General features: G+C 36.6%; 10 protein-coding genes, 2 long non-coding RNA genes and 3 pseudogenes across 33 annotated transcripts; 5 read left to right on the plus strand and 10 right to left on the minus strand.

The window, feature by feature from the left end:
• Positions 1-25,203: 25,203 nt before the first annotated feature.
• Positions 25,204-44,333, minus strand: MARVELD2 (MARVEL domain containing 2). 9 transcript variants are annotated; one of them, XM_074328870.1, is made up of 8 exons: positions 44,210-44,245; positions 41,768-41,814; positions 39,878-41,041; positions 37,754-37,789; positions 30,806-30,954; positions 30,399-30,570; positions 27,787-27,837; positions 25,204-27,184 (listed from the first exon to the last, which is right to left on the minus strand). In XM_074328870.1, the coding sequence occupies exons 3-8, from the start codon at positions 41,024-41,026 to the stop codon at positions 27,062-27,064; spliced, it is 1,680 nt and encodes a 559-aa protein (XP_074184971.1). In that variant the 5' UTR covers positions 41,027-41,041; positions 41,768-41,814; positions 44,210-44,245; the 3' UTR covers positions 25,204-27,061. The 9 variants fall into 9 exon arrangements, with proteins under 9 accessions (XP_074184971.1, XP_074184970.1, XP_074184967.1 ...); XM_074328869.1 differs by lacking the exon at positions 44,210-44,245 and adding an exon at positions 44,017-44,195; XM_074328866.1 differs by lacking the exon at positions 44,210-44,245 and adding an exon at positions 44,010-44,195.
• A 231-nt stretch (positions 44,334-44,564) lies between these two features.
• Positions 44,565-70,713, minus strand: RAD17 (RAD17 checkpoint clamp loader component). 6 transcript variants are annotated; one of them, XM_019728050.2, is made up of 18 exons: positions 70,626-70,713; positions 70,187-70,229; positions 69,189-69,292; positions 67,647-67,904; positions 66,983-67,066; positions 63,533-63,689; positions 62,089-62,225; positions 61,558-61,610; positions 61,352-61,477; positions 61,192-61,261; positions 58,255-58,366; positions 55,996-56,181; positions 54,023-54,108; positions 53,758-53,904; positions 52,381-52,530; positions 50,659-50,779; positions 46,823-46,880; positions 44,565-45,339 (listed from the first exon to the last, which is right to left on the minus strand). In XM_019728050.2, exons 3-18 carry the CDS (start codon positions 69,228-69,230, stop codon positions 45,075-45,077), a joined length of 2,052 nt encoding a protein of 683 aa, XP_019583609.2. In that variant the 5' UTR covers positions 69,231-69,292; positions 70,187-70,229; positions 70,626-70,713; the 3' UTR covers positions 44,565-45,074. The 6 variants fall into 6 exon arrangements, with proteins under 6 accessions (XP_019583609.2, XP_019583608.2, XP_074184964.1 ...); XM_019728049.2 differs by having other exon boundaries at positions 70,539-70,676; XM_074328863.1 differs by lacking the exon at positions 70,187-70,229 and having other exon boundaries at positions 70,539-70,676.
• Positions 70,714-70,888: 175 nt separating this feature from the next.
• Positions 70,889-84,232, plus strand: AK6 (adenylate kinase 6). The gene is made up of 5 exons (XM_019728057.2): positions 70,889-71,024; positions 73,186-73,278; positions 81,737-81,795; positions 81,902-82,047; positions 83,720-84,232. Exons 1-5 carry the CDS (start codon positions 70,997-70,999, stop codon positions 83,910-83,912), a joined length of 519 nt encoding a protein of 172 aa, XP_019583616.2. The 5' UTR covers positions 70,889-70,996; the 3' UTR covers positions 83,913-84,232.
• Positions 70,978-75,115, plus strand: TAF9 (TATA-box binding protein associated factor 9). The gene is made up of 3 exons (XM_019728056.2): positions 70,978-71,024; positions 73,186-73,278; positions 74,074-75,115. Exon 3 carries the CDS (start codon positions 74,091-74,093, stop codon positions 74,883-74,885), a length of 795 nt encoding a protein of 264 aa, XP_019583615.2. The 5' UTR covers positions 70,978-71,024; positions 73,186-73,278; positions 74,074-74,090; the 3' UTR covers positions 74,886-75,115.
• Positions 81,821-89,845, minus strand: LOC141570697 (uncharacterized). Its single transcript, XR_012495105.1, has 4 exons — positions 89,709-89,845; positions 85,883-86,005; positions 82,333-82,555; positions 81,821-82,003 (listed from the first exon to the last, which is right to left on the minus strand). It is a non-coding gene; the product is annotated as an uncharacterized LOC141570697 (long non-coding RNA).
• Positions 89,819-116,108, plus strand: CCDC125 (coiled-coil domain containing 125). Of its 2 annotated transcripts, none has more exons than XM_019728054.2 (12): positions 89,819-89,942; positions 96,376-96,721; positions 99,298-99,356; positions 100,589-100,675; positions 101,510-101,587; positions 102,283-102,368; positions 105,195-105,277; positions 107,408-107,523; positions 108,295-108,402; positions 109,496-109,670; positions 114,208-114,338; positions 115,073-116,108. In XM_019728054.2, the coding sequence occupies exons 2-12, from the start codon at positions 96,415-96,417 to the stop codon at positions 115,373-115,375; spliced, it is 1,533 nt and encodes a 510-aa protein (XP_019583613.2). In that variant the 5' UTR covers positions 89,819-89,942; positions 96,376-96,414; the 3' UTR covers positions 115,376-116,108. The 2 variants fall into 2 exon arrangements, with proteins under 2 accessions (XP_019583613.2, XP_019583614.2); XM_019728055.2 differs by having other exon boundaries at positions 89,921-90,052.
• Positions 116,109-118,708: 2,600 nt separating this feature from the next.
• Positions 118,709-136,222, minus strand: CDK7 (cyclin dependent kinase 7). Of its 2 annotated transcripts, none has more exons than XM_019728045.2 (12): positions 136,036-136,222; positions 135,620-135,679; positions 132,422-132,455; positions 131,447-131,514; positions 130,637-130,705; positions 128,890-129,000; positions 127,637-127,755; positions 125,920-126,019; positions 123,684-123,770; positions 121,841-121,990; positions 119,349-119,496; positions 118,709-118,906 (listed from the first exon to the last, which is right to left on the minus strand). In XM_019728045.2, exons 1-12 carry the CDS (start codon positions 136,099-136,101, stop codon positions 118,878-118,880), a joined length of 1,041 nt encoding a protein of 346 aa, XP_019583604.1. In that variant the 5' UTR covers positions 136,102-136,222; the 3' UTR covers positions 118,709-118,877. The 2 variants fall into 2 exon arrangements, with proteins under 2 accessions (XP_019583604.1, XP_019583605.1); XM_019728046.2 differs by having other exon boundaries at positions 131,436-131,514; positions 136,036-136,195.
• A 3,203-nt stretch (positions 136,223-139,425) lies between these two features.
• KGD4 (alpha-ketoglutarate dehydrogenase subunit 4) lies at positions 139,426-146,973 on the minus strand. Its single transcript, XM_019728044.2, has 4 exons — positions 146,819-146,973; positions 142,137-142,200; positions 140,933-141,120; positions 139,426-140,413 (listed from the first exon to the last, which is right to left on the minus strand). The coding sequence occupies exons 1-4, from the start codon at positions 146,858-146,860 to the stop codon at positions 140,396-140,398; spliced, it is 312 nt and encodes a 103-aa protein (XP_019583603.1). The 5' UTR covers positions 146,861-146,973; the 3' UTR covers positions 139,426-140,395.
• On the plus strand, positions 140,326-158,462 carry LOC109445580 (uncharacterized). Of its 6 annotated transcripts, XR_012495102.1 has the most exons (6): positions 140,326-140,436; positions 142,367-142,547; positions 145,051-145,141; positions 147,081-147,194; positions 147,280-147,353; positions 150,594-152,185. It is a non-coding gene; the product is annotated as an uncharacterized LOC109445580 (long non-coding RNA). The 6 variants fall into 6 exon arrangements; XR_012495103.1 differs by lacking the exon at positions 147,280-147,353; XR_012495099.1 differs by lacking the exon at positions 147,081-147,194.
• CENPH (centromere protein H) lies at positions 149,580-161,559 on the minus strand. Its single transcript, XM_019728043.2, has 9 exons — positions 161,311-161,559; positions 159,710-159,765; positions 158,497-158,545; positions 158,041-158,115; positions 156,799-156,855; positions 154,750-154,813; positions 154,359-154,410; positions 152,751-152,914; positions 149,580-151,003 (listed from the first exon to the last, which is right to left on the minus strand). The coding sequence occupies exons 1-9, from the start codon at positions 161,433-161,435 to the stop codon at positions 150,911-150,913; spliced, it is 735 nt and encodes a 244-aa protein (XP_019583602.1). The 5' UTR covers positions 161,436-161,559; the 3' UTR covers positions 149,580-150,910.
• Positions 161,560-166,668: 5,109 nt separating this feature from the next.
• CCNB1 (cyclin B1) lies at positions 166,669-173,210 on the minus strand. The gene is made up of 9 exons (XM_019728041.2): positions 172,865-173,210; positions 172,132-172,302; positions 171,886-172,038; positions 170,148-170,330; positions 168,683-168,841; positions 168,234-168,470; positions 167,812-167,952; positions 167,076-167,186; positions 166,669-166,907 (listed from the first exon to the last, which is right to left on the minus strand). The coding sequence occupies exons 1-9, from the start codon at positions 172,883-172,885 to the stop codon at positions 166,800-166,802; spliced, it is 1,284 nt and encodes a 427-aa protein (XP_019583600.1). The 5' UTR covers positions 172,886-173,210; the 3' UTR covers positions 166,669-166,799.
• On the plus strand, positions 173,210-178,057 carry LOC109445577 (large ribosomal subunit protein eL42; annotated as a pseudogene).
• Positions 178,058-180,024: 1,967 nt separating this feature from the next.
• Positions 180,025-207,650, minus strand: SLC30A5 (solute carrier family 30 member 5). Of its 2 annotated transcripts, XM_019728040.2 has the most exons (16): positions 207,279-207,650; positions 202,508-202,630; positions 201,256-201,322; positions 199,984-200,069; positions 196,667-196,754; positions 194,125-194,212; positions 192,745-192,821; positions 190,648-190,818; positions 189,872-190,160; positions 189,493-189,701; positions 188,756-188,913; positions 187,841-187,970; positions 185,442-185,643; positions 184,578-184,804; positions 181,483-181,611; positions 180,025-180,873 (listed from the first exon to the last, which is right to left on the minus strand). In XM_019728040.2, the coding sequence occupies exons 1-16, from the start codon at positions 207,356-207,358 to the stop codon at positions 180,703-180,705; spliced, it is 2,295 nt and encodes a 764-aa protein (XP_019583599.1). In that variant the 5' UTR covers positions 207,359-207,650; the 3' UTR covers positions 180,025-180,702. The 2 variants fall into 2 exon arrangements, with proteins under 2 accessions (XP_019583599.1, XP_074184966.1); XM_074328865.1 differs by lacking the exons at positions 192,745-192,821; positions 194,125-194,212.
• On the minus strand, positions 190,825-192,738 carry LOC109445576 (protein FAM136A; annotated as a pseudogene).
• Positions 207,651-213,293: 5,643 nt separating the features above from the next.
• Positions 213,294-214,598, minus strand: LOC109445686 (large ribosomal subunit protein eL13; annotated as a pseudogene).
• Between the last annotated feature and the right edge of the window lie 4,976 nt (positions 214,599-219,574).

A 219,574-nucleotide genomic window follows, 5' to 3' on the forward strand; every position in this document is an offset into this window, starting at 1 on the left:
ACCATCTGCATTGAAGGCTGGATTTTAGGGTTTCTTAAATCCTGCTTCATTTTGTGTTCCAAGCTGGAATGTCAGCATTGCTAATCAATTTCTGTCCAATCCCACCCACTTCTCTGCCTTTAATTAAGTGGTTAGAGATGTGACTCTCATACAATAGATCTCAAGGCATAATTCAATACTGAAGGAAGTAAAAGCATTATATAAATATAAGGTATTTTAATAGATGAGAGCCTTAATGGGTAATTAATCTGATTGGTGTTGTTTTCATGGAAGTCATTGCTATAATTATTTTAGTATGACTAGTTTTTGAATGATGCATTTTAAATTGGTGTTGTTAACACTGGGAAGTCAGGTTAATCCTCTTAATGTTCCCTGTCAGATTACAGAAATCTCCAAACATTCCACTTGGTTTATAATTAAACAAGAGAACATTTTCTAATACTCTCAGATTTATAAACACATCTATTATTTTAGTGTACTTTGACATGTTCTGAAGAGAACTTTAGAGTTTTTCCCCCCACTTTTTAACATTGAAATATGTATCACATACCATAAAATTCACCCTTAATGTTAAAGTGTACATATAATTAGTAGGTTTTAGTACATTCACAAGGATGTACAACTATCACCACTACCTAATTTCAGAATGTTTTCATCACCCTAAAAAGAAACCCTGTGTCCATTAGCAGTCACTCCCCATTTCCCCTTGCTTCCAGACCCTGGCAACCACTAACCTACTTTCTGTCTGTATTGATTTGCTCTTTCTGAACATTTTATGTGAATAAATAATATAATATGTGGTCTTTTGTGTCTGGCTTCTTTCACTGAGCATAATATTTTCAAGGTTCATTCATGTTGTAGTACCTACCAGTACTTCATTCCTCTTTATGGATGAATAATAGTCCATTGCATGGGTATACTACATTTTGGTTAAACCTTCATCAGTTGATGGAAATTTGGGTTATTTCCACTTTATAGCTATTCTGAATAATGCTGCTATGAATTTTTATGGACAAGTTTTTGTGTGGACATATGTTTTTAATTATCTTGGGTAAATTAGGTTTTTTAATTAAACTTATTATCACTTTAAGAGACTAGCTAATGCATATGTTATTTTTCTTATTCCCATACCAAACCTAAACCCAAAGGCATCTTGTGTTAGAATGGAAGCTTAGTTACCATATTTTATTTGCTTTCCTTATTCATTCATTCATTCAACAACCATTGTCTGATTGCCTACCATCTGCACAATAGTGAACAAAACGCCCAAATCCCTGTCTTGGAGAGGCTTATTTTCCTGCTGAATTCATGCATGTGGAGTAATAGAATTTATTAAGTTGAACTATATGAAATTGGAAATAGTTGTTCATTTTAACTACAAAATGGCAGTTTCATGTGGTTCAACTTAGGACCAAGTATGCCATTGGAATAGTATGCCATTTTATTCCATTCATATTAATTTTCCAAATGATGCTGACAACATTGAAAAATCTAAAAACTGTTCTTTTAACTCTTGCCTAATGGTGTGCATATTAGGTAGTAGTTGAAAATGTTCAAAAAGAAAGTCCAGCCTCAAAACCTAAACACATCATTCTTCAACAGCAAAATTTGTTGGATGTCCTGCTCAGTGTAATCATGTTACATAATCATAAATTGTAGCAAAATTTTAATTAGTTTTAATCAAATATTCCTTCTTGACAACTCAGAGCAGTATTATGGACTATGATCCCCTGTTGAACATTATTTGACTAAAATCCTCATGACGCAAAGTAAATATTATTCTCAGAGGAACTATGGTTAGAAATTTGTTGATTTTACCTGCAGTCGAATGATAAAAACCAATTTTTTCTTCAGTTTTATATGTAAAGGAGAAACTTAAGAGCTCAGAATTTGGTGTCAGAAACATAGGTTCAAATCTCATGTTGCCACTTATTAGTTGGATGGATTAATCCTTAAGGGAAATTAAAGTACATAGGCTCGTTTTTCCCCACTGTACATTTGGGATATTAATAAATAGTACTCTTTTCCTAAAATTGTTGAGAAGCACGTGGACAATTCACCAAGAGAAACCATACCACAAGCTGGGCCACAAAACAAGTCTCAATAAATTTAGCAAGTCGTTGCTATATCCCATCTGCCTGAAACAGTCCCTGTCATAGAGTTATTCCATAAATATTCATTGAATGAGCAAATGAATATAACCCTGTTTCTTGAATCCAGCATGCCTGTAGGGTCTTGTCCATCTCTCAGACAGTCCTCTGTCATTATGAAAACAGCACATTCCTTGATAGCATTTCAGGGCTTACATCTCTAGTACTAGGTCTTAAAGAAGAAAAGAAGGGGGATTAGAATATTTCCACTCTGCCTCACCTGCTTAATGAATGAATCCAAGGATTGGTGTTTGTTCAAGGGCAACTCAGGAGTTGCTGAGGACCTGGCCTGAAGGGCCTCTAATTTTCCCACCCAATCACAATCACAAGGTGGGAGGTTCCTAGGGCAGTTTCTTTGGACAAATTTATGGAGGAATTTATGGGGAAGTCACCAGGAAGGCAATTTCTGAGAGGATGTTGAGGATGATGACGTGTGGTGAGTAAAGCTCTCTCTCAATTGCTATGTATTAAGCAAGATCCTCCAGGAGGAGCCAAGGTTAAACAGTCAGCTCCGGAAGTGGAACTTCAAGTGGGATACTAGTAATAGTAATTGCCATCCTTTATTCAGGGTAACCATGTGCAAGGCACTGTACTAAGTACTGTATGGACTTTTATGTCTTTCTTTAAAAAAAAAACACCAAAAAACAGTCTTTTTTTTTATTGGGGAATATTGGAGAACAGTGTGTTTCTCCAGGGCCCAGTCATTGTCCTTCAATCTAGTCGTGGAGGGCGCAGCTCAGCTCCAAGTCCAGTTGCCATTTTCAATCTTTGGTTGCAGGGGGTACAGCCCACCATCCCATGCAGGAATTGAACTGGCAAACTTGTTGAGCGCCCACGCTCTAACCAACTGAGCCATCCAGCCGCCCCTCTGGAAGCTCACTGGCAGCTCGTTGTCTTCAATCTAGTTGTGGAGGGCACAGCTCACTGGTCCACGTGGGAATCGATCTGGCAACCCTGTTGTTCAGAGCTCCTGCTCTCTAACCAACTGAGCCATCTGGCCACCCTATTTTTTGTCTTCACAGCAATCTTATGATGTAATATTATTTTACCCATTTCTGGAAAGTAAAGCTCAAAAAGTTTTGATCATTTACTCACAATATTAGCTAAGTTGTAGAGTCTGGATTCAAACACAGGTCATTTAATTCCAGAATTAATGTTCTTAACAGTTTTACTGCTTTTTGTCTCTAAAAAATACCCAAACTCCTTTAAACTACCCATACAAAGATTTCAGAGTGCAGCCATAGGTAAAACAATCCTAAAAAAAAAAAAGGGGCGGGGGTACAAAGGAGTGTAATGGATAAGAATGAACCAGTTAGAGCAACTCCTGACAACACAGTGAATTTTTTAAACAATGTCCTCCCAAAATACAGTATGATTCCATTTATATAAAGGTCAAAAACAGGGAAAACTAAACTACATCGTTTAGGGATTCTATACATAACAGCAAAACCGCAAAGAAAAGCAAAGAAATTATGACCATAGAAGTTAAGATACAGTAGTGGTTACCTCTAAGAGGAAAAGAGAGAGTAAGGATGGGAAGAATAGAGATGCTTTAGGGGCGCTGACAGTATTATTCCTTCATGTAGGTTCAGGTTACATGGCTGTTAGCTTTTCAACAATTTATTAAACTGTACACATATGTCTTTTGCACTGTTTTGTATGCAATTTATAATAAAAATTGTATTTAAAAGACTAGAATTTAGAGACATTCTTAAAAGGTGGTTGAAGACTTTTGTCTAGTTGTTTTGTTTTGTTAATAACAGTCCTCAAATACCAGCAGAAAATAACTTTGTAGGATTAGTGTAAGTTAAGATCATTACCTGAAGAGGGAGAGGAAGGGTTTTGATCTTGGACGGAAGATTGCCACAATTACGTTTTTTAAATTGCATCAGTCATAGTAATTTCCATTGCAGTGGAAAACGGGCATCGGAAGCTTTTTCAGGAACTGGCCCTGAAGCTTTTAAGCTTAAAAAAGGAAAGAGGATAAAGTAAACGTCAACCAAATACTATAGATACTGTGTTCTCACATCTAATTTTAACTTCATGGAGCTCTTTACTTCCTGTGTCCCCCAAACTTTAAAATGTACTAAGGATAATCTTGTAACTTATCACAAGGAATCCTAACCCTAGAAAACTCACTTGAACTGGGTTGATATGAAACAGATATACTTTACACAGATCACAAACTTCTCTTGACATTCTGTTGGTTATAGGCACAGTTCTTTTATTCATTAGAGGAGCTTCCACGTGGCCACTTTTCTGATTTTACTTGGAGTTTCTTTAGAAGAAACTTTAGGAGCCTGCAAAGAGAAACTCACTACAGCTCCTGAAATAGCTGTATAGCTCTTGATACTAACCTACATAAGGTGTAGTCTAAGTGGCATATGTGTGAATTGTATATGAAAAGGAATAGTTATTCAGTCAAAAAATATTTACACAGTACCTAATATGTACCGGACCCTGATCCATCTCATCCCTGGGAGATACAGTGGCCTCAAGATAGACAGGGTCCCTCACAGAGGTTTATACTCTAGTTCAGAGCAGATATGCAACAAAGATGATTAAATTGAAAATGAACACGATGATTTCCGATAGTGATGAGTGACTTGAAACAAAACATGCTAAAACAACAGCGAGGGCTGGGAGAGGCAGTCGGGGAGGAGCTGCCTCCAGAGAGTGGTCCCTGGAGGCTGCTCTGAAAGTGGTGACATTTGAGCTGAGACTTGAATGTTGAGAAGGAGCCAGCCACGTAAAGATGTGGGCCAAGGACACCCTAAGGCAAAATCTAGGACCGTTTTGGAGATTCAAAGTACAGGAGGCCAGAAGAAGGCGAGAGTGTGGAAGATAAAATCCGAGGAAGGAAGAGGTCAGATCTGAGATGCTGTGCCACCTGAGTGTGTGTATTCTTCTAACTGCAACGAGAAGCCTTTTAGGCATTTTCATAGTGATGAATTTATGTTTTCAATTTTGTGATGTTTTAAGCGTCAACCTAAACATTTTCCTGTTTTTTAAAATAATTTTGTGTAGCACTTGAGTATTTAACTTTAAAGTTTATAGCTTCTGTATAGAAAGGATTAAACCTGAGAAAGAGAGCCAAGGTGATCTGAAACTCAATTGATAGGATCTTTAATGTAAAGGACTCCTATTCATCTTCCTGCCTGAATCTTAATTAGCAAGGTTGGCCTTTGTGCCTAAGAGTTATAAGCTGTGCAGGGACTAGAAAGGGAGATGGTAAGAAAAGCTCTACCATAGCACGTGATTATTTTATTTTTCATGCTTTTTCTACATTTTCTAAAATTTCTCAATGAACAAGCATATATTATGTTTGACAATTAGGAAAAAGATGTTTTCACTTTTTCCTAACTTACTATGTTGGAAAATTCAAACCTATACAAATGCTAACAAAATAACACAATGAACTATATTTTTCACCTAAATTCACCAGTTGTGAACATTGTCCGCATTTGCTCGCTTTTTCTCACACCCACACTCATATATGAAATATCTATAGTACATAGTATATTCTTTTTGCTCAATTATTTAGACAGAAGCATTCGTACTGTTTTTGGTTCAACCATTTAAAAGTAATTTGCAGATATGATGACACTTCACGCCTACATACTTCAGCATGGATCTCTTAAGAACCAAGACAGTCTCTTGCATAACCACTGTCTTAGTTTGTGCTGCTAAAACAGAATGCCATCGACCATGAGGTTTATAAACAACAGTTTATTTCTCACAGTTCAGGAGGCTAGAAATCTGAGGTCAGGGGTTCCGCGTGGTCAGGTTCTGGTGAGGACCCTCCTCTGGGTTGCAGACGGCAGTTTTCTCCTCATATGGTGGAAATGGCAAGAGAGCTCTCTGGGGTCCACCCTCGTGATCCAATCAGCTCCCGTAAGGTCCCACCTCCTAATATCATTGCATTAGGGTTAGGATTTCAACATACAAATTTGGACAGTGGTGGGGGGACACAAACATTCAGTCCATAACAACCACCATACCATAATATAACCCCCCCAAATGAACATTAATACATAACCTTGGGCCGGCCCGGTGGTTCATGCGGTTAGGGCTCCATGCTCCTAACTCCGAAGGCTGCCGGTTCTATTCCCACATGGGCCAGTGGGCTCTCAACCACAAGATTGCCGGTTCAATTCCTCAAGTCCCACAAGGGATGGTGGGCAGCGCCCCCTGCACCTAGAAACGGTAACTGGACCTGGAGCTGAGCTGCGCCCTCCACAACTAAGACTGAAAGGACAACAACTTGAAGCTGAACAGCACCCTCCACAACTAAGATTGAAAGGACAACTTGACTTGGAAAAAAGTCCTGGAAGTACACACTGTTCCCCAATAAAGTCCTGTTCCCCTTCCCCAATAAAATCTTAAAAAAAAAAAATTAAGAAAAAAAATACATAACCTTATCTAACACACCGGACATACTCACATTGAGCCAATTGTCTCAAAAGTGTGCTTTAGGGTTTGTTTGTTTGTTTTTTAATCCAGGAGCCAGTCATGGATCATTCTTTGCATTTCATTGTCATGTCTCTTTAGTCTCCTTAATTCTTGAACAGTCTCATTACCATTTTTGTCTTTCATGACATTGCCATTTTAAAAAACAATCTGGGCCTGTTGTCCTGTAGAATGTCTCACAATCTGGGTTTGTATCCCCACCCCCACTATTAGATTTAGAGAAAACACTGTTGGCAAGAATACTCTATATGTGATGTTGTGGATGTCGTACTGTATCACGACAGGATGCTGATTCTACAGAGCAAGTTGTCTCAGGAAGAGTGATGCCAAGTTTGAATCAGGTATTGCCCTCCAGATCTGCCTTTTCCCTTGATAATTAATTATTATTCTGTGTGGTGATACTTTGATTCTATGTGAATATCTTATTCCCCAACAACCTTTCATCCCATAAAAGCTTTTCGTGTCCGTTGTTGATTCTTGCCTGACTCAAGTATTGCTTCAGTTGGTACATAAGTTATATTCTAATGCTGTCAAATATTGCTATTAACACTAGTACTATCAAGAAAAAATAAAGAATTTTTTTTCTGGCATAAGATTCTAATTAATCTGAGGCTTCTTAGGAGAAATAAATGAGATCACACAGATGAAAACACTTGTAAATAGAAAATACAAGGTGAATAAATTTTGTGCTATTGAAAGAATATAATGAATAAGTCCAGTTATTGTAATAGGCCTAGGGTTTTGTTTTGGTGATACAATCTTTAAAAAAAATGTTTAACTTTTTCAATTACAGTTGATATTCATATTAGTTTCAGGTATACAGCATAGTGGTTAGACATTTATATAACTTATGAAGTAATCCCCCGATAAGTCTGGTACCCCGCTGGCATTATACTTAGTTATTACAATATCACTGACTGTATTCCCTATGCTATAGTTTACATCCCATGACTATTTTGTAACTATCAATTTGTACTTCTTAATCCCTTCACCTTCTTCACCCAGCCTCCTAAGCCCCTTCCTGTCTGGCAACCATCAGTTTGTTCTCTGTATGTAGAAGTTTATTTCTGTTTTGATTATTCATTTGTTTTGTTCTTTAAATTCCACATTAGCATAATACATTCTGAGTCCATCCATGTTGCAAATGGTAAGATTTCATTTTTTTTTATGACCAAGTATTATTCCATTGTATATATGTACCACATCTTCTTTATTCAATCGTCTATTAATGGACACTTAAGTTGCTTCCATATCTTGGCTATTGTACATGAAATGTCCTCTGTCTCTTGTTATAGCCTTTCTTTTAAAGTACATTTTGTCTGATATAATTATTGCTACTCCAGCTTTTTAAAATTTCCATTTGCATGAAATACCTTGGTCTATCAATTTACATTCAGTCTGTATGTGTCTTTTGATCTGAAGTGGGTCCCTTGTGAGCCAATTAAAGAATTTTTAAGTGTGAGAAAAAGAAGATGGAAAACATTCTAATTCATTAAAATAGTGATCTTACATGAAAAAATTTTCCTTTTGATTATACAATTTCTTTCTGTTTTACCTTCAAGGAGTTAACCAATCCCTTCACCTGCATAATATATGTATTGTTTGCTTATTTATTAAGGACGGTAAGTGACATGGGGAGAAACCAAAGCTTACTTTTGCACAGCACTCTTCCCTTTGGTCGTCTAGGAGATGAGATGTACACTCATAAAAATAAAAACTAATAAAAGGACAGGTAAGTGCTCGATGAGTGGTAGAGATAAGAAGACTCTCTTTTCTGAGTAAGTGGAACTGCCCACCTGATACCCACATGCTCCTCCCACTCCTGTCTCCGTTGCTTGTCTTTTCTTCACACTAATTCCTATACGTCAAATGTTCTCCTACCTTTGTTTGCAACTTCATATACTAAAGTATTACCAGTGCTTCAAGACTGGGCTGCCACCTCTTCTATTCAATAACAAAACAACAAACCTTCTTTAATTTCTCTTATTCTCTAAGAAGAGGTTTCTCCCAATTCTGTACATATTCCAAAAACAATTTATCTAAATCTGCTGATGGTCTAATGTTAAATCACTTTCTAACTTGGATCACATGGGTGTGTAGGACCTTCTCCTAGATGATCCACATTGAGGGTGAGCTCTCCTGATTTGCCTAAGCTCAATGTGGGCCCCTCCTTCTGGTACTTTGCACTTTTGTTACTTTCGGTGAGTAAATGAACAATCATCAATAAACTATCCCTAAGGTATACTGGAATTGAATTGTGCTGGTGATAATTCAGAAGCTCTACCCTTGCCCTCTGTGCTAATTTTTTTCTAACATGTTCCATATAGTAGTAGGTTCACAAGGAAGTTTCCTTTACTCCCTTCCTCTAGACAGAGGGAAAAAAATAACAGGAAACCAACCCACAGCAAACAATGAAGACGGATATCAAATATTTGTTCCTTTCTATACCAGAGGAGTTATGCACAAGACTAGGACATCACAGGAGCACTTGAAAGAATCAAAGTTGCTTTGAGCTTTAAGAATTTCCAGTATAACAATTTGGCTGTTTTTATCTAAATGAAGTCAAGTTGAAATACAGCCTTTTGACATGATTCCAGTATCCATAATCATCTGGAAGCTATGCCTATTATCAAACCTGTGACCCAGGAACCTGGTCCCATGCTGCAACCAGATAACTTGTTTCCTTAACTGTGCATCCCTGTTCACTGTACATTGTAATAAAAGAAAGAAAAGGTACTATTTAGTGAATAACTTCCGTGTCACTACCTACAACATCACAAGTTAAATATTATCTCTATTTTGTAGATAAGAACACTGAGTTTCGTAGATGATAAAAACTTGTTTCACATTACACAGCTAGAAAGGATAAAGCTGGGATTTAAAAACACGTGTCTTTCTGATCCAAATTCATGCTAATAAGACTATGTTTTTATAGATGCCTGCCTCCTACACCAAACTGTGAGGTCCTTAGGTCCACATGACCTACCCCAATGCTTGGTGCATGAATACTGAATATGATTGAATATCTCCTGGATTCCATTACCCCTGTCTTCTTATTTCACAGAATCTCAATTTCATTCTTATATTCACCCTCCTCAGGCTGCCAGGGACTTCAAGAGAAGGTGACCCCACCCCACCTCATGGAGGTTACTCATCTTGTCCAAGATTACAAGTAATGGAGCTGAGACTCAAACAATAGCTTGACTCTACATCTTCCACTACTTCCAGTATACTAAACTACCTTTAAGGAACTATCTTCATGATAGAGTGTTCGCACATCAAAGTATTGTCAAACACATGGCAAATATTAACCTTAGAAACAAAATAATATGTGAGGTTTCCTTTGGCAGATTTCACAACTCAATAAATTAATAGTCCAAGTAGTGATGACAGCCATCCATTATACATACATGTAATTAGGTTGAAAGATAGATACCAGTCGCCTACCACCAGCATGGCCTCGAAGGACAAAACCATATGAAGCCTTCTAAGAAGTAGTGAAAGCATGACCAAATATCTCTTCCCTCTTTCCTTCCTCTTTGACATCAGCCCTGGCAGCAAGAGAGAAAAAAAGAGGAAGACTTCCTGAGGGAACTGGACTAGAAGCCAGGAGACCCAGTTATGAACTCGGCTCTATCAGAAACCAGCTGTGTAACTTTTGTTTGTTTGTTTGTTTGTTTTTGTTGTTGTTGTTTAATTATTATTATTATTATTATTTTATTAGTTTCAGGTGCACAAGACAAAACAAAACTTAGACGTTTATCATTTATATCCCTCACACTGTGTGAACCCCCCTGCCCCATCCACTATCCCTCTGTACGTTCCCCAAATTAATTTTCAAACCCCCATGACCATCTTGTGGTTACCGACTATTTTTCAAAACCTCTCACCTTCCCCTTATCCCCACCCCCCCGCACCTCTAGCAACCCTCTGTTTTTCCTCCACGTTTCCAAAACTGTCTCTGATTAGTTCATTCACTTATTCTTTTCTTTAGATTCCGCATATAAGTGAGATCATATGGTATTTGTCTTTCTCTTTCTGACTTATTTCACTTAACATAATGTTCTCTAGGTCCATCCATGTTGTTGCAAATGGTAAGATTTCTTTCTTCTTTATGGCTGCGTAATACTCCATTGTATAAATGTACCACATTTTCTTAATCCAGTCATCTACTGATGGGCATTTCGGTTGTTTCCAGGTCTTGGCTATTGTGTATAGTGCTGCAATAAACATAGGAGTGCATAAAGATTTTTGAATTGGAGTTTTGGATATCTCCGGATAGATACCTAGGAGTGGGATTCCAGCTGTGTAACTTTAAGCAAGTCATTTAATCTGTCTTTACTATTAACAATAAAATAATGTCTGTGAAAATGTTTTGGAAGTATAAAGTGCTGTAAATAGCTATTCATTAGTACAATATTATATATTCGTATTAGTATCACTATCTAATACTAAGCTGCTTCTATGGGTTTGGTCTTGGGGGAATACACGAATAATTAAGGCATTGTCTGCTATGGACATCTGTTGTTTTTGCAGGTCTAGCTTCTCTTAAGAGCACACAGTTTATCATTTGAAGACTTGTCTCTTCCCCCACTTACTGAGGTCTGATGGGATTGTCAGTCACAGTGCTCTATCCGCACAATAGTGGGTAGGAGATCCAGGCTGGCTAATGAGATGTGGTGATTGGTTCAAAGATGGACACATGACCAAAATCAAAGCCTATCAGAGGTTTCTCAGAGACGTGGTAGAGGGTTGCTGGAAAAAACAGTCTCTCCTGTAATTCCAAGAAATAACCATGCTGCATACTGGAGTTGAGCCATCTTCCTCAACCACACAGAGAAAGTATAAATATGAAAACATGAGACAAATATGCTTTGAGAAATGGAGAAGACAGAGGTGGACTGAGAGGGAGGCCTGAAGCCAAGTGAATTCCTGAACTTTTCAGTTCTCTAACTCAATAGATTCTCTTTTATGCATAAAATCATTTGAGTTCAGTTTCTGTCACTCGCAACCAAAGGAGTTCAAATACAGTTTCAGTCCTCAAACATTTCATATCTTATAAACTGTATAATCATTTACTTAATAATCAAAGAATAGATACCATTAAAAAAAAACATATCAGTTAATTCAAAAACATACCAGCTAAGTTTCAGTACCTTGTAATGCCCCCAGCACCCTGGTATCTCACAGTTGGAAGGAAATTTTCCAGTGAACCACCCTTCCTCTCCTCCCACAGTGGATTTGGTGGTTAGCAACAGTTGCTAACCAAACCTGTTACTTCACTTGTACCTGTTTGTGTGTGTGTGTGTGTGTGTGTGTGTGTGTGTATAATTTAATGAAATATTATATGAAGTAATAAAATATGATGGACCCTTAAAAGAGATACGTTTTATGAAAAGCAAGTTGTTAAAAGATTCAATGAAGATGTTGCTTAAGGACATTTGTTGTCAAGTTAGTCATCACAGAGACAACTGTAAAAGATTGGAAGAAAAAAATACAAAAACTTGGAAGGCTTCTACACTCAGATTGCTTCCTAAGTACCTTTGATTTCTCATTCTACTTTAAAGGCATTGAAACTAGAAGTCTTATTAAAATGGCTTATTCAAATGAAAAAAACATTTGAAAATAATGAGAAATTATGAGAAACTCCATAAGCAAAGAAAAAGCCTTGAGCCTACATCAAACTATTGGCAAATGAGTACACATTATATAGTTTAAATTAAAAAGGAACTGTTTAAGGTATGTATATGTCACTTTTTGATCCTCCGCTTTAATCTACTCTTTTCAGTTGACATTCAACGTTTTGGTCCCAACTATGTGAGGTAAAAGCAACAACTTGTTGACTTCAAAATTATCTTACTGGAACTATAGGAGGTAGAAACTTCCTTAGGGGTTGGAATATTGATTTTAATCATTATGACTCCATGTAAACTTCTGAAAATTTTAAATTTATTTTCAAGACAACACAACTGCAAGGTGATTAGTACAATAGGTGACAGTGCACTTAATATGAAATATGTGTTATTTTTAATACCATTTTGCCGTAAGTCATATAATTTGGACATTGTATATATCTTTGTATTTTCATGATTGAGCAGAATGCCTGGCCCCTAAGAGGTGAATGAGAAGAAACCTAGCTAGGGGAAAGGGGGCATTCTAGAAATAAGGAAGAGCATATACAAAAGCCTGCTTCGGGAAGTAGCCTCTCAGCCCACCCGACCCTTACACCACTGAGATGAAGGTGCAAGGTACACCCTGGAGGGTCCTGCATATGCTGGAATTTTCGATTTTATGGTTTAGGCATGGAAAGGGAGCTTTTGAAGGAAGCTGCACAAACAAAATAGTTAAAAGATCCCTGGTGACTAGAGAAAGAATGGATTATGGGAGACTGAAGCTTGAGATAGGTGTCTGAGATTGCTACTGTGTGGTCCTTCTAAAACCTGGCATTTTCCTGACCTCCAAACCCTCAAGGATTCTCAGTAACAAACAGCTCAGCTTGCCATGCCCTCTTCCCTCTGGGTCTGTGCCTTCTTGGGGACCCATATCCAATCCAGTCAATCTCACCTTCTCAGAGCCTCTTAATACACACTGTTTTGTAAATCCAGCTCTGGGTTCAGCGCCAACCTTACCTCTTCATCCAAACATCTTTTGGTCGTTCCAGCCTATTGTAGCCTCTCCAGAACTCTCCCTCCCCAGAATTCCTGACATTAGGTGTCTGCCAATCTGGAGATAAGCCATGTAAAGTGATTAAGAAAGGATAAGGATTGTATAAATGTTCAAGTATAGTATCTCTTGAACCGTTATTTCAACATAAATATATTGCCCCATCCTCAGCTCAGTGGAAAATTCCTGAAGGATCAAAAAATGCTTTTCAAACTCCTTATAGTGAATTTTAAATAGCACTGCATTTCCTAATTCTTAAACCCACTCTAGCCCTTACATTCCTTCAAACTTGGTTCAAGAGAGCTGTGCTTTTACTGAGAAAATCCAGGCCATTTTCATCTTTCTGAAAGGGTATCCCAGTCAACCCTCTTCTTTAATCCTCCACTCCCTCCCCTCTCCATCACACAACCTATCAGGATTAGCTCTTGTTCTCCAAGTGCACCTCTTAAGGGTTTGTCCACTAATGCAAAATGCAGAAGTGCTCTTTTTCTTTTTAAGAAGCAAATTTTTCTGAAAACAAAACAAAACAAAACAAAAAAAGTAAATTTTTCTACAACAGTAAGGACCACTAATAACCTTCTATGGAAGTTATTAAGGGTAACTCGTCTTTGCTCTTCATAAACCAGAGTATTGGTCTTTAGTGCAAGTTTACACAGGAATTGATTCAGCATTGTACTAAATTGAGTTGCCAGCAACTTTGCAAAGTTCCCACTGTGCAAATACCCAGATAGTTGGAATTCCTTAGTTTTCCAGCTCAAAGGCTTTGTTAGGGGTGCATTCACAATGTTGACTCAGATTGGTCTCTAGGTATTACATTGGCTTAGTCTTTCTTTTAAATATCCATTATTGTTAGTTTAGCTTCATTATCATCAATTTGGAGTTTTGCTTTGCTAACCATGTAGTTTTTATGATGCTTATTTGCATCCATAAGAGTTTTGGGCCATAATTTTAAAGGACCTAGGCTTTACGGTGTGAATGGTTTGGTTTGATATTCTTGTAGGACTGGAGTCTGGTTTACTGCTGTATCTCCAGTAGTTAGCATAGCCTGACACATAGTAGATAGTCAATAAACTTGTTGAATAAATGAATAGAAGGTCACTGGATACAATGGTTTTGAGAGACATTTAGGATGTAAAACCTGGTAATGAATTAATTAGATGTTGGGGAGCGTAAAGGATGTGCACAGGTTTCTGAGAGGAAAACAGGAGGCTGTTTTTCTGCATGAATGTTTTATTCACAGGTGGGTGGGGCTCCCTTGACCTGGTCTTCATAATTTAAAACCTTCTCACTGGGAGGCCAATTCCTAATTGTAGAAGCAAGCTTCCGGAGGAACAATAGATCTGACTTCACCCAGTTTTTTAATTTAAGGAAGCAATTAGCTTCTTTGAGACTTCTCTTTCAGTATTCCCATGGAGATTAAGACAGAGTCATTTCCTGGTAAAGAGCATTTCAGAGTGGGCAGTGAAGAGACAAGGTAAGGTCAATTACTATAAGCCAGCCAAAAATAAAACAAAAATTTTGTGAGGGAAGATAGAGGATGGTCGCTGGGTTCACAGGTCATGTCCGTAGAAATTGAGAGTCACAAATCTGAGCCACAGACTCTTCACGCCCTGCCCTGGATTAAAAGTTATAATAAAGTTGCAAAAAATTTACAAAGGAGTTAATATAGATGTCGATTATTAAAAGTTTGTGATGGAGCACTGTGATAGTTTGACATGTAACTCAAAAGAATTTCAAAGAATTGAGTGACAGAATAATTCATTCTATTTACTCATTTATGTGAACAAGGTTTCTTGGTGTTACATCTATAAAAAATGAAGAATAGGAATAGACTTGATGCTAAATCTTGACCCATTCTAGCAATTACTAATACTCAAGGCAATGAAGTTATTTTTAAATAAAAAGTTATTTTCATTAATATATTTATCTAATTTTTATCTCTTACGTTTAATAATTTGTTAAAATGTTTAATTTACCATTTTTGGTTAATTATATACTAATAATTATAATAAATCAGAACAAATTTACTTTTTTATCACAAAGAGCATTATGATTACAGTTTAAAAAAATAATTTCACGATACATAAATGATCAATTAAAGGCTTTCAAGTTTAAAATAGGAAATAACTCCGGGAATGGATTTATTAGTTCAAAGAGAAAAAGGAGTGAAGTAAAATATATAACTATTGAAGAGTTTGTACATGTATAAATGTATTTAGATTCTGTTAGATACATGTTAAAGTGATGTAACAGTTTATTAAAGTAGTTTTTTTAGAAAGTAATAAACTTAGTCTAGGACTTCAATTGATCTGCTCCCAAAGTAACTAAAAGTTATGATGCCACATCCGATTGTCCTTATTTTTGGAGACTGGTCTTAGCCATCCACAGATTTTAAAATTTGTGAAGAAAAGGAAGTAACACCCTCTCCAGGTCTTTTGAACTAACTGCTAGGCCGTACCCTCCAATCGGCTCCACCCCAGCACCTCAGAAAAGAAAAGACAGACTTTCAAAGCCAGCAAAGTAACAGAGTTTGGATTATTAAATGGAAACAAAAACAAACATTTACAGACCTTTTTCAACTTCTTAGTCTCCTCCAGGCAAAGATTTAATAAGTAAATACCCTTTGTCCTTGTTCATTTTTCTATAAGAAAATAAATCTACACCACTTTTCTCTCAACTAAATTTTATGTTTTATACAATATAATATAGTAAATTAAATCTACCTATATATATGACTTTTCAATATATGATATGATTCAGGTCCTATTTTATAGATTAATAAAACCCAGAAATTTAAAAGTTATTTATTCATATTTTTAAAGGACTAATTAACTGGTTTTGGTAGAATTTTTAAATATCTTTCCCTCCTCTTATTTGGAATATATGTTGAATAATTATAATGAAATAACTAGATAAAAAAGTTTTCTATAAAATTAGATATAACCAATTTGTGTGATGCTATTTTGAAAAGGTCAATTTTTGTTAGCATGGTGCTTTAGGTATTTGTAATATTTATGCAGCTATTTCAAAATTTAAGTGCTTGTATCTTGTCTTCAGTTTAAAGGTTTAAACTGGACTACAAACAAGGCAAAGGTTACAGCATGAAAGTAAATATTTAGATTGCCTCTTAAAATAACTTTGCCAGCTGCAATATTCCCATAAGACAGTGTTTCTAAAATCAACTCTGGGGGTGAAAAGCATAATTGCGTGGTTTGTTTTAATTTTAAAACCCTGATGACCCCAACTATTTACTTCTGAATAACTACTTTCCTGTTCTCTAACTTAGTTTATATCTACCTGCCATTCTCTCCATGTCTCTGAAAGTGCTGTCTTTCAATGTACTCCTAATTTCAGTCCTATGTCTCATAATGTTCACCAAGTATACACTTTATTTTCTTCGGAATCTTTTTACCTAGAAGTTCCCTGAATGATTCACTGGAATGCTCCTTCCCTCACTACAAGCCAAACACATCTCTGAAACTTGTCCCTTCCATTTCCCACCAGTTTATGGACGCCCAGGCTTGGAGTAGAGAGGGCAGTAGTAGACTTGGGTACCAAGGCATACAGAAAACACAGGTCTGAAACGAGTCTTGTCTTTGGTTGCTTGAGCTTGATTTTTTGTGTGTGACATTGTCCTTAACTCATTTGGCCAGCTCAGCCAGCAGTCCAGTAGTAACATCTGTTGACCTAAGTATACTCCACCATCATTCAGCTCAATCAGTTTATATTATTTCATAGTATTTTTGCTTTTGAAGATAAGCTAGTTCAGATTATTTTCTGGGGTCTGTATTTATAAGTCTTCTGATGAACGAACAGATGAATTTAGTCAATTTCAAAACCAAATCAAATCCAGAACTCTTACAACTCGACAACAAAAACATAACCCAATCAAAAAATGGGCAAAGGACTTCAATAAACATTTTCCACAGAAGATATACACATGACCAATAGGTATGTGAAAAGATTCTCACCATCATTAGTCATTAGGGAAACAAAGCAAAACCATAATGAGATATCACTTCACACCTATAAGATGGCTCTTTTAAAAAAAAAGACAAAGATAAAATAACAAGTGTTGAGAATGTGGAGAAATTGTCTTCCGGAACTCTTTGCTGCCAGATGATGGGTCAGAATTCTGTTTTTATTAATATATATGGTCTGACGATTGCATATAGGTTTCTTACAGTGTATGCATATTTGTATGTATATAATTATTAACACTGAGATGAACATATGTGCCCATAAATATCTTTGCACATATCTAAGAATTTGTCCTTGGGATGAATTCCTAGAAGTGAGATTGCCTAGTCAGAAGGTATCGCTTTTTTAAAGGATTGTATTTAATTCTGACATTTTGGCAATGGACATTTTCATGGTTTACCAAATTCTGCTCTAAACAGCTGTGGATGAGGGTGTTTGTTTCTCTCGTATATTCAGACAGGTGACTTCAACGCTAAAATAGTTCATCTGTTATTCAAGTAATAATAATAATTAACCCACCAAACCAACCAACATGAGTTTGAGTCTCAGCAATGTGTTCCACTCTGCTAAGGGGTGTGGAATATAGAGATGATGTAGAAGACTTGGTTTCTGCCCTCCTGCAGCGTACAGTCTGGCCAGGGAAGGGAAAGTGAATACATGACATAAATTTGGGCTGCCAATTATTCTATAAAGTGGGAGTTGGATGACACCTCCTTGAACTCTCTGACTCCGGCACTCTATGTATTTATGGAATTAAGAGAATAATGAACTGTGGCCCCTGCAGCTCTGACTAGAAATGGTGCAATAGAAGAAGGGTGAAGATGTGAAGGGTGAAGAGTTAAATAAGCTGGGTGTTCAGTGAAAGGCCGTGAGAGCTTCAGTGCAAACCTTGTTAAGAACAACGCCCTGTAGGTAGAAGTGAGCTTTGCTTACGTGGGAAAATTAAGGCCCTGCCTCTGGGCCCCCGTTTCCTCAGTTGTACAGTGAGGTAAGAACAGCAGTCCTAGCACAGAGTTGATGAGGGTTGGGATTCAGTGAGCTCACATGGGTGTTGGATGTACACCTCCAGATGCACTCTCCCCACTTCTCCACTCTGACCCAACGGGCTGACCTGGGTGGACCCATCATCAGGCTCCTTGTCTCTGCCTTCCGGTTGGCTCCAGCCAACGGGAGGTACCAGCAGCACGTGGGAGGAGAAGGAGGTTGGAGTATGTGTTCCCTGGGTCTCTTCTCTGGTATCCTCATGGGCTGGATCAACACATACCGTGTTTCTCCGAAAATAAGACCTAGCTGGACCATCAACTCTAATGTGTCTTTTGGAGCAAAAATTAATATAAGACCTGGTATTATATATTATATTATATTAATTATATTATATTATATTAATTATATTATATTATATTAAAGACCCAGTCTTATAATATAGTAAGACTGGGTCTTATATTAATTATTGCTCCAAAAGCCCCATTAGAGCTGATTGTCCGGCTAGGTCTTATTTTCAGGGAAACATGATACAAGTTCCTGGACCCCACTCCAGACTGGTCAAAAAAATCCCAGGGAGGGAACTAGGAATCAAAAATAGGGAAGGGCTAGTGTCATTCCCATATTATTAACACACAGCATTTTCCGCACCTGTCATATATCCTTCAGTCTCCTACCCTAGCACAAGCAAAGAGAATTCATTGGCATCAATACAACAATATTAGGACAAAAGCATATTTTATGAATAATTTGTGAATGTTTGCTGTGATACTGCATACTAAGATACAGTTCTAAGTGCTTTGTATGTTTTAGTTCGCTTAATCTTCACAGAAATCTTAGGGGCTTGGTGATATTGTTATTCCCATTATACAATAAGGAACCTGAGGCCCAGAGAGGTAAAGTAACTTGCCTAAGGTTACACAGCCAGTAAGTGGCATTGCCAGGATTTGGACCCTTAACCACTCTACTATACAGCTTCTAACAAAGTTCATGGCATATGGCACACCAGTGACTTCTATGGAAAAACAAAACAGAACAAAACATGGTTAGGTCTCACCAGTAGGATAAGCAAAGGTTCTGCTTTGCACGTGGGAGGTGCTCATTCGTGTTCAATTTACATTACAAAATGGAGATGGGAAGACCAGTTAGGCGGCTATTCCAGTCTAGAAGTGAGCTGCTGAGGACTTAAATGTTACAAAGATGAAGAGGAATTTCTATAGTCCAATCATTCACTACCAATTTTTCATCATGACAATAGAAGAAATTCAAGGAGAAACCTGTAGAGAGATGGTGACACTTATGAAAGTGACTCATGAAGAATTAGTCACTGACATAGGCGGTGTGATGACATCAGACACCTACAATAACATTCTTGCAGGATGTAATCTCTCTGTATTCTCTGATTTCAAACCCTTAATCCCAAGGGTTTCTAAGAAAATCCTAGATATCACCGCTAATTATACGAAAAGCAACAGACTGTTCCCACCACACTCTTGCATCAGGGAGGCTGAATCACATGGCAGGTACCTTCCATATTTTTGCGAAGGTAGTTCTGCATAGTTTTGTCCCACAGTTTAACTCGGGTTTGCCCTTCGGCAATAACAATCCCCAGAGTACTGTTGACTATTAACAACATTGGCAGGCTTCCTGATCACAAACAGCATTTAAATAGGGAAGGGCTGCTGTTTTTCACACATTACTAACAGTATGTCCCCTCACCTGTCATGCATCCTTCAGCTCCCTGCCCTATGCACAAAGAGAATTCATAGGCATAAATACAACAAGGTTAGAATAAAAACATTTGAACCCATATAAATAATCTCCAGGTTCATTCTTTTGTAGACTTTCTGGTTTTGGACTGCTCATAGAGGAAAAGGGGAAGAAAAATATTATAATCTGCCATCTCACATGTAGGGTTTGGTTCAAAGTCACAAACACACATAATCTTGGGTTTCAAGTATGAGTCATTAAACCAACAGTTGTAAGATTGTTGTGTTGCCTTAGCCATAACTTTGTAAATGTTTCCCTAAGACCACTAGAACACCAGGCAGTTCTCAATTTATGAAAGGACTGTTGCTAAATTTACATCATTTTAAACTGGGAACATACTTTTCTTCAAACATACACAATTGTTAAAAATTGAGGTATTACATAAGTACAGTAAAAGACACTAATTTTAAGTGTTCAGTTTGACAAATTTTTACATATGTATATACCCAAGTAACCAACCAGATCAAGGTAAAGCGTCCAGAAGATTCCCTCATGCCCTTTCCCAGCCCATAACCATCTCTGAGAGATAACCTCTATTCTGAATTCTAACACCAGAAATTAGATTTTTAAAATAACTTTTTGATTGATATAGAACAGACGTATGTTAAATACATAAAGTGAACTAATACTAAGGCTAGAATGAAATATTTAACTATGAATAAATCCATGTAACTACCAACCAAAGCAGAATATAGAACATTTTTATGTATATAGAACATTTTATATATATAGAACATTTATGTTCTAGATTCCCTCTTACCCTTTCCCAGTTAATAACAGGCTCTCCCAAAGTAACCCGTTCTTATATCACCGTTTAATTTTGCCTGTTTTGAGGCTTTATATAAATGGAATTGTGCAGTATGCACTCATGTCTGGCTTTTGTTCAACATCGTGTCATGTTTTATAACAGCAATTCGTCTTTTTTTTTTTAACTTCTATGTAATATCCTATGACTTAACCACAATTTATTTCTCATTTCTACTACTCTATTGGTGGACATCTTGGTTATTGCCAAGTATGCGCTATTATAAGTAACACTGCTAGGAATATTCTTGTACATGCCTTTTGGTAAACATTTGTACTCATTTCAATAAGACGTAAAGGTGTATACGAGCATATCATAGGAGAATTGACCCTAAGCTGGGAAGGCCAGGAAATTATTGTACTGCATTGCTTTTGGGTGATGTTTTCTGAATCTCAAACCTGGAGACCAGGAATACATCTTCTCTGTCTAGGACATTAGTGGGGACCCTTCCTACCTTTTCGCTCCGCCCTGGAAGCATTAAGGTTGAGGATGTTCTTCTGGCTTTGGCTGCCATTTTTATATCTGGCTTATTCATAACTGATGAAGATAAATCCCTGACTACACTCACAATTAGGACAACTACTATTCTGTGGGTGGGGGTGATATTTGTTTTCTTTTTGGCTGTCAGCATCCAAATCCCTTCATACTTTTGGGGAACTCCCCAAGTGGTAAGTCTCAGTTGGAGGCCCAGCCGGTCTCCTGAAGCTCACCAGGCCCTCGCTGTCCCAGGCTTCTTTGTAACCAGAGCATGGTAAGGACCTAGGTTCCAGCAACCCACTACTCACTGAGTCATCTGAGAGCGCCAGCATCCTAGGATGGCAGGGTTGGTGGTACATTTGCCACATAGAGGGCAGTAAGAACAGAAGAGCTGTTTTCACCAGATGGGATTTTAGACGTGACTTTGAATATTGTTCCTGCTGCAAAGCCTCCAGCTCAGTTCTTCAGCCCTCCCAGCAATTCTGTAAGCTAGACAGTAGATGGTAATAAATTCCTCTTCTTAAATCATACAGCTTGGATTTCTGTGGCTTATAACTAAGAATCCTGACTGCTAAACCCTATGAAAATTCCACCCCCCACCAAAATGATGATTATACTTATTATCTGAATTGGTAACACAAAAAGATTTTGTTTTGTGTAAAAAGAGCAACATTGTATGCTATTTACAGTTCAAAACTGTCTTGGTAAATGCCTATTACAGATGTAACATCTTGTAGTAACTTTATTTCCTCCAAAGCAAGTAAAAGGTAGGGTTATCCATTAAACAAATTACTTAACAGGACAAATAGAATGAAGTCTTTAAATACATACCTGGAGGTGGGGTGTATGATAAGCTCCTTATATCTGGGGACCTTTTTTCCTTCTTTATAGAGAAGAAAGGAAGGCGCCACATCTGTATCCTGTTGATAGGAAAACACTACCCTGGTTCCCCAGCCTTCTCCTCTCTTTCCTCCTTTCAAATTGGCATAGGATGTGTGGCTTCTGTCAAGTCAATCAGTTGAAATGGAAAAGGAAATGTAATTTGAATGTGTCAGTGCCATTGTGTAGCCAGTAGGCTGTACCAGAATATAGAGACCTCCAAAGAAGCCCTGATTATATAATAAATACACTCATTAACAGCTCAAGTTATTAATAAAGAACTGTACTTCTACTAATGAAAAGTTCTTATTGATAACACCAGAACAAAGAATTTAGAATTAAATGTAAGGATTTTAATAGAACTTTATGATTTACAATATGATTTCAGGTACTTTTATCTCATCCGATCCCATTGCTCAGAGGAGGTGATTTGCCTGAGGCCACACAGCTTGAACCTTGACTTAACTCCCATTTCTCTGCTTTTGCCACCATACAACACAAACATCAATAACTTTAAAACAATGATAACTGAATTGCATTAAAATGAAATAGAAAACATAAAAACTCTAAATTCAGAAAAATTAAATGATGTAGTTCCATTCTTAATTAAAATATAAAACAACATACTATGTAATTTTTAAAAAAATTATTAAATGCCAAAACTTCCTTTATATGCCTATATAAACATATACCTGAGTAAGACGAGGATGGAAGGATATGCTCCAAAATATTAAGTGACTCTCTCAGGGGGAGGGTAGAATTACGGGCAATTTTATTTGTGTGTGTTTGGGAGGAAGAGTGTGAGCTTATCTTCATTTTCTACATTTTCTACAATAAATGCGCTCCCTATATACTTTCTGAAAAGTCTTTTATCATTGTTATTATTAAATAGTGATTTTGATATTCTACCTTTAACACAGTCCACTTGTTTTCTAACTCAGTGAAAAGTATATTTGAATATCCAGCCAGCACTTATTGAGCAAGAATCTTCCTGGTATTTTACCTACATTACTGCATTTAATTTTCACAATAATTTCATCAGGCAGTATTATTATCCCATCAGAGATAAGGAGGCTGCTTGCTGCTTAGAGAGGTTCATTTGTGCAGATCACACAGTAAGAGATGGTCTTGGTTGTGACGACTCAAAAGTCGACCTTCTCCATGTGCTGGGCGTGCATGCACCATCCCTCCTACTTTTGACTATTCCATTTCTGTTACAGGAGAGTTGCTCTATCACACGCTAGTGCAACCTCTCAGATACTCTTCTTCAAAAACACATTTAAAGTATTAAACAATTTTTATATTTTATATATCATCAAAAGACTGGAAGGATATGCTCCAAGCAGTATATATTGCCAGGGAGTAGATAGTGGTAGGGCTTTTATTTTCTAAGCTTATTTGTGTGTGTGTTTTTTTAAATTTTCCACAAGTGTTTTTTTTTTTTTTTTTTTAAAGGTGAATGAGTATCAGAAAAAGTTATAGATTTTCCCTATATTGTTTATCTTTCGAACACTGGTGCATCTCAGAATCAGCTTCACTACACAAACCACTTCTAGGAATGCACCTAACAAAAATGTGTACTTCATCACGAACCCCTTCTCTTCTCATTCAGATCTCCTGTTAGACAATAACCTCAGGTCTCTACCTGTTTACTTACTGCTGTATCTTTAATGCTAGAACAACACTTGATCAATAAAAGCAGTTGGCACATAACTGGCAAGTGAGTGAATGAGTGAAAAATATATACTTTCCTCTTTCCAAGTTTTAGGTACACTGACGTATTCTCATATTAATATTCAAATTAGAATACATGTTAAAATCAGGAGGAGGAAAAAAAATGTATAGGGAATTGCCTTTGCTTCTCAATCTCACACTTGCTAAAGGTGGCTGCTACAGATTGAACTGTGTTCCCCTCTCCCACCCCAACCCCCTAAAAGATTTGAAGTCCTAACCTTTGGTACCTCAGAATGTGATGTTATTTGGAAATAGGATCTTTGCAGGTGTAATTAGCTAAGGTGAGGTCATACTGTATTGCCCCGAAAATAACACCTAGCTGGACAATCAGCTCTAATGTGTGTTTTGGAGTAAATATTAATATAAGACCCGGTCTTATTTTACTATAATTTGAGACTGGGTGTTTAAAAGATAACATAACATACCATACCATACCATAACATAACATAACACCGGGTAAGACCGGGTATATAAGACCAGGTTATCATATCATATCATCATATCATATCATATCATATCATATCATATCATATCATATCATATCATATCATAATACCGGGTCTTATATAAGACCGTGTCTTATATTAATTTTTGCTCCAAAAGATGCATTAGAGCTGATTGTCTGGCTAGGTCTTATTTTCGGGGAAATCCAGTAGTAGAAAGGGAGGGTCCTAATCCAATATGACTGGTGTCCTTCTAAGAAGACGGCCCTGTGAAGACAAGATTTGGGTGATACATATACAGGACAGGGACACCAAAGATTGCCGGCAAACCGTTAGGTGGTAGAAAGGATTCCTCTACAGGTTTCAGAGGGAGCTTGGCCCTACTGACACCCTGATTTTAGACTTGTAGCTTGCAGAACTGAGACACAATAAATTTCTGTTGTTTTAAACCAATTCAGCTTGTGGTACTACCGTGTTTCCCCGAAAGTAAGACCTAGCTGGACAATCAGCTCTAATGCGTCTTTTGGAGCAAAAATTAATATAAGACCTGGTCCTATTTTACTATAAGACCGGGTCTTATATAATAATATAATTAATATAATATAGTATATAATAATATAATTAATATAATATATAATAATATAATTAATATAATATAATGTAATATAATACTGGGTCTTATATTAATTTTTGCTTCAAAAGCCGCATTAGAGCTGACTGTCCAGCTAGGTCTTATTTTCGGGGAAACATAGTATGTTACGGCAGCCTGATGAAACCAACACAGTAGCCTTGAATTTGAATTCTTACAAATAATGGGGGAGGAGGAAATAGTCACCTGAATGTCATGACCTACAGGTTTTCAATGACTTTCTGGTTTATTTTCTGATAATGAAAAATATTTTCAAGAACATGCCCAGTCAACACAGAAATTCTAGAAAAGCAAAACAATAGGTAACTAAAACTTTAATATGCCTAGATATTGACATAAAAAATTTAAAAATCAGTGTTACAATATCGGTTTTCAAAGAGTAACATTTACAGTTGTAGCAAAATAAAGTTGTACAAAGTTAGATTTCCTTAACACTTCATTTCAATATTAATCTAACTCTTTACAGGCTATCAAAATAATATTATTTCATCTTTTTTCCCAAAGCATTGGTCCTCTTAAGTGAAACGTTATCATGGGGCCCCAATACATAATACAGAAAGTTTTCTAGTTGTTTTAGTTGGGGGGCTTCCAGGGAGGGCCTCATACTTCCCTAGGTGTCACCTCTTAGGGCCCTAAGCATAGTCTGAGAACCATGGAATTAAAATATTAACAACAAACACTAAATAAGATTTCACTGACAAAGAAAAACTAGGAAGTTCATTCAGTAACCAACACCCTTTTAACTGTCTGCTTGTTCACAGTTTTTTCTTTGGTTTCATCACTGTAGAAAATTTCTTTGAACATCAATTGTTTGAATGGCAGCGCTATTAACCAGAAATTGTATTTCTACACCTGGGAAATTATCTACAAGATAGATGCTGCTGAATAGGATCCAGTAGCAATGATTTTTAAAAAACATTTTTTAGGCAGTTCATTGTTCATACTAATAAAAACATTTCTCATGAATAAAGCCCAAAGCCAAGATAATCCTTGGGAAAATGAAACAGCCCAGTAAGTGAAACGAAGATTCTAAGTAAATGGAACGCCATGGGGCCCAAGGACGGATATCCAAACAGGATGGGGAAGGCAACACCGTTTACACAGCCTTCTGTGTGATGTGATGTACACAGGAATGGCTGGGCTGTGGGGATGTGGAGATATATATGGACAGTGATACTGATTAAAGATGGGAAGGCTGTGTTGGACCCCAAGGGGCAAAGAACCACAGGGAAGCATCTGCTTAAGGCTATGTGTGGTTAGAGTTATTAACAGACAAAAAAGAAAGTCACGAGACACATGGCCTTTTGGTAAGCTGGCTGGACCTGCTCATCAAGGACCTTTCCTCTGGACTTAACACGTATGCTAGGTAGTTTATTCATTTCAAACACTTCTACAGATTCTACAAACACTGATGTGGTGCTTATAATGTGCCAGACTCTGTTGTAAGTACTTCACAAATACTAACTCATTTTATCCTCATAACACCCTATGAGGTAGGTACTATTATTAGCCCCATTTTACAGATGAGGAAATGGAGGTACAGAGAGATTAAGCAACTTGCCCCAAGATCATAGGGCTTGAAAATGTTCATGTTGGATTCAAACCCCTTTCAAGGAAAAAAATGACACCTTTGGCTATGAAGTTTGTCCTAGAAAAATCTAAGGAACTGGCCTGAGTAAAAAGAAAAAATTGATATTCTACAGCACCAGAATTGACACATTCTCGGCACCAGAATTGATATTCTACTTGCTCATCATACCACAAGGATAAGGTCTCTAAATCACTTTTAATTTCAACAAGATGAATGTAAATTGTACACAGATGACTACAGGATCTCTTTCATTCTCAGTAAAGGCCCTCAGTAAATTTGAATTTGTTTTGAAATGTCTGGAGTGAAATTATACTGTTTTAAGATTGCATACCAGCTAAACCAACTAGAGTCTGATTCAGGAAACACTTGCTTCTCTATCACAGAGACAAACATAAAAAAAAAAACAAAACAAAACCCCAGTAAATAAATAGTTAAGTTTGTTATTAAAAAAGTAGTTTCAAATAAGGTTTAAGAATAACCTTGCACATCCCAATTCATTACTTTATCATATTCTTGAATTCTTTGCTTTATGTGAGAAAGTTTATTCTTTAGATAATCACAGCGTTCTTTTTTTTCCAGAAAGGTAGGATCCTGGAAAAGAAACATAGTTGTTATGTCAGCCTCTGCTTCCTCAGCAAAGAACACACAAACAGACATGATCGCCCAGAAAATGACCCTTCATAGCAGATTTCAAAATCTGCCTAAATAAGAGTAACAGTTAAGTTATCCACAATGTTTTTAGTAGACTTTATTTTTGAGAATAGTTTTAGGTTCACAGCAAAATTGGGAGACACAAAGAGCTGAGGCACCTTTAACTTCAGTAGTTTAAAATATATAAAAAGTAAGTAAGTACAGAAACATTTAATGAACGCTCTCTCCAGTCTCTACTGATTTGTGTAACTAAAGATGGAGTTAGAAACATGCAAAATAACTTAATCTTTCTGAAGGAAATGTGGGTGAAGGGTTTTATATTTGTGCTCATTTCCCTGGGTGGCTAAATCAGGACATAGAATGTAACCAGAGCAGAGATGAGAAGAAAAGGTGTGTCCGGCAGTCAGCCCTGTTCCCTAACAAGCAGCAGCTTAAGAATTAAAAAAAAGAACTACTTTAGCTAAAAGAATCTAAAGTCTGTCAGTTGTTACCATTGTACTTGGATAAGAATATGCTTTGAAGAAGAAAATGGTTTTACTCACCTTCTTTTTTTTCTTAAACTCTTCATGGATTCGTGAAATTCTCTCATGTTCCTAAAAATAGTATATTGTATACTGGAGTTAAAACAGTTGCATTCACTCAAATCCTATCTCAAGAATGTCTCAAGTACACTGGGGATTAGAACAAAAACCAATTTTTAACTAAGACTATAATGAAAATATTCATACACAAAAATTCAATTCACTGGACGAGTATGTGAGGGCTTACTGGGACCCAGGGGTAAGCAAGGAGAAAGGACCCTGCCTGCATGAAACCAGAACCGAGTGCCAGCGCCACTGCCTGCCAGCTGTGTGACTTGGGCAAGCTCTTCACCCTCTCCAAGACTCAGTTTTCTTGTTGGTAAAATGGAAATAATAACTGCAACTACCTCATAGGGTGGTGAGAAGGTTCACTTATTTGAAATGATCCTTATAAAACGCTCACCACATAATGACCACAACATTAGCTATTATTAAATATCATTTTCATCCCCGTTGGAAAGTTATTATGTTATTAGGTACTTTCATGTTATTAGGTTTTGGGATTAAGAGGTTGAGACTATCCAACTTTTGAAAATCACTAATATGAGGTTCCTTCTAACTTTATTCTAAGTTTTGCAATAATAAGAAATTTGTTAAGGGGTTGAACAATCTATCCACAGATGACTAAAGGAATGCCTTCATTTATCTATGTAAACCTATGCTATAGAGACTGTCAGACACTGTAAACCTCATAAATAAAACGTAACAATTTATAGTTCTGAAAGCTTCCCCTGAGAACATTTTCCATCATTTACCTCCATCTTTCTCCCAATACATTTTAATTCATCAATGCCTTTTACATACTAAGATCATGAGTGTCAAAATTTGTGTCCTGACTGCTGCTAGCAGCACGATAAAGCTGGTGGTTCAGCTGCCATCTGTCTGAACGGGTCCTGAACTCACTGCTTGGGCCCAGGGCTGCTGTGCTGGAGCCTCGGGCAGAAGGGAGAGCTGCAAAACCTCGCCTCGAGTCTGCCAGAGGAACTGAATTTAAGAGGATGAAGACCGGAGGGATTATTTTGAGCAATGTTCCTATTTCATCGGCTTAGAAAAGTCATATGATTGTTTGATTTTTCAAGGGTGCACAACCAGGTTTGTGAGAGAAACTGTGCCTCCAAGCAGGCCCCCTAGGCTTTGACACAGCTCCCTGGGGACATGCTGGGAAATGAATGAGCCTTAGTGGCAGACTCCTGCCCAGAGCAAAGCTGGCCCACTGCTGATGAGAAGTGAACTATTGTGATACAATGAGTATTTCTACTTTAGATAGAAACAACTGGAAGAGATACCGAGACTAACTGTAGTTGGCCCTGTCATGTGGCTGCTTATTTGCCATACCACGTTAAAAAACAGAGGACAGGGCTGGCCTGGTGGCTCAGGTGGTTAGAGCTCTGTGCTCCTAACTCCGAAGGCTGCCAGTTCGATTCCCACATGGGCCAGTGGGCTCTCAACCACAAGGATGCCAGTTCAACTCCTCGAGTCCCACAAAGGATGGTGGGCTCTGCCCCCTGCAACTAAAGATTGAACACGGCACCTTGAGCTGAGCTGCCTCCCGGATGGCTCAGTTGTTGGTTGGAGCGCGGGCTCTCAACCACAAGGTTGCCAGTTAGATTCCTCGACTCCCGCAAGGAATGGTGGGCTGTGCCCCCTGCAATTAGCAACGGCAACTGGACCTGGAGCTGAGCTGCGCCCTCCACAACTAGGACTGAAAAGGACAACAACTTGAAGCTGAACGGCACCCTCCACAACTAAGATTGAAGGGACAACAACTTGACTTGGAAAAAAGTCCTGGAAGTCCACACTGTTCCCCAATAAAGTCCTGTTCCCCTTCCCCAATAAAACAAAAAAACAAAAACCCAATAAAACAAAACAAAAAACCAAAAACAACAGAGGACATGACTATGGTTGACATTGTGTGGAGATGTCATGGGAGGACTCAGTCTCTCGGCCCCTACTGTAATCATGACTCCCTCACCTCCAACTGTAGACACACATGGCTCAGCCCTTGCCCTATCATACAAAGCCTACAAACCAGAGACCACTGGCTCTAGGCTCAAAGACTACATGTCACGGTTGGGTTTTTCAGCATCTTAGTCTGTCAACCAGCTCGCTCTTCCCAATCTGAGCTGATCCAGATTCTGGGGCCTACTCATTCTTTCCTGCATTCATTTGAGGGCCACTAAACTTGGTCGCCCTCCTTGGACCTGTGGACCTTGCTTGTTTTCCAAATGATACTAACTGACCCTTGACCTGCAGTATTTGCTGGATTTTTCCTGCTTCCTGCTACTAGTGTCACTCAGCCAACACTATCCCATTGCTCCAGGATTGGGAAAATGTCACTACTCTACGCATTTGGCTCAGATAGCTCATAATTACAGCTGAATTAAATGTACACTTAAAAGTACATGGTCGAAACAAAGATGCCCAATTAATATGGGCCTAAGGAGAAATATATATACTTTCCTAGACACAGACAGCTGTCACAGATGGTTATGGCTTCTCTACATTTCAAAAAAGGTCAGATTTTCCCCTTTCTTAATGCTCAGCACTCCCCCTAGGCAGCTGCAGGCACTGACCTGCTGGCTGCCCGGATGATGCGGCAGTCGGCTCATCACTGCATCCAGCTCATCAAACTTCCTCAGGACGGCCTGAACTTCTGCGGAGAGCTCTTTGTACTCGGAAAACTGGTCTTGGAACACAGCTTTATAGCGTTCTCGTTCATCTTCCGTCTGAATCACAGGGTATTTTCTGTGGGGGAAAAAAAAAGAAAGTTGTAACTTTTTCACTCAAACAAGCTGAAGGGGAAACCGGCTTAGCTTACTCCTTACTGACCACAGTGTAGCTTCAACTCAGGTAACAAAGAATTGCTCCAATATAAATGATTTTAAGCAGAGAGGATTCACTTGGAGAGAGACAGGAAAATGAAAAGCCCAAATGGAATCTCTCAATTGCTACCCTGAAAAGGATTTAGACGGATACTCACGCCACGTAGTCCGGCAACACGATGGGTTTAGGAATGTGGCCTGAGGGGATGTGTCCACTAAGCACTTCAGTTTTCATTTTTGTTGCTCTCAGTTCTTTGAAATGAACTTCTTGGTCTCTCTGTCTGTCACCACCGATGGCCATTTCACACTATAGTTAGCGACAAAAAGAGGATTTGTTTATAAACAGAGGCAGAAGGAAAAAAAAAAAAAACAACCCGATTTTATTTGTAGGAGAAAATGGAGAGAAGGGCAGGAAGAAGAAAAATGAAAACAGCAATTAACATTTCACTTCAGAATTGCATGGTTTATAGTCACAAAGTTGTTCTCAATGGTTTTGTGACAGCTAAAGGCAATCACTGAAGTGGGAATAAATACATAATAATAGGTAGAATACCCTCCAATCCCCATCGTGTGTGTCAAAGACGGATGATGAAATGTCAAATGTGGGCTCTTAAGTACTTTGTTTATTTAGGATTTATACCCTAACTAACTAAAATAATAAAAACTGTAGTTAAAATAAGAAATTCAGGGAATAAAAATGGAACAAGGCCACTTAAACGGCAGGAGAAAAAAATGACACGGGAACCTGAGGTGAACCAATTCCAAACAGCCATGGAGGAGGTCAGAAAGGGAAGCGAACTGTGTTGTTTTCATTATCTGAAAGGAAAGCAAGCCAATCCAGAGGAGAGGTCGGGGATGTCTTTAATGTGCCCAAGGAAGTCTCCTTAACCTGCGATATCCTGAGGAGGCTGCAAGGATGCTGGAGGTGGTAGTTTAAGTCACCCTGGTTTCTAAATTGAAGAGCTCCTAGACGCCTTTTCAGTAAAAAAAAAAAAAGGTACATTCGAAAGAGAGGAAACGAACATAAGATGAAATGGCCCAGAGAGGAAGTATAGGGGACAGGCCTTAAGAGCCAAAATAGCCAACAGAAAGGAAGTTGGAGTGGATGGCCGAGTGGACCCGCCCTCCATCGGGCAGGCTGAGATGGGTGTGCAGTTTTGGGGCTGGGAGAAGACTGTTTGGGGACCCCATTGGGAAGTGCCCAGAACACCACCCAAGTAGTTGAGGCTGGTGGATGCCAGGAGAGGGGTTTCCATTTTACATATACAGGAGCAAGGTTCAGAGAGGTTCAGTACATTCTCCAAGGTCTCACAGCTATGAAGTGGAAAACCACCATTAAAACCCAGAACTTTTTGGCTCACTGATACTTCAAATGAGTAACACAAGGAAACCAGTTTACTTAGCCATATGTTATTCAATCCTCAAGTTCCCTAAGGTTCTGGGAGCACGCTAGAAATGGGTTTGTGATGGGCATGGCGGGCAGATGCGGGAGGCCAGACTGCTGCAGGGAAGTGAGCTCAAGCGTGGGCACCGAGATTCCTCCTTAGAGCAGGAAGCTCCCCTCCACTGGCCCTCTGGGCCTTCAGTTCATGCTTGCTGCATTCAACTCCTTGAACTAAACTGAGAGTGGCGTAGGAGGGCCCTTACTTCACTGAAAACAAAATATAAAACAGGATTTTAAAATCTTGCCAGGCAGCTTTGAAAAACCTTTGTTCCCTCATTTCCTATCTCTGAGGCTGCCTTTGAGGTTTGGTCTAGCATTAGCTCATTCTAAAAACCACTAGCTCTCTTAACTCACCAAACAGTGCAGCCCTGATGAGAGGATTAGACAAAGGAGGGTTAGGAAAAGCAGAAGCTCACAGCCACGGTGCTAGGAGAAAGGGGACCAGATCACCTCCATGTGCCTAGCTATTGGGCCCCAAACAGCAGGAATGTGAGTGGGCGGGCAAAAAACCTTGTACACACCCCTCTAACCAGTGTTCCTGACTGCAAACACAAGGCCCCGGATTTCATGACCTGTCTTTGCTTCTAGTAAAAACTAGTCTTGTCAGTAAGTATCAGTAAAGCTTTCCTATCAGGCAAGAGAAAGTAATTAAGCAATGGGGATAAGTAATGCTTTGGATATAATTACTAAGCTTTTCAAATGAATGTGCTGTTAGGCTAGAAAGAGCGAGAGCCAGATCTGTGTTTCAGTGTGCACTTGCCCAGATTCGGATTCTCTCTCCCTTTGAGTGTATAATGGAATGATGCATAGGCTCCTTATCCCAAACCCGTATGTTTACTGTTGATGCCCAGATTAGCTTTTGCCTTTTCTAGCTTGGGAAAGAAATCTGCTCAGCACTTAGGGACATATGAGAATTTGTTTCTGTCTCTATCTGATCTTATTTTATGTCTGTATATTATTTCTTTTTACAGTGATCTTATTTGCTCTTTACAAATTGTTTTCATTAAAATACAAAATAAGAAGGGACAGCCTACTAGATAGTCCCAAACAAATGATAGGAAACTGAAATTCCGAGAGGGTAAGTAAGTTCCCCAAGGTCACAGAGCTAGTAAGCAGTTTATCTAGTACTCAAATTAAGATCTGCCTGACCCCAAAGTTTATTTTCATCACACTTTACTGCCTCTCCTGTGGTAGTCTGCCAACTCTTCCCTACTAAGGACTAGGAAGAAAGCAGGTGAAAATCATACCCAATAAGAAGCTGGAGAGTCAACCTTTTTAATACGGTTTCCTCAGTTAAGTCATGAGATTCCCTCTAACAGAGGTCTGACTCTAAAATATATCTAATTATGTTGACTCACAGACATCCATCTCCCAGGATGGATGGACTTTGCATTTAGCTCCCAGATCTTGAAAGAGTACAAGAGTATAAATAACTGGATTGCAGGCTCTTAAAAGAAAGCCCAGGAATGGGAGATCCAACTCTGCTAAGGTTATTCATGATAGTTCCAGGATCTCTCAGGATCTGGGACGTTACAACACATGCTGGGCCCCAACCTTCTAGGGTGGCCTGAAAGAGGTACCCTAGAACTCCCTGGCAGATCTTTCTAATCTTGTCGCACATGTGGAACCTGCTTCAGCCACATTCTCACCAATGACACTGACCACTCTATCATTTGAGGCACCTTCCTCCAATTCAGCCAAATGTTTTACTCAACTCTGCACTTAATCCCATTGGTAAATCCCACTGCCTTAAAGGGACGGACCAGGAAGCCCATAAATTCCACCCCAGCCGAGAATGGCCACCACTGCCACAGCATTGCCACACGCAGCTCAGCGACACAGCCCTGTCCAGCCGGTGTCACCGCCTATACCCCCACAAAGCAAACAGATTCTTTACTTCTGCCCCTGAGGACGTCCTCAAACATATTTCCTAATGTTAGCACTGTGACTTGCTAACTCTGAGATCAGATTTTGGTATCACTTGTTAACAAGAGTCAACTTTTAGAAAGTGAATTTCCTCATATGAGGTCTGACAATTACGTTTGCGAATTCATCCTAGAAAAAGTGCTACAAACCTCACTGCTGAATATCACTAAGGTCACCTTCAAAGTATTCCCCTTGGGAAGCTATGCACCCACGCCAGGGCCTAGTCCACCCTTCAAAGCAATTTTGGAACTCCTAGAATGGCCATCAGAGCTGTCATCGTATTACTCTTGATGTCCTGAATGTCATCAAAATGTCTTCCTTTCAATATTTCCTTTATCTTCAGGAAAAGGAAGACGTCACTGGGGATCAGATCAGGTGAGTAGGAGGGTGTTCCAATACAGTCATTTGCTTACTGGCTAAAAACTCCCTCACAGACAGTGTTGTGTGAGCTGGTGCATTGTCATGATGCAAGAGCCACGAATTGTTGGCAAAAAGTTCAGGTCATCTAACTTTTTCATGCAGCCTTTTCAGCACTTCCAAATAGTAAACTTGGTTAACTGTCCAGTTGGTACAAATTCATCATGAATAATCCCTCTCATATAAAACAAGGTTAGCAACATCACTGCAACAAGTTCGAGAAATTAATTGTCAAACCTCCTATATAAGATTTTAGGCCCCCTTTCCATTATAAACAGTCTTTCTAATCCTGATATAGCTTCTAAACCAAAGGTCCTTTAAACTCAACTTTTTCCATACAGTGAACATTATTTTAGGACTCTTATGGGGCTGCGATTCATTCCTGGCCAGGGTGGAATTTATGAGTTTCCTAGCCAGTCCCTTTGAGACAGCAGGACGTACCAATGGATTAAGGCAATACTGGTGATTGTGAGTAAGAGTATTGGCGATGACCCGCCAATGCCACGCTCATGATGACTCCCATGTGGGAAGACTGCTCTCTGCATCTAGTCAAACTCACTCGTGTCTCTGTACTAATACTGGAAGGCAGCTCAGAGGGAATGTGAGGGAGGTTGTACTTAAATCTCAAATAAAGGGCCTGTGTTATTTAAACATCAGCCTTGTATCAATTATCTCAATATTTGAAATGAGTATTTATTAATTTTTTAAACCTTTAAATAATTTTTAAATAGGTAATACATACACATGATATTATAATTCAAAACGTCCAAAGGGGTACATAATGAAAAGTCTCCCTTTACCCTGTCCCCCTGCAGTTAGTGAGGTACCCTCCTAAAGGCAACTACTACTATCCCTTTCAGGTATGTCTGATATATATATTTTAGATAGCTTAAAGGTGAGCATCCATTCAGCTTACTCTGGTTGTTAGTACCACTGAGTTACAACAAGTCTAACTGAAACGTATATCTTGACAGCAATAAATGTTGAATAAATAAATGAAAATAAAACTAACTAAAACACAGAGAATCAGGAAGTTAAAACAAAGTACAAAACAAACAAACAAACAAACAAAAAAGCCACATGCACACACTACAGTAGTATCTCTCTAATTCTATGAATAAGGTTTAAAGTGTATAGGTCTGTAGACCAGCTAATAAAAGTCTCATTTGTCCCATACCTGGTCAGTCAGCACCGGGCAGGTATCTCTTGATAGCTAAAGATTTATGAATACCCAACATCATCCCAGAAAAGCAGTTGAGCCATCTCAGCTGCAATTCACATGATTTCACATACATCTCAGAAATAATTTAATACAACTGACTCTTTAAAAAGAAGTGGCAAATTGTAAATCCTCAAAGATGACCAATTAACAATGCTAAGTTTGAGACATTATCATCCATAAATTCATTTCTCTAGGAAACATCAGAGAAATACAAATCTTTAAGCAAATTTTTAAAATTTCGTAGTTCTCGGTGCTTGTGCCCTTCTCTCAGTACACACACACACACACACACACACACACAAGCACACACACATTATCACACTCTACTAATTTTTTGTGTATGTTTTCCTTTTTCACTAGATTTGTAAGCCCCTGTATAGTAACGGTGATGATACTCCTTGTAGTATTCATGTCACTGGCCTACAGCCTAACTGGTACATGTTTGCTCAATGAATGAATTAATAATGACACTGATGAATTAATCATGATCCCTTGGAAAGACTGTTCACCCACTTCATAAACCCCTATTTCGGCATGAACAGAATATTTTCAAATAGTATTTGCACGTTATAGAGAATAAAGTTAAAAAGAACCTCATAAAAGGTATTTTTCAAAATGTAGGCACTTAACAAAGTACTTCTGCAAATTAGCAATCCAATAAAAAAATTGGACAGTATATGACAGTTAAGAGAAGAAAATGCAAACACAACATATGAAAAATGCTCAACCTCACGCCTGATAAGAGAAATGCAAATTATAACTACATGAGATACAGTTTTCACCTATCAGATTGACAAATGTCAACAAATTTCCTAATACACTATGTTGATCAAGGGGTGAGGAAGCCTGTCGTGCTGTTGGGAGTGGAAACTGGTAAAACTTCTACTGGGTAATCTGGCAATCAAAATATATTAATGGAAGTATGTACAAGTATATACATATATGCTTAAGGTTATTTACTGTAACATTGTTTTTTATTTTTCAATTATAGTTGACATTCAATATTATACTACAGTATTGTTTTTAATAGTGGAAGATTGAAAACAACCTAAATGTTAATTTATGGTTAAATGAATTATGGTACATCCATACAATGCAATACTATGTAGTTGTAAAAAGAGAATACATAAGTTTTTCGTGTACTAATAAGGAAACATCTTAGAAATGTATTGTTAAAGTGGAAAAAATAAGGAACATAATTGTATATGGTAATCTACCATTTGTATAAAAGGGGGAGGAGAGTGAATATATATATAACACATTTCTAAAGGAAATACAAGACACTGGTAACTCTGGTTGCTTCCAAGCAGGAAAACTGGGAAGCCACAGTGCAGGAGGTAAGAGAAGACTTTGCATTAGAGAGTCTTTTGATTTTTGAACCAAGTGAATATACTCTCTTTTCAAAGAAACAAATAAAACCATGAGTTGGATTCTCAACTTATACTTAGAAAGAATACCCAATATCTTAAAAAAGAACTTTTCAATGAGGTAAAATCAGTGAACATTATTTTAGGACTCTAAATAATTTAGGATTTAATACAACTAAAATGTATTAAATTATTACATATATGTAAATAATTATAATAACAGCATCTCATTTAATGCTCTCAGCAATCTTGTGGGGTAGAAATTATTATTATTCCAATCTTACAGATGAAGACCAAGGAACTGTATGTTAAAATACCTTCCCGACTGTGACACAGTTAGTAAATCATAGAATAGGAATTTCTTTCTTGGGACAACAAAATTTGGCACCTGAGAGCAAAGTGAGGACAGAAAAAAACTGCAAAGAACTTGAAAGAGACTGAAAAAAAATTTGGGAGAATTACCGCCATTTTTAATAAATTAAAATTTAAACATCAGGAGAACCAACAGTTCACTTGCATAAGCTTTCATGTAACAAAATTAAAGAAGCTATAAATAGCCTTGTCTAATTTGGTCCTTTTAGTATTAGGAAAAAAACTGCAAGTACTATTATGAACTTAATGTAATAGATACCTTTACACAGACAGATGATCTCCTCTGTAGATTTATAGATAAGAGAGAAAAGTGTTTAACAAATCTAGAGATAAATTATAATGTGAACTTTATTCTTACCATTCTCCTTTTTGATGGCAATGATAGCTCACTTATCTGAAAAAGAGTTAAAATGATTTTTCAAAGGCGTGTGATGCTACTTTGCATATACTTTCATCCATTTGCATTTATAGCCCAATCTCAATTTTATAGAGGTTGATTCTCTATTTGCCAGATGTTCCTTCTACTCTTTTGGCCATGTTTTGATGGCCAGTGGGGAACCAGAGGAGGGATAACTGGAATTCCCTATGAATTAGGAGGAGAGAGCATTGTTGGGAATATGGAGATGGTACAGACTGTTTGGTGAGTTGCTTCAAATTACCTAGAGATTTTATTTATTCTTGGCTCCCAATGCCTTGCAGAGTTAAAGAGTCTGGGACAGTTACAGTAGAAAATTAATAGGAAAAAGCCACAGGTCATTACATCTTCTAACTTTTAGAAAGTTACAGCAACACACAAACCAGCGCAATCTCCAACATCAGAGATGATTCAAATCTAATCAACCATTACAAAAAGTCTGATAGAAACAAGTTTTTGTTGAAAAAGGGAAAATAAATATGAAAGCATTATGTTGATAATTGCAGTCATAGTCATGCAGAATTTTGAAATGACATTAAGAACTCTGTTGTTATTAAAGTTACATAAAATTATGAGGATGTGTGTGTTTCTCTATCTAGATTTGACACTGATTGGAATTTAAAGTTCTCTACTTTGTATACACAGATGTAAATTTAAAGAAATATGCTTAACATGCCGAGAGAACTTTTAGAAATAACTTGACTCTATGTCGAGTTCTAGTAAGATAAGTATATTTTGTGAGTCACATTGAAACATGTTGAGGTTCTCCATGTAACACCTAAGGTACTTGTTATAAACTGAGTCAAGTTTTTCTGTTGTTGTTATGCATAAGATTCTTGCAAAAGATTAAAAACAAAATACTGAGGTGCCAAAAAAATGTACACACATGACTTGTATTCATCTTTTGTTATCGGTATATATTATTACAATTGTAATACAGCTTTTTCCTTTCTTAAAATATGTATACATTTTTTGGCACCCTCTGTAGCTACGTCAGTGAATAAATAGGTTATTAAGTAAGGACAGAGTTTCATTTTTACCTGTAATTTTGCCCAATATACACCATGTGAAATTAGACAGTATCTAGGAGGTCTTTGGAAACATGGGGAAAGAAAGATGCATGATACAGTTGACTTAAAATTAAGAAAAAAATTAAGGTGATACGGAGAATTTCAGTGGCATAGGAAATACTATTACATACTCCTCAGAAGAAAGCAAAACATTAACTTGTTTCAGGGTACAATGAAGTTACTAGAACATATATTTCACAATAACATTTTTGCTATCATTCAAATAAAATAATTTTAAATAGGGCTTATATATAGTCTCATCCTCTAGGTATGATTAATATTAATATTAATATTAATTCTCCTCCTCTTCCTTCTCCTCCTTCTCCTTCTTATACTTAATTAGTTAACTCCTAGAAATAAAATCAAGTGTATGGCTCCCATTCTAATTCTGGAACACTCATCTGGCTAAAATAAGGATAAAACATCAAAATGCCTGGGCAAGTTTTCACAATGTATGTTGATTACAACCTGCCCTCTCAATAATTAAAAAAAAAAAAAATCAAATGTGGTTCATATTCTTGCTTGACTTACTTGTGGAAAAAAGTGTGGCACATCATAACAGATTTAAACGAGCACTTTCCTCCTCTAACTGAAAAATTATGTTTTTTTAATTGTCTTACCATACTAAAGAATCAAGATTGTTCTCAAACTGTAACGATGAGACACTTAATTTACTGAATATGTTATTCTTCTTCTTTGCGGCAATTCAGTAGCTGTGTTTTCCCCTTAAGCATCAGAAAGACTTAATAATGCAGCCAACAAACTATATATTACACATCTCATGTCTATTTGCAATGTTAGACAACAGTAACACACTAGAATGCATTATCTCAGTCATAGCATGTCAGATTCTGAGCTAGGACTGTTGAATTTCAGATCATAACAAACAAACAAAAAAGACTTCTATAAAATCTTTGTTTTGAGAACTATACATATTTAACAAGGGAGTAAATAACAGAAAAGACATTAAAAAATGAAAGACTGTGACATTCCTTACCTCCTGTTGTTGCATGTACTCCCTATGTCTCCGAGCTGCCTCATGCCTCCATAACTTTAGGCAAACCAAAGCACTAATGAGGTAGACAATCATGGTGACAAACAAGAAGATCATTGCTGCTATTTGTCCTCCTTCCACCCGGCAGAACATCGCATTCACTGGAGTATTAAATATTGGATAGTAGCACAGTCCACCTCGGTTGATATCATTCACATAGACTATGGCTGCAGCCATATACAAAATAAACAAGGCAACGTTAATTCCAAATTCAGTTAGGGGCCACCAGTTAGAGTCCAAAAGAATGGTCTGATAATACATGGACATGCCAAGAACCAGAATAATAAGGGTGGTGATCCAAGCTAAAGCAGCAACCACAAGTACAAAAGGGGTTTTGGGGCCACTGTAGTAAGAGCCCCCATATATACTGCCCAGGCCACCAATGCCTCCCATGGCGTTAGATGGTGAATATCCAAACATGTTATACCACTCGCTGTCCTTGTGAATGTAAGCTGTGACACAAGCAAAGACGCCGGCCCCCAGGAGCAGCTCCACCACACCCAGAATTCTCAGCAGGCCTGCCCACGACTTCATGTAGGAATACCTCAGGTTATACTCCTCCACCTTCTCGCTGTACGTTCGAGCTGTTTGTGTGTGTCGGCCTAGAGATCCATAGGGATCCTGGGGAAGCATCGCTTCCACCTCTTTCCGGGAATTATAGGTTCCTTCTGACCCTCCACAAGTATCTTGGCCGGAGTTGGAGGGTGAACGGTGGTTTGGTCTTACTGGAGAGGCTGGAGGTGAGCATTCCACTCCATCGGAGATATATCTGATGTCCGACACTGGCTTATCCCATTCTGGGTCCTTTTTCTTCCCTCTGAAGAAGTTCTTCCAGGACTCGGGGACAAAGCGCCTCACGGGTTTGAGATCTGGTGCTATGGCCGGTTCCTCTGTGTCACTTGAGTAGAAGTCGGGGCCGAATGGTGGCTGTAATGGGAGAGGGGGTGGTGGCAAAGGATCAGCGCTCACAGCCAGCTCACTGTCATGAAGAGTCTGGAGGGTTCTTATGGTGCCATCTTGATAGGCCAAGTCCCCTGAGACCTCATCATGGTGCCTGTCCCGATTCCTGGATCTTCCATCGTTTGTCGACATTTGTGATTTCTACACCTGTGGCCAAGATTAGAGTTATCACTTATGCTTAGCAATTTATTATTTCAATGATGCCGATTTTACTTACTTAGTAGCAAATGACCATATTTAGGAAACCAATATGATCATGTTAATTATTATGATATATAAAAATGACAACATAAATGTTTAAACATATGTAACAATTATGTTAGCCAGGGATATAGTCATCATTCTATATGATTTGAAGGGCAATCAAAATTTTAAATCTTAGCTCTGAATTAAAAGTTGTAAGTCTAATTTATCTATGAGCCCTATAAGCAACAAAATGTAAAAAACAAAAATAAGACTATTTAACATAAATTTTAACAAGACAGGATGCTACCTCATTCCAAGCAGAGTCCTTTCCTCAAACAGCTAAATAAAAATATTTAAGAGTTTGAGCATACCAAATTTGATGGGTCAGCAAATACTCTTCATTTTTATTAACTCAAATCTGCTTTGGAATGAACAGCCCCAGAGAAGCAGCCTATTAAACACAGGGAATGAAGAGCCCCTTTCCTTCCTAAATCAGGAAAGTCAGTTTAGGGGAGCTGCTTCTCCCCCTCTAAACGTTAACACTTAATATTCGATTTTAAAAATTGATTTCTCGGATAAAAAAAATCACCAAAGGTAAAGATTCCCCAAAAGTATTATACAGCACAGAACAGCAGCAATGATCATGTATATCCCTCTTTCCAGAGCAATTATCTAAAGGTGACTTGCTGTTGCTATGGAGACTCAGGAGGTATCCTAGAGGGTATTCAATCCACCTAAAAAAATAAAGCATAGAAAGAGGACTTTTACTAAACCTGTTGACCTCCTTCATGAAATCAATGACCTGGACACATGTACAAAAAGAAGGAAACCACCTGCTAATGTAACTCCTAGGTTTAAAGCACATGAATTTCTCCCTCAAATTGCTTATACGTGTGTCTTTACTTGAAGACTCATTGGGCACGTGACTTTGTACCTGGCACTATAAAGGTGGTATCAAGATTTGAATGGATGATCCCACATTTATGGTGTTAAACAATTTAGAAATTCCTAAGGTTTTGTTTTATTTTACTTTGTAAAATGAAGACCAATCATTCAACAAATATTTACCGAGCACCTGCCATGTACCAGGTTTATCAGTGCTGCGTACCATGCTGAAGGTGTATCAGTGAATGAAGCTAACTAAAATCTCTGCCTTTGTGGAGCTTATATTCCAGTGTGTGTGTGTGTGTGTGGGGGGGGTTAACAGATGATAGATAAGGGAAGTGAAATATATCAGATGCAAAGGAACAAAGTTAAGAAAGGGGATAAGGAGTGCATTGTGGACAGGGTGTTACAATTTTATTTACTGTTATTTTTTATTTTTCAATTACAGTTGACATTCAATATTATTGGGTGTTAAATTTTAAATAGAACAACCAGGGAAGTCTTCACAGAGAACGTGACCTCTGAATACAGAAATGAAGGAGGTGGAGGAAGCCAGGCAGGTATCAGGGGCAAGTATTCCACACAGGTGGAGCTGCTAATGCAAAAGCCTTGAGTGCCTGGCACGTTGGAGAACTATTAAGGCGTGGAGGCCAGCACGGCAATAGCAGAGAGGGTGAATAGTAGAATTGAGGCCATCTGAATCATTAGGGCCTTGAAAGCCATTGGAAAGGATTTTGGCTTTTACTGGGAGTGAGATGAGAAGCCACTGGAGAATTCTGAGTGGAGGAGTAACACCATCTGACTTGTTTTAATAGGATCATTCTGTGGCTGTATTGAGAGTACACTCCAGGAGACAAGTGTGAAAACAGGGAGACTGGCTATGAGGCCACCAAAATAATCTAGTGGGCCATGGTAGTAGCAAGAAGTGGTCAAATTCTAGATATAGGGAATTAAACTTTTTTTATTATAGAAAATTTCAAACATAAAAAGGGGAAAGAATAGTGTTATGAAGCCTTACGTATCCCTCAACCAGCTTCAATAATGATCAATTTATGATCCATCTTGTTTCATCTATACCTACTACCTTATTCCCTCTGCCAATAGATTACTTTGAAGCAAATCCCAGACATCAGATCATTTCCCTCAATATCTATGCTATATATGCATTTAAAGGATACTCCATTACTTAATTTAATTCACTGGTAAAAAAAAAAGTGTGCTTCACTGTAATGGATTTATCTTCACCTGTGAAAAGTGGCTTATTTAAATTAGACCACTTTATCAGTGTTTAAATGAAAAGTAAAAAAAAAATTTGAAGAATTGTAGAATAGCAAAATATGTGATTTTAGAAAGGGAACGGTCATCTGTATTTTAGCACATCTTAAATATCTGGATATCCCTCAGATCTTTCAGGGTGTCATTGGGAGCCCACTTAAAATTCAGCATCTGAGGCAGAGTGGTCTTCGTTTTGTCCAAGCCCAGGACCCTGACTCCATTCCGTTGGGACACATAACTGGGACAGCCAAGGCGGTGGGAGGAGAAATGGATTCCCCTCCAGCAAAATGTCACAGGAATGAGATTGGTCACCTTTACACAAACAGAATCACAGCTTTAGCGGGCTTTAAAGTTTTGCTGGACCCAAGAAAGGGGAAGATTTCGGATGTTTTGGAGCTTCCAGGAGGTTGGGAAAGGCCTTGAGGGTTTGAGCTTCACCCACGCGTGAGTGCCGCGGGTCACTAAGCATCTTTGCTCGGGTCTCTGCCGAGCCAGCTCGGCGCCCGGTCCCACCCATCTCGTTCAGTCTTCTGCCCACCCGCCTGAGTGCTCCGTCTCGGCGTCTGAGTGAAAACCCACTTAGTCTTTGGAGATTCCGCCCCAAAGTGGCCGGAACTAAGCCGGCGCAGACTGCCGGGTCCAAATGACCAGGATCACCGCGCCCGGAAGAACGGCGGCGACGCGCGCGCACCTGTGTCCCCTGACTGAGCCCACATTGGACAAGGGGCTCTTCTGACCCCCCGACCCTGCTTTCCCCGCAGACCCTCACCTCTTACCGCGCCGGCGTCCGGCCTCAGCCGCAGGTTATGGCGGGACTGACTGCTCAGCGAGCGCCGCGGATCCGGGGAGCTCCGAGGGGCCCGGCGAGCGCCGAGAGGGGCCGAAGACCCCCTTTCCCCACACGCTCACCTGCCGGGCCGCCGAGCCCCGCCCCTGTCACGTGGGCCCCACCCCTCGGACCCCCCTCACCTGCTCCGCCACCGGAAGAGCGCGCACACCGCCCGCGGCACTGAAACTGGATCGGTCTCCCGGGGCGGGGCCCAGCCGAGCCTTGCCCCGCCCGGCTTTGTGTCAGGTCTCCCACTTGGAGCCGGGGCGGGTCGGTGCCCGCACCCAGCACCTCACTGCCAAGGTAACGAAACCCGGCTTCGCACCGAGTGCTCGGGAAAGGTAGTTTCGGGTGTGATTAACGCCTCGGGAGAGTTCTCTCCCTTCCCTATTTTTTGAAAAGTTTGACACTGGATGGAGATTCATGTACTATGCCCAATGACACACTGCAGGCAGTACATGTTAGGAAAAGATTAACATATAGGAGAAACAAAAAGAAATTCAACATTTTAATTTTGGTATAAATTATGTAAAATAGTTTCCATAAGTATCTAGAATATTCCACTGTACAACATATAAAAATGGTATCTGAGAAGCCAGAGACCCCAGAGAAACTGTGATTAAGGCACAAAGTTTATTTACATTCATAACTGCATACTGAAGTGTTTTGTAATTCACATTTACAACCCTATAAAGTTTTTGTATTCTGAATTATTCCTTCATATTTTATGATATTTGGCATAATGTTCAAACACACTTCATACACACTGACCTCTTCTCCCAACACCACTCACAAGACTAAATAAATACTAGAGAAAAAAATTGAGCTATCTGAAGGCTTGATCTAATCACTTCGATGACAGAAGAGTCAGTTTCTTGTGCTGAAATACAAGAGTGAAGACAGCAAACTTAATTTACTTGAAAAGCGTAGTATGCCTGTTAAAGTACCACTGAATAAACCTAATGTGAATCTGCCAAGTTGTAACGTGATTTGGTGGGCTGGTTTCTATGTCCCATCGCTCTCATAATCTTCTATCACCAAGTCTTCTTCTTCTATGTCATCCTGCACTGAAAAGGGCTGAGGCTGGCTGGCAGGCAGTTCACTCCCACTATTCTGACTCAAAGGAAGAGACCAAGTTTCGTGTTCAGCGGTTTGAGTGGGTTCATCCAGAGCGTCCTCAGCAGGCCGCCCTCCATTAAGCTGGGCTTCATCTCCACTTTCCGGGTCTATCATTCCATGCTCCTTGTCAATGAGGGCTTCCATTTTTAATCTGCAGATTCATAATGCAGCCATTAATAGCCAAACGAGGGGACTCCCTTAAATTATACACAAGTATGACGACTATCAAGCCATCTCCTATAGCTTTCGTTTACCTTCATTCTGCTATTTAGCCAGACCCTTTAGTTTATTTAACAATATCAACGAAAGTATAAGGTAAATGACAAATTGTGAATAAATCATTATAAGTTACAATACAAACCTGTTGATTAATGTCTTTAGTAAAGAGTTCTTACATTATTAAAAAGAAAAAATTAAATACAAAAGAAAAATGGGCATAAAACATGAACAACTTACAGGAAAACAAATAGCAATGGTAACTAAACAAATTGTTCAACCTAATTTGTAATTTTAAAAATGGAAGTGAAAATAATGGGCTACTATTGTCATCTTTTAAGCAACTTTTAAATCTTTTAAAGAGCTTTAAAGTAATAAAACCCAGTGATGGCAAGAGTTAGGAGAAAAGAACATGCTGATACACAATACACTGTAAGGCGGCATAAAATTGTCAACATACTCTTGGAAGCAATGTGGGAATATAGAGCAAAGGCTTCAAAAACATGTATATTCGTTTTAGAAATTTTATTTCTAGGAAGTCATCCTACGTAAATAGTACTTGTTGTGCATGATGATTTAGCTATAGGGAAGGCTGTGATAATAAAAGCTGGGTGTAAGCTAAATGTACAAAAATAATGTATAAGTTAAATTATAGGAAACTATGCAGCTATTAAAATATTGACTATTAAGCTAAATATTAATATTATCAATATGAATCAAAGATATTAAATGTGCTCATCATAAATGAAAGATAACAGTACTAGTAATTGTAATAAGTAGCAGCACTGACAAATCCTGCCTCCCAAGTCAGATCAAGTATTTGAACCAATCATACTGATTAAAAAGGGTTAAAAAGGGCTTTTTAACCCTTTTACAATGCCTGAATGCATAATTTGACCTTACAAATAAGCTAAGTAGAAACGAAATACAGGTATTATATTAATCACTGATATTAGTCCAGAAATCATTTTGCAATAAAATGAACAGTACAGATAGTATATTTTTTCACTTGTCTGAATTTTCTATGATGAGGAAATAAAAAAATGGTACTTTTGATGTAGTTCCTGGTCATTGCAGGCTTCAAACATAGGCTAAGAACACCTCTTGACAGGAAAGGTGAAAAGTGGTTTCCACACATGCAAGATTTGTTGAACTAGAGGATTTTAAAGATTCCTCTGCCTTTGTGATTCCATGATTCTATTTAGTCTGCTTTCCATTGCAAGCTGGTGAAAATATACTTATATATGTAATAAAATGGTGGGTCTACAATGCAATCATATGGTCTTTAATGACTGGGTCCAATGTGTATTTCTTGGGTTTTACAGATAACATTTATTGATTGTATACTGAAAAAATAGGTAACATATTCTGTGGACATTTCCATAATAGGTCTATGAAAATTAAAATCATCAGCTTACCTTCCAAAGTGTCGCTTCAGAGGAAGTCTTCCAATATCTTGGATAAAAGAAATCTGAGCTGAAACAGATATCAGAACATTTTGTATCAGAAGGAAAGTACTCAAAGAGTAATGGAAACACATCAAAAGGCACAGAGTTACCTTAAAGCCTCTTGCCAAATCGGGACAATTTGGGACCAAAATAAATAATGAGAAAGAGGAACTACAACTGAAAAAATAAGAATTGGGAGTCCATACTAATATAAACAAACAAACAAACAAAGAGACAAACAAATGTGGGCGAAGTAATACCTCACAGTACAATTGACCTACACAAATGTAAAAGGAATATATACCATTAGAAAATCAGTATCTGCCAACCATCATAGATTTAGAAAATAATCATCCATAGGTGCTATAAATAGTGGGTGAAATTTTAATGAGAAATAGGATATTTACATAGTCTTAAAGTATCTCCCTACAAAATACTTAATAACTTTACATTAGAAAACCTGTGATAACTTTACATTATCACATCTTACCAAATAATAAAAGTTAACTTCACCAGTAACAGTATAAACAGACATCATATTCTCTTGATATGATGTAATGAGAAGAGAGCATCACTTCTCCTGCCAAAAATACGTATCCTGGGGCCGGCCCGGTGGCTCAGGCAGTTGGAGCTCCATGCTCCTAACTCCGAAGGCTGCCGGTTAGATTTCCACATGGGCCAGTGGGCTCTCAACCACAAAGTTGCCAGTTCAATTACTCGAGTCCCACAAGGGATGCTGGGCTGCGCCCCCTGCAACTAGCAACGGCAACTGGACCTGGAGCTGAGCTGCGCCCTCCACAATTAAGACTGAAAGGATAACAACTTGAAGCTGAATGGCACCCTCCACAACTAAGACTGAAAGGATAACAACTTGAAGCTGAATGGCACCCTCCACAACTAAGACTGAAAGGACAACAACTTGACTTGGAAAAAAGTCCTGGAAGTACACACTGTTCCCCAATAACAATAAAGTCCTGTTCCCCTTCCCCAATAAAATCTTTAAAAAAAGAAACGTATCCTGAATCCACTTATAAGGGATCATCAGACAAACCCATGAGGTGTGATCAAATAATACAGTGAATGTTTAAATAAAACAAAAAACTATTACAGTGTAAGACACATTGCCATTAATCCCCCTCAAAATTCTCGCCCTTGCTTCAAACACATTTATCCCATCATTCTTACCACTTTCTGAAGCAGTTCTGGAAGTCCTCTTTCATAAGTGCCTTTAGTTGCGCTGCCGTGGCTGCCTTGATATCCCAAATCAATTCAAAACGTTTACTTTCCATAGTCATTTTGACTTTGGGGAAGAGCCAGGAGTTGCCAGATCCGGAGAATAAGGTGGATGAGGACACACCGTAATGTTTTTATTTTATAGACACTGCAGTACCAGCAGTGATGTGTAACATGGAGCCTTTACATTGTGATAAAAAATTATGGTGAATGCTGCTGCCAAGTGCCATCCAATGGAGAGGCAGGGATCTTCAATACAGGAGGCGGTGCATCAAACCTTAGTAACAGTGTGTGACAAGTTTCAACTGGTTTGGTGCAGTCAGTCGTGTGTGAGCTACTGTTGAGAGGTGTGTTTTAAAGTGTGCTGTAAATCATCCTCCATCATGACAACATTCTGTGTCACACATCACTTCTGGTATGGCAATTTCTGTCAAATAAAAACATTACAGTATGTCCTCGTCCACCTTATTCACTGATCTGGCACTGCGTGACTTCCAGCTCTTCCCCAAAGTCAAAATGACCATGAAAGGTAAATGTTTTGAATGATTCAGGACATCAAGGCAACCACGACAGCACAACTGAAATTACCCACAAAAAAAGGACTTCCAGAACTGCTTCAGAAAGTGACAAGCGTGATGGGATAAATGTGTTCAAAGTGAGCGGGAGTAATTTGAGGAGGATTAATGGCAATGTCTTTTACTGTAATAAAGTTTTTTTATTTAAACATTCACCATATTGTTTGATCCTACCTCATATACTGAGAAACAGTCTCTACCTAGTAACTGTCCCATATGCTTCAAAAATTTCATTGACAAAGAAAGACTAACGTACTGTTCCAGATCAAAGGAAACTGAAGAGACATGGTAACTAAATACATCATGTGATTTTTATACTGGGTTCTGGACAAGAAAGACAACAAGTTTTTGTTGTTATTTTACAAAGGACATTATAGGACAACTGGAAAACTCTAAATAGAGTGTGTATAAATTAGATGCTAGTAGTGTATCACAGTTACTTTCCTAACGATGTGTATGGTGTGGTTATGTAGGAGAATGTCCTTGTTTTCAGGAAGTATATGCTGAACTGTTTAAGAATAATGGTATTATGTCTGCAATATACTCCAATACGGTTCAGAAAAAAAGTGTGCGTTCATGTACATATAAATAAAAAGAGAGTAAAAAGATAAACATGGTAAAAATTGAACACTTAGGAATCCTGGTGAAGGATATATAAGAATTTTTTCCTCCCATTCTCACAACTTTTCTCTTTGAAATTACTTCAAAAGAAAGTTAAAAAACTAGTATAATTTTCAAAATAATAGGCATATATAGGGAAATCTCTGTATTCTAACTCACAGATTAATTTTGTCCAATGCTCAAAAGTCATCCCACTTCTTCCTATGAATGTAGAATATTTTAAATCTTTAGGTATCATTATTCTTAAAAGCCACAAGATGGACTCTTATTGTATTAAGGCAGACATTTACTCTATAATCCTCTCTTCGAATCAGTCATAAGGCAAACCCTATCTTTAAAATTTCTGAGAAGTCTGATGAACTATGTGGTAGATTATTAATATTTCAAATATTACACAAATTCTCTGTTGTACCTTGAAGATCAGCACCATGGACACGTGACCTAGGACTCTTAATGAAATGTGGCATTTAAAATACACAATAAAAAAGAGAAATAAATGATGGCAAAATCGGTGAAGTTCATAAAAAGGCAAACCTCAGTAGACATAAGTTCTGCATGTGTGCTTTGCAGAGGTATACTAATTTTTTAGCATTATTTATAACTTCAAAATTTGGAAATACAATGTAAATATACCATTAATGGACAATTATAGTAGTGAAATCAAACAAAATGTCTATTACAAAGGTTAAATCAATTATAAATTTTTAAAAACTGAGTTCGATCTGAATATACCTTAGCTTTGTTAATTTATGGACTGAATGTCTGTGTCAACTCAAATTCATATTTTGAAATCCTAACCCCCCATGTGATGGTTTTAGGAGGTGGAGCCTTAAGAGGCAATTCGGTCATGAGGGTGGAGCCCTCATAAATGAGATTAGTGCCCTTATGCAAGGGACCCCAGAGAGAGCTCTCTTGCTCTGCTCTCCACCATGTACGAAAATGAGAAGATAGCCAACTGCAAACTAGGAAGCAGGCCCTCTCCAGACAGTGGATTTGCTGGTAACTTGATTTTGGACTTCTCAGCCTCCAGGGCTGCTTTAGCACTAATTTATAAAATATGAAATGCTATCTATGGTATGTGACATGAGCAAATTAAAGCTTATATCTAATATTTGTATATGCACAGAAAAAAGTCTGAAAGAATTTATACCAATCTGTCAACAGGAACCACCTATGGTTATAGTACACTTTCAACTCTTTATATACTTCTGTATTATCTGACTTCTTTTTTTTCTTAAATCAAAAAACATGTATTCTGGATCAAAAAATAAACGGAGAAAAGCTTAGTCTCACTAGTATACAGCAATGAGTTGACTTACAAAAAGATAATGTTATAAAACACTACTTCTTGGGGAAAATAACAACCCATGTTATTACCTTGATTTCTCATTGGAATGGTTAGCAAAGCAAGGTATGGCAACAGTTGAGTTTGGAGGCATAAAGCTGGTAAGCAGAAGTCAGAAAAAAGTGCTTTTGCTGCCAGACAATTTTCCCGATACTGTATAGAAGAAAAAAAAAGATGAAATGAAAAATAAAAAATAGGGATATGATTCCTAGACCAAGTTTATTATATCACAAAAGTATGTGGACTTATATACTACAAATATATTTTTAAGAGTTTATGTAATTAGTTCTTTATAACTATCCTAGCATTCTAATAAAGCATTTTACCTACACATCATATTTGACATAACAAGAAGAATATTTTTTAAAAAGACTCAAGGCAGAAGACCTTAAAAATAAAACAATTCTGCTTATGAGCATACACACATCACAAATTATGTGACAATATTGTTTCTCAATGAAAGAACTTATTTTCTTCAGTTAACCAGTTAACACAGGTCCAATGTTAGGCTGATAAGGCGAGAAGCATAATCTTGCCTTTAAGGAGCTTTCAGTCTTAGATATAACTCATATGTAACTATAATGCAAAATTAAGAAGTGTTACAAAAAGCAAAGCAAGTGAATAATGAACATAAATTACTTGAAAGTCATAAAATTCTCCAAGAAATACATTGGAAAAAATTTCGTAGGTTATGAATTAGAGGCTCATATTTAGTCATATGATTTTACAACGGCAGGACATCTTAGAGATGAGCTAGTCCAACAGGTCAAATTCAAATGTTACAGGAGCCAGGCAGCTAACACAAATCAGTACAGTGGAACAGCTGGAGACAGTGGTACCTGCCATTCCCCCTTTCAAGGGGCAGATTGTCATGTAAAAATATGGGCCAGTGTTACGTACTTTCCACCTTTTTGCAGGAAATTCCAGAAATTCTGAAGCCAGAAATCCGTATCTGAGTTTTAATTATCATACTAATTTTTAAAGACTGGCGATTCATTTAAAAAAAAAAATGTGTGTGTGTTATATTCAATTTGTGGGCCACCCATTTCTGGCCTCTCCGTTTTAATCCTCTCCATTTATGGTTCTGGAAACTAAGTGAACACACTTATTAGTTCTTAGGTAAAATAACTTGTCCAGATGGTCAGAGACAAAGCCATGATTTCTTTTCTTTTTTTTATTAAATTTATTGGGGTGACATTTGTTAGTAAAATTACATAGGTTTCAAGCGTACATTTCTCTAACACATTACCTCTATGTTCCATTGTGTGTTCACCACCCAGTCAGTTCTGCTTCCAACACATTTGCAGCATTTATATTCAATTAAAACTAAAATATAATTATAACTATAGTTTGATTCTAATTGTCAATAAATAGGTATTGTGTTTTCAAATTTTGAGTGTTTTTTATTTTTAAAAAAATGACTAAGCATGTAAGAAGACTGTCCTTTTATGTTTTATCATAATTTTAAGAAAATTGTGGGTCTCAGCAAGTATTTCTTGTTAAGAATGAAACATTTTTCTTTTTAAACTTAAAGAAAAATGTTTCATTCGTTCTTAACAAGGGTGGCTGGTTAGCTCAGTTGGTTAGATAGCACCAGGGTTGCTGGTTTGATCCCCGCATGGGCCACTGTGAGCTGTGCCCTCCTTAAAAAACAACAACAAAAAAACCCATATATATATAAACAAAAGTTTTACTGACATAATTCACTTACCAAAAAGTTCACCTATTGAAAAGGATACAATTCCTTATTTTACCTTTTTGTTTATTAGAAACCATTGGGGTTTGTGCAATGGTCGAAAACTTGATCCTCCCCCTTGGCTATGAGCAAATCCTCGTGCTCTGTTGGAATGCATCACACCTCTCGTAGCTACAGATGTACTATATTCCCTGAGTAAAGAGCGTGTCTAAAAAAGGAGATAAAGAAAATAGATTTATAAAGTAGTATTACTAGTACTACTGACACCAAAAAAAGACTAACTATATTTAATTACTGTATATTCAGTTTTTCAACATCACTGCAGCCCTAAAGATAATATGCTACAGATTATTTAAAGGAACTCCAACCGAGAAATAACAATTGAATGCTATGTGTAAACTGACTAGATCTCGGATGGAGGTGGGAGAAACAACTTTAAATACATTTCTGAGAGAACAGGAGAAATCGAAATAAGGACAATATGTTACCAAATTAATGTTAATTTTCTTAGGTGTGATAATGCGATAATACTTGTAATGATGTCCTTATGCATGCATAAATATTGTCATGGTGTTTGCAATTATTTTGCAATTATTCAGCCAAAACAAATGTGTAAATACAGAGATTAAGCAAATGTGGAAAAATGTAAAAACTGCTGAACTAAGCAATTTAGTTCACTGTACGATTCTTTCAATTTGTTGTAGGTTGGAAAAGTTCAAAATAAAAAAGCAATATAAAAAAATTAAGCAAATACAACTGTTGAATAATGAAACTCTACGTATGACAGACACTGTATCATTAATGTTTTTTATTGTTTTTCCCAATTTTAATTATTAATGCTACTTCAATATTTATAACACAGAGAAGATTAACATATAAAAACAGTATTTACCAATGGAACTTTCTGTGATAGAAATGTTTTGTATCTGGGCTGTTCAATACAGTACCTATTAGTCACATGTAACTGGAAATGTGGCTAGTGTTACCAAGGTACTGAATTTTTAATTTAATTTAAATAGCCATATGTATCTAGTGGCTACTATATTAGTCAGAGCAGTGTTAAAATGTTTTTAAAAATAGATTTTATAGTGAATAATTTCAAATTGGTAAAAAATAAAAAATTAAAAGACTAGCAGAAAGTATAGAAAGAAACAGTTCTTACCCTTTTATCCACTTTTCAATGGTTGTTAAAATTTGAGTATACATTAATTTTATAATCAGAAAACAACTTCAGAAAAAAATCAGTTATATTATCACCAGAAAAATCAGATTAACTGCTGAAGCTTCATTACAAACAATGGGTTGGATGAATTAATTTGATCAGTTATTAAGAAGTTACATAAAATCATGTAAAATAATGAGAATAAAAGTAAATTTCTTTCTCAATTTTGAGGAAATATTCATAAACAAAAACATTTAAATCAAATAGTCTTACATTCCAGTCACCACTGAGGATATCTGCAAAACTCAGAAATTCACTGGCTCTCACAAGATCTTCTACTTCCATGAAGAAATCTATGTAGTTTTGGTGGAGATATAAATTAAATAATTCTCCTGGCATGTGTGACATTTCTACTACTTCCTATAATATAAAAAGAAAAATATGCATATCTTTGGTAAAAATGCAGTAGTCAAATGTATATGCTCACAAATATAAACAATATGTTTTGTGAATAGTACTCAGTGTTATGAGACTTTACCTCTGGTTGAACAAGTAATGTATCCCGTTCATGCTGAGATAAATGCGAGGGCAATTGAGGTGAGTCTAATTCTGTTAAAGATGCTCCTATAAAAAAAATTTCTGGAATTATTAAAAACAGCATCAGCTTTATAATTATGTCGCACCTCTCATTTTAAGGTTCTCAACACTTTAGGCACGTAATGCCAAAAATACTAAGTGAGCTGTGAAAAAGAAAAAACAAAATAACTGGAAGTTTATGTGAGTTGCCTCACTATTAGCAAGAAAAATTTAGAATTCTGATGCCTAGGTTATGGCTTTTCTAAAATTAAAATATTCCATTTCTTAAAGCACTCTGCATTTCACCTTTCCAGCTCTGCACTGCTTTCTTCTTTTGTCATCTCAATACATAGGTCTTTTGTGCTTTATTTACTATATAGGCAGATGCTGCTCTCTGCATGAGGGCACAGGAAATCCCATTCCCTAATACAAGAGGTTACAAAAGAATGTTGAGGAGGAAAAGAAAGGGTAGAAGGAAAAGAATCAGTGGAATAGTCACTGAGGTTCCGAGGTCAGAGGAGCCACGGACAGAGGAGTGTCTTCATTTCCACCTAAGTGATGCCTGTTTCATTTCCTTCAGGTGGCATGAAGGTTTCCATTTAGAAATCCCAACTTTTGGACCACCTGGAAAGACTAAACTGAGACATTAGCCTAAAACAAGGATACCCGCAGTGAGGAGGGAATGAAGCAGAAATACACAGGGTGCCAAAAAATATATATACACACTTTAAGAAAGGAAAACTGTATTAAAATTGTAATACTCAATATAAACCGATAACAAAAGATGAATACAAGTCACATTTGACTTCTGCAATTACAAGAGGTGCTCAAAGCGGTTACCATCAGTGTCCAGACACTTCTGATTACAGCAAACTACTGCTTGAGCAGCATTGACCAAAGTGTCCATTTGTATACATTTTTTTGGAACCCCTGGTATATAGACACAACAGAATACAAAGAGGCAAGGAAGATAAGATGGAAAGCAGGTATAAATGGCATTCACAGAGTTTTATAGGATGATGAAAACTGTGATTTGAAGTAACTGAGTTTTTGGCAACCAGAAAATAGTCTCAGATAGTTATAGATATGATAAGCCTGAAGCTTCAGCGCATGTCTCTTCATATTTGTGACTCACTGATACAGCTCTTTTACAAGAGATCTGAAAAACTATCTGAGAGAATACTGAGGATACTGAAAACATAAGACATATGAACATGTGGTTCATGACGATTGCTTACTTTTTGTTATAATATATAAAACTTCTAATCTTCATTTTCCTTCAAATATTTATGTAAACTGTTTTATTCTCTATAAAAATCACATCAGATCAACAACAAAAAATAAATCTGAACTTTCTTCCTTCAGGATTCTAAGACTGAAAACTGGTATTTTCCATATAAAGAACAGGAGTTTTGGATTTCATTGAAAGGACAGTTTGGGAGCTTAGAGAGGGGGGACTGGGGTGGAGGAGCTGAGGGGAAGCAGGCATTAAAGACAGAAGAGGGGAATGGAACAGCTAGTGAAAAGAACAGAGAAACATAAGAGAATCCAAAGAAAGTTTAAGCCACCTGGCAATTTGTCCAGGGCTCTGGTGGCCAGAGCTCAGTGCTACGAGGTCTTTGGACAACCAACACTTGCCACTAAAAGTCTAGATGGACCGATGTCTTACCGTCAGCAAATATAATTTTAAAGACTTACAAACATGAACATGGGCTACACTAGTTAGTTTTTATATTTAATCCCACACATATTCCCAAAAGACTTTAAATACATTTTTCTGGTTTGTCTTAGCCCTTGCCAAACAGTATCTGAGCTAACCCTCGTTCTTGATTATAACAGAACCAAATACATGACATTTAAAAAAATGTGGTATATTATTCCAGTTGTAAGACTAATATCTAAAGAGATTTTTAAAAATGTATAAGGCTTCCTTACTTTTGCAATATAGTATTTTCCCCAAAGCTCTGAAGAGAAAGAGAGAAACATCTTTGCCACCAATAGCTTGGACCTCTGGATTTTCAAAAACCTTATCCGATTTTTTTTTTCGTTTTGATTTTGACAGCGCAGCATCTGATTTTACTGAAGACATTCCTTTTTTCCTTAGGCATGAATTGTTTCCTCCTAAATAATATACACCCAAGTGACAATATTTAAAATAAAATTAAAATATGAAAGCTAGAACGGAAACATTTCAGACAGTTACACTAAGTATTCTAATTAAAAATTCTTTTTCTAATAAACAATAATTATAAAATATGTGAACTGACTCAGAGTCCTCTTTGAGTTGCTGAACTATTAAAACAAAATAATTGTCATTTTAAAGTATCTCATGAGGGGGCAGCTGGTTAGCTCAGTTGGTTAGAGCAGGGTTGCTGGTTCAATCCCCACATGGGGCAGTATGAGCTGTGCCCTCCACAATTAGATTGAAACAATTACTTGACTTGGAGCTGATGGGTCCTGCAAAAACATACTTAAATAAATAAAAGTTAAAAAAAAAAGTATCTCATGACACAGACGTCAAATTTTCACATACACAAATGACACTCTTTCTAATACAGTTGATATTACCTTGATTTCTCATGGTGTTATGTGCAAGGTACTGTTCTTGGTGCATAACATGTATTAACTAATTTAATCTTCATAATTCTATTAGGAGAGAACTATTATTACACAGATTAAAGAAATGAGATATAAACAGGTTAAGTAACCTACTCAAGGTTAACCTTGAGAAAGTGATTTGAAGCCAGGCAGTCTGGTTCTGCAATCCATGCTTAACTTTTCTATATTACCTCTCTACTGATTTGGGCAGTCTCCAATTTATGAATATGTCTATGTTCAAATTTCATTGGTAAATCTGCTATTTAAAACTCAGAATGCATCACTTAAGAAAAGCAGCCTGGAATAGTGGAAAGAACACAGGATCTGGGTATGAATGCTAGTACTGATTTCATTAGTCTAGTCTGAGAATTAAATGAAAACAAACCCACAAAAACATTTAATTGCTAAAATAGTTCCTGACCCACTCAAAGATTTTTATTTTCTTCTCTTTACAATTTCTGAGCTCAGAGCAACAATGTTATAAATGGTAGTTAGGATCCCAAACTGGCCCACTTGAGCCTTCCTAACCCGTAATTCCCATAGTGAACCTGAGGACGATTTTCCTTTATGTTTCTACAGGAATAAGCAGAATTCACACTAAGGGTTCAATAAATGGCCAGCTGTTAATGAATTTAATAATATTGTGCTCAGGTAGATTTACTTTTGAACTTATTTCGTATCTGCTTATTTCGTATAAGCAGAATTCTGTTTTCAGTTGTTAGGCTGTCTACTTCTCTACAATTATTTTGGAAAACAAAGATGTAAACTAAATGAACATTTTATAATTATGGGTAGAAACTAGTATTTCAGGTGGATTTTAGGAGCTCCAAAGATGGCTTTTAATTTTTTAAAGTTGATTTCTCAATGTTAAGCATCAAATAGGTCACTTGTTAAATGGTTTTTGATGAAGACTGTATGCAGTAAACTATGACTATTAGAGTAAAAATGTAACTCACTGCCATTAGTGGGGTGATATCTTTAATATAGTATGGCTATGTACCCTTTTTACATATTAATAAAGGGAAATTAATTTATTAAACATATCATATAGAAGATATGTAATAAGTTCAAAAGTAAATCTACCTGAGCACAATGTTATTAAATTCATTAACAGATTGCCATTTATTGAACCCTTAGTGTGTCAAGTACTGGAATAAATACTCTACAAGCATTAATTCACTTATTCATCACATATCACATAACTCTTAAAACAGGTTCTTATATAAAAGGTGAGAAAATAGAGGCACAGAAAGATTAAGTCACTTGTAAGATTAAGTCACCGCTAAGTGGCAGAACGAGGAATTTCAACCAGTCAGTCAAATGAACTTTGAAAGGTAAGGTATTGAAACATATAATTGAATTGAATCAGGTTTTATCTCAGATATACGGGTATGTACAATGACATACTCATAGGGGTGTGTGCATGCATGTGTACATACGTAATTTTATGATCCTGTCTCTATAAAAAACTAGTAAGTGGAGACAGGTCTGTATCAAATGTAAGTTAAAGTATGTTTAGCTTGATTTCTTTTCATGAACAATTAATAGAAAATCGTCACCCATACAATGCTATAAGAATGTATCTTTCATAGTTACCTTTTGAAGAAGAAAACTGGAGGCTATTTATTGCACTTCTGATATCACCAGAACATCCTTGACAGAGCAATTCTAGAGACGTTTTATCAGGGACAGTAGTATTTCCTCCATTCTAAAATGAGAAAATTAAAAATTTTTAAATGTTTCCTAAAACAAAAGAAACAAAAAACTCCCCTATTTTCTAAAGTTAATGGAAGTACATTAGAATCTTTCAAATTTGAATGCTAAAAAGCCTCCATTTTAAAACACCAGTCTGCCTATGAAGGTACAAGCGTCAATGATTTAACATAGTTTAAGGTAAAATTTCAAGAGTATAAAATACTGTTTTACTTTGATTAGGTTGTATTTTGAAGTTCTTTATCGCTCACTATGTACACATACATATACAAACATATACATGTATACACACGGAAACCTCAAAACACAATATAATGTAATAAAATTAAGTACACAAAAAATTTGACAAATCTTTGAAATTTAAATGAAAATCCCTACATTGAAGTTTTCAACATATTAAATCAGTCTGTTGAGTATTAAAAAGCCACAATTGCATCAACTCATATTTAAAGCTTAAGCTTCATACAGGTGTTTAAGATATATAAAAATACACGTATATTTTTAAAGATATACGTGCAAATTAAAAAATATATACATATATCATACCCTTGGTAGTTCAAGTATAAGGCAAGAAAAATTTATCTATCCCCTCTCCTTGCTCACAAACTCCTAATGAATAAAAATTTAAAAAAAAGAAATGCTCCTAAAACTATTTAAAAAAAAAAAATGTTACCAATCTTTCCTAATATAATTAACTTACAGAATGTCAGAGATTAAATTCTTCTTTAGGTCCTCTTATACCATCATTATCATAACATTTAATTTTATAAAAGTTTGAAGGACCTGGATAGTATGTTTGTTGTTGCTACTGTGATGTAACATATCAACAATGGCAGTTCTAACGTTCACACAGGTCAACTATTTAAGATATAGCACGTTAACACCATAACAAAGAAGTTATGGTAGCTCTTTTAACTAGTATAATGCAACTTGCTAAGAAGTAAATGCCATTTGCAATTTAATGACTTAATCTTAAAATTGAAAAGTTTTGAATTAATGTGATAAAGTAGTAAGATATTATTTTTATTATTTAATTTTTGTTTAATAAATAAAATCTTTAAAACTATTCTTTGGTAAAAGAAAAAACAAAACAAAACAACACCAAAAACCCTATGACCTGTAATTATCATAGTCATAGTAAGGAATGTGGAAAGGTTTTTGAAAATACAAAAAAATCACAAATGATCCAACCATCCAGAACTAATCACGCAGCATTTTTTATGTACTTTCTTCTAGTATAAGTTTATATACAGAGGGTGCCAAAAAAATGTATACACATTTTAAGAAAGGAAAAAAAACATTCAAATTGTAATACTCAATATATATCAATAACAAAAGATGATGAATACAAGTCACGTTTGACTTCTGCAATTATAAGAGGTGCTCAAAGTGGTTACCATCAGCGTCCAGACACTTTTGATTACGGGGAACTACTGCTTGAACAACGCTGACCAAAATGTCCATCTGTATATATTTTTTTGGCACCCCAGGTACACGCACAATTTATTGTTATTGAGAATTATTTATTTTGTTTTAGCACAGTAAGTTAGAGTCAGAAAAAAACTTCAAACCCATCTGATACTTAATAATTGTGGGATATTGTACAAGTTACTTCCCCCCAAAGCTCAGTTTCCTTACCTATAAAATAGGGATAACGTATCAATTTTGTACGGTTGGGGTGAGGTTTAATTAGATCAGGTATATCACAATACTCTGCATAGTGCCTGACATATAAAGGACTGAAGGTATCATTTCTGCTGTTAGCATTATCATATAATGTTGCATCTTGTTATTTTAAAATTCACATTAAATTGTATCTTCCCATGTCACTAAATAGGCTGGAAACATCAATTAATAACATAACAGCTCACCACAGTAACTGCTTCCTCATTGTTGGACTGTTTTTTCCTCTAATTTTTCACTATTAATAATTGTTGTTTATTCAGCTAAGTGCTCTACACATACATTATTTTGTTTAATTCTTAAAACCACCACTCCCTTGGAGATTCCCTTGATTCCTGTGATCCCAGCAGTGCAAAAAAAATTATGTTTCATGTAAGATCTAGAACCATGCTGCGGGGAGTAGAAGTTCTATCAATTTATTTTAACATCACCTTGATTTCAAAGACAGAAGAAATGATGCATTAAAAGTGACAACAGCTATTTCACAACAATGTTAATATACTTAATACTTCTGAACTGTACACTTAAAAATGGTTAAGATGGTATACTTAATAACACTAACATATATTTGAAAATTGCTAAGAGAGAAGATCTTAAATGTTTTCACTCCAAAAACAAATGGTAATTACGTGATGTGATGGCGGTGTTAGGTAACTATGGTGGTAATCATTTTGCAACACATAAGTGTATAAAATCAACATGTTGTACACCTTAAACTTGTGCGACTATATCTCAATAAAGCTGGAAAAAATGGTTTAAGATGGTAATTTTTTTGATGTTTTTTGCTACAATAAAAAAAATTATTAAATAAAAAATGTGATAACCAGACAAAAATGGAGTTGGACTGTTGATGACTAATGTTCCTAGATGCCAGGAACAGTTTCTTGGTAACAGACACAATTTAGAATACTAAACCAAGAGAAAGCTAAGTTTAATAGTAGAAAAAGGTTAAGGATTTTTTAAATCAATATTTCCCACATTTTCTAAAATGCTATGCCTTATGAGTCATTTAAAAAATTAAAACTTTTTAATTCTAAAAACTGAAACATCTCCAACTCTAAGTCTACATAATACCACTTAAGTTTGGCTTTCTATAATTACAATGTAAGATTCAAATTAATTAGTTAAGAGACTTACCTTATTGGCTTCCATTGTCACTATTCGATTAAGAAATTTCATCATAATTGTTGGTGCCACAGGGTTGAAACTGTCAAAGTTTTATAAAGATAGTGGTTAAATGATTAATTTAAAAATACCATGTGTATGTGAACATTATAAGTAGAAATTTCATTCTTACCTAATGTTTGATATAGCACACTCTTCCTGAATTTCTTTGGGAAATAGTAACCTTTGATTACTATCTCCACTGAGACTGTCAGAGATTATAAATATCAGAGGACATCGACCAATATGTACATACTTCCTAAAATAAAATATAGCAATGGTGAAATTCAAGCCACTTACCGTTTAACTTAGAGTTTAGAAAACTTCATTGAAACTCACCTTAGAACTTCATGTAAAGTATGAGAATCTCGATAAAACTGGTTAGGTAAATCCTATTGAAAACATATGACAGATACTCGTTTAGTTTTATTCCCATGTAAATTTATTTTCAGATTTATATTTACCAAAACAGGAAAAAATGTTATCTATTTAATGTATTATAACCAGAGTTTTTACAGAAATAAAGGGAAATATGAAATACCTGACATCCTAAACAGTAACATGCATCAACGGGAAACCCAATTTTTACCTCAAAATTCTTAGGGCCACTACTAGTTATAGTATTTCCACTAAGACGTCATTTTCCAAATATTTCTTTTGCTTTTCTACACTTAAGCCATTACATTTTTAAAGTTCACTAACCTACTCTATTCAAGCTTACTGAATAGGTTTTTAGGTTTCTGCTATCACAAAGCTTTTATATTTTGCCACTACTATCACCACAGAGAGAGTTAATGTGATTATCACATAAGCTATATCTTGCAACTGTTTACTCAATAATTACAGCAGGATTTCAAAAGCTGTACTTACTTCAACCAGAATTATTTTCTTATCAGTTCTCAGATCATCCCCAAGCATTTGTAGTTTGTTATATTTTGTTGCTCTTAGTAGAAACTCTTTAAAAACTGCTATCTGAGATTGATAAGGAAGTACATGGAAGCTTGATTCTGAAAGGAAACATTTAACCCTTTTATTTTCAACAAATTATATACACATCAATATTCCACATATATATATAACATATACATTAATGAATACATTTACATATGCAAGAAAAGCTCACAATACTATAGACTGTTTTCTAATTAGGCACAACTGTTCAAATTTAAAATTGGATATTCAGGAGTTTTTCCACAGCCACGAATGTATTATAGAATTAACTGACTTTAGAATACAGCTGTCATTTTATACAATTGGTCAAAAAAATACTTGCGACTTTACCTACACAATACTCTCCAAATGAATGTGTAACTATAAATAATTTTCAGTAATAAAGGTTTAACAACCAAAGCAGAATGACTGATTAGTGAACTTGGGATTAAGAGTTCTCCAAAGACATATTTTATATAGGAGACTTAGATTTTCAAAGACTTGCTAGATTTTCAAAACTAATGTTACTGTTTAGAAAGCAGTAAAAATTCCAGGATACTAGCAGCATAAGGGTGTGCATACTAAGGATATAGTACGCACAGAGCATATTAAAGACTATCCCAGAGAAAGGATTTTAAGGAATATTCCACATTATAATAAAATTGTCCTTCTACAGAATCCCTTTCACTTCAAAGTCACCTAGGAGAGTTGGCTAGCCCTAGTTTAGTTACCTACAGTAGCAATAAGAAAAACTATGAAAGTTAAGCATATATGTGAAGTTATTATGTACTAGATCTTTAAATTGGTATTATTATTATTATTTTGGGATGTTTGTCTTAAGGCTTTCCAAGTTCCAAAGACAGTTTTTGCCTTATGCTTTGATTTGATTCGATTCAAACAAGTCTGATCTAAGCTCTCTCTTCCTGTTTGGGGGCAGGTTCCTTTAATACATCTTAAAGCTTGATTTACAATTAAACAAAAAGATTTTATTTACACAGTCTAATTTCCTAGCCAGAGCCAAGAAAAAAGTACATAAGCAATGCAAACAGATTGATGTGTTAAATATCAAAACCATTAAGATAATCCTCAAAGAATCCCATTCTCTACTGGAGACACTCTTCCTTTTCTTCTCCTGAAATTTCTCTCTGAAACTTGGAAAGTATGGGGGGGGGGGGGAATGCACTCATACAGTTTCATTTGACTGCTGCTCTGACTTTGTGAAGCAGTTGCGAGTGGGCAGATGCCAATCCAGTTAGTACAGGAGAGGAAATACATTCCTTTCTCTCAAAAACATATACTTAAGGACATGGTTGGGGAGTTTGTTTCAAATGTCCTTTAAGCACACTTTTCCTAGTATTTCCATTACCTGCAGAGTAAACCTTACCACGATTAAATGTCTCCTTGAAATCATCTTTTTGGAAGTCTGGTAAAATTGGATTAACCCACTCTTGTACTTGAATACCATGCTCCTTTGACAGTATTTTTATAGTTGTTGTTTTTCCACATCCAGGAGGCCCTGTTATCAATAAAATAGATCCACCCTAAAACCAAATGAATATTAATTAAAAATCAAAATCACTGGATTGCTAGATTATGTTTAAATTTTCTTTCTAAATATTAGTTATTTCTACAAATATTTACTGAATGTCTGGTATAAGAAGACTACATTTCACAGTAATGCTAACTGGAATAAACTAGTCTTAAATAAAATAAGATATTATCATAGATAAAATAAGATAATCTTATTTCCTGAACTTTAAGCTTCTGGTAATTCTTCAATCCTTGCATTATGTCCCTCCCAAAGACTACTTAGTAGCCAAATTACAATAATAGCTGGATTCAAAAGGTAATGTCTGAAACAATATTTTTAGAGGTTACTGGAACTCATAAAATTCAATCTTAAGACAGAACTCTCTTTGGATTATATACTTTGGTATTCTGCAAGTATAATATTCTAATGTGAAGACCTCAGTTTGGCTATCAGATTCTTTGAGAAATGCATAATAAGAAACATGTTTACCAGAGATGGGACTCTAAAGACAGACGAGAGAATGTAGGTCCCAGTAATATTTCCTCATACAGTAAATCAGATAAAAAAGTTAAAAGCCAAAAAATGTCAGGGGGAAGACTTCCTACATCCAGTGGTGGGCTGTAATCCTGCTCATTTGTTCATCTTTATTAACTAGTATAAGTAAGGACCTATGAGCTTGGACCCAGAAGACAGCCAGTTCCACTTTTTAAAATGGGTGAGTGTATGAATTATAGTACTATTTGCCATGAGTTTAATGTTAATGATTCAATAATATACATTAAATAAGGTGTCTTTAAACAGGCACACATATAAAACAAGGTTATATATTGATGGGTTGATATAATGTGACTAGAGAAACATAGGTTTCCCAGGAACCTAACCCTGTATGTCTCTTAGGAACAATGGCTCAGTATTTGCTAAATCCTTGTTTGTAGTAACTTTACAGAACATAACTAATGCAAATAATGAGAACTGACTACTTCCAAGCAGATACTTTTCTTTAAAAAAGAGGAAGATCAAGCACAGGCAGTCATGTATTTTTCTCATGTAATAGAATTAAGTATCTATTTTCTGACACAGAGTAGGAGATACATAGCAAAAGTTTGGCTTCCAGTAAAAGAACTGGGAGGGAGTCTCCTATCAGAATACTGAAACATAAAGATTACTATTAATTCCCCTACTGTCTACATTGTATGCAATATGAGTTTTACTATATTTTGAAGGAAAGAAGTTGCCCTGAAAGACAGATTAAACTTAGCAAATATTTGAAGTACTTACAATAAATTTTAAAAATAGTAATTTTAGGTTGCCCATAAAGAAATATAGACGTTACTAAAACTTTTATATAACAGAGAGTATATGTTTGGTTAAAGTCTAAATTCTTACAGAGAAGAGGCTTTTAAAATTGTAGATAAAATATTTTCCCCAATACCTATATGTATATACATATACCTAAGTTTATCCAACTGGTAGAATAATAACAATAATACATGTGTAGGTTTAAGACATGATAATGTTGATACTAAAAAAAGTACTGATAAGTAAGAAAACAGAGTGGACACTGAAAAATATAAACTACTAGCTAAGCTGACCAAACAAATCAACGAGAAAAAGCCTGGATATAGAGGTGCCTCAGGAAAACTGCCCAAGAATCTATACTCAGGGAAGAGAGGTTTTTATGAGCCAGTAGAGGAATACCAGTGCTGACATTGAAAATTCCATCTTGTACATATTATCTGAACAATAAACCAAAGGGTTATAGCCAGACAGAAAAAACCAGCATTCAAAAAAGGACCTGTCACCATTGGAGGCAACTAAAACACAAACTGCTTCATCTCACAGTTGAAAATTAAAGGGAATGATTTAAAATTTATCCTGTCTTTCCTGCTGGAACTGTATTTAAAGGTAACTAAATAGCCCCACTGGTGATGGCAAACTTTTTCTTATAGAAAAATGCCAGCTAACAATTATAGAGATAACAATAAAATTTAAAAATCACCATGTCACAATCTTAACAAAATAACTAATTCAGACAAGGACAGAGTACAGACGCTAAAGTATTTAGGTGAAAGACTGCTGGGGAACTGGACACTTACATGTTGCCAAAGTGTCTCCCCACAGATCATGTGCTAGTTGCAAGGAAAAATTACTTTACAATGAAGATTTTTGACTATTATCTCCTTAATCTACTGATCAAAGTTAGCATCAAAAACAGCAGAACCAGACATATTTTCTAATATGATGCAATATAAAATACACACCATGACTTATAAAGTATTCTTGCAGAAATGTTCAATTTGAGTCTAATCAAGCCCTTCATTCAAACTTCCAAGTTACAGGAAATGCAGGATAGAAGAACAAGTTAGTCATCATGAGGATGGAACAACCTGACAAATCCAGAATCTGAGACTTCTACCAGTCAACTGTCCTGGTCTCTTCAATAGTCAATGTCTTGGACAGAAAGAAAGGGTGAAGGTTGGGACTGTACTAGACTTAAAAAGACCTAAGAGATATAACAATCAAATGCAATGTGTGGTCCTTGATAAGATTCTGGTTGTGACCAACCAGTTCTAAAAGACATTTTGGGGAAAACTGGAGAAATGTGACTATGAACTGAGCATTAGATAACATTAGGAAATTACCGTTAATTTTGTTAGACAGAATGGTACATATAGTTAATTAGGAAAATGCTTTATTTTAAAAACAAAACAAAACATAGGCACACTGAAGTTTCTAAAAGTCTGACTGAAATGTCACATGTTTATAATTTACTTTAAAATACTTAAGGGGGAAAACGATAGATATACTATGGGTATGACTATGTATTAATAAATTCTATTTTCCTTTATGTTTGAAGAAACTCAAAATAAAGTTTAAAAAGAGAGAGTATTCTAGCTCGCAGGCCAAGAGTAATTGTGGAATTAGGAAATGAAACAAAAAACATCAGTGTGAAATGAATGACTGCTTTAGGCTACATTTAGTACAAAAACTGATACGTAATTTGCCAGCTTGCTTCAATGTGAGATAATCTGATGTGCTAAATACACTAGTACCCTAACTGATTCACTGTGCTTTATGTTGATGACAGTACATAAGAAGGAAAAAGACATATAAGTAAAGGAGAAAACTCAAAGTCTCAGAATCTTTTAGTGAGGCCAGAAATACTAGTAAGATCAGAGAGTTTTCCACGAAATAGTTTTCTGAACTTATTTCTCATCATAAAAGTTTAACTTCTTAAAACTAGCTATAAGTCAGAAAAATATTTGATGCTAAATATTTAAAACACGTTTTTTATTGAATTACCTGTTTTGGTTGCCTTTCTAAGACTTCAGCTTTTAACCAGGTTTCAACTTCTTCAATTTTCTTTTTATGCACAGCAAGTTCATGCTAAAAATATCAAGTTTAAAATAAAACATTTTAACTGAAGGATTTTTGGTACATCAAAGATTAATCTAAGCATTTTTAATGAAAACACTAAAAAACAAACAAATTAACAAGAAAACACTAAAAAACAAGTAACATGATATGGCAATAAAAAAGGTTGATTACACTTAATTTTTTCTATTGTTATGAAATAAATGTTCTTAAGCTGACACTATTGTATGAAAACAACTGGGCAGGTTTGGAATTATACAATTTTTAAAAATCCTGAAATATATTTTGGGAAGGAAATAAATAGGTATTACATTTAGCAAAAAAGAAAAAACACACACACAAAACACACACACACACACCCAGATTAGATCGATTCTATGTTAAATTTAATCTAAGATAAATACAAATAATCAATTGTACAACTTCAGAATAACTGCTGAGAAAATCTGAGCCTTGGGACATAAAAAAAAGACACTGATTTTTTTCTAATTTATTTAGATAAAAAGAGTTCTATGAGTAATAATCTGAAAGTGTACATCCCTCTCCTTTATGAAACTAAATTACATAGACCTGTTTGTATGCTATTTATTACCTGAGTTTCTGGTTTGTACTTATCCACCCACGGTTCATTTTCAGACAGACATTCTTTTGAATTTTCTAGACCATAAATCTCTTCTGAGGAAGATAGCTTTCCTCTTTTTCTAGTTGGAAATCTGCTACTTTCTAATGGGGCTGACACGTTGTTTCTTCTATGACTTGAGTTTTTCACACCCAATGATGTGGCAGTAATAGTAGAAATGCTTGTATTCTCTGAAAAATCATCAAATGATGGGTCTACCCAGTCTGTTACCTGAAAAAAAGAAATCATGTAAATACTATTGCATTTTTTGCATCTGTTCCCTATGTAATTAAACTGTGTACAAAAAATATTTGTATATTTGCAACATTTAAAACAAACATCTTGCAAATTAGCTTTTTAAATAGAATTAATTTTATATGTATTAGTTATTTTTCTACTTTACAGTAAGTACAAATGCATACTTGTCCACTTGACCATGGTAATGATGAATACCATATACAGGAATATAAGATATAAACTTAATTCTTTTTATCAGTGTAATCTTTCCAGGATAAAGAATAGGCTGATTCTTTTAAACTTGTTTGTAGAACTGAAACATAAATATTTAAATTACCTACCAAAAAAGCAAAACAAAGAAATAAAATATTATTTTACCCACGTACAACAATGAGTAAAGTAACACTTCTGCCTTCACCAGGTTATATATTACATTTCAATACATCCAAATAATCCCTAACAGCTTCAAGACTTTGTGAGGATATAGTCTAAGACTCCTGATGTTATGAATAATTTGTTAATATGACTTAATTATATTCACTCCTCTTTTAAGGACAGAGGATTAAGAATATTATCAGCAGTGGGTAAAGAAATGAAAACTTCTGGGAAAAAATTTGGTCATAGCTACCCAATTCATCTCCTTCTCTTTAAAAGACTGTCACTATTACTATAATTGTGGCCCTTTTCCTCAATTTTTAAGAGTACATAAAAATATTATGTGAATAGCAATTCTGATCTACATGTTATTACTTATACATTTTATAGTTTTACTTCTTACATAAATGTGGACTACCATTTACTGAAAAGAGAGAAATGACAAAGTTAAATAATTTACTTAAGATCAGAGAAAAATAAGATAAACCATTAGGAAAATAGCTACTTTGCATATGAGAATACTGTCCGACTCTACCTTCATTCTACTCTACCCCCTAACCTTGCTGAGAACTGGCACACTGAACCACATGATTTCTAAGAGGCAGGGCTTTTGTTAAGCTTTAACACCAAATACAACTCACATATTCCTTTCTTCTACTGCTCTTTCTTTCAAGAGTTTTTAGCCTTTTCTTTGTGATTGGGATTGCAAATGACTTTTCAAAATTAAGGTTGTACTTTTAGTGCAGAGTTGTTTCATAACTTATTAGACTTTTTAGATCACTAATTAGAACAGATGCTGGCACCATTACTTTGATAGCAGTTATAAATCATTAAAAACATGTACAAAAATTTTACTTTTTTTTTTTAAGGCAATTATTACAGGACAATTTTAGTGTATCATACCTTTGTGGAAGATAGCTTTTGTCTAAGAAAAGGTTTTGACATTATAAACTTTAATAGTTCCCATCCGTAGTATATAACCTGTAGTACATTAAAGTATAATTCACCTGGGGGAAAAAATTCTCAATTAAGAAAAACTGTAAAACAGAAGGACAGTAATTAACATATGGGATATAATCAACAGCATAAGAAGATTAAGGCTCAAGACAAGCGAAAGAAAACTGAATGAAAGAAAACTGAGTAAACATAGGTGAAACAAGAGTCAAATGCTAAAATAAATTTTAATGGCTATAACTGTCAAATAATCTATTCATGGTATTTTAAATGTAAATTATTTGATACGAAATCACTAACTAGAGAAAATGGAAAAACCACATATTTGTCTACCTACATTTTGTCATTAAGGAAAACTAGACATTCTATTTGTGCAGTTTTTATACGAAAATTTAAAATTTCCCTTATTTCAAATTACAGTTGCAGTTTTTCATTGCCAAAATTTCAACAAAAACACTCCACCATACAATGAATTCAGACTTATCACTCACTTTGGACGAAGATTTTTAAATCTTACTGTAAATTTTCCTATAACTCTTTTCCTTATTTGAACATATTAGGAAATTTTTTGGCAACACTGTATTTTCCGACTTTCATAATTCTTCAATGTTTATACAAAACTAGTAAACTCGCCAATTTTAAGTTAGCCAGAGGAAAGTTTTAAGGTCTATAAACTTATAAATTGGGAGGTCTATGAGACTTTTTAATAGCGTGGAGGCACACATAATGTGTAAATACTTCCACGTACTAGAAAACAAATCGTACACACATACAAATCGTTCACGATTAGAGGTTTTTGCTTTGGTGTTTCAACAGATACACAGGTGTTGAAAACATTGAGTACATGTATCTGGCAGGTTGAAGTAAAAGGCACAGAAGTAAAAGTAACAGTCTTGTTGCTACGGCCAGGAGTCCAGTCGTTCTTTCAAAACAAGACTGACAATTACCTCCTTTAAAAAGCAGGTAACCGTCCTTGACGATGCCAGGGTCCTGAAACGAGACGTCAGAGGTAGAAGAAACCTTCGAGAATATTTCTAGCAGACCCACCACCACCCTACACACTGAACAGGGGTTAATAAGCTCAGACAGTTGTGCAACGTAATGCTGCTCATCAGTGGAGAGCCGAGATCGGCTCGCTTGCGCAGGCTCCAGGCCAGAGGTCTGCACCCCCACCCTCTCATCGCCAAATGGGCTGGGCAAGTAGGAAGGAGGAGCGACGAGAGCCCGGGAAGGCGTGGAGGCAGACATGGACTCGCATCACTAGGACACATACTGCAGCCGCAGCAGCGGCGGCCTTACTTGCGGGGAGCTGCATGACCTCATGCGCGGAGAGGAGCGAAGGAACCCAGGCTCTGCTCCAGTAGAAGGGAAGCCACCAGGTCTTACCCGGGCTCAGCCCCTAGCCTCTCGGAGGTCCCGCCTCACGGGACCTTCCAGACCCATCGGCCCTTCCGCGACAGAGCCCGAAGGGCGGAGGCAGCCAAAGGAACAAGCTACTTAGGCATCCAGCGCACTGCCTGACCTGAATCGCGGACCCGAACTGTGTCCCTGTCTCGGACCCTGAGACGGAATTATGTCTTAGAAGGTCAGATAACCAATGGTTGGTGACTAGAAGGCGGAGATGGGTCGCGAGCGCCGTGCAGGATCTTGAGGACCCCGGGGCCACTGGCGCTTGCCGCGGCCCGCTCCTTCCGGCTGCAGCCTGTTGTACTTAGGTCTCGTGTGCCGAGGTTCCCAGAGCCGTCGCGGAGAGGACCATGTTGCTTACGAACATCCTGCTCACCGGTCAGGCGCGCGGCGGGGAGGGGCTGGGCGGCGGGGCAGGCCAGGGACGCTGAGTGCACTGGGGCCTCGGGCGCCCGAAGTGTGTGTCTCTGAGGGGGGGGTGCTCACATGTTCGGTTTCAAGGCTGGTCGAGGGCCTCGAGGCGTGGCAGTTGCCAGGGCCTCGAGGTGGGGCCCTCGCGATCGTTGCTGGAGGCGGCGGGCGGGGGGGGGGAAACATTCGTTCTGTTGGCCCGAGGTTGCTCGGTGAGGTGGAGAGAGGTAGACCAATCTAGTTCCCTTTTCTGGCACGCTGCCTGCTCTTCCTGAATCTGGTTTTTGTTTCTAAAATGGATGTTGATTCTTTATTTGGCAGGGTTTTCTTTGGCTTTTTGCTATATCTTGTAAGGCAGTGTTTGGCCCTTAGTAGATCTGTTAATGGTGGATGCCTTAGTCGTTAGGCCTTACCTGGCCGTTTTTCATTTTTCCTTTGTATCTGACAGTCAGATTTCAGTAAAAGGGCTCAGGTGTTTGTGGCATAGGGTGATTAATTTGCTATATATGTTTGTTGGGTTAATATTAGAGGCTTTTTTCTTTTCTTCCAAGAACAAAAGGCATCTACTGAGCATCTCTTGTCCTTTCTTGTGTAGAGATGCTGAAAAATTCCCGTGCGGGGGCCCTTCTGGGTCTCCGGGCCTGTTATACGTGAGGAGTACTGAAATGCCGCATAACGACTTTAAAGAATGTTATTGTTTGTCGTTTAACTCTGAAAATGTTTATTAAATTGTAGCAGTTAATAGCATCATAGGGCATTCATTGAAGAAAACCTAATGGTTGTAGGTGCTATTACAACACAGAAAAATTGAGACACTCTGGAAACAGCAATAAAGTTTTCATCATTTAACAAAACATAAGCTTGTTGGTAGTGCACAATTTCTGTTTCTGAGAGTTGCAGATTAACCTCTCAACAAATTAATGTTCGGCCTTTAAGATTCCTTAAAAGGAAGATTTGGGCCGGCCGGGTGGCTCAGGCAGATCTCTGTGCTCTTAACTCCGAAGGCTGCCGGCTTGATTCCCTCATGGGCCAGTGGGCTCTCAACCACAAGGTTGCCGGTTTTGACTCCCACAAGGGATGGTGGGCTGTGCCCCCTGCAACTAGCAACGGTAGCTGGACCTAGAGCTGAGCTGCGCCCTCCACGACTAAGATTGGAAGGACAACAACTTTACTTGGAAAAAAGGCCTGGAAGTACACACTGTTTCCCAGTAAAGTCCTGTTTCCCTTCCCCAATAAAATTGAAAAAAAAAAAAGTAGGAAGATTTTACGGCACCTGAATTGTTTGGGTCAGACAGTGTCCTGGGTTTTAATATTAAGCCATATTGTCAAAAATCAATGTGAGCATTTTATTGAAAACCTGGTAAGTTCAGGGTTCAAACTTGGTGTATTATAGTGGAGTTAAGGTAAATGTTATTGTCTTATATATGGAGACTTGATTTATCCCTGTTATCTTGAATTGTAACGATCAAGTTTTATTATTTCGGTGACATTAAACCCGAACAGCCTACAATTATGCATTTATTCATCTTGAAATACAATAGATAATAAAAAGGGAAAATGAAGAACAATGTGTAGCATTGCCATTTATGTAAAAGGGAATCTATGTGTGTGTATGTGCACATAATATGTATACATATATGTACACATGCTATTGTGTATACGTATACATGAATGTGTACACAAACATACGTAGGACTTGGTTGGAAAGATATATAAGAAACTGGTTTACAGTGGTTGCCTCTAGGGAAGAGTACAGGGGATCACAGGTGGAAATGAGATTTGTCTTTCATACTGCTTAGATTTTTTTCCGTGAATAATTTCTTAATTTTTAAAAAATTAAAGCGAACAATGATATTAATTTATGTGAGATGGCTAATTTTACTCTGGGAATTCCCATAGTGTTGGCAAGCAGTCTGTGAATTGGCATCAGAATCACCCAAGCCCCACTCCTGAGAGAATCAGATACACTAGGTGAGACTTGGACATCCATCAGGCTGGGGTGGTCCTAGTGTATGTTAATTCACATGGGATTGCTAGTTAGGAAACTTCATTCAGTCATTAACCTTAAGAGGGGCACATAGCTTGCTAAAGCCTAGAAAGTATTTCATGGACAGTATTTTTCTTACAGGTACACCAGGGGTTGGAAAAACCACGCTGGGCAAAGAGCTTGCATCAAGATCAGGACTGAAATACATTAATGTGGGTGATTTAGCTCGAGAAGGTAAGGGACATTTTGATGTTAAATTTGTTTTTAAAAAGAGAGAGTGTGACAGATAATGGAGTATTAGTACTATACTTGAGAGGATACAACATGCAGAGAAAGATTGCCATTAAGGAGTTATGCTCTATTGGGGATCCATAGAAATAGCATTAAGTGTCTAAAGCTATGTCCTGGCTATTTTGACAATTACATTGCTCCCCAGTTGACTAGCAGTTCTTGTGGACAGTAATAATTGAGGTTTTCCTGAAGAGATTGGATTTAGGATAGGTAGAATCTGAATATGAAGAAGAGGGAGAATGTTTGGAGATGGGTCAACACATAAAGGTTTGGGTGGTGCTGAGCATGTCTTTGGAGACAGTGTTATATTGATCTTACTGGAAGGACAGATTTATTTTGAAATCAGGCAGTAGAACATGACTGTCCTGTGGTATTTTCTTAGATTAATTTGATAGTTGCATGTCTGCATGCAACTGCACATATTCTAAAATATGTTTTTACTTATTTTACCATTTCCCCCTCATCTTTTATCACTCCCTTATTGTGTCTTTATCTTTGTTTATCTTATAATTGTATCTTTATTCTATCATGATTTCTACAGGGTAGAAACTCAATAAATTTAATTAAATGGAACTTTTTAAAGTGTGCCTCATTAAAAAGATTTAACATATTTTTAAAATTTAAATATATTTTGAAAAATTTAACGTATTTAAAATTTTTTAAGTTCCTGACAGTTGCTACTATAGTAACTATTTCAGGTTTGACCTAATGTACGTATTTTTTTCAAATGATCTGAAGTCTGATCACCGGATATCATGGAGTCTGGCAAGATGGCTTCTCCCAAGAGCATGCCGAAAGATGCACAGATGATGGCACAAATCCTGAAGGATATGGGGATTACAGAATATGAGCCAAGAGTTATAAATCAGATGTTGGAGTTTGCCTTCCGATATGTGACCACAATTCTAGATGATGCAAAAATTTATTCAAGCCATGCTAAGAAAGCTACCGTTGATGCAGATGATGTGCGCTTGGCAATCCAGTGTCGTGCTGACCAGTCTTTTACCTCTCCTCCCCCGAGAGATTTTTTATTAGATATTGCAAGGCAAAGAAATCAAACCCCTTTGCCATTGATCAAGCCATATTCAGGCCCTAGACTGCCACCTGACAGATACTGCTTGACTGCTCCAAACTATAGACTTAAGTCTTTACAAAAAAAAGCATCTACTTCTGCGGGAAGAATAACAGTTCCACGACTAAGTGTTGGATCAGTTACTAGCAGACCAAGTACTCCCACACTTGGCACACCGACCCCACAAACCATGTCTGTTTCAACTAAAGTAGGGGCTCCAATGTCCCTCACAGGGCAAAGGTTTACAGTCCAGATGCCCACTTCGCAGTCGCCAAGTGTAAAAGCATCAATTCCTGCAACGTCAGCAGTTCAGAATGTTCTGATTAATCCATCATTAATTGGGTCCAAAAACATTCTTATAACAACTAACATGGTGTCATCACAAAATACTACCAATGAATCATCAAATGCATTGAAAAGAAAACGTGATGATGACGATGACGATGATGATGACGATGATGACTATGATAATCTGTGATCTGGCCTTGATGCATGTGACATGTATACTTGGTCTTGAATCCATTGTACTGAGATTAAACATGCATGCTGGATATTTTCAAGTTGTGTTTTACAAAACTTAAATAGTATTTAATGAGTAAATATAGTTACCATACTTCTCAATTGAGATGTTGGATTTTCTTTAATAGGATTCATAATAGTTTTTCATCATCCTTTAAGTGTAAAAAATAAAGTCCTTCTTCAATTTGATTGTTGGTACGTTGGCAATTATGTTTTTAGAAGCAGTTTTCCCCCTCATTATCACCAACAGGAGTAACAGTTGCAAGAACTTGAAGTTGCAGTCTGTTCATTACCACTAGAGTGTCAGCTCTAGTGTCTTCTGATGTTTAAATCATAGTATTATCTCTGGTATATGTCAATCTTATGTTCCATTTTCTCAGATTGCTAAAGCATAACCATCTCCTTTTTGGAGAGACCACTTGGGTAGTATTTTTATTCATAATAAGTCCTCATCTGTTTGGATTTATCTTCCTCAATTGCCCTATTTCTCCAGGTCCTATTTTTTTGTCCCTTTGGTTATATTTAAGGACCTTTGATGTGTCTCCCAGTATCTCCCCACTTTAAAATTAAAAAAAAAATTTCTAGCCTCCCCCTTTGCAAGTCAATTTTCTGCATCTTGTCATATTCTTGATTTTGTAAGTCACTGTCATGCTTATATTTTTAATCCAGGTCTGGCATTTAAGTTATAGTTAACAAAACTTAGATCTTTATTTGCTGTTGTACATACCGTGTTTCTCCGAAAATAAGACCTAGCCAGACCATCAGCTCTAATGCGTCTTTTGGAGCAAAAATTAATACAAGACCCAGTCTTACATTACATTATATAAGACCCGGTCTTATAGTAAAATAAGACCGGGTCTTACATAAATTTTTGCTCCAAGAGACGCATTAGAGCCGATGGTCTGGCTAGGTCTTATTTTCGTGGAAACATGGTAGCTAGTAGGTCTCCATTTTATACCTGTATGAAATCTGCTTTTGTTTCTTTCCCTGTTGAATTTTACAGTTTTTGACAAGTGATTTCAGATTCATACAGTAGCCATTCTTTCTATACTTAATAATAAAGTTGCTATTTAATCCACCCTGAATAGGATTACAAGGAACAGTCACACCAGACTGTTGGGTCCTCTCCTGCTTGTATTCACACCATGTTAGCCAGTTGTGTGTCCACCTAATGATGTATAGTCTCAAGCATCCTCTTTGTATTTTATTGATGAGATGGTATCTAAGCCTTAAAGGACAAGTGTTTTTTTCTCTCCTATAATGGCCAGATAAAGGATTTCTGGTCTAACTTGACATGTTAGATGAGGTACTTTATAAGGTTTATAATGTCTTTTTTTCCTCAGATGGAATTTGTATGTACCTGAGAGTCTTAACTAGAAAATACTCTGAGACATCCAGCCTCCTCATTTTTTCCAAATGATGATATAGTTTAAGGGAAACCGTACAATCTATAAAGCAGTGGTTCTTAGCTAGGGGTGATTTTGCCCTTCAGGGGATATTTGGCAATTTCTGGAGACATTTTTGGTAGTCACGACGGGTTGGGAGAGTTGCTACTGACATCTAATGGGTAAGGTCAGTGATTCTGCTGAACATCCCCCAGTTCACATCTTCCACTCCCATAATCGAATTTCAAGCTCAAAATGTCAGTATTTGAGGTTGAGAAGCCCTACTATGAAAGAAATGAGACTATAAAAGAAAAAACACTGGTTTTAAACAAATGCTTAAATGGGCATTTATTGCCATCCTAGTAATCATGTTGAATTGCTGTATTACAGTTGACCTTTGAACAACATGGGTGTGAACTGCGCAGGTCCACTTATACACGGATTTTTCCATTGACTCCGCGGTTGGGAATCCTAGTATGTGGAGGGCGAACTGTTGTTGTACACGGGTTTTTCATTTTTCGGGAGGTTGGTTCCCCTAATCCTCACGTTGTTCTAGGGTCAACTATTTTCAAAGACCATCCTAATGCCATTTGGAACCAAGACAGGAAACCTAGTGTGGGCATGACGGTTAATAAAACTATTGGAAGTTGTAAATGTGTGACTAAGAATGCTTTTCATCCCTGTTCTTCCAGTCTCAGATTCCTCCTCACTTAATATCCTTTCCCATATACAATCATTTAATTATATTTACCAGCATCTTTAATTTTTCTGCCATCAGTTGATCAGTCTGAAGCCACTGTTCCTAACCCCAGGATGTTTGCAAGTCTAGACAAAGTAATACTATTATATTGAAATTGGATCCATTGCAAACAGGTTATAAAGCATAGCTGAGCCCTTAATACTTATAATCTTGATCTGTTTCTAACCCAAGGGTTGGCAAGCTGCTGCTGTTTTTATAGGAACCACTAACTAAAGACTATCTCACAAAGCCTGAAGTATTTACTATCTGGTCCTTTCCAGAAGTTTGCTATCCCTGCTCTAACCTCTTTTGTGTCCCATTTTTCCCCTCCACTGGAAGCCTTTGGAACTAACTTCTCCATTGGCCTCTCCGACACTGTTCTCTCCCAATCTTGGCATCTGCTCCTCTGATTTTACTGCAGCCATATTGTAATTCTGCTCCTCCCTCCAGTAATTTCTTTTTTTTTTAAGGAGGGCATAGCTCACAGTGGCCCATACAGGGATCGAACCAGCAACCTTGGTGTTATTAGCACCGCACTGTAACCAACTGAGCTAACCGGTCACCTCTCTCCCTCCAGTAATTTCATTCACTCAGGACTGGTTACTCCCTGTTGCTGCTGATTCTTAAATTTATAATTAAAACTTAGCCCAATTTCTAGACAACTAAATGTAACGATCTGAATAGTTCTCAGACAGCTCCAAATTAATGTTTATAAAGCACATGCTCTGAGGTTATTCCTACGCTACTTGCCCACTCCTGATTCCTATCCGCCACACATACAAACACATTCATACACAACACAGATCCATTTGGCCTTTAAATCTTGATAGTTTGAAAAATCGCTATGAACCACTATCCCATTCCTCAGACTACGGGTGCTGTGTTCCTGTGGTACCCCTTTCTCATTCTTGAAACTATTGGTGCTGAATCTCCTACTCGTCAGTATCTTCCCTGCCTCTTCTACACCATCATGTCCTTTAAAAAAGCCAGGGGAGCAGGAATAACGACTGAACTTGTTACTGATAAAAGTCTATCCTTAATGAAGTACAGGAGATTATGAACTGGCCGTGGTCTACCTTCAGCCTTACCTGCAGCCAATCTTCCCGATGTCCCCTTGTCTACCCACAGTGCACTATTCCTCACCCACTGGGAATTTTCCACCTCCATGTCTCTATACATGCTATTTCCTTACCTGTAGATGCCCTTTTCTGCCTTACAAACAGCTCTTTTAAAAGCCCAACTCAAATGTTACATCTTTGGTGCTAACTTCTCTAAGCAGGATTCATTGCTCTATACTATATAAAACACCAGGTTATCAAAGCACTCAATTTTTCTAAACCAATTAACTTCTTGTACTGATTGCATTACAGTTATAAGCTTCTTGTTGAATTGAGATAAATGGTGGTAAATGTTTCCAAAGGAAAACAATCTAAAAATGTCTTTATTGGCAACAGCATCAAAATAGGTAACTAGTATCCCAATATCTTTAAAGAACAGCTTTCATGTACGTGCAAATTCTAGGATGGCAGTTAAAGAAAACGTCACAATTTTATAGCTTGAATAACAACAGCTAGGAAGGTCTTTTAAGGCAAGAACTTAGCCTTTTAACTGGCTCCATAATTGTATTTTTCTGCAAGTAATACATCTTTATAAAACTTGGTTTACAAAAGTAAGTAATTTTCTAAACTTTTGGTAATGTAATCAAAGGAAGCCTTTTCATCATTGTAGATTAAGATCCTATGTATAGACAGCTACAAATTTGATTTCCGGTTGAAACTTATAATAAATAGTTTCCACCTGTTTTTTGAAATTTGAAATGAAGTTTAGAATCCGTCCATTTCTCTCCATTCCCTATGGTACAGGTTATAATCACCACTCACCTAAAATTCTGCAGTAGCCTTAGTACAGTATCCGTGCTTTTGGATTTGCTTCCTTCCAACTCATTCTCACAAATCAAAATTATTTTAGAAAACTTGAAATTGATCATGTCATTTCATACTTAAAATGCTTTAATGATTTTCTTTTGCCTTCGGATAAAGTCGCAACTCAGGGTAGCCTTCAAGGCCCTTTTTGACCTGGCCTCTGTTTACCTGGTCCTTTATCACTGATTTCCTAACTATTCTGACTTTCCCTCCTTTAAAAGAGTCTGCCCTCCCTAGTCTCTCAGGCTTTGAATACTTGTTTTCTCTGTTGAGAATAGTCTTCCCTACCTTTTTTTCCCTAGCTAACTACTTCAAGTTTCCAGTTAGAAGTCACTTCCTCCAGGAACCCTCCCCTAATATCCCACGATTATGTTCCTAACATAATAGGTGCCTATCCTATTGCTCCCATAGCATGATGAACCATAATATTAAAATACAGTATAATTTCCAGGTTAGTTGTCTGTCCTCTCATTGCATTTTAACCTCTGAGGGAAGGACTGTATTTGTTTTTCTCGTTCTTTTTTGTTCACTATTATACCCTCATTAACCCTGCAGTCACTGGTACCTACCTGGTGTTTGATAGATGTTGTTTGAAATGTATGCTTGCAGGCTTGGATTATACTTTTATTAAAACATTAACATGATTTAACAAATCCTACATTTCAGCATTGGAATAATAGTTGTCTGTCTTTTAGATAGCATGTATTTTAGATTTCACTAGTCTTTTAAGAGTCAAGGATTTAAAATATGAAGGAACCTTAGCAGTTATCTGAGACTCCCACACAGTACAGAATCAGCTGTAGGTATTCTTAGATTTTGTGTATTGTAAAAAAACACACAATACAGTATTTTAAAAATAGACGGAAAAAGTACTTCAAATCCTACTAATTTATTTCTATCTTTTTTTTTCTAATCTTTGTCCCTATTGCAGACAGCCATGGATTCTGCTTTTTATGTTTTACTACTTTTATATCATAAGCATTTATCATGTTGCTACTTATTCTATATTACAGTGTTTTTTAACTACCTAATACTTATTTCCTGAACTTTATTTAATTGTATATTTCATCAAGTGAGTAAACCAAGATTTAACTATTTCCCTATTGAACATTTTTAATCATTTTATCACAATTTTTTTCTGTTTAGAAATTAAATGATTGAGGAAATCTGTATGGGCACAGCATTTTTCTTTTTAAAATTATTTTTTAAATAGATTTCCAGAGTCCATTTACCATATATATGTAACAAATATAACAGGCATATAAAGACTCATTGTAACTTGCATCTCTTAAATAGCTGGGACAGTCCAAAATATTTTTATGTATGTTTACTAGTGATCTTTTCCATCCTGTGTGAATTCTTATTCTTTGTTAAGCTACTTAAATTTATCTGGATTTTTAAGGTCTTTATATAATCTACATTTCAGTCTGTTGTCTTACTACAAAATATTTCTCCCAGTCTGTTATTTTTCTTTTTTTTAAAGTCATATTATTTTTCATTGTACAGAGATTTAACATTTTATGTTTGAATTAGTGATTTTATTGCTTCACAAATTCAAGTAAATCATTCCTTTACAGATTAAATTTTCTGCTAGATATCTTTGGAATTAAGAAATTAGCTCTTTAATCCACCTAGAGTTTGAGTATAAAGATTTAGATTGTTTTCCATATTGTTAACCAGTTTTCTCTACATGAAGACAATTTAATTTTTTAGGCTGATAGAGTTGCTGGTAACTGAGCAGTATCCCAGGGAGGCAGAGGTCACATTAGGGTGATGGAGAGGTGGGTGGCTTATGTCCCCAGAATCAGCCCATAGACCCTCCAGGCAAAGAGTTACAACTGTCTCTGGCCTGCCCCCTTTCGTCCCCCAGGACTACCCTTTTATCACTTCAGAACTCGTACCTCATTCAGAACTCATTTTAACCTGTTTTCGACCTGCGCCAAAATATTAAGGGGGAAGAGGCGGGAAGACTAGCATATTCTCGGAGATGGCTAAGTAGATGATCTTATTCTGCCTTACATTACATACCTCCTAGGGATTCAGGCGAGTGTGGGATTGGTATGTCTCACCTTCTGAAGTGAGACTCACTTTGAAAGCCAGCTTTGGTTTGTTGGAAAGTTCTTATGTTAGATTTAAATGTTTTCTTTACAACTGCCCATTATTCTTGTTTTGCCTTCTGAAATAAGACATTTAACCCTTGGCTTTTGGGGATGCTGGAAATTGAGAAGTAAAGATACTGTTCAGGAGCATCTGGGTACTGACTCTACTTCCCCAGACCCAATGAAGATGTGACCTCAGTGACAAGAGGGTTCATTTCTGGAATCAAGAACTTGTTTTTAACAAGTTTCATATCCTTGGCCTAATAAATTAGGAACTTAACCTGCTGTTAATGTGTGTGTGTGTATCCATATGTCCCCTGTTTGCACTAATCTGTAGGTCACCAAAAACAATGCAGTTCTAATAGCCCCACAAATTCTGTAACTGGCTACAGTCATTCTTTGTTTCAATTTTTGATAGCTAAAAGTTTCAGATATGTCACTGTCCAAGTCTCCCTCTAGACAAAATGCTGATTATTACTGTCCTTTTTATTTGGTGTCCATGTGACACCTATTGTGTTAGTGCCATCCCTTGTCTCTAAAAGAGTGAAAAAAAAATAATTAAATAAATTGGTGATATATTTCCTTTCCTAAAGTCTAGAATTAATTGAAAATTACTGAAAGTTACTTAGAAAATACTATAACAAGCCAATGTAAATCTCTTTCAGGGCAGTTATATGATGGCTATGATGAAGAGTATGATTGTCCCATTTTAGATGAAGATAGAGTAAGTACAATTTTTTAATAAAATACACATTTAAAAAATTTAATAGGAAAATAGACAGCGGATTTTTAAAGGAGCATTCATCTTTTTTTCTTTCCCTTTCTTATAGGTAGTTGATGAGTTAGAAAACCAAATGAGTGAAGGTGGAGTTATTGTTGATTACCATGGTTGTGATTTCTTCCCTGAACGCTGGTTTCACATAGTTTTTGTGCTGAAAACAGATAACAGTATATTATACAAAAGACTTGAAACAAGGTAAGAAAGGAAAAACATTGAATTCTTAAAAGTGTAAACTTTTCTTCAGATTTCTGAAATTGGCCAATGTGACTACTTTATTTGGTCTGTAGTTAAAACCAAGTCTGCATGGTACCAACATTCGGAATCTAAGAGGAAATATTACTGTTTTTTGTAAACAGCCAAAGACTAACTGAGGTATGAAAAAACTATGAGAACTAGTCTTTTTTGTTTTTAGCCATTGAATAAAGTTCTAAAATAGTCACCTTTAAAAAACAAAAGCTCTACTGAGATAAATTCACATACCATATAGTTCACCCATTTAAAGTACACAATTCAGGGCCGGCCCGGTTGCTCAGGTGGTTAGATCTCCATGCTCCTAATGCCGAAGACTGCCGGTTCGCTTCCCACATGGCCCAGTGGGCTCTCAACCACAAGGTTGCTGGTCGAACCCACAAGGGATGGTGGGCTGTGCCCCCTGCAACCAACAACGGCAACTGGACGTGGAGCTGAACTGCGCCGTCCACAACTAAGATTAAAAAGACAACAACTTGACTTGGTCCTGGAAGTACACACTGTTCCCCAATAAAGTCCTGTTCCCCTTCTCCAATAATAATAATAATAAATCAAAATAAATAAAGTGTGCAATTCAATGGTTTTTAGTATATGCACAGAAGTATGCATCCATTATTACAACCAATTTTAGAAAATGTTCATCACTCGCTAACCCCACTAAAAAACCTATACTCATTAGCAGTCACTCACCATTACCCCTCAGTCCTCCAGCCCAAGGCTACCAGTAATTTACTTTCTATCTCCGTGAATTTGCCTATGAGGTATTCTGGACATTTCATATAAATGATATCGTACAATATGTGGTCTTTTGTGTCTGGTTTCTTTCACTTAGCATAATGTTTTCAAGGTTCATCTGTTTTATCAGCATACATCGGTACTTCATTCCTTTGTATTGCCAAATAAAATCCCATTGTACTCGTATGGATAGACCATATTTCATTTATCAGATATATGATTTGCAAAACTTTTCTCCCATTCTGTAGGTTGTCATTTCAACTGACCTTTTAAGTAGGTCAATTTAATTTTGATTGTCTTTAAAAGCTTTAACTAATTCGAGTTTGAATTTTCTTTATATTTTTCACAAGCTAATTGGTTGGCTAATATATCTACATAAAGAGTACATAAGTCAATTTTTTTCATTGTCTGGAATTGGTAAAGTACAGATAGATACATCTATATGATAAAGTACTCAATTAGTATATAATATTCCAATCATATGCATTTCATTATATGCCATCTATTTGTTTTATCTGTCTATACCTAAACTCCTCTAATTCTTTTGAAATCTAGGACCATTACCTACAGACTTTATGTTTATCTCATAGCTGGCTTGTGATAGGTCGATATGTTTGCTAACTGACTGGCTGACAAATTGTGGGGGAAGAAAATTTTAGACAAACATAAACATTGGCCTTAATTTAATCCTCTTGTAGTTTAACCCTCTTAGTTTAACCTCTTATAGGTGCCATTCTATTTTCTATAGGTAAAGAGACTACAAGAAGTATTTTTGCATGATTTTTCGTATATTCAAAAATGTCCAGTTTCTGGTATGCTCCTAAAACTCTGTTAATGCCATTCAGTTTGCTTTTTGTTTGCTTATCTTCTCTTTGCTTTTTAGGGGTTATAATGAGAAGAAACTAAAAGATAATATTCAGTGTGAAATATTTCAAGTTCTTCATGAAGAAGCATTAGCATCCTACAAGGAAGAAATAGTTCATCAGCTGCCCAGCAATAAACCAGAAGAGCTAGAGGATAATATCAATCAGATATTGAAATGGATTGAGCAATGGATCAAAGATCATAGCTCTTAATTTTCAATACTAGCCACCTTATAATCACTGTGATATTTCTCTGCCTACATCATATAAATTGTCCAATTATCATTAAAACTTTTTTAAAATTAAAATTTTGCTGTAGAACTAGTAGGTGGATAGTATAAAGGTTTATGTTTGGGTTTTTCCTCCACGAGAAAGCTAAACCATCTCAAGTATAATGAATATAATATTATTAAAGATTAAAGAATAAATACTCATCATTTAGTGCTTCAGTTGCTAAAGAATAAGTAAATCTGACCAAATGGGTAGATGGATATCTTTTGAGTTTATGATAGAAGAAAATGAAGGTAAGGGCGGTGGGGGGTGGGGGGTGGGAGATGAGGGTAAGGGGGATCGAATATATGGTGATGGAAGGAGAACTGACTCTGGGTGATGAACACACAATGGGATTTATAGATGATGTAATACAGAATTGTACACCTGAAATCTATGTAATTTTACTAACAATTGTCACCCCAATAAATTTAATAAAAATAAATAAATAATTAATTAATTAAAAAAAAAAAAAGAAATAAAACTAAAGTCCAAAGATAAACCATCAGAGTTTTCCATATTTATTTCTTCCTTTTAAAAGGGGTGGGGGGGTAGTGGTAATACTTGCACTCTGTATAAAATTCAAAAGGTACAAAAGGCTATACTGGAAAGGTAGGTTTCCCTTCCAGGCCACCCCTGTTCTTCAGCCACCCCAGACCCCTCCCTTTAGGAAATAATGTTACCTAAGTATCTTTTGAGAGATTTTATGCCTGCAAAGTATGTGTGTTGTGTGTGTACACATTTTTTAAGCATATGGTAGCATACAATGTAAACTGTTCTATATTTTATCTTTTCATTTAGTATATTTTGGAGGTTATACCAGCTCAGAACCTATAGACCTCCCTATTTTTTTTTAAAGTAAGATACAATTCACATATAAAATTGACATTTTAAAGTGTACATTCCACTGGTTTTTATCATATTCACAAGACTGTGCAACAATCACCATTATGTAATTCTGTAACATTTTCATCACCCACCCAAAAGAAGTCCCATACCCCTTAGTAGTCACTGCTCATTCTTCCCTTCTCCTAGCCCCTTGCAATCACTTATCTACTTTGTATATAGGGATTTGCATATTCTGGACACTTCATATAAATGTAATCATGCAATATGTGGCCTCTTGTGTCTGTCTTCTTTCACTTAGCATAATGTTTCCAAGGTCATCCATGTAGCCTGTACCAGTACCCCATTCTTTGTTACAGTCAAGACTAGTGAATAATATTCCAATGTATGGCTATACCACATTTTGTTTATTCCATCAGTGACACAATTGAGTTGTATCAATTTTTGGTATGAGTTATGCTATGAATATTTGTACAGTTTTTATGTGAATGTTTTCAATTCTCTTGGGTATATATCTAGGAGGGAAATTTCTGGGTTATATTGCAAATGAGTTTAACTTTTTGAGGAAATACCCAAACTGTTTTCCAAAGCAGTTGCATTACTTTACCTTCCCACCATCCATGTATTAGGGATCTAATTTCTCCACATCCTTGCTGACATTTGCTACTGTTCATAATAGCCATCCTGTGGATATGCACTCATATTTTCATTTTGGTTTTGATTTACATTTCCCTAATGACTAATGATGTTGAGCCTCTTTTCATGTGCCTATTAGTCAGTTGTACATGGTCTTTGGACCCCTAATCTTTTTGTTGTGTGTATGAAATTCCATTAAGGATGTGCTATGATTGGTTTAATCCCCTATTGATGGACATTAAGGTGGTTTCCAGCTTTTTACTATTATAATGATGTAAGAAAGAATAACACATATATTATTACTATGTGCTGGGCACTCTTAAACACATTGCAAAAGTGAACTCTCTTAATCCACATGACTACTGTGTAAGGTAGGTATTACTTGCATTACAGGTGATGGAACCAAGGCACAAAAGGTTTAAGTGACTTACCCAAGATCATAGGTAGGAAATACCAAAGTCAGGATTCCATCCTAGCAGACTTACCAATTAAATTGTGCTGCCAAATGCTTATGTAATTTTGCACATGAGCAAGTTTATCTGTCAAGTAAATACCTGGAAGATAAATCGTATGCAAACATAACATTTAGTAAATTTATTTTGTTAAACATAGATTGCCTATTACATATGTGCAAGACTCCACGTGGTAGGGAAGGCCTCCTAAGATAAATTATTGACCTCTAGATGATATTTACCTAGTATGCAAAGAAGATATGCACACAAAAAAGGTAGATTGTGACAAGTGCCCTATTGGAGATTCTAATATACTGAGAGAATAGAAGAGATTAATATTATTTTCTACTATGAGTATCGGAGAAAGATAAATGGATGCAAGGCCTTCAAGACTGGGTATGGTGGTAAAAAAGAAAGATAACTTGGACTAGGAAAATATCACAAAGGTGCTACCCAGTACTACTAATCACATAAAATGAGCACAATTACTTCATAGAGCTATTGCAAGGATTAAATAAATAGTGCTTGGCATATACTAAGCACCATATATGTGTTTATTATTATTTTTAGTAGTATAGACAGCTGTTTTGAGAAGACTATTGTCTTCACTACTGGGATTCATTCAATTCTCATGCTAATCAAGTGACTGCTAATTGTCCTAACACTTATGATTGACTCATGATAATAAATGAGCTTTTCTTTTAACAGAAGGGAGATAATGGAGCATAATACAGAGCTACACACCTTTTCGGAATTTTGTAAATATTAATATAGTCACTAATTTCAGTCTTAAGTTTTCATGTGAAACTAGACAATGCTTTAACATTTTACAGTTGTTTGGAAAAGGACTTAAAAATGCCTCATTCACTGTTTGTCTCTGGTTTTAAACCTACTTGTTAACTTTTTGTTTAAATCGGCTAATTTAAGCCAAACGAGATAAGTGTGCCAAATTTTTAATCATTTTATAATTCTGTAAATTACACTTCTTGATTTATTCAGTTTCTCAAGAGTGCCTTAAGATAATGAGCTTTGGTATGTGCATAACCAGTGACTTTTTTCCCCCTTATGTCCTTCTTGGTATATTTTTATTTTTGTGGGCTTTGAAATAGGGGTTTGGTCTTCATCTATATTTCTTCTGCATTCTAAGCATGTCCTACCACCAATCCCTACCAACATTTAAATTTGTTGTTAACATAAAAGTGACAGGGGTCAAAACTGCTGAGAAACATTTATTCGTTCCTATGGAGTGGGGGATGGTAAGGTAAAAAAAACAATAACACTGTTCTTAAAAACTTTCATTGCTGTATATGTGGAAAACAGTATCATGAAAAATCCTTATATTATATATATCTGGGCTTTTACTTAAAATTTAGTTCCTTAACCCTTTTGATGGTATAAATCTCTTTGACAGTCCGATGTAAGCTATGGACCCACTTCCTTCAAGGAAATACAGATATACATATTAATACAAAATGTTCATATTTTTCAAAGATTCAGACCCCTGAAATCCATCCAGAGGTTTATTGTTTAAGGGGTTTATTTTTATGGAAAGGAGAATTAAAAAATAATTTGTAAACAAGACTAGTGAATAAAAAGCATATGGATTGTCCTGGAGGTCCTAGCCAGTGCATTAAGCAAGAAAATAAAGACATACTGTCCTGAAAGGAATAAATTATTCTCAGTAAACATGATTATTACCTATATAGAAATTCCAATAAGAATCCACACAAAAGCTACTTAAACTAATAAGTGACTTTTAGTAAGGTCAGATACAGGATCAACACACCAAAGTCAGTTGCATTTTCATATAGTAGTGACACATAGTTGGAAATAAAAATAAAAACAATACCATTTATCATAGTACCAAAAAGCATGATGTACTGACATATATGCCTAAAAATATGTGCAAGATGTGCATCCAGAATATTCCAATGAAAGATCCAGTTAGATGGATATACTATGTTCATAAATTCTAAGACTCAATATTATTAAATTGATTTATAAATTCAATACCAATAAAAATCTCACCATAACATAAAAATTGATAAGCTGATCTCATATGGAAACATATAGAAAGTAGAATAGCCAAACAATACTGAAAAAGAACTTTTGAAAAAGTTAAAGGACTTACAGTATCTCATTTCAGGATTTGCTACAATAAAGTTTTAGGTGAAGAAGAATTATTTTTTGCTTGCAAAGCTATTGAATATGTTTATTACACTAAATGAGATAGTACATAAACAGACTTTACAGTTATAAATATATTATTAATCTTTTATGATAATTTTAAATCCCTGAGCATCTAATAAGCACATAGCACTGATCTTGTCCTATAATTAGGAGAAATTTTAGAGCCTCAATTCTGTCTGGTTTTCCATATAACTAGGTATGTATGCTTTTGAAAAATACCTGGTTAAGGGAAATAATGGGCTGGATCTGAAGAAGAGGAAGACTTAAAGAAGTTTGTTGGGGCAGATGGGTGGCTCAGTTGGTTAGAGTGCGAGCTCTTCTGGGCAACCGGGCTGCCGGTTCGATTCTCACATGGGCCAGCAACTAGAACGAAGTCAATGAGCTGCTGCTCAGCTCCCCAGTGGCCAGATGGCTCAGTTGGTTGGAACACCGCCTCTCAACCACAAGGTTGCGGGTTGGCTCCCGCAAGGGATGGTGGGCTGTGCCCCCTGCAACCAACTAACAAGGTACCTGGACCTAGAGCTGAGCTACGCCCTCCACTACTAAGATTAAAATAGGACAACAACTTGACTTGGAAAAGTCCTGGAAGTCTACACTGTTCCCCAATAAAGTCCTGTTCTCCTTCCCCAATAAAATCTTAAAAAAAAAAAAAAAAGAAAGAAAGAAGAAAGAGGCCGGCCCAGTGGCTCAGGCGGTTAGAGCTCCATGCTCCTAACTCCGAAGGCTGCCGGTTCGATTCCCACATGGGCCAGTGGGCTCTCAACCACAAGGTTGCCAGTTCAATTCCTCGAGTCCCGCAAGGGATGGTGGGCTCTGCCCCCTGCAACTAAAATTGAACACGGCACCTTGAGCTGAGCTGCCGCTGAACTCCCGGATGGCTCAGTTGGTTGGAGCACATCCTCTCAACCACAAGGTTGCCGGTTCGACTCCCGCAAGGGATGGTGGGTTCTGCCCCCTGCAACTAGCAACGGGCAACTGGGCCTGAGCTGAACTACGCCCTCCACAACTAACACTGAAAGGACAACAACTTGAAGCTGAACGGCATCCTCCACAACTAAGATTCAAAGGACAACAACTTGACTTAGAAAAAAGGCCTGGAAGTACATACTGTTCCCCCAATAAAGTCCTGTTCCCCTTCCCCAATAAAAAAGAAAAAAAGAAAAAAAAGAAAGAAAAGGAAGTTTGTTACTGGGAGGAACAGGTTCATCAGTTTATTTCCAAACCAGAGTGATTTTTAAATCCCGTCAAGTTTTTTGATCACTACAGGTCCCTTCAGTTATTTCACGAATGTTGGGGATTAGGAAATAATACCAAAATCATTTCACCAACGTAATTAATCTAATGACCCAACATGTTTTGGTGAGGTTAGAAGGAGGCGGGGCCGTCCCAGGAAATCCACAGACTAGGTCTTCCGAGTATCGGCTAAGGCCATTCCCTCTCGCCCCTTCCCACTGTCAGGCCGTCCCCAGCAGTTCCTTTGGCCTACAATGCTCTCCTCACTCCTGAGTACTGAAAGGCAGCCGACAAGGGCCGCCTCCACCGCTGAACTTCAGCTCAGCTCCATCCTTCTCTTACGGGACCCCTAGACACAAGTGTTTTGAACCAAGTATTTTACCTTTATTGACACATACGCTGCCTTGTTCTGGTTTTCCACGTCTCGTGCTATTATTTATAATTCGGTTGTCCGTAGCGGGGAAAATACGGGCTTTGTAGTTGGATACTGTAATATCCCGCTGCACTCACAGAGTGAGCTTGGGCGGCCTCACCGGCCTTTCCGCTCCGGGCTGCGCCGCTCAGTCACGTGGCTGGAGGATCAGGCGCGGCGCGCGACGTGGAGGCTCCGCGCGGGGTGAGCGCGCTGAAGGGGGCGCGAGGGCGCGAGGGCGGCGGGGGTCCTGACAGCTGAGGCCAAGTTCCCAAGCCCTCCGTGGTGGAGGGTGCGGTCGCCAGAGCTGGCAGGTGGGAGCCGCGAGCGGGGTGGACCCCGGGCTGGGGGGCGCACATCCGTGCAAACTCGGCAGGTTGTGAACAAGCTGGCAAATTGTCTTTTTCCCTTAATGCTAGTTTAAAGGCCTCGTCTGATGTTAACAATATAAGGACTAGATTTGAAAGATCCTGTTTCTGACTCTTTCCCCTCCTCCTATATTTATTTACTTTTCTGTTAATTTTGAGCCTTAACGTTACAGCGCACTAAATGGGACGTAGCATCTTGGATTGGATCCTGGAACAGAAAAAGGACATCAGTAGAAAAACTTGGCAACTTGTAATGAAGTCTGTGGTTTAGTTAATGTTAACGTATTAATTTTGATAACCGTACCCTAATATTAACATTAGAGGAATCTGGGTGAAAGGTACACAGGCGCTCTCTGTATTATCTTTACAACTTCCTGTGAATTAAAGTTATTTTAACAGAAAAAGTTAAAACATAAAATCCTACGGCGCCGTGCAGCAGGCCATTATTCACCAGGCAGGGGTCCAGTTCCTTCCTCTTTGCCTGCCTGACAGGAATTAGGTGTCTGTTTGACCAACTTGTTTGCTAAGGCAACAGTTGTCAGGCTAGTTAGTGGGTGTGGATCCTTCTAGTCCAAGTTTTTTGGTCAGGAAACTGTTTTCTTTTTCCAATCTGTCCATCAGATATCTTTGGAACACCTGTTATGCCCAAGCAAATAAGACATATGTACTCCTGCACTACGGGAGTGTACAATAAAAGCATTAGGTAGGAAGTGAGGACTATTAAAAGGTATGATGTAGAGCTAGGAGGGCTCAGAGGTAGGAGAAATCATGTCTGGCCCAGGGTAGTCCGGAAGCCTACTGGAGGGAGTGGCTGCCATGAACTGAAGCGGGCCTGAGAGGAAACAGCATTCCTAGCATGGAGAATGGCATCAGCTGAGGCTTGAAGGTGACTGGCCTGGGAGCAGGTGCAGTCCCTTTTCTGTGGAAGTAGAAAGATGCCCAGAGAGTTCTAACAGCTGAAACAGGAAGTGAAATCAGGATTCTTGTAGAAAACAGAGTGACACTTTAATATCTATGCCATGGGAGCTATGGAAGGCTTTAGGGCAAGAGATGGGTATCATTGGATCTATGCTTGGAGATGATTGACGTGGCAACAGTGTGTAGGGTAGCTTGGAGTAAACCAGTTAGGGAACCGTTGGTTTAGTCCAGGAGAGGTAACAAGAAATTCAGCCAGGGCTGTGAAGCTAATGTGCGAAGAAGGTCATGGTTTTGGGAGATTTTGTGGATTTAGTGGGCTTGACAACTGAAGGCACTAAAGAGAAAAAAGAGGGAGGGAAAAAGAATTCCAAAATTTTGGGCCTGGTGTTTTGGAGCATGGTTGATGCATTTGCAGAAATAGAGGACACAGGAGGCGGTTTGGCTGAGGTGGGAAGTGGGGCGGGTAATTAATTTGTTTTTGAACAATCTGTGTTTGAATTGCTGGCAGGATATCCAGCTGGAGAAGTGTATTTAGGAGTGGAAGCCAAACAAATATAGAAGGGACAGGAAGAGGAAAAGGAGCCTGAGCAGGCAGATATGAGAGAGTTGGTATTCCTGTGGAGCTGGGGAGCCAAGGTGGATCAGGGGTCTTGGCATGGTGAGTCAGGAGTCACAGCTTCTGCAGACGTGGAGGTGGCTGAGGAACTGAGACTAGGTCTTGGATTTAGCAATTAGGAAGTCACTGGTCACTTTTCAAAAAGTTGTTTTAGTGCAGAAGTAGGAAGATTGTCTGCTCACAGTCTGCAATATGTTCATCCTATGGCCTTTCCCAAGTGGCCAGAGTACTGAACAAGGAGCCAGAGATATGATCCTGCCTCTGCCACTACTTGTATAATTTGGGGCAAGTCATGTATGCCTGGGCCGGCATAGGAAGATGCATCCCTTAATAAAACCAGAAGTGCCCTTTTATTCCTAGTAACAACTTATAGTTCATAGGACTGGGGTTCCATGGGGCACACTTTGGAAAATGCTAATATAGAACGAGGATTTTAGAGCTCCAAAGAACCAAGTAATCTTATCCAATCCCCTCATTTGACAAATGAAGAAACTAATACTCAAATTCTAATTCAGTAAACATTGATTTCAAATATAGGGTTTATATAACCCTGTAAAGTAGCTATGCTTAAACCCATTTTGGAGATTTGGAAACAGACTCCAAGAAGTTAAACAACTAGCCTAGGATCACAGAGCAGCAACTGGTGGAGTGAACTTTGAACCCAGAACTCCTGAGACCAGGCCTTCTCCATCACACATCCTGCTGCCTCCCTGGTTGTCAACATTGAATGCATTTAAAGCTAGTCAAATGGAATGTTAGTTAACTTCAAATATTTTCCCTTTCTTAAAAGTAATGTGTTCCAAAAGTCAAGTTTAATTTGACTGCATTCCATATTAGCATTACTATTAGCGTAAAAACATGGGCAGGTACATAGCCAACAGTTCCTGAAGTTACATTTTAAAAAACAGTAGAGCATCGGTCCATGTGAAAGCTTGTTATTATGTTCAACTCTGAATAGTGGGAAGAGGTCCCCATGATGCCTGAATATATGTGGTGCATTAAAAAATATTCTTAGGTAATCCTGTGATTGCTTATGCTTTCCCCTGATTGCTTTTTTCCTTTGTGTTGACCAATTCCATTTTCTTCACCGCTAGTTACCTGTGACCACACCCTCCTAACAGAGATGTGAGGTTGCATTTATAAACAGAAATCTGCTGCACTAGAGGTAAAACACAGCCTCTTATGTACTAAATAATTTACTATCTACCCTGACAAATAAACATAGACAAACTTACTTATTTAGGAAATAAACTTATAAAGGAACCAAAATGATTTTATGAAAATTTGGGGAGAAAATGGGTCCAGTAGACTGTGTTGAGTGTTGCTAAAACTAGCTATTTTAGACTTTTACTTCCAGTTCTATTTGATGTCATAAATAATAGAAATTTGGTTTGCTCTGATGTTAATCTCACTGAAATTCTCCAAATAACAGAAAGCAATGGCTAAGAGTGTTAACAGTGTCTGTCATCAGGGATCTGAATTCAGAATCTGGCTCTTGTTAGCTGTGTTATTTAACCTGTCTGTGCTTCAATTTAATTGTCTAAACTTAAGTATTATAATAATAGTGTTCTCTTACCATGTGCTTGTGAAGACTAAATAGAATAATCTAAATAAAGCACTTAAAATAGTGCCTAGCACACGGAAGAAAGCAAGCAACAAGTGCTAGCTGCTATTGTCACTAAAAAAACTGTTGCTGATTTAAGGCATTCAGTTTAATAATTTTCTTATCCAGGAGGATACAACTGACAACACAATTCTCATCTTGCCCCCTAATCCAGTTTAAGGTCCCTTATTTTTTTCTGTGTTTTAAACAATTTTTCACAGCATATTATTGAGCTATCATTTGCATATGATAAAATGCACCATTGTAAGTAGACAGTTGGATGAGTTTTGACAAACCATCATTCTAGTCAAGATAGAAGACTTTTCCATCACCCCAGAAAGTGTCCTCGTGCCCTTTGAAGTTCACCTTCCCACCCCATTCAATTGTTGATCTGTTGTCTGTCATATACATTAGTTTTGCTAGGATTTCATACAGTATGTGTTTTTTCTGTTAGCATAATGTCTGTAAGATTCATCCATGCTATTGCATATATCAGAAATTCATTTATTGCTGAATATATTCTATAGATGTACTAGAATTTGTCTGTTTTCTTGTTAATGGACATCTGTGTTGTTTCTAGTTTTGGGATAATTTGACTAATGCTATGGGCATTCATGCACACATCTCTGTATGAACATTTGATTTCATTTCTCTTGGGTAAATACCAAGAATGCAATTGCGGGGTCACTGTTTAAAAGAAACTGTCAAACTTTTCAGTGTTTGTACCATTTTATTCTCCCACCAACAGTGTTTATGGATGTCCACGTCCTCAGCAACACTTGGAATTAGCAGTAGTATGTGCTGGAATCTCATTGTAGTTTAAAATCGACAGTTCCCTGATGACAAATGAGGTTGAATGTCTTTCCATCTATGCATCTTCTTTTAGGATGTATTATTTCAAATCTTTCAAGGGCCTTTGTTTTTAGACATTGAAAATATATGTTACTTTGACCCTAAAAACAACAAAAAACCCTTCATACATAATCAGATTTGGCAGCTATGTGTGGTTTTAATAGTGGAAGAATCAGAGAGGGATCAGCAAAAAATGAGACTTAATTATTTTTGAAAGACAGATTTTATTTTTGAAAATCCTGGTAAGCAACTACTTAAAAGAAGGGTATTTAGAAAAAAATGTCAGATGTGTTTTGTTTTTTTTTAAATAAGCAACCTGATTTATTTATTTATTTATTCCCCTTCTTCTACCTCTCTCCCCCACTCCGGTTCAAGCCGTTGTTTCTCAGTCCAGTTGTGTAGGACACGGCTCTCTGGCCCATGCTGGTACTATGAGCCTTGCGCTCCCCCCAGCTGAGGCAGTCAGTCGCCAACTGGCCACTCATTACTGGTTACAGCAGCTCTCCTGGCAGCACACGGTAGCCCAGCTCCAGGGAGAGCCGTTGTTCACAATCTTAGCTGTTGAGGGCGCAGCTCACTGGCCCATGTGGGAATCGAACCAGTGACCTCTGCTAGGAGCACGGTGCTCCAACCACCTGAGCCACTGGGCCGGCCCTCGTTCTTTTTCTTTTTAATGAGTCTTGTGAGAAGGATGAAATATTTCTAAATAACTACAGCAAAGCAGCAGTTTTGAAATGTCTGGTGGTGGTGAAAGTCTATCTTAACTGTACTCTGTACTAGAGAAAGGTACAATGCTGAACGTTTCAGGTGCTCTCCAGCCACCAGGTAGGCCACTATCGCCAGGTAGGTGCTTACAATGGTCTTTACATGGGGAGGGCTGGGTAATGATGATTTCTCTGTAGGGCATTTTACCTGGAGATGTTTTCTTCTAGTAAGAAAGGCAGGTAATTAGCCCCACAGTATCCAGTGTGGAGCCTTGCTGAGGTGACTATTTTGTTTTTCTGCCCTAGAGGCAAGTATTTCAATTTGTATATTCCTTCCTTGCCTTATTCTTTTATTAAACAAGTATTTATTGAGCACTGATTTTGTCTCAGATACTGTTTTAGGCATTGGAAATGCAGTGGTGATCCAAACAGGCAAAAACTTCTGCCCTTGTGGAGCTTACATTCTTCTTAGGGCCATTTAGAGTGGGTTTGGACACTGGGAAGGGAAAATTTTCAGGATGTCATACCTCTTGAGAGGATCCTAGGCAGGCTGAAACCACCTTCAGCTTCACTGGGCTCCCACTTTTGCACTACCGTTCTCCCTTTTAGTGGCATGCTTTGAAAAATGAGTACAATATGGAGGAGGATGTTAACAGGCCATAAATGCTAAGGAGAAAGATAAAGCAGATAAGTGGGACAGGGAGGAGTAGTTTGCAATTTAAGATGGGGTACCAGGCCCCCCTGAGAAAAATGGCATGAAGAAAAGACTCACAGGAGGTGAGGAACCAGCTGTGCAACTATGGAGGAAGAGTATTCCCCCAGATAGCTGGAACACAAAGCTCTGGGGCAGGAGTACCTGGCACTGTCAAAACACTGGGGAGGCAAGGCCGTCAGCCTAGGATGAGAGAGAGGGGCAGAGATGAGCAGAGGACCTCAGCATTGAAAAGGCTTTGGCTTTTGCTCTGATTGCTTGTGAAATAGTGGAGGGTTTTGAATACAGGTGCAGCATGATTTGAGAAAGATAGGTGGGGCACCTTCTTCCTTCCCATCTCTCACTGTCCCAAATATAAAACCTCTGTTAGTTGTCTACACAGAAATGGACCAAGTGGAGCTGTCGGAGAGACCGGAAGAGACCTGAGCACCTAAAGTGGTTAAAGGGCTGTGAAGGGACAGAGGCAGGATAGTCTTAAGTCATTCAAAGTCTCATTTTTTAGAGACTTCTGAATTTTATGTAGCACTTAGTCTTGTGAAAACCAGACCCTTTCCTTTATTGTACATCAAGAGTATTCTTGGCAAAGGCTCTGTCTGCTTTATCCTGATTAGTAGACTACTACATTCAGTAAAAGCCTTTCCTGCCTCCTTACAATTCCCCTCATCTTTGAAATAAGAAGTTGGAATTTTTCTTACCTAGGAAAAGTCCTGAAATGTTGAAGACCTTGAATTTGGATTGCATTTGTAAGCTTGTGCTTTGCTGGGATAGTCATGCCTGCATAATACAGAAAGGAACGTTTCTTCTTTGGAAAACCTAACTTTCTTATACTGATGGTGTTTTAATTACTGTTTTTCTTAACTACAGATAACCTGTTTTTCCTATGGTAAAGACGACATCTGGCTGATGAGCAGCGTGGTGAGGTCACTGAGTGAGGCAGAGGCGCAGACCTGGGAAACAGAGGACGATGACATGGCAGAAGGAGATTTAGGGTATGGCCTCGGAAGAAGGCCCGGCGGTATTTATGAAGCGCAAATTTCACATTTATTTACATCTAGAAAAAGATCAGATGAATGGAACTTTGGCCCTCCCCCATTTCCAAGAAAGGGGGAAGAAAGAAGTGCTGTTTTTCAGCCTTCCAGGCGTGAGAGCTCGCAAGATACATACCCTGAAGTGTCCAGAATTTCCCATCACAGACGACAAAGTAGCACTGGTAAGAGTGCCTAGTGTCCTCTCCCGCCTTTTTCCCCTGTGAATTTTAGCAGTGCTGCCACTCTTTCAACACATGAAAATGGGATGCCAGAGTGGATTTTAGAAATTTATCTTTATTTACCTCTTGGAATTGGTGATGGTTCAAAAGAATTGATGTGTCTATCAAAACAATCTTAATCATAACTAAAAATAAATTAAGCTGTACATGAAGGAAATAATACAATTCAGAATCATATTGTGATAGAGTGATGCAACTCCAGTGATTGGGAGCCTGTGGATGAGTCCATGACTTCGTTGTGGTACAGAGTTTCTGTGGCTGAAGCTTTTGTAATCCCCATTGTAAAACTTCCCCACCAAAGTGGAACAAACACAAATTAGAGCAACAGAAAAATAATTTGAGAAACATGTTTCAGATACACAAACACTATGTTGTAGCTGGGGCTCTATCCCCATCCCACAAAATCCTCCTTGAAATTACGATGGGGTTATTTACAAATTTTTCTTCCAATTTCATATCACGCACAGAGAATGGATACTGTTTTGCAAGCAAGATATTGAAAACTGAACATGATGCTAAAATGCCTTTGTAAAAACTTGAGGAAACCACTGGGATAGAAATAATATGTGATAGTAATAGTATGAGCTTCTGTTTGTTGGGTTATGGACTTTTGTCTTTCTGTCAAAGTTGACTTGCTCCTAGGTAAGAATATTGTGTTAGTTTCCTACTGCTAATAGGTAATTTCCAAATTACCAGAAATTTAATGGTTTAAAACAGCAACACAAATTTATTATCATACAGTTCTGTGGGGTCGAAGGTCCAAAATGGGTTTCACTGGGCTAAAATCAAGGTGTCCGCAGGGCTGCATTCCTTCTGGAGGCTGTAGGAGAGAATCCATTACCTTGCCTTTTCCAGCTTCTAGCGGCCGCCTGCACGCCTTGGCCTGTGGTCCCCATCCCCCATGTTCCAAGCCAGCAGTGGCTGATGGAGTCTTTCTCATGCTGCATCACTCTGACACTGACTCTCCTGCCTTCCTTTCATTTGTAAGGACCCTAGTGAGTACATTGGACCCACCTGGGTAATCCAGGATAATCTCCCATCTACAGCACTTAATTTAATCACATCTGATTAAATTAGATCTGCACAGTCTCTTTTGCCATGTATTCGCAGGTTATGGGCATTAAGATGTGGACTGCGTTGGGGGCCATTATTCTGCCTACCACAAGTATTAATAAAACAGAACTTATTATTGTCAACCTAATGTCACTTTTGTCCCTCCTTGGAACCTCATATCATCAGAATAAAAACATGATTAGGTTTCGCCTTCGATACTGTCATGTTGATGGAAGTTCAGAATAGCAAAGAAAAAAAATGTTTTGAGAAAATTTTAATATCCCTCAAAATATTCTAATTTTTTTTTCCTTTTACTTCTTTTCCTCTTACTTGTCACTTATCACTTTAATGTTTTTCTATTGCCAGGGAGACCAAATGAAAATGAAGCTCCTGGAAAGCCAGGTTAATGTCTCAATTGATTAAAGAGAAAATAATTGAAGAGAAAATAATTGAAGTTTAGGAGACTTCTAGTCATTCTCTTTGGAAAGAAATTAAATACAGGTTACTTCTTAGCTATTCATATCACTGTATTGCTCAAACAAGCCAAACACAAAAATGTATTCATTTCACTCACCAACATTCATGTTTTTTATATTGCGTGTGGACAAAAAAGGGGCCATATACTAAACCTGAAAAGCTCAGGGGTGGCCTGCATAGCAGGCCTTATAAACCCAGAGACTGAAAGTAACCACACAGGATGGCCTGAACTTAAAAATTTTTAACTAAAAGCAAGTCGTGGCAGGCAGTCAAGTCCTACGCCTGAACTTCCTTGACAAAGGTCAATCTTTACCTTAAGTGAGCCTTCTTATTGTCTTTTTTGCATCTAAGATAACACACCCTTGAAATGTCAGTCATCTCCTTTGCCAGACCCGTCAGGGTACAACCACTACACCACAACTAGAGACTACAATGCCTCATTGTTATCTTGTTCTCCCCGCATACTGTCTCTAGGTGCTGTGAATGTTGGTAACTATCCTGTACCCACCAATGTAAAAGAAGTCTGTGTTTTGCTATTGTGCCTTTTTATCCAATCCATTTCCCCTCCTTGCTTTCTAAAGTATAAAATAAGCTGCAAAATGCAAAACTGCCCTTCTCTGGAGCAGTTTCCTCAATCTACTGAGACTTTGCTTCCCGGCAATTGTCAGTGTGGCTCAAATAAACTCATGAAAACTCTCTGGTGCAAATAAACTCAAAAACACTCTATAGGTTTGAACGTTGACATGTGTTTGTATGTAGTAACTAACCAATTCGTTCACAACAGCTTTATTTTAGAGTCCTTTTTAAAAAGTCTTTTTATTCAAAAGTATGTGTCTTTTCATTTATGAAATGTTTTAAGCTATTTTTGTCATTGTTTGGTTTATTATAATTCTTTTCTCTTTGTAATTTAGGGGATACCTGTATTTGATATTTTGTAAATAAATGTCCTGTATTAAGTAGTTAAAAAAAATTGTTTTTTTTCCTAATAGATTCTAATTCAGAATTGTCAAATGTAGAATTAAAGCAACGTCTTGATAAAACATTAGAGGTGAGTACCTGGGTAATATAACAATTCTCATGTGAATAAAGTCCCCCGATAGATATTTGTTTAAATAATACTAAAATTGTATGGAAGGTAAATGTTGGCTTTCCAGATACTCTCGAAGAGCCTTGGCTGTGTGTAAATCTCGTATCTTTCAATTGGCCTCCTCAGTTTTTTATCTTCCTCATCTCTCAAAAAGCCTGTTTATGTAAACAAGCCCCTTTATCTTCTATTACTCTAATCTCCTCATGGAGAAAATAGTTATTACTTCCTTCCATCTGTCTAGCCTGTATGTGTGGCTTGAAATAACCTGACTTAATTTAACCTTTTTGAGGTCAGAAAACCCACCAGAAATTATCCCAAGTGGTCTGAGGAGGCCGTCCAGCCTGGGAATAGACATTTCTGTGAGGGATGCCTGTCCTGTGGGAAACGGGAAGCCCATCTTAGTGTCTGTTTGCGACTCTTCTTGTGAAAGCTGCTGTAATCGTTTCCTAGGGCTACTGTAACAAAGTACCACAAACTAGGGATTTAGAATAATAGAAATTTATTCTTTCAATTTTGGAGGCTTAGAAGTCCGAAACCCAGGGGTCAGTAGGCCACATTCCCTCTGAGAGCTCTAGGAGAATCCATGTCTCTTCCTAGCTTCTGCTGATTGCTCCCCACAACCCTCCACATTCCTTGGCTTGTAGCTGTGTCACTCTAGTTCTATCTCTGTCGACATATGACCTTCTTCCCTGTGTGTCCGCGTCCAAATTTTTCTTGTCTTATAAGGACACCAGTCATTGGATTGGGCTTACCTAATCCAGTCTGACCTCATTTTAACTTGATTACATCTGCAAAGACCCTCTTTCCAAATAAGGTCACAGTCACAGTACCAGGAGTTAGGACTTGAACATTTCTTTGGGGGCGGACATAATTCATAATAGCTACTGTAGCTGTGTGAGTGATCATATTTATGTGGCCTAAAGATTTTTTGTTTCTAATTCTTATCTGTGTGGTCTAGGTGGGTGAAGACAAAAGATTTGGGCTTTGAGTTCTAAATGGCACCTGATAGTAAGGCTCTCAATTTTGGCCTATGTTGCCCACTGATAAAGCCTGGAGGAATTTCCAACCTCATTTATAAGGACAAAATGCTTTGAGTCAAAGTGCATGCTGAGCTTAAATGTAGACTATCCGAATTGATCATTTTGGGTTGCATATCTCGCAGATAGGAAGATGAATTTAATTTCTTTCCTCAGGAGGTAGAAATTTTAAAAACTGAACTTGAGGCATCTCAAAGACAACTTGAAGGTAAAGAGGAAGCACTGAAAATTCTTCAAAGCATGGTAAGAAGTTATTTTTAAATTTTCACATTCCAATGTGAAAATGGCATGGTTTAAGCTTTTAAAACAAAAGCAGCAGTACTTAATATAATTGGGGTGTTTTTGTTTTTTTTTTGAAGTTTAGATTGTTTTTTAAGTTTTATTGAAATAATTTACATGCTATGAATTTCACACGTTTTAAGCATACAGTTCATTTTTACTACACTTAAGAGTTGTGCAACTATCACCACAATCTCATTTTGGCACATTTTCAATACCCGAGAAAGGAACTTTGTACACATTAGCAGTCACACACCATTCACATCCCCAACCCCAAACAACCACTAATCTACTTTCTGTCTTGCAGATTTGCCTTTTCTATTACATGTAAATAGAATCGTATATTATGTGTCTGGATTCTTTTGCATTTGGATTCTTTTAGTTAGCATGTTTTTGAGGTACAAGCATGGTGGAGCATTTGTCAGAACTTTCTTCCTTTTCATTACCAAATAATATTCCATTGTATAGATATACACATTTTGTTTATCCATTCACCAGTTAGTTGATGGGCAGTTGGGTTTCCACTTTTGGGCTATTATGAGTAATACTCGTATGAATGTTTGTATACAAGTCTTTGTGTGGAAAATTCTTTCATTCATTCTCACATTCATTGGGTAACAGCCAAACCAAGATCTTCTGACTTGTGAACTATCAAACATTCCACAAAAAGGGGTTTCTGTGGAAATTCTCATCTCAAATTAATTTTCTGTTGTCTTAAAATAAAAATGTGAACTTCATCGTGCATATACGAGTGATTAGAAATTAAATTTATACTGATAGGAGTTTTGCTTTTCTTAGGCAATATTTGGCAAAGCCACAAGTCATACTCAGGCAGTGCTTCAAAAAACTGTGGAACAAAAGAGATCCTTGGAGAAGGTATTTGCCTTTTTAGTGTGGACTTGTTCAATCCAATAATCTTTCAAATAGTTTCCTTTAAAGTCACCATACTAACGGGTATGTCATTTGTGCACACCCTCTGCCAGGTGTGTTTCGACTTCATAAGGTTCCTTCCTTTTTGGAATTTATAAAGAGACTGTCAAAAGGGGAAAAAGTTAAGGTTTCTTTTATTTCCCCATTTTAAGGTAGTAGGAGGCCTGCCAAGTTGATACTTTCTGGTTTTCTTCTTTTCTTTCTCTGCTTACAAAGCCTGCCTCTTTCTGACCACCTCATCTTTACCAAAAAGGTAGTTAGGAATAGCTTCCTATGCCTGTTGGACCCTCCCTTGATGGCACTGCCCTGGGCTCACATCTTCAGGGGTGTATTTTGCTTGTGGAGTCTGCATGGGTTGGGAGTGGGGATGATGAGAAATCTAGGTTCAGACCAAAAAAGTTTTAAGCTAAAGAATTTGAAATTTCTCCTATAGTAATTAAGAAAGCTTTGGCAAAGCTCTTTTGAGTGCTACAGAGGCATGTTGTATGTGTTTATAAATGTCAGACACTTTTTGAGCAATGGGTTTTTCCTCTGTAACCTATTTCTGTGAAATGATTAACTTATGTATTTCAGCTATTCGTAATGTCCTGGAATGACTTATTTATAGAATTTTCCATGAAACTGCTATTTTCTTTCTATAGGAAATAAATGCCTTGCAGTGGGAAATAGAATTTGATCATAATAGATTTAAAAATATAGAGGAATCTTGGACCCAAAAATATGACAGGTTTGTATATTATTATTCCATAGCTTTTCTTTGGAAATCATTTATTTATTATTTTATTTTATTTCATTTCATTTTATCTTTCGTATTCTTTGAGCTAATTGTAAATATTAGAAAATTCTTATTGCTTATCCCCTTGCCAGCTCCATATTTTCTGTTAATTTTCTTTTTAAAAAAATATAGTATAAACTGCATTTTCAAATACAGTGGAAAAGTCATGTTTTCCAAGCTATTTTAGCATTGGCACTATTTTTTCAAACAAAATGTTTTGAGCAGCTCTTTTATTAGTGTGAATTTAATAATTTTAAATTACAACATACACTTTTTATAAAGTCAATCATTGAGAAATTGATTTGATATTGGGATTTATAGATGGCTTTAGTACCTAATCTTTTATTATTTCTTAACTTTTAATTTGAGATCAGTGAAGATTTACAGAAAACTTGTTAAGAATAGTACAAAGAATTCTATATCTTTTACCAAGATTATCTAAATGTTAACTCTTTACCACATTTACTTTATCATTCTTTTTCCCTTTCTCTTTGTAGTTAAATATGTAGATATAATTTTTTTTGTGAACCGTAAGAGTAAGTTGCATATATATGCATATATAGATGCATAGGGCTCATTTTAGCTTTGCCCCTTTCCACATCTGTAACTCCTATAGTGAGGAACCTGGCTTCTATTACCCCATATATTTACTTATTTTTCCATCATAGAATATGCACAAAGTAGCTGTAGAATTGCTATACATACCAATGTAAAATAAAACCTACCAACTAGTTTAATATTTGTTTATAGTTTTATTTTTAGCCTGAGGGTATATAGTCAAAATCCTGTGTTCAAAAGTTACTTGGTTAGTCTTTTCACGCTTTAGTATGGTTATGCTATTCATTTAAAATAATTTATTTCTACTTGTATTCTATTTTAGAGTATTTTTTCACTGTCCTTGTTGATTTACTTATTTAATTTTGACTTTGTAAAACAGTGACATGCTTCCAAAGTCAGAACTGTTCAGAAAGGTGTATTATGAGAAGTGTCATTCTACCCCCAGCTTTCACCTCCATTACCAAACTCTTGCCATTCTTCCTTCTCCTCACCATCTGCAGATAACCAATGTATTATTCTCTGATTTATCCTTCCTGCATTTCTGTTTGCATGAATAAGCAGATATATGTATGTTTTATTTCCCCTTCTTTCTTACACAAAAGATAGTTTACGATAGATACTCTTTTGCACTTAGATTTTTCTATATAATAATATACCCTGGAAATCAGATCACTGTGTGGATGTGCCATACTCAACCATTCTCCTACCATGTTTCCCCAAAAATAAGACTGGGTCTCATTTAAGTTTTGCTCCAAAAGACACATGAGGGCTTATGTTCAGGGGAGGTCCTCCTGAAAAATCATGCTAGGGCTTATTTTCTGGTTAGATCTTATTTTCGGGGAAACACAGTATATATATGGGCACTTAGATTGTTTCCAGTGTTTTGCAATTATAAACAATGCTGCAATACATAACCTTGACATATATGCTTTTGTGTTATTGGAGGTGTATTTTCAGGGTAAATTCTTAGAAGCAGAATTGCTGGGTCAGAAGGTAAATGCATATGCAGATTTATTAGATGTTGCCAAATTCCTCTCTATGAGGTTTGTACCGCCTTGCATTCCTGTGAGCAACACGTGTGAAAGTGCCTGTTTCCCTACAGTTTCATCAAGAGAGTTACGTTTTAATTTTTTGATAGTGTTGTTTACCTAATTTGGTTTTTTGTATTTGTTTTGGCTGTACAGAACCCAGAAAATTCTGATTCACATGCACAGATTTATACTTGGTCAATAAATTGCGTTTAGGATCTTCTTCAATTAAGTAGAGCTGGCAGAAGATGCTTTATTATGAGGTCTGCACAAAAACATTTAATGAGATAGCAAAGTTAATGCTTTTTTATTTATTTATTTAATTACAGTTTATAAAGTAATCTAAGTAATTGAAGTAATTTATAAAGTAATTTAAGGGATCTAATAAAATGTTTGTGAGCATCTCAAGAATTTCCTCATGGCCTTAGAATTAATCAGAATGCATTTGGAAAAGCACAGACCTAGTCTTAGGAAGAGGTTGTACTAACAAAGGTGCTTTATTCTTCAAGGGCTACCTACCTTGCTTGAGAACCTGATATCATATTTTATTAATTTGTTAAGTACTTCATAGAAGCAGAATGCCTTAGATTTACATTTCACTTTTAATTGGGAAGTGTTAGCTTCATGACCACTGTTTTAATGATATGAGGCCAACCCTGAATACAGCGTAGAGCATTTCTCACAAACATCACTATACAGTGTCTTGACAGGTATTTCATTTAAAGTCGTAAATTGACCAGATAATCTGGCTACTGCTCTTAATTACACACACAAAAATTGTTTACGCCTTTAATGCTGGGCAATTTAGGAACTCTTGTAAGTAATTCCAATTTTTAGTCAATAAAGATTCCTATGTATCTTTTATGCAAATTTTTGAAGGTGGCTTAAGCCTTACATATATAGTTGGTAGTCAGATGGTTGTTAAGTTGAATTAAAACTTTAGCAGAGAGAGTGAGTATTCAAAATGGATGCCTTAGAGATATATCTGGTTCTGATTTTTTTTCTCAACTAAGTATATGGGAGGGTTTAGAGTATGTTCAAAATCTTACCACACTCCTTCGAGTGTTCTAGACTGTTTTGAAGTAGGAAAAATTATATTTAGGTTTTTGTGCTCTAATTATGGGATAAAAATACTCTCATTTAAGTACAAAAGTGCTAATGTTTTAGTTATTTGGAAAGTATTTTTTTCCAGGCTAAACTGTGAAAATGGAATCCTCAAAGAAACTTTGAAATTAAAAACAGAAGAAATTAAAATGCTGAAGTCTGAAAATGCAAGTAAGAGTGGTATTTTGATAAGTCTTTAAAAATAGTATGTTAAAAGAATCATTTTATATAGTGTCCTATCAATAGAGACAAAGTGCTAGTATTGCAAAGTAATATATATTTCAAGGATAATAGAAGCAATGTCATTTAGGTTTTTTAATTTAAAAAAATTTGAGGTGAAATTCACATAAACATAAAATTAGCCATTTAAAAGTGAACAGTTCATAACATTCACAGTGTTCTGCAACCACCTATTTCCATAACATTTCCATCATTCCACAATAAAACCTCATACCTATTAAGCAGTTTATCCTATATCCTCTTTATCCTTTAATTTTTATACTCCGTGGAAAACAAAATGGTAGAGTACCTTATGCTTGAGGAACTTGAGTAGGTTTATGTTTTATTGGAACACGTAGGAAAAGTTTGTATAGTTGTTCAACATTATTTTCTTTCAAAATGGGTCTTCTGTGACTTTATCACTAATACAATTATTCTTAATTTTTCAAGATATTATTTGACTTATTAAGAACTTGGAATTTTTTACATATACAGTTGACCCTTGAAGAACGAGGGTTAGGGGCACTGACCCCCATGCAGTTGAAAATCTGCATGTAACTTTTGACTTCCCCAAAACGTAAGTTGTCCCTCTGTATCTGCAAGGGAATGGTTCCAGAACCCACCATGGAAACCAAAATATGCAGATGCTCAAATCCCCCATGTAAAATGGCATAGAACAAGGCATACAGTTGGCTCTCCACATCCGTGGATTCCCAACTGCAGATTGAAAACAGTATTTCGATCAGAGGTTGGTTGAATCCACAGATGCAAAATCTGGGGAACAGGAGGGCCAACTATATATTTATTGAAAAAAATCTGCGTATAAATGGTCCCTGTGCAATTCAAACCTATGTTGTTCAAGGGTACGTGTGTATGTGCACACACACACACCCTTATATAATGAGCCACCTTAAGACAAGAGGTAATGAAGAATATTTAAGTATTTTAAGAATATTAAGGTGGTACCAACTTTTTATAAAATTTTGAGATGATGTTGATTCTTCCTTCTGAGCAGAAACTATTTTGAAGTGGTGGCTTGAATAGACAGAATAAACTCTGAGTCAGGTCATGGGCCCAAGCACTTTACATAGTGTAGTGAGTTGTGGCAATGGCGCTGAGAACTGCACACAGATGGTGTTTCTCAGTACCAGTGATTTGAGCAGATGGAGATTTCTCCTGTATCAGGTTAGTTCTCAGGACAGAAGCTACTCATAACCACCCCTCCTCTGCCTCCCTACCACTCCATCCTGCAACAAGAAGGAAAAGTAACTGTTTTCTGCTCTCCAGTAGATAGCAGGACCCCTCTTGTTCTGAATGATTTGAGAGTCTCTTGTGAAAAGTCTTAACAGAAAAAGCTGATAGTCTGGATTGTTGGTACTTTTGATATAATACTTGAGATCTCATCATGTGGTCATCTCACTATCCACAGTCTGTCTGGTGTTTTTTATAGAGAATAATTTGCCTTTGTAATTTCTTTTTGAAAATCCTACAAATTTTCTAAGAGCAAATGAAGACGAGACTTTGGTTGCAAAGTTAAGATACTTCCACATTAGAAATAACATTTTATCTAGTGTTACATATGTATTATCTTACTTGATACCCACTATTCTATCAGATTTTCTGGATGGGGCCAGATTTTGTGGGCCATGCCTGTTGTATATGCATTGGTTAAGAAATAAGTATATAATGTTGGTGTAACAAGATTAGATGAGGCCAGAGTTAGCCCTTATAACTAACACTTTTTAATTTAGGGAAATGTCTTTATTTACAAATATTTTCCATTTTAATTAATGATATTTTGTAGTACAGATGTCTTACAGTTCTGTAACACAGAATACAAATTGTTTACTATATAACTTCTTAATTTGATGTTTTGCTTTTTGGGATTTTTTTGATAAACTCTATTAAGATGTTTCTGAAATATTACCAAAAATTATCCTATTTGTTGTATTACTTTTTTAATGTTGTATTACTTTTTTAAATATGCTGTTAAGTTCTTCCCCATGCTTTTAAAAGGATGTTTCATTAACATTCATGATTATTTTGTTATTTAAAATGTTTTTGTGTCATGGCCCTTCCTAGGTTTAAATCAACAGTATTTAGAGGTGCTTGCTATGCTTGATATCAAACAGCAGAAGATGGTTCAGGAAAACATGTGCCATGATAAAGGTGGCTTTACAGAGGTTTCAGGTCTTGAGGTAGGTAAGTAGGTATGAAAGCTTAGCAGGAGGGACATTTTCTACTTTCCTTTTTTGTCATCACCGTTTGCTACGTTTTCTAGGGTAGCACCATACTTAGCAATTTGAGACAGAGAGGCCCATTGGTTTGCTGAGGTCAGTTCTTCAGTCTTGCTGGTTACCATACCCCTCAAGCAAGAGATTCCTGGACATTAAGGGATGTGCTAGTCACTTTCTGCCTTTTCTTTCTTATTTCTAGTTTTAGCAGAAGCTGTTAGTAGGGTCTCACATTACCTGATCACAGACTATTTTTTTTTAGGAGTGTTTTTCTCATTGACATTCAAATTCATTCATCATTTCTGAGTATGCAACCCTCCCTGAGTAGCTGACAGCAATGAAAGCAGGACAGCAGGGCCAAGTCCAGTCACAGGAATTCCACACTGTGGATGTTAATATTTACTTTGTTAGGCCAAGTTCCTGCCAAGGACTCAGAACTATAGGGAACTGGTGTCAGGTTAAAGGTGAAGGTGGAGAGTGAAAAGAAGAAAGATAGAATCCCATTAAGTTTTTGTTCTGAGTAACAACATTCTTTTCTCATTTGTATGTAGTTGATCTCCACTTGGATCCTGAAATCCTGATCTCAGCTTTCTTCTATTTTTGTTTTCCTTTCCAGTTTCTTTGAATTAGATGCTTGAATAGAAATATGCATGGGTATGTGTGGGTGTGCCCCCGTGTTTGTGTCCAGCTAAGCAGTGTGACACTTAGTAACAGGGTATGTTTTTGGATTTACAGCTTGCCGTCCTTGGAGCCTGCCTCTGTCATGGTCCCAAAGGGAGCCCCTGTTCCTGTGCCAAAATGGCAGCATCTGCTCGGAAAATGCTTCTTCAGTTCAAACAAGAGGTATCGTATTATCACAATGGTGAAAGCTTCGGTTTTCTTTCTCTATTAATAGTGGAATAAATGGAAGTATCTGCAATGATATAATAGCATTAACTTATAAACTAGATTTTATTTACATAGTACCAGAATACCAATAGTACTTGGCACGATGTTGTAGCTACATAAAGTTGTTTGCCTAAGATTGTAGTTAATATTTCCTAAATTCTATTTTTCTGTCTATACATGGTCCTAAAATTACTATATATTAGAGGAAAAGATGCATTTGTGCTTAAAAATTACTAGGATCCACAACATTGATTAATGGGGAGATCAACATGAAGCTTATCAGAAAAGCAGAAAGGTACAGTGCCTTTGTACTAACCAGACCTAGGTTTGAATCTTGTGTCCATCATTTTCTAGCTGTGTGCCTCTGGACACATATGTTAAACAGAGGGTAATAACTAGTTTGGAGGGTTGTAAGAAATGGAGGAAGTAGACATATGTTTAGCACAGTGCCATGCACATGCCCAACATTTAATCAAATGATAGCTGCCATTATAATTAGGCTTTAATAACAAATACAGTACATGGAGCATAATTTGAATCTTCTACCTTTACTGAAGGTGTGGAATTTAAAGTCTTCAGGGTACATAAACCAGTTAACAGCTAGACACTAACAGTTCATTAGGAAAAGCACAAGATTACAGTCAGGATACACTACGGGAGGTTATCTGAAAGATGACATCCAGTATTATTTTCAGTGGTGTTGTTTGGAATGGCCCAAGGCAGTACTGAGATGCAGGCTTAGCATCCTCCCTTCTTCCTTGTTGGGCAGAACACACACAGGGCCTGTCTAGGATAATGAGGTCCAAGAGTTGGATTAACAGGGAATTGACAGGCACCACAAGGGAAATTTCTGGTAATCTAGTTCAGAGTGGGCAGCGACTGTAAAAGAGAGCTGGCAAGTACTAATTAGTTTAAGCAGATGAAATAGACCAAAGACAGACAGACCCGTGCTAAGCAGGGAGATTGCATTTGCTAATATGACTCAGCATCCATGCAAGAATTATTCTGGTTTTGCTCTGAAATCTCTTAAACTTTCTTTCAAAACCAGTTGGAACTTTTGCAGAAGAGTAAAGAAGAAGCTTATATAATGGCAGATGCATTCAGAATTGCATTTGAGCAACAATTAATGAGGAAAAATGACCATGCACTAAGATTGACACAAATGGATAAACCGTGTAAAAAAGAAACAAAGTGGAAAAATTGGAAGCACCTTAAAGAGGATGGTAAATATGAATTATATTGGCAATAATCAGGTGTAATTTCAGTTGTTTTTGGTTATAATCAAAGGTGATTAAGCACATTTAATACAATGGAGAAAATAATTGAAATTTTACATATTTGTGATTTATTTAAAAATATAGTAACTATGGGAAAAAGATCATTTGATGATACATATACAGATGAGCTACTGGGATCAACAAAACCATAAAATAACAGGAGAATCACTTTTTTAGTACTCTTCTATTTCAATTAAACAAGACTATATTTAGTGGAAAAAATAAGAGTGCTAGGATGGTTAAAGAGAAACTACCAAGAAGGAAGTAATACTGAAAATGACAGTGAAACTCATTAACTGTATCTATCTAATTAAACTTTATTGACATGTGTGATTCTGGAAGAGACTTTGTGGGGTAGAGGAAGTTATCTTAAAGTGGACAAATAAAATATTCTTTTAAAAAATAAAACAGAAATTAATGTTTAGGTTTGGCTCACTAGCCTATCAAAAATCCATGGCTATTTTTGAGTATTATTATTGTAAACAAAATATATAAAAATGGCATGAGGATAAGATTACAATTGAAGTAGATCACCCAATATAAACAAAGTAGCTGTTATTTTTTTAGAAATTTTAGTTTCTCTAAAAGGTCAATATGATTTCATTTGTCAATATTCAGTAGAATTCATATTGCTTCCATTTAAAATTCCAATTTGAAACCATTTATCAGTCAAGAAAGATTAGTGGAGTTTATAAGAAGTTTAAATGTTTTAGTACTAAAATTCTGAGATGACTGTATTTCTATACATTTTCTAATATGTCAAATTCCATAATTCTAACATTCCAAAATTCTCTCATTCTGAGATGAACTTCAGGGCTAATAAGGATCTTATATTATTATTTTTTAAACATTGATATTAGTCATAATTCTTTTATTTTTAATTTTTATTATATATATATATATATATATATATATATATATATATATATATATATATATGTTTAATTTTATTGGGGGAGGGGAATAGGACTTTATTGGGGAACAGTGTGTTCTTCCAGGACTTTTATCCAAGTCCTTTCAATCTTAGTTGTGGAGGGTGCTGTTCAGCTTCAACTTGTCCTTTCAGTCTTAGTTGTGGAGGGCGCAGCTCAGCTCCAGATCCAGTTGCTGTTGTTAGTTGCAGGGGGCGCAGCCCACCATCCCTTGCGAGAGTTGAACTGGCAACCTTGTGGTTGAGAGCCCACTGGCCCATGTGGGAATCGAACCGGCAGCCTTCGGAGTTAGGAGCACGGAGCTCCAACCGCTTGAGCCACCGGGCCAGCCCCAAGAATCTTATATTACTAAAAGTGAAACTTTTAATAAGAGATACCTATTTCGTTTGAAATTTTTCTTTTCAAACAGTACATATTAGTAAAAGTATATGGATCAAATGTTGTCAATTTAAGCTTCATGAACTAAACTTTATTCATCCCTTTGCTGAAATGGTAAATAGCTTGCAATGGATAATAAAAACAGAAGTAGTAAACAAGAACCATGAAAGTAGGGGCCGGCCCGGTGGCTCAGGTGGTTGGAGCTCCGTGCTCCTAACTCCAAAGGCTGCCAGTTTGATTCCCACATGGGCCAGTGGGCTCTCAACCACAAGGTTGCCAGTTCAACAACTCGAGTCCTGCAAGGGATGGTGGGCAGCGCCCCCTGCAACTAAGATTGAGCACGGCACCTTGAGCTGAGCTGCCACCGAGCTCCCGGATGGCTCAGTTGGTTGGAGCGTGTCCTCTTAACCACAAGGTTGCCGGTTCGACTCCCACAAGGGATGGTGGGCTGTGCCCTCCACAACTAAGACTAAACGGACAACAACTTGACTTGGGAAAAAAAAAACGTCCTGGAAGTACACAATGTTCCCCCAATAAAGTCCTGTTCCCCTTCCCCAATAAAACCTTAGAAAAAAGAAAAAAGAACCATGAAAGTAGGTAAAAGCTATTTATTTATTCATCAGGTGGAAGTTGGGCAAAAAAGGGAAAATGTTTCTCAACTTTCATTCTTAAAAAGGCATTCCACATTGTCCTGAAATTAACTTCTAAAAGTTTTTCTGACATGAGCCACTGAGAAAATATAATGGCTAAGTCCTCAGCAGTCATTGTAGCAAATACAAAACCAGTATTTATGATTGTTTTCTATAATAACCTCTTGATAAAAGCTGAAGGTATAACTTTAATATCCAACTCAAGGTAGGTGATTTTGCCAGGGAAACAAGCTAACATAGTCCATGTATTTAGCCTTTTAGGAATCAGGAAAACATTTAGAGTATCTAGTTCTACTATGGACAACAAATGAATAGGTGATCTTCCTCAGGCACCTCTTCTCTCAATTAGGCCCTTGCTAGGAGGTGGAGTGCAAAAATTTCAAAGGTATAGTTTTTGAGGGGAGCCTTGGTATTGTTTATTGAAGGCAAATCCCTATCTTGTTTGTTTTGATGGGAGATAGGGAGAAGAATGACAGGACAAAGAAAGGGAGGAAAGACATGGTTAAAGGAATCTTACGAAAGCTTGTCATATTGTCATCTGTACAGAAGACCCCCAACTACATATGGTGGTTGGCCTTAAGGATAGTGCCATGTAGATAAAGCTGGGTTTTTCTTAAGAGGTAGATTCATTTCAGCACTTGAGCATGTACTCATTTTATATTCCAGAATTCCTGGCTCTCTTAGCTAGTGACAAACCTCAGGAACTTTTCCATAGAAAATATCATTTGAGAGGTATAGCTTGCAATCTTTGTTTTCTGTTAAGGCACTGAGAGAGATTGGAAGCAGAATTTAAAACAAATGATTCATCTCTGAAAGGTCTTTACAAGTCCATACAAGTTTTAGGAGCTCTTTGTGAGTTTCTTAGTGACAAGATTTTGATTCATTTTACTCATATTTCAATAATCTTAAGAGGTACAGGATGATTATTACAAGTCATTTTCTTATGTGTGGTTAACACTTAAGGTATCAACTTTTTCTTTTTCTAATTAAAAAAAATATTTTTTATTGGGGATCAGTGTGTTTTTCCAGGGCCATCAGTTCCAAGTCGTTGTCCTTCAATCTAGTTGTGGAGGGCGCAGCTCAGCTCCAAATCCAGCCGCCTTTTCCAATCTTAGTTGCAGGAGGCGCAGCCCACCATCCCATGTGGGAATTGAAATCGGCAACCTTGCTGCTGAAAGCTCACGCTCTAACCAACTGAGTGATTCGGCCGCCCCTCCGGAAGCTCAGTGGCAGCTCGTTGTCTTCAATCTAGTTGTGGAGGGTGCAGCTCACTTGCCCATGTGGGAATCGAACCGGCAACTCCGTTGTTCAGAGCTCGCACTCCAACTAACTGAGCCACCCGGCTGCCCCAACTTTTCTTGATATGGCAGCTTAGACAAGTTCTGAGAGATAGATTATAGGCATATTTCCTTTTTGTACACTGAAAACAGAAATTCATTCACCCACTTATGCAAGTTGCTGAGTGTGTCAACTTGTCTGGCTCTTCCCCTTGCCACACTAGCTCCCGGAAGAGGTCAGGTGTGAGCCCCATCACTGTGGCTTACCTGCTCTCAGTTTTCTATGAAAGCATTTGCAGAGCCTTCCAAAAACATTATTGAAATTTTCTTTGTGTAAATCTACACATTTTGTACCTTCAACTATAAATTCCGTCCTTTCTATGGATGAAGAACAATATTAGTGTATATATTTCATGATGTGGACTTCCAAACATTATGTCAGTACCTGGGCTAGGTGCTTTTCACAACTGTGCTTTTTTTTTGGGGGGGAGGGGTGTTGGTAAAATATACATAAAATTACCACTTTACCCATTTTAAAGTATATTGACATTGTTTTGTAACCATCGCCACCATCCATCTCCAGAACTTTTTCATCTTCCCAAACAAAAACTCTGTACCCACTGAACACTAAGTGCCCACTCCCCTCTCCCAGCCTGTGCTCTATTATTTAATGGCATGGCAACCCTGAGCCATAGGTACTACTGTTCTCATTCTAGACGTGAGGAATTGAAGCTCAGAGAACTTTTCCAAGGTCATGCAGTTAGTAAGTGGCAAAATAAGAATTCAAGTCCAGGTCTGTCTGGCTCTAAAGAAGTTCGCATGGTTCAGAGGCCACCTGTGGCCTGCAGTATTCTCAAATATTGTGGGTAAGTGGCTGACATTTAAAATTGGGAGATAGCACACACAGATCTGGACCTCTGGCTCCTCTGGAAGACAGATCTGCTAGCAGGGGCTGCATTCTCCTGTGGGGCAGCCATGGTTGGGAGCTGAGGAGTGGTGTGCCCCAGTGGCAGGACACTGCTGCTTCTCACACTGTGGCCCTCTCCAGCATTCACCATCCAGGCTCTAAGGCTGTGCTTTTCCAGCTGCACTGTACTGCCTACCTCACTTGTGCTGGAGGTCTCCTGAGGACAACCGACTGATTTAGGAAAGGATTAGCCTTGGTTCATACTTTCCTCTTCCTGGGAAGTACTACATCAGTGAGTGTCTTTTTATGCCTCAGTTGGATTTTCACGTTCAATTTTAGGATCACTATCACAGAAGACTAAGAAGACCTTAGGGCGGAAACTATTGGATATGCTTCCTTCAGAAAACAGTTCTAAGAGGACTGAAGATCAGGATAATCCTCAGGAAGTCTTTAAGATGCTAATAGATCTGGTTGGTATCTTTGCTTTGTTAGAAGTTGTGGTTACGCTCATCTTTTTGCTTCCTAGTAACTCAGCTCCACTCTACATTTGCCTTTTATGCCCTTTTCCCTCTTCCAGAGTCATAATTTTCGTCTCCTTAAACTCTGCATGTTCTTCTTGTGCAAGTTTAAAGCTCCACCTCTGATAAGAGGGGGTTCCCTGTAATTAACTCCAGGTATCTCTGTCATCTGACAGGACCTTCTATTTATTCAGGAATTTTTTATGTACTCAAGGCACTTCCTCAAACATTATGTCCTTGAATCATGACAAGCCTGAAATCTGTCCTGTTATCCCCATTTCATAGATGACTAAAGAAGACTCATATTATATGAACATACTTATCTATAGAAGAGTGTTAAAGTTCTTTGTTTGCATATAAATAAACCATATATAACTTCAACATTCTTTTACAGAGATAAGTACATGTTGATTTTATATACATATACACACACAATATTTTTTCCTTTCTCTTCAGATGACAACAAAATTTTCAACAGAAGGAATGTTTTCTGTTCTTCCTTTTAAAAAAATACTCAATAATATGTAGAATCATGCTTGGGTATCAGTGGACACCTAATTAATTTATTCATATTGACTGACTTGACAGATTGAATATTGAACATTTTGATAAAATACTCCTGACTATAGCTCTGTATTCTGTGATCTACTGACTAACTGGTACATTTTTAATGTTTGTGCATGCAGCTGAATGATAAAGAAGAAGCTTTGGCTCATCAGAGAAAAGTTAGTTACATGCTTGCTAGGGCATTGGAAGACAAAGACTCAAAAGAAAATAAAGAAAAAAATCCTATGAAAGACAATTTTCCATTAGAAAATACCTGGCAGAAAACTTCAGAATTCTCTGCTTTGCGTGATCCTGCACATTCAAGTGTTGAAATTTTTAATTCTGTGGGCTGCATTTGTTCAATCCAGCACCTTCATACAGACCAAAACTACACAAGAACTCTGAAAAGGTCCCTTTCTTTGCCATCAAATATCATGTTTTGAAGACAAACCAGTTGAAATTTGAACTGAGAGCTGTTTATATCAAGAGACTTTGAAAAAGGATTGTATAAATATTGCTACATCTTCAGAAGTTGTGTTTTCTGGATATTTCTAAATTTTAGGAGGCAGCTTAAGTACTCAAGTGCTTTCTACAAGAAATTTATTAGTATTCTCTGTTGATATATTGTATTTATAAATTATATTACTGTATTTTATGGAATGTTCAGTGTTTACCAACATCTTAAAAACAAATAGTGATTTCTCATTAGCTCAAGTGACAATATAAGGCTTTAAGAAATAATGCCTAGGAGTGACTGTTAATTTTTGAAATACATCTTTTTATCTTGTTTTATTTGTGTTTCTCAGGATTTTTCATTTTCCACATAAGTTTAAAAATAATTTCCTTAAGTTAACTTCAATAAAAAGTTACTATGGTGGCACTCTGGCAGAAGTATATTCAAAGTCATAGCTAGTTACCTTCATAGCTTCTTTTATTGTCAGAGTGGTGACATTTTATAGCCAAATCTACACAGAATGCTGGTACTCAGATCATTCTGAATTAACTCCTTGGTTTTGATGCTGAATTTTAGGCCATTTTATTTTCTCTTTCTATAAATATTACATAAGTAATAATCTTTAATACCTTTTGGGAATATTGCTATATTAATAGCATTACAATTATGTCAAAGGAAATGCATTACTTTGTGAGCAATTATAATAAAACATCTAAATATGATCTCTAGTGAAATGAAAAAGATATGTGGCTACACTGACTACTACTACATAAATACATAATAGGGTCATAAGGTAATAATATAAACCATTTATAGTTGTGTTAAAAGGAGAGCAGTTAGCTGGCATTAGTAAATAATAATTAATAAAAGCTGAAAACTTAACAAATACATTTTATAAAAAGGAGAAAGGATGAGAAACTATTGTTACCGGATATTAAAATGTACTGTCCTGATAATAACATAAGCTACATTATTTAAAATAGTGTCATACCAGCAGGGCAATGGAATAAGATAAAGACCATACACAGATCTAGTATATATAATTATTTCATATAAAATAAAAGGGGTTATTTAACAATACCAAAATTGGAAGTGTAAAAAATCAAATTAAAAAAACTAGAAAGTTTTTTTTTAATGTGTGTGCATGCATATATATAAAACAAACTCATATAAATTGATAAAATTTGTAATACTGACAGATGGACAGAGAATCTGAATCAATAGTTCATAAAAGACAGATTACACATGGTTAGCAAACATGAAGATATATTCAGCCACAGCAGAAATCAATGAAACAAATTATGAGATATTCGCGAAAGATTACAAAGATTGTGAGTGCTAGAGATGTGAAACATACTTTCATACAGTGTCGATGAATGTATATATTTGAGACCCTGTATTCAATTTTTTTGAGTATATACTCTTAAGTGAAATTGCTGAATATGATAATTTTATTTTTAATTAAGTGAGGAAACATAGGTTTCCATATGGGCTGTACCATTTTACATTCTCACCAAGTGTACAAGGGTCCCAATTTCTCCACATCCTTGCCAACACTTGTTTTTTTATAGTAGCCCTCCTAATAGGTATGAGGTGATATCTCACTGTGGTTTTGCCTTACATTTCCCCAGTGATTACTAATATTCAGCATCTTTTTCATGTATTTGCCATTTCCATATCACCTTTGGTGAAATGTCTATTCAAGTCCTTTGCCCATTTTTCAAATTGGAGTTTTTAAAATTGCTGAGCTATGAGAGTTCTTTATATATTCTGGATATTAACCCCTTATCTGATATATCATTTGCAAATATTCTTTCCCATTCCAAAGGTCGCCTTTTACACTCTGTTGATTATGTCCTTTGATGCATACAAGTTTTTAATTATGATGTAGTCCCATGTATCTATTTTTTGCTTTTGTTGCCTGTGCTTTTGGGGTCATATCCAGGAAGTCCTTGTCAAATCTAACGTCATGAAGGTTTTCCTCTAAAAGTTTTGATAGTTTTAGATCTTTGATCCACTTTAAGTTAATTTCTGTATATGCTGTAGGGTAAGGGGCTTCTTCGTTTTTAAGAACTACTGAACAGCTACTGGAGTATAAATCAATACAACTACTTTGGAGAAATATGGCAATATCAATACTAATTAAAAATGCATATGCATATAAATATTCCTTTATTAATAACTGTGAAAGAATGAAAATAACCTAAATGTCCATGTGGCAGAATTCTGAAGATGGCCCTCAAGATTCTCATCTAGGGATGATCTAGGTACTGCCTGCCATCCAGAGATTTTTAAAATGTATGTCAAGTCCAAGTGAACTGACCTTAATATACAGATAACCCAATCAGATGAGCCCCCATTGGTTTTTAAAAAGCAGAGATTTCTCTCTTGGTAGCAGATGAGGAAGCCAGACAGATTTTAGGCACTGTGGTTGGCTTGAAGATGGAGAATGCCACGTGACAAGGCACATGGACTGCCTTGAGAGAGAGACTCCTGGCTGACAGCTAGAAGGACAGGAGGCACGTGCATTAAAACGGCATAAGCTTGAAAGCAGATTCTTCCCTAGAGCCACAGATAAGAGCCCAGTCTGACTGACAGCTTGATTTCGGCCTATGCAAAAAATATAGTTGAGCAATGCCAGATAACTGACCTATAGAACTGTGAGCTAATAAATTTGTGTTAAGCTGCTACATTTATGGTAAATTTTATACAGCAAAGGAAAAAAATAACATAGTTCATAAATAGAGCATGGGTAAGTAGTGTTACATACATTCTCTCTACACACACATACGGTATTATATGGCAGTTAAAACAAACAAACTAGATTAATATATATTAACATGGAAGGAATTTAAAAGTTTTGAGTAAAATATTTTGCAGTATGAGACATACAATCTATCACTCATAAAATGTTGAGACCCAAAATAATGCTGTGTATTACTATATGCATTCTTATAAAATAGTATAAAACCAATGGAAGACACACTCATTTCCTGAGTCATTCCCCTTTGAGGAGGGTGAAAAGGAAGAAACAGGGTGGAATGACAAAGAGACCCCAATTTTATCTAAGTATATTTTTTCTATTTAGTATATCAATATTTGTTAAGTCTGGGTAGTACGTATTTGCTACATTACTACTACTATTTTTCTGTTTTTAAATACTACCCCTGCTACTACAAATTTGTGATGCTATATGGGCCAGATCATGAAAATAACTGATAATTATTTTTATTAAGATTTCCTTAATGCAGTCTCAATTCTACATTTCAGAGAATCAAACTTATCTTACTTTTGCACTTTAATCAGGAAAGTCAGAATTAAGTTTGTTTCAAAATACATTTAATAAAAATAACTCAGGTTTATATATTTTACATGTGTAGAATATTTACAAATTCCTTCTACAGCATTGACTTAATGTTTGCTATTTTTTCAATATTTGCCTTTTTGACTAGTTCCTTCAGTAGTAAAATACTGTCCAGTGTTATCTATTACTAAAAAATTAGCTTCTTGGGCAATCCTCCTGGGTGAGAAAAAAAAAAAATTAGGTTGTTCATATTTAATCTATGGCAATTTTAACCAGTCATTCCAATTACATTTACTTTACTTATTTTGATTTTCCAATAGTACATCGTTAAACATTAAGCATAGGAATTTATGAAGCATAGGAAATTCCAATAGGAATTTATGAAGAGAATAAGGTACACACTGACAGTTGTAGTAACTCTGAGGTATACTCAAAAGTGCCCTCGTCCTTTTAAAGAGCATGATGTAAGTATTCTCAATGGGAGCAAATAAAGCTAAAATTAAAATATCACATTCTATCTACTTTATACAATTTAAATTTATGAAAAGTAAGTAGCTCACAATCTACATTTCTTAGCTGTCCTTCAGTCACTAGCCACTTACGAGCCATTTGGAGTTTTCTGAATTCACTTCACTTTCTATAAAAATCAGACTTTTACCTTGTTCCAAGGCCTCTGTTCTCTTCCGTTTTGTCGCCAGAGATGGATTTGTCTGCTCCTTTAAAGTTTCCACTGGACAGTTTGGTCTTGGCAGCTGACATCCAGGTGTTGGCCCTGGCCGATTACTGAAATATTTAGTTTTCAAAGCCTTGAAAAGAAAAGATACCAAAGAAAGTAAGCTAAGTGAATATCTGAACTGTGTTTAACAAAATCTAACCTCCGAAATTATTGGGAACATTAAAAATACTATGTGAATACCCCTGCTCCCAAAACAAAATTAATTTCAAGTATTTGGACATGCAAATTACTACAAATAAATATCTAGCATCTTAAGATTGACTGATAATTCCAACCTAATATAAGAAAGACACTACCTCCTAATTTTTCCACAATTAATCTACAATATGAAATGTCCTTAATAAAATATTGTATAATTCAGCTGTCTATATATTATGGCCTCTACAGTTCAAAAAATGAGAAAATTGCTTAAAAAGAATTTCCAAGTTTATTTGTCACAATATCTATATGTATGTATTCTAAATCCAAATCATGTAAATATAAATCATTAAAAATAAAGCTTTTAAAAAGATACAACAGGTTGCAAACAAGAGATTAAAATCCAATAATCCACTGCAAATTGATAGAAACTTTACTTGGAAGGAATGGCCCAAGGTTATTTCTATTCACTATCAGTTCAATGGTCTATAAGATTCTTAGTTTACTTCAGTCCAAAAATTCCAATAAAAATGCCAGTTTTATTCTAAATTTCAAATTCATACTTTACTTGCAGCATAGTGCTGTTTAATAGCCACAATAATTTAAGATATTTCCTTTTGGATAATCCTCTTAGGAACAAAAAGAAGTCCATATACTCTTCAAGCATTTCCCCGCTAACATATTATTTGAAGTAATGATTTAGAGATTCCTTACTTCAAAAGAGTTTCATTTGTAAAGTATTACTTCCCAATCATAGCAGTTCACTAAATAAATTAAGCTAATTCCGAACTACATAGAGATCTAAGAGTCCCATTCCAACTTTGAGAACCAAAACCCATTTTTAATTCATTCTAAAATGCAACCCAAATCAGTTATCACAACGACTATCTTTCTGTAAATTTTGAGTTCTATTAATGAAAACAACTTTCTGGATAATTTGACCTGGTCCCAAGTTTCTTATGATGGAGATAATATGTATATACCGTGTTTCCCGAAAATAAGACCTAGCTAGACAATCAGCTCTAACGCATCTTTTGGAACAAAAATTAATATAAGACCCTGTATTATATTACATTACATTACATTACACTATACTATACTATGTTATATAAGACCGGGTCTTATATTATAGTAAAATAAGATCAGGTCTTATATTAATTTTTGCTCCAAAAGATGCATTAGAGCGGACTGTCCGGCTAGGTCTTATTTTCGGGAAAACATGGTCTGTATGGGTGAAATGGTAACGAGTTGCTTGTCTGAAATTAGAAGAGTAATTCTAATGGTAAAATGTCCAGCAGGTATGTATTAATACAGCACGTACTGCTAAAAAGAGGCTTATAGAAGTAAATGCATTAAACAGTGATTTAATAGTCTATAATAAACTTAAGTGAAAAAAAAATCCACTTTGTATCCTTCATACATTGTGCATTAACATATTTTGTTAGGTCCGAAAACTTGCCTTTTTATTTTAATCAGTCTTTCTTTCTGAAGTCAGATCACTGCACTGTATTGCATTTTTACACATCTTTGTCCCACTTTTAGGTGTTTGTGACTCTACCCTTTATTGTGTGTGTGCCTGTTTTTAAAACAAAGAAAATGTTTTTTTCCACACCCAAATCTATAGGGCTTATATTTTTGTGTTCGATAACATTTCTCCCTTCTTTATAAAAGCGGATACTCTGGATCTCCCAAATTTTTGAGTTTGATTGTTATTTCCCTTAAACAACTGTCAGTTTCAGTGTTTGTTCTATTTAGAGTATCTTTCAATCTCTTGTAAGCACACAATTGTATCAGACTATACCATTTTCTCTCCATTATCACTTCTGACTGACAAGACCAGAGCACATATCTGGATTGTATTTTATGGGAAACAAAACAAAACACTTTGGCATTAGGCTTAGCACAAGATTTAAATTAATACATAACTATTTAATTGAAATATACCAGTGTCTTAACATATACAAACCTTGTTATGTTTTCTTATCTAAATTGACTACTTGAAAGCCAATTAATTATGAAATTGATATGCACATGTATTTTCCTAAGCATGAGTAATGTCTCCTGTAGTTGTGTGTGCATGATGTAATTTAACACCGGTCTAAATAGTGCTTATAGCTTGGAGAAAAAAATTGTTATTCCTTAAAACAAAACAAAACACATCTTCTCAATATTTAAAGAATGTTAGAAAATCTTATGAAATTCTACTTTTATTTTATTAATGCTACAGTTAAGATTATCCTTGTATTTTCTAATATAAGAAAGATATGTTAAAATACCTGTGAGGCTGTAATTCGAGTACACGGATTAAACAAGAATAAGCCTTGGATGAGAGCTAGCAAGTCATCTCCTGCTGCAATAAAGATGTGTTGTAATGGGATTCCAGGAAAACTCTTAAATGTCACGAAATCTGGAAGACTACACATGTCCTGTAAAAACATTTTTATAATTCAAACTTAAGTAAAGGATTGAAAGGCATATAGATCTCAAATGAAGAAATAAACTGTCATATAGATATAACAGTCTATGTAGAAGATCCCAAGAAATCCATTTAAAAACTGCTAGAATTAGTAAGTAAAGCAAGGTTGCAAGACATAAAATTAACATACAAAAATCAATTGTAGTTCTGTATGTTAGCAATGAACATGTAGACACTGAAATTTAAAAAACGCCATTTAGAATCACTCAAAAATAATGAAATACTTAGATGAAAATCTAACAGAGCATGTGTAGGACTCATATGCTGAAAGCTACATAACACTGATGAAATAAATCAAAGTTCTAAATAATTGGTGAGAGCTATCCTATCATGTTCATGGGTTGGAAGATTCGCCACTGTAAAGATGCCATTTCTCCTCTAATTTATATACAGGTTTAATGCAAGTCTTATCAAAATTCTGGCAAAATTATTACACAGATTATTCTAAAATTTATACAGAAGGCAAAGGAACTAAACTAGCTAAAACAACTCTGAAAAAGAACAAAAGTGAGAGGAATTAGTCTGCCTGATTAAACTATGGTATTGGCAGACGGACAGCTATAGATCAATGGTACATGAGCGAGAACTCAGAAACTGATCTACACAAATATGCCCAACTGATTTTTGACAAAGGTGCAAAGTATTCACTGGTGCAAAGACAGTCTTTCCAACAATTGGTACTGGAGTAATTGGACACACACAAGCAACAAAAAGAGTCCTGACCTAAGTCTTACATCTCTAACAAAATAAACTCAAAAAGGGTGACAGCTATCAATAAATGATATCAACGAATGATAGCTATTAGGGCATGTTTTTCAGTTAGAACATATACCAAACTTTCAGTTAGAAGGTTGAGGAAGTAATAGAACATAAGAAACTCCTTATACTGAATTTCAGCTTCAGATAATTTCTCTGCAGTTTTAACCAGAAGGTAAAAAATCTGATTAAAATTTCTCTTTTCTAGTACTTTTTATGACCCAGGAGACAGGAAGGAAAACAAAAAGGTCTAAATTTTAATTTATGCATAAACAAGTGAGAATATTTTACTAAACATATATATAAAATTTAGCAACTTAAATTGTAAATTTTATCACAGACTTACTATTTCTTTTTTGTAGACAATGGGTGAAAAAATAATACTGAACTATCTTAACTGTGTTAATGAAAATTCTATAAATAAACCTAAACCCATCCATCAAGACGATGTTGATAAACTAACATGAAAATGAAATATGCAGCTGTTAAAAAGGAAAAAGGTCAGTAACAAATATTGAGTAAAAAGAGTATTTTGGTTGCCAAAAAAATTATATGGTGGATCCCATTTTTGTTAAAGAATGAGACAGAAAATGCAACTCTATGTATGTATGTGTTTGTGTGTATATTCTCATAGCCAGACTTTATACCAAATTAATAGTAATTAACCCTATTACGAGGATTGAGAATTATTGGGATGAAGGAAGAGCTATATATACATAAGAAGCTGGACGGTATATCACAGTTTTAACTTTCACTTTGTGTAAGTTTTGTAATGAGTTTGTATTACTAGTAAATTAAGACAATGCATACATTTCTTTAAGTAAATTCACATGACAACACTATATAGAGTCCTAACTAAATTTCAAAGAAAACGTATAAAGGCATACAGGCCACTGTTCCTCAGTTGGTGTGCCCAAAGTTTCAAATATTCTTGTTAGCTGATCAAGGTCTGAATCTCCTGGCAGAAAAGGAACCTGAAAGAAAGTGAGAGGCAGATATTTCAAGGTGGTTTGTGATAGTTATTATGAAAATAAACCTATAAATTTAATAAGAAAACTAAACTGTAATAAAAATTAAAATGAAATCTGAGGTATACTGGATGTGGCATTAGATCCTGCCATTGCTAACCTAGTAAACAGCACCACACTGCCCATTTTATTCACTCCCCAAATCTTTAATAAATACTTACCATGTAATAGGCACTGTGCTAAGCCCTAGGCATTCAAAGGAAGGAACAAGACAGTCCCTACTCTCCCCCTGGGGTAGACATGAACAATGGTGATACAAGTAAAGGGGCTTTTACACAATGATGCATTCAGTGAGAGTATGGGATCCTAGCTCACACAGAAACAGCACCAAACCCACTCCACACAGGTCAGAGACGGCTTCTTAGAGGAAGCAGTGAAAGCTGAAGGATAAAGAAGAGTTAGCCAGAGGAAAGTCTAAGATGGAGGAAAACTGTTTTAGCAAAAGGGCAGGTCAAAAGATGGGAGATAAGAGAACACATCTATATCAATCTTAAACAATTTACTAGCAAATGCTTTCTTTGAAGAGGTATACTGGAAAACTTTAAAAGAGGATAAATAATTACAAGTTAAAAATTAGCAAGGTGATAAGAAATTATTCCAAACCAAATTTGCTTCTAGTTGGCATTCTTTTCTGTACACTTTTAGCTTTTTTCATTTCTGGCTTCGTATCTTCTGACAGAATGTTATAGGCATCTCCTAGTTTCAAATATTGCATTTGTGCTGTTTTTTTTTTTAAGAGGCAATTTCTGAGGGGGAGAGATTTTTGTCCTGCCATCTTAAAAATCCTTGAGACATAATTATTGCTTTATTTGAAAATGTCAAAAGAAAAATGAGCCACAAACAAACAAAACAAACAAAAAAAAGAAAATGTCTTCATTGTATTAAGTATCAATGCAATAACGACTACGAAATCCACTGATATGTATGAGCAGGTACTGGGTCTAGTATGTAACCCAAGATAGACTATTGTTTTTCCCCTAGGGATAAATAACTATTTCTAATTTCCAGTTAGTAATCTGAATAATTAAATTTAAGAATATGCATAGCATGTAAACACTCATATGGTAGCTCTTCTACAATCTCATTCTTAACAGCTAATGATCTTAATTGATTTTCATCTGTTGCATATAAGATATGGATTAGTGGGTTATGCATATTTAGTTACGACAACTGTATAATACTCATGTAACATCCACATACTAGTACAGATTCTCAAATGTGAACTTGTGGTAAACTCTGCGTTCTTGAGTAGCAGAATTGCCATGCCAGCTGATTCACAGGACCCAATACTAACACAGGGATTACTATTCAAGTCTAAATGTGAGGGTTTCTTCCATAAGCATCCAGAGGGATGAGCTTATCAAAATGATGCGTAGCACTTACACTAAATTTAAACAGATGTTTAAGAAGGTATTTTCTGTGTTCAAGGAAATAAATAACTACATTTTTGTGTCTTAGGTTCACATTTCTTTAAATACACATGGCTTGAGGAGAGGCTAGAATCTGGAATGTAGGGGAAAAAACTCAGCTTCAGAAGGATTCCCCCATATTCCTTACCCTTCATCAATCAGACGGGCGAACCTAAACTTTATAGTTAAAGTATAAAAGTTCATCCAAACACATTTAGTTATTGTAGAGATATTACCATAGTATAATCCAATGAGGGCTTTATTATAGTTATTTCAGAACACAGAAATGATCAATAATAGAATTTTTTGTCCTAAATAGGAGGTGTTTTCATCTCACATTAGCATTAATAAAAAGTTTGCATTACGGTTCAAGCCGTTGTTCATTTGTTCACAGCAGCTCACAGCATGGCAGCCCAGCTCCAGGGAGAGCTGTTGTTCACAATCTTAGATGTAGAGGGCGCAGCTCACTGGCCACGTAGGAATCCAGCCCGTGATCTCGGAGTTAGGAGCACGGAGCTCCAACCACCTGAGCCACAGGGCCAGCCCATTTTCTTTGAATTGGTCTGTTTTAATTGGGCTTTTTGTTGTTAAGAATGGTGCTCCTCCCTGGGAAGATAACTGTCACACAAATTATAAAAAAAATAACTATAACAATATTGAGGTATGTACAGCAATTCAAGACTTACCCTTAGAAGCAACTCTGCTAATATACAGCCAACAGCCCACATGTCCACACCTACACCATACATTCTAGCTCCAAATAGTAACTCAGGGGCCCGGTACCACCTGAAGAACAAAGAAATATTGTCATTTTACAATGGAATTATTAAAGTATTTCTTAAGGAAAACTCTTCAGCGAAACATCATCTTACTGATGAAATTCACTTTTATGGATATATTAACTTAAGAAAAATTGGCCGTAAAACCAAGTAGTTCTGTGTTGCTGACAGGACATTATATACATCCTTGGTCCATTCACTCACACTTTTTCAGATCATTAACACCTTCTTTTTCCTGAAATGCTCAGCACCATCTTTCTTCTCAGCTGATGACCCTACTTTACTAAAAAAAATACAAGTCATAAAAAAAATTTTCTGCAGACTCACCTACAGTCATTTGTACTCACACAATCCGCCTTCCCATCTGTAACTAAAGATGAACCATCCTTGACTGTTTTAAAAAGCAAGTCCCTCAACTTGGACACTAGATACCACGCTCACTTGCCTATTTTCAAGGATATTGCTTCTGCAAGTCTTTCCTCTTTCTTTTATATCAACTTTTTTGTTCTAAACTATTACCACCAATGTACAAACATACCATTATTTCTCTGGCCTTAAAAATGAAACTAAAAACCAAAGAAACAAACAACAAGAACGTCTTTAGACCCTACCTCCCCTAACAGCCAACTCCTCATTCTCTGGTTAGTCTGAAGAGTTGTCTGTTCTTACTGTCTTCAATTGCTCTCCTTTCATCCTCTCACTCTTTTCAATCAAGCTTTCATCCTACCACTCCACCAAAATTGCTCTTGTCAAGGTTAATAATGATATCCACATCACTAACACATCCATTCTCAGTCCTCGTTTTAACTCGACCTATTAGTAGCATTTGATTGGCATGAAGAGAAAATATGAGAAATTGGTAGATGAAAAGCACTGTATACAGTGCTCTTCCACGTGGGTCCCTGTTTTCCTGAGTTCCTGAATGATGGGCTTAATCTTTGTAGCAATTACATGAATAACTATTTATATCCCTTACTTCTTACTCAGGGCGCAGGTGACTGACACTCAATGAGATCTCTTTGGAAGGTGACAAAGTCATCATTTAAAGGGATAGAACAAAAAAGATAGTCTCAGATCCTTAAAAGAGTCTTGGAAATTAAAAAATACCATCCTGGTAAGATTTATAATATCTACTGTCCCTATCTACTTAATGTAATGTTTAATTTTTATACATAAAAAGTATAAAAAGAAAATACAAGTATAATAATGATATTAAAAATACAAATATTAATAATGCACTGCTTTGTTTCAGAGAATTTTCATTCACACTGAATGGTATAAAATATGGAATCAGGACTGACCAATAAAATAAACATAGCCCTCCCAAATCAAGTGATTATGTAAAATAGCCACGGAAGTTCCAACCTACCTAACTAAAATGTAAAAGAATAAATTCGTCCCAAAAGTTACTAGGTAAATGTCTGAGGACTGAGTTAATTCAACTCTGTTTGAAAGAAGGGCTGTATTTTTTTTTATTGTGGTAAGATATGCACAACATAAAAAGGGCTGTATTTTTAACAAAACACCAACAATTCCTGAAATCTGCCAAGAGAAGCCAAATGATGCTCATTTGTGATTAATACACTGTAAAATATAAGCTTGCAGTTATTTAAGGGTTTCTTACCTTGTTACAACCTGATGTGTATAAGCTCTATTGGGGCTCCCAAATGATTTGGCCAGGCCAAAATCTGCCAGCTTAAGAACTCCATTTTCATCTAGCAACAAGTTGTTTGGTTTTAGATCCTGTATCATGGAGGTTTTAAACGAACAAGTAAGCAGTGTGGGAGAGACTACTATAACAATACATTTAGTTGGCTAAACTTTAAACTTAGTAAAAACACGGTTATACCCCAAATTAAACAACAATCAGTATTTTTTTCATTGATGTAAAATTCCTATCAAATTAAAACAAGATTTGTCATATTGTCTAGTGAGACCTTGGGTCAAGTTATCTAATTTCACTAGATTTCAATTTACCTACTTTACAAGGCTGCTGTGAGGATTAAATTTTCTATGAAGAGACTGGTGTAATGACTGGCTCATAGTAAGAACTCGGCAAATAGTTGCTGCCATTAATTTAGTAACAATACATATATGTGAACTTTAGTAAATAAAAATATTGTACATTTAGAAAGGATGAGGAACATAGTATCAAAATCTACGCTAAGAAGATATTAGCAATAACCAAAAAGGGATTCCAAATTTAAGGTATGAGAATTACTAACTATAAATTACATATTCTTAACTACTGACTTAAATGGGGTACCTAAGATCATCTGTCTATCTAAATTCTCGGTCTGTTCCAACAGCTGAATGTTCAGAACAATGACTCAATCATTTCAGAAATTTTACTTCATTACTTCATAGAATTTTAGACTACTAGGAATATTATTTTTCTAAAAGGCAAAAGAAGGATGCCCCCTTCTGATGATAATAGCACTCAACATTCCTTTGGTATTTTAGCATTGTATAATTTAATCAAGACTCTCACTGTATTTTTTGCCCCTATAACAACTGTATAGCACAAAGAACAATAAACTTAAAGCCAAAATATTCAGGTTTTAATACTGTTAGTTATCAGCTACTGATGTTGAAAATATTTGTAACCTTGGTCAGGTCACTTAGCAATTTAGCTCTACATCTATAAAAAATATTAAGGACTGGGTCTCTTCCATTTCTAAATTTCACATAGTAATTTAGAATCCTTAGAACACCACCTCGTGGAACAACTGAAGGGAACACACAAAGGGAAAAGGTGGGATAAAATAGTCCAGCTGTATCTTTATTTAAAAATTTACATATTCAGACAATTTATGTAATAAACTACATAAAACTTGACAACATAAAGAAGCAATCACACTTGGTTAAAAAGCTTACCCTATGTAGAATCCAATGTTGATGTAAATATTCTAACCCTTGAAGAGTCATCAACATGTAGGCTTTGATGTGTGACGGTGTCAGCACAAGACTATTATCTTTTATTATAACCTGTAAAGCAGGTATACAATATATTACTAACTTTATTATTCCAAATAAATGCCACCATATAAAACAATTTACAGACATAAAATGAATTTATTCATACAGGAAAATCTTAAGAGAGGTTGCCTAACTCCTTAGGAAGCACGTCAGAATTTCCAGTCAAGCGAATAGGGAAAGTAGCTTTGCTTTGGAAAGAAAGCAGTGCTTTGTCTATTACTGCTGTTTTCTCACTTGCCCCAGGATGCCCCTTCTGATAACAGCATTCAACATTCCTTCGGGAAACGACCTATTCCTAGCTCAATCCACATGGTTAAAACTAGACTGACCACTCCAGAGGTAAGCAAATGACTCACCCAAGCATAGTCAATCACCACTGTAGCCTGCTGTCCAGATTGGTTCAGGGATGGATATGATCCAAGCCCAGCCAATCAACCAGGCCAAGTACTTGTGATAAAATCAAAAAGAACAAAGAACTTTCTTTCCTCAGGGATTATTAAATCCTAAGGATATAAGCCTGGAAGTACCTTGGCCACTATATTGAGAAATTATGCCCATGAATGAAAGCAGAGAAGAAAATAGAGCGAGTTCAAGTGCAAGAGCCAGTTTATTCCTAGACTTAACAGTTATATGAGCTAAAAATTCCAATTTTCTCTTTTTAAAAATCAGATCAAATGTACCCTCTGTACAGTTCCATGAATTTTAACAAACATCCAGTCGTGTAACCACCAGCATAATCAAGATTTAGTTTCATAACTCTCCGCAAATTCCCTCAGGCCCCTCTGTACTCAATCCTTTCTTGTACTTCCAATCCCAACAACCATGGATCTGATTTCTGTCCTTTTAGTTTTGCCTTTTCCAGAATATCATATAAATGGAATCATACATCCTCTTGAACCTGGCTTCTTTTATTTAGTATAATGTATTTGAGATTCATCTATACTACTGCATATATTAGTAGTTCATTTCTTTTTACTCCTGAATAGTATTCTGTTGTGTGAATATACCACAGTTTGTTTATATTTTCACTGGATGAAAGGTATTTGCAGTGCTTCCACTTTGGGCGATTATGAATAAAGCTAAACATCTGTGTACCAACTGATTTCTGTGTAGATATGTTATTATTTCTCTTTGATAAATACCTAGCAGGAGTATTGCTAAATCATACCTTAAATGTATATTTTACTGTGTAAGAAAACTGCCAAACTCTTTTCCAAAGTGGCTGTACCATTCTCACCAGCAGTGTATGAGAATTCTAGTTGTTCCACCGTCAGGTTTTGAGATTCAATTAATATTAATGAAAAGCATAAGATCTTATTTTTCTCAAAAAGTAACTTGGCTTTCAAAAAGTTGAGATTGTGATATGGAAAGAAACTCTAAATTTTCAAAAGCCTAACAGTCATTTCTTTACAAGTAAAGTACAGGGTAAGTTGGTAGATAAATGCTAATGAAATCTAAATCTTTGTATTTAACACTGGGAACATGGTTAAATGATTCAGAAGATCCTGGATTTAAGTGTATATCCAGTTTTCAACAACATTAAGCATTTTTTTGACCACTAGTATCTTCATAAGTAGAAAATAAATATTTAGGTTCTCTTTTGATGAACAAAGAAAAGAAATTCCTATAGGAATCTTAATCTTACCTCTAGATCAGTTTCCATAAAATCAAAGACAAGGCTAATGTTAGATTTATGTCCAAAAGCATCAAGGAGCTGCAAAACAAAATTGAAAAAAAAAAATAAAAATAAAAATGTGATTTGCTGTTAAATACTTGACAGTATTATTCCAACAAAGTAATTTTTAAAAATTTAAACAAGCATTTGGAGTTGATAATTCCCTGTAAAGTTTAAGTATTTTTTTGGTAGGAATTAGTACTTTGAGGCACAAAAATACTAAACTTGATTATTTTTTAAAAAAATCACTAAATACTTACCTTTTCCCCCCAAATTCTGGGAGTTATAATTAAGAAATGACTGATGAACACCTCACCCTAATCACCAATTCAGAATAATTCTGACTTAAGAAAATCCTATAAATCACAGTGGCAGCTATCATTCACTGAATGAGTGCATTCTCTAAACCAGGCACTATTCCAGGTACTTTACATGTATTTATAATTAGCTAGTCTCCCAACAACCCTATAAGGTAGGGACTATGGCACAGAGCTGTGAGGGAACTAGATCAAGGGTCTTACACATGCTAGAGCTCTCTAGGCTTCAAAGTGACTTCTGACAAAGTTAACCTGTATGCCAATGTTTATTTTATCAGTTATATAGTTTTAAAGACACTGTCTACAGGAACAATTTGGGCAGAAAATACATTTCAGCCTGATTAACTTTTAGTCTTTTTTACAAGGCTTGCCTAGAACAATTCATTTTGTTGAGCCCAGTCAACATACCACATTCAAAAAAGGCAGGGTCCCAAATCCCAGAAACAACTTACATCATACTCACACCAATTATATTTGGATGACTTAGCTCCTGTAATAATTTTATCTCTCTTAAGGCTGTTCTGTTTATACCTACATAAAAAGACAAAGCAAAAAGTGAAAAACAATTCTCAAATCTCAAATCTCTCACAAACATTTGTTTGGGAAAGGTTAGTCTCTCAGGAAATAGCAATGAATATTCTATAGAAAAGTCAGGGCTATTTTGACAAATTTAATGACATCTGTTTTTCTTTAATATTGCTTTATTTTTAAAATAGCTTACACAGACTATGATAAATGCTGAAAAAAGTATTCACTTTACCTGTAGCATATCAGATCTAAAGACTGCTTGAATAATATGTGTAAGTGTACAGCATATAGACACGAAGTCAATAGATTCCCTTCTCTTGCCCTATGAATACTGGCAGTAGATTCTTTACGCTAACAGCAGACTAGTGATAAGACAGTATCTTTCTCAATGCAAAGGATAGAACTCAAAATTAAAAATAACATCTGGTACTAGTTGTTACACAGACAATATAGGTCCTTTTTACAGGACCCATTTCTTGATGTCTAAACAGGACTTAGCATTCTAGCAAACAAGGCTCTGGAAGAGGGATAAAGAAATTTTTTCCTCCATATATCTATTTCACAGTGAGCTTTGTGTATTTCCATCAAGGTGTATCCTGAATTTTCAAAGTAATTAGAAGCTCAGAAAAAAACAATGGCTTATAACACCCAAAACAATAATGAAGACAGCAAGACAAGCCATTAATAACCTTGCTGCCCTCCATTTACTAAGGTGATCTGAATGATCTTCTCTATACCCAAATGGTAGAAATCACAAATGTCCTGTCTCTATCCTGAGTCTATCTTTACTCTTCTGGGACCCTGTAATAACTCTACCCAGGACCATTGTTAACACCAATGAATACTTTGCTCATTTCCTCAGTGGGAATAAAAACCTTTCCTGTTCTGTCAAATAATACGAAATACTTACCATCTTTAGCTTCTGATCTATGTCCAAGTTTGATCTGGTAGAGGAAAATAAAACGAACACATTAAAAATGTGTTAAATTATTTAGATTTAATGCATATGTATAAAAATATGCACTTCAAAAACTTAGCTACAGCAAAAACATGTAACAACTCATGTAGTTAGTAGGCAGGAGGAGTGGGAATCATGAATCAGAAAGGCAAATGCAATACAAGGATCAAGTACCTACCACTCCTTGCCCCTTAAGTTTTTGAATTACATGTTCAAAACCACTCAAGAAATGATATAACCATATTATTTAAAGAAAAGGAAGTAAATACTAGAGGAAATAGTTGTAAGAGTTAAAAGTGATTGCTCTGAGGAGTGAAAACTAGGGGCAGGAGTCAGGCATGTTAAAAAGCCTTGCCCTACTAATTGCCTTTTCAAATCACAAAGATGTATTATTTGAAATAAAAATTAAACGTAAAAGGAGATTGCACTATTGTTATCGAACAGAAAAAGTTGGCTCTGCTAGCACCGGGTGGACAAAACACTAAACACAGAGAACTGCAGTGGGGAAAGACTGGCTATTTTATTATGAATGGCACCACCCAGGAGAATAGGAAGCTAATGCTCAAAAACCCTGATGGTGTGTAGGTTACAGGTTATATAGGGCAAAATTGCAAGACACTGTGGGTTAGGGGTTCAGAGTCATGTTGAACGCTGCCTGGTGAGAGGTGAGGTAAGGTAATAAATCATTTCTTCAAGTCTTGAGGACAGCTCTGATGTCTCTCTGCTTCCTCATTATATATATGCTCTGGCATCTCTGTCTAGTTTCACAGAAAAGTAGGCAGGGGGTTGTTCCAAACCTTTAGGGCTCTCAGGAGCTGAAACATAACTTAAGTCGATATTATCTTTAGCTCAACAGAAACCCATACCTTGTGATTCTTAGTCAAGGTATGCCCACTATTTCTGGCTGCCTCAGGGGGTTAATGACTAGTAAGGGAAAGGGCTACGGCTTACAGGACATGCTATGAAGAAACGAAATAGAGTGCTGGGGCTACATATTAAATCAAAACCATACATTCAATCAGGAATCTCGGGTTTCACTATGAGTCACCTTCAAGGAGTGAAAGTCTATTGCAGAGAAACAGGATGGATTGTACCCTAATTTATGTTTAAAGCAAGCAAGCGAGCAAACAAAACCCACTAGGACTTTCAGACAACTGTAGAACTCAATATGCCAACAGTTTGAAGAGATTACATCCTTCAGTGAAGTCAATACATTTCTAATGAGTGTCTACGAATGTACTAGTCATAGTCCTAAAGATAATTCGAATGGAAGTAAACAAACAATAAATTTATAGATAAGAGGATTTCAGATTTTGATAAATGCTATGAAGATAGAGAAATATGGCAAAGAACCCTAGGGAAGGATGGAGGCATGCCTCTTTTAGCTAGAGTGACCAGCAAAAGCTTCTAGGTGGAGGAGATATTTGAGTGAAACCTAAATAAGGAATCAGCCATGCCAAGTTTTAGAGGAAAAATGTATTACCCAGAAGGCAGAGCAAATGCAATGATCCTGGAATTGGAATGAATTTAATGTGTTCAAGAAACAAAAAGGTCAGTTGGCTAGAATACAGCCAACCGGGAGTAGAACTGAAAAGATAACTTTAGAAAGCGTTGGGAGATTTAAAAAAAAGAGAAATAAAAAGGGTTGGGAGAATTAAGGGTTTTACAAAGGAGCAGCTATAGTGCTCGGTTACAGAACATAAAATGGAAAACGAGATAAGTCAGAAAAAGTAAAGCAGATAACAATGGCAGGAATAATTGTGCCAAGGAAGAGAGGGAACTAGGTGTTAAATGAATGAGGTAGATATGCTTCAAAGGAGTTTGGGATTTTGAAGAAGAAACAGATTCAAAGTAGCAACAGGAACAAAGTAGCAATACAAAGGTGGAAGTCACCTACTCCACGGATAGGCCTTGAGATGTGAGAAAAACAACCTTTCCTTGAGAGGGTTATTGATTTTTTTTAAAGATTTTATTGGGGAAGGGGAACAGGACTTTATTGGGGAACCTTCTGTACTTCCAGGACTGTCTCCAAGTCAAGTTGTTGTCCTTTCAATCTTAGTTGTGGAGGGTGAAGTTCAGCACCAGGTCCAGTTGCTGTTGTTAGTTGCAGGGGGCAGAGACCACCATCCCCTGTGGGAGTCCAGGAGTTGAACTGGCAGCCTTGTGGTTGAGAGCCCACTGGCCCATGTGGGAATCGAACCGGCAGCCTTGGGCTTTAGGAGCACAGAGCTCCAACTGCCTGAGCCACCGGGCCGGCTGGGGTTATTGATTTTTGTAGTATGGGAAAGGGCAATCAACCTGGCAGCAGGACTTAAATCCTAGCTTTAGCAATTACCATCCATCTGTATCATCTTGAAAGTCACCTACCGTGTTTTCCTGAAAATAAGACCTAGCCGGACCATCAGATCTCATGAGTTTTTCTGAGCAAAAATTAATATAAGACCTGGTCTTATTTTACTATAAGGCCAGGTATAATATAATATAATATAATATAATATAATATAATATAATATAATACCGGGTCTTACATTAATTTTTGCTCCAAAAGACGCATTAGAGCTGATGGTCCAGCTAGGTCTTATTTTCGGGGAAACACGATACTCTCTCAGCCTCAGGTACCTGAAGTGTAAAATAGAGACATTTACTTTACCTATTTCCGCAAGGCTGTTTTGAGGGTTAAATGAAAAAACGTAGGTGAAAGTGCCTGGCATATAAAGTTACCTAATACGCCCTAAGTTTCTTGAATGAATGCAAATAAAAATAAGCTACTTAAATCATTTTTAAAAATGCACGCACATCAATGTTGTTCATGTTGGTGCAAGCCTTTCATGATAAATCTGTACTCAGAAAATATGGATATGATAGATACATAGAGTGGATGCAGGTGAGGCAAATAGGGAATATCATGATATTAAATAGTTTGAGGACCCAGCAGATTGGCAGTACTCATCCCCTTTGCCAAAGACTGAGTTGAATAAAGCAAACATAACATACTGCTTCCTTTTCATTTCAACAGAAAAAAATATTTCAACTCGAGCTCCATTTTGGAACACAGGACACTAATAAATTCTTCTTCCTATGAAAATGACATAAGTAATTTTCAAATAAAATTAAGACTCAAATAAAACAAAACAAACCCCTGTAACTCACTTTCTTAATGGCGACTATTTGGTTGGTGTTCTTGTCTCTGGCCTTGTAAACCGTAGCAAACTAGAGAAAAAACAGAAATAACGTAAGTTTGTGGCAAGTTTTTTTTTTCGTGTTTGCCTTTTTACTTTAGATTTTGGGAAGCAAAGAACCCAGGGTTCTTGGAGCGGACTTTCGGCGGCTTGAAACGTACAGGTAGTTGGGCTGTCCAGGTCCCGTTCCTCTCTATCATTCAGAAAGGGGAAGGCCGCTCAGGGCTCAGCTCCAGGCTGTGGAGGGGCAACAGCTGCCTCTGGGCAGTCTCGGCCAAAGAGCACGAGTAGCCAGGCCAGTGCTCGGGCTTCCACGAGAAAACCTGTGAAGGTGTGAGGCGGCTCCACGGACTCCGCTTCGCACCCCCGACTCCCCGATAGCCTCACCTGGCCCTCCCCGAGGAAGTCCAATTTTTCATAACGCTTCGCTCGCGACTTCACGTCCACAGCCATCTGTCACGCGAACCCCGACTCCAGCTGAAAAGGGCGAGCTCCCAAGACAGCAGGAGTTTAAAGCTACCTTAAAGCCTCCAACAGTCACTTCCGTTCACTAGGCTCCGACGCTTTGTTAGCTCCGCCCCCACTTCCGGGATGGGCGTGGGTGCTGTTAAATAAGTCCCGCCCGAGCCCACCCAATAGAAGGCAGGGATCGTTGGCTTTTCCGCGTCGCTCCCCGCCCTGTCACGTGATCGCCCGTTGGTGCCGGAAGTGGGGTGTTTTCGGTGGTGGTTACCTGTGTCACTTTTTTACCGTTTTAACTTAGGTATTTTCTTCACTACCGGGGACCGGTCAGCGTTCTATGATGTTCCGAGTTCGGGGTTTGATAGGTATGTATGAGTATGATAGGGTTGGTCCGCCTGATTTCTCTTTCTGGTTCGCGCTAAAGGGTTCTGTCGCACCGTTACTGTGGACGCCTAGCCCGGCAATCTCAGGATATTAGAGCGCGCCCAGTTCTTAAGGGCTGCTCAAGAAGCATTCTTACTTAGTCTAGTCTCTTTATGAAAAAGCACGCCTAGGCAAACAAAATCCAAGTCAACTTTAGAATTTTGTGCTGTGGAACAGATTTCTGGTCATCAGTTTTGTACTCTGTAACGTGGAAATAATTGACCACATACATCATAGGCTGTTGTGAGGCTTAAATGAGACATGCAGAGTTTGGATATATAGTAAGTGCTTATTAAGTGTTAACTGTGATCAGTACTCAAATTTTGATTCTCATAAGATTTGCATCCAAATCAAACACAATTTATTTATTCAGTGAGTATTTATTGATTGCTTACTATGTGCCACTTTGTTGTATTCTGAGACATCAGCAGGAAAAAAGACAAAGATTCCTGCATTCAAACAGGAGTACATAACAAATAAGTAAAATGTTGTGATACATAGCGATACGTGCTATAGAGATAATAAAGCAGGGAAAGAGGAGATATTAGGGTTTGCAGTTTTAAATACGGTGAGACAAGGAAGACATCACTGAAAAGCCACTGCAGAATTTTGAGCAGACAAGTGATATGATATGATTTCGTGTTTTAAAAGTTAACTCTGGCTGTTCTGAGAGACTATACCATAGACTTGGGGGTAGGGGGGAGGTGAAGAAAAGCAAGAAAGCCACTTAAAGAATTATGGCAGTAATCCAGAGGGTTTTATTAGGCGGTACCAGTTTTGGCTTCTAGCCAATAGGATTTGCTGACAGACTGGATATGGGGTGGGGAGTTGGAAAGCATAATTCCAAGGTTTTGTGCTAGACCATTGGATGTTTCTGAGTCGAGATCCTGATTTTCAGAGGTATGTTGCAGAAGGCAAAAACAATACCAAGGCTCATAATTTAGTCAAGGCAATATAGTGTGAAGGTTGAGTCCTTGCTCTGGATCCAGATGGTCTCCATTGACTACTGACCGAAGCATTAGATTTATGACTTGGGCTAATTACACTTTCTTCCCAGTTTCCTTCTCGAATAGGACCTATTCATTGGGTTGCTGCAAGGCTTAAATGACTTCACACTTCAAAAACCCTTAGAAAAGTGTCTGACAGTGCTCAATTTATGTTAGCTATTACATAATTATTCTTGGTTAACTTCCAGCTTGGTCACTACTTGGGTCTTTATCGAGCTCTGATATGTTCACAGGCAAAATTCTTCTACAATGCAGAAAACACATTTTTACCACTTCTATCTCATAATTGTGGCAAGTCATACTTAATGATACATGTCTGACTTAGGCTAAAGTTCCTTCTGAAAGAGCACTGTAATAACAACCTCACGTGTAGTAGAAATAAGCTAAATAGTGAGCTAAATTTGATGGTACACCTCTGGGGCTTGAGGTTCCCAAGTGTGCCACGGCATATAAATTGATAATCACTATATTATACCATGCTGCTGAGAAGTAAATTCCTATATGGGGGTACTTAAAATAGGGTAGCAAAGGTGTTTAGGTGATTTTCTGGGTTCATTAAGTCATTGTACATATAAAATACCATTCAGCATCTGTATAGCATTTTAGTTTACAAAGCAATTTCACACACTGGTAGTAGCCAGCTTCCAAGATGGCTGCAATTATTCTTGCTTTCTGGTATTAATGCACTTGTGTAGTTTCCTCCCACAATTAAACAGTCTAAGTGTGACCAATAGAATATGGCAGAAGTGAGTGTGTCTAACTTCTGAGTCTAGATCATAAAAGGCCTTGCTGCTTCTGCCTTGTACACTTAGATGATTTGCTTTGGGGGAAGTCAGCCATCATGTTATAAATTCACCCAGGCAGCCCTATGGAGAGGCCTCTGCCATAAGCTAGCATCAGCTTGGCAGCCATGTTAGTGAGCCACCTTGGAGGTAGATCACCCAGCCCCAGTCAAGACTACACATAAATGCAGCCCCAGGGAGCATCTAATTGCAACCTCACGAGACATACTGAGCATAAGTGCCCAGCCAACCTGCCCAAGAATTCCTGATCCAGAGAAACCAAAAGGTATTGTTGTCTTTAGCCATTAAGTTTTGGGTGACGTGTTACAAAGTAATAGACAATATACTAATTTGATCCTATCTGTCACACACTGTAAAGTACTGGAGAGGAAAACCTAAACTTGGACGAACAAAGCAATTTGTTAATGATTACATACATTTAATTGCTTAACCCAAAAATGAAAATACAGGCTACTTACTCTAAGCCAAGCCAGAATTCTATGACACCATCCTCCTTGGGAGCTCATTCTATGACAGCAATTTCCACTGGCATGCCTTTTTGCCACACCTAGACTTACAAATTCTGTAAAAATGATGTATTTTTTTTCATTGTGAGTTTCATGGCAGCAGCTATAGTAAAGGTAGACCTCAGAAAGTTCCAGTATTGGGGTTTCTAACTGCTCGTCTACAGTATTACTCAAGCCACTCTTTATTACTTGAACCCACTGTTTCTGAAAGCAAAAAATTTGCTTTGGGCTTCCTTTTACTGAAATGCAAGAGCTAAGGAGAGGAAAGAATAGTGCTAGTTTTTAAGAAAATTTTCTAAATAAAATTTTTAAATAATAAAAATAAATCATGAATCAGGTATTTTTCATGAGTCACCAAAACAGCTTATTGCTAGCACCAACCCCCTATCTTATATTTGAGTAGGGCAACATTTATACTAGGTCACAACACAAGAGATGCAGACAAACTCTGACAGTAAAAATAAGTAAAGATTAACCCAGAGGCAAATGGGCAAACTCAATAATTCTACTTGTCTATTGCTCATGAGCTACCCTAACTATTAGGGATGACTTCTTTAAAGCATATTCTAGAAATCATTAAAGATATAGAAGAGAATTTATTTAGTTTTTTGAGGCTTTTCTTTCACAATAATATGTGCCGTTGGCACAGGAAGACCCTTTTAAAGTTTCATAAATTGCCTTAACAAGGTTAACTAGTTAGGTTGATTTTATGAGACTTTCAGATAACAGGTTTGAGAAAGTTAATGGTTATCAGGAGTTTCATACATGATCATAATCAAAACAGTACAATAAACTAAAGAACAAGACTTTCTTAACACCCCTAAAAACAATAAATTGCAATTTTCAGTCAAACATTTATTCCTATGCTATTTTCACTTTGATCTCTTATTTTCCATTTTATACTCTGACATGAATATAGGTTACAAATAATCTTTTGTGTTAACTTCCCAGTCTTAATACCACAAAGTCACTGGTTTCACCTTGGCTATATTTTTATCATTTAGAGTAGGATATGTTTACTAAAAGCCAGTTATACTCCAGTAACTTTGTGAACGAAAAAATGTTAAGAATTAAGAACAAATAATGGAGTCATTATTTCACTGATCCTCATGTAATTTCAGGAAAATCACTTTTCAAAAGCAGCAATTCTGCCTGATAAATTCTTTTCATGTCTAAACAGAAATTGAAAGAAAATGAAATTATGCGAAATCTATGATAGTTTACTAGACATTGTGTGCTTTTAATAGTTCAACAACTGGTAATACTTGATAATCAAGAGTAAATTAATAGGTTAATATTTAAAAATGTGTACTTTAATAAGTATAAAGTATATAAACAATTAGGTAAGCTTGTGGAGAAGCTGACCAACATACATAAATTAGGAGATACAAGTGTCTATCTAAATTTTCTATATTTCTTTTTTTTCTTTTACAGAATATTTATTAAAGTTGTTTAATGTACAATTTCTCATTTGTCATTTTGGAAGTCCTTTATTGTAAAGACCATTCTTTTGTCTGATGACAAACAGCAGCCACATTGTCAGTGATTATTCTGGACCTCCACGCTGAAAGGAAAAACAATAAAACAGTAAGGTGTTAAATTTACAGAAGAAATGTTTTCATGGCCACTATACAAATGTACATTATTTTAAGCAAATGCTTTTTAGTTTTTAAAAACAATTTTGGATTTTTTCATTGCTTTTGGGTACTCACATCAATGTTATAAACAATTTCAGATCTGGAAGGGACTCAAGGTTGACCTAGATCAGTGGTCCTCAAATTTCTTGCCCTCAAAAGTCCTTTACACTCTGAAAAATTATTGAGGACCCTAACGAGCTTTTTTCATGTGGCTACATCTATTGCTATTTACCATATTATATTTCTACACATATAGTTCTTCATGCACATTTACTGAGGGCATAGATGTGGTTTACTTCTCATCGTCCTGGCCTACAAGACCATCTGTGTCTTAGCTATGGACACACCATGACAATGGGAAAACCATGTAAATCCGCATATGAAGTTCCACAAGCCAAAAATGTTAACGTGTTTTGCACAATAGGATGATAATGACCAAAACATACTTGGATAAATTCAATTTCTTCTTGAGATACAAGTTTCCTTCTGTATTTCTGAGGTAATGTTTTTATTATTTCTGCAGTGTCTGGTGGACCCTGATGCATCAGCCAATCTGGTGATTTACTTCCCTTAGAATGCTGTGAAATTGAAGAAGAGTGAGATGGTAGTCCTGTTGATCTCAAAACTTCTGATACTGAAATTTAAAAAAAATGTAATTAGAGAAATTGTTCAGGTGTCTTAAAATACTATTTTGAGTTACCTATTACTGAATAATCTAGTCATTCTTGAAACTATAAATATTATAATTCTGAGAGGTAAGTATAGAGTATCTTAGTTGAGTAGCTATATATAATTTCATAAAGTTCTTAAAACAAATGAGGTAATTTTAAGTGAGTGAATTCTAAACTGAACAAGTTTGTAAAATAATGAAATTTCTAGGGAGGGAGTACAACACAAATGGATAACCTACATTACTTTAGTTTTGTCACATGGTGGAGTTTGCAGGTAATATTTTACAATGGGGAATAAGAAAGTTTTAAGGGTAGAGGACATTAGTTTTCTCAATAATACCTTTGTATGTGTTTATCACCTATATCTTAACTCTTTAGGAGTCATTACTCTTAAATTTACAATATCTAAATTTAAAACATCTGTATAAAATTTGTTAAAATTCTCCCTGAATTAAGGATCAAATACCTTATAATAAAGACAGGGACAGAAGAGCTGGTAAAAAGGGTCAGAGAAAAATAGGACTTGTTCAGAATCTTCATTAGTTTATAGGCAATGATTGCTAAGGACTACAGCAATCTAAGTTACTGATTCAATGAATAAATAAGTGAATGAAAGAAAAGTTTAGCTGGGAGAGAAATATAGATATGGTTATTAATCCTTACAATATCTGCAAACATGAGCATGGGAGATTCTTCTGAAGGATAGAAGAAAGGTAGAAAATTCCCCTATTAAACTCAGTATCATTAAAAAATTCAGAGACATTTACTGTTGAGTCATTACCTTTATAAATGGAGGTAATAAAAGTTGATTTCTACGTGCATGCAACCTAAGGTACCATTTAGATCTAAGCTACAGAATCTACCTGATTTTATAATGAAAAATATTGTCTATAATAGGATATTCATGTATAAATATACATGATACATTTTTTAAAAAATCTAAATAAAGTACAAAAAATCTAAATAAAGTACAATTTACCATTGGGCTTAGGATTGTCTCTTCTGTCAGGGAACCTTATTAATGGAGTATGTGGCTTGACTACCTAAAGGAAAAATAAAATGCATGAAAAAAAATGAAACACTAAAATAAACTCATTAACTATGTACAAAAGAAACAATATACTGAACCTCATAAATAGATAGCTTCATTAAAATAACTTAGTATTTGACAGCAAATTAAATTGTACTATTTTACTCTTCCCCAACCAGGAAAGCTGATTCACGAACTATTAACTTGTTTAATCTTACCTGCTATTCATAATAATTTTCTACTTTATACATCAAGATATTTTAGTGTACTGCCAACTGACTTCAAAGACAAACAACCCTGTGAAGAAGGTGACATTGATTTTATGTTGTGTGACTTATATATAGATCACCCTGCTGAATGGTAAGAATTGGAAGTTTCCTGATTTTTATCGGTGTTGTTTCCCCACTCTGTTAATATTTAGTAGTTTAGAGTATAATAAAAATCATATTGAAAATTAGGTAATTAAAAAAAATCTTTTTCTGACTAGAAAAGTAACATGTTCTGTGTAAAAAAGTTGGAAAAAACTCAGAAAAGCACAAAGAATACTATCTATGATCCAAAAACCAACATAAAATAGGTTTAAACATTTGATAGCCCTTTATTTTAGTCTGTTTCTTATACCCACAGAAATACATGTTTTTAGAATAGTTTTTATAACAGATATTTGAAGAGTATTGTTTTATCCCTAAAATTCCAGATAATGCTACAGAGTACCTTACACGGAAATGGACCTTTCAATATGAAATCTTACTATACAATGCTAAGACTAATGAACAGAGTACTATTTTCAACTATCTATAAATTACTGTATAATTAGTGAGATTGAGGTGTGTCTTTATCTGCAATATATTTGTATACTACATGTATTACATTTTATATGACTAGAGAAGTAAATAGGCTCGTTGGGACTGCCCTGAAAACTCACCACCATAATTCTGCTGCAGAGAAAATGCCGAAATGTAGTTGTCTCCCTCAGCATAAAAGCATGCTAAAGTCTTTCATGTTAAAAAACAAAACTTCTCTCTCCCTCTAGTAATTGTTTCTTCCTTTTCACAGCCCAGCTTCTTAAAAGAATGTTCTATCCGTACTACTGTCAATACCCCATTTAAATTTTTAAAATATGTTCAACAACTTTCAGGATAAACCTCAAATCGTATTTGGCCTTCACAAGGCTATCATAATTTGGTTTCTCCATACCTCTCCATACCTCTCCAGCCTCTTTCCCCACCGTCTTATGTACATTTTACTCCAGGTATTTTGAAGCACTTTTCGTTTCCCTAATTCATCATGCCATTTTACTCCCCATTTAATCTACAACTTGTGTCCTCTGCCAGGAAATCTCTCCCCAATCCTACCCTACTTCCATGCCTCCACTTTGACCTGACTGCTTATCTTTTATTTTATTTTTTTTCTGACTGCTTATCTTTTAAAACAGCTCAAATATTACTCCTTCTAAGAAACTTCCCAGTTCCAAAATCTGATGCTTCTTTGTGTTTCCATGGTATCCCGAACATCTTAAGAATATTGTTCAAAGGATAGATAAATGAGCCAATGATGGCATGAGAGCTAAGCTCCTGGAAAAGCAGAATCAGAGAATTAAGCACTTGTGCAGCGTGTCTGGTACATAGTAAATGCTCAGGAAACATCTGCCAAGTGAGTGAATAGACCATTTGTAAGGTAGGGCTAACTATATAGGCATGTGAGTATGTATACACGCACATACTTACATACATACACGGGAAAGAGAATCCATTTCAACATTGCTTTTGGAAATTTAAAACTATGATGCAATATGCCCCTATAGATTAAATTCCCACACTGTTTGGGGTCCTCTTTTTTTAACAGAAAATTTTTAAAAATACATAAAAGTAGCGTAGTATAATAAACCCTGATAAACACATTACACAACTTCAACAGTAATACAGTCCTCCTTATGTCATCACCCTTTGCCCCATAAAGGGAAAAATTGGTAATGTGGACAGCGCGAAAAAGAAAAACAAACAAAAAAAAAACCCCAAAACCTTTTTACTCATCGAAAAGTAACACATCCAAATTAGAAATAAACAACTATGTAAAAAATATTTGCAATACACTAAAGGTTAATAGCCATACTACATAAAGAACTTGTAAGTACAGAAACATCGGCAACATATTCTTCACAGATAAAGAAATGAAAATGGCTCTTAACCCTATGAAAAGATGGTCAGCCTCACTTATAATGAAAGTTAAAACTACATAAAGATTTTTTTCATCAATTAGATTTTATTAAAAATATACAAGTTGGATAATATAAGTCTGTTGGGAAGGCTATGGGGAAGCAGGCAGTCATTTGTTGCTATAGTATGCAAAATAGTGTAACCTCTATGAAGGGAAAACGAAGCCTAGAACCCACACTTGAACCTTCCCTTTCCTTGCTGGAGGCTTATTTTTACCTTACTTGTAAATCTCAAACCCTGATCTAATACAACCACCCATCTTCCTGCTGTGTCTCATGCAGCCAAATGACTTCCTAAATGATAAACTATCACCTTTCTGCTCTTATATCAGCCAAAACATATAAAATACCGTGTTTCCCTGAAAATAAGACCTAAACGGAAAATAAGCCCTAGCATGATTTTTCAGGATGATAGCCCCTGAACATAAGCCCTAATGCGTCTTTTGGAGCAAAATTAATGTAAGACCTCCTGGTCTTATTTTCAGGGCATTCAGCAGACATTTAATGAATACCTATAATTTACTCTTCTAAAATTACTTCTAAATACCCTGTAGTCTAGCCAGATTTCTCTACTCAATGTTGACACCATGCTTTAATTTCCATCAGTTTGTGCCAGTGAGTATGTTGAAATATTACTTTTTCTTCAAGGTATGATCAACAGCCAAATTCTGAGCTCTTTGGAGGCACCATGTTTGTCTTGCTGGCACTCGAGTCCACTGAGCATAGGCCTGGAACAGAGGTACTCAATACATTTTGCTAATGTAATGTATTATGAATATCTGAGTACAAGTCTTTGCAGCTCTGTTAAGAGACGGACCACTCCTTATTGTATAACTCACAGTATCTTTTTTGTTTGCATGTATCTGTAGTTCTTTATTATTGCTGTGTACTATTCCATTTTAACAAATATACCACAGTTTGTTTATCCTGCTAATGGATTAAACAATCTAATACTTGGATTGTTTCTGGTTTGGGGATTACAGCTAAAGCGGCTATGAACATTTTTAGGCCATCTTTTTATAGGTATATGTACTCATTTCTCTTGGGAATAAACCTATGAGAATTGCTGGGTCAAAGGGCAGGTATGTTTAACTATTAGAAACTGACAAAACAGTTTTACAAAGTGTCTGTACCATTTTATACTTCTACCAGCAATATATAAGGGTTTCAGGCACTTCACATTCTTATTATCACTTGGTATTGTCAACCTTTTTAATTTTAATCATTAGGTAGGTGTAAGAGTACTTCCTGATTGTAATTTATATTTTCCTGGCAAGTAATGATATTGAGCAAGTTTTCACAGGCTTATTGGTCATTTGGATACCTTCTTTTGTGAAGTATCAATTTTTTTCACCCATTTTAAAATTGGGCTACATATTATAAATACCAGTCCTTTGTCAGATGTTCTTATCTTCATAGAATCTTTAGTTAACTACCCACTGAATGAATAAGTGACGACCATTTGCTGCAATGGGGCTAAAGACTGGGATCTAGGATTATCTTTTAGGCTGGAAAAACTTTAAGAAACGGTCTTTTAAAAGACGTACTTGTGCAAAGGGAAATGCACTTTTCATATTAAAGTTAAAAGTTAATCATACAATAATACACTTTCAGTGTTTAAAAAGATCGTGTAAACCAGCCACAAAGGTGGAGATTGTGTCCCTTTATATCTAATTTTACCTCTCCTATTTAAGCTCAGGACCACAGCTGGAGAAGCAAACATTAAAGCTATCATGAGTTAGTAACCGATTCGTGGATCAATAATATAGTTCCTCTAGCTGCCAATCTAAATTCAGAAAAAAAAGCTTGGGAAACCAATACATTACAGTTAAGCTTCGATAATACTTTTTTTTTTTAAATTCCCTCCCATCTGGCCTGTAACTAGACACTTGAATTGAACTAGTGGGGGAGAACCGGCCCTAGGCGAGGACGGAGCCAGGTCTCCAGCCATTCCCAAGACCTTGAAGGGACACTGGGTCAGATACAGAGTTCGCTTCCTTTCACTCGCCGCTACCGCCTTCCTTCTGATTGGCTGATCCGGTACATCACAGACTATACTAGATGCCGATTGGGCAAGCTATAGCCAGGGCAGCCAAGCCCGCAGACTCCTAGGAGGACTAAAGAGGACCTGACCGACGACAGTCCAGGGACCCCAACGCAGCTATGTGCCTACCTGCTGAAATGCGACATTCCCGCAGGCCTGGCTCGAACCCTTAGCTCCAGTTACCAGCTTACAACCCGACCCAATGGGCTCAAGGTCCAGTTCTCCCACACACGCCCGGGTGGCGCCGCTGGCCCTACTCAGGGCCGCGGTCACCGCGCAGTCTCAGCCACTGCTTTTCCTCCCCAGAGCCTTAGCTATAGTCAGTACCATCCCTACCGCCCTCGGTGGGGAAAGGCGACCAAATCTCTTTACCTGAACGACCCTGCTGGCAGACGCCATTTTGCTGCCCATCATGACCCCTGAGAAGGGGCAGCTTCCGGGGCGCTCGCGAGCCGCAGCGATAACAGGAGTAGTAGGCAGCTGGGGGGAGGACCCTAGTGTGACGTCGCCGAGGAGGGGCAAGCGAGAGGGATCCTCCTCCACGGTGGAGGTAGCTCCACCCCTCTGTGCCCGACCCCACCCCACCTCTCTTGCCGCCTTGAAACTGACCAATGTGTGTCCCATTGTGTTGCAGAGGAAGGTTTGTGATGTTGGATTTACAGCAGTACCTCGGTTTTCCAACGGCTCCGTTGATGAACCTTTTGGTTTTACGAATGCAGTAAATTTTATGGATCTATGGCATCATTAGGTAGTAAAATTCATGCTAAATTTGCAGTTTTAGGGGTTGATTTTAAAGTCTGGAATGGATTAATCCATTTTGCATTACTTTCTAGGGGGAAATCGTGCCTCGGTTTTCAAGTTTCAGAACTCAAACCGTCTCTGGAACGGATTATGTTCGAAAACCGAGGTACCACTGTATTTTGCTCATTAGCCATGCGTGGTCTAAGTCCATTTCCTCTACACAAAGCGATTTGCTACCTTCAGTATAGTTCAATGTAATCTTAAACTGAAACCAAATAAGTAATAAAGTCTCTTGTAGTTTCCTACAATGAACAATCTTGTTAAAACTTGGGAGTTAATGGCAAGCTCAGAGTGGTCAATTCCTGGCCTATACAAAGCCGTATCATATGCCCTTCCTTGCTTATTGGCATTGCTTGATTTGGCCTGTTTGTTTTGATGTTAAACTGCTACCTCTTTCAAATTTGAGAGAACTCAAAAGTTCGTTTTTCTTTTTGAAACAAGCCATCTATATTGACCCCAAAAGTTATGTTAAATTCTATGGTAAATACTGTTTACATTGTTATAATTTTTAATACAGAATATGTTGTGGCTATTTAACATAACTGTAGATAATGTATCCTTAAGCTATGGTAAATATCTAGAATGGCAAATTGGTTTTAATGATCTAGGTCAGTGGTTTCTAAATCTGGGGAGCTTTTTAGAAATATTACTGAGCCCAAATATGAGCCCTTCTGAATCAGTGTGTCTGTACGGGAGGCCAGAAACCTGTTGTTTAGAAAGCTTTCAAAGCTTGTTTTAGCAGCACATATTTTAAACTCAGATTGATAAAGTGATTAGATGGGCAAAGGACATAAAAAGGAATCATCCTTTCAAATGATTATCAAAGCATTACATTGTATACTTTAAATCTTATAATTTTGTCAATGACCTCAGTAATGCTGGGGGTGACGAAAGCTCAAAAGCAACAGCAGGTTAGATTCCTGGTACACAGACTTTCTATTTACATAGAAACAGCAAGTTTCTATGTGAAAACTTACAATATTAGGTTCTTGTTTGGCAATGATTTAAAAGATTTTCTTGGTTATTTTTCTAAATATTTTCCATTTTCTTTTATATCTGTGGAAGAGATGGAGAAAATGGGCAAAGAAGTCCTAAGATTTAGAGCTTTTATTAAAAGATAAACTTTCCAAGTCCTCTAATACCAAGTCTCCTGAGAATACCTAATAAATTCAGAAAATACCAAATGCAGTACAAATTACTGGTCATATTGGTATGGATTTATGTGTGTGTTTTAAAAAACAATAGTTTTATTGCTACCAGCAGGAGTGGCCTGCATGGGGTGGTGGGTGCGCCAGGCTCAGGGTATATGTGATCTGAGATGATGATCGGGAGGCCAGAAACAAAGGAGTGCTCTGGGCCAGCTCCCAGGGCTCCTCAGCTATACTTCTGCAAATGGGTAAAGGAGTCATGGCAAGCTACTGCCACGCTGCCAGTAAGAATTTCTTGGAAATCTGTTGCCCAGCACAGTTGAGGTCATTTTTACATCATGCAGACACTGGGGTCCTTCTTGTTCTTTGTGAAGGCAGCCGGGTCTGTATTCATGAAGCTTAGAAACTCAGTCTTGGAGAGATTGCACTTGTTACCATCCTTCCCAGAATACTTATGGAAAACCGCAGAGACTCTATGCGGTTTGGTCTCTGTAGGCCTGGACATTTTTGCCATGTTGGAGTGGAGCGAGGCACAGAGGCTGTTCTGGATTTTGATTTGGGGAATCTGACAGAAAAACGCTCTTTTTTCTGTGGGTTTATTTCTAAGTGGTGGCATTCATACTCCTTCACAGAATTCTCATCCAGGGCCCTTCTGGATTAGTTCTCTCTACGATGAAGATGATAAAAGTAACTGAAGCTGAGGCTGCAGACTGCCTCAATCCCCAAATCTATCTTCTTTTCCTCCAGCTCCATTTCAGTCATCCTCTGCAATGAATCTACCTCTTGGCATTGTCTTCTTAATGTCCCCATCTTACATGGCCTTTGCCTCCTTTCTTGTTCCATGTACCCTGTTGCTGACACTGGCTGTAGATCTGTTAGGCAGAACTTAGCACGCATGACAGCCTCCTGATGTGATACAATATAAAGTACCCAGCACAAGTTCTGATTTTCTTGATTAAAAATATATGAAACTACGTTTAATAAAAACTGGGTCTTATATTAATGTTTGCTCCAAAAGACGCATTAGAGCTAATGGTCTGGCTAGGTCTTATTTTCAGGGAAACACGGTACTTGAGTTGGGAATAATTAATAAAGTGTGCATGAATTTTTTTAATGCTGTACGTTTGGATCAGGAAGGCATATTTCAGAATAATGTTTTTCTATTAAGAAAAGAAAAATATAACTTGCTTTACAATTTTATTTTATTTTTTTAGGAGAGCAAGAAAACATTTTATTCAAGTTAGAAAGCCAGTGGCAGTGTCTAGATAAGACAGCTGCCCCAGGTAGTAAGGAGAGAAACACTGGGGGGTGGGGGGGAGGGAGGAGTTGCCAGGGGCAGAGTCTCACAACTGCCACAACAATTTATATAGACAATTTCCAAGAATACAGTGGCAAAAAGAATAAAATTACAAAGAAATGATTTATCAAAATGAAGTAAAACTATAAATATTCCAATGAAGAGTGTTTAGAAAAGAACAGATTTCAAATGCTATTACCAATTGTAGTGCATCTTTTCAAGTTTAAGGTCTTTTAAAGAATGCTGAAAACACTATTGTCTATAATCAGGGGCTCCAAATTAATGAAGAGCTCAAATTAGTTTTCAAAAGATGAGATGGGATGTATAAAAGGTGCCAAGTTCTGTTTTTTAATTAGAAGAGCAACATTTACTCATAAAAGTAATGCTTGATAAATATAGAAATACAAAAGAAAAAAAAAATCACAACTCTTCTACAATAACTTAACACTTTTTTTTTTCTTTTTAAGGTTGACGTGCTTTATTTGGGTCTCTGTTTAAAGATGTGGATTGCGGGTGGGGGTATAGAGATGTTGGTCAAAGGGTACAAACTTAGAAGATGAGTAAGTTTTGGAGATCTAATGCACAGTATTGTGATTATAGTCAATACCAATACTCTATACTTCAAAGTTGCTAATGGACTAGATCTTAAATGTTCTCACCACAAAAAAGAAATAATTATGTGACATGATGGAGATGTTAGCTAAAATGCCACGGTAGTCAAATCAACATGCTGTATACCTTAAACTTACACAAGGTTGTATGTCAATTAGCTCTCAATAAAAAAAAAAATCTGTAGTGAGCTAAATCAAATATAAAATTTGAATAAAATACAACTGACAGTTAAAAAAAATAAAGATGTGGATATGCTTTTCTATAATTTTTCTAATATTTTTGTTGACAGAGAAATCCACAGAAGTATTCCAAACGAGAGCTGGGACTTCCATGAATGAAAAAAAAGAAATGTTACCATTGAGTGGAAATCTGGACGAGATGTCTTTCTGGGCCCTTGCAAGGCTAAGATTTTCAGATTCTTTTAGAGTACGCCAGTCACTTTAATTATCACATTTAAAACAATAGATTCCATGTTGCAGTGTTAAGCTAAAAAAACAAATGCAGTATTACAATTGTTCCAAAAACATGGAAAAAATATTTCATTTGAAATTTGCTCTTTAAATGGCATACCAGTCAGAAACAAATAATGCTAAAATAGAATTCTTATTAGATCATAGTAAGATTCTTCTCAAGCTGCAGAACAGTTTCCTTAAAGGCAGAATCCTCTGCCCAATTGACTTTACTCCCCAAAATGAGATTCTGTAATACAAAAAAAATTTTCAAATTAAAGTTATAAGTACTTCAAAATTTTAAACAAGATTTAAAAAATCCTTTCACCGATCTTAAATTAACAAATATTTACCAAACTAGGTGTGAACATTTACTCTGTGATCATGAGAATAATACATTCTTGTATCCTCATTTCCACATTCAGTAAGGTTTCAGTCTTGATCCCCATAGTACTAGGGAGTATTTAAAATATTAACAGTGTTTTATGCTTCATTAGTTTTTGTGGACAGTTTTTATCTATTAAGGATACTTGCAGAGGTATCCTTAACCTACGATTGCAGCTGTGGTTCATAGTTTGTAATTTCATGGTGAAAAACAATTTAAGCATAAGTAATATGCTCTATTTTTAAGAGGTAAAAGAAGAGCTTAGTTTTCAGCCCTTGCAAAGTTTCAAGACCCTGAGAAATGTGAATATTTTTGTGGTAGACAACAGAGAAATTAGTAGGGTCATAATTAATGAAAGTTCTGGTCATGATTCTCTGAAAAACTATGGCTCAATGATACTGAGTTACTAATTGAAATACTGTTAAAAATTTCAGGGTATAAATGGTATATTATTACATACAAAAATATTTAAATCTTTGGCCTATATGAGGCACATTCTTGCTATTAGTGATTAAAAAGGCTAATGTGTATAAATCCAGGCAAATTTACAAAGGCAAGTGGAAGTAAGCATTCAAACATGACTGAACCCCTAAAGACCTTCCTTTAGGATCAAAGAGAGCTTCTAAGCTGGCCCAAGCTATGTTCTGTTGAACAAAGCAATGAGTTGATTAAATCAAAATTAACACTAGTTTAGAGGATATGAATAAAAACTAGAAAGTGCAGAATAATAGAAGTCTCAAAGCAGCAGGAAGGAACATGTGTCAAAGAAAATTAAAATGATTCTGTACTTATGATGCAATCCTCCACTTGAGGTTAGCCTAAGGGATTTGATTACTCTTAATTGAATCACTGCTACTAAAAAGTAGGTATAAGACTTGGGGAAGAATTTCTTACGGTGAGACATAAGACCTCATTATTCTACAAGGATATTCTACAAGGATATGCTATAAGAGGCGTTTGCTTTACCTATAATAGTTTTAACTGTGCATCTTCATAATTGAAAACTGGTATTTTAAGTATTTCAACAGTTCCAGAGATACTTTATAACTCAAAAAAAAAATAAAATAAAATAAAAATAAAAATCCCCCAGAATAAAGGAACAGATGCTTAAATTGAGTACCTGACATAATAACTTCTACCAACACTTATAATTTACTTGGATCAGACCCTCTGCTAAATAGATTAACATGAATTATCTTCCTTAGTTTTCACAACCACTCTTTCTAAGCAAGAATACTGATGCTTAGAAGTTAAATAATTTGCTCCAGATCAGCAACTATTAAGTAAAAAACAGGGTCTTAACTCTAGATTCCCATCATCCTCATCAACGTTTTCCCCCATCTCCCAACTGGAGTCTAATGCTCTCCACCATTATACCATTCTGCCTCCACAGAGTTGCTAAAAATCATTATAAAAGCCCGAGGCTGACAATAATGAAAAAATCGAAGCCTTAAACACTAAATACACATGAATTCCATGTACCTGTAAACAGACCAATTTTCAGTACTGAATTATTTTGTTAAGATCCAAGACTAACTCTAAGTCTGAAAGTAATAAAATAAATATTTTTAAAAAGTTCTTTACATCCCTTCTTAATTTATATAAATGTTACCTGGAACACATGTTGAATAACTGTAGTAATTTGTATCTCCATCTGTAGGTTTCGTTGTAAGGCTTTTATCTTGTCTGATTTTTCCATATTGTCCAAATCATCTTTCTGTTTGTTCTTTTCAGTCTGTATTTCTAAAAGCTTACTTTCTGAAGCTTGTTTTAATTCTGTTAGGTTAAACAAAACAATATACTATATATGAAAACTCCTACAAACAAGAATCTTAAAAAATTACTAAGTAGAACAGTTCCTCGTTATTTCAGTCAAGAGAAAATTTTTAATGAGCATTTTCGGTTGCAGTTCTTTCTTTACTGATCTGAAAAATCCCTGGTGCAAAATCCCAATGTTTTCATTTTATACTTAACAATGAAAATGTTCACGGTTTCTATGTATGACAATGATAGCTGTCTACAGATGTTTGAAGTGACATCATGTCAAAGAGGACTTACTATGGGTTACCAAAATAGGCAGGAGATATATGTAAGGAAATAGTTTTCCTTCCTTTATTTAAAAAAATGACATAGCAACAAGATACATTTTCAATGAAAAAGTAAGATTCCCTTCTCCAGGGATAAACATCATCAACCATTTTTTGTAGTTCCTGAAATGTTCTAAGAATTAAACTGTTTGAAAACATAATGGGTATGTCTCAGGAGCTTGGTTCCTTGACACTCATGTACCAAAAGTAGGTTGGAATGCAATGGAAAAAGTTAGACATCCAAAGGGAAATCAGAACAGATGACAAAAAAACCAAACAAAAAAACAGATGACCAAGGTTACTTCTCACCCTAACATTACTTATCACCAGGCAAATCTGTATACTTAAAAATAATAAATCATGTGTATACTTTTAAACAACAAAAAAGCAGTTTATAACATAGGATAAAGCAATGCCAATTTTATAAGAAATAAGCATTGAATATTATCTCTATGATAAAATAAAAAATTTAACTTTTCCTATATATACTTTTGTTTCCAAATGTTCTACAGAGAATGTGTATTACTTTTGAAATAAACATTTCAATAATTTATTTATTAAAAACTTTTATTGATTTAAGTGTGTTTTTCCAGGACCCATTGGCTCCAAGTCAAGTAGTTGTTTCAATGTAGTTGTGGAGGGTGCAGCTCATAGTGGCTCATGTGGGGATTGAACCAGCAACCTTGTTAAGAGCATGGCGCGCTAACCAACTGAGCTAACTGGCTGTCCCCACATTTCAATAATTTCAATGCAAAAAGCATCTCATGTTCATTAAGTTAAAAAGCTGTAGGACTATTATGTATCGATTAATCATTTAAAAATTATGTATATGTAAATATGCCTAACTGTGGTCACAAAGGAAGGAGGCATGACTTTCAAATTATACTTTTCTGTATCATTTGATTTTTTGCCCACTGAAAATGTATTAATTTTGTGATTTAATGTTATAAAACAGCAAAAATACATCAAGCAAAATGCATTGTATATATTACTTTTTAAATTGCGATGTCCAAAATTTTAAGAAAATTTGAAAATTAAGAAATTTCTCAGTAGCTGAGAGATCTGGCCTTATGAATCTCCACAGTAAATGAAAATGTGTTCTACAAAAAAATCCCAAAAGCTGTTCTACATACCAAATCTCTTCTTTCGAACATCAAGCAATTTTTTCTCCAAATCCCAAGATTCCTGTTATTAGAAATAAAAAGATTAAGGCACATTACCTAAGAACAAACCTATAATACCTAAATCACTTTTTATCTCTTAATTCATGTTTTCTAAAGCTCCAGTTTTTAATTCCTTCATTTCCACACAACAAGAGAAGACAGTAGCTTAAATTATAAGCAGGTATTTAGTAACATTAGTCAAAAATAATAGAGTTATGAAAAAGAGAGAAAACTTAAGACAGTAAATTTCAACCATACCAGTCCATTTGGGCAATTCTACTTAATCATATACAACAGTTACCAGCAAGAAGGTGTTACTGAAATCATGAGAATGCATAAGCAGCCTAATGTGCAAAGTTACCTGCTGTGATTTCATTATTAATTTATTTAGCTTTAATACATGTTTCATGTTATCCATGAGCACACTGAAAAGGAATAAAAAATATGATTAACCTTAGTTAAAAGTAATCTCAATAAAAGACTCAATTATTATATATTTACTTTCATTAAATTCATCATACACCTCAATAAAAGTTATCATTTAACAAAATAAACCTGGAAAAGTTTGATGTAAACTAAATTTCTGTTTTAAAGTAGAGATGCAATTCCCTAGAAAAATTTTTCGTCATAAACAAAGAATATCAAATTTAAGCATGGAGGAACATTTCTAAAAATCCCTTATCTAGGGGAAAAAAAAAATCCTAACAACTTGCTAATAAGTTGTTTTGGTTTTTTTTTTCTTTACATAGACTTTATTTTTTAGAGCACTTTTAGGTTCACAGTAAAATTGAGCAAAAGGTAAGTCCATGTATTCTCTGCCCCATACACACAGAGCCTCTCCCACTATCAATGTCCCCCACTAGAGTGGTCTATTTGTTACAAATGATAAACCTATATTGCCTATATTGACACATTATAATCATCCAAAGTCCATAGTTTACATTAGGTTTCACTCTTGGTATATATTCTATGGGTTTGGACAAATGTATAATGACATGTATCTACCATTATAGTATCATACAGAATAGTTTCACTGAATAAGCTGCTTTTTATCCCCATTTCTTCAACAAATATTTCTGAGTGCCTATTACATACCAAGAACTATGCCAGGCACCAGGGATATAAAATAGAATAAAACACAGCACCTGTTTTCATAGAGGAAAGAATCTGGTGGTGAGGGAGAAAAATCCACAACCATAGAATGGTTTCATTACAACCAAGAATGGATATGAATCACTGTAAGAATTGTGCAGGGTGGAACAAGGGAAAACCTTGAATCTTAAAGGATGTGAAGTAATTATCTAAATCAAGGAGTTTGCAATGAATGACTGGAGCATAAGGGTGTGAAACAAGACTGGGCAAGAACAGTTCTTATACTTCAAAGTGCCACAATTCCTTGGGAGGCCTGTTAAATACGGATTGCCAGCCGCCCTCCCACCAGCCAAGCCCCCAACTCCTGCACCGTGGTTTTCAGATTCTGAGTTGGTAGGTGTGGGATGGGAGCAGCAGTGTCATCACTGTGATAATACTAATTATTCTGATATTGTAGAAAGAGTTTATTGGGGAGGCTGAAAAAGGAGAACCTTTGCAGAGACCTGGAAGAGCTGAACTCATTTTCTACTAGTTACAGCTGTACTTGGTTGTAAACTTTATGATGAACCTGTCCTGTACCACTTTAACTCAAGAATGTTTTAAGCTCTCATTTTCTGGGTGAGCAATAGTTAGAAAGCTCAAATTCTGATTTTAGGATTTATGTAATTCTGGATTTAAATGAAATATGAGGACAATGTGTATCAGTCTGGACTAAGATGCCAAGATAGGGGAAGTGCCTAGATCCATCTTGGCATTTTTCTGCTGCTAATGGGCAGAGATTATTTTATAAGATTTTTAGAGCTTTGGGAAACGAAATCACAGGTAAGGCTCTGAGGGCAGACAATTAGAACCAGATTATAGAGGATCGACTGCCAGTCTTTATTTTATATTCATTGGTAAGTTGTTTAACCTATACAATCTCATTTCTGCCAAAGAAAAATGGAAGAGTATACTTTCTCTCTCTCATTGGGTTGTTGTTGGATTAAATGAGATAGCATTGTTTCTATTTTTCAGTAAGTAATGAATTAAAGTTAACTTTTAAAATTTTCCTTCAAAATTTTCAGACTGTCTGGATAAAATCTACATTGCTTCTTAGAGTTGCAACCCAAACAAGAGGTCAGCAGGACTATAGAGTTATTGTAATTCTGAGGAGGGCTCACAAAAATTCTATCACTTTTCTTATTCCCCAGATAAAGGTGGTTGGCAGTGACAGTTAATTTAAAAAATTCACAAAACTAAAGACATGCAGATCCCCTTCTTATTCCTATCCTTACCAAATACAGAAACACAAACAATAAAACAAACATAAAAAACATACCTAGTCTGGATGTTACTTTTCTCGAGGTTTTTTTTAAGTGCAGTTGAAAGCTGCATCCTATGAGAGAAAAAAAGCTTGTATTACAAAACATGGATAACATTTATGGTACACCGAAAATTTAAAAATATGACAAGTTAAAGAGTATTTTCTCTTTAAATATAACGTGAAACATAAGTAGGTTTTAAAACAATATTGTATGGGAAATACTTTGATAAATAAGTCACAAAAATATGAAATAACACTAAGATGGATGGTTTGGTTGTGCATTGCTGATTGCTGAGGCTGAGGGGTGGAGACCTGAAATCCAGCCTGAGCTTTGTTGTCCAAGCCACCTTGGTGCCGGCTGGGAAGAAGCAACAAGCTTTAAGGCACTACATAGTAGATTAATAAGGACCTGAAGTGGAAAGAGTTTGGGAATACAAAGCCATACTTTAAACTTTAAAATATACCTTTATACAAACAAATTCCATAAATCACTTTTAAATTCAAATCACTAATAAGTAAAAAAAGGCAATCAGTTCAGCAATATTAGAGCTATTCCCTTCTGTCACACGCAAAAAATTTGCTTAATTAAAAGGAGTTATCTTAATAGCTTTAAAGTCATCTTAGTTAAAAAAATATGATCTACATAATGAGCCAGCATGAGATGAAGTAAAATGCTAACTACTAGAAGCAATTAAAAGCACTTTAACTACTTTTAAATTAAATGTATGAAGAAATTCATCTGGAAAGGCCAGAAATAAGAGAAAGTAATTTTAAAAGTCATTTGCTTAAGTGAGATTATTAATGCAGGTCACAAAGTCTGTAAGAGACCATGTTTGTCTTATTAATAGCTGTATATCAACAGCTAGCAATCACTCAAATATTTGTTGAATGAATTTTAAAAGAGATGCAAAACTTACAAATAAAAATATGTTATTTGAACTTGACAATTCTTTTATTCAATTAACAGTTACGAGAATAAACGAGTCTACGTAATCCTTTCAAACCCTGAATGGGATTTAACCTCATACTTCCATTGTTTAGATGGACATTTCCTTATTAACCCTATCTTATGTAACGTCCTCAAACGAAGTATTAATGAATGATGCAACATTTCTCTCAGGACTCAAAATATGTGTGTCCATTACTTAATCATCATTTGGTTTGATTAATTCATTTAGACTAAAATATTTTTTCCACCTCAAGCCATACCCATTTTCATTCACTTCACAATGCTTATACCTAAAATGTAATAATTACCTGTCTAACACAAGGTTTTTCATTTCAAAAGCAACTTTCACCGCTTCAATTTCATTTTCCAGGTCTTCAATTTTACTATCAAAGAAGCATGAACAAAAGAATTTCAGCAATATCAGAAAAAGTCACTAGTGGAATAAATATACACACCTTTGAAAAGAGTAAAATGCGTCTATCTAAATAAAAGAATTCTACAGGCTCACCACACCAATGCATTTACAGATTTGGTAAACTGATGCCTTCTGAGGTACCTTTAATAAGTATCTTATTAAGGGTTGATGCCAAAAGTGCTAATATGATCACTCATGTACATATAAATCTACATCCCATATCAACAAGTTCTCAATACATGCATGACAAATTTCTTGCAAAAATAAAGCGGAAAAGAAAAGAATGTTACAAGATGGATATTATTAAATCTTAGTAAAAACCACAAGTAAGATTTTAAATATGACATACGTTTCAATTTGCTTTTCTGGAATGATTTCTTCTGGAGTTTTTTCTTCATCTACAAATAAATAATTTTTTTGAAGTCAGCAAAACATTTTAGAACAGCACTGTCCAAAACAAATATAATGTAAGCCACAAATGGAAACCAAATATGCAATTTTTAATTTCTAGTTTCCACATTACAAAAATAAAGAAACAAGTAAAAATAATTTTAATATAGCTTATTTGACCCAATACATTCAAAATAGCATCATTTTAACATGCAATCAATTTAAATTAGTAATGAAATATTTCACAATCTTTTCTTCTGTATTTTACATTTATAGCCCTTCTCAATGAGGACTAACCACATTGCAAGAGTTTGTTAAACGGAGCTAGTGGCTACCATACTGGACAGAACAGTTTTAGAATGACAGAATTTATTTTAAAAAGGAGTACAAAATATTGAACAAGATCAATATCAAATGAAATCAATTGTATGTCTATATTAGCATACATATAAAGAGCTTGTGCAGAGTCTGAAAATTGCCTTTTAAACATGGATTCAGGTGAAGTGACTCAGACATCTATGAGTTCCCTTGTTTTTCCTCCACCACAATTCTTGATTCAACCTAATGTACTATTTGGTTTCATTCTTTAAGCCTATTTCATAGAGAAAAGATTCACCAAAACCTATCTTTGGTGAATAGCTGGTTATCACTTTAGGAAGGCAAACCCATTATTTTACGCTTGGTCCCAAAGACTTCTGGATTAGTAATTTTAAAAGATAAATTTAATTTTTTTCTATGTTTAAAACCAAAAATTGTTACTCATGTCTTTTTAAGCTGATCTCCCTTCTGCCTCTCATTCCTATAATCCAGTGCTTCTCAAAGTATAGGTCTCAGATCACTTGCTTAACAAGTATTTGATTTGCTAATTTAATCAAGTTGTTGGTAGCAATTTCTATGACTCCTTCAGTCCACAGGGATTTCCCAATTATCTGATCAGTAGAACTTAACTGTTTGGCACCATTAGTTATTTTACCGCTATTTTCTGAGTCCCTAACTAGTTCCTGAGGGCAAGGGCAAGCCTGTTTTTTGCCTTCTTACATGGTATAGTATAGCTTTATGCTACCACTCCCGTTCCCTAAGTAAATAATTTTTTGTAATGTTGATTTTCTTTTCATTAGAGTACTGTTCATCATCAAACTCACAGAACCTTATTTGAAAATGAAAATACTTACTTGCATCAACCATTGATTTATATTCCAAGAGTTGTTGTTTTGTTTGTGCTCTCAGCCTGAAAACAGATAAAGAGAAAAGAAAGTCATATATTTATTGAGGCTATACTCATTACTGTATGATAAAGCAACTCATCTTTTTTGGAAGCTAATGGAACAAAATGAATACAAAGAAACAGCATTAAAGTCTTCCAGTTTGGCCTCATTTTATTTAAAATGGGTGTAAAGAACTTTAAGGCCTCAGAGGAAGACAACAAACTGGAATATAGTGGGAAAACAGCATCTGTGAGGAAAAATTAAAATTTTGATTTTTATATTTATTTAAAAATTAATTAATAGGCCACACTGCAGTGGAGCTTAATGAGAACTGCTACACAAAGAACTAGATCAAAATGGGAAAACCTACAAACACTGTAATGAGTTACAACCAGATTGTAACCTCAGAAGACCCAGAAAAACAACAAAGATACTAATCCTTGGATAGATGAGTGATTCATATAGCTTCTTAGTTGTCCTATGATTCTACTTCAAAATCATACATAAAATAAGTAGAAAAGCTATGGATAAAATGATAGTTATAAGCTGTACTAACAATGTTTCACATTTACATGGTAGTTTCATAATTCTGAAACTATTTACTTTGTGCCTTTGAAACCTATTTAAGAAGCTAAGAAACATTAAATTTCTAAAGCTCCATAAGTTTCTTAGGTTTCAAAATTCCAAATGAAAAGAGCAATTTCTTAGATGATAAGTAGGCATGCATTTGGTAAGACACATTTACCATTCCAAAGCAATGGTAAAGGTAAAATAGTCACAATGCTTATTTTTAAAAATTTTCTTGTGATTTAGAACACAATCTGCAACTTTTCGGTAAAGGACCAAGTAACAAACATTTCAGGCTTTGGGAGTCAGATGGTCTTTGTTGCAACTACTCAACTCAGTCCTTGTAGCAGGAAAGCTACTTCAATAGGCCTGTACTCAAGGACACTGAAATTTGAATTTCATATAACTTTCACGAGTTATTATACATTCTTCTCATGATTTTTTCCCCTAAAACCCTAAGACATAAAAACTATCCTTAGCTTGAGGGGCTACAGAAACAGGCAGTAAGATGGACCTGGCCTAGGGCTGTGGTTTGCTCACTGGCTTACAAGATTCATGGCCCTTTTCATCAAATCTTCCCCTAGCAACTGCTTAGTGGAAAAGTATAAACATCGCACTTTTGGTAAAAAATACGGCAAATAAAGCTTCTGTATTGAAAAGGGTCATAGCTACAAAAGAAAGGGAGGGGCAATCTCCGTCCAGTAGCTCAGGGCTTGGAAGCACTCCATAACCCGCCGGAAAATCGGGGCCCCGGGCACTGTGCTAAACGCTTGCCCCTGAGTATCTCATTTAACTTAGCAGAGAGCAACTCCGCTAGGACGGTATTGTTTTTCTCTTCTTTTCGAAGATGAAGAAAGGGGTTTAAGGAGTTTAACTGAATGCTGCAGTCGTTCAGGGGCTGAGTCTAAATTCGAAATCATTCTGGCCACACGTAGCGAAAGGCGGAGCTCTGAGCCACAAGGCGCACTCGGTTCCGGCCGAGCGGGCCAGAAGAAAACAACCTGAGCAGCAGAGTCACATGGTCCTCGGGACGCGCCGCCTGGCCGCCGGCGACCGACGACGGCACGCCTTCCCCCACGGAGTCCGCGGGCTCGGCGGCAGCTTTTTCCTCAGACGGCTTCTCCATCTGGCGGGCTCTATGAAATAACGCGCAGGATCTGCAGACGCCGTCTCAAAACAGACCGCTTTTCCCGCCACTAAGTTGACGCCCGGAAGGCGTCGGAGAGCTATCTCGTCCCGTCCCGCCTCTTCCGCCCTGTAGCCCCGCCCCTTCCATCTTGTTTGTTGTCGGGTCCCTGTTAGCCTGCTGTCGTTTTTATCCTGGCTCTACCGGTTGAAATTGTTACAAACTACTAGAAAAAAGGTCGAAGAACTTTAAGCGTCAGCTCTGTCGAGTGTGCTGGGCTAGAAACTGGGCTATAGCTGTTTGGGACACTCCCCGGCTGCCGGGAACTTCAACCTTGAAGGTAAAACCCGGACATAAATGCTCTTTTCAGGCTTGGCGCTGGGTCTGGAGATCTCTGGGACAGCCATTTTTTGACCCTTCTTGGCACTCCCTTTCCATCGGCGGCCTTGGAAAATGCTTGGTAGGATGGGAAAAAGAAGTACTAGAGGATTGTTTAAGTAGGACCCCTTGTTTGACAGAGAAACAAGTGGTCCAAATTCAGCGATACCCACGGCTCCTTATGAAGCAGTGCAGATACTTGAACCCCAGATTTCTAGCGTGAAATTCCGCTGTCAGTAATATTCGCACTCGTAACCGAGTTTGATGCTCCCAAGAGTCAGCTTGTTGATTCGGCAGGTTGCAATTGAGCTTTCTCACCTGGGCAGTGAGCTGGTAGAGGAGAACATGCAAGACATACAAATGCCTGAGAGTTGTTTTTCATTATGGATGGTGGTGTAAGCACACTGACCTTGTGGCACAAGCACAGCACCTCGGACTTCTTTGAACAAGAGATGAGCATTTCCTTCAATAGTTTCCCCTGAATTATACTTGATCACACAGTGCTCCCCCTTTCTTCCTCTCCATAATCAAAGTAATACAGCTCCTGGTAAAAGTTAGACTCAAAATACACAGTGGTATGTAAAATAAGATGTTAGGTTTGCCACTCCTACCCCCAAACTACTGGGAGAACATTTTGCCTTTCGTTTTTTGATTTACACAAAAGTGATCCTGTCCTTTTTCCACTTGACCACTTTATCCAGGATGTTTTCCAGTATCTCACATCAGTCTCATCCTTTTACTCAGTAGTTGCCTATCAGGTGTCCACTGAGCAAATTTGGGACAAAGACAAAGCAGTTCTCCAATGTGAGCAAGCACCAGAATCATGGGAAGGGCTAAACAGATTGCTAGATGCCTAGGTTACTGAATTGCATTTCTGACAAGTTCTAGGTGATGTTGATATTGCTGTTCTCAGAGGACACTTTGAGAACCACTGAAGTAATGGATGCTAACAATAATTTTTAAAAATCCCAAGTAAACAAAAAAGTGCGGGTGTGGGTGGGGAGCTGTTCTTCAGAGAATGTCCAATATCTAGAAGGGATAATAGAATTACATTACTACCATCATGCCACTCCTCGTGAGATAAATGATTCAAAGCAAGTGCCATTAATGGATACTAACACTAAAAAGAGAACAGCACCTTTACAGCAAGCTGTACCTGGTAGTTACCACCTTAACCAGATGACCAAACTTGGTATTACCAGTAGTTTAACAATCTGATAGGTGACTCCAATATGACGCATAAGTTGTGCAAATCACCTGTATTTTTGCCAAAATGCATAAACTGAAATTATGAAGAAACATAATAAATCTAGAATGAGGGACATTCTATAAGACAAGTGTTTGAGTCATTGCATGTCCATGCTTTGAAAAACAGTTGAAAAAAAAAAGCGGGGCAAAACAAATGAATCTTGATTGGACCCTGAACTGGAAAAAAGTTCATAATTTTTAGAACAATTGAGGAAATTTGAATATGTACTGCATATTACATAAGGAGTCGTTAATTTTCTTAGTATGATAAAGATTATGGTTATGAAGGAAAATGACCTTAATTGTTGAGATACATGATGAAGTATTTTTAAGGTGACATCTTGACACCAATTTACTTTCAAATGGTTCTAAAAAAGCAGAGGAATATATACATGTGCGTGCACATGTGTATATAACACCCCTACACTTTTCTCTCTCTACAGTTATAGTTTAATATTTTCCTACATCAATCACTAGAATTATGTCATTTATAAGGAATTAAATCTCTTCTTATGTCCATGGATTATTTACAGAAGTCAATCAAGTACTTATCCAGAGAAAACATTAACTTTTCAAACAGGCTTACAGACTACATTTCCAATGAAATTAAAAAATCACTAACATAAATGTCTGCCAAAAAAATTTTAAAAGATACTTAGAAAATAAGCAGTTAAATCATCTCCAGATTAAAAAGGACCACAAGAAAAATTATGACTTAACCAGAAGCTGATGAAAAGAACTTCAGAAACAAGTTATCTCAGAGGAAAATGTATAAAGGATTTTATTACTAAAATACAGTATTTAACTTAAATTAGAAAATAACAAAAAGAAAAACCGATGGTGAGAATTACATAAAAGCTAAAACTACAAAATAAAGGTGGTAAGAAATGATACCAAAAATTGGTTCTTTCAAAACAAAACCCTCCTTGGCAAGTCTGATTAGAAAACAAAAGTAGTATCAGTAAGGAGAAAGAAGCTAGAACTATAATAAAATATTAATGAGATCACACACCTCTATAGCTATACTTTAAAAAATCTGAAATGGATGATTTTCTATTAGAGGAGGGAAAAAAATCCCTAAAAGACCCAAGACCATAGAAAACTACCATTTTAAGCAGGTACAGGCCAAATGACTTTACAGTTTAATTTAGCTAGTTCTCAATGATTGAATAAGGATTTTAAAGACTTGAAGATGAAAATCTCTTTAATCCACCTTAAAGCTGGTAGAATAAGACAAAAAACCAGAAACAGTAACAACAAAAACAGCCAATTTTCCAAATGAGATGCAAAATTTTTAAATGAAACATTAGCAGATTAAATCTATATATCATAAGCAAGAATTCATTCCACTTTAGGAAACCTCTAATATGGAATATTACATCAAATTAAAAAACTCTTGATATCATAACTGAAAAAGTAAATGAAAATTCTGCAGCCTTTCCTGTAACAGGAATAGAAAAGTACGTAAAATATCAAGATAGTGTAAAGACTAACAGCAAAAATAACAAATGGTAAAAATATGTAAGAGATGGCCAATCCAGGAATAAGACAGGGATCTATCTATTATCAATTCTAATACAATAAATACCATAAACCTTGAGAAAATAAAACTTTTTGGATTTAAGTCTTGGAAAACACAACCGTGTTTCCCCCAAAATAAGACCTAGCCCGACAATCAGCTCTAATGCATCCTTTGGAACAAAAATTAACATAAGATCCGGTCTTATATAAGACCCACCCGGTATTATATTATATTATACCCGGTCTTATGTCATATTATATAAGACCCGGTCTTACAGTAAAATAAGACCGGGTCTTATATTAATTTTTGCTCCAAAAGACGCATTAGAGCTGATTGTCCGGGTAGGTCTTATTTTCGGGGAAACACGGTAAAAAGAAAATTGATGTCAGCTAGAAAAGAAAAATACAACTATCAAAACTAGAAGTGTAAATTATATCCTATTCACAAGTGACAAAAAACCATAAACCCAGTAATAAACTTGACAACTAAAGTGCAGCAATTACATAATTAAATTCTAACATTGTATTTAAGGGCATGCAACAAGCCTTGAGGGAGAAAAATGCTTCTGGATGGGAGGGCAGTACATCAGGCCATCCCAAACTGGTATATAATGCAGTCAAAATCTCAAAAGATTTTTGGTAACTGACATAATTTTAAAGTTATGTGCTTGAAATTCCCCCATATTTGAAAAATAGTGGATAACTATTGCCAGGTAATGTTTTACATTATCACAGGAGAAAACAAATAGATCAGGGAACAATAGATGGGCACTGGTTTCAATTCATTTGGACAAAGATGATTTTAATGATACTGGTACTTGCATGAATAGGCACTCATCTGGAAATAAGAATCCTACCTCATACTACAGAGATTATAGATTTAAATGGGAACAGTTTTTAATTTTAGAAGTTATTTATGGTTTGGGGATAGAGTTGACATTAACAGTGAAACTCCAAAAGCAACTGCAGAAAAAAATAGATTTGATAATACAAAAACTTAAAGTGTCTGCATGGCGAAAGACAGCATTAAACAGGGCGAATGACAAACTGGGAAAGCCTTACATATTGATGTTAGTAGACAACAGATTTCAAGTAGCCATTAGAGTATAAATTAAAACAGCAAACAAGGTGGAATATTTGCCAAATTCACAGAAATTTAAGGAAATGATTGGTTTTGGCAAGACTGCAGAGAAAACCAGTTTGGTACACTGCTGATGACCTTGAGAAAGTTACCTGTGAGAACAGATAACTGTGAGAACAGTTATCTTTGGGAAACCATGTTCATTTAAAGAAAAAATACATGGTATTTTAATGATATTTAAATAGCATTGTCTGTAAGGGCAAAAAAGCAATCCGAATGTCAAGAATAGGAGAATGATTGAATACATTATACTATGGAATTTAATACCCAAGTACAGGTAAGGCCAATACATGATGAAAGGAACTGCTAAGTATGTAGAACAATCCCATATTTTAAAAGACAATTTATGTGAATATCTGTCTATGTTTATAGAAGTCATGGAAGGATACATTCCAAACTTGTTATAATTCAGGTGGATGGGATTGAGATGTATGAGAGGTGGGGGAGGGGTAAAATAAACTTAAGATCCATTTGTTTCCAGGAGCCTGTTTTATTAACCAATAAACAAAAAGTAAAATTTAGAATATAAAGTTCTTATTTTCCCAAGTGAAAAAATTGATACTAACTACAGTTGATAATTTAAGAAATAGTGGTAAAAGATTACTCAGAATTATGACAGCAACCACCACAAGAAACAGAAAACGGAACGAGGGATGAGGTAGCAGACTTAAGTAAAACAAGGCAGCAGATGCTCCAAGATGACTGGGCTTGCACGCAGTGTGCCCTGTGGAAGTAAGGGTTTTGAATGCCTTCACCTCAGTAATTCATACTAATAAAGTAAAAGCTAGGTACATAAAGCAAGAACCATATAAGCAACAATAACACATATTAGTTGGGTCCCCAGGTTAAGTGAAAGCATTTTTTAAAATATTCTATATTCCCCACCATATCTTTAAGACAGATTTTAGGGCATCCTAGAATAGGAAGTAGCCACATTCAAATGAGTTAAGGTGTAAGAAGTAAAAAGGACTGCAACTTTATTAAAAGTAAGTAAATGTAACAATAATATATACAGATAGCACATGGTGCCAATTTTATTTGCAGATTATTACAGCACTCCAACTCAAGTTTACAAGTTACACCTTTGCCACGGCCTTGGCTAAATCTTGAACTAATGCAGAATTCAGCTGCGCTAGAGTGCTGATCTTAGCCTGCTTAGATGTGGAGTACTTGTTCTTGATAGTCTGGAAGAGAAAAACAACGTAATTAAGGAAAAGAGGACGACAGTAAGATCCCGTGGTATAGAAAGTCACATGATACATCAACTCCTTAAAAATAAGCTATGCATTTGTGGCATGAAAGTCTTGTTTTCATGTTTCTCCCCCACATCCTAGTTCCACTGATTGACTTACCATGTGCTTTGTCAGCCCACGATTCACCATGACAATATTCTTAGCCAGGTGTTGCATAACAAGAAGAAGGGATTCTTCAGTGTATGACAGGTAATGCTGTAGAGTTGGCGTCTAAGAACAAGAGTTAACGTTAAAAATGCTCATCAACAATGGTTTTCATAAAGTTTCTAGATGTTATTCAAGAGTAGGGTAGGGAGATGGATACTGTATGACTGATTATTAATTGAAATTTAAGACGAGCTTATTCCCCATGTGTTCTTTCATGCTTTTCTAGGCTCATGTGCTTAGATGTATTATACACTAATGTGCTCATACCTATACACTTTTGTAATTACTGACTGGCCCACACCAAAGCTAGACTCCAAATTCCTTGAGGGCCACTTTCTCATTCAGAGTTTTTTTCTTAGGGCCTAGGGTAGCATATGGCACTTAGAAATATTTGTTGGATCAATGAATATGAATGAACTCTTATGTCATCCGACCTGCTTGAAATTCTCTAAGGAGTAGCAGCTACTCTGCCTTTCTCAAAGGGATATAGAAAGATGAAATTAGGTAATGAATGAAAGCGTTCTATGAAGACATCACAAAGTAGGTATCATTTTTAATCACTCCCTCAATGGATGTCATTTTTTGGAACCATTTGAATTGCTTTTAATGAAAACAGTTCTGTGTTCAGGCAAACACTATTTACAATGTAAACGCTTAGGGCAACTTAGGTTTGTGGGGCAGAGCTTACCCATTCACCATTATCAAGAATCTTCATTGCTAAACAAAAAGCTCCTGCTGCAATCTGAGAAGGAGGAAAGTGCACCATATCATAGTCCAACATAGTTAGTTCCATCAGATATTTGGCCAAAGTATGTTGCTCCACATCAACCTGGAACGAAATCCACACAGAGGTCACTGAGCTTTTGTGTCTGAAAATTCTGCTTTGGCAATAACCAGCATGCCCATAACTATAACTAAAAATGTTTGTCTATAAAGTCTCAGGTGCAACTGTCCATGGAATGCCTTAATAATACTAACATATAGCCTGATTAGAAATACGTGTTTATTTCTTCCCTGTGAAGTTAGGTATATAAGTCAGTTGAATTAGATCTGCTTGGTCAGCAGTATTCTCTAATGTACCCTATCAAAGGTTTCTGAAGAAATCGATACCTCTCCAATCTTAGATGCTCTCCGAAGGAAATGCAGAGGTAGAGGGCGACCCAGACTAAAATTTAAAGCTCTTAGAATCTTCATCTCCATCTGTCTGATTTGGAGCTTAGTGTAAGTGTTGTCAGTCACAAAGGCAAAGTCCCCGATTTCTGGAGGGTACATTTCTTCATATTTGCTCGCAATAAACATGCCAGTGACACCAACCAGCTGCAACATCTTCTTGGGCACACAATTATTCTGCAATGGGAATTTCAACTGGTTGAATAAGTAATACATATTTGAAAAAGGAGACACAGAGCTGTGAAGGAAAAGTGAAAAAGACATACTCGCATAGCAAAGTCTCAGTGACATCCTATCCCCCAAAACAGATTTTAGTTGAAAAGGTCTGTATCTTATGACTCAGCTAGGACCCTGGAAGGGAGAATCCTCAATTACTGAATTATGCTCACCTGCATGAACCGATCAATAATGGAAACAGTCATGTACATGGTCTCCTGCAGTAACCTGAATTTCATTTGAACCTGCACTAGCCAATCAATTAGGATGGCTCTCATGTTTCCAGTGACTTCTCGACCCAGTAGGTATTTTGGTCTGACAGCTTGCTCTTCCTGCAAAAGAAATGCTGATTATCATTAGAAGCAAGTTTCCAATGTGACATTTCTGACCAGAAATATTAGTGACCACAGAACAGCTCTGGAGCATTTAGAATCTCTAATAGTCTTTAACTCAGTTATTCATATGGTCACTACAAACAGCTCTATAACTGAAAAAAGCACAAAAACATTAAGTAGGACAGTGTGACAGGTTTTTCATATTGTTAGATCTTATATTCAATTCACTATCACTGCTATTGATCCAGACCCTGTACCCACTTCTTCCCAAATAAAGAAATCACACTATCATCTCCCATCTTTTCATCTAAGTCTCTATATCCAGAGCAGAGCCTTATGAAGTAGAGAAGAATAGAAGCAGCTTTCAGATCTGCTGGAATCCACGTGGTACCATGCTCCTGCTCCAAGATACCATAGTTAAGGAGAAGAATGAACCACCAAGGACCAACACATATATCTGCTAACTCCTCTAAAGTTAGAACACAAACTTTCAAACGAAGGGAGAAGAAAGGCAAAGTAGGAGGTCGGTCCTGGCCAAGAAGTCTTGCAGGACAGTCCTGTAGAAAATGGAGATGCCCCACAGAAACCAGCAGGAGACTGAAGATGTTAATGATACCAAGGGAAGAGAATGCGTTATAAAAAACTGTAAATCTGGTAACTGTATAGTTTATGTTGTTAGCATACAGAATACTTCCTTGTTTAGAAATGCCATTAATAGAAAGTTTCAAAAGTGGGATGAAAGAAAACCAAAAAAAACCCTTTAGTTTTTGAGTGTACTCTTGGACACAACAATGTCCCTGCATACATATCAGACACATTGACCCCAAATGCCTTGTGTTGGGGGTACTATAGTTTTTCCAGCACATTTTTCTTTACCATCTACCTCCTGCCTGTTGTCCTCCTAAAACACAGAGTTTGGGACTTGTCTGCTTCTGTGATGGATATAAATATATCATTCAATCTGTGGACTTTCCTTCAGGAAGAGCCATGGTAGTATCCACTCTCACTGAAATTTCCCTGTTCATAATGGCAAATATTTCATTGGTTTGTTTAGTTACTTTTGGTATTCCACAAAGGAGAATTTGAAAATGGAATCTACTGTTAAGAAATGCTGCTCACATCCTGCTTGAATTATTGTAAACTATTAATGGAAAATTAATAAATAAAATTAATTAATAAAGCTAGATGCAGTTTAGAAAAAAAAATTCTATTAGGTTGGTGCAAAAGTAATTGCGGTTTTTGCAAATATTTTTAACCTTTTAAACTGCAATTGCTTTTACACCAACCTAATAATAATACTGACCTCAAGCTGTCTCAGATAAGTATAGATGTCTTTCACATATTCACTGCAAAGGTTGGGATCGGCTCCATCTTCTGCGTCTACATCATTCACTGCAAGAAGTACATCAGAGAAAGCCTGACACAGATACTCTTCGGCAGGGGCACAGCCAGATGTTTCCATTGGGCTTGGAGAGGGAGTATCAACCTTAAAACAAAGAGAGCTTTTGAAATAATAGCAAAGGAGAGCATACAATCTGGGAATAAAAGTCAGATTATTGGTACCAACTCAAGACACCATTTGCTGAATAGTCATAATTCCCTGAAAAGTATTTTCAGATTTATTCAGTTTCTCTTTAGAAAGTGATTAGTATGAAAATTGAAATGCCAACTTGACTGAGCCAATTTGAAGTCAGCAGAACCTAAACACTAACAGGTAAAACAGAGAAGCAAATAAATTCACATTTTGGACTTTTCCTCCAAAGGAAACTGGTAAGTAATAAAGCTGTTGATCAGTGTCATGTGAAGTTAATTCAAACAAATGGCAAGTCAGTCTTTGGTCTTCAAAACATGGACCAATTCTCACTATTCAGGAGAACACAAGTTCTGTCCTAACTTCTCATTATTAACTGACCTCATTAACCATTTCCTTCAAGCTCTAGTTACCCCATTGTTCATTTATTGAGCACTTTCAAGTCAAGCTCTGTCCTAGGCACTGATTTTTTGATGTCCTCAAGGGGCTTTGATTTTAGATGAGAAGTAAATGAGGTAAGGAGATTGATTCTAGGAACAAGGGTTAGAAGTTAGGCAAAGTTTCTGGAGTTGATACTTGAGCTGTTTTGAAGAATGAAAAGGTTATTAGCTAAATGGAGAGAGTGGGAAAGACATTTTTAACTAGTGTGAAAGCAAAGACAAGAATCATTATGGGACTTGCAAGGAAACCTCAGGTAGTTTGGTATGGTCATTTAAAGACTTTGCATTGTACCGGTTTCATGTGCTATGTCAGTACCGGGTCAGTACTAAAGCAATGGCCTCAAATCTTTTACCCTTAATATAAGGAGCCAGGCTGAATGACTTTTATAGATTTTCCCAAATGGTTTTGTTAAGTTTTTAAAATCAGCTTCATAAGGCAGGCAGTTCATTCCAATTTTATCAAACCAGCCTCTTCCAAAGGGCCTGTTTTTCCTTCACAGCAGAAAAATTTACCTGATATTTAATAGAAAGTTCTTGGTTTCTGAAGCTGTTCATTATCTTACCTACTCTGAGGTGCTACATTTTCTTTCTGCTTTACACCTTTACATATTACAATGTTACAGGCTTACTAATTATTCAGTGGTCATATTAGTGAGTAAAAAGATTCAAGAGAACAATCTATGTTTCAGTCAATAAATTCTGGTCAGAGATGACTTGTACCAAAGACAGAAAAATCTTTGATCAAGGCAACTACTAAATACCATACACAAAGAGATTAAAAGCAAAGGCTCTGAAGCCAGACAAGCCTGGGTTTGAAGCCAGACAAGCCTGGGTTTGTATCCAGTATGTGCCACCGATTAGATATGACTCTAGGAAATACTTAATACTTCTCTAAGCCATTATCTAAAAAGCAAGATACCAGCTAAGAAAATATAACATTATATGAGTTAATGCATTTAAAGTACACAGCAGAACACTCTATGATACTATTATTTATTCAAATGCTATTCCATGCATTCAAGTAAAAGGAGGGGAAAGAAACAATCAAGACTCTAAAATAATAAGTTTACCAAAATAGGCTCAGGCGAAAGTTTTTCTTCTTTAACAGGCTCAGGTTCTGGCTCTGGCGCCGGCTCCAGCACAGGCACGGGCTCGAGTCCCTTTTCTAGAGGTTTTGGTAGTTTTTTAGCAATAACTTTTCCAGCAGCTAAAGTTTTTGCTTCCTGTGGATGAATGGGAGAGAATGGAATGTTGTTTTATCCAAGGTCACAGTTGGATGGTGGACTTTTACAGATAAGTTGGATCAGGATAGTTACCTTTTTCAGAGGCAATTTGGACTGTGGCTGTTCACTGACTTTGTTACCGATGTCTCCAAGCGCCATTCTTGGCCTCAGCCCGGGCTTGGAGGCTGCAGCAGTGGCCACAGGCACGCGCTTTGCGCCTGCCATACTGATCTTCGCCTTATTTTCACCATTAATTTTCGTGTTCTGAAAGAAGCAAGACCTCTTTGAGAGCTAGCCCAGCCAGGTTGGAGCAAGTCACAGGGGATTAATTAAGATGAGGCAGAAGAGAGGCTCTCGGGAGGGAAGTCGGCTGTAAATGAGTAACGAGGGGAAACCCGGGTTCCAGGGTCTAAGCTAAGACTGTGAAAAGTCAGTTTCCTCCTAGAACCTCTCGCTCGCCTACGGAGGGATAGCACCTTTAGTCCCGGCCGACACATGAATTTACATTTGAAAAGAAAAAAGGCCTCCAACTGCAGACACCTTCTTTCTCTCCAGAAAGGCCCTTACGCAGGTGGTGGGAGCTCACAAAGGAGCCCTCCACGTTTTAGAAAAGATTTCCTGTTGACCCTCCATTTCCCCCCAAAACAGGCCAACCCAGATCTCTTTGCCACCTACCCCACCATGCCAGGTGCCCACCGACAACCCTATCCTCCCCAAATCTCTGCCCTGGTCCGCTCCCGCCGGGCTGGAGGGCTCCGGCCGGCGAGATAGGGAGAGGATACACAGCGAGAAAAGCTGCGTTTGTTCACTGTCCGCAGCAGCTCACCCTGGTGACCCGGAACGCCATGGCTTCCTCTTCACCAGGCAGCAGCTCAGTGGGGAGAAGAGGAGAATGGGAGCCCCGGGCAAGCCGGGGACTTGAAATCAACACAGATCAACAACCGTTCCACCGCAGCACGCCGGGAGATGCAGGGCTCGGCCTCAGATTTAAACCCCGCACCGCTCCCTCCTTATTGGCCTGTTCGTGGCACTCGCTCCCTTCCCATTGGCGGCTGTCGGTTTCCCCAAGAACGCGTTTCTAGGGCGATCCCGCGGAGACGTACGAGAGGGGTGGGGCCAGAGAGAGGTTGCGGCCACGCCCTCACTTGGTTTGGCTTCGCGCCTGCGCTCTCGGGCATTTGCGGCTGCCACCTGGACGGGCGAGGTGTGGCGAGCTGTGCGCTGCCGGATGTAGTCGAGGGGGATGGCCTTGTGTCCTGAGAGAAGTAACGGTGGAGCAGCCGCAGTTGGAGAAGCGTAAGCAGTTATGGCTCTAGTCCTACTTATTGTTACACACTGTCTTCTTCTGCAGCGGTGTGTAGCTGAAAGGCTTTGATATATAATCTTTTATTTGATCTTTCCAACAGCACTCTGGAGGAACCGAGTCCCAGAGAAGCTTTAGGTGATTTTTCCCAGGATCACAAATTAGTAACGTGAGGACTAAATGTAGGTAATTTCTTTTTTTTTTTGATTCGTGATGTTTCCACAACCTAATTGATAAGAATATCGTCAGTTTCTTAACCTACCAGATTACTTCAAGTTATTTCCCCCAGCCAATGTTTTTGTTTTAATTTTTTATTTGAGAATAATTTCAAACTTAGAAAAGTTGCAGACAAAAATGTAATAAGGATTCAGCTATCCTTAACATTTTACTCCATTTGCTTCATGATTTACTTTACATATGTATAAGCTATGTATAAAATTATTTTTCCTGAAACACTTGAGGGTGTTTATATATATATAACTTTTATCCTTCAGTTCTGCCGTATTTCCTAAGAAAAAGGATATTCTCTTACATAACGATATACAGTTAATAACTTCAAAATGTACTTTATTGTTTTATTCAACCTGGTTTATATTCCATTTTGTCAGTTGACCTAATAATATCTTTTATAGCATTTTTTCTCTTCTAGTACATGATCCAGTCAAGGGTCAGATGTTATATTTAGTTATCATGTCTCTTTAGCCTCCTTTAATCTAGAGCAGTTCCTACAGCTTTTCTTTATCTTTTATAATATTGATGTTTTTGAAGAATACAGTACCCCCTGCCACTTTTTAAAAAATAGAACTTTCTTATTTTTGTGCTTGGTATTTTCTTGTAATTTAAATTGAGGTTGTTGCACAGGTTCATATGACTGTCAAAATCTTTATAATTTAACTTACATATTTTTAAGTATCTTTTAAAGTGTTTTTATAGTTTTCTAGTAATTATTTATTTAGAAGCTGCTATGTGCCAGGCACTATATTAAGCACTTTACATAATCATCTCATGCTTTTTTTCTCCTAGTACTCTAGTGTTACCACATATTAAGTTTGCTTTAACATCTATTTCAGTAATGCAGACTAAAATTTTTCAGGTATATATTGTTTCACTTTCTATGGCTATTTACCATTTGAATTTAAAGGCCAAACAGGTCTCCCCTTGTAACCAAGTACAGTATATAAATCTGTCAATATTAATATTCAGTTATGGAAAGCTTGTTTAAGAAAATAATTGATTCAATAATTTTTTAAAACATTCAATAAATTCATTCATACTCTACGAAAATTGACACAGGTAACATCATGTTCTTAGGGGATCAACTCAGCAGACACATGATGTTTGTCCGTCATAAATGAGATTAGTTTTCGTCACTTGGTTAAGATGTTGCCTGATTTCTTCATTGCACGTTTACTTTTTTAAAAATTGCAACTAATATGTTGTCTGTGTGGAGATACTTTAAGACTATCAAATTTCTCCCGTTTCATATTAACCTCACAGCAGCACTTGGTTAGGAACTATTGAAACTCTTGTTTCATTGCCATGAGTTCCAACTAGCTGGAGTTGGTAAAAAGCAAACTTTGAATGACGCTAAGATGCCAGACCTTTACCAGACTTAATTGAAGACCCCCTTCCTGACCATTGCCTAGTGGAAATTCTTTTAACCCAGTAGTTCTCAACTGGAGGACATTTTATCCCACATGGCACATTTGGCACTGTCTGGAGGCATTTTTGATTGTTACAACTGGGAGGATGCTAGTGGCATCTAGTGGGTAAAGACCATAGAAGCTGCCAGACATACAATGCACAAGACAGCCCGCACTCCCCAAACACACGCACAAAGAATTATCCAGCACGAAATGTCAGTAGTTCAATAGTGTGAAGCTTGAGAAATCTTGCCAACTATGTACAACTCATTTCTATTCAGAATGCTACCATGTTTCTCCCAAAATAAGACCAGGTCTTATATTAATTTTTGCTCCAAAAGATGCATTAGGGCTTATGTTCAGGGGATGTCATCCTGAAAAATCATGCTAGGGCTTATTTTCCGGTTAGGTATTATTTTTGGGGAAACACGGTGGTTATGCTTAATTAGCATAAGTACCCTGGATCACCTCCTTTCTTTGTAACACTTAAAACCTTCTGACTTTTCTCCTCAGTGAACTACTCAGTGTTCTCTCTCCTGGCCAAGTTAATAGTGTCAACAATACACACCAGTCACTGATTTAAGGGCTAGGAATACAACTCTGAATAAAATAGACAAGATCCCTGCAATCAAAAGCTTATATTCCAGTAGGAGAAAGAGAGACGAAACAAGTAAATAACTAAAGTGAAAAAAATCAGCCAGTACTAAGTGGTAGGCAGAGAATGAAAGGAAAGTGATGCAAACAGTGTGACTTGGTAGCTACTCTGGAGGTGGTCAGGGACAGTCGAGAAAGTGATGTTTAAGCTGAGGCTTAAATGAAAAAAAAAATTCCAGATAGAGAAAATAGCCTGCGAAAGCTCAATGATAGGAATAAGCTGTACAAATTGCCAGTTATAGAAAGTCATGGAGATGCAAAGTACAGCATAGGGAATGTAGTCAATATTTTGATAACTATGTATGGCATCATATGGGTACTAGACTTATTAAAAAAGACGTCTCCACTCCTTTTCAAGAAACTCTGTCTTCCCAAGCAACTATGTGGTAGGCAGAATAACAACCCCCCAAAGATGTCATTGCCCTAATGACCAGACTTGTGAAGATGACTATGTTACATGGTAAAAGGGACTTTGAAGACTTTGAGATAGGGAATTATCTTGGATTACCTGAGTGGCTCTAGTGTCACCACTTAAAAGAAGAAGAGGTGGTCAGAGAAAGCTGCAACAGTGGAAGAAGAGGCAGGAGAGAGCTGAGCAGGGGAAGCACATGACCCACTGTTGGCTTTGAAGATAGAGGACGGGAGTCACAAGCCAAGGAATCCAAGTGGCCACTAGAAACTGAGAAGATTAGCAAAGAAACCGAGACCTCAGTCCTACAAAGTCCTACAAACACTGAATTCAACCAACTTGACTGAGCAAGGAAATGGATTCTCCCCTAGAGCCTCCAGGAAGAAATGCAGCCCTGCAGCAACTTTGATTTTAGCCCAATGAGACCCATACTGGACTTCTGTAGAACTGTAAGAGAAGATTGTATTAAGCCACTAAGTTTGTGGTTATTTGTTATTACAGCAATAGAAAATTAATACAATCCACTGTCTGTGCTCTATCCCTATAGATTAGTCTTTTCTGTTCTTGGACTTCGTATACATGGAAACATACAGCACATGTCTGCCATGTTTCACTGAACTTGTTTTTCACCTGTATTGTTTGTAACTAATTTTTTCAAACTGCTGAGTAGTTTAGTGCAATTCCATTATGAATACACCACAATTTATCGATTCTCCTGATGGATATTTGGGTTGTTTCTGGTTTTTGGCTATTATGAATACATACATTCTTCTACAGGTCTTTTTGTGGACCCACTTTTCCATTACCCTTGGGAGTGGAACTGCTGGGTCACAGGGTGGATATACGTTTAACTGTAAAAGAAATTGCCAAACAGTTCTCCAAAGTGGCTGCATCATTTCACACTCCCACTAGTACTATGTTGAGTTTCAGTTGCTCCATATCATCACCACCTCACTGCACTGAGCACTTAAGATCTTCGTATTTTATTGTATGTTATGTATACCTCAATAAAAATATCACAAAAGAGGGTAAGCGTACAAGCTGAGTTTCCCGTTTTTACCGTGTGGCCATCTCTACTGTAAAGATGGTCAATGTGCCTAAAATCCGAAGGACTTTCTGTAAGAAGTGTGGAAAGCATCAGCCTCACAAAGGGACCTGGTGTAAGAAGGGCAAGGATTCCCCGTATGCCTAGGGAAAGACGTGCTATGATCGGAAGCAGAGTGGCTATAGTGGGCAGACAAAGCCGATTTTCCGGAAGAAGGCTAAAACCACAAAGATTGTGCTGAGGCTTGAATGTGTTGAGCCTAACTCCAAATCCAAGAGGATGCTGACCATTAAGAGATGCAAGCATTTTGAACTGGGAGGAGATAAGAAGAGAAAGGGCCAAGTGATCCAGTTCTAAGCTTTGGGTTTCTTATTTTTGAGAAAAAATGTTGAAGCTTTAGAAAAATACCTGTATGTGCTGTGGATAGAAGAAACAAGATGTAGAAAAAATTTGATTAAAAAATCCAACTTTACCCTTTTAGTTTTATTATACATTATTTACTAGAACACTTTCTTTTTGAGAAATCACTCTAAAATTGAAATAAACATTAGTGGTTTTATAATTGAACTCAGTTTGGCATATATATATATATAATCTCTGCATAATTAACTTGCATACAAATTAAGGCCATAAGAAATGTTTGCCTTAAAATTTCTATTTGGGAGGCTAAACTGTGACAATCTATGGAGTGCAATTTAGCAATATTTTTTTAGATTTATAAATGTCCTAAACCCTTTGCTTCCAAAATTCTACTTGTCGGAATGTATTCTACATATTTATTTGCACATATGCAAAATGATGTTTGTACAAGGCTATTCGTCTCAGCATTGTCCATAATAGCAAAAGATTTGAGCCAACCTAAAATAATCCATCAGTAGGGTTAGTATACAGCCAAGAAAAAGAATGAGGATGCTTTATAATGTTTCAACTATGGAATAATTTCTAAGTAAAAAATAATACATACATGTATTTGCTTGTATATTTATCAACTCTGGAATCTGGAAGACTATACTGGAAACTGATAAGTGTGGTAATTTTTAGAGATCTGTGTATGATTTACAGGTCGGAGGCTTTTTGTCATTTACTCTTAAATTTTTTTTTTTTAAAGTTTTATATATTTTAAGTGTGTTTTTCCAGGACCCATCAGCTTCAAGTCAAGTAGTTGTTTCAATCTAGTTGTGGAGGGCACAGCTCACAGTGGCCCATGTGGGGATCGACCTGGCAACCATGTTAAAAGCACCACACTCTAACCAACTGAGCTAATTGGCCACCCCTAAATTTTTGACCATGTAACCATTAACTAGTAAACATGCATCTCTGCATTAATATTTTAGGGGAGAATCATAATCTAAATTTAAAGTAAAACCAGAATCCTTTAGTTAGAGATATCTAATTATATATAGCTTTATTTTTGTGCTGAAATTAGAAAAGTTTAAAGTTTGATCAATTATCATATAAAAGGAACAATAAATCTATATTATAAAATATGTAAAGCTTATTCTAAGTGAAATCACGAGCTCCTAAATTGGTAATAATGGAAAACAATGGTTGGAGAGAAAGGGAAGGAGAAAACTAATAGGTGTGTTAAGCCACCACCACCACGCTTCTTGGGTCAAACTAAAAATAGGCTTGTTTTGGGTATTAAGTTTATTTGTTCACCTAATATCTAATTAATCTCTTAGGTACTGATTTCAATAGAAAAAAACCTCTGAAGTCAGGTTTAAAATAATAACAATCCTTTAACTTTATTTAACCCTTTTTAATTTTCATTTTCACATACATTATTCTTTTTGCTCCTCATAACTCTGTGAATTTGAGCATATTTTATTCTAACTTTATGTATGAGGAAAAATAAAGATACCCAGGGAGGCTGATTTGCCTAAAGTCATGGTTTGTATGAGCTGGAACTAGTACCTTGGTGCTCTTCAATACTGGAGTTTCCCTACTTTCCACGTGCACCCCTTTAATGTTCAGCCCCTGCCTTTGCTCTCATCTTGGTTTCTCAGTCACATTAATTTTCCCACTGTTTATATGCCTTCTAAGAGAAACAACAATTTTAATGGTGGTGCAGTATTTATTGTACCTACCAACTTAAAATTTTTTTCATGTATAAAAATTGCATTGAAAAATCAATATGCAATTATTTTCCCACCACTCAAAAATTTTAATGTGTATAGAAGATTCTGGACCAGATAGTGTGTAAAGAGAAGACAAGGAATATCAAAATAACTTATAATAAATTTCTAAACCTGTCACATAGTAAAATTAGTAAGACAAAAATATGATTTACAATACACATTTGCCATTATGGTATAGATAAAAAAATAGTACCCATACTAAAATTAATTCATCCTATTTATCAAAATTTCTAGTATAAGGATGAAAATACTCAGATTCTCATAGATAAGTTTCTTTTGGACAACATTCTTTGGTTTTATAAAACTGCATATATTATCATATATCTATCATACAGTCTTTTGAGAAAATACATTCAGTTTAAATTGGAAATTAAAAAATGTAAATTAGGTATTACTATAGAAAGTAGTTATAAGGTTAAGTATTTTGATTTCATGGTGCCCAAGTGTTTATGGATAAGATTTACTTATTCAACCTCAAAATTACCTATATATGCTTAATATTTCTTATATATTTAGATGTTCCAGAAATTTTAAAAAAATTACATTTATAGGCAGAAAATTCAATTAATTATTTGTGATTCTCTCAACTGGCTGTTCCACAACATATGGAGCTAAATGAAAAGATGAAAAGCCTAGCATTGCTTGGATACCAGCCTGATAGGCAACTAGGAATGCCAGATGCATAATAAGAAATGGAATATTCTACTTTAGAGGCAGAAGACAAGTGAATGCATAACATGGACACAACTTAGTATAAGTTCTGTACCCTAATAAAGTAATTATTCATTTGCAAATATTATCAAAAGTAAAAAATTTATTTTACAGAGTGGTTGGTTTTTGTAATACATCAAAAATTGTAATGTTATACTTCCCTATTCTCACTGCTCATCTCATATCAGTGGTTGAAGTTGCTCCCAAATAGTTTAGTTTACATTTCAAGTGGCAGTACAGATTTTACTTAATGGATTTAAGTTATAATTAGAAACCAGTTTTATATACAGAAAATCCATAAATATAGAACTTTTATTCCTATTTTATCCTAGGGCTATGCAAAAAATTGACTAAAAATTTTTCATTTGGGTCTTTGTAATAAACACGTAAATACATTATTTACAATGGAGATGCTTTCTGACAGAAAGTAAACACAAGTAATTTTGGTCTTCAGTCAATTCCATCATGATTTTCATTATCAACGGTGATGTGATACGTCATGTTCATTAAAATTTTAAGATTCTTGTTATACACATAATTCAAGTAATTATTTTACTTGAACAATTAATGCTTCATTCTGTATTTAAATTTCCTTTAAGAAAGATTCTTTGATCCAACAGTAGGAAGCTTTAAACTTTTTTTCAAATATGGCAAATGTTTCTATACAATTATGTGCAATTTTCTTCCTTCTGGCAATATTATACATACTGAGTCATTTTAATCTTCATTGTTCACACACCAGGGGTAATTCCCGAGTTATCTCACATGATGTAAGTACCATCTCTGTAGTATTTCATGGACTCCATTTGTTTTGTCATAGCCAGGACATCATTAAATCCAGTACTCAGGCCAGACATATGTTGAAAGTATGCCTCTTTTTCAACTTGAATTGTTAAATTGTTTACTCCAGCATCTTTAAGTATTCCTGTAACCTGTTATAAAAATCCATATATTTTAAAGCATTTAGATTATGCATTTAATGCACATGTCTTAAATCATTGGTAACACATTTTTATAGCTAGAGAGTCAAAGATAAATCCTCAAAATAATGTTTATTATTTATTTGGCAAACGTTAGATAGGATATTTTAGAAGGCTGGTAAATTCTGATCTCACATTCAAAGTATTAAAGGAAAATAGGTATTGTTTCCAATTATGTATATCTAGACTAGGGATACAGGAACTGTTTTGGTCCTTATCTCCAACCATAGCATACACCCTGCCAACTTTAATATTATTAATTTAAGGCTACATTTATAATAACATTTCTTGATACTCTATTGTGAATGAAGGTGGATCATAAATGAATTTTTTTTACATTAACTTAAGCTTATCCTCTAAATACTAAAACTTGATTTTCAGTTTAACCACTTCTGGATATAAAACAAATCTAGATGTAAAAATAAGTTACATATCCTTAGCTGAAAGACTGATATTTTCAAGCAGTTAAATTACTATTGAGCTGTATAACTATTATAATGTGTGTAATTTTATGCATGAATTACCACAACTGAAATTACTTTAAAAACAAAAGATTATTACCTGCTGTACTATTCTTTGTTCCAGCACATCAGATGTTACCTGTATATGAATTGTTCCTGCCACAATACTGGCAGAATGACGCCAAAAATGAGGGTCTCGATATGATATTAATCCTTCAATTTTCTGTATCTGTCAAATAAAAGGAGATACAGATATCAAATAAAAAAGATATGGACTTAAAGGCTATAATTTACTTAACACACACAATGTTTTTTGTCCAGCAACCACTATTAAACTGATTATTAAAAAAGTGATAATACGGAGAGCCCAGAAGTGAGAAAAGTAGAGGAGAGGGCCAATTAACCAAAGTGAAAAGGTGCCTAAAGTATTCTGACCTAGGAGTGATGCCAAGGAAGGCAGCTCTGAATAGGAAGTGTATGGGCTACAGGTGTCTATATACTGACCAGGTGCACACCAGTTTTCACCCATATAAGATGTATTTTGTGTATTCTAAACAGTGGATACGTTTAAAGAACTACATGGTTTCCTTTATACACACATTGGCATATTGTTTGTTATATAGTGATTAACACATTCAAAACATATCCTCCCTGTTCAACAACTACGGGCTGATTAAATAATAAACTACCCATAAAATGTATCACTACCTTGTCGTTACAAATGTATTGGAATATTTATCACATGACAATGGGGGAAAATTTAAAAAGCGGCACAAAACAGGTTTTTATTTGCCATTTTCATTTTCAAAATATTTTTATATAGAAAAACAACTTTTAAAAGTGTTTCTTTCCAAAGAGGACATACAAATGGCAAATAGACATGAAAAAATGCTCAACATCACTAATCATCAGAGAAATGCAAATAAAAACTACAATGGATATCACCTCACCCCAGTCAGAATGGCTATCATCAAGAAGACAAATAATAACAAGTGTTGGAGAGGCTGTGGAGAAAAAGGAACCCTCATACACTGTTGGTGGGAATGCAGACTGGTGCAGCTGCCATGGAAGGCAGTGTGGAGGTTCCTCAAAAACTTACGAATAGAATTACCATATGACCCAGCAATCCCTCTCCTGGGTATCTACCCAAAAAATCTGAAAACATTTATACATAAAGATACGTGTGCTCCAATGTTCACTGCAGCTTTGTTTACGGTGGTCAAGACATGGAACCAACCAAAATGTCCTTCGATAGATGAATGGATAAAGATGTGGTATACATACACAATGGAATACTATTCGGCAGTAAGAAAAGATGATACAGGAATATTTGTGACAACATGGATGGATCTTGAGAGTATAATACTAAGCGAAATAAGTTAGACAGAAAAAGCAGAGAACCATATGATTTCACTGATATGTGGTATATAAACCAAAAACAACAAAAGAACAATTCAAACAAATGAGAAACAAAAACTCATAGACACAGACAATAGTTTAGCGGTTACCAGAGGGTAAGGGGGGTGAGGGGGGGGAGATGAGGGTAAAGGGGATCAAATATATGGTGATGGAAGGAGAAATGACTCTGGGTGGTGAACACACAATGGGATTTATAGATGATGTAATACAGAATTGTACACCTGAAATCTATGTAATTTTACTAACAACTGTCACCCCAATAAATTTAAAAAAAAAAAAGTGTTTCTTTCCAGGTGGTGGAATTTTAAGTGATTCCCCATCCTTTTTTGTATTTTTCTGTATTTTGATGTTTTCTGTAATAGACATATTTTTAAATAAACTTTTTAGTAGGATTTAGTAGTCACTAATGATGAGTAGGTGAGAAAACTATACAAATTTTATTTATGAAAACAGTGGGTTAAGATACTATACCTTATTCAAGATGCTAACTTTTCATTAGCAGATCCTAACTGCTTTAATATGACATGGCAGACCACAAGTTGAAATACATTCTATTTTGTATTTGTTTCTTCTATGAATTGTCCATTTATATTCTCAGTCCATTTTTCTACAAGACTGTCTTTTTCTTTTTTTTCCCCCAAGTTAAGTTGTTGTCCTTCAGTCTTAGTTGTGGAGGGCACAGCTCAGCTCCAGGTCCAGTTGCCATTGCTAGTTGCAGGGGGCGGGCGCAGCCCACCATCCCTTGCAGGACTCGAGGAATTGAACTGGCAACCTTGTGGTTGAGAGCCCACTGGCCTATGTGGGAATCGAACCGGCAGCCTTCGGAGTTAGGAGCACGGAGCTCTAACCGCCTGAGCCACAGGGCCGGCCCAAGACTGTCTTTTTCTTGATTTAAAGGATTATAAATAGTAAGGCTTTGCCTGTTTATATGTGCTGCAAATGTTTTCTCCTGGTCTGACTTTTGTATTTCATATTTGCTACGGAATCTTTTGCCAATGGACAATTTTAAATTGGTCCAATCTGTAGATTTTTTTCCCTCCCTTTTTCGCTTCTGGTTTCACTTCAAGCATAAGAAGGCCTTCCCTACCTCTGTGACTATAAAAGTATTCTATTTTAGCAGTTTTATAATTTTTTGTCATTTATGTATTTAATCCACTGGAAATATATTTTTATGTAGTGTGGTATAGAGATATAGCTTTTCTTTTCCAAGTGGAAATGTTAATTAATTAGGTCAATCCTTTCTTCCCCAGTGATCTGAAATGTCATCTTTGGTATATACTGAATTTCGTAAGTTCCTGGGTCTATTTCTGATTTTTTAAATCAGAATTAATTTAAGTGTTTATTCTTATGCAAGAACAAAACTGCTAGTTTTGTTAGCTAATTCTGTAACTTTTTAATCACAAGATAGGATTCTATTAATTAATTAGTTAATTCTGTAAATTTATGTACATTTTGTTTATTCTCAAGCATTCACTCTTCGAAATAAGCTTCCAAATAATACTGGATTATATACCCTCTTCCAAAACAAAAGCAAACAGAAAAAAAAAATCCAAACAAGAGGCAATTACATTGATATTTAAATGAAAGAAAATCAGTATTTTCACAATACAGTTTCCTATCCAAGGATATATCTCTCCATTTACTCAGTCCCTATTTTATGTCCTTTAAGTAAAACTATATTTTCTTCATTCACATTTGTGCACATTTCTTGTTAGGTCAACTTAATTTCAAATGGTATTTTAAAAGGAAAAAAAGTGAAGAAATTAGACACAGTACCTTTTCTAAAGCAAGATGTAGTTCTTTTTCACATTCTGGTGGTAGTCTCAGAAGTAGAACCTGACAGGCATCTTTAATCAGTGGAATAACACTGAGAAATATTAATATAGCAATAAAAAGAGAACAGAGGGGATCAGCAATGAACCATCCAAACTGTTCTATAAGAATTGTGGATACGATCACACCAATACTGCCAAGTGTGTCTGCCAAAACATGCAGAAATACACCTACAAGTAAAATATATAAAAACATTAAAAATTAAAGCACATGTAATTTAGTTCTTTTGTCCATTCTATAAATATTATGGTTACCTACTATGAATCTGGCATTCTGTTAGGGACTGGTATTTCAAAAATGACTAAAATATGGTCACTACCCTCAAGGAACTCAGCACAGTGGTAAAAAGGTAAGGATGTGGGTAACTATACCACTACCATGCAGTGAGTTTTATGATGGTGCAGTTTGGGAAGGCTTCTTAGAAATCTTAGAAATCATAAATGAGCCAAGTTTTAACATTACCCAAATTATTTATATTAAACAATCAGAATAAAAAATTTAGTAAGTGATAAATAGTACCCTCATTTTTTTTTTTTACAGTAAAGTTTCCTGGTTCTTTTGTAGTGAAAGTTCATAATGGCACACTTAGTGTTCCCTGGCAAATAATGTTTATTTTCACTATGAAAGGGACTCTAAAAAATCGACATTTATGAACAAATGTGAGCATTTTCTACAGCAGACTTCAGACCTTTTCTTAGCCACAGATTGTTTTTCAAAAATAAAATTATACCCAATATTTGATACAAAAAACAATGTCAATGCACAACACTGTTGAAAGGTAGGCCAATATTTTTGGCAAGGACTCACCCCTCATGTTAGCATTCATGCCTCCGCCTCCAGATCCGTGGCTGTGACCGTGCCCATGGTCACCGTGTCCATGCAGATGGTGTGAATGGCTGTGATCAGATGAGTGACAGCTTCCTTGAGAAGCTCCATGGCTATGGTTATGGGCGTGGCTAAAGGCACAGATACCAATAAGGTTTACTATCAGCCCTCCAACTGAGACTGGCTAGCAAGAGGGAGAAAAGAAAATCTTTAAATTTGTAATTTAAAAAATAAGTTATTTAAAAATTAGTATATAGCTATGTATGTTTTTCTGTTTACAGTTTTGAAACTATTCATAGTAAAACCACAGTAAGCTCATTAATCCAAAATTTAAAAAATACGCATTTTATATTTTTAAAAATACCACAGTGCTGACAAATAAAGGGATTTGGAGTTGCTTTAATTAAGTTAATTAAGAATAATATATACTTGTTTCATGGCTGATGAATAAATAATGCTAAAGTTTTTTTGTGTGTATTTAAAGAGTTTGAAAGTACTACTTACTATTCCAACTATACACTATACCTGAAATCTTGCTTATATTACTAGGTAAATTTCAGTAGTTGTAAAGTAATGATTATAATTCACTAACTAGTGGAGTCCAAATAAATATAGTCTTACTGTGTCTTATAGTAAAATTGCACAAAGTAAAAAAGGTACAATGGAAAAGCAAACATATAATAGTAATCTCTCAGTTTTTATTTTTAAACAAAGTGAATGGAATTCTCTTGATTTAATGGTGCCACAATACCATCCCAAAGGATAAACAAAGTTATTAGGTTGGTACAAAAGTAATTGTGGCTTAAAAGGTTAAAAATTGCAAAAATCGCAAGTACTTTTGCACCAACCTAATACCCTTGATTATCCTCTCTTATAAAATGATTTTGAATAGTAGCTCAAGGTGTTAATTTACTTATGTCTACAATTTCTCCTTTAGCAAAATCCCTTTGTTTTATAAAAAGAACATATAAAAATAAAGGGAACAGGTAATTTTTATTAATTTTCAACGGTGGTAAAAGAAGGGATTTACTTTAGTAAAATGTATAGAGCTTATTTTTCTCCCTGTTACTCAGATCATTTGTCAGATTTAGAAATTTCAGTTAGCTTTATGAGCTTGAACATGGTTAATAAGTTTTGAATGAAACCAAATACTGCTTACAGAGACCCCATCAACTCATAAATACTTCTCCTGTACTAAGAAATACTTCATCTTTATATATTTCATCAGAAAAAAATGTGTAGAAAATGAAAGCCCCCTACAATTCTACCCCCAACAGTTAGTCACTCTTAAGAGAATGATATATTTTCTATGCACATACTAATACACATATATACGTATCTTTTAAAACCAATAATAGAATCATATTAAAATACTGCATTGTATTTTTTTTCACTTAGTACATCTTGTAAATATTTTTCATACCAGTGTATAGGTATATTTTATTCTTCTTAATAGCTGCATAGTATTCTATGAGTCAAAAATTTATTTAAATAGTCCTTTCACTGGTGGACATTGTTTTTTTTCCCCACCATTACAAACAATGGCACAATGAATCATGCACTTCTACACACCTGTGTGAATATTTCTGTAAAAAATATTAAAGGCCAAAGGATATGAGCATTTAAAATTCAAAATATATTTCCAAACTATAATCCAAAAACATTTTACTAATATATACTGCCACCAGTAAGACTCATAACTGCTTTTAGTCATTCAACAATTAACTGCTGCGTTCCTACCACAAGTCTGGTGCTAGAATTTAAGAATTAGTGATACACAATTCAGGTCCTAAAGACACTTACACCTTAATTGTGGAAGAATGACAACTCAATGTTGCTAAAGAAAGAATGTACAAGATAAATGGAATATTGAAAAAGGGAAATCTAACAAACTTTGAAGAGGGAAAAGAGGGAATAAGGGAAAAGTATGCCACCAGAGGAGACATAAGCAAAGTCTTGAGGAAGGCTGAAGGTCAGAAGGGAAGGGCAAGCCCACTACAAGAAACAGCACATGCAAAGGTTGGTAGATACAGGTAGAACATTAAAGGTTGCTACAGCAGTAATACAATCTATGGGTCAAGTCTTAAAAATTATTTTTCTGATTCTATAACAAATTTCTTCAGTTATTTAAAAACACATCTTCCAACAAAAACATTTAATAAGTCAGAAATAAATCTGTATGTATTAGAATATCTAATATTTTATTGTCTAAAATATTAGAGAAAATTAATTTCTAAGAGCAGTAGAAATTTTAAGATAGGAAGTTATTTTTATTTAAATAAAAAACACCTTTGTAGATCAGTAACTACAAACATTTAAACTTTAGCATGAAAAAACTGTATGAGTATGAGCAGAAATTCAAATAAAAAAATAAGACTTACTGTTAACATGTGTGTGTCTAATTCCGGAGGATCAATTAATCTAGCCACTGACTCCATAAACACAAAAAAAGCTATTACCATTAGAAAAAGTCCATTAATAAACCCAGAGAGAATTTCTATTCGGCCATACCTAAAAACGTAGAATATATTTTTAGAAAAGGGAAATGACAAACATTTTAAAAATACAAACATTATTATTACTTTACAAATGAGGAAGTAAGTCCAAATTTTCAACAACATAAATAGTAAGATTAGAAAATTACCAAGATTTTAAATATTATACTAATATGTTGGAAGGTACTTTCTGGACATATATCTGTTAAAATTTTATATATTTATCAACATATAAATGTTCCTTCTTATACAAAGCCTTTCCTAATTTCTTAGCAAGAAATTGTATCTCCTTTAAGCCCTGATGTACTCTGTATCTGTCAGATACATTTGTATTTTTGGCTTAATGATCTTTAAAAATATAAACAGTTGACAACAAGAGTTGAATTTATTAATCTATTTGGAATAAGTACAAATCAGGGATTCTAATATTTGTTGAACTGAATTATTCACTTAATGAAAGGGTATTTCATGCACAGCCCCTTCAAATTTTGAATAGCAAAGATGTGAATGACCATGCATATTCCATTGCCTCAAAGACACACATTGAACAAAGAGCTCACTGTTTTAACTGATTTTTGCTCTCTGCCTATAAGAGGAATTTGTCAGGGAGTATAAATCTTGAGCTTAGTGCCAATCAGTATTTATCAAATGCTTGGTTCATTTCCTCTTATCTACTTCGAAGAAAAATGAAGGTACGAAAAATTATTTGTATTAAGAATAATAAAATTTTATTCCCTAAGATGGAATTTGTACTTAAGATTTTTCATTGTGCTGTACCACCTTGATAGTCAGTGTACCTACCCATAGGAGAAGATCCGAGTTGCTTTCCATCTACTCATTAGGGCCGCAAAAAGTCCCATTACCAAAGCAGAGCAGTCAAAGAGCATGTGAAATCCATCCGAGATCAGACCCAGACTATTAGTCAGCACGCCATAGAATAATTCCACAAAGGTAAAAAGCTAAAATATATTTAAAAAAAAAATAGGGGAGGAGTATGTTAGGAAATATTGTTTCAAGAGAGATTTATCAGAATTTAATCATGAGGACTTTAACCCTTAATTATACCCAATCCTTACTTGAAGATATAACCACCTCTTTAGTTAACTGGTACTTCTACTAAAACCTCATTTCATAACAATTGTAAGAAACTAGGCTAAATCAGATATGTCCATCTCATAAATTATTTAAAAGGAGACAGTTTTATTTATATGTCTGTAGAACTCAATAAACTTAGCTATAAAATGTTAGCAATTTGGTCTGTATGAGATCCTACAAGGAGCAGACAAAATCTTTAGAAGCTACTATATTTACTGTTTTGAAACCGATGTTTAGCACACTAAACCAACGTTTCTAAAATGTCTCAAAAATTGTTTACGTAAGTAGTCTGAAAATGATCCTGTAATCTTTCTACTACTTAGAGAAAATGTAATGTTAGCCCATCTCTATCAGAAATTTGGGAATTACTAAAATTATACCAGAATTGTCAGAATTAAAAGATTAAGCTTTTAAGATATGCCACTAATATTTAAAACTCTTACCATATTCAAACACAAGAAGTAAAAGATCTGCCTAGAGTCATTCTCCTCAAGAATTTGTTTTAGCGATTCCTTAATAAATCTAGGGATTGAATGGGAACTATGTTGAAAAGCATCACCCATGAAGTTATAAAGAGGTGTTCCTTCAGGAGAATACCCAATGAGGGTACCTTTCTGTCCTCTCTTAGAAGGAGATGATAAGATGTTAGCAGCTAAAAAGAGAGAAAAAAAGAATATTACAAAAGTTTAAAAATTTAAGCTACCAAAACCCAACACAGTATCTGTCAGCACTAAATGCAAGCACTGAACAAATTCCCAAATTAAGTAAGTGATGTGTACATCAGTATCCGTTAAGAAATTTGCTAAGGAGAAAAACACTTACACAAAATGAAGAATATAGCGCTCACTACCACTCCTCCAGACAGAACGTGTTCAGTGCTCTCCTGGTGAGCTGCTTTGTTCATAGCCCGAAGCTGGTCTGTTATTGGATGCGTCCAAAAATTTCCAAAAAGTAGAGCACTAATAAAAATAGGGAAGGATCCATAGCGGGCACATTTGGAAACGTCCATTTTGACTGAACAAACGGAATCGACATAAAAATCCAGGATCATGACAAAAAAGATAACCGTTGTGAAAGGCATAATGAGAGAAAACCAAGACTCGACTTTACTCTAGAAATTAAAAAAAAATTTTGTCAATACTATATGGGTATAAAGTTCAAATCTTTTAAGATGTTTTAGTTAATCCTTTTACGTATAAACAAATATTCTAATTTAATATTTATAAAATGCCAAAATATAAGAGCTATAAGATACTGGCACATTTCTCCAATATCCCCCAAAGTATTAAAAACAAAAGCATTATTGTTTAATAATTTTATAAATACTAGAAGACCCATAAACCCTGTGCCTAACACATGGTAGGTATTAAATTGTTTCAACTGATTCCTTTGAGCCATAGGCATGGGAAATGTAAGAGTACTTGATTTGATTTTTCCATAAACAATAAAATTAACTCCAAAAAATTTTCAAAAACCACAAAGAGAAAGCAGATTATTTAAGCCACTTGCAACCTCAAATTAAAATACAATGTACTGAACTAAAATTTATAAGTAACAGCAATTCATTTTACTTATTACCAATAAATTCCTCATCTTACCTCAGTTGTCACAGAAAGAACAATGACCCATGGGCACAAGAGAAGCACAGAAACAAGATGTGATAAAGCTTGAAGACGTTTGGCTCCACCAACATCTATAGAAAGTTTTCTGGAAGCTGTATGAAAACCAACTTTACAACACAAAGCCAGTACTAGCAACAATACTCCACCCTATGAGTAAAATTAGATAAATCTCATTAGAAATACACACAGTCCAATAGTCAATCCTTAAATACATAATATTAGAAGAAATTGAACTAGAATGTTTTTCCATATCCCAACTTCCTGAACTACTTAAATGGTGGCAGTATTACAAATTACTGATAATTTATTTTAAATACATTAAAAAAAATTTTTTTTGGAGGAAAAAAGTTAAACCTTATTTATTTTTAAAAACCAGACCACTAGGAAAATATATCCCAGTCCTGAAACAGCATACAGGCTATATAATCATTTCAAGTAATAAGCTGGTAAAAAGACAAGGTCCTTATCAAAACAGTAAGGTACCAGAGCTGGAGCAGGAACACTGCATGCTGCAAAGGCCACAGGCAAAAGTGGTATTTGGTAATGGGGGGCTACCCCTCTTTTGCTCTAAGTGAGCCACAGCTCACCCTGAGTAGCCTTACTTTTTCGTCTTTGACCTTCTTGTTGCCCAGGGATTGTCTCAGTAGGGCTATATTATTTCAGGGGGCTAAGTAAACACTGGATATAGGTTTCATTCCTGAAAACTAGGTTTTTCCAAATCTGGTACTTCCTAACTCTATTAAGCAGCCAACAGTTCCTTTCACTGTTCATTCCTGGGTACTGGTATATAGCACGATCAAAATCCTCTTTCCCTTCAAGGGAATGTCACTGCAAGATTGTCCTGTCACTCTGCTGCAGACAGCCTCAGGGCCCATCATGGCAGCCAGGGAGAGGGAAGGCCTGCCTCCCATTCCCAGTGTTTTTGGAGAGCTCCAGGCTGAAAGATGTAATGTGTGAGAATTTTAAGAAATGCACATCCACATCTGACGGCCAGAAATGGATATCCAAAGGAACCTTTCGAAGTTCTTATCTAAACTACCTCTCCCAACTCCACATCTTAAATAAACATGCCCTTTTATGTAAGACAAAACCAAGCAAAACGAAAGACCCGGAAACCTTTCTTTCCCTAGTGACCTCATGGACTTTGTTTCACAGCTTATGGAAAATGGTGTGGTGATGCTTCTGGTAAACAGGAGGTTGGCAACAGAAGCAGCTGTCCTCACACTCCAGCAGATCACTGGCAGGTTAGAGGAACCTGCATCCTATAGGTACCTGGTACCTGGGGCTCTGGGTTGGTGCCAGGGAGATGCCTACTGCCAGGATAAGCACTGCCACACAAAATTTAGACTCTCAAAAACTCTCTGACCCAAATTTTAGCACCAGTTTTTCCATTTCATTTTTCTAGGATTAAAATATAAAGGCACCAGTGTCCAGAGGCAAGGGACATATGCCTTAAACTTGCTGCCATCCTTAATCTCTTCACTTGTAAACTTTGCTTAAAAGACCAATTCTCATTCCTCTTTTTAAATAGATCCTGCCCTCGGCCCTGATGGCCAATGGCAAAGACTTCTATTTCTGAGTGGATGAGAAGGACTCCTCCATCTTCCCGGTCATGGTTGGAATGAGGCTCATATGGTCATCCACACACTTGGTTACAATTCTCCAGCTGCTGCTTCACCTGAAGCTCTTAACTCCCGGCATCTATTGAATCTTTGGCTGTGTCGTTGCAATGCATGGTACGCCGGGCCAGGCGGTCCTGAACTTCTCCACCTCGTTGGCCACCAGGGCCAGGGCGTGAGCCAGAGGTGCGTGGCAGCGCTCGATGCACTGGTGCACCTGCTGCACAGTCGCCTGGCTGTCCTCATAGCAGCAGGCACTGCACAGGAACAGGAGGCCGACCTGCATCTTCCAGATGTTCTCTCTTTCTAGACTCTTCACTATGGAGTCCACTGCCTCCTGCACCCAGAGCTGCTGCAGCTCTGCAATGGCGACCCCTAAACACACCTTTAAAGTTTAGTTTCTGTAACTTATCAGAATCTTTTGATCACATTAGCAACAAAGAAAACAACATACCTTGTGATCTGCCACACCTAAGAAGGCAATGGCTGTGTAAAGCATGTGAGTTAGAGCACTGTCATGATGTCCTTCAGCTAAGTGAATTGGAGTAAAGGAAAAAACTCCAAATATTAACTCGTCAAATGCTGAAGTCCTCCCAGAATTTTAGCTACGTTATTTTTGGTTGACAACAGATTAGAATGGGGCTCCAAACCTGATTACCCTCAATAAAGTTTCCCTTAAAAACACAATAATTTTTTAAAATTAAAGTTTATTGGGGTGACAATGGTTAGTAAAGTTACATAGGTTTCAGGTGTACAGTTCTGTAATACATCATCTATATATCAGATTGTGTGTTCACCACCCAGAGTCTGTTCTCCTTCCATCACCATATATTTGACCCCATTTACCCTCATCTACCATCTGCCCCCCGCGCTCTAGTAACCACAAAACTATTGTCTATGTCTATGAGTTTTTGTTTCTTTATTAAAACAAAATAATTTAAAATTTAATTTTGGTACATGATTAATAAACTGAATGGTCTATATTCCTTTTGTTGTCTCAAAAACAATTATAATCATGCTTAAGATATAGTTGTTAAATTTTAGTACTTAAATCTCCATACATAAGTAGAACAAAGGAAGAAGAGCAACGACCCTCCTTGGATCATTCCTATCAAGGTTGCTCTTTTAGAACGACATGTAAAATGAGTCCTAAATCTGTTTCTAAGTCATAGACCACATAACCCCCAGCAAAACAAGCAGAAAACAAATGAGGGTGCTGGTGGTGGGGGGAGGAAACTATTATTATATCATAAGCAACCTCTGGAGTCTTGGAAAGTCATGGTACCCTCTTTCATTGTAACTAACAAAGTAAATTGATTGTAGTTAACGAAGAAGTTTTAGGGCAGTGAGTACAGTAACCAGAAGAAATTAAACCTGGTGTTCTAAGTTCTGCTAAATGGAGTGGGCAAAGGTGTATAGATAAATGAGTAGACATATTTGAATGGTAAGTTGGGTTTATATAAGAGAAGAGTACAGCTGAGTTGGAAATAATAAATAATAATTTAAAGCAAGGGAGTGAATACTAAATGAAGGAATTTGGACTTTTTTTTTCGGGCAAGAAGATGCCAAATGTTTTTCATTTGATCTCACAAAAGTTTATACTTAATAATTGCCATTGGCAAAAAAATGAACATTTAAACTGAACATTTAAAGGGTGCCAACTGATTCTGTTGAGTGGCAAATAATTTTTTTTTGGAATGAGGACAATCTAAAATACTTTCCCTGTCCCTAAATTTCTGATAGTTTAGTTCAGTCACTTAATTTCCCATCCTGCCAGTCTTCTATTTTTCTATAATACAAGACTAACCAACTCTGATCTATTGCAAAAGGATACGGTGTTCAGCCATTTTAGCCATGAGATCATCATTGTCGAAAAGCAATAAGCAGATCACAGCAATAATGAAAAAAGCAGCCCCCCGTGTCTGAAAATGAAGAGAAACACCTAAGGATGGATTTTTTAAGAGTTGATTTTTAAGATCATGACTACAAATGCTAAAGAAAAACTTTTTTTCAAATAAATATTTCAAGTAAAATAACATCTGACATTAGAGCTCTTATACTAGACAATATACAGTATTAACAGTAAGATAAAAGTAAAGAGCTCCAACAAATTCTGCAGGATATTTTAAGGGCATTTAAGACACATAATAATGACAACTTCAACTGTCTACTTGCCAATATGGCTACTAGCTATGTTACCATGCACAAACTGCTAATGTTTACAGAACTAATCTTTTCAAATGTTACTTTGTTTTTGGTTGAAAAGCCCAAGTAGTTAAAGAATAATTAGTAAGGACTTATTTTATTTTATAACATGCAAGTGATAGACAGTTAATTTACAATTATATCAATATTCTAGTTACTAGGGAAAAAGAACCAAGAAGGCACGTTAGGAGAATTAGCAAAGTCATTTTCATATCTAGCAAAAGTGTAAGGCAATTAAAAGCCGATAAACTTTTTATGTTCTCATTCTAGAGGAAGGATTCTGACAAAAGAAAATTATAGAAAGGACATCCTAGCCTATTTTATGCTAATACTTCAGAATTTGGGGTATAGAAGCAATCTAAATAGCATTATTATAGTCGTATATTCTATATTTACAAATTTACAGGTATAATACCAGATACTTCCATTAAATAAAAATTTAAAACGAAAAGTGAGGATCCTATTCTATTTATTATGTGATCACCACTACACTTGATAAATTAGTGTGGTAGATCGTTTGGTAAAAGTCAGTATACATAAACCACATAATTTAAAATTTCATAATTTTCATTGAATCAGCAACATCAACAACACTCATATATGAAGAATTAATCTAATCTTTTGTTAACAAAGAGGACAACTGAGAATTTTGTAGTGCTTCAGTCATAACTACGAAAAAAATCAATGAGTCCTGGACAGATGTTGAGATTCATTATTGACACTAATGAGAGGCTATGCAAGATCTATACTCTCATTTCTGATTATTGGTGCAGCAAAATTTATTTTTTTAATGTTTTAAAGTCATTTATATTTCTTTTGTGACTTGTCTTGCCATATCCTTTGCTCATTTTTGTTGAGGTTTTTAAGCATTTTTCTTAACTGAGTTATATTTTAAAGAAATGTAAAGCTTTTATATGTGGCAATTTGTTGTTAATTTGTTGTTTGAACAGTGCTTTCTATTAGACAGAAGATTTATGAAGTCAAATGTACTGAATTTTCCCTTGGTGATTGTTTTGTTTATTATTTGTTTTTTACATTTATTTTTTAATTACAGTTGATATAAAATATTAGTTTCAGGTATACAACATAGTGATTAAACATTTATATGCCTTACGAAGTGACTCTGATTTTTTTCCCACTTCTTTTATGCTCAGAAAGTTCTTCTCTGCCAGTAGATTAATTATCCATGTATATTTTATTCTATGCTTTTACAAATACCATCCACCTTACTCTTCAATCCACTTGACGTTTATTTTGCAGTACTGCATGAGTGTGGGGGGGGAATGCTTAAACAGTGGCATATGCTTTAGTACTAATGACCAATATGAAATCTACAGGCTGGGTAGTCTCTCACTCTGCTTTACTTGGCACATTACCTTTTTCACTTTATTCATCGGCCTTCATTACTTAGCCTGAAAGCGCCTTTTAGAACAGGGACTATTATACTTTGTCTTTATTTCTCCTTTCCCCTATAATCAGAACAACATACCATGCAAAAGAAACATTTAATTTGGTAAATAAAAATATTGGAGTTGTAAGAATTTGGAATTACAGATTGATGACTCATTTACCAATAAGGGATAATACTTAAATTACTTAAGATGAATATGGTTGCCTAGTTGGCAAAATGTTACATTAAGTGTTCATTAAAAAATGTTCATCAGACTTTAAATATAACAAGTTCTTAGGCACTCTAAAAAAATAATGTATAGGGATTAAAAATTAGGTGGGGAAGGGTTCGAGTACAGCATGGAGATGTTTGTGGTGATCATTCAGTTGTTTCTTGATTTGTGGTGGTGGTTACACGAATCTACACATATGTAAATACACATACACACACAAGTGTATTTAAAATTGGTGAAATCTGGTCTATGGATTATACCAATGTCCATTTCCTGATTTTGACAGTATAATTGAATTAAGTAAGAAGTTACTGCTGAAACTGAGTGAAAAGCACAAGGACCTTTCTACTGTTTTTGCAATTTCCTAGGAATATTATCATGATGTCAAAATAAAAAGTAAAACCCAAAAAGTTTGTAAGCAAAATTTAAAATTAGTAGGAAAAAACCTGTGCATTCTTTCAAATGGTAAAAGATACTATTTTATTGTTTTGGAGAACATTTCACATGTATACTTTCAATTTTCAAGTAGCTAATAATGGAAAATTCTACCTTTGCTGGTCCTCCTCCGGAACTAGTGAACAAAACACTGAGTAGTGAGATGACAACAATATCACTGTGTTCAAATAGCAGCAAAGTCCTACAAAAATAAAACATAATTCATAAAATGTATGTGATCTTTATCAAAAAGCATAAATTCAACCAGAGTAAAAGACAATAAATATTTCCTAGATTTCATAAAACATTAAGAAAAGTAATGTAAATAGATACAACTGCTCTGGAAAATATTTTGGCATTATATACCTTAGAAAGGTTGAAGCTACAAAAACCCAACAATATTACTTGCAGAATTATATCATACAGATTTCTTGTATCTGTGTACCAGGAAACATAAGATATCATAATTGTTTGCAGTAGCCCAAAACTAGAAACAACCTAAATGCCCACTGATAAGATAATGGGTAATATAAATTAAAGTACGGATATTCATTCAGTGGGCTATTAAACAGCAGTAAAAAAATGAATGGAATTCCATGAATATACTAAGAAATACAGAATTGTATGCTTTACAAGTGCAATAGATTGAATGTTTGGGTGACTGCCCCTCCGCCCCTCTCCCACCACCAATTCATATGTTGAACCCAATTACCAATGTGATGGTAACTGGAGGTGGGGCCTTTGGGAGATGCTTAGGTCATAAGGTCAGTGCCCTCATGAATGGGATTAGTACCCTTATAAAAGAGACCAGAGAGCTCCCTTGCCCCTTCTGCTATGTGAGGCTACAGCAGAAAGACAGCTATCTATGAACCAGGAAGCAGTCCTGCACTGGACACTGAATCTACCTCATCTTGATCTTGAACTGCCCAGCCTCCAGAACTGTGAAAAATAAATTCGTGTTGCTTATAAGACACTCAATCTATGGTATTTTGTTATAGCAGCCCAAATGGACTAAGACAAAAAGAGTGAATTTTATGGTATGTGAATTACATTTCAAAAAAACTGCCATAAAAATGAATGAACCATATATATATATATATAACATTCATTAAAATGAGCAAATCTTAAGCATAATATTGAATGGAGGCCGGCCCAGTGGCTCAGGCGGTTAGAGCTCTGTGCTCCTAACTCTGAAGGCTGCCGGTTTGATTCCCACATGGGCCAGTGGGCTCTCAACCAAAAGGTTGCCAGTTCAATTCCTCGAGTCCCGCAAGGGATGGTGGGCAGCGCCCCCTGTAACTAAGATTGAACAAGGCACCTTGAGCTGAGCTGCCGCTGAGCTACTGGATGGCTCAGTTGGTTGGAGCGCGTCCTCTCAACCACAAGGTTGCCGGTTCGACTCCCGCAAGGGATGGTGGGCTGCGCCCCCTGCAACTAGCAACGGCAACTGGACCTGGAGCTGAGCTGCGCCCTCCACAACTAAGATTGAAAGGACAACAACTTGACTTGGAAAAAAGTCCTGGAAGTACACACTGTTCTCCAATAAAGTCCTGTTCCCCTTCCCCAATAAAATCTTAAAAAAAAACAAAAAACACTGAATGGAAAAAAGTACGCTGTAGAAAATTATGCAATGTAATTCCATTTATATAAAGTAAAAAACTTGCAAAGTTAAACATTAAAGAAAGAATTATGTACACATATGGTAAAACTATAAAGCAAACTAAGAGAAAAAACTTAAGATGCTGGTTATAATCAGTGATAGCGGGTGGGGGGATAGCATCAGGAGGACTTCAAAGGTACAGACTGGTAAGGTTTTATTTTGTGGGCTGGGTGTTGTATACATGAATGTTCATTTTATTACTTAAACATGTTTATTTATATTTACTCTTTTATACGTATGAAACATTAAAAAAATAAAAACATTATCACCAGCCAAAGGGAGCTTATAGGATCTAAATAGTAACAGGTTTTCAGCTGCTCGTTAAAATTTTTTCATTTTTCCTCTTTACCCAAAAATCTGTAATGAGAACACAGCACTGACAACTTTAGTCCTATTAATATTTGGGAGATCACAGTTTAAGAAAATAAATATATCAGAATAATACTAACCTAAAATAAGACAAGCTGTGAAACACTAAAGGAGTCTTTCTAATCAAGAAATTGTGTGATGGTTTTAGTAAAAGAATGAGAGGGGCAGTGTGTTGGCAGATGAGTTAGTGGTATCAGGGGTTTTAAGGGCAGAAAGTAGATGATTAAATAAGGAGTCAAGTAAAAATTTAAGAAATTTCCCCCTTCCTTCCCTGTCCTAAGACACAGGGACAGTGATTTAGTAATATATGGACCAAAACATAATGTCATTTGAATAACAAATTTAAAATATTTGAAGGCAAGCAATACCACCAATCAGCTTTAAGCATAACTGGAAAAGCTCTCCCCATGCTGAGAAATTCCAGCCAGCTTTCCCACCACTCCAGGAGGCTACTGCTGTCGTGGACAGGGATATGACGTTTGGGATTATGCATACTCTGTATCTGACAAGAACAGGGTAAATAAGCCAAAAGGGACCCAAACCCAGAAGCTGTCCTATTGGCTGGGAGAGGGGAAAGGACTTTACACAAAGCATTTCCCACCTATCACTTTCTATTTTGTCCATGCCACTGTTCTGAGTGAGATTCTTTAGAACATCCTTCATCTTACCCCTTACCTCTCATCCTCATATTCCCCTCTCATCAATGGCAAGGTACTTTTTCTTATACTTTTACTCAATCATTAAAACCCTTTAAAGATGGAGACATATTAAAAGAATGCTTATGCAGTTGCACCTGTTACAATTCCTATTAAATTAAGTGGCCTGTAAGCATTTCTCCCCCTGAACTGGTCCTTTTACATAAAAAGATTATATAGATCTAGGGAAGATGAAATGAGTTAATTCATCTTTAATCTGATGATTGACACACTATTCCCAAGACATCTGTTTACAACCATATCTTTTAAGAATTTTGTGGGTACTACAGTACTTTCAGAGTTGTGTTAATAAAAGGTGTTTTTAAAGATTTTCCTCTCTTCCGTATTGGTTGATTTTATTACTTCAGACTTAAGTTTCTAAAATCAGCTGCTAAAAGGGATCACCAATGAATGATTAAAAAAAGCCATTTATGCTAAAAATTTTCTGAAACTGTTTGGACTCTAATAAAATATCTATGACAGATCATGAATAATATGTTAATGGTATTCACCAAGTAAGTCCACAAACTAAACAGGTATTCAATATATTTGTATACATTTGTTGAGTTGTACCCAATGCTACAGAAATCATAGAAGCATTTGTACATAACTTGACACCAGTATCTGACATAAAATATAATGGAACAATACTAATAATCAAAATGAAGAAATATAAACAAACATTCAAAATATGCATTTTTATTTACCTTAGTGGTCCACAAAGAGTAAGGCCAAAAAACCACAAGAGTGAAATGATACACCCAGCAACTGCATGTTTAAATATTTTGATCCACTATAAATAGAAACAAAATATTAAAAGTTTCAGTCATATACATTTTGCTAAATATTTGAAAATCTTAAAATACATAGGAAGAAATAATAATGGTAAACACAAATATTTTAAAGGCTTAATAATTACGTATTTTGAAATAAGCAGAAAATGTTAAGCCCCCTGACTAAATTTGAATTTGCAAGACTATTGTTTTCCACATTCTATATTCTTGTCTGTTAGATCTCAAAATCTTTTTCTATAAAGTACAATTTTCTGTTTCATTTTAATTAGTTTCTCATGAGTTTGCTAGAATACTTCATATTTTAGTCTTTACACTTTTTTTTATTCAGTGCTTCAATTATTTGAAAAGAGAGAAAAAAGATGCAGTTTAAAATATTAATCACATTTTAAAATAATGTTCTTGGTCTCTAAAACAGAGGTACTTAAATTTGTCATCCTAATAAAAAATCATGGCGCTGGTTTCTGAGTTGTGGCATAAAGCAACCATATAGTAGGGTATGACTACTGTCCCAAACAGGTGATAATGTGAGATGATTATGTCGAATGCAGGACATTTCTGGTATGCATCTTGACCCTCAGATGCCTAAAGGTAATATTGATAATGATGGTGAGGACGACAGCTAATATATATTGCATACTCACTATATGCCAGGCACTATTTTAAGAACTTTACATGTATTGATTCATTTATTCCTCACAGCTTTCTCAGGAAGGTATTTTTAGCTCCATTTCACAGGTGCAAATATTAAGGTAGAGAAATTAAGTAACTTGCTCAAAGTAAGATTTAGTAAGTAGGACAGACAGAACATGAATTTGTCTGACTCCAAAGGCCTCGTTCTTAACCTTTATGCTTTATCTGCCTCCCAGTGACATTTTTACTAGGCGCTTGGGCATGTCTCCATGTCTGATTTGTAAATCTTTCAGAACAAGAATCCTGTATTGGAGAAAATAATCACATGCATGTTTTAAAATTTTTCTACCCTCTTCTGCATTTTTAAATTCTATTATCTTAGCACTTTATAGTTCACTCATGAAGCCCCAATTCTGAATAGCAGGCTAACTCTGGAAATGTTCTGCTTTGCATGTAAATCATTCATTAAGTAACCCCGATCAAGGAAATAGCATTGTCTCCTGGCATGCTAAACGGGAAACTGCTAGGAAAAAAAGGATTGTGCAAAAAACTCACCTGGTGTTTGGTAATACTTTTTCCAGAAGAAAATGGCTTTTGAAACAAAACCATAAAAAGTGCAGTCCTGTGAATATTGAAACATTAATATATGAATCAATCTTATATACAATATACAAGGTGTGGCTTTAAGCAAAGACACTTACTTTAAACAATCATACTAGAACTTGAAAGGTATGTTAACCTCTGAAGAAATCATACTGGAGAACAATACTTATTTTAATAAGGCTCCATAACAACATTTTGGGAATTCTTTTGTAATTGCCTTCTGAACTAGTTCACAAGCCAGAAAAGAAGTCTTAATATATTTTCACACTTTGAAATACCAAAGAAAATAATTCCAATCATCTCCAAAATTTAGTAATAACAAATCTTGAAATAGTAGTAAAGAAATGAAGAAAGTACTAATTATGTCCCTACCTTTTACATTTCCAAAAGTTATATAAAAATGCACACAAATGATGCTTAAAATTTCCTAGTCAAGAATCATTTTCCATAATTACTAAAAGTATACTCCCAGGAGTCTTTAACAGATTTGAATTAACAGAGAAGGTGGTCACTATTAATCTCAAGAGAGATTTAGAGATAATTTCTTATTATATGCAGAATAATGTAAAATTTATACTATATAAGGACCCTGTAGTGTGAAGAGACCATGTAGTCAATGCAGCCCAGCATGGTTTAACTTAGAAAATAAGGAACATTTGTGCTAAGACAGGTTTCAGGTGACATTCGATGCATGCTGGAAGGTTGGACTACATCAGGGGTATGGTCTGGAATCCCTAGGGCCCTGAGACCCTTTTAGGGAGTCTGTGAGGTCAAAACCATTTTTATAAAAATTACTAAGACATTATGTGCCCTTTTCACTCTTATTCTCTCACAGGTGTACAGTGGAGCTTTTCAGAGGTTAGCTGATGTGAGATACTGCAACAGATTGAATGCTAAAGCAGATATGAAAATCCAGCTGTCTTCTATTAAACCAGAAATATGCAAAAGCCTCATTTACACAAACTAAGGTAAAAGTCTATGCTTTGGCAAGTTATTAGAGTAAAACAATCCTTTTTTTTTTTAAACCAATCTCTCTGTATAGCTAACCTTAGGTATTCTTTTTTTTTTTTTTAATTTACCAAATACTCGTCAGGAATAATAAATTACACAAAATATTCTATGTAAACTTTCCTAAAGATACTCAGTTAAAACAGGATTTTCCAAAAAATAAACATTAGGGAAAAAAAGAACCATACACACTCACCCAAGTTTTAATATAAAAATGAACTGAACAATGTGAACTACTTTTAGGAGATCATATGATTCAAAAAGTCCCACAGCCTTCAAAAATTTAGTGAAACATAGTAACACAATATATTTCGTTAATCTGAAAAATAAAAGCAGAAACAAGTTTTAGTTTCATTGAAATCACAAAGAACTCTTTAATCTTTGTTTTTTTCTTATTATACGTATAATAAACAATAAATATACATAAAAAATGAAACAAAAACCCTAACAAGGGAAGTTGAAGCCCACAGAGTTAGTTAGGGTCAAGCCCATGCCTTTTAAGGATGCTCTTTTTAATATGTCACAGAGAAAATCAAAGTTCATCCAAAAGGCTTTGAAGGTTCCCATCTTCTAAACTGTTTCCAATTATACATTCACACTGGCCCACATGAACAGTAAAATCATCTTTAAATGTGAAAGACAAAATGCACATTAAAATCTAAGATTAATTTATACTTTGGCCCATCTGAGCTAGAGAAAAGAGTTATATAGACGTAAGTAAATTAACTATATAAATGCTAATTAAATACTCTGGTCATGGTAGCAATTCCTAAGTAGCCAATAAAAATAATAGTTGAGCTAGAAATCCTTTGTTTATTCAGCTCCGAACAGGGACTTGCATAATATGTGTTTGGCAAATGCTTACCAAATGAAAGAATGCTAACTCTACAATTATACTTGTGTGATACAGCAATATCTAATACAGTAATATATATGGTGCAGCAGTATAGTATATAAGAGGCAGTCAAGCTTCTGGCAATTGAAACTACCAGCAACTCTGCCATGAATGCAAAATGGAAGAATGAAATCAAGTAAAGCTCAAAACCTCCTTAAGCTCTTAACTAGGTGTAAAAATATCAGGCAACAGGATAGACACAAGGACACAAGGAACAACACTGTCAAAAAAATAGGGAGGGAAAAAAACAGACCAAGAAAAATAGACAGCGGTACATTAAAAATCACAGCAATGCTGGAATTCTTGATGTTAGCAAAGAGCCTTGTACATCCCTCATGAGGCTATTTAGCCATTCTTCGAATGTTTCTTGCAAACCTTCTATATGCAATATGCCATTTGTGGCCAATGAGACCTAAGGGAAGTCTGACAGTGGCTTCAGGTACTGCCTTCCTTCTTCCTGATAAAAGGGTAAGATGCAGCTAGAACTATTTCTCTCATGTTCTTTCTGCCTTCAAAGGAGGACTTTATAACAAGCTTGAATATGAAAGCCACAAGTAGGATAGCAAAGAACAGAGACGAAGAATCTGGTCCCAGATGGTATCACTGAGGGGCTGAACAAATACCAGCAAACTCTGGTTTCTCTGACGTAAGAACATATCCCTATTTCTTTAAAGCTTTCTTAGTTTGGTTACTTACAAACTAAACATATTTCCAGATGCTGTCTAAGACACTAAATGCATAATAGAGACATTGCCCCAAGGAGTTGAGGTCTAAGAAAGACAGGCAAGAAAACAAGTATTTATATGATCCAGGTAAGTAATAGAGTTCTAACGGATTAGATGTGGAAACAACTATGTAACTGTTAACTAAGGAAGCAAAGATCATCTTCAGAGTTTGAGGTGTGTTAAGTGTGTATAGTAAGGATGTAAGTAGGAATTATCAAGCAAGGAAAAGGAAAGGGTATTTCAAAGCACAGAGTGCAGCATATGCAAAACATTAGCACTAGGAAGGAGCTTTTGAAGAAATTACTGTATTTAAGTTCAGTGCATCAGATTATGCTCAAAATGACCAAAAGTCAGCAAATAAAAGGCAAATTATATTGAATATAATTGTTTTAAGAAGATGGGGGCAATATATAAAATTATTTCTAAATAATTTTTGTTTAAAGTATTAACAAAACTAAAAATTTGGCACTTTAACAGCAAGATTTAGTCATATAGAACATTAAATAAAATACTTCTTGATAATATGTTACTATTATGATCTTTCTGACACTAATTTTCTTTATTCTCTTTTTAATTAAAAAGAAAACAGAGGTTACAAAAGTAATTCCTGAGTAGCTGGTTGTGATAAAAGTTTTAAATAAAATAATTCCCAATATCCTCCTCATAGGTGACCAACTGGGTACATACACCCTTCTAAACCTTTTCCTTTGCATTTCCACGTATGGACACAAATACATTTTAGATACATTCACATAGTCACAACTATACATTTTGATATTGCTATGTGACTTTTAACATAATATATATTGAAGATCTTTTGTTAGCATATTAAATTAGAAAATTCATTGTCTAATTTCTAAAGTTAGATACTTTGATTTCTAAAATCTCCATTAATGAAGTCTTGCTGTTGCGCTAAAGATGACACACCATCTTTAGTAACCATACAGGAATAAGTAGACATTCCTAGTTCATGTTGCAGAGAGAAACAATGAACAGCTTCATTTACTAAAGGAAAAGAAAAAGGGAGGCTCTTGAACAGGACAGTGGCACTGGAGCCACTCACTGATTCTCTGGGCAACTGAAAGGGAGCTGATCCACCTCCCAACTTATAAATCATTGTTTGCCATTAACTAGTTTCATCAAAGATACCACTGGTCTTTTGTATGAAGGGTTAGAAAAATCTCTGGTTCTGGAAAGCTGGAATTACTGAAATTTGGGTTTGTGTTCAAACCTGCTTCTTGGGCTTTGCTCACTGCAGCAGCTCCCAGTTCTCCAGTTAAAAACAAAACAAAACAACACAACAAAATCTGTGTGTAATTCAAATATTATTCATTCAGTAAATATCCAACTGTCTACTATGTAGAAGGCACTATGCATGGGGTTTGGGATAACTGGCTCCCAGTTATTAGTTGTGTGATCTTGGGAAAATTCTCCATCTCCGTTTCCTGATCTGTGATACAAGGATACCACTACCTAGGCTGTAGTACTGTGCTGAGGGTTAAGTGAGAGGCTGTACTCAAAGCATGTGGAACATTGGAGGTGCTCAACAAATGTTGGCTGTCACCCTCTGCCCTTTTCTGCAGAGGACTTAAGGACGCCAAAAGAGAAACATTTAAAACAATTCATATTTGTGAATTCATGCATAAAAATACACAATTAGAGGATTTGTCAATTAGTTTTTGTGCAGATTATAACCAATATTTGATTTTCAGTCTTTATAAAGGAAAACTCTTGCAACCTGGAATCTATTCAAAAATTCATCTAGTCCTCAGTGGAATTTGATTCTGCAGTGAACTACAATAGAAGGGCACCTCTGCTAAGCAAATAAGATGGCAAAGGACTGTTTCCCACATCTACCTAAGACCATAAGCTCTAGAGTAAGTAACAATTTTAAACTGGTTATTTAAAAACAACTTCAAGTTTACAGAAAAGTTGAATAGTATACCCTTTATGTAGATTCCCTAATTATTAATGTATTATCCCTTATTATCTCTCTCTAAATATACATGGACTTTTTTTCTGAACTATTTATTTAAGAGTTATATACATCATGCTCTTTTATCCCTAAATATTTGTGTTTCCTAAGAATATGGACATTGTCTTATAAAATCAGTAGCGTTACCAGCTTCAGGAAATCTAACATATGATATGATACTTTTATCTAATCTATTGTCCATAGTCCAATTTTGTTAATTGACCTAGTACTGTCCTTTACAGCATTTTTTCCCCCTCTAGTACCAAATCCAGACCAGAATCGCCTATTGCATTTAGTTGTCATGTCACAGTAAGTGTCTGACATGCTGTTATTTACAAAATGAGTTGCTCAAAATAGATCAGAAAATTAAACTTATACTACAAAAATGCAGTTCTGTTCCAGCATTTTGTGTTCTTTCCTTTTCACAAAAAAGTTATTAGTAATGCAATTTCTACAATTTCAAAAAATTTATGAAAACAATCTTTAAGTCTCCAAGAAGTATTCAAGGAGAAAACTTTAACCTCATTAAAAATGAAGGCAATGAATACCAGTTCCAACCAATTTGCTGGGCCTTGTATCATGCATGTTCTGACATGTTTGACACATGTCAGAACTTAGGTCAAGAAGGACACATTTGAAAGTGGTCACTGTACTTAATCTCTTGGGGGTTAGTGGGAGCATTGGTGGGCAAGGTAAAGAGGAATTTTCGTTTTTTACTCTGAATATCTGTACTGTTTGAATTTTCTGACAATGAGCACACATTTCTTATCTAATAATAAAATAAACCAAGGAAGGTAAAGAAAACTAGACGACGGGTTTGATTCTTGAAGTGCGGGATTCACATGAACATTGAAGTTCAACTGTTTGGACTCTTGCTTTCTTCGCCTGAAGAGATGGTGACACCTTCCCCTAACTTACGCAGGGAGACGTCAGAAATTAAGTAGTCACCAAACTACTACCATTTTAGGGAGAAACAGCCCACAGAAATGTTTCTCATCGATCAGAAAATCCTCTCACGTGAACTGGGTGGCAGTTCTAACGCTAACGGTCTGCCCTGAAAACCACAGGTTCCTTCCAGGATTTTAGAACATTCATCTGCAACGGGGAAGAGTAGCCAATAAAAGTGAGCAGCAGCCTGGGGGCAGAGGGAGAGAGCACCGAGGGCTCTAGGGCGCGTGCTGAACCAAGGAGGGCGTTCCAGGCTGTCAGGGGGTTGAGAGGGACGCTGGTCCCCGCGCGCACCCGGGCGGAGTCCAGGGCAGCGGCCAGGGAAGGTGTGTCCGGAGCGGCCAAGGTTCGCAAGGGAGTGAGCGAGCCCGCGGACGCGGGGAGAGAGCAGCTCCGGAGCTGGGAAGCCTGATCGGTCCCTTACCGTGCGCTGGGCACGTCCACCGGTCCAAGGCCGCCGCTGCCGGGGCCGGCTAGCACGTCCCCACTGTATTTCTCCTCCATCCCGGGGCTCAGGAGACGCCGCCGCCGCTGCCCTTGCCGCGGGGTCTCCTCATGTCTCGCCGCTGCCGCGGAACAGCGGACGCAGGGACGTCACTCTCCCATGGCAGCGGCCTCGTTGGTTCCCCGCAGGCCAAGCCGCCGCTGCTCCTGTCCCCGAAACCTGCTCACAAGCACACGCACGCCAGGACTAGGCCGCGGGCAGTTCCGGCGGCGCCGGCTTCCCGAGAGTCGCACCGGAGCAGACGTTGCCAGGCCACGTCATCGGGTCCAGCAGCCCTCACTCCCGGGGGAGTGCCCAGCTCCGCGCCTGCGCACAACAGAACTCTCCCTTTCCTTTGCCCTTCCTTAGGCCCCTCCCACCGCGGGTGAAAGATCCAATCCTCGGCCCCTGTCAGCTCCTCCTGTTGAAGCTCCCTGCGTGCTTACCTGTCCCGGTAGCGCCACCTATAGAGGACCAGGCCTTATTAGGGTTATTTTTCTGTTGCTAAAAAGTTAGGAAAATTGTCTCCTGTGTGTGTCTTGATTTGAATCCCAACCCGGCCACTTAATAATTGTGTAACTTGGATTTTCTGTACTTCAATGTTCTTATCTGTAAAATAGAAATAGTAATACCTATATCATAGGTTTGTTGGGAGGATTATATATGTTAATATGTGAAAACTGTCTAGAACAGTGAGTGATATATAGTAATCAATCAATGTTAACTATTATCAACACTCATAAAGAAATTGGAGGACTGGGATTTGGAGATGAAAATGGAGTTTGGGGCAGTGTAAATTATGATTACTTTACAATACTTAATCTGAATATACATAAAGAGCCTTAGTACCTTATAAAAAAATGAGGACTCACAGTCAGCCTGCTGGGGCTTCATAATCTATTACGGTATAGAAAATACTTAGCAATTTGAGAGCAAGACTTGGTTGGTGACATTTCATATTAAAGGCACAAATGCTAAGGTTTCCCAAATAAGATGCGATATGGGTATAACCAGAAAAGACTCACAGAGTCTGATAAACAGAACCTGACCTGGAACTCAGATAAGATTTTGGATATGGGAGGAAGGCATTGTGGGAAGAACACTGAGGAAGGCATGATAAAAGCTAAAAATGCACATTTTCCTGTTTGAGGAAAATAAAAGCAAATATACAATATTCTTTAACTAGGGGTTTTAAATTCAGAATATTTCATAGCATTGTTTATTGAATTTGTACAAAAATGCCCATATCTTTTGCCTGCATCAGCTGATACTCATTGGTCCAGAGTGGGGTAGATCAAGTAAAAGCCCACTAAAGAGTGACATTCTTGCTTCACTTTCTTCAAGGGACTTTTTCTGTAGAAATTTTTTGGGTAGCAATTTCTTTGTAGAATTCTTATTTTCTAATTGGAATGGCAGTGGCAACAATTAACTCCTGTGTTTTTCTAGCGCTAGTTTCATTCCTAGCTCTAGAGAGAACTAGGTAAAATGACATTTATAAATTGAGATTAACTTTCATCTCAAGAGGAGCTTGAATTCATTTAATATTTCTAATTTGGTTAGAATTATGACACTTTTCTTTAGGCCAATATAAGTACATTTCCTGCAACTGTGGATTTTTTTTTTTTTTTTTTTTTTTGTGGTGGAAGGAAAAGTGTCTGTTCTTTCCTCCTACTCACTTATCAACCCATTCCAGCCTGGCTTCTGCATTCATCACTCCTCTGAAGCAGCTCTCTCATGGATATTTTTCAGCAGTACATTAGCTACCTTACCTCCCGATAGCTTTCAACACAGTTGATCTGAAGCATTCTTGAAGCATTTCTTGAAATATTCTCTTTCCTTGGTTTTCAGAACCCCATATTTGGTTGTCTTAAAGGAAGCTCAAGTTCTTTATGTCCAAAAGTACACACACAATTTTCCCCCTAAACCTGATCCTCTTCTAACATTCCCTACCTCATTCGTTGGCACCATTCTTTCAGTTTAGCAAACCAAAACCTTAGACGTCATCCTTAACACCTCTCTTTCCTTATGATATATATCCAGTTCATCACCAAATTGTATCAATTTTTTATCTTCTCACTATTTCTTGAATCAATCCAAAATTTTCCATCTCTATCAACACCATCAAGTCTAGACTACCATCACCTTTTGTTTAGACCACTACAGTAGCCTCTTTACTTGTCTTTCCAAGTTCACTTTCACTTCTTCAATCTGTTTTCCACATGTGCCACAATAATAGGACTGTTTTCCAAATGCAAATCTTATAATGCACCCTACTTCACCCAACAGGCTTCCAGTTGCTTTCCATTACTCTTAAGACAAACTCAAATCATTAACATGGCCAACAGCATCCTGTATGGGCTTGCCCCATACCAACCTATCTTTTCAGCTTCATCTCACATCAAGCTGCTTTCTGTTCTCTGGGTTCCAGTCACCCTTTTCACCCTTCAGTTGCATCTTCTAATAAAAGATTTTGCTCAAACTATTTCCCATGCCCAGAATACTTCCTACCTCAACTTCTGCTTGTTAAAATCCGACTCAGTCTTTGTGTTACAGGTTGAGTTTTCCAGGAAGCAAGTTCTGAGATGGAGCTTAGTGTGAAGGATATTAAGGAGTGCTTTTGAGACTAATAACTTTGAAAAGGAGGGAAAAGAAGCAGAATTGGGCAGAGGGAGAAGTTGGGAAGTGCTGCAGTCCAACAAAAGCCTCATGGGCTTCAAAGAGACCTCTGGAGCTACAATGGTCCTTGAGAAATATCTTACATGTTTTCCCAATAAAGTCCTTTATAGCTCCAGGATCCAATCCAAGATCATGTGTTGCATTTAATTATCATGCCTTGTTGATTTTATTTTATCTGGAGCAGTCCTGGTCTCTCCTTTTTTCATGACCTTGACATTTTTGTGGAGGACAGGACAATTACTTTGCAGAATGTCCGTCAGTTTGGGTGTGTCTGATGCTTCCTCATGATTGAGTTTTGGATCCGCATTTTTGGCAGGAATACCACAGAAGTAATACTACATGCCGCTCAGTGCATCACATCAGAAGGCACATGATGCTGATTCGTTTCATTACCGGTGAAGTCAACTTTCACCACTTGGTAAGGTGATGTCTACCAGATTTTGTCATCTAATATTAATTTTGTCTGGAGATGCTTGAGACCACGTAAAGATTCTTTTCCTGATCACACTTTCACTCATTTATGTTAGTATCCATTTTGCATCTCGACCAAAGCAATCATTACTGTAAAGTTTTCCAAATGGTAATCATCTCTTCTACATTTAGTAGTTGACATTCTAGTGTCAGGTAAAACTTTCCTGTCTTCCCATTTATCTAGTATTTAGATCTTTATGAGCTCATGGGTTCCTATTTTATGGAGTGGATTATAATCAATTGCTGTCATTATTATTCCATAGATTATAATCAATTGCTCAAATTCTCCCAGATTTAGCCAGTGGGAACTCCTTGACTGGTTCCTGTGTTGTTTTGACATATTACTATCATTCTTTTAGAATTTTTGTACTTTCTGGTACAAGATGTTCTAGATTTATTACATACTGTACCTTAGCTCTGGAATTAGCCATTTCTCCAAGGAGCTCTGATTCCTTTTGAGGAAAATGTTATTTAGAACCCAAGATCTGGGTGTTGGGTATGTTCATTGCTACTGGTGCACCAACTACTTCTTTGACTTCTTAGTGGGCAGAGTTAGGAATTATGTATACAAAGGATGTCAAAAAAGTGTATACACATTTTAAGAAAGGAAAAAACTATTAAAATTTTAATAAGATATATTGATAAAAAAAGATGAATACAAGTCACGTTTGACTTCTGCATTTACAAGAGGTGCTCAAAGTGGTTACCATCAGCCTCCAGACACTTCTGATTAGAAACTTCTGATTATGGCGAACTACTGCTTGAGCAACGTTGACCAAAGTGTCCGCTTGTATACATGTTTTTGGTACCCCCGGTATATATCTATGTATTTATGTATACACTACTTAGATGTGTGTATATGTAAATATGTAGACATATCTTTCTATGTATCATCTATCAGAAACAAGGAGTTCATACTGATTCCTCCAGTTACAACCCAACCTTGTATGTTTTATCCTAGCCTTTCTCCTTTCTATATTTTCACCTCTTTCCCTGGTAGTGAAAATCCTGGTTCTCATTATCCTCAATGTATTGACTTATTTGCTTAGTCCTTTTGTATGTAAGCAATATCCTGACCATGTGGGCCATCCTCTCCTCTTCAGCGCTGCCAAATCATGCTGGCTTGAGCTGGCTGAGACTTCTTCTCCATCCCAGCTGTTATTATTTTTCATCTAGTTTTGACTCATTTGTACACAGTGACAAGTATAGTGATGAAATGTTTTTTCTCAATATAACTTTCAGGTAGCTGGAAGGAGCAAGAAAGGGAATTATCTTTTAGGGGAGGCTACTATGTGCCAGGAATGCTCTTGTTTCATTTAATTTTTAGTAGAAGACCCTTTCAAGGTTGCCATTATTTTGTTGGCATATATTACAGAGTTTAACCCCCAAAAGTGTTATATTTTATATTACATAATTAGTAAGGCAAAACTGTTCTCTAGATGGGCAAAATTCATTTTAGTGTTAGCTATTTTGCTAACTTTTTTCCTGATTACAAGAGTCACAACTGATTCCAATGATGTAAGAGAACCAGATGGGGGAGGACATGTTTCTGAAGCCACCTCCAGGAATCTGGGTCAGAAAATATGATGGATATTGTCATGGGTGGCAACTTAGCTCTGTCATCCTTCCTTCCAATGAATATTTGTTGAGTGCTTACCATATGCTAGGTCCAATTCTAGGTACTTGTTGGGTTTCCCAGAAGCAAACTCTGAGATAAGGATTTGTGTGAAAGTGATTTGTTAGTAAATGTTCCCAAGAAAAACTGATAGGAGAGTGGGAAGATGAGACAGGAAAGAAAGAAAAGCAAGGGTGTGGTGTCAAAGTTCAACTGGGGAGCTCCCATACCGTGAAGATCGCACCTCAGAGGGTCCTGATCAGGGGCAAGGTGTCTTAGTCCATCTGGGTTGCTATAAAAAAAAAGCCATAAACTGGGGGGCTTATAAACAACGCACATTTATTTCTGGAAGCTAGGAAGTCTAAGATTAAGTTCTGGGCAGATTTGGTGTCTGGAGAAGACCCACTTCCTGGTTCTTAGGCGGCAGCTGTTGGCTGTGTCTTCAAACGGTAGAAGGGGCAAGCTACGTAGCTCTCTGGGGTCTTTATACAGAGAGTGCCAAAAAAATGTATACACATCTTAACAAAGGGAAAAACTGTATTAAAATTTTAATACTCAATATATACTGGTAACAAAAGATGAACACAAATCACGTTTGACTTCTGCAATTACAGGAGGTGCTCAGAATGGTTACCACCATTGTCCAGACACTTGTGAATATGGCAAACATTGTTTGGTAGATTTCTGTGATGAGTGTGTAAACTGTTCCAACACCATAGCAAAAGAAACAGGACCTATTGCTGTGCGAGGCCTCCTGGATCTTCCCTTGTGCACATCACATACCATGTGTCTCAATCTTATGACGAATGCATGCATTTGTTAGGTGTGTTGGAGGTTCTGATGCATCCTCATGCCTCCATTGTAGTACTTCCACAATGTTCTCAAATTTCAAATACCACTTCAAAATGGTCTTGCGCTCCTCCAACCGTGTTTCGTCATTTTCTTTGACTGTCCTGCCTGTCATATGGTGAAGCTAGCATTCATTTGACTAATGTCATCTTTTGAGCGAATGTCATACTACACATTGCTACCGTAATTCAATTCAACTTCAAAAAGTAATACATATTAATAGATAACAGCTCTTAAAATGTGTATACATTTTTTGGCACCCCCAGGATATAAAAATATAAATATAAACATAAACATATACATATATGTATATTTAATCACAAGTTACTAACAACACTTTGTTTTTACTTTTTGACATCCTGTTCATCAGCTTCCTTGGCCCTTTTTGCCCAGATGCCAAAGAGCCAAGCATTGGCACGGGCCATGCAAAGACTGGCGAAAGCTTTGAAGTTCTTCTCCTCTGTGATGACATGAGGCTTTCTCCTTCTTGTAGATATTCCATATTGGCATGAGTAGTCCTGTTAGCTGGGGAGCCAATTTGAGTTCTTCAGCAGAGCTGTCTCCCTTTTTGGGGGCTGAGTGCTTCCTAGGGAAGAGGATGAGCTAGGAGCAGTACTTCTTCAGCAGCTGCATGTTAGCCTGCAGAGATTCTGTGGACCTGTTCCACGTACTCAGATCCACTGAGATCCCAGTGGGCCAGGCCACCTTCTTGTAGATGCCAGCCACCCTTAACTTCTCCAAGCTGAAGCCCCTGCAGGCTCACAGTTTGGTGTGGTACCTTACCATGGGGCATCTCACTATGGGCCAGATGGGTTGGACGCAGGGCATGGGGTGATGCAGCACACTTTGGCTTGCTGGGCATTGCCTCTGTTGATTTTCCAAGCCAGCTGGTTAAACCACATGGCCACACACTGCTACCAGTCCTTGTGGAAATGGGGCTTCAGGACCCTGCCATTTCAGTTGGGCACCTATGGCTGCTGCTTACTGGCCTTCTCTGGGGAAGAACGGTCACCGGAAAGGTCTGGGGTCTTTCTTATAAGGGCACTAATCCCAATCATGAGGGCTCTGTCTGTACGACTCAATTACCTCCCTAAGACCCACCACTTAATACCATCACTTTGGGGTTAGGATCTCAACATATTTCCCGGGGGGACACAAATGTTCAGATTATAATACAAGGGAATTGGGATATTGGGGGAGCAATTCTCTGACAAAGAGAGGAAGGTGCTGTTTATTAAGACTGCTCCTGGGATCCAAGGGTATATGGGCAAAGGACCTACTGACAATGTCCACTTTTATTGCATCTTTAAAATATCACAAATAAGTATGAGGAATCACTTGACATCTTAGCGTTTCTGTAGCTGGACAACTTAGATCTTATTCATCAGCCTGCTGAACTGTTCCTTTTTTAGAAACGTAGATACCATCTAAAAATTTTCTGATATCCTTGTTTTTAACTGTTGTGGCTTGTTGAATCAAAGCAGCTGAATTTGATACAAGTTCAATATCATTTCCTTCAAGAATTAACTTGTCTTTCTGGGCTTGAGATACTGAACAAGCAATACCTGACCGAAATTTCGGATTTCCACAAGAGGACCATTCTCCTGAATGACGACGTTGATGGGGAGGTGAGCATACACAGACCTCATCTTGTAACAGAAGCCCAATGTAACACCCCTGATTCTGTACATGACTGCAGATAGTGCGAACAATAACCCGTTCCTTTCTATCTCTCCACCATTTGTCAACCTGGAGCCTCTTCTTTTTCTTTCCAAGGAGGCTGAGTTCTACATTGATGTGATTGCAGGATGTCTCCAGGGCCCTTCATGATGACTGTGTGTCCTTTCAGAGTGATGTCCACTTTTTCTGGAATGTCCACAGTCTGATTGCTGAGCATGGTCTTCACCCTCTCAGTAGATGGAGCAAAGAGCCAGAGCTACATATATTTTTTGTCATTTCTCATATTATGTGTTCTATCTTCCTAAGGTTCACATTCCCAGACTTCCTTAGAGCTAGGGTTCTGGCATGTGACCTGGGTATCACCAATTAGACATATCCAGGTGTAACTTGACTTCATCTGAGGAGGCAGCAAGTGGGGACACTGATTTTCTACTCTAGAGGAGGCATCCAGTACTTTGGAAATAGCAGTGGCAGAGCTTCTGGTGTCCATTCTTGAGCATCTTTGGTGCCAACTGGCAATAGCAGTGGTGTTTTTGGTTCTTTCTGGTCCTTTAAGAGGTTCTGTGAATTGCCCAATGTCCTTTAATAAATTTCTGCATGAACTACTCAGAGTGGAGGTTGTTGTTTGTAATTGCAAACCTGAATGGTACACGTGATATGGTACCATACCTTTAATAACAATAAGCAGCCCATAGATTTTGTAAGTGTGTTTTATTTCAGACTGAGGAGCAGTACAATGCTCATAAAAATCAACTCCTAATATGTTGCACCTTAGTGGAGAAAGCTACTCCAAACTCATCAGATGACTTTGCCTGATGCTAAACGTGTTTTTATCCTTTATTTGAAAGCAGAAAAGAAAAACAAGACAATGTTCAACAATTCCATATCTGTCCCAACCAGGCAGGAAGAAAAATGAAAGTGTGAGTGCTCTCGAATTCTCTGAGAGATACTGGGCTTCACACTATAACTGCAAAGCAATAAAGGGAAGCAGTAGATAGTTTTAAGGGTTTGCTCTCTTAGTGCTTCGGGATTCTACTGTGTGTAATCTTTTTAGCAGACATTAAATGTGGGCAGTTAAAAATGAAAGCCACTAATTATTTACAGGAAGAATTAATAGGATGCAAATGAAGAGATGGGAGAGAAATAATTCATATTTAGATATTCTCAACTAGAAGATCTGAATTTGACAGTGGAGCTTAAAGGTTCATTGTACTTATGGTCCAAGATTTTCAGGAATTTATCCTTGCATTCATCCACCCATTAGTCCCAAAGGAAATATTTATTGAGGGCCTACTATGTGCCAGTACCAATTATATTCCAGAGTGGAGTTACCCTTCTTCTCAACTTCTCAAACTGATTAGAAACACACTTTGGACAAACAAATTGAAAAGAAGAATCTTGTTGGAAGACAATTCTCTATGGGTCTCCTGTGTTTCCGCATGTCTTCTGAGCAGAGGCATTGACAGCTTTTGTTCCAGATTATGTTTTCAAAGATGTTTGTATAGCAAACAGCCTTGGAAGACAGAGATAATATCTCCCTCTGGGGTGGAAGGAAGATTTGTTTGCTGATCATAATAATAAAGATAATGCCTTTCTCTAGAACAAAGGTTGGGCAGGTTTGCAACTCTCAGTTGCACGCTTAGCATCTACCTAGGCTGTTGTGCATCATGCGATGCATGACTTGGGGGAGGGAGACTTGGGTGGGAGAAGGAAGACTAAGGGATGCAGACATGAGATTCATGCTGCCTGCATGAGTAACAAAGTCCTTCGCTTCTGACCCAGGAGTATTGTGCCTTCTGTCATGTTCTAATTGTGAGCTGGGGGACAAATCTTAGTCCCTTTACAGTTCTTGACACATCAATCCACAAAAATAATATCAATTATTTAATTAAATGTATGATACAATTCACGATATACTGTTGTCAAGGGTGTGGAAAAACCAGGATTCTTGCATTGTTGGTAGAATTTAAAGTTCATATTACCACTTTCAAGGGCAACTTGGCAGTATCTATCACAATTTAATATGTACATGATCTAGGAATTTAACTTACAGATACATTGCACAAATGTGCAAAGACATAAATATAGGGATATTAATTGTAGCAGTAATTGTTAGCAAAAGACTATATAATATGTGCTAATAATTAAAACATTTATTTAGCTTTTATAAGGTCTAATGTACTCTCTTAAGCAACTTTATATGTAACAATTAACTCAATCCTTACAACAACTCTATGAGATAGTACTATTATTATCCCTTCTTTGCTGATAAGAAAACTGAGGCACAGAAAGGTTAAGTAACTTGCTCAAAGTTACATAGCTAGTGAGGTTATTCCTAATAAATAATGGTATATTCATTCAATAGAATACTGCACAGTTAAATGAGGTAGGTCTACTTGTAGTTAATGAAAAAACAAAACTCAGAACAGTGTGTTGTTTTATGCTTTTTTGTGTGTAAAAGGAAAACAAGGATTTATTGATTGAAGTGTGTATGGAGAACGTACCTGAAAGGATAAAAGGACAGAAATAGTAGTGAGAGAAAGTCAAAGATGAAGGAGGTTTGATTTTCACTGCACACATTTCTGTAGCATTTACAATTTTTTTTTGCATGTTCAGGTATTATTTCAAAAAACTTTGTTTACTCTGGTTTCTCCCTACATGGTAAGCACTTTGAGGGTAAGTATGTCTCGTTTGCCTCTCCATCTTCCCTCCTCCTCCCTCCCCAAACTGACCATCACAGTACCTTGCACATAGCAGAAGCAATAAACACTTGTTGAATGGATTCAGGGGGAGAGAGAGAGAGAGAGAGAGAGAGAGAGAGAGAGCGAGCGAGCAAACCCAACATACAATGTACCAAGCTGATAAAGAAGGATTAATGAACTGTAGCTTACACAGTGTTCTTAGTAAGTGAGGTGTTCATATTTTGGACATGACTGAGATTGTGACTGCACACAATACTTAGGAATAGAGACCAGCTTTAAACACTTCAACTCGCTGTATTTGTTCTTGTCAATAGAGAACTTGTAGTTATCATTTTTAGAACATTTGTACTCTCAGGCTATAGTACCCCAAAAAGTTACATTGGATTTCCTTGAAACTATACAAGAGACAATGACAAACTATATTGCATGATCCACGTAATTAAAGGAAAGTCAATGATGGCACAAGTAGCCTGAGCCTAAAATACTTAACTGCCCATTTTCTCAGGGAAGCTGAACTATGTTGTCTAGTGGAGGCACGGTCATCCTTCAGGATCTCTGTCATTCATTCCAGTCCATTTAACAGATGTTTGTTAAGCACCATGGATTTTGTGGCCCTGTGATAAACACTGCCCTTAAAAAAGGAAGACAAGATATTTTTGAAACCACTAGAGGACGATATAATACAACACAATCCACCGTGAATTTGGGTAAAGCTTGAAGGCCAAAGCCAAAAAGGGAAGAAGGAGCATTGCAACCTGGGATGACTAGGGAAGGAGCAGGTTTGTAGCCTTTTTTTCTGGGGTTCTATTGTCAAGGAAAAATATACCGGGGTGCCAAAAAATGTATACACGTGACTTGTATTCAGCTTTTGTTATCAGTGTATATCGAGTATTACAATTTTAATACAGTTCTTTTCTTTCTTAAAATATGTATAATTTTTTTGGCACCCTCTGTATTTGTACAGTATTAAACTTTCCATTCTCACACCACCCATTTCACATGCTGGTTCTATATGACCTTTTCTAAAGCCACTATATAGTCAGCTTTTTTCCTGCATCTAGCAGAACTGCTGAACATCTCCTCCTTTTCAGATAAGCTTACTTTACTCCTCTGTATGAAGCTGGATTTTGACAGCACAGAGCCTAGTTTGTTTCGTCATAATATAATTTTGTTAACTCAGAGTAAGAAATTCTGGGTAGTTCATAACTAATTCTTTTAATTATTTTTTTGACTGCTTTTCTTGATTACGTACCTCTCACTCCTGTTTCCATCATAATTTGATTTGAGTGGAGACTTGAGAATTTCTGTAGTTTCTTTTGATGTATCTTTATATTCAAAAGAGAACCAAATATTTATCTTGATTTGTCATAAGGCATTAAAATGAGTTAGCTGAGTCTTTGATTATTACAAGTTAAAATTATCTGGTTTTGTATCTCCAGTGCTTAGTACATTGAAGGCTTGGCACATAATAGGGACTCAATGAATGCTTTTGAATGTCACTTAGAAAAAGAGTGGACATGGAAAATGTTGCAGGGCGGCTTGCCTGTACATAGGCCATATTGAGAGCTTTATGTCTGGGGATTTTAGCTGAGGGAAACAGCACTTGAAAGTTCTTTATTCATAGGTGGCCATATTCTAAATTATGTAACTTATTAGCTTATCTAAGGACCATCAACCAATAGCTACAGCAGTTGTTTTCAAAGTGTGACCTCAAAATCAAAAGCATCAGTGTCACACCTGAGCATTTGTTAGAAACGTAAATTATTGGACCCCACTAGAGCTATATTATAGAATCAGAAACTCGGGAGGCAATGTGGAGCCATCTGCGTTTTAGTAAACCTTTCTGGTGATTCTATGTCCAAGTTTGACAACCGCTGGTCCGAAAGCCAATGAGGTAGCCTGTGGTTACTAGCTAAACCGGTCAGGTTTTCTCTCTCAAGAATTTGTACTGGCAACAAAGAGAAGGAGACAGGCAATTGGTAAGGAAAGCAGATCTGGGTTCCCCAGACAGAGGGCAGTACATAAATTCCAAGACAATGAAACCATAAACTAACAGAAGCTATGAGTACCATAAGCCATGAGGTAGGGAAAAGATTCAGGGTAAGGTGGTTGGCTGAGAGCAGTTCAACTAGAGAAACAGAGAAAGAAAGTTGCTGAGTGACCTTCACGATGGTGAGTCAACACAGTTGCTGAGGAGTCAACATGACCACCTGGGGTCCCTTGTCACCACGCTGCATTGGTGC

The sequence above is a fragment of the Rhinolophus sinicus genome, linkage group LG03 (assembly GCF_036562045.2).
Source record: "Rhinolophus sinicus isolate RSC01 linkage group LG03, ASM3656204v1, whole genome shotgun sequence".
Classification (NCBI taxonomy): Eukaryota; Metazoa; Chordata; class Mammalia; order Chiroptera; family Rhinolophidae; genus Rhinolophus; species Rhinolophus sinicus.

Bases quoted from the DNA above. Each gene is read 5' to 3' on its own strand.
- RAD17 (XM_019728047.2), bottom strand. From the start codon at position 70,487: ATGTCTGCCTCCACGCCTTCCCGGGCTCTCGTCGCTCCTCCTTCCTAC. The intron at 56,182-58,254 runs GTAACTATGAAA...TATATTATTTAG, and splicing joins CCAGTTTTCTTCTTCAAAAG to GAGGAAACAATTCATGCCTA. The intron at 54,109-55,995 runs GTAAGGAAGCCT...TTTTTTTTATAG, and splicing joins GAAAATACTATATTGCAAAA to GAGCATCTTTAACAGAATTA.
- KGD4 (XM_019728044.2), bottom strand. From the start codon at position 146,860: ATGATGGGCAGCAAAATGGCGTCTGCCAGCAGGGTCGTTCAG. The intron at 142,201-146,818 runs GTAAAGAGATTT...TTTTTCCTTTAG, and splicing joins CTGCCAGCAGGGTCGTTCAG to GTAGTCAAGCCACATACTCC. The intron at 141,121-142,136 runs GTAAATTGTACT...TTTAAATTTCAG, and splicing joins AGACAATCCTAAGCCCAATG to TATCAGAAGTTTTGAGATCA.
- MARVELD2 (XM_019728059.2), bottom strand. From the start codon at position 41,026: ATGTCGACAAACGATGGAAGATCCAGGAATCGGGACAGGCACCATGAT. The intron at 37,790-39,877 runs GTAAGGAATGTC...ACTCTTTTTCAG, and splicing joins AGTACATGCAACAACAGGAG to ATAAGTGAGCTATCATTGCC. The intron at 30,955-37,753 runs GTAAGAATAAAG...CGCTAACTATAG, and splicing joins TGCCATCAAAAAGGAGAATG to TGTGAAATGGCCATCGGTGG.
- SLC30A5 (XM_019728040.2), bottom strand. From the start codon at position 207,358: ATGGAGGAGAAATACAGTGGGGACGTGCTAGCCGGCCCCGGCAGCGGC. The intron at 196,755-199,983 runs GTAAATAAAAAT...TTATTTTTGTAG, and splicing joins ACTCTTTGTGGACCACTAAG to GACTTTGCTGCTATTTGAAC. The intron at 189,702-189,871 runs GTAAGTGTTTTT...CTCTCTTTTTAG, and splicing joins CGCTATATTCTTCATTTTGT to CTGCTAACATCTTATCATCT.
- CDK7 (XM_019728045.2), bottom strand. From the start codon at position 136,101: ATGGCTGTGGACGTGAAGTCGCGAGCGAAGCGTTATGAAAAATTGGAC. The intron at 132,456-135,619 runs GTGAGTTACAGG...TTCCTCTACCAG, and splicing joins AAATAGTCGCCATTAAGAAA to ATCAAACTTGGACATAGATC. The intron at 126,020-127,636 runs GTAAGAAACCCT...TTTGTTCTTCAG, and splicing joins ACACATCAGGTTGTAACAAG to GTGGTACCGGGCCCCTGAGT.
- AK6 (XM_019728057.2), top strand. From the start codon at position 70,997: ATGTTGCTTACGAACATCCTGCTCACCG. The intron at 81,796-81,901 runs GTAAGTACAATT...CCTTTCTTATAG, and splicing joins CCATTTTAGATGAAGATAGA to GTAGTTGATGAGTTAGAAAA. The intron at 82,048-83,719 runs GTAAGAAAGGAA...TTTGCTTTTTAG, and splicing joins TACAAAAGACTTGAAACAAG to GGGTTATAATGAGAAGAAAC.
- CENPH (XM_019728043.2), bottom strand. From the start codon at position 161,435: ATGGAGAAGCCGTCTGAGGAAAAAGCTGCCGCCGAGCCCGCGGACTCC. The intron at 158,546-159,709 runs GTAAGTATTTTC...ATTTATTTGTAG, and splicing joins TAAATCAATGGTTGATGCAA to ATGAAGAAAAAACTCCAGAA. The intron at 158,116-158,496 runs GTATGTCATATT...CTTCTTTGATAG, and splicing joins CCAGAAAAGCAAATTGAAAC to TAAAATTGAAGACCTGGAAA.
- CCNB1 (XM_019728041.2), bottom strand. From the start codon at position 172,885: ATGGCGTTCCGGGTCACCAGG. The intron at 172,039-172,131 runs GTAACTATCCTG...ATTCATCCACAG, and splicing joins CCAAATTGCCTCTGAAAAAG to GAAGCAAAAACTTTAGCTGC. The intron at 166,908-167,075 runs GTAAGTCAATCA...TTTCTCTTCCAG, and splicing joins GTGGGCTGACAAAGCACATG to ACTATCAAGAACAAGTACTC.
- TAF9 (XM_019728056.2), top strand. From the start codon at position 74,091: ATGGAGTCTGGCAAGATGGCTTCTCCCAAGAGCATGCCGAAAGATGCA.
- CCDC125 (XM_019728054.2), top strand. From the start codon at position 96,415: ATGAGCAGCGTGGTGAGGTCACTGAGTGAGGCAGAGGCGCAGACCTGG. The intron at 102,369-105,194 runs GTTTGTATATTA...ATTTTTTTCCAG, and splicing joins TGGACCCAAAAATATGACAG to GCTAAACTGTGAAAATGGAA. The intron at 109,671-114,207 runs GTAAATATGAAT...GTTCAATTTTAG, and splicing joins GAAGCACCTTAAAGAGGATG to GATCACTATCACAGAAGACT.